The 288,358-nt window shown below is 33.0% G+C and overlaps 3 protein-coding genes across 6 annotated transcripts; 2 read left to right on the top strand and 1 right to left on the bottom strand.

The window, feature by feature from the left end:
• Positions 1-634: 634 nt before the first annotated feature.
• On the top strand, positions 635-3,892 carry LOC129001567 (uncharacterized protein K02A2.6-like). Its single transcript, XM_054428908.1, has 3 exons — positions 635-688; positions 1,544-1,684; positions 2,231-3,892. The coding sequence occupies exons 1-3, from the start codon at positions 635-637 to the stop codon at positions 3,890-3,892; spliced, it is 1,857 nt and encodes a 618-aa protein (XP_054284883.1).
• Positions 3,893-71,074: 67,182 nt separating this feature from the next.
• On the bottom strand, positions 71,075-188,050 carry LOC128987375 (sodium/calcium exchanger 1). 4 transcript variants are annotated; one of them, XM_054408204.1, is made up of 9 exons: positions 186,352-188,050; positions 100,000-100,085; positions 91,143-91,241; positions 85,743-85,888; positions 82,745-82,847; positions 81,496-81,609; positions 80,336-80,494; positions 74,318-74,489; positions 71,075-71,443 (listed from the first exon to the last, which is right to left on the bottom strand). In XM_054408204.1, exons 1-9 carry the CDS (start codon positions 187,941-187,943, stop codon positions 71,242-71,244), a joined length of 2,673 nt encoding a protein of 890 aa, XP_054264179.1. In that variant the 5' UTR covers positions 187,944-188,050; the 3' UTR covers positions 71,075-71,241. The 4 variants fall into 4 exon arrangements, with proteins under 4 accessions (XP_054264179.1, XP_054264171.1, XP_054264187.1 ...); XM_054408196.1 differs by lacking the exon at positions 80,336-80,494 and adding an exon at positions 76,082-76,240 and having other exon boundaries at positions 186,352-188,046; XM_054408212.1 differs by lacking the exons at positions 80,336-80,494; positions 186,352-188,050 and adding exons at positions 76,082-76,240; positions 176,917-178,454.
• Positions 188,051-213,550: 25,500 nt separating this feature from the next.
• LOC128983005 (nucleoprotein TPR-like) lies at positions 213,551-223,458 on the top strand. The gene is made up of 7 exons (XM_054402123.1): positions 213,551-213,684; positions 215,767-215,919; positions 218,676-218,807; positions 219,537-219,641; positions 220,634-220,774; positions 221,681-221,773; positions 222,153-223,458. The coding sequence occupies exons 1-7, from the start codon at positions 213,619-213,621 to the stop codon at positions 223,290-223,292; spliced, it is 1,830 nt and encodes a 609-aa protein (XP_054258098.1). The 5' UTR covers positions 213,551-213,618; the 3' UTR covers positions 223,293-223,458.
• The last annotated feature ends 64,900 nt before the right edge of the window (positions 223,459-288,358 follow it).

Genomic DNA, 288,358 nt, shown 5'->3' with positions numbered 1-288,358 from the left:
CGGTAGAGGTAGATTCTAAGACCTATGATGAACTTGCAGCGTTGTTGAAATTACATTATGCGCCCAAGAAGTTGGTTGTGGCGGAGCGATTTGTATTCTACTCTCGTGTGCAAAAGCCGGGCGAAAGCATAGCGGAGTTTGTGGTTTCAATAAAACATTTGGCTAGTTCGTGCAAATTTGGTACCTTTTTGAAAGACGCTTTGAGGGACAAAGTGATTTCCGGCATTTCTAATGAAACTATCCGGCAGAAATTGTTGTCGGAGGAATTGGACTTTGACGAAGCTTATGCGTCAGCGCTCAGGCTGGAACAGGCCGAATCGCAGTCAAGCCTATTTGTGCAACCTCGTGGGGACATTGCGAAAATCAATGTGAAAAGTCAAAATAGGCCTAAAACTTTCATGCATAGGAGTAGTGAAAATCAAAATTCTAGAAACTCTTGCTGGAGGTGTGGTTCTGCGGGTCATTGGCCTAGTGCGTGTGCGTTCGCCAGTTACAAGTGTCACGGTTGTCAGAGAATAGGTCATCTCAAGAAAGTGTGTAAAGCCAAGAAATCTTCTAGTTTCCATGGTAAAAAGTCGACACCTAGGATGGGGATCCATCAAGTGGAGGAAGAGGCCTAGGCCTAGAAGTTCCAATGGCAGAGATAGGTCTGTACAACCTTAAATCAGGATCAGACAACGGCTATAAGGTAGGCCTAGTGGCTAATGATGTATATTTAGAAATGATTCTAGATACAGGCAGTGCCTTGACTATATGTCCTTCTGAGATATTTTATGAAAAAATTTCTAACCTCAAACTTAGGCCAGCAAATGTGAAACTTACTACTTATTCAGGTCATGATGTACCTGTTCTGGGACAAGTGAATGTCAATGTTAAATATAATAATCAGCAGGCGAGTTTGCCTTTGACAGTAGTTAGTTTAGAAAGTAAGAGTCAGCCGATTCTGTTGGGGCGAAACTGGTTAGGCCAGTTGAGGTTAGATTGGCAAAATGTGTTTTCATGTAAAGCCACTGTGGATCACAGTTCTGATTTGGACATTGCTAAATTGAAGAGTAAATTTAAGTCAGTTTTTCAGCCTGGAACGGGCGAAATTAAGGGTGTTAAGGCTCATATTGTCTTAAAGGAGGGGACAGTCCCTAAGTTTTGTAAGGCGAGACCAGTGCCTTTTGCGTTAAGGGAGAAAGTTGAGAGTGAGTTGGACCGCATGGTTCAAGAGGATGTTGCGTACAGAGTTACTAATTCACAGTGGAGCACTCCACTTGTGGTTGTCCCTAAGCCTAATGGTGTTAGGCTTTGTGCCGATTATAAGATTACTCTTAATCAGTGTATTGAAATGGAACATTATCCGCTTCCACAGGCTCAAGATATTTTTGCAACTCTAGGCGGTTGCTCAGTTTTTAGCTGCCTTGATCTTTCAAATGCGTATCAGCAATTGGCGGTAGCGGATGAATCGCAACATCTGTTGACCCTAGCTACCCATAAGGGTCTGTATCGTTTAAAAAGGCTACCATATGGTTTGTCTTCAGCTCCTGCAATTTTTCAGTCAGCCATCGACCAAATTTTAACAGGTCTTCCAGGAACGGTGGCGTACTTAGATGACGTTTTAGTGGCGGCTCGCTCTAAGGAAGAGGGGCTTGCCCGTCTGGCGCAGGTGCTGCAACGCCTTGATGAGTTTGGTGTTCGAGTAAACCAACAAAAGTGTAAGTTTTTGCAATCTTCAATCGAGTATTTAGGACATGTGATTACTCGAGATGGTCTCCGTCCACAAGAAAGTTTGTTAACTGCGCTGCGTAAAGCGCCTGAGCCTAGTACTAAGGAAGAGTTACGAGCCTATATTGGTCTAATAAATTATTATCATGCATTTATACCTAACCTGTCTGCTAGAATAAGCTGTTTTTATGACTTATTACATAAGGATCATCCATGGGTGTGGTCGGAGGTGTGTTCTAAGACTTTTCAGGAGAGTAAATCATGGGTGTTGGACTCAAGTTTGTTAGTTCACTATGATGTTAAAAAGCCCATAGTTCTGACGTGTGATGCGAGTCCCAGAGGGGTGGCTGCTGTTCTATCTCATCTTATCGATGGTCAGGAAAGGCCAATTGCCTTCGCATCGAAAACGCTAAGTTCCAGTGAACGGAATTATTCTCAGTTACATCGGGAGGCTCTGGCTTTGATCTTTGGAGTCAAAAAGTTTCATAAGTATATATATGGAAGACACTGTATTCTACAGACTGATCATCAGCCGTTGACGGCTATTTTTGGCTCTAAAAAGGGCGTTCCTAGTATGGCGGCAGCTAGGCTGCAGAGATGGGCCTTGATTCTATCAGCATATGATTTGGAGGTTAGGTACCGGAAGGGAGTGGATGTCCCTCACGCTGATGCGTTGTCTAGGTTACCCTTAGCAGAAGCGGAACCTATAGAGCTGGAGGCTAATTTTGTTTCACATGTAGATGTGTGTACAGAAGTGATGAACAATTTCTGTGTTGTCAAGGACATTGCACCTATTACTGCCTTGCATATAGGTAAAATGACGGATAAGGATCCGATTCTTTCGAAGGTCCGAGATTTTGTGATGTACGGCTGGACGAGCTCTGTTGAGCCGGAACTAGCTATTTTTCTAAGGAAGAAGGACGAGTTGTCCGTGGAACAAGGTTGTTTGCTGTGGGGTTCTCGTGTAGTGATTCCAAAGAAACTGTATTCATCTGTGCTTCAAATGTTGCATGATCAACACCCGGGAGTTACGCGCATGAAGATGCTGGCGAGAAGTTATGTCTGGTGGCCAGGCATGGAAAAGTCGATTGAGGACGTAGTGGCTTCTTGTTCTGCTTGTCAGTTAACTAGGAATTCGGTACCTAAAGTACCGTTGCAGCAATGGCCTACAACATCAACCCGATGGCAGAGGATACACATTGACTTTGCGGAGGATCCAGAGTCGAGACAGCAACTTTTAGTTTTGATTGACACATACTCTAAATGGTTAGAGGTATTTATCATGAGTTCCATGAATTCTTCCAAGGTTATTGAGAAACTCCGTACCTTGTTTTCATCGTATGGATTGCCTGTCGAACTGGTGTCGGACAACGGAAGATCTTTTACTAGTCAAGAGTTCAAAACCTTTTTGCATAACAACAATGTGAAGTTCACATTAACTCCCCCGTATCATGCGGCTTCAAATGGATCTGCTGAGAGAAGTGTTCAGGAGGTCAAGAAAAACCTTTTGCGTCAAGTGATTGAGGAACATCAGCGTTCTCAGCGTACCACTCTTCAAATGAAATTAGATAATTTCTTGTTTGCGTACCGCAACACTCCAAATACAGTTACTGGCTTAACCCCTGCAGAAATGTTCCTGTCTTGGAAGCCTCGTACTCAGTTGGTTATGTTAAAACCCAATCTCCAGTCATCCATTGATCAAAAACACAGGGAACAAAAAGATGCAGCTGATAGGCTTAGGGGAAGAAGTAGATTTTTCTCAGAAGGTCAGGCAGTCTATGTCAAAACTGTCCGAAATGAAAAGATATCTTGGGTTCCTGGCAAAATAATTCTAAAGAGAAGTCCGGTCACCTATCTGGTGAGTGTTATTGGTGGAAAACCCCGATTTTGTCATGCGGATCACTTGAGAGCTCGGTATGCAGAAGAGGAGGAGATTTTTGTATCACCCAAGGATCCCGCTGTATCACCCCAAGTACCCAAGAATTCACCCCCGCCGGAGGATCGACCATCTAGTCCCCTGATGATGTCACCTGTACCTAGGCCTACTACCAGTCCCAGGGAGAGCCTAGGGCAAGCCCAGCCTCAGCCAACTCCTGCGTCGCCGCTAGCACAGTGCAGCCCACCACCCTCGCTGAGGAAGTCTGCACGGACTGTGCGAAAGCCTCACAGGCTGGACTTGTAAAATTATTAATGAATAATGGGAAGAAGAAATTTTGGTTGCATTTTATTGAAAGTGAATTTATTTTATTTTGAAAGTTGAGTTAATTTTGAATTTATGATATTGACTTTTTTTATGGGGAAGACGAGTGTAGTAGAAGTCATTATAGTTTCATATATGAACAGTCATAATTATTAGTAACGGAAGAGTTATTATGTTTTGCGGGGTGGCTGCACTGTGCACTGAGCCCTGAAGTGGGATGATTCGTCACGGCTCCTTCTTCTATGTCCAACAGCGATCGTAAGTGGTTCTTTTATAATTACTGTCCACTTTCTAACGTAACGGTTAGGTTACGACATCATTCAATTTACAATGAAAATTGTAAAATTTAAAGCTAATAATAACAAATAATAAGCTAATATTTGCTAATAATAACAAGCATGGTTTTGAATGCTAAATGAAACATACTAAAAGAAATTAAAAACCTCAAACAAATTAATTAGGACAATAAATTAATTGATTAGTTAAATTTACAAATGTAAATTAGGACAGTAATAACATAAATTGAATTTCAATTGTTGTTGGAAACTGTAAAAAATCAATAGAGAAGCAGCATTGTTTGAATCGGCAATCGTTTTGCAGTGGAATAGCTTCAGTCAGAAAGCGACGACAATCCCGCCGTCAAGAGCTATTGCTTTAAGTGCTTTTGAAACTGCAAGACTGTTTAGGTATACAACGGCTGAACAGCTTTCCAAATAAGCTCCGGCCTAAAACTAACACACTGTCTAATACTGAATTTCTCCTTAAAACTACAATTAATTAATCATGTAAATATTTTTGAAAATGTAATATTTTAAGGATGCAGAATCTTAGGTGCGCAGTTAATTTGAATTAAATATATTGTAATAGCTTGACTGTTCCCAATTTCAGATATTGGAAGGGATAAGTTAATTGTAAGTCAGTATAAGAAATATCAGATGGTTCTCACAATTGTCACAAATGTAATCAAGCATACTTGTTAGTTTTTATGAAATATGTCTACCATCCTGGAGTTAATTAGTTGTAAAAAAATAATATTATGCCTACTTATCTTACGTAGTTTATATTCAATAGTTTGCTTTGTATTCTACGCAGCGGTACTTTTATATGATATGAGGCGTATACATATTATGTGTATAATGCTTAAAAATTGCCATCTACATTGAATTAGGTGTCACCTACATGTTGTAGGTGAACTCATTTAAGAAATAATTATATTTGTTCCTTTACAATATTTTGTAAACATTCTTTTAGTATGTAAAGATGTCAATTTTGAAGTAGACCTAAATTACTTGATTACAGCCAGCAACCAAAGAGTAATTTAGTCCATTCTATGTAGTATAATTTGCTACTCACTTAAAATGTAGGTGTCACAATAGTTCAACTAACTAGATCAATGAAACTTTCCTTATTTATTAGCATATCATAAAGGGGAAAGGTTAATGGTTGTGTTCGCTGTGAGGTCAGCAACAGGTCAGCTTCCGTGCAGCACTCACATTTCCTGAAACAGGAATTTGCGACTGCCTTATCTTGTAGTTAATAACGATAAAGCATCATTACAATGACCTTCAAAATCAGATTTCTCGGGTCAGCTTTAAATTGGTAATGTAATAAAATTTTATATGTAAACTTTAAAAAGTAATGATACGGAAGTTCCACTTTTCTGTATGTACTGAGTCGTGTTTTCAATGAAACGAGTGCAAAAATAGCCTCTGGACGAATTTCATGAAGTTGAACTTAAATCACTTCTATCTGTAGCCAAAGTAGTTTAATAAAGACATTTCTGAAATCTAGTTTGGATTTAAGAGCCAATAAGAGAACGAACCTTAATAAAAACAAATGAAAAAAAAAACAAAAAAAAACTTAGATTGAGTTTATTGCTAATTCTTTCTACCATTGGAATGCCGCGACACCAGAATATTATTAAATAATGGAAACTTGTAGGTTCAAATTATTTAATATTTTTGATACGTTTTGTAAAAATATATTTGCATTACAATAAATTGTTTGGTTTTCAGGATAAGTAACATCTGCAATAAAACCTTGCAATGTAGATAAGTTTCACATTGGTCTTTATTCCAATAGCAAGTCGCCAATTAGTACGCCACACGACTGCTGCACTACCCTGCAGGTACATTGGCGATGTGTCAGCTGCCAACCTCAGCATTACCTGCAATCATTACCAAGTATCCGCTTAATTATATAATTTGCTTTAACACTGATCAACCCAATAAGTTACTGACCAAATTAAAATAATTAGTATTAGTAATTAGTTAGGTTGTTAAACCTAACTAATATTTTAGGGATAATTTTACACGGCTTTTGTATATTTTTGAATGTATTTTTCAAAATTATGTTGTAGAGCACTTTGTTAATATTTAAGAAAACAATAATCTTCTCCTTTTCCAAGTAAAAATAACTGACATAAAGTTTTAGTCACTTGTTTAAAGTGAATAATTTATATATTCACATTCAAAATTCATATACTAGGTACATATAACCATCACGAACGTTGTTAAAATGGTCTAAAATAAACTATGAACGAGAATGTTTGCAGATGTACTAAAATCTTTAGTTGGACTTAACTTTGTGATTATTGCAGAGTAAAGCCCTCTAAGGCTAAATAAATCAGGTACGTCAAGGACATTTATCTATGTTTCCATAAAATTCAAGTTATGCAAACATTTAAGTTATAAATTAAGTTTCATAAAATGGAGCTGTTATGAAAGCGAACAAGTGGAGGCGGTTCAAAAATGTTAAAAAGTAAAATGTTAAAAGTTGTTGAGATTGCGTGCAAATGCAGAAAACTATTTGTTATATATTTAGACAAATTTTGAAAAATGGCACCTTTTCACCTTAAGCCAACATATTAATTACATTCAGAAAATTGTCTTTTCAATGGGTCCTGATCGTTTACTCAGGTTTCTACTAGGAGACATTATTTCAAAAAACCTTGTTTGGCCACCCTAAGCAAACTTAATCTCAAACTTTGATGTTTCAAACTTTGTTTGATTTGGAAGTCCCTAAGCAAAAAACAGTGTGAAGATTAATTTAGATTTGGTTGATGTGGAGGGGGGGGGGCGGGTATGGTTGCGCAGCTGACGACGGTGGTTGAGCGAGAGATACAGCGCTGGTGTAGCTGCTGATGTGAGGGACAAGCCTTGACAGCGCAATACAAGGACCAAGGACCACTCTAATAACGCAGACCTAGGGCTTGTGTCATGGATCATCAAAGCTAGAGCTCAGCTGATCGATTTGAACTACAAGCCATGGAGAAATGGGAATCATACTTGTTTTCTATGCAATCTAAATAAAGATAACACTGTATTTCATTTTGTTGCTGAGTCAAGTGTCCAATCTTAGAAAGGGTTAGGTTCAGATGGCTAGGAAAATATTTTATTGATCACGAAGAGTTCATCAATTATTTAAACGGGAGGGGTTGGAGCTATTTTGGGAAATTGTTGAGGAAGCATAGTTAGGATCTTTATTTGTTATTTATGATTGTAAACCTTTTATTTTGTTCAATAAAGTACTTTATAATTTAATTTAATTTAATTCAATTTTCAACATGTTAATATTAAAGCTACCTATATAAATTGTACCAGAGAAACATTTTATATAGGCTATCTTACTGGTTTGGTTGATTGGCAAATATAAATTTGTATAAACCAATATCTTAATTCAGCTTTAATCAAAGGCAAATCAGATCAGAATCAAGTTGATTGAGATTAATCTGATTGTGTCCAGTAATTGGGTCAAATTCTATAAACTTATGATTAATTGTCAACACATGTGATTGAAGTTCTCCTGGTGAATTAAATAGGCAGTTTTAATTAACACTATCTGTCGGCCCGACCTACATACGGGAATCAAGTAGTCGATTAAAACGGAATATAATTCAGAACAGTTACTTTACACCCATAACAATTTTTTGTTGGAAGTTTTAATAGGAAAATCATCTTGTAAACAAATATCACGTGACCACCTTGCTTTCATCCAATTCTCGGCCTTTACGATTTGCATTTTAAAACTGGTAATTTTACAATGAAACAGTGGTTGTGTTGATTTGAAAATTCTTGAAGTGAGATTAGCGGTTGATTCACACACTCTGGTTACTGGTTAAAAAGACAGTAAGATGGTGTAATTTTCCATTGCATACTATAACTTACATACTACATTTTAAGTTACCTCAGTAGTCAGTAAGTCACAGTCCGTTCTAATTGTTTAAATTTATATAGCAGGTAGCAGAAGTTTAGATACTTATACAAATTTGTATTACGTTTAATATTTAAATGTGTCTTATCTTAGTACATTGTAACATTTTACTAACTTTACATAAATCCCACTATGTTAAATACTGAAACAAAATCTCACATCCATAGAATGAAATCTCAGAAAAAAATCAACAAGCTTCTAAGTTGTTGCCTTTCTCTAGATCTGTTTGGCTAACCAAAATAAAAAAAAATCACTTTATCATATTCTAGATATCCATTTCAAATATTTACTGTATAATGTTCACGATATTATTCTAAGATAACTTCCTGTCTACATACTTTTCTTACACAATATTGTGTAGTTTGAGCATTGTCCAGTTATTACCTAATGTTGTACCATTCCAGTTACTTAATTACTTTTTCTTTAACCACACCTTTATTGTACTGTAACATTAGCACGTTTCCGGGTGAAATGCGTTAGTAAGATACTTTTTGCAACAATGAATGTTAGCAGCAACAATAGGAACTGAGTAGCCTAAATGAAATAGAACCCATATGAAGAATCCCAACAATATTGTTAAAACCATTGTTAAACAAATTAATCCTTAGTTGCAAGTACCTCAGATGTTTGTTTTCAAGTAAGGACAAAATGCTAGTGACATACCTATTGGACCCCAGGACACTATAGGATTTAAACATACTCTGGCCATACCACGAAGATACTTAAAAAGGAGAGAAATCACACACAATCGTACAGATTATCCGAGTGGTCTAGAAATTGTCTCTCCTCAAAACTAGCTCACTTAAGTTAATGAATTGCGACCAATTTAAAAACGCACACGCACATCCGTCGTTATGGATGTCATTTCATTGTTGTTAACGTATTATTATGTGGAGTCAATCTCCACAACACTGTTTGAATGTCCCGCCAATCTCAACCCCTACCGCTGCTCGCGCATGCGCAAGGAGGCAAGCGGGTAAGACGAGTGAAAAACGTCTGTCGTGTGTCGTGCTCCTGACTGAAAACACCATGGAAGGCTAAGTTTTTGGGAAATGGGGGGACGCCCCCTTAAGGTATGGTGTCGTAGCACTAATTATTGATAATATGTAATTTCAGATCATGGTATCAATTCACTATAACATTCTTTCCATTATTAGTAATTCATCATTAAATAAAATATTAGTTCACGTTGTGTCCAGTCAACTCATACAGTAATTATTTCATAAGTTGAACAATGTACATATTTCTGTGATATAAATGCATTAATTAATGAAACAATCATCAAAGCTGGCTATTAGGGCCTGTGATTTGCGGTAAATTGTCTCCTCTGCATCAATAAATGTGTTCAGTTAACGTTTCCAACAAGAACGATTTGGTCTGGAATTTAATTCACATGACCAGGTCACCAAAATGTGGCACCATTATGCCACAATTAACAATATTAATTAGTCAGATAACAAATTGATGCTACTATCCCATTATTTCACAACAGTATATTACCATGGATCTAAATAGATAAATAGATAAATCTATGATATTACTCCGCAAGACTGGGAAGTAGACTAGTCTGGGAAGTAGACTAGACTGGGAAGTAGACTAGTCTGGGAAGTAGACGAGACGTTTACGGCGCAAAGCCAAGTGCGATATTATGTAACACAACTTTTTAAGAGAACTTCCTCATTTTTAAAAAGTAACGTTTATAATAGTAGTTTACGCAACGATCGCGTAAAGATTGTCTTAAAGGCTTATTACGCGAGTTGTGTACACTACTTTACCTTGGACCGTTTTGTAAATACAGTACTAAAAATCACTACTCGTAATGTCCAAGAGAGGTTATGTTTTCGTTTATAATCTCCCATAGCCGCTGATTGTGATGCAACGAATCACTGTCCCAACTGGCAGGGGACTATGAGGTAATTACGTCTTTTACAGGCATGTCCTCCTCATCGATTTAAACTCCAAGAAATCTTGAGATGTGTTTTAGGTTACTACTCTAAAGAAAACTCATATAATCAATTAAATCGGCCCTAACGGCTGATAAGATGATGTTTGAACAATTACTTTACTTATTTTACCTCAATCCTTGAACCTCATTGGTCCAAACTTGTACTGTAAAGTAAAAAAAAGATGTTAAGTAGGTAAACAACATTGTAACGTAAATCTGTTCAATTCTAAGAACTGAATTGAAAAGGCTAGTTAAAAACAACCGTCACAGGTAAACTATTTTTTAAATGCAATGTGCTTGTTTTAACCAGTTTAACATTTAATTTATTGCGTAGCTTCGTTAAGAGCTACAAAAGAAACTCATATTCTGCCTTTTGGAAAAAGGGACGTATCCTGTAAGTGAACGGTAAATTTTCCACCAATCTCCAACTTACTTTTCTCACTCCAGCTGATTATATTGTACGCATTTTTACTCACCCTTTTCTATAAACTTTGTGGTTTACAAAGACACCAGAAACCGCCTGCTTACTGTGTATGGAACCACAAAACATGATCGAATTAGATTTTTTGCGATAATGTTTAGTGGTGATATGCTAAAAATCCACCGAGTAAAATATTGAGATAAAAATATTCTCATAAGTTATATAGTTTGACATGAAATCAAAGAATGAGGAAACTCCCTAAAATCTTACAGAGCTAGTGCCATCTTAGAGCCTATAAAAGTAGTAACGAAATGACTTCTCTTCAACTCGCTCACACTAATGACCTGAGTAACAATCTTAACCACGTACACGCTCATCCCACGTTACAGAAGTCATTTACTGTTTTAACTCATTCCTTACAATTTCTTGTAAACTGATGAGATAGGCAAAACACTGATTGTGTTTATAAGTCCACTTAATAGATAGTTTACGATACCATACATTTGTTTACGGAAATTTTAAGCTGTGTTATGCAATTCTATCCAATTAATCAAATTAATTTTTGAGAAAGCCAAACCCTTAGGTTAAACTGAATAAAAATATTGATACCAAAATATTTTTTTTATTTTAAATCAAGTGAGTAGAGGTTGACAGAGTAGGTATGGAAGACAGAGGTGCAAGGATCTCTTACTCGAGCTATTGTCTGAGGAGACCGTTTTGTGCAACTTTCATTACTCCGGTTCTTCCCTCGCCCTGTCACTGTCAGCGAGGCATTGATCCCCTTTCTTTTACAGGCATGTCCTTCTCAGTGATTTAACCTCCAAGAAATCTTAAGATGTGTTTTAGGTTACTTTAAACCCTAAAGAAAACTCATCATCGCTTCATTTTACGCATACTCTCATTAGTAACAATAGAAATTAAGTGTAACCACATGACATTTTTCTTGATTTGCTAATACAAACTCATAATGTAAAATGTCATTACTTTATATTACGCGGATAAATATTAGTAGATGGTTTATTTGGTGATTTACAGTTATAATTAACCAACATTTTGTCGTTCAATAACATTATTTATAACCATTTGTGTTCAACCGATGTTCCTAGAAATCTTAGCATGTTACAAAATATGATCAAAGGTTCACACAAGGAAAACTTCTGCTTCAACTTTTAAACATATTCTCGAGTTATAAGTTACCCACGGTAGATTGGGGATTTATAAACAACGTTCTGCTCGTAAGTGACATATTCTAAAATTTTACAACTTGGAACCAAATATATAATAAGGCTGGAATTTAATCATAATTAATAATGCTGTTTACAGTTGTACTTTGTCATTACTTTTTTGCTGTATGTTCAGGTAAAAATATTTAGGGTGATGATAAAAAGAAAATACCTAAATTGTAAACTATAAAAAGAAAAATATGAGGGAAGAAGGAAAACTGATTTCTGTAATTCCAGTTTATTAACTGGCTCTTTAGAGCGCTTGCAGTGGTTTAAAGGTCCAATTAAATTTCTCAGTAAAATATCAAGATCCACAATTTTGATTTTCTAGCAAAGATTTGCAAGAATATTCATGGTCAGGAATTAAACATTCTACAAAACCCTTCTGGGCATTTTCCGACGATCACACCCTTTCACCCCCCCCCCCCAAAACGTCCTACTTCTAAAGTTTTATGAAATCCCTGGAATTTGTAGGGGTTTTAAAAATTTTCAATTACTTTTTAGAGTTATATTCTTTCAATTTTGAAGAAAAATCCCAAAAAAGACATATTAACACTTTTACACGCCTCATAAAAAATTAAAATGGTGGGGTTTCAAAAGAATCTAAATTTTTTCTGAGCACTACGTGTTCAAAGGTCAACTGTCACTCATTCAAAGACGTGCTAGATACTTGACATCTGGCAGGATGGCTAGACTGAGGTACTAAAACCTCATATATTAAAGGAATTTAGCGTTTTAAAATATGTAGCCCACCTCAACTAACAATTGGACCCCCTAACAGTTCTTGAACCACTGTTTTTCATCGTTGTAATTACTTGTAATCTTTCACAGTTATTAGTCTTCGTTTTATAAATTTTTCATGGTCAGGATGTAAAATTTTCTACAAAATCTAAATCGTTTTCAAAAAATTACACCAATTCTTGCATTGTTAAAACTAAACTCTAATCTACTAACAAGGTGAGTTAATTTTACTACAGCTTGATGTCAAGAAACACATAATAGCAAGGTTAGCCTAGCTGGCTAACTGTTACCCACGGGCTTCACCCCGTAATTGTAAAATTTGGTTCGAAGTACCAATTTTATTTCTATTTAAAATCGAAGATACATTTTTTAAATTATTTTCAATTTATAGCTATGCCAAATGTGCTTTATACATTTTATTGATGATAATCAAATCCGTAATCCAAAGCTATTTACTCACATTTTAGAAACCTATGTATTTTTATTTGCTGTAGCCTTTTAGAGTGTCAGTTTAAAAGTATTTTCGAAAGAAGTTCTAGCGTTATCATAAAGCAAGGTTTTATTGGAGTTTTGAGGTGTTAGAACCAGAGTTTTAACGTGCAATATTACAAACATTCACCTTTACTACATTCTCGTGGTTAGGTAAGATGTAAAAACTGTAATTCACAGTTATTTAGATATATGGTGAGAGTTAAGTTGAAATTTTGTTCGACGAAAACGCATGTTATGTGTTTTATTTTCTTGTTGTATACAAAACTTGGCATGTTTGGTTAATCATATACTATTTGACGTATGTTGTCAATACTTTAGTCAAATAATGCCGATGAATACCTTCATTTAAAATTCGCTTATTTGTGATTGTATTAAGCACAACACCATTTATTGAAGACCTTAAAGTTATGAAGGATTAATACAATCACTTTAGAAATATACTTAGACTTTGTAGTGGAGATATGTAATAGGTTGTTCAAGACACAGAATACCAAGAGCCAATCATTTTAAAATTATTCAGACGGTAAAATTTCAAAAAGAAATTCCAAGTCTAGTGTTGTGAACAAATTAACAATTGTAAATACACTTTCCAAACTAGTTAACTTGATCGGGCTAAAATAATACTGTATTTTTAAGCGTTAAATGTTTAATCCACTCTGGTCAATACAACGTGCTTTGTCCCGTGACAACGCTGTCAGCTGTCAATATTCATTTCTCGCATGATGACATAATGATTTGACAACGCTAAAGGTTACAGTCTCCTCTGATGGTGAGTATGCTGTCAACAAAGTGTTTGTAGTTAACGTAGATTTGGATAGGACAACTATAATAAAGTTTGATGTTACTAAAGCATTGCTATATAGAAGGGAGTTTTAGCATTGGGTTGGAAATTGTAGTAAAAACAAAATCAGCAACTTTGTGGAAATAATTGTAATAACTATTATCTTGTCGATCTTTGTAGCATTGGATGGTTGTTAAACTGCGTAGGAAGAGACGGGCCTTGTCTAAGGTTGTTCAAAGGAAGACAAAGAGGTAAGATCAAGTAGAAAACAGAGATAAATTAGACAAGGCACGTTTCCCCGCTACGTTGTGCCTGGAGTACCTACAATTGGATCTATAACTAACGAAGCTGTTGTACAAGCAGTGAATATCTTCTAGGGTATTATTTTCGGTTAAAAATATATTTAAATTGTTAGAAATATCTGTTTTGTGATTTTGGATGTATAAATAAATGTGTAATTAAGTAGTTACTTAGGTTAATTACGTTTGAAATGTAGGTGATTTCTTTTTAATGATCGATATGGCAGTATATATGCCGAATGTTGCTCAGCATCAACTTAGAGTTCAAGAGGAGTGAAAGCCAACTTACCTTTCAACCAAAGCAACAAATCGCAGAGGCGAATTGCCAAGTTTAATCTTCAAACTGTTGTTGGTAAAGCCAGGTTTGACTAATACAGTCATGTCACACAGGATTGATCGCAGCGAAGTAGGGAAGAATACAGCGATGAATGACGAGATTATGAAGTTGTTCATCCGCGATGAAGATGCATCATGAATCATTGAGTCGAGTAATTGGAGATGAAAATGCACCATGATTCAATCTCTTTGGCACCATTGGAGACTTCACTCGTTTATTATGTTGTTAGATTGTAGAAGTGAATAAATCAATAAGGAGTTAAGGTTGATTTATTTGTCATCTATTGTCTTACTACGAATTTATTAATTGACTAAACTCGCTTGAACTACTTTAGCTGAAACTTGTAAATTGACTTAAAAAACCCCAATTGCAGTTTACCATAGGTTTAATGCGTGGTTATCCAAAACATTGATCGTCAATATTAAGAGATAAGTGCTGTTATGGTATGTGAAATACATGGTTCGTTACCTAGTACGTGTGGAAAAACACAATTTTACACATCAAACGTGTTTATTTTGTGGATAAAATTAAAGTTAACTGAGATTCACAATAAATTTTCTTGCAATATCTGAAAACATTGACAAAAATACTTCGTGACCTTTTTGAGCTTCCTCCCTTACATAATTCTTTTATTGAAAACGATCGAAACCGTTGGCCTATACTTTGTTTAAAAGCAATATACAAATGACGCGCTAAAACTGAATACAAAACCAAAATCAATTCCAGGTCACCACCTTTTTTTAAACATTTTCACCGTCGACTAAGCCTAAATTACCTGGCGGCAAGCATCAGTTTACCGCTTCATAAACTCTTATAATAAAGGCATTTATCGTTGTGATCATATCGTGCTTTGTTACGATCTGATTTTTACTGACTAGCAAAGCTAACCCACGTTGCTTGGTAGTTCATGTTCAAATATCCATACGAATGTTTAGCGAAAATGTATTTTACAGTGGTTAGTTAGGTTAAATTGTTTTTATGTCCTAAAACTAAATTTTAATCCTAATTTAGGAGAAAAGGTGCTTATGTCACGTTTACTATTTTCATAACTATACAGTGTTTTAACACTCTACTTAGTGACCTTCGCTTGTTGGTAATAGCATTTGTAGCAAAAATATGGGATAAATTAATTAACTAACTTAGTTAATTAACGTCTTTGCTGCCATAATTACACACGATATAATGATTGATATATTTTTAATCCAGTTTATTTAAATTAAATGGCAAACAACATTCAATAATTTTGATGGAAAGAGTTATTTCAACCAATTATTTGAGTTAGTTCTTAACACCTTTGTGTGAAGCCCAACCGAGTAACGGAAATCATTCATCACACATTCATTCTCATTCATCAATACAAACAGATTGAGGTAATGTGTATTGGTGAATGGAGGAATATAAGCAAACACCTTAACACGACTGTGAGCGCCCATCTGCCCATATAGGATGAATGCTGCTCCATTGAATAACAATGCCGGGCTTTGTCCGGTATAGTGGCCGCTCTGTAAATTCATTCAATTACTTAGTGTTCGCTTTGCAAATGCCTGTACTAGTCGAATACAACCCAACATTATTCAATATTGATTAAATCTAAGAGCAAAACGTAAACGTAATTGTATGGTTACATGTATGGTCCTTTGAACATCCATTTATAAATAAGGTTTTATTTTTTTTACAATGACGACCCTACGAAAATACGATGTGATTTTATTTGTCAGACAGAACTATTTTAAGAGAAGTTATTTTTCCGATTGTATCGTAATAAACTGTACAACGAGTGATTAAAAAAATCTGTTATATGTTATCCATATAAACTAGAATTTGAGCAAAAATTCAGAGGCATCGAGTAATATTAATGTTATGGAAGAATAGAAGCGCTCCATGCACCTGAGGGCATAAAGTAACTCATCCGCACTAAGCTGAATCATAAATCAATCTGCAGATGCCTCATTGGAGCTGTCATTCAGCAAGATGCGAGCAGTTTGAAAGGAACTTCTTCAAATTCAAGTATATACATAATTTGCTGTCGTAATACATTTTACGGGGGAATAGTGTAAAGTGTTATAATTTTTAATCAAGTTTTTGACAATGAGCTTGTATTATCTTGGATAAGCTATGTTATGTTATGCTATTGTATTATCTTATGCTTTATATTTCCTTCTTAGTTCTAGATGTGTCCATGCAGATTTTTTTATTGTAGATTCGATCATAAATTCATTATATATTTATATGGGATTGTATACCTAATACTATAAACTTATCAATCACACTCTTACGGGTTTATTTCTAAGTCTTTTAGTATTGAAGACATAGAAATGTGTCTGTTAAATAAAAGTAAAATACAAATAAAATCCTTGAGATAATATTTTAAGTGGAAATTTTTAAATAATACCATAGATTAAGAATGTCACAATGTGTTTGTTTAATCTATGATAGTACTGCTTGTCATATTGATAGTCCACAGATATTTAGAAAAAAATTTTAAAACAATAAGGTAACATTTAAAATTTTAGTGGTAACATCGGTGGTTCTAAAGTTCAATCTGATTGCAATAGTTTCCAAGAGGTTGGGTTCTTGGTTGAATCGGAAACTTGTAACAAAGTCAAACGAATCTAAACAATTGGTTTGATCAAAATACTTTCTCGAAACTTTTATTATTATCTTAAGCCAACGGTTTACTTTTTTATGTAAGATTAACCTGAAATTGGGCATATTCCTTTACATTTTCTGGTAAGATTTTATCAAATTTAAGTTATAATATTTCTTTTTGAATAAGAATTTCAAACACAATTTTAAAGGGCGACCCTTGAATCTTATAGTGAAACTGGTTACTGAGTATTTAGTTACACAGTCATGATGTGTTTAAGGTCTGTACTTATTGCTATATAACCGAGTATGCTTAATGTTTTGTTGTTTTGTTATTGTAGTCATCATGTATAATCGTGGGGTAAAATGCTAATAGCCTTTAAATCCCGATTAGATTTGTTATTAAAGTTTTCTGTTGACAGTTTCTGGCCAGCGAATAATAGTTTAACAAACTAAAATACTGTCTACAATTACAACTTGTTATAAACTTACAACTCACACTGTATGTTTTATTTGATTAATAATGAATCCATTGCATGTAACTTAGTATGTGTGTACTTATTATGACCATAGACTATATACCGTAGTGTACATTCGTGCAATCAACCATTGAATTCTTAGCATTAAATTTGTTTAATATCTGAATTTCTTATTATTTTCTCTTCTTCTGAAGAGGGAATTTAATTTTAGTGATTTAGCTCTTAGTTTTGTCTATCGTGATACCTACTGTTGTGTTAATAGTAATACCATAGTCCGAATTAGATTTAAGTACAGTTTAACGACTTGAATAAAATAATGTACATTTATAAAAAAGTATTAATGCGAAATATAGGCCTGTGTTCCTTTTTAGCTCAATTCATTGTTCGTACGGTACGTAGAAGAAATTTTAAATTACTTACATGCTCAAATAATAAATTTAGGTTACATTTTTTGTGCTGTTATGTAATAGAATTTTAAAACACATTAAGAAATATAACATGTGGCAAATAACATATTCTGAACGTCGATATTAGTTCCAAAATATCAAAATAGTTGAGGAAACTGGTGGTAAAGGGTAATTATCTAAGTTTAATTGAATTTGTTTCTTACTTTACCCAGTTGTATCGCATAGTTATTCCAAGTTGGTTCTGTTGAAATTCAAATTACAGTGTAGACATTTTAAATACAATTCGAATTGCTCCTTCAACATTGTTCGTATTATTGTAACAAGGTTTCTTACGATCCTTAAATGGGATCTATATACATTAATTGTTCTATATTATACAGTTTGTATAATTACATCATTATGATAAGCATTAGTTAACAAGCTGTAGAGATAAATATTATAATACCATGACACATAAGATTTTATTTACAACACTTAAAGCTTGTAGTGAATTATTAGTTTTGATACAATGTTTTCATAGTTAGTTAGATATGAAAAATCAAATGAGGAAGCTGAGAAGAGCCCAATATCTCTATTGGTAAGCTTGTACGCATTTTCAGTTAATATTTGCTTCTAAATATAACAAACTTAATAACGCCATCCAGAGGATAGTGAGTAACCAATGTTGTTGGATCGTTATTTCAATGGAATGTATCCATCTAACCTGTTTTTATTATAGATGTTTCTTCTCATCGTTCTTGGCAACCTTAACAAAACAAATCGACCCATAAGGATGTTACCTGGAAAAAATTGTACTGGATAAAGAAAATAATACAGCGTTGGTCTCAGATTTCTAAGGGAGCTTGATATTTATTTACGGACAGCCCTCGTGGGAATATTACCAACGTAGAGTTGAAGTTTCAAGGTCTAAATCTTGCTAATAACTGACAATTTTTATCAATATTGTTTTAAAGTAAAAAGCTAGGAAGAGGGTGCAACGATGTTGTCTCGCTGAGGAGTTGGATGAACCCTAACATTCTAGTTTGCACCACAATAATCCTGACCCGGCAACACAAACGAGTCGCCAGACACGATATTATTGTATTTGGTATTTGTTTTAACATGAAAGCATAGCCTCCTCTAAAGCTATGATGACACTCTCGGACTAATGAAGGCGTAGACAAAACTGCAATTTCAAGTTTTTAGTTGGCTTTCCATAACGCTACCGTTTAAAGTTAAAGTTGAAACGAGGATGAACCAGTAATAGGGAAATTTTCGATTTGGCTTGGTTTTTATATTTAGTTAATTTTGGAATTCATCCTAAATACATTTTATTCATCAAGGATGTAGGAAAACGTTTAAGGAATTCCGTTGCTGTTAAAATTCGTTAAGCTAATTAGTTATCGAGTAGCAAGTATAATATGATCTACAAACTTGCTTTTTACGTGTATTTGTAGATCGTGAATGTTAAATTTAAAATTGTTAACGATAACAAACGTCCTTAAATTAGATTTTCTAAAAAAAAAGCAAAAAAAAACACTGACATCTCGGTTAATTGGGAGCAGCTATTAAGCTATACGATTTTAAAATGAAGCTACAAAATTAAAGCTTGCAAGAGATGTAAATATAAAGTAAACAAAAGATATTGCCCAGGGATGCTGAAAGTTAACATGAAGTGAATAATTTTAAAATAACGACCCTCTGCTCATTGGGTTACAGCAAGGTTGATTGCCTGAGCCGAGATCAAACTAATTACTGCTGCAGTTCGACATCTGCAGTCAAACGTGCAAATTGTCATACGTCACGTGACCAACAGACGAGAGTTGTAGCGTTATTGATATGTTAGAGAAGTAATGAAACAATTATAATAAAATAATATTTGTATACAGTTTATTTTTAAATTAAATGAAATCAACAAAGGAGTTCCACTTCTTTGGTGATGAAAAACATTAAATATATTTGATAGTAAAATTTCCATAGTTTCTAGATTTTTCAAGCACTTTTAATCCATTCTTGTCCGTTGTGCCGGTGCAGTCGAAGCAATGATATTTAACATATTTTTAAGATCCAAAACAATAGCTAAACAGTAAAATATTTCATTTTAACATACAAACTGTAAACAAATTTGTAGGTGAGCGGAGACATGATGGTAATGTGAAGCTAGTGCACCATTGCAGACACTATCAGAGACAGGGTTAGCTGTATATCATTGTATATCAACTACAGGAACTGCAACCCATCAATAACTACGCAGTACCCTAGGATATGGGTAAAGTTATTTGGCATTCATCCCTGGTCCCACATATTTTTGCTCATACCCTACCCTAAATGTTTGCAAATTTTAGCTGAGTTAAGGGTAATTCAGGCTTAATATATTTTGTAGCTAAAAAAAACAACAATTATTTATTGTACCTTTAACAGTGGCTAAAAAAAAAACAACATTTTTTTTTGTGGAATTAAAATTTTAATTCTGTGGTCGCTGCTTCGAACAGTGGCTCAGTCTAATCTTCCATACTATCAGCCACGTCCAAAGCACGGAAGTTAAAAATGTATCTTCAAAACAAGAATTATAACATTTATCAAGCAAATCCGGAGTATGGTCAACCTTTTTGAGTATATATTACAGATCTGAAAACCATAAGTATACTATGCAATGTTGGATAGTATTTTACCTTAAGTTATACAAAATATAACATTAAATTTTTGAAATTATTTTGTTTATTATCTTGAATGGATATATCTGCTCTTGGAAAGTAAATATTGTAAATAATAGTTGATTAAATTATAATTAAATTTGTAAATAAAATGTAAGTAAATAGTTCATATAGTTTTACAACGAGTTTATATGATTACGCAACTATTTCAACCTCAACCCCAACTCTCGGCGTCTCGGTGGAAAATCCGATTGGTTTTTTACCTGGAAATGCTAGCAGGTGAGCATTTGTATTTATAAAATTCGTTTCGACGTTATACTCCTTCCTGAAAAATCCTCATAATAAAATGACGACACAACTAAATTATATAATTTGTACGTAACATTTGCCTGGCCAATTTTTTCGGATTTTGAATTTCACTAGACAAATACAATGTCATAAAATTGCTAATTGTAAGCTCTGTTACTGTTACATGAGAGTACATTGTTATTCAAACGAGAGATAAGCCTGTACTATTTACTTCCCTGGAGACCAAGAGATCGCCGATATCGCTACAGAGCTGGACATTGGACAGCCGGGAGTTTATCTGATCATCCGTGGTGTGTTCGACGTGACGCAACAATTTGCAAAACACTCTCTGAAATAGTCTAAAGATACTGTATTTAAATAAAGACAAACTCCAAAAACAGATTTTCTATATGTCACTGTGGAAAGGTTAGGACAACAAATATTTCATGAACAATACAAAAATAACTGAAATATTTTTTTAACTGTGCATAATGGCTAATGTTAGGCATTAGAGTATCGCGATCATGGGGCCCGGTTCACACGAGCGACAAATCTAGCGAGTAGGCTATGACTAGAGTTGTCGCGGCCCGGAAACGTATAGTTATAGTATTGTATAGTAATGTGAAACACGTACGCCACCAAAGTTGGTCGAGGGATTATTAGTCACCACTGTTGCATTATGCATCCGCATAAATAGATTTGGTCTAGCTACCGCAAGCGTGAGCCTCCAAAGCTGGGATTATCAAATCGTCTGGATACAAAATATTATGCCGAACAAAATGTTTGTTTTCCTAGCCTAAACGCAGCATTAACCTACTTTCAAGTTACTTATACGATACGTCAGTGTTTTATGACATTTTGGTTTGTAGTATACATAATAATACATTTTTTACCTCCGGCCGTTTTTTAACTAGCCTTTTCAATTCAGTTCTTAGAATTGAAAAGGTTCACTTTACACTTTGTTTTTTTACTTTACAACACTAGTAACGGACGGAGGTTCAAGGATCAAAAGAAAAGAAGTACATCTGTAATGCTCAAGACTATCTTTACGTGATCGTTGCGTAAACTACTATGTCTTTATCATTTTATACAGTATTGTAAATAATCATTTTGAGTTCATAACTAAAGTGATTATTGTGTTTCTGAATGGACTGATGGAGAACCATTTCCACCAAAAGTATATAATAATGTAAACAAAACACCCCTACTTCCAATTGTTTTAGATTGTTATACAGTTGGGATTTAGACTACATTGACTGAGCGGGTTTAGGCTATATTGCATTCTAGTTTAAAAAAAAATATTGTTATAGGTAGGCCTACATTTTTTAATTTATATCATAATATCAAGTATGTTTCTTGATATGATGAATCAAAGTAATCCTTCACTCACGTGTTGTTTCTGCATTCAATATCAAACTGATCTACAGGTAAATCAACAAGTTAAATTTGCAAAAACCAATTATCCAGGATAATGTGCGTGGTGAAACAAATTGGAATAAATTATAGCTCGGGCTGAAAGTGGCAGGTTATTAAGATCTTTTAACATTTAAATAAATTCCTTTCCTTATACCTCTTATGATTTTCCTTACTTATTTTTGTATCAAGGAATGAAAAAAATTACATAAGCCAACTATTTTGCACTTTCTTTCCCATAAATTAAATATTAATTGTCTAACATGTTCCATAGAGAAAGTAATAATCAAGGTTTAGTCAAAGGTAATGTTTGTTTTGTATACATTTACGAAAGTGTTGAGTATAATTTGTCATTTCCTGATCACAATAAATGTAATCTTACCAGCGATTTGCAATTAATCCCTACCCGTTAAAAAGACGTTGCATGCTAACGTTTATGAAGAGAAATCAAAAATCCGATCAGTTAAAACTTAAAAACCATAACATTTGAATTAGAAGTATTCTTAAATTTATCTAGGAACTTTTCGTATTAAAATCTCTTAACATTGGCCTCTCGGTTCGCTTATCAGTAATTGCCGCGCGTCTGCAGGAAACATTCCCAAGCAACAAATTGCCTCCTTAACTGTGTTCTTGCGCTGCTGCTGACAACACTTTCAACTGTGCAATATTCAGATGCGTTTTTAGTTCGATTGTTCACCTTACATTTTAGTGTGACAGCTTATAACAATAATTAGGTTTATTTAAATAGTTACAAGTAGAAAGAAGAAACTTGCCATACTGTAGCTTTCAATCATTATATTTTGAAGGATAGACACGTTAAAAGAGTGGTCAGAGTAAGCATGGACGTCCATAGGGAATGCCCCTAGTCACAATTACGAAAAAACGAAGCCAATGTTAAACTACTAAGGTATATCTGTATCGTTCAAGAGATATCGTGATAGACAGCACAATATCACATTCGGTGATAGCGATATATCACCATCTAACATAAACAGAGCTCATATCTGTTAATGACTTGGCTACCTGGTTCATATCTAATCTGCATTCATGTAATAATATACCACCCTTTTACGATTTACATTAGATTAAAAATATGATGTTACATTAGGTATTTTATTTGAGTAATAAGTAAATTGCGTATTTTGCATAAAAGAGACCCACTTTCAAAATTGTAAATGGTGCGCTTAGAGCTTAAACATTAAAAGGTTTTAAACAAAGAGATAAATATAGTCAAATTATAATGAGATCCTTTGTTTCATCTACTAAGATAAATGGGGTAAATTATTATCTTATTCTTGGTCTGCACGCTTTCTATTTAGTTGAGAAATAAAATCATCGTCTTTTAATACTAAAATATATTATATCAATTATAATTTCATGCTATAGTTAATCAGAATGTCATAATTTTTTCTAGATAATAAATGAGTACTAGAAGACTTCGTATTAATTGTTGTTTTGAAATTTTGTTGTTAAGTAATATTATTAGTATTGTTACTGCTATTCAATTCTTGACTGTTTTCTTAGTATTTTTTTGAAATCTTGTAGTTAAATTACTCGGATACGAAAAAGATAAAACTAGCCTAATATATATATATTTTGGAGCTGTTGACAAATAAATCTTAATCTATTGCCTAAGCTCTTAAGACAAGAATTAAACCTAGGTAGGTTCAACATTTGTCCCTTTTTAGGCGTCTCGTTTCGAGTAATTGCAAAGGATCTTACACGTCACCTTCATTAAAATTCTACTCAGAAACCTCCAGCTTACAATGAAAATAGTAAAATTAAAGCTACTAATATTCGCTAATAATAACAAGCGTGGTTTTGAATGCTAAATGAAACTTACTAAACGAAATTAAAAACAACAAACAAATTAATTAGGACGATAAATTAATAGATTAGTTAAATTGACGAATAAAAATTAAGAACAGTAATAACATAAATTGAATTTCAATTGTTGTTGTTGGAAACTGTAGAAAATCAATAGAGAAGCAGCATTGTTTGAATCGGCAATCGTTTTGCAGTGGGTAAGCTACAGTCAGAAAGCGACGACAATCCCGCCGTCAAGAGCTATTCCTTTAAGTGCTTTTGAAACTGCAAGACTGTTTAGGTATACAACGGCTGAACAGCTTTCCAAATAAGCTCCGGCCTAAAACTAACACACTGTCTAATACTGAATTTCTCCTTCTTACAACTACAATTGATTATTAATGTAAATATTTTTGAAAATGTAAAACATATATATTAATTTTAAGGATACAGAATCTTAGGTGCGCAGTTAATTTGAATTAAATATATTGTAATAGCTCGACTGTTCCAAATTTCAGATATTGGAAGGGATAAGGTTATTGTAAGTCAGTATAAGAAATATCAGATGGTTCTTACAATTGTCACAAATGTAATCAAGCATACTTGTTAGTTTTTATGAAATATGTCCTGGAGTTAATTAGTTGTAAAAAAATAATATTATGCCTACTTATCTAACGTAGTTTATATTCAATAGTTTTCTTTGTATTCTACGCAACGGTACCTTTATATGATATGAGACGTTCACACATTATGTTTATAATGTGTCAAAATTGTCATCTACATGTTGTAGGTGAAGTGATTTAACAAATAATTATAATTCCTTTATACAATTTTAAACATTGTTTTAGTATGTTAAGGTGTCAATTTTTTTGTAGACCTAAATTACTTGATTACAGCCAGCAACCAGAGAGTAATTTAGTTCATTCTATGTAGTCTAATTTGCTACACCCTTGAAATGTTGGTGTCGTAATAGTTCAACGTTCAACTAACTAGAAGAATTAAAATTTACTTATTTAGTAGCATATCATAAAGGGGAAAGGTTAATGGTTGTGTTAGCTGTGAGGTCAGCAACAGGTCAGCTTCCGTGCAGCACTCACATTTCCTGAGACAGGAATTTGCGACTGCCTTATCTTGTAGTTAATAACGATAAAGCATCATTACAATGACCTTCAAAATCAGATTTCTCGGGTCAGCATTAAATTGGTTATGTAATAAAGTTTTATAGGTTAACATTAAAAAGTACTGATAAGGAAGTTCCATTTTCTGTAGGTACTGTGTCGTGTTTTCAATGAAACGAGTGCAAAAATAGCCTCTGGACGAATTTCATGAACTCGAACTTATTCGCTTCTATCTGTAGCCAAAGTAGTTTAATCAAGACATTGCTGAAATCTAGTTACGATTTAAGAGCCAATAAGAGAACAAACCTTAATAAAAACAAATGTCAAACAAAAAAAAAACTTAGATTGAGTTTAATGCTAATTCTTTCTACCATTGGAATGCCGCGACACCAGAATATTATTAAATAATGGAAACTTGTAGGTTCAAATTATTTAATATTTTTGATACGTTTTGAAAAAATATTTTTGCATTAGAATAAATTGTTTGGTTTTCAGGATAAGTAACATCCGCACCTAACCTATCTAACCTAGCAATTTAGATAAGTTTCACATTGGTCTTTATTCCAATAGCAAGTCGCCAATTAGTACGCCACACGACTGCTGCACTACCCTGCAGGTACATTGGCGCTGTGTCACCAACCAACCTCAGCATTACCTGCAATCATTACCAAGTATCGGATTGATTGTATAATCTGCTTTAACACTGATGAACCCAATAAGTTACTGACCAAATTAAAATAATTCGTATTAGTAATTAGTTAGGTTGTTAAACCTAACTAATATTTTAGGGATATTTTTACACGGCTTTTGTATATTTTTGAATGTATTTTTCAAAATTATGTTGTAGAGAACTTAGTTAATATTTAAGAAAACAATTGGCTTCTCTTTTTCCAAGTAAAAATAACTGACATAAAGTTTTAGTCACTTGGATTAAAGTGAATAATTTATATATTCATATTCAATATTCATATACTAGGTACATATAACCATCACGAACGTTGTAAAAATGGTCAGTAATATTATTTTCTAATTATTTCATTGTTAACTATGTAATATTTTGAATTGGTTACCAAATAATCTATCCATCTGATTTGACAATTTTCTTAAAATTCACTTTCGCTTCAAGATGAGGAATCGTGACTGGGAGAATGACTTTATTCCACAACTTCTACACAAAGTAGTAAGTAGTATTTCTCTATAACCTTATAAATAGCTTTATTTTTAAACTAGCAGTACAGTTGACGGATTTTAAACATGTTAAAAAAATACTTATTTAAAATAAGTCTCTTTAATTTAGTTACATTAAACCTTTTTAATAATTTAAAATGCACGTTGCATTTGAAATTGCGCCCTAACTCAATGCTCGTCTCAGGCACTTTGTGGAGTCTCAACAACAATTTATGAATTTTATTTGTTCTACTCAATTCTTCAACTATAATTGTGTATGCCTGGTACTCAGTTAACTAAACAATTCAACTTCAGGGGTCGTCCGTAGACTTAATAGAGTGAGCCTGCGTATACAGATGAAGAATTGTCTGAAAACGACTTGGCTCATTTATTACATAGTTCAGTTAAAACCATCGATGTATTTCTCCCATGTCATATTAACTCCCATGATCATGGGCGAAATATATTCAGGAGATTTATATTAAAATACGTGTTGGTAAAAATACAAACTATCAATAGAATAAGGTTTAGATATAATAAAGTTATTAATTGAGTGTTTTTAATTCTGTTGCTAAAATTTTTGTTAAGTAAAATTTGCTATTAGCATGTGCTTTCTTTTAATTCATCTATATCACTGTTAAAACCTACAGCATTCATAATAGTACAAGTTTAACTAATATTACAAAAAAATAAAGTAGAAAATATAATAAACATTTATTGTAAACCGATGTGTCGTTAGAACACACTAGAGATGATCAGATAAACTCCCGGCTGTCCAGTGTCCAGCTCTGTAGCGATATCGGTGATCTCTTGGTCTCCAGGGAAGTAATCAGTTCGGGCTTATCTCTCGTTGAATAACAATGTATTTGATATAAAATAGTAGGACAAAAGCCCTACATATTCTGCTTTTTGGTTGTCGTATAGTGTGTTTTAATTAAATTATAAGGGGCAAAAATAATTACAATTATCGAACATAAGGAATACAACAGCATACTCATTGCACGGTAAACATTGTGAAACACATTGTTATGCGTTATTTTCTCAAATTTATTTAAACTTAATCAAATGTATTAACTGTTTCAAGGGGGAAATCCCTTAAAAAGCTAAAATGCAAAACAAATCGTCGTAATTTATACTAAAAGAACTTATCGAAAACAAAATTATCTATGTGTCAGAAGTTCCCTGTACGTTATCTTTTTGATGTGAAGAAATGTCCCCTTTGGTAGCTATAACCATTAAACTTTTACCATTAAGTTAAGTTAAGTTAAGTTTAACGATTAAGTTTTATTTTATAACGCTACAGTACTCATTTTGTCATTTATTTACGATTTATAGAAGGGTGTGGTCTAAACACTGGTCGTGTTACTTGTTAACTTGGAATATTTCTAAGATTGTCGATAGTCCAATGTAAATCTTCGTAAGCGAAAAATGTTAAGAGAATCAAATAACGTTGTTTGGACAGTTCTTGTCATAAAATATGCGTCATTGTGCATGCGCAGAAAGCATGTTACTATCAAGATAATAGCTCAAAGGCATTAGTGTACAATAATATGATATAGTAAATACAGTACACTGTATGTTTTGTTCCACGAAACTCTTAGCTGCATGTTGTCACCGAGATCTTTCCAGACAGGGGACTTGAGTGAGGAAGTATTTGCAATTCAGAATAGTTTCTCAGGTCGGTCCTGTCGTGCCGTGCTGCATAATATGTTCAAATAATCAAGTTATTTAATGAGACGTTGCTAGGCAATTTGAGATGAGACCTAATTTAGCTACACCATCAATCAAACAGCTTATTGAAAGACGTTACGGTCTTAAATATGCTAGGTCATTTGCCAGGTTACTATTTGTAACATGCAAATAGTTGCAAATTGTTAGATAGACCTACAAGAGTTTAAGATCAAAATGTTGTCCAAGTAGTTATAACAGGTAATTTAAGACATGGTTAAATAAAACATATTATTTACACGATGTAAAATTATTATATATATAAATACATTTTCCTAGATAACCCGTTAGTGATTGAATTTTGTAAAATAACTTATCATATTCCACACATTGTTATCTTGAAATATTTTTATAGCAACAAAAATGCGTTAATAATAAGGATCTTTGATTGAACAAGTGGAATAGCTTAGAATAAGAATATTATCAAATCTTCTGAAAGAAGATCGTTAGTCTTGATTCAGCTTCGAAATGGGTTATTGGAAAATAAAAACTGGGAGAGTCTTTCTGATTTTAGGAAGGATTTGAACTTCACTGTAAGTTCCTTTGTATTTTGAACCTATATTGAACTATTTTCTTGAACTTTTTAATAACTAATCGGTTTACAATACATTGTGATGTAAAATAACCACAATGAGAAAACTACCTATTTTGTTGAAATAAGATTCTAAGTTATGTAATGACAAATAAAAACTGAGACCTATTCAGATATTACAAAAGACTGTTTGAAGACTGTTTGTGATTTCTTTGACCACTTTATGAAGACGGAAGTATTTAAGGTCAACATGCAACTACAGACACGACACCGACCTGTTGTGGACAAGAGGTGCTTTAGTCGAATTAGACCTTGAACAAATTATTTTGAAATATTCACAAAACCTTCACTAGAATCTTTTAAAGAGTTAGTTTCCTAGAGGTTATAGAAATACAATGCATGATAAGAAATTTAAAGTAAATACACCTTTTTATTTTCAATTAAAATAAACCTAATTGTACAATCCTGCGTGTCTGCAGATATATACTGGGTAATTTACGATGAAATGCATTTAACTTTGAAAGAACCAAGAACATAGTGTTTATAAAAAAAACCAACAGACATGCTGGAGGAATATTTCTTCAATTTTAGGTTGACTATAAAGACAACTGCAGTATACTTCCCGCAAACTGTTATAAACCATGGCACAGTGCAATACTTTCTCAAGCAAGTATTTATAAAAAAAGATAGAAATCTCGGAATAACTAAAATAGTTATTGAAAATTATCAATGTAGTAATCAAGTTAACAGCTTATAACGGCATGCTTATACCGTATCATGACCCTAGCCTTCACACGTAATTTAAAATTCCATCATTAACTGATTGATTTATTCATCAAATAATGAACGATAATTTAGCTTCATACAATCTGTAAATAAATTCTATGACATTTCAAAATATTAAATTTATTTCAGATTGGATTGCCATACTTATGGGTAATACTATAAATGTTACATGCTGCCCAGCTAACTTTCACTTCGAGATTAGATCCGATATTCCGTGACATGTTTTCGCGTGACTCTAAAATTGCAGCGTAGAAACCGTATGTGATTTGAGACCTTTTCCTGTGTCATTTGCTTTACCTCTGCAGGATCATGGAAGCAAATATACTATAACGCGTGTAACAAACCAGATTCGGAGGTTCATTGTTTTAAAAATGAACAATTTAGCTCCAACAATTAGTGATTTAGTTAACTAAAACAACAAGATACAATAATGTTAAAATACAACACAATATCTATATAAATAAAATTAGAGTTTTGTCTGTACATTGCTCAGAATAATAACTTTTTATTCCGGCTTTTTATTAACGGTTATTTTTACGTTTTATACATTAAAGAAGTCGAAACAAGTCTCATCTCAATTTCTGTCTGTCTGTCTGTCTGTTACGACCAAAGAGCCATTTTACTTGGCCTTCTCTTGAACAACTAGAGTACGTATCAAGATCCAAATCATTTTAATGTATTTACTGGATTGGCGAGAGTGTCTTTAGCTATTAAACTATGGCCTAACTACTTTGTACATAAAATTACGGACGTTTAAAAACCCTATTTTGTGCGATTTTTGTCAAGTTTTCTCCCAATGTTTTTCACATAATCATCTATGAAATAACGAACAGCTGTTCGGGTCAAGATTATTTTTTCTAGCTGTCACTGATATGTTAACATTTAATGCTGTTCACAAATACCGCAACCATTTCCGTTCACGTTTTGAAAGCACATCCAAACCAAGTGAGATTAAAAACGTGTTTCCTTACACAACGGATTTAATTAATCGTAAGTGCAATAATTTTCAGGGTAACCGTAAATGAAAATATTTGTGTATAAAATGGTTCTTGAGTTTAGACAACCGGGAAAAAGACCTTGAATCAGTGTAGTATATGCCTGGGAAACTTACATTTTTTAAATTAGCGTTACCAATAGCAATAGCAGCTTACAAAAAAGGTTTCAACTCATTGACGGGACTTCAATGGCAGCTGTGTAAAGTGTAAATGTAAAGTGACAACTGCAGTGGATTCGTAACAGAGGTTTACGGATTATGCTCAACTCGCTTTTCCAATGTGTCTTCTCACCGCTATGTGCTGAATCGCTGGACCATACAGCCAATCTTATACCAATTGCCCATCTCTTGGGTTCGTAGGATTAAACAATTATTCATAACCAAATTTCGATGACGATCCTTGATACCAGTAATTTTACCTAGAACACATGGCCTATCTACTTAGGAAATAAAATTAAAACGTTAAAAAACCCAACATTGTGTGATTTTTTCACATTTCCTTCTAACCATTTTTTTACACTAAGCATTTTTTTATTTACTTCAATCTGTCAGATACTGTGTTTGTTTATATATACTAGTTTCGCCAGCATATCTGAAAATACGCAAACCAACTGCGTTAGATGACTGCGTTTTTTTTATGTTCTTTATATAAGAAGGTTTCAACTGACTTCTATATAAAGATCCCCGTGCGTAGAACGGGCACACAGCTAGTCATTATTAAAAGCCTTCCTGTTGAAGTTAATGTTGTTGTTAATTTTCACAGGTTGTTGAATCGTGATATAGTTCCTTATCCAGGCAAATTGGGAAAAGGAATAAGAAAGCAGCTTTATAATCTAAGTTCTTAGTTACATTTTGGATTACCTTTCGGAAGAGCTGCAAGTGTCAAGAAAAGAAACACCAGAGTGACTGCGGTGTGAATAGACTTTAAAAATGGACAATTAAGTAAAAGAGGCTGCAAAACTTACAATGTCGTATCGAAATCAAACACTGGCTTAGGGTTCAGACGAAGCATTAATATTTAACGTATTATGAATGTCTTAATAGTTTTTAATCAATTACAGATTAAAATTTTTCTGGAAATCCTTATTCCGAAGAGCTACAGAATCATTTGTCATGAAAAATAAATTAAATACAGGGCACATATCACTTACGGAAGAAGTTTATTGTGAGAAAGTGAAGATAGCCTGAAGAAATAAACATGTCTAAAAGTAATTCACACAGTTGTGACAAAACTGATTTCAAGTTAATGTCTCATTTTGTTAAATTAGCTTTTAACAGATTGCCTCGGTCTTCAATACTTGCAGCGTATATTTTACGATTTCCCGCGTTTACCCTCTTAAGCCCGGTGTACACGTAGCTAGTTTACTAGCAGCTAGTATTCGCTGCTAGCACTAGCTGGGCACACTAGCGCGAAAATTCCCATCTACACGTGGCTAGTTACTAGCGCTTATTATTAGCGCTAGTCATGTAGAAGTGAAGTGTTCATTGGTCGCAATAGTCATTTCAGTTTAGCACAAAATGTCTTCTGTTCCCTTAAATCGAAATGTTTTGAGACAAATTATAAGAATTGGTGTACAAGAGTTGTGTGAACATGAGCTTAATCTGTGTGGGTTCGAAAGTGGATTATGAGGCGAGAACTTCTTGGTGCGTCCAATACTCTTTTAAGAGAACTGGCATTGGGAGACCAGAGTACTTTACGTTTTTGAGAATGAATGCTTTAAAGTTTGAAGAACTGTTGGAACTAATCACTCCACTGATTAAGAAAAATGATACTGTGATCACTGGCGTATGGCGAGTGGCGATTAGCACTAGCATAAGTGCAAATGCCCCGCTAGTACCGCGCTAGTTCGCTAGCGCTAGTGGTCACGTGACCACCCCCACCACTTATTAGCGCTAGTAATATCAAACATGTTCAAAACGACTAGCAGCGAGTAAAATGCTAGCGCGCTAGTAAATTTTTACGCTAGTAGACCGTTTACACGAAGCGAATTTACTAGCGCTAATCAACTAGCTGCTAGTACTAGCCTCGTGTACACGGGGCTTTACTGTGCAATGAAAGTCGTCGAGGTTTTAAATTTGTTTAAAGATCAATTAAAAGCATAGTACTGCTGATAAGTGTTTATATGCATTTACCTTGTATATTACCTTGTTGAATTAGCTTAGCCCAAACAGGTGGTTAATCACGATTAAAGTACCTAATAGTACTAGTACTATTGGCTAAAAATCAATCTCAGGCCTGTAAAATGCATGCCTTAAAAATATTAATCGATTTCAGTAAACCTCCATGGATATTCAAATAAAGACGACAAGAGTGGAACTGAAACTAGGACACTGCTTTTAACATACTTTAAATAACATACACTGAGCTACACTGCACCATATTCTTTAATACTAAAGCAGCATTATAGTTGTAATGTAAATATTAGTTTGTATAGTTCTAATAATACTTACATTCTGCTGGTTCTTATAGTTTCATTTTTGAGTTTAGTATCAGTACATATTGACGTGTATTCAATCTAAAAGTTAGCCAACACCATTAAAAAACTTATATATTCTTAGAAATCATAATCCAAAAGTAAAAAGGTAAAGCTGTATATCTGGTTTACATTAATAACTAAGTTATAATATTTTTTATATTAGTTTAAACTATTAAAATATATTTATTTTTACATTATTGCTTTTCCATAAAGTGACAGTAATCTGTATCTATATTCTAATTATAAAGAAGAGGTAATGTCTGTCTGTGTGTATATTTGTATGAGCTCAACTCTAAAACTACTGAACTAACCGACAGGGCTCAAATTGGACAAAAATAAAGCGACAGTTCCGAGGATACATATAAAACTATTCCTGCTTCAATATTGTTTTTTGATTATACCGTAAAATCTATCAATGATTTTGGATCCGTGGTATCCCAAATAATTGATCACAGTCTGAGATAGCAAACACGTACTGCTGTAATATCAAGTTAATTTATACAATTCAATTTAGTTTCTAAATTAAATGGTGGGTGTGATACCATTTTTAAGGCATTTTCAAAGAGCCAACATTGTCTCTTTTGAATACTGACCCCTTGACTGACCCCGTTGTAAGGCACGAATATAGCGGCTAGTATTTATATAAACTATTAAGTTTCAGAGAAGAAGAGAAACTTAATAAATTATATTATGGAATTCGTTTGGGCGAGTATGTTCTCGATGTTCTTTAATTTTTTATTTCCCGTGAGCTATTTGTACCACAGACAAGGGAATAAGTCCTTGAATACATTTGCATATGATAAGTTAAAGCTTTTAGCCGATATTTAATATATATGTATAAAGTACAGCATTTTGTTAAATATTAGAAAAATACCTAATTAAGTAGAATCTTCTATAATCTACTATTCTTTCGTAAGACAAATATCAGACCATAGAACGTGCAAATATTGTTACGCTGCGATGTTATAGTAAGCAACTTGTCCATTATCATTGGAATAAAAATAGGTCAGTGTTACCAACATAACGCAGTGTTATGTTAGACCTCTAAAAAATTGGGTTGAATAAAACCTGCAATTAAGTTGAATATAATTCACTAATTTGATTCAAGACCTCAGGGACTATTCACGATTAGGTCCTAAAACCTTTGTTTTTACTAACAACAAACATTCTGTCCTATTCATATGTCTTAAACAAACCAAACCAAATACCCTAATTAAATAATATTTTCCTCTCGCACCATATAACTCTCATTGTTGACAATATTTGTTTGTAATTCTTTCCCTGATTCGAAGTCGAGTTAAGTATTAGCTTGGATGAAACTACTTCGATTGATGGTCTTTGCCGGTCGCTTACAAATGAGAAATCGTCTCTGTGGTAGTATAGTTGGAAAGTTTGACTTCATATTGGTACACTGGAGTGAACAAAGGCGATCAATATACTGGTTGTAATGCTAAACAAACTTTTAGTAATAATTATCATGACCATCTCGCAAAACACTGCAATTAAAGATTATTTTTTTTAAAGTAAGAAAGCAGAGTGAATAAAATGTGTATTTACTTGTCTCCTTTACTTTGAGTAGGTCACTAAAACGTTAAATAAATACCAACACAGCAGCAAACCTGCAGACTAAGTGAATTTCCATTTGTCTGCTTGGGTTTCCACTGAAATATTTCCTTAAAATTAATTATCACATTTATTTTAATAACATCAATTATTTCCAGAAAATGTGCTATTTTCAAAGCAGCTTGGTGATTTTTTATGGCCATTTCAACTTCTAGAACTGTGTCCAAAAACCTCTGTTATAAGTCATATATGCTGATGTTAACATTGGCTACGAGCATCAGTAGATGAGGACAGATCCTAGATGCCGGACGTAACCTCTCTGATGTTACAAGATGATATGTAGCTATCGTATTGCACGTGTTACACTGCTACTGATTACATGACAGTAACAGTTCAACATGGCTTTGGTCTACATTAAAACGGTGACCTTAGATTAATGAGTAGACTCCTTTAATCTATGCTGTGGCAAAAGAACAGAATGCTTTGCTTTAACACTTACCCAGTATTCATTAACAATTAAATTATTAAACACTCATACTTCAAGTTATGAGCCTATCAGACGCACATAAGGCAATTAATTACCTCCTCAGTAATATTTCCTACAAACGCAAAACGGTCACATGCAGTTACTGATAAACGAATTAAACAAATCAGGCTAATAAATTAATAACATATTTTCATGATGTTAACATGTACAATTAGTTGTCTTTACTTAAGTTTCACATATATGTCTACTTTTTTAGGTAAACAATATTAATTTACGCATTCTTGATTACAATATGACTAGAACCGCCCTATAATGTAAACAAAAACATGGTTTGGAGTTAGTCAAGAAGTCTGTAATTTTATAGAACTTATATTGTCATGTTAACGTTCAAATTATTCAAGACCATCTATGTCAAAGAGCTCCAAAGAGAAAAACATACAAATTTATGATTAATTAATAAAATGTCTACTTAACAGATTTGTATGTATGTAGAATTTGAGTAGTTTTTGATATTGGTTAGAAAACTATAAGTTATTCATAACAGACTTTTATGTAATAAAATTTTTTAGTGGTTTGATCTGAATGTTGGTAAATATTCAATAACCCATAAGCAATTTGGTCTATTCGCCAGCACGTGTCTATTTAAACAAAGTGACAACCAAACTCTCAATTATTTGCAATAACCGTAGCCAATTTTTATGTAAATAATTAACGATATATTAATTACAGTACAACTATGCGAGACAAATATAAATGTAGCTGAAGCTGCACGTTTTCACATGAGACTTCTCAGGATAGCATTTGTTATTCTGAATAATTCCTTTCCTCGACGCCATCTTATTGCAACTTGTAAAAACTAATATTTATATTGGTTTTAAGTTTTATTTTAAATAATTTTAATGATGCTTGGTGGATAACTGCTTCAAAAATGCATATAATGTATAACAGTGACTCAAATTTTCTTGTTAGAATGCTTCATAAAATACCTAAGTTTTGGTTCGACGTACTTATTAAAGGAAAAGGAAGTTAAAGACTGAGTAAAAAAAGTAGCAACAATAAAATCAGCGTGTAATCTGAGAATCCTCAGAATGTCTGGGATTGTCAGCTGTGAAGTCTGTCGTGAATTGAAAGAGAATAAACGGAAACAATGGATCTAGATTTGTTCATCAGATTATTGGATGTAAGAAATGAGGTCCTCAAGTTTGTCGTGGTTTCATTGCCGTCTTCAATAACTATCTCTTTGCTATAACAAGTATACCATTTAATTGGCACTTAATTTTCATCGTCCGGGGATTAATCTTAATTTTCACAGCTATATTTCACATGTGATGAATTTATTTTTGCCCAAGCGAAGTGTAGGCCAAACACCTAGGTAATTTATACAATTTTAGATTTTTTACACAAGTTTCACATATAGTTATAGCCCTACTTTTAGGAAAGTGTTTAATTCTGAAGTACAAATTTAACAGTAATGTCTCGTATATCCTTACTTTATACTTTCAATATACATGTTTTCATTGACCGAGTATTTCCCTGTTATATAAGATTTTCCTGAAGTTAGTTAGTATCTAATAATCTTTTGTTATTCTTAAAGTGTTTCCTGAATGCAACATAATGTTTGTAAAACTACGATTAAACTTGAGAAAAGAACCGTTTTAAACTTTGTTTAAGTTACAAGTAAGTATTTTCTTTTGTTCATAAACTTGTGAAATTAAATATTACTTTCAAAACTTTTGGTTTATATAATGGTAAAGTAAAATGCAATTTAAAGTTTTACCGTCCAATGCCTATGAAATAGCACTTAGTGACGAAAGTGTTCAATATAATGTTGCGAGCACAGGCTATCCGAGTGAGCCTGGCTGCTCCGTATCTGAATAATCCACTTGACAGAACTTGTAAAAGCTCTTTAGTAATGTTTATGTGCCTCGTAAATCAAGTGAAAGCAATCTTTAGTTAACATACTTTGGTGTCGGTGAATGTTAGTGAGGGCCTTTCATACAACTAATATAAATCAGAACCCCTAACCTTTTCATTTAGAGTATAATGAAATGAATATTTTGGAAATCGGTTTAATTACCCTTAAGAGGCTTTTTAAAGATTCATTTTAGTGAAACTAATTCAAGTTTTACTTATAGCCTATACTTTCAAGGTACGTTTTCTACAAGGACGAACTGAACAAGTTTCAGTTGTTCGTTTAGTAGGCTATGCATCATTCTTTGAATGAAAAATAGAGAATAATATTGATTCAACGGTTATTATTGCTGGTGGGGTTTTGATTTTTAATACCAACCCCTCTTTAGGGGTGGGTAATGAAATTCAAAATCATGTTGAAAAGAGTGTGACATCACCCTGGTCACGTGTACTGAAGGTTATTTGAAAAATGTAAAGTCATGAAAAAATAAAATTGATGGAATGTAAAGTTCTAGTTAAATTAATGTCCAACATTTCTTGTAATAACATTTTGAAGATTCGTCTATCAAAGTCGGATTTTTGGCACCTATTTGCTTTTTAAAGCTCTTTAAATTGATGTGCAACTTGATGGGTTTGCTATTTAAACATTTTAAGTTACCCCCAGCAACCCCTATTTGGGGGGGGGGAAAGGGGGGGCGAATTGCAAAATACCACCAAAAAGTACTTTACATTACCTTAGTAACATGTATTGAAGCTAGTTTGATTATATGCAGCCGTTCGAAAATTACCCGGTGGGGGACTATAATGGCACACTCGGTATGATAATTGAAGAGTACGACATTTGGGTAAATGCTCAAAAATGTATAAAGCTATATCCACTATTATTTGTATGTAAGCTGTTCGCAGCAAATGTATTTGGTTCCCAGTAGATCTAGGCTATGTTTGTTGCAGTAATGTATTTAGTGTGGGTGGAGAGGACGCTTTTGACAATATACCACAATGTAAACGCACGTTCAGAGTCCACTATATGAAAACATGAAAAGTCTTTGTATCTCACGTCGAGGAAGCGTCAAAGCAATCGCTCACAACGTTTTCAAAAGAGTTTTTCACAAATTAAAATTTAATTTACTCTGTTCTAAGTTATCCATTCAACAGAACCGAATGGATGTTAGCCAGGAGAACCAAAAAAATAATTAATTTCAATAAACTATAATATTTGTCTGCTGTAGAATCATTATGATTTGAAAATTTAACTTCAATTTTAACTACCTCTAGATCTTTTAAACCGTCAATTATCTTTAATGGCATTGTATAACAACAAAAATTTAGTAATTCAATTACTATTGAAGCTTTAGTTTAGTCGTCGAACAGTGAAATCTGGAGTTGACATCAATCTAAAACCGCTGCAGGTTATTATTTACTGGGATTGGATTAATTCAAAACCGTATTCTGCTATGGAAAGGAAGGAGAGTGAAGTTTAATTAGATTTTGTCATGCTGTCATATTATACCAATTATGATGGTTATAAATTTTTGGGCTATCAATCATATCCTACTAATATTATAAATGAGAAAGTTTGGACGTATGGATGTATATATGTATGTATGGATGTTTGTGAAAGGTAAACGCGAAAAATACTGGTGGGATTAAGCTGAAATTTGGTGTCATGATAGCTCACATTCCCGATTAAAATATAGACGCTTTCTTATCTCAAAAGTCCTTCCGGGCTCTACACAAGATTTAAAATGAATCAAAACTGAAATTGTGGTTTCCACTAATTCCCAGATTAAAAGCCACAAATGTTTCAATAAAGGCCATAAAGGTTAAATTTTAGTCTGCACTTTAGTATCTGATCTACTTTCATTCGAATGAATATATCGAATAATCCATAGCCTATATCGATGTTTATTGTGTAGTTATTCTATACAACAAATGTAAAGATAAAAATGCTTCTATTTTCTGTCCTCTTCCCGTTGCAAAGCGCAGATACAACACCTAGTACATAAATATATTTGTGTTTTCGTATTTGTCAATGTCTTTAAAATCTTTGAGTGAAACATGTATTATATTGTATCACTCTCTTTTAATTTTTCAAAGAAAACCAGTTGTTTCATTATATTTTAATCACTTTTAAATTATTTAGGAGTCCATGCCTTAGTGTGAACTATTTTATTTATTTCTTAAGTTATTTTTTTTATTTGTCTATTTTAAAACCAAAAATAATATAAAAACACGATTTAAATTTAAGGAATGTATTTATCATGGGCTTCGAACATTCGAACCTTCGAAAATAACTATACCAAAACCATATACTGTATGAGTTATAAACTTAACAGTGACTATGAATTTCAAAAGTGTTAAGTTATTTTTAAAACACATGATGCTACTTTGGTGACAAAGTCCAACTTGGATTTCAATCGACTCTCTTTTTAAACTTTGAATTACGATTTTAAAATCATTTTTCGTGGAAAATCTTAAAAGACACTCTACATTACTGTACACATTTAAAATAAAGTATATGTAAGATATTAACTAGCATAAAAATAAAGAAAAATAAAGAATTATCTGCAAAGAAGAAGGAAAATAATTATAAAGCACTTTTTAGGAAGCTCATTCTTTAGAACCAATAATCTGATGAACAAATCTAGATCCTTTGTTTCTGGTCCATTCTCTTCCAATTCATGACAGGCTTCGTGGCTGACAAACCCAGGCATTCTCAGGGACTCTGAGATTGTTAGCGAAAATATACGGATTTTATTGTTACTGCACTTCTTACACTATGTTATAATATGCTTAATTATTCCTTGGTTAGTTAAAAAATTATCTGAAACAAGTTTTATTGTAGAATAAAGTATATTTTATATTACTAAGAACTCGCAAATTGTCTGTAATAGTTAACAAATTGACTCATAGGAGAAACGATTGTCTGCTACAGGCATTTGTACCACAGTAATATAAAATATGCTTTATGCTAGAATAAATCTTGTTTTAGGTGCATTTTTGGACTTAAGAGAAACGTTTGTATATAATATTGATAAAAAATTTGAATTTTACCTACCTAGATTAATTTAGGTTATTACAGTGTTTTAATTCTTTCAGGAATTTTATCTAACATGGTTTTATAACAAAGTGACAAAATCGACGAAAGAAACTGTTCCAAATAACAAATACTCGTCTGAGACGCCCAAGGTAAAAGCAACTTCAGGTCCCAGAGTGAATTTTATTCCTTTTAGAATTTGATTATACCATTAAAGTGTAAATTCATTTTACTCAAGAAAAGAAAAACATAGGCTATGAATTATATCTTTCTACCTAAGCTAACTATTTCAGAAACTGAAAAACTATTCAATAACTATGATACATAATTTAAAACAAATGTTATCTTAAAACAAAGGTTATTTCACAGGCACAGTAATTGTTTGATGCAATAAAATTGTTATTTCAGATTATCTTTAACATACTGCCACATTTGAGCAATTTATATAAAACTAGCTGATGAGAAATCTCCCAAAAAAGTTAGTCTTATGATCAAACAAACCACTTAACAAATATTTAATAATAAGTGATAAACACATTTTTATGTGAAATTTTAAGTTTATATAGATTATTGTTTGTTTTCTTTTCTCTCAGCTTAACCAATGTACCTTATTCATTGGAATTTTGATTCTAATTATAGATTTTCTATATTTACATTACAATTACGTTTTTATTCAGGGACACAGGTGATTTTGAATACCTAAGAGATCATGATCAAAATAAGCAATAAGTATGATTGGATTATGTCTCCATAATAAATAAATGGTGTGTTACTGTTTATACAGTAATTTGAAGAACCATTGTTTGTCTTCCATACATTCAACTCTTTGCGAAGTATGGGCAGAGCAACTAGTATTTGTTAAAGTTCTAGAAAGGAATATATAAAGTACTGTACCGTACGTGATTAGCTTTAATCTAGTGTCAAAAACGGGAATTTTTAACTAAATTAAAATCAAATAAATGTTTTTATAGAAGCCCACACATAATATGTTTCAAGAGGTTACATTGCATTAGCCTGAATATCTGGATTCCCTTCTGCAGGAAACATTACTAAAAGAAAATTGCCTGTTGTGCTCCTGATAAGCTCATAAAATGACTTGAATGCAATAATGCATGGGTAAATGTTGTTAATATTAAATATATTAGTTTTCTAAAGGGTATTGCAACGTTATAAGTAGCAGTATCAATGTTTCAATAGAAATACATGTCATAGAGCTCAATATCGCATCACAGAGGTCACATCTGATAACTCTGGAATGACCACTTCCACCGGCTTGCTCAAAGTCCCTATAGTAACTTCTACCTTTGACAGCTGATCGATACTTATTTATCTTAACCGATACAGGTCGAGGTTAACGATTTATACATGTATAAACTGATCGGACAATCGTACCAGAATATAATGTTACAACAGGTAAAGCTAGTCTCTTTTAGTCTACATTTTTATTGTTATGAGGTTAGTTACTCAACTGGGGTTTCCAAGATTGTAGTGGGAAGCTATAGTTGTTATATTAGGAGGACATTTGAATGGTGTACACTCATTGATGGTTACACGGTAAATGCCCTACGACGGGTATAAATATTGTTTAAAGTAGGTTGAATACACACACACTTTGTATTTTTTTGTAAACTAATATAAATCATATCGTGTACCTTTTTGTCTATGCTCAACGAACCAACTTGTAGCTATAAATAGTAGGCGAAGGTTTAAGAATGTAAGTTGAAGCATATTAGGAAACAACTTGCTAGAATTTTATAAACATAAGTCCATCTTAAATTTAACTATTGGAAATCAACCCTTTTAAAATACTTTGCACTGTTTTCAGTATAATTCTTTATTGGATTAAGATTCACAGAGGTAAGTTAATACTAAAAAGAGGCATAATGACTGATAATATTTTGAATTTGTTTAGGGCAAGACTTCAAAACGTAAGTTGTTTGAACTGTGTTAAATATAACTTTATTGTTGAATACCTAGAGCAACAAGACATCAAAATTATGAGAATCTGCCAAAAAGTATTTTATATTAAAAGATTCTACACCAAAGGAAATATATTTGAGAGGAAAATTGTGTCTTTCTCCTCGACAAACCAATAACCTTGCGAGAAACTCTGGGTTTGTTTTAGCTCTATTTTCTCAATCCTGCTTCAAACCAAAACCCAGTCACTGAGAGGGAATAAATAAAGCAGGAATAGTGTTATTGCTTATCCGTTGAAAGAATATAACTAAATTATGACGTGTATTTGTACTTTTTGTCGTGTTTTTAATGTTACGTTTAAAAGTTTCAATATTTTACTTAAATACGCGTTATTTATTTTTGATAGGTTTGGGTTATGCAACATATTTGTAAACATATTACCAGTCCGAATCTCTCTCTCTTACAAAAGTACAAAAGGTGCCTTCAACAACCAACCTACAACATTTGAGCCAAATATTATTATGAATTATGAAACTCAATATGGACTTGGTCCAGACTTCAAAAACTTGAATTCAATTTGATTTTTCATAAAACATCAAAATTTTTTATGTGTTAAACCGTAGACGTACAAAATGTTACAAATACCCGCGCCGCAGCAAACCTGCAGAATAAGGGAATTTCCACTAGCCTGATTGGATTTACAATAAAATGCCTCCCTAAAATATCACATTTATTCCCTATTTAAATATAATTAGTTTAACGAGTACTTAAGTTTGCTGCAACAGGAAGGGTAAAAGTGTTTTTGTTGTAAAATGTTAATAGTTTAGTAAGAAATTAATGTATTTTCCAAATTAGATCAAAATATGTTCATAAACAAGCAAAGTAAAACAGTTGACTTATTCTCCATAAGAATAACATGGGAATTTGAAATTTACAATTTTTTTGAATTTTCTCCGTAACCATTAGGCGTACAATAACGCTTCAATATACTAAATTATTTGTTTTTTAAGCCCTACAAAATGGTTTGGAAAGAAATTGTGAAATTTTGTTTTTTAGGGTCAAAAATGGGAAAAACCTATTTTTACCCCATAAAACACTCACTTCCATAGTCCGATCATGCTGGCTCGCGAACACGTTCGAATAAATGTAGATTTACACGTTTATACCAAATTTCATCAAAATCGGATAGTTTTTGCTCGAGTTATCACGATAACGGACACATATAGATATATATATATATTTTGTTATTGTATACATCAATGAGGGCTACTTTAAATGTTAGTAAGCAAATCAAAATACCACAGTACCCTAAAAACATTTTATTTTACATTACTTACATGTTTCGGACATTAATGCCATGATCACAGTATAGTATATAACCTATTAGTTTCTTTTATTTACAAACATTATTAGATATTTCTTATTAAAGAACAGGTGATAATTTTTATGTTAAGGGAAGGAGGTGTTTTCTTTAAGATGTATAATTTCATTGAATATTACGTTTTGATTTTGAATTTGTGTCAAGTTTAGTAAATTGTCTTTGTCATTAATATGATGAGTATAAATATAAAAGTCTGCTTTTGTATTCATTTTTTCACCTTTATTTTCAACATCCAGAATGTGCATATTTTTATTAATTTCTGAGTATGTATGGTCGGTCTGAAGTATATGTTCGGCGTATGAGGATTTTTGTGTTGTCATATTGTTTGATCTGATTGATACAGGCAATCAGATCAAACAATATGACAACACAAAAATCCTCATACGCCGAACATATACTTCAGACCGACCATACATACTCAGAAATTAATAAATATATTCACATTCTGGATGTTGAAAATAAAGGTGAAAAAATGAATACAAAAGAAGACTTTTATATTTATACTCATCATATTAATGACAAAGACAATTTACTAAACTTGACACAAATTCAAAATCAAAACGTAATATTCAATGAAATTATACATCTTAAAGAAAACACCTCCTTCCCTTAACATAAAAATTATCACCTGTTCTTTAATAAGAAATATCTAATAATGTTTGTAAATAAAAGAAACTAATAGGTTATATACTATACTGTGATCATGGCATTAATGTCCGAAACATGTAAGTAATGTAAAATAAAATGTTTTTAGGGTACTGTGGTATTTTGATTTGCTTACTAAGATATATATAAATTTGAACGCATGGCGTTTTTGGCCTCTAGGAACCTCAAAACGAAAAAGTAAATCGGTCCCGGGTCCAGGTATTACCATGAGTACTACGGTAATAGCTCTTTCCTTATATGGGAAATTCGCTAAATGGATCATAACAGTTTTTTATAAGCCAGTTAAAATTATTTTTTAAGTCAAATGAATTATGAATTAATGTTAAGTTTGTGTGTATAGTAAATCGATAAAAGTTTAATACAGTTAGATATGGGTTATCAAATACTGTTGAAGGTGAGTACGAGTATGCAGGGAACATATTTAAAAGATAAACAATATTGATCACGTTGAATTGAGAGAAAAAGCTATACATAATCTATTATTTTAACCATTTGAGAGTGCTTTACTCAAGCTTGGCATGAGATTGGTGTAAAAAATAGACTTGTTCAGTAAACTATTACAATATTTAGAGTACAATAGAGTAGAAAAGGTAATAGTAACTTATAGTTACTATATTATAGGAGAATCTTCCGATAACAAAATGATAAGGTATTAAAAGTAAAATATATTCTCCATTTAAAGTAACATTTGTTATTTCCCCACACTGTAAGAATGTAGCGTATTTCGTCTTATAGAGTGGAAATTGTATTTGGTACTGGTTCGTGACATACGTTCGCGTGTAGATTTTTTAAATCTGATCCGATCCTTTATTGGCAAGTGTATTCCTTACCTTATGTTTAGCCCAGATTGTTCAATATGTATATTTTAAATACATATTTAATGTACTTTCTTGTGTTTTATCGTAAGCATCTTTTTGAATTGATTTAATTTGTTGTGAACATTTTCAAAAAAACTAAACTTGTCATTATAATTTATGCCCGAGGGTAAATTACATAAACAGTAGCTTTGGTTTTAAATTACTACTGATGTAAAACTGTAAAATAAAATAGGCTTGTTTAAACTACACATGTCATGGAATTATATTTAATAATCTTGGACCTTTTTTGCATGAGTATTTTGAACTCACCTTCAAATAGCATCGTGTTAACTACAGACATCAAATACATAATAAATAATACAAATGAACCGTATTAGAAAACTGACACATACTTTCTCCCATAAACTTGTAAACCACCTTTATTATGGGTAAGCGGTGGTAGTAACTATGCCATTCTATAGGGATGGATCCCAAAGGTTGCAAAAACTTTTAAACCGTAATTGCTACAGCACTACGGGGGTTGCACAATTTTTGTTTATAATGATAAGAACCATAACACATTAATTTTAATCAAAACTGGCATCCATATTGTTTATTTGTTATTTTGCAGAGCAGTACCAATGGTAGTCCTATTAAATTGTGTAACTCAATGCAGAAGAAAAACTGATAACTCGGTTGTTTGTCATCTGATTTTAACAATTAAGGTCTCATTTGATTTGGACGTACATCTTCTATATTTTTGATCTGAAGAACAGTTTTCTAAAAATTTACGGTTTTCATGAAATTCGGCAGTAAATATTTTAAATGACCACCATATTGAAATGGTTTGAGATATTGGAACGAATCGTTGTAAGCATTTTTTACCTACTAAAATACACGTTTACACAAATGTTGAAACTTTTATCTCAAAAAATGTCTAAGATATAAGTTAATTCCTTTAAATAACAAACAGACCCACGAATAGAAATCTAGGCATTTTAGTCCCATACTTATGTAGCGTTTTATGTTTGTCTTAGCCCAAGGAACAAGTCAACAAAATAGGTCCAGACAATTTGGAAACACCCTGTATAATCGGACCAACACACATGTTAAAATATGTCTGACACAATAATAGTAATTTATCTGAAAAGTATTTTCTCAATAAAACCTTAGCCTTGAGTTTGATTTCTACGATAACCTAGATGTTTTCAAAAATACGTTTTTATCAAAAATTGAATCAGGATTGTTACTATTTAGTATTTACCAAAGACTCATAGCTTGGAATAATTGGTAAAACTTTTAATTTTCGAATACAACGTTTGAATTTTATAAATGAAGCACACTCATTTTATAGCTTTCAGAATTTGGTGGTAAAAGCTAAAGTCAATTGGATACGAACAAAGAGATAAATGTAGTAATAATATAATGAGCCTCTTTGTTCCATCTGCTGGGATAAATGGGCAAATTAATATCTCATTCAGGAGCTTTTCGTTACCTTTTGGCACGTAAAAGGAAATATAATATCGCTTGATATATATTATAAATGATATATTTAACGATATAATTACCTATTTTACTGTTTGTCTTACTAATATTATAAATCTCAAAGTTTGTGAGTTTGTGTGTTTGTGTGTATGTGTGTTGCTCAATCACACATAAACTATGGCACGGGTTAGGCTGAAATTTGGCATGTTATAGCTCACATTCCCGATTAACATTTAGGCATATTCTTATCTCAAAAATCCTTTCGGGCTCCGCCCCAGTGGGTCTGTAGTCCCCTATGTTAACCTTATGAGTACTTATATTTAAATGGAATTAAAGAATCTTAACAGCTGGTTCAACTAAATGAGAACTTCCGTTTACTTTTTCTAGGTTTAGCTGCAATGGTAGAACATTAGGGCTGTGGTAGATGGGTGCTAAGGATACCTTATAAATTAAAAGACCAAATTTTCTTAAACCATGTCCTCTTCCATAACTGTAGTAAGTATTTAATACTTATATATGCTAACCCCGTACGAAGGACGGGTACTCTGCTAGTACTGTTATCAATAAGCAAACCATGCTCTTCACTTTAAAAACTCACATAAATACTAACACTTAATGAATTAAATAATAGTTGTTGTACCAAAGCTTCAATAATCGTAACTAGTCTACATGTGGCTCGAATTTGAGCGATTGCAAAGTACAGTATTATAGGACTTATTTCAAAACGAATATCATTCGTGATTTCCGATGAGTTTAAAAGAGTCAACTCATTGATTATTTAACTAATGGAAATACCCACGACGTACTTAATAGTTCAATAGAATCAAAATTTCTTGTAAATATTTTATCATTTTTCAGAAGCTGGTCTTGTTTTTTAGTTTTTCTACAAATGTGTCCCGACTTAGCCGTATAAGATTGTCCATGTTTATCCTTATTATATATATATATATACCTTAAGGACTTCACGCGTTACCTGTCTGTCACAATCTTATTTGCTTCAATTTGCATCCTTTTGTTTTTTGCTGTAATAATGTCAATTATATTTACCTGAGAAAACGCAGAATTAAAAGGCCTGACGTTGTTCAGGTGATATTTTGTTTCCCTTAACTGTGAATAATAATTGAAACCTTCAATGAAAGTTTTAGTAAATGTTTCTTGTGTGTAGTTGTACTAAATCTTAAAGTAGTTGAAATATTCACAAGCTCTATGAACAAGCAACGCAGCATATCAATTGTGTTTTGCTATAAAAAATATAAACGTATAACCAAAGGTATTATAATAATAAAATTTGTCTCATAAGCAACTAATAGTTTATACTACACTACTATACCATTCTGAAGAACTTTTATTTGATAGAATATAAAATAAAAATTAGAAAGAACACTCAAACATTTTCAGCCGCTGCACTTCAACACAGACTTGCAGTTCCAAAGCACTTAAGGCATCACTTCTTGACTGCAAGTCCCCACCCTCCACTCAGAAATGATTGCCGTTTCAAAGAGCAGCGCTTTTACTATGGCTTATGATTGTTCTAATGTTTCCCTTGTAGTAAATGAAACGCACAATACGCCCCATAATAATCAATGCCTCCTATCATCATTAATGTACTTTTGTCCAATTAAGTCTTCCAATTTACAATACTTGTAATACGTTCTTTATTTTCTGTATTACATTCTAAATGAACTCGATGTCTTATTGTGCGTAGATTGATTATTGCAATTATTTAAACATTTACTAAACACAAACGTAACAATATTTGTAAAGGAAATAGATTTGTATCGTTAAGTATTTTTTACTAAATAAAATGTTAAAAAACTATGTGTTTTTAAGGTAATGCATTTTTATTTTATGCTAAGGCTTTTGTAAAATGCATAAAAGATATTTAAAATCGTTACTTTTCATAAGCCACTGTTTGTTTCCCCAATAAAAAAGAAGTTTATCTACTAAATTAAATAATAATAAATCGCCAAAAATAACATGTTTTTTGATAGATTTACTTAATTATGATTGTGTATGCTTCAGTTTTAGCGTTATTAACTGTTTAGGCTCCAAATTCAATCGCACATAATCCCAAGTATCAAACTCCATACCAATAATTTCCTATAATCAGATCTAACGTTTGATACTGCAGCGTTTGGTATAGACTAGACTACAAATTGACTCATAATTCATTGATTCATAAGACTCATAGCTATTAGCGTATTTTGGAAATATTACGTTTCAAGGTGATTACTTAAAAACTGATAGTATCATTTGAGAATAACTGTAGAAAATGTTAAAATGTTTAGTATAATAACTAATATACCTATAGTAGCAGTTATATCTGTGCTTCGCAACGGGAAGAGAACGCATAAGAGAATAATTATGACCCATTGATTTTCTGTATGTAGAAAAATTTTTTGTGGTCCCTAACATACATGTGGTTTTTAGTTGTATGCTCTTGTTAATGTTTTTTTTAATTTTTCCTAAACATTATTTTTAGGGAAATAAACCATAGAAACACAATAGATTTTTGTAAACAAATGAGAAAAAAAGTCAATAAGTTAATAAATTATGCCCTTAAAAATGAAATGCCTTTTTCCCACAATATAAAAAATTATTTACTAAACAAAAAAAAAACATAACTCTGTAAAAAATCCTACTTTGACAGGAATTTTGGATCACAGATTTTTGTTGCTGCTTGGTTCAAACATCGGTCCAAATTAGCTGTTGTCATAAATAATTAATATTGCTGCACCCTGTTAGTAAACCTTATAACTTGTTAATGCTATTGAGCATCACGGAATCAAATAGTTTAGTTGAAAGAGCTGTTAAGATTCTTTAATTCCATTTAAATATGAGTACTCATAAGGTTAACATGGGAAACATCAGAGCCACTGGGGCGGAGCCGTTTGGTCGGAACTTCCCCAAACTTCACACAAACCATCCTTGAATAAAGCTTAATGAAGCCTGAAAGTTTCTTTACAATCTGTCGAGCTGTTTCGGAGTCCATAGGGTATATACATACATACTTCCTTTTTTATAGATATACAGAGGGGTGCAAAAGTAAGTATACAGTACGAACAGGCAAACAGTTTGAACACACGGGGAAGTAAGTGTTTTTGCCAATTACAACATTTTTAAGAGTTAATTTAGGTGTCTTAATGCTCTTAAAATAAATTGGAAAAGTTTGGGTTTTGTATAAATGAATATATTTTTTCTATAAACAGTTTCTTACTGTATACCTACTTTTGCACCCCTCTGTATATAGATAGATAAGTAATTAATATACCAGGGTACCCAAATCATTTTATTTTGAACACTTACACGTGTTTTAGCCATCCATGCTATGATCGCAATGAAAATGTATAAACCTATGGTATTAATAATACGTTACTACCAGATTAATCTACCTATAAAATAAATTGTACCAGCGATTTGACATACACTTTCTCCCATTGGCTTGTCAACAACCATGGGTAAGCGATAACTATGATATTTAATAGGGAAAGAATAAAACACATTGTGCTGTCAAGTCAAACTAACAATTTATAACGAAGTATTTTGACATTTTTATTTAGCCCGCCTGTTTGGAAGCCTAACATAAAACTGCTTTATATGGACAACACAGGTCCATTGTTATACCAATGTTAATGGCCAAATTGTCGTCCATAGCATCTGAGCGTAACAGTTTGAACACGGACCGTTATATGAAATTTATATTGCAGCGCTTTTAAAAGAGGATATATTAAAAAAACATTTACGAAATAAAGATATATTCGACAAAACATTAAATTCATTGTACCGGAATACGTTTACACTATATACCTAAAGGACTGTAATTTACTATTTCGTTATACCGCTCCAACAAAATTGTTTTATAGACATACAAATAATAATTCGCTAAAATAAATCATTACTTGAAGTATAACTCAACTCAGTCATATTTAAGAAATTTGTTTAATTTATTTTGTTTTAAACTGAGCCATAAGCAATAAAAAAATCAGGAAAGTCATTTGGAATAAATATATCACATATTTTTAGATGAGTTGATAAAATTAGTTAACCTTTACTTTAATGTTTTTTAAACTAGGTTAAATCACCAAATTATACACTTACTTTATTGTTTAGTACTATAATGTGCACTAGCTCAAACACGAAACAATCTGGAGTTCGTATAAAATGCAGTTTTGATGTCACGGAAACTTATTATAACACTCACACACAGGAACTTAATGAATATGCCTAATGATCAATAAATATTGTACAGTCAATATTGTAATATAATCTTTAGTAATCATATCCATTACTCTTACTTTTTTAATTCAACACAAATTTTACTACTTAAACATTTACTTTCTTGTTTGGTTGGAACACCTTCATAATAGATACATATATACACACCCAGACACAAAAGTATCTTAGTATATTTCATAAAGTAATGCTCATAATGAGGGTTTCCTAAAAGACATTTAATCAAAGTGAAAGTCATTTTAATTGAAAGGACAACGGTGGAGAACTCCTGAATATACCAGAGCAGGACAATTTCGTTAAAAGCCCATTTATGGAAATGCCACAATAATGTGAAAGCTGTTCCGACGATATAGTATGGAAAGATGGTAGAAAACGCATGTTCTTTAAGTCTTGTACTGTTTCCCAGATTATGTTCTGTACTTCCTTACACTTTTTCACACCTAACTACGTTTAGCCTTAGAATTATGATTTTCAGATTATTAGTACGAATATTTAATAATTTGATTCAAAAGTAAGAAACTTTTAAAAAGTAGATTCAACTTTTTATAAAAAATTACACACATAAAAATTCTATAAAAATAGGGCTTTGGTTTTGAATACATTTGTTATGTTTCATCGAAATTTTAGAATTTGTTGTCAATTTTCAATTGGGTCCATTAAGGATCCTAATAATACAGTTTATTTTTCTCTTGAATAATTCGCAATCCAAAAAAGAGGCATTAATTTTAGTTTTTAAATGGAAATTAAAGACAATTAAACAACATGAAAAATATCCAGTGAAAAATAAAATGCTGATAAAACTCGTAACCACGACAATATTTCAATGTATTTGATTCCATGTGATGGATATAATTAGGTAAACGATGCAAGGAACATAATATTTTATCCAACCAAAATGTTTGCATACATAATTTTGCTTATATATTGTTGCAGGTTCAGGACCCACATAGGCCTAAGTTTGGTTATAATTTAATTTAATTTCCATATTTATATGTTTGTTTGGTTGTATGACGCGTAGTAAATAATGTTGCTGATAAATGTATTGCTTATGTAAATGGTGCAGGTTCCGTAAAAACGCAATATACGCGCCCGAAAAATACGCCCGAAGTTTAGAGTCATGCGAGAGTTTGTCACGGAATATCAAATCTTACTGATTGCGACCTATTTTCACAATGTACGTTCGCTGAGCAGCGTGTAACACGTACGTAGGGGTTCAGTAGCGTAATAATTCTGTCTGATTTCAAAACAATTTTATAAAATTGACTTTGTTATAAATGAACATATTTGAACATTTTGCTAATTGTAGACAAAATTAAGAGCAATCCGACCACAAAGCCACATTAACCTTTATTATTTCACACTTTTACAATAGTTCATTTAAAAGTCACCTGTCTCTATGACGTATTTGCCAAGTAAGTTTAAGTATGTGTAATAGTTTTTCTGTAGGCCTATATTATACTAATGCATTTGACTAAATTAAGATGATTCATAGAAAAAAATCGTTAAATTGTTTGTCTTGGCCACGTTATAACCTCGTTGTTATATTACATACATCGCCTATCTAAATTAGAACTACAAATTAACTAAGAATAAAATACATGGATAAACGAAATGAGTAGAGTACTTACAAATACGGTATCAAGAAGGGACCAGTACTTACTGCCTCACTGTGGAATCTGTGCAGCTGTTATATATAAAAAAAAAACAACGTTACCAATACTGACGATACATAATAACACTAAAATTACAAGCGACATTCAATAGTACTACGATAAAGTACAGTATGATGTCATGTCTATCCCGACAGAAACCAGGCACGTCCGCTTGCGCTCGCCACGAGGGTAACGGACAATCGGCAAATCGGCAAATCGGCCGGGGGACGCAAAACTCGGACGGAAAGCAATCGAAGGCGAACAGTGTTGCGAACGTGGCACGGAACGCGGATGTACACAAAACACTTAACCATCGAGATGCATCACTGTCGGAAAATTTCATCATGCAAAGAATAAAATACCCCCGCCGCAGCAAACCTGCAGACTAAGCGAATTTCCATTTGCCTGATTGGATTTACACTATATTTTAACATTAAAATGTCTCCTTAAAAATATCACATTTATTCCCTATTTAAATAGAATCAGTTTAACACATACTTAGGTTTGCTGCAACAGGGAGGGTAAAAGTGTTTTTTATGTAAAATGTTAATAGTTAGTAAGAAATAAAAACATTTTCCAAATTTGGGCAAAAAATGTTAATAAACAAGCAAACTACAACAGTTGACTTATTCTCCATAAGAATAACATGGGAATTTTAAATTTACAATTTTTTGAAATTTTCTCCGTAACCATTATGTGCATTATAACGCTTCAATATACTAAATTATTTGTTTTTTTAAGCTCTACAAAATAGTTTGGAAAGAAATTGCAAAATTTTATGTTTTTTGAGTCAAAAGTGGGAAAAACCCATTTTTACCCCATAAAACCCCCCATAAACGGGGGTTCCCATGGTCCGATCATGCTGGTTCGCGAACTCGTTCGAATAAACGTAGGTTTACACGTTTGTACCAAATTTCATCAAAATCGGATCGTTTTTGTTCGAGTTATCGCGCTAACGGACACATATATAAATATATATATATATATATAAATACATATATATATAAATATATATATATATATGAATTTGAACGGATGGTGTTTTTGGCCTCTAGGGACCTCAAAACGAAAAAAACAATCGGTCCCGGGTCCAGGTCTTACCATGAGACACGAAGTTAACTATTATTGTTTTATTTATTTTTAAGAAAATATTATAAAAAAAGATAATTTAAAAGTTTAGTATACATTATTGGTAAGCATTTACAAAAATGGGGGAGCGAGCTGGTGTAGTGGTTAGAGCGCGGGACTTCAGTCCCTGTTGTCCCGGGTTCAAATCCCGCCAATTCACCAATGGATTTTATCCAAGTGATAATGCCGCAGCCCTTGGGTCTAGCCTGAAGTACAATAATGTGAAAAAAATCCGGTCTCGAGCCTAGCGTCTTAGAAAAAAAAACATTTACAAAAAAAAATAGACAACATATTTTTTTTAAGTTTCATAAAAATATTTTTGTGCGTAAACCAATTAACAAAATTATACGCGTAGGTTCACGCTCATTTAGTATATGCAAGCATTATAAAAGTATTATGCTAATGCTATCTTACGAATTTACTGATATGCATTTTCCCTTGAAAATGCATGTGGGCACACTTCGGCATGTTATATCTTTATTACATTTCAAAAGGGCATGGAGGAATTGTTACTGAAAAAACTTAGTACACTACAAAAACTGTTATACAAGTACTTTAATTGTAATAATTCGGATGAAATACAATAACAGTATTATTATAATACAATTAGATTGTAAAAACAAATTCTTTATTTATGAGCTTTCTACAGGTGTTCATTTTACAGAACGAGAGTGATAACAGTAAGGTCAAGTATTGGTAGCCTAAATGATCAAATCAGTTCCAGCCGCAACAGGTCAGTTTCCGTGTCTGTAGTTGCGTGTGGACTCTAAATATTGCTGTTGACATGAAGTAGACCAAGTGACCACAAAGGACCTTCTCTGATTTCTGAACAGTTCTTACAGTTTTAACTTATTTGTAGAAAAAAATGAGATAGCCTTATTCTCAAAGTTTATCTCACTTATAATCAGAGCTAATAAGTAACAAATTGTATCACTAAAGACATATCTTTAATTACCTCAAAATAATGAATACAGTACAGTACATTTTTTGATTTTATTAATAGTGGTAACAAAAATATATCCTATGACATTTACCTCATGAATTGCACTTTTTATTCAAATTGTTTAAGACTTTAAAATATGATTTAATAAACAAAGAACGATGTTGCAAGTTTTTGAATTACACGTGGAAATCACAGATGCCATACACACATTAGATTGGTGTAAATGAGATAAAATTTGACATTTTATGTTCTAATGTTTAGTTAAAATGTTACGTTTTAAGTTTTTATCATGCAAATTAACCTTTAAAACCAGACTAAAAGTAATATGGGTGTGGAAGTATTTGCAGGTCAGAACAGTTTCTTCAGTCGGTTACGTTGTACTGCATAATATGTTAAACTTAAATCATAGATTAAGTTTTTTAAACGAGACAGTGCCTGGAAACTACTATAAGGACACTTGTGCAACAAAGTCAAAGATTGCTGTGAATTTTTCTTTCCAGAAGACGACATTGACTATACAGGATTTTCTGGATATAGTTGACTGATACTGGAATGTAAACACAGTGGTATTGAGGAGCCAGTTTGTAATGATCGGAAAACTGAACCAACGATTGCCCATGTTCCAAAAATATAAAAAATAAAAGTAAAAACTATGACACGGCAGATTAAGTAGCTCGGAGGATGATTGCCAGTGCATGTAAATGACAAACATGTCACACTGACCAGCGGCCAACCACTGATCTCGCGCGACACATGTTATACACAGATGATGTCTCGCACACGTGTCGCAATCGGTGTGTAAGCTCTGATTTGATAACCAGGGTTGGTTTCACGAGCGACATGCCTCAGACATGTAAGATGCAGTTAAATGATTCCTACGATACCAGTGTGAAAATCTAAAGTATGTAGTATTATTCCATTTTTGTCGCAGCATCCATTCTGAACTCACATCAGTTATTTGAGTAACTAGTGCGAAAAGTGGCACTTTTTGTTTTTGCTCGTGTTATACAATTGCATTTTTCCTACAGTTACTGTAAAGCATAAATAATGGGAAATTGTTATTTCTAAATCGTGTTCATTAGTAATGAAACTTCCTAATCATCTAAAACCAATGCAGTAACGAGTAATCATTCATTACTATGTATTCCAGTAGCAAACTACCAATTAGTACGCCACACGCCTGCTGCACTATCCTGCAGTAATTCGATCATTTACTTTTTTGTTCGGGTCTAGTGGTAGAACATCATGGCTATGGTAGACAGCAACTACAAATACCAAATTTAGTCAAACCGTGTCCTCTCTTATTGTATACGCAAGGCACAAGTATATAACTACAATAAGCATTCTATACTTATACCCCAACCCCGTACGAAGGACGGATATTCTACTAGACATATAACCGACGAATTAGTAAAACTAAATAATGTATAAAAGATAAATTATGCAATATTATATAAGACTAATACGATTTGATTTTTATAACTATTCATTTGCACTTTTCTCTATCCATTTATTTTTTCAGTCATTGTTCCTAAAAGTTAACAGATAATATTTCTATTAAAACATTATGGATTTTCAACATTCTTTGCAGATACAGTTGACAAAACTTGCCAACAATAGGCACAAATACAACAATAGGTACAATTACTGCACAGAGGTGGAAAATATAGACATGAGTTTATCATAAAATTGCTAGGTCCTCAGAGAATTGGATTAAGTAGGTGATTTATAAAACTCAATTCAACTTCTAGGTCAAGACTAAGATGAAATAGAAAGACGTGATTGTAAGAATGTTTTTTTAAGTTTGTTTCAAATAACACTGATATTACTTAAAACATTCTCAAAAATAGTTTAACAGTTAATATTTTATTCTAGCTTTTTTTCTTTTGAAATAAAAAATAAATTAGTTAAGTAGTTATATCCCCTATTTTAATCACGTAGTCCATTAGGCAATCGCAGCTTTAGAGGCATTTCAATGATAAAGTAAATCTACCTATTCAGTCGGGCAAGATGGCGGGTCCATCGAATAAGTTCATCAGTTTTATAGGTTATGTTGCGTAATGAGTGAATAATTTAGACTATGAGGGGGTTATATTACGTATTAAGTGAGTAATTTTTCAAAAAAATATTCTGTGAGGACAAGTTTGTTCGGTTTAAATATTATAAAGTAAATAATAGGTGAATGTGTAAATTATAATCCGATGTGTACCTTAAACCGGTGAATAACCGTTCTGGGATACCAAGACTCTTGCCCCGGGGCGGTACCGGTGAATAAGTCACCGGTTAATCTGCACCGGTGCACCGGTACATGTTCCCAGAACGCGCCCACTCTTCTTCGTTTCCATTTTTGTTCACTTTAATCTGTTGTTTTTAAAATGCCTAACATTGAAGAAAAAGCCTTACCAAGATATGGTAACAGTGTTTCTAACTAACTGTTACTTGTTTTGCATATCTGTACATGTTGGAACAAGGGTTGTTTTCCCAACTTGAAGGCAATTGGAAGACTTCGTGTTCCAGCAAGGTGGTGTGCTACACCTCATTGGCCTGCGATGTCCAAAGGTTTTTAACTAAAAGACCCCCTGATGGAAACCGCTGTGCTGAGGATGACTCAGCTCTCCTAAGGTGGCCACACCTTCCTCGGACCTTTCTGTATGTGATTTTGTTCTCTGGGACTATGTGAAGGACAGGATCATCCTGCCATTATCTCAACCCCTGCCAGAGCACCGAGAAAGGATTCGCGTAGCAGTGACAACAGTAAGCCAGGATATGCATACCAACGTTAGGGTAGAGTTGCAACATAGACTGGAAACATGTTTCGCTGCAAACGGACACCATGTTGAGCAGCTTTAGTGATATAAAACAAAACGTCAGAGCTTTCTCTTTCAATCAATCCAGTTTATGTTTATACGTTTATTCAAAAAACCTGATGAATATTTTATGGTCACTCGGTATCATCCTTTGTAATATCAGAAGAAAAACAATTTATATATAAAGAACGAAATATTTTGTTTCACTATGTTTCGTTATTTTAAATGTTGTATACTTTTGAGCAGATGATTTACTGTACGTATTCCAAAGATATTTAAAATGAGTGCATTAATTAATATTGACAATTAATTAACAGATTCACTCCTGGATACATTCTAAATAGTAGAATGTTTGTTAGCATTAAGCTGGAAAGCTGTTCACCCGTTGTGCACCTACACAGTCTCACAGTTTGAAAAGCACTCGCAGCAACATACTCTTGCTAAACATATAAGTTATTATACTCTGATTACAAATAATATCGGGTATAACATGAACTGCTACGATACAGAGAATCAGCCATTATGACTTTCAGTACAAAACAAGTTATTATAAAGATTAATAATTTGTTTGCCCAGCTCGAAGAGGGTTCCTAAAAAAAATTTAAATACACTTTATTGATATAAATAGAACAAATAAAAAAAAAAACGAATGCTTAATTTATATCTTTGTTCAAAACATTTTCAAGTTTAAACTTTCTAATGACATTGATTCTAAATAGGCAATCTGACGTTTGAAAAAATGAAGCCTTAAACTACTGTTAAATTAAACATGATTAATTTTAAACCCAAACGTTGGTAAATTAATTAAGGTAGATTCAAGCTGGGTATAATATTACCAAGCTGCTATAAAATAACGTTAGGCTTATATCTCTAGGTTTAAGTAACCGGATTAATATTTAAACATTTTTAGCTTTTAAAAGTATTTAAGATCCATCCTATCTACTTCATGTATTGAAAATCAACTTTTACAAAACGAATTCGTGTAGGATTAGTTCACCTAAGATAATATCACCAAAGATTTCACACTGAACCCAACAGATAAACACACATTTAGTCCATTGCACAGTTGCACAGTTGAAAGTCTTGTCAGCAGCAGCGCAAGAACACAGTTAAGGAGGCAATTTGTTGCTTGGGAATGTTTCCTGCAGACGCGCGGCAATTACTGATAAGCGAACCGAGAGATTCAGGTCAATATAAAGTAGCTTATATCAAGAGAAACTGCCACAAGTTTAAGTGTAAGTATATTTATTGCACATATGTTGTTCTTACCATTCTGAAACTATTAATTCATTAAACATACAAATAGCTTTTATAAATTAGGTATTGTTGTTTAATAAATGAATTTTTGTATGAATGACTGAAAGAAAATAAAGTGATAATATTGCTGAGCATTTTTTTTATGATAAATATTGTTTCCTCCATTGAAGTACCTAACAAGTAATTGGTATTACATTTAGACTTTTGCAATAATTATGGACTTTATACATTTGTTTATTTAGGATTGTTTTGGATTGATAGAAATAAAAAATTGGTCATCTGAATTCACTAAAAGGTTACATTTTAAGATGAAAAAAATATTATCAATATGTCACTTTCAGTCCAAACAAAAGCAAATTTCAATTTGTTAAACTTTTGTAAAATGAATTTATTAATTTTCCTCGAAGACAGTTTCTCATTGAATGAGGAGAATTGAACTGCACTGGAAGAGTACACATTCTTTTTATGTTTATAACCTTGAGAAACTGACATGGGATACAGTAAAAATGCAATAAATACGCACAAAGGTAAAATTCGAGTTTAAAAAATTTTATGGTGTGGCAGATTTTGTGTAAATATGTACTTAAGGGGGGACCCTACACAAAAGATCAAAATCTACAATAATGAAGAAACATTTATATAAGTATTTTTTAACGTGTTTTTAACGTTATTTTTTTTTTAACGTGTTTTACAAGAACAGTTTGATTCAAGATCTAAGATAGTTATCAATAAGCTTATTTTTTAATTTCAATGCTATCGGTATTACCTTTGAATCCAATAGCCAATGGTATTACCTACGACCTGTAATATGGGTTTTAATATAAGCTAACTATATCTTATAAAATACAAATAAATAACAAAATCATATTTTTTTACTTTTTTACATTAAATATATTTTTTCATCCTTATTTATTATTTCGAACCAATCCATACTACAGGTTACAGATACATATAACCCATAAAATAAAGAAATTAAGCTTCTAAGGGAGAAAGATCTGTAGTAACAGCTGTTCGTGTATTTGCAAAAGAAAAAAAAATCATGATTGCGGTAATAAAAAAAAACAAACAGTTGACAGAAATACTGCAGACATGACCATATGATTATTTTTATTACATGCCAGTGCTGCTTGTATTACAACAAAGTACAGTAGTAATATGAAGATCAGTGCTATTTGATATAATAGGTACATAATACTTAAATAAAATGTATTGGTATTTATTTACAAAAACACACATATATAAATATACATATATATAATATATGTATAAATTTATATATAATATATATATATATATATATATATTATATAATTATATATTATATATATAACATTTTTAACGAATATTGTTTTTGGCCTCTTTTTAATCAAGATGAAAAAAGTTTATCGGTCCCTGGCCTATGAAGTACCGTACCAACTACGGTAATACATACTTTAATTCGCTAAAATAAATTCATGTTTGTTGCTCATAATTTGTATACACATATTTCTTCTCGTCAATAAAGCGACGGTTTCTATTATCCAAAAACGATTGACTATCCTTTATAATAAAGGAACACACTTCTTTCATCATGTTGGAAAACTTATATAAATTTCCCGAAAATTTATGTCCAGACGATTTAACTGTTCCAACCTCCCAAGCTCAGAGCGGATAAAGTGAATCTGCTTATACACATGCATAATGTAACACTATTGACGAATTGTGACTTGACTAACTTTGTCTGTGTAAGTGTTCATACAATTGTATTAATACTACTAAATTTCGTGTTTAATAACTAAGCTTAGACGTGATGTATGGTCTTAGTGATAACTTTTGGTGATGGATTCTTTAGGTACAAGTTTTATAAGAAAATAATTGCTTTCGATATATAGTATTCATTGATATAATTCGATATCAGATAAAAGATTCGATGGACGATAAAAGATATGTAATTACATATAGTTTATCCTAAATTTTTGAATCGTTACAACACACCACAGATGATCAGATAAACTCCCGGCTGTCCAGTGTCCAGCTCTGTAGCGATATCGGCGATCTCTTGGTCTCTGGGGAAGTCAACAGTTCGGGCTTATCTCTCGTTTGAATAACAATGTATTTTATCTCGTGTACTTACATTATGCTCTGCCATATTCTGTATTTTGGTTGACAAAGCGGACATAAAATATTTTTTTTAGTATACTAGTGGCTTGTAGTTTTAGAAGACACTAAAAACCAAGATGTAAAATATAATAATGTAATAGCATAAATCAAATTAACAAACAAACAAATTATCAATGTGTCATCATTTTCCTGAACAATATATTTCTTCCGTAGGGACACTATCTTCGGTTGTTATTTTCATTAGATTATTATTAATTCCTTCCTAAGTCTGCTGAAGCATCCTAATTGTATTTGAGTATATACTAGAGTCCTTAACTATATACAAGCTATGTCGAAGGTTTGACCATGTCACTTATTTAAGAGGTAGCTCAAAAAGCTAGTCTGGTTCGAAAGTAGGGATAAGCTTAGGTAGTTTTGGATCATCTTGTCTAACAGTTATTTTATTACTAGAAGTGCTCAAGCTTCGCCTTTGGATGAATCGTAGACACCGACGATTTTAAGTGCGATTGGTTATATCCACGAGAATCTATATTTATGTTGCTAATATAAGTTGTAATTGATTATTTATTTCTTGGAAAAATATCTCTTCTGGAACTTATCGAAAAACATGTGCAAATTGGTTTTGTAGAATATGAATTGAGTATTTTCAATGAACTTTGGAAAGTTATGTTTGATATATAGTAAATAGTTTATTACTCTATGCTGTTTGTATCGATTCCCCGAGATATACAATAAACTTAATTAGAATAACTAAATATCATGGCCTGAGTTTATGTAAGTAGACGGTTGCTATGTAAGATTGGTTGAATCTGCCTAAAAATTATGATTTGTTAAAAACAAAATCCAACAAGGTTTAGGTCAAAAACTTGCCGTGTGTTTTAAAAAGGTAAAGGTTAAAGGTAAAAAGGTAGGTTAAAATAAGAAAATCTAAATAAGTTGAAACAGGCATGCAATAAGATAACTTTACCCATATCCTAGGATACTGCAAAGTTATTATTGGGTAGTTGAGTTACTGGAGGTGATATACAATGATATACAGCTAAACTCGTCTCTGATAGTGTCTGCAATGGTGCACTACCTTTACATTACACCAAATCTCGGCTCACCTACATGTTTGTTTATAATAGTTATACAATTCATGTGTCTATATTGCTTCCTATTGCTCTAGACATTAGAACAAAATCTCTAAACAATATTGTTTAGCGTGAACCGATACATCTTAGCACCCAAGGGATTAAATTAATTATGTGCCAGGAGTTAGAAAAAATAATTCAAATGAATTTTCTCTATTTATTAAATAATAGGCTTACGTATATTTTCGTCTGAATTAAAGTTTCTTGTGTTTCCGTGGAAATATGGATATAAAATAAATTACATAGCTCATGAGTAAACTTAAGTTTATAATTAACTCTTGTCAGGATGATTGAAACCGTAAAATTCATATTTTCATGTTCTTAGGTTTCAGGAAACCTGTCGTCTATAATCATTTATGGTTAAGAGATTTATTACTGTGAAATACCTGCGTCCGTGAAAATATGGATATAAAATAAATAATATAGCTCAAGAGTAAACTTAAGTTACTCTTGTTATTAACTCTTATTCGGATAAGACCTTGATTTCTTACAATGTACTTAATATTGCACTCCATACAAAATTTATTGAAATCTGTATATAAATATCTACCTTATTCATGTGAAGCATCAAAATAAACTTCAACAGAAAAAATATGAGGCATAAAAGACAATTAGAAAAGTTGAAACTAAGTTTAAGAAACAAATTTTAAAACGTTGGTAAAGGGAACAAACTTGATCGATGAGAAGATGTGCAACTCATCTGTAAGCAGTTGGAAAAGCCATCAATTTGTGAAACTTTCACCAAACTTGTACAAGTCACTTACCAACTTTATAAAACATATGAACCCAACTTGTTGGAAACCAAGAACAAAAAAGAAGTTGGTTGAATTTGGAAAATACTTTTATAGAATTTAGAGGTTTTGACATTTTTAGTTATTTAATCACCTTTCACGAAATTAATTAGGTTATGATGACTTCGAATAAGGACGAGTTAGAAGTTATTAAAGCAAGTTTAGTCTGTGTAATACACGAGATCAAATAAAGTAATATTTCTCACTCTATTTTCCTAATAAGTTGGTGGCCTCTTCTGACCTTGCCTAAATTTAGCATTCATATAGGCATAATGCTTGTGCGTGGAATGTACCGAGCAATGAAAAATGATGTACAGGCACAGTACAAGAGTGGAAGAGTGGTATTCTATTATTTATTTATTAATTTATTTAAATTAAAAAGGCTGGCGGCCTCTTTTTAACTTCCATTTGGCCATCCACATAGGTTGTAGACATGTGCGTGGAACGTATCCACCAAAGGAAGGGGTGAGCCGGTTAAAGTACAAGGGTGATGAGTACTAGTAAAAAGTTGTGGCAGGTACCAGGATTCGAACCTACGACATCACTGCCTTGAGCCAGAAGTTAATCCTCATAGGGTGCTACTGACTAAACCACTTAGTCACAATTGAAAAGCCTCTGTATAAAAATACCCTCACCACAGTAAACCTGCCGACTAAGCGAATTTTCATTTGTCTAAATTGATTTTCGATTAAATCTATAATATTTAAATAACATTAGGAATAACGAGTATCTAGGTTTGCTGCTAAATGGAAACTATTAAATTGTTCTTATTAGTAAAATAGTTATAGCTTAGTATACAATAAATGTTCCAAGTTTGATCATAATATCCATAAACAAGCAAACTACAACATTTTATAATATTCTCCATAAGAATAACATGAGAATTTTAAATTAACATTTTTTTGAATTTTCTCCTTTACCAACAACCTTTATTTATAGAGGGCCAAGCTTACAAGTAACCATGGGATTGCAGCGCAGCTGGAACAGCTTATTGTGCACCCTTACCAACAACCTTACAAACACACTTTGATATACTAAATTATTATTTTTTAAGCTCTTTAAAAAGCTCTAGAGAAAAATTGGGAAATTTTGTGTTTTGAGGGTTAAAAATGAGGAACCCCTATTTTTACCCCATAAAACCCCAGTAAAACTCCGTTCCTAGGGTCCGATCATGCTGGTTTGCGAACTCATTTAAGTTTACCCCACCTTACATCACTAAACCAAATTTCATCAAAATCGGACAAAAATTACACAAGTTATCGCGTTCACGGACGTATATGTATACATATATAAAAATTTTAACGAATAACGTTTTTGGCCTCTGGGGACATCAAAATGAAAATGTAAATCAGTCCCGGGCCTAGGTCTTACCGTGCCACCTACGGTAACAGCTACCCTATAGGAAAATTCACCAAAAGAAGGGGACTTTGATATGAAGCTTACTAACACCTAGCTGCTTAATATAGTAAAGTCCCCAATTGAGTCCATTAAAATACGTGATACATCTTCATGATTTCACGATGGTAGATGAATAACTTCATAATCTCGTCATTCATCGCTGTATTCTTCCCTACTTTGCTGCGATCAATCCTGTGCGACATGTCTGTATTAGTCAACCCTGGCTTTACCAACAACAGTTAGTACATACACACATAATACATACATTGCTACCAAAGTGTCTGCTTATTATTTATTTTACTTAACATTGTTAATAAAATAATTAACCTTTTAACATAACTTGCATTGTAATCAACAGGAGAGCTATTTTAACCTGTAGCCTACTATAAGTAGGTTTAAGTATCTTGAAATTTTCCATGTACAGTTTTTACTGATTTGTTGGTGTTGTTTGTAAAACGTCTTTCACATTGTTAATAATTGTCCAAACATGGATTTTGTTCAATGATATTGAGAAGAAAAACTCATACGTATAATAAAAAAATATAAAATACCCTAGAATATATTCACTGCTTGTACAACAGCTTCGTTAGGTCTAGATCCAATTGTACGTACTCCAGGCACAACGTAGCGGGGAAACGTGCCTTGTCTAATTTATCTCTGTTTTCTTCTTGATCTCACCTCTTTGTCTTCCTTTGAACAACCTTAGTCGGCGCGTCTCTTCCTACGCAGTTTAACAACCATCCAGTGTTACAAAGATCGACATGATAATACATACAAATTACTACATTATTTTTACATTATTGCAGTTATTACATACAAAAAAATTACTTCATTTCAATAAAATGAGTGATTTGCAAGCGATAGAAGTATAATGGCTAAAAAACTTATCTTAAGGGGCCTGATAGATACCATTTATTAAACCGCTTCTTTTATTCAATGAAATTGTCTGTATGGCACTTAAAAATTAAGTATATATGCTATATATATCTAGAATCAACACTTTAAATTTATTTAATAAACTGTCTAAATCAAAAGCCCAAATCAAATTAACAACTTTGAAAAATCTGGAATATACAAAATTAAATGTCTAAATTCTCCTACATTCCACACTTGTTCAACTGTAAGACTATTTTCATGCATATTTTAAAGAACATATCCAGGCAATAAAATCGAATAATAAAATATCCCAACGTTCAATGTAAGGAACACAATTACAAAACAATCAAAACTATGGAGAATTAAAATAGTCTCAAAATTCTACATTTGATATGGTGATATTAGTTATTCAAGAGGAATTACAAGTGTACTTACACTGAAAAGAAGAAGGCAGCGACCAAACTCTTAACGTAAATTTAACAAAAACAAAATCCTATCCATGAAAAAATTATACAAATCAGAGAAGAATGCTATACATGTATATGTTATAAAAATCAACCCATTCTTCGAGCAAAATCTATCTATCTATATATATAATACGCTAAGCCGATTTTTGTAAACAGAACTCCTCCCTCATGTTTGGACTGATTTTGATGATTAAAGTGTCAAAAGAATGGCCCTGATCTGTAGTTTTGCAAAGTGTTTTTAGTTTTTTGAAATCTGTATTAGTTTGGGCAGGATCTTCCATCAAAGTTAGATTTTCTCCCATAAGATTAACATGGGGGAATCTAAATATTTAATTGGAAACTTTGTCTCCACTAATTTGAGAGAACGGCTGGAGGTAGAAATTTGGTAGAGGTCTCCAAAGAAAGGCCTTGGTCTGTAGATGAGTTATCAAAAGAAACACGAAGTAAAGTCCCTCAGGGCTCTGCCCCAGAAGCCTTTAAATATCCCTCGACACATTTGTTTACATTTTGGCCATGTGGATAATACTTTTTAATGAAACAGCTGTTAATTTTTAAAATGTGCTTTAAACAACACATATTATTGGGAGTTTCTGAGTTCTCTAAAAGATGTATTTGCAATGTTATTTTCTGATTTTAAAATTGATATAACGTTCTATTACGAAATCAGTGGAAATTCCTTTTATCACAGAACTCTTACAATAATTTCTTATTGAACTATCTAATATCTGTTGTACGGGTTGTTGTCTGCCTTTTTCACCACTTTTGCCTATATTTTATCATATTATTCTACTGATCATCATAGGTTCATGTCTTCAATCATTGGAAAATTCTTCGATTGTGTAATACAATACAAAATAATACAAGTGCAGAAGGGCACGTTGCCCATTTGAGCCGTGTCTATATTTTGTTAAATTAATAGTAGTTTACAGCAACCGGATAAAACATTTTACAATATTTATGTAGAAATATGTTTATGATTTAGAAAGTCATTAAACTGTATAACTGAAATTTACTACAGACCTTTAAGAGAGGTTACTTCGATGTATTCATTCAGCTTAGTGAACACATAATATAGATATGTATGCAAATAAGAATTTGAACTCTTAGAAAGCCTTTGAATGTTATTTGAATAACAACATGGGTTGTGCATGTTAACTATCGCTACTCAGCAACAAAAACCGTTTAATTTATCTCTAAAAAATATATTCTTATAGTCCACTGGAAAAAATACTAAAAGCAGCCTAAAAAATGCTATGTAACTTACCCATATAGTTACAAAATGCTCGAACTCGCATTGTAGCATTTATAATTCGGCTTATATTTCTCCAGCAGATTATTTATTTGCAGAAGAAGTTTATTGTGCTCTTATCGTGTCTAATAACATCCAAAGACCGAAACCTTGCCTAAAATGGTACCTATCTTGACAAATTATTTGCGGTGGCCTATATTACGGACCGCGGCCCACTGGGTTGTTAACATGATTGAAAATAACACGAGAGTTTGGCTGTAAAAAAGGCACAAAGAGTAAATACTATTTAACCAGCTACTGTCATAACAGAAAGGTCATATTCCTTTTAAACTAGATCACTCCATCTTTTATAAGATACGTTGTTTAACAATGCATGTAAACGTCAATATTTACGTAACAGCCAATTTACAGTATTTTTTGTTTTTTTTGGAAATGCTGCATTGCTATGTCATTTGCATTATTTGTTGCCAACGAAGGCGCATAATCATTTAAACGAGGAGGTCCCTAAAAGTCCAAGAATAAAAGCCAACTTCACTTCAAGTATATTAAACTACACCTAACTTTCTGTAGATAAAATTAGAGCAAGCCTTGAAAGTAACCGTCGATTTCGACAGGTTTCACCTAGTCTATATATTAATTTGAAACTGGTTTTCTTTGTGACAGCTAATTTGAGAGAACGGCTGGGTGTAGAAACTCGGTAGGGGTCTCTAAAGAAAGGTCTTGGTCTCTAATCTACTTTGAATTCAAAACATATGTTTTTAGCTATTTATTTATTTATTTAATTTGTTTACATACTTTAATAACTTTACTGTGATAATTTCTTTAGTGTCGAAATATGTATTAGGCATAGTTAAAGAAATGATTTTCAGGGTACTAGGTAGCATTTTATTTTTTTACTTAATTATTGAGAAAAACACCCTAAACAGCGAACACGACCTATTATCTAATGATTGTAAATGACAATTATGCTTAAACATAACATAGATGATAGGCTATTTTTTCATTTAATGGACCCAAATCAAATACATTTAAATGTTTTTTTACCTGTTTGATATTTCCCTATTTTTATCACCCCCTCAGATTTCCCTTAAAACTTAATATGATGTTTTTAGTTTTGAAAATAATAAAGTTCACATTGCCTTGTAAACTGATATTCTCATTAAATAAATTGTTTATAATACCCATGATATCACAATTCTTGAATCGCACACTTGGACGACGATAACACATTATAATAGTCATAAAAACTCTTAAATTTGAATGTTTTACACAGGTTTGGTTGCAGATAAATTTCTAATTATCAAAAATATAACATTTTTAACAACGACAAATATTGTAGATTAAGATATTACGCATATTGGGGTGATCTTATCCCTAAGACACATTGAAAAAAGGCATACAGTTCCTAGCCCGTAACTGCAAACACAAATCATTGTAATGTTAGTCTTACATGTCGTTGGGAATTTAACTGGGACACTAAATCACTGCAAGATCTAAATGCAAAGGTAATGACTTCAAATAATTTATAGGATCCATTTTAAATAATTTTAGTGCATCAATGACTTATTTTTTAAACAAAATCTCCAAATTAAAACTCCAAGCTAAATTAAATAAGATAACAATAGTACTGTTTCATTTTGTGTAGTTTCGTCGCAATTAAGTCTTTAAATAAGTAACAAGGTTTAAAAAGTCCCTATTATGGACTAGATTATGTAAGGTAATTCACATTATGATTAATAAAATAGCTAAAACAATACGGGAAACGTCTCGACGAAGATTTCAATAGCTTACACCTTTGAATTTACAAACAAAGATATATCATACAGAAACTGTATAGGCACTTAAATAAGGTATTGTATATGTTTTTGACTAATATATAAAACAATTTCACTTGTCGACACTTATATGCTGTAACCAAAATGTAATATTATAAATTGAATTGTGAATTGTATGTGTACAACCCTATCATATGCAAAATATGCTAAAATCTGTAGGACCCTAGGCTTGATTGTAATTGTTAAATTGTTAGTTAGTAAGGGTTTGTTTGTAGCTTGGTAACCACAATACACGTTCGTTAGAGTTCCATCATCTGGGTCTACACTGTTGTGTAATGTTATTCACTGTGACAGTGGGACACTTGATAATATGTAACATGTGTTATGCGTTCCCCAGACCTAACGTAGGACATTCTGGGTTTGAGCTTATCCCTTGCTGAATCGTGTTTCGTATTATTTCATATTGGAATACATAACTAAGGTTGTGAAAGCTCTAAGACCAACAAGTAATTGTGAAAAAATACACCATAGAATAAATTTCCCCTAGTGAACAAAATATTAGATACAATACCTGATTCAGTAGACCCTTACTTCAATAGTAATTCTGTTTAAATTTCACGATCTACTAAACCACCCAAGGCTTAGTAAAGCCACTTATAACTCGTAAATGTGTTTAAAAGTTTGACGCTAGAGATTACTTGTGTGATTTTATATTATACTTTCAACATGCGGTTAAAAGATCAGAGGCATCAGTTAAAACTGACTTCATTCAATATCAAGTACAAACACAAACCAATTGCAAGACACTAGACATAAGAGCTTAATTAAGCCCAACCATTATGGGCTAAATTTAGCCCATACATTAACACTATTTGAAGCAACAGCTTAATTTATTCGACCGAAATTGTATGATGTGGCTACTAATATTTTAAAAACAACATCGATGGTAAAAAAATAAAAAAAAATTGAAAAAAACTGTTGCTGACCGAAAAATTCTATTCCTCAAATGTAGTGGAAATTGGTAGGGATTTTTATTATATTATTTTGTAGTTTATTTTTTTTTATTATATTATTTTTTATTATATTATTATTTTCTATTATATTATTATTTTTATTATTTTTACAATTATGGGAATTTTTTAATTAAATATTGTTTAAATTAGTTTTAATTTTATTATTTATCTCTAAGTATAATAAACTGTATTTACTAATGTTTTTTTATGATGAAATGAAATTCTGTAATTGAATAAATACCAGTATTTCCAAATAAGGTAACTACTAATAAATGCTTATAAACTAAAATCAATGCAATTATACATACTTTTATTAAGAACGTTTACCAGAGCAACCTCATTTAGGATAATATTGTAGAATAGGATTTAGATTTGCATTAAATAACGAGAGCATGTATGAAATGAAGTGATGAGTTTTCTTTAGAGCTTAAAGTAACCTAAAACACGTCTCAAGATTTCTTGGAGGTTAAATCACTGAGGAGGACATGCCTGTAAAAGAAAGGGGATCAATGCCTCGCTGACAGTGACAGGGCGAGGGAAGAACCAGAGTAATGAAAGTTGCACAAAACGGTCTCCTCAGACAATAGCTCGAGTAAAAGATCTTTGCACCTCTGTTTTTCCATACCTACTCTGTCAGAAAGTGCTAATATGATTTAAAAACCAAAACTTTATTTTGGTATTCATATATTTTTCATTTTGATTTAGTTGACCTAATATAACACGGCCTCAAGTTTCCGTTTAAAAAATATGTCATATCACAAATTTGTTTACAATGGTGGGTTGGTAATTAAAACTTGTAATTCAACTAATGTACTTAGAACAGTTAAACACGTTTAAAACGAATATGAAATGATTTCTGTTTTGAAGGATGTGCAAGATTCAGATCCATCTGCAGTTCATTAGTTTCACTTAGCTGAACAGTCCTGTACAAATTGGGGTAATTCCACGAAAAACATTTTTGTTGAAAATAGAATTATCACACTCTCTAATATTTTCATTTATTACGACTAGCTGTTACCCACGGGCTTCGTCCCGTCTGACTTAATAAGTATTAATACAACTATTGAATGGTTAAGTTAAGCTGAAATAAACAAAACAGAATACAGTAATACAAACAAATAATCACACCTGATTTTAATGAGGTAATACTCAATTTTAAGAATAATATAAAAATAAGTACAGCTGAGGTATTTTTAACATTAGGTATATAGAAAGTTCCATTTAGACAGGAATTATGGAACTGTTAGGGCAATTTATGAAATAATGGATAGTTTTGCGCACGAATACTAGAAAAGACCCGGTATGGATCATAAACATAAACAAATGACGTTTTTGGCCCGAAAGTAAACAAAACCATTTGTTAAGTAATGCTATTAATATTGGGGTTTTGTTTACTTTGGTGCCAAAAACGTCATTTGTTTATGTTTATGATCCATAATGGTATATTCTTTTAGTATTCGGGGTTTTACGCAAGGTTTGTCATCAAGACGAACATTTTAAGTATATGGTTTATGGGAGTGTGATTTGTAGTTTTATCAAAAGTTCGTGGGTACATTGTTTGGGATCTATATATGGATATAGTTTCCGTTAAAGAGAATCTAAATAAATTCGTTCCATGCAACCCAATTCATAGGTATATCTCCAGACAATCAGAAGACTTATATATACCTCAAACCAGGTTAATTAAAGCTATCACAAGTTACACAGTTTTGCAAATAAAACCAATATCTTTAGAAATCAGGAAAAAATTCAATCATTATAAGTCAAAATTATTAGATTGGCTTATAGTCGTGTTTTTTTCAGCCGAAGAGTTTTTGGAAAATGAAGATTTATCAAGAACAGGCGATGATTCTTTGTTCTTGTTATAGTTTTCCCTGTTAATTTAAATTTTTTTGATATTACTTATGTTTTATCCTTTTAAGATTCATTTAAATTTATTTTATTTTACATTTTCTGTATTTAATACAGTGCATAACAAATGTAACAAAACATGTAAAAAATGTGACCTTGTCTATTGTAATTTATGTATAATGGAATAACAATAAAGATTTATTATCATATCAACAGGCTAAAATGGGTTAAACATTTGACAGAATAAATTAAGTTAATAAAGTATCAAATGTACCATAAACAGTGAGTTATTTTAAAATTTCATAACGTTAGAAAATACAATAAGGTTACTAAAACCTTTTCCCTCAGTCGAGTAAAAGGTTCTTTCAATAAAAGGCCACGATTAAAAAGTAAATTTAATTAACAATGTTTAATATCTCTTTACAAGTAATAGGATGGGTCTTAAATAAACTATAGGTACTTATATCACTCTCCGAAACACGGAATCGCAACTTTATGAGGAAGGTATTTATAAAAAGTAATACTTAAAGATAACAAAAGTCAATGTCTTTAAAAGGAAAGCATTCCGTACGCCTCCAAGGTCGACATGGTGATGTAGAAGAGCCAGAGGCTGAACATGAATGCGCTGGTGATGTATTTGATGGTGGTTGGGCCTCCCAGCTCGCCTCCGACGTACTTGCTGCGCCGTATCATTAGAACTGCGATGGCGAACAAGGCTTCTGTGCAGAACAGCATAACCGAGAACCCCAGACTGCAACCAAAGAACAGTGTATATAGACACTCACCTTGCCCTACAAACTACAGGGTTGGCTACCCTTCACTTCGATATGACTTATTTTCAATGGTTCGCCAACATTACAAGATATAAAAGGTGGCTGAAAATGAAATATCACTCCCCTCAACATTCTAGCCATTTGTCATTTTTGAAATCAGTTTGTAGCAACCTTCTTAGTTATAAGGGGCTACAATAATGAAGGTTGATTTTGAACATTTTTCCCTTAGGGGTAGTGGGGGTAGGGGTCGCTCAAAAATTTTAAATGGGAAGTATAGTCGACTTTCTTATAACTTTGCACGTCCTGACAAAATCATACATTAATTGACATAAATAAAATAGAAATCGGACCACTAATAACAAATTGGTAGCACTGGACTTTGGGCTAGTACGGTGTCATCTTTGTCTGTCCCTTCAAAGGTCGTAAACTTTTTGTTATAAATATATAACGCACACGCACACGCACATAAAACCACGAACATTTACAGACGAAAATACTGTATGTAAGCGGGACATGACGTGATCGGGTGGAAATTTAATTCAATCTTTTCGTTTTTGTCCCTAAATTTTCGTATTTTCTATAGGGTTGTGCGTCATATATTTTAGGACTAATGTTGACGACCTTTAAATGGAAAGATAAAGATGACACCACTCTAGCCCGAAGTCCAGTGTTGAAACTAGCTGCCATCAAGTTGCATAAGGATAATATAGATGCAGATATTTACACCAAATTAAAGTGTTTTATCTAATGTCTGAGAAGCTAAGACTCAATACAATAATTTATAAAGAAAAAACTTTTTTAATACAAAACGTTTTTAAATGCACTAAAAAGTAGAAAATAATTTATAAATATGTGGAGAGTATAAATACTTGTAAGATTTAAAACGAAAAACGTGTGGTGCATGCAATAGATGATTTACAATTACCTTCACCTATTGAACTAATGTATTATTATCAATTGCATGCACCCCACGTTATTCGTTTTAAATCTTACAAGTATTTATACTCTCCACATATTTATACATTATTTCCTACTTTTTAGTGCATTTAAAAACGTTTTGTTTTAAAAAAGTTTTTTATTTATAAATTATTTTCTACTTTTTAGTATTTAATGTGTGTGGATGTTATAGTATATTTCGTACCTAGGGCCGAAAATGAGGTTTTGCCGGCTCGAGATAGTTTTTAAGTTCGAGACGAAGTCGAGAACTTAAATCGATCGAGAGCTGCAAAACCATTTCGGTCCGTGGTACGAACGCTATTTTTCACCACACTATACCCTATTACCACTATTCACCACAATAATAATGCACACTGATCGTCAACACAACTACAACTTTAAGGTTATGTGAAGAAATAATTTGAGGAATTTGTAAAAATAAAAATAAATAGTTGCTAGGCAACGGTGAAAATAACACAATTCTATATTGCAATGCTATGGATTTTGATTGTGTATTTAAAACGCATTCATGTTTTAAGTAAGTAAGCTGACAGCTGATTTTGCGGCCCCGGCCTGTAAAAACCTGCTCGGTCCCCAAATTGGCGACAGCTGGCATGGCCAGCAAAACGTAACTTTCAGCCACCAATTAACGTATGTAATACAGCCAAAAACATCATAGTGTGGTGAAAAATCTATTTCATGCATCTATATCAGATTAGGACAGAGGCATGTGGGAAATTTAAGGTTTATTTGAGTTTCTTTTCGTATAATTATGTATTAGATCGAATGTATGGCCTACCTACTAACTATAAATATATCAATCTTTTTAATTTATTGTTTACTTTATAGAATACTAAATCAATAACAAATGACATTATTAACAAACACCTTTATATTTGCAATCAGATTGTTTATCTTTATTTTGAAATGTTTGTTTGTATAAAGAATCTCTTGGGAGCAGAACCTGCACCTCTTAACCTCTGCTTTTTGAACTGTCAAATTAAAGTATTTACAGCTGACTTTAATTAATTGATATATTTACAATCTTTCAAAATGTAAACATGAAAAATTTGGAAGCCAGTGGGGCGGAAGCCCAAGGGAAATATGAAAATTAAATGCTATAATATTGCATTGTCATCCACTTGTGGGCTATGTTTCAAATTTCAAGTCTCTAGCTCATCGGGAACTTCGTTTAAAATTGATATCAAAATTTGTAGGAAAATGAGCTAATAAAAAACAAGCTCATGGGGCGTAGCCCAAGGGAAATATGAAAATTAAATGATATAATATTGCATTGTTATCCATTTGTGAGCTATGTTTCAAGTTTCAAGTCTCTAGCTCACCGGGAAGTATCAAAGTTTTTAAGAAAGCAAGTTAATAAAAAGAATCCCGTGGGGCGTAGCCCAAGGGAAATATGAAAATTAAATTATATAATATTGCATTGTCTTCCATTTGTGAGCTATGTTTCAAGTTTCAAGTCTGTAGCTCATCGGGAAGTCAGTATAAAATTTATTGCAAAATTTGTACCGGACAAGAAAGCGAGCTAATAAAAAGGTTTTAAAATACAAAAATAAACATATGACGAAAAAGTCGAAGTTATCACACAAGAAAATTAATTATATACTGACAGGGTCCAGCTACAAGTATATAAAGAATCACTATAAAATGAACAACAGCATATTAAATACTACATCAAGATGTACACTCAGATCGTTCCAATTATCAATCTTTGTTTCAATAATTTGGTGGGTTGTAAGTAAATGTCTGAAATTGAAAAACAAGTTATTCGACTAATTTCAACCAACCCAAACTGTAATTTAGAAATTAAACATAAAATATTTTGGAAAAATGTGATTGTTTGTCCTACTTAGAAAAATTGAATCGCCGAATAACAGAGTGAGATGCAGTTTACTTACTTTCCCGGGGGCACGATGAACACGTTGCCATGCATTGCGTGATAGATGGCCGCGATGGACCAAGCCACTCCAATGCCCAGGAATACGTTGACAGCGTTGCTGCCAGTCACATTGCCTATGGAGTTGTCAGCAGTCGCGTCTTGTATGGCGGCCACCTTGCTGGCGAACGTGTCTGCAAAACGAGCGTCAGCATCACACCTAATTCGTAATGCGGGCTGAGATGATATGCGCAGAGTTCATACTGACGAATACGAAGATTCAATGTTTCTTTAGCTAGGGCCATTCACAATGCACAATGAACAATGATCAAGGATGGTTGGTTCCAGTTTAGATCCACTAAAAGCTACTGACATCACTCCGAACCGAGCAAGCGATTTTCTTACTACTGAGACCAACCAACCATGTGTAGTTCACCCACACAATCAACATTCTTTTCCCAACACAATAAATCTGTATACTGTACTAAGTGAATTTTGAGCTTCTCCTTTATTTTTTTAATCCAATAAGTTAAGCAAGGGGAGATATAGTGAAATAAACGCCTAGTGTAAATAACACGGGCTCAGTTAGTACTTAGGTTTCCTGCTATAAAGAACAAAACATTCGCTATTTTTAATATAAAATGTTTTACTTTTAATGTTTGAATGGAAAACAAATTGAAAAAAATACAAGCAAGAAATTTTCAGCAATCTTTATCATAGGAATATTTCCATGACCAAAATTTAGTCGAAATAAAATGTTAAGACACTAAATGCTAACAAAACTAAAACTTTGGATTTCTTGAGCAAAGATATTTTCGGTGAAATAGTAAAAATAAAACAACTTCGGGGTATAAACTCTTCTCCCCTTCTTATAATTGGATCACATTTAATTACTGATATGTTTAAAGTCATTACAATAAACGTTCCATTCCAAACAACAACAACCTATTTGAATCAAAAGTTAGGGATAATCATAAAAAAAACTTCAAAAATTTATAAAAGAACACCCAAAGACGTTATTTTTAGTATTAGTAAAAAATATAAGTAATCCAAGTAGATTGTTAGTTGTGTTATTTAAAGAGTCAATCAACAAATGTACAGTTCATTGAAATGGAAAAAGTTATGTGAAACAAAAAAAAAAAAAAAAAAACTGAACAGAATAGTGCCAGTAATGTGAACTAGTCCATAAATCATTTATAAAGAAATCAGTTAAGCTGTCCAAATAACACTTTTGTGAATATAAATATTTCCTCCTCAGCATACCTGCAGACTAAGCGACTTCCAATTCGTCAGTTTGTGATTTTTAAGTTAATTGGTTCCGGATCTAAGGTATGAGCTTCTTCCCTATAGGACAATTCATTAAAAACAAAATATTTTTCACGAAGCCAACTAAACTGCTGTTTACTACTGGTTAAGGGTAGTTAAAATGTGATGCAGATGAATAACCCAATAGTTGGAATACCAGGACCCCTTGTAGATTTGGTTTACAATGAGCAGGGTATTTATGTTAACCACATGTTGTTCAAAGCTAGGTTTTACAGTGTTGTTAAGGATAATTTTAGTTTAAAAAAAAAATCGAAAACTATGATATGAAATATTTGCTGAAGTCTGAATATTCCTGCATTGAAAAATAGGAAAAACCTGGCAATGTTTATCTAATGAAATGAGTTATCTAATGGAACACTTACCTGTCGATAAAAACATAATTACTCTGTTATTATTAGTATTTAAGAAAACAATGCCGAGATTGTTAGTATTATCACATTCCACATGATAGCTCACATACCTGGCAGGCTGGTACCCATAGCTACCAGGCATATAGCGGTGACAGCGTCCTTGATACCCACAGTGCAACCCAAGTGGGAGGATACGTCACCGATGACGGCGGTCAACACTCCAATGAAGGTGATGGATGTCCAGAAGCAGAGCCATCCGTTACACCACTCTACAACAGCACTATTCATTATAACATCGTAAACGCGTGAGTATCACTGTAATATGTGTCCATTATACCATTATAGTGGGAGGGTATATAACTGATGATGCCTGTCAGCACTACAATGAAAGGGGTAGATGTCCAGAAGCAGCCCCTATTACCTAAGTATTAACAAATTAGCTATATTATTCTCAATGATTGAGAAATACAGGGTGATTTGTACTCAGTGTGACAAAAACTTTTTGGTGTAAGTACAAAGTAAATTAAGTGTGATGATGCATATAAAATGTTCCAAGTCTAAAAATTAGCTTCCCAAAAAATTATTTTATGTTTTTCAAAAATAACCATGCTTTTAAACGTAATACAGCGATTTCTTAAATGCAATTACCTGTATATGGATTTGAGTAGATAATGTCATTTTCGTGTTCTACATAAAATTTTGAATAAGAATAATACAAAATGACAGAGGATCAGTTGTAAAAACTCCATTTTAAATAGATCCAAAGATAAAAATTCAGATTTTTGATATAAGTAAAAAAACAATGGTCTATTGCATTTTTCACACCCTGTATACAAGAAAGTGTCGGAATATGTTAAAAACTGCACCATTTTATAAGCTTTCCAACCATATGCTACACTATTGAGGTTTAGATATTTTAATGTTTGTTTTAGTGGTTTGAATGCCAGTAAACAGGGAACTTTTTTACTGTTTTACTGTTCAAGCTGAAACAAAAATACAACTTTTGCTTATATTAATACATACCGACTTTCTATGTTTTAAATGTTAAAGACACTATGTTTTGTAGTCTTCAAACCACTAAAGCGAACATAAGAAGACATAAAGCTCAATGGTGTAGCGTATGGTTGGAAAGCTTATAAAATGGCACAGTTTTTAACATATTCCGACACTTTCTTGTATACAGGGTGTGAACAAATGCAATTGACCAATGTTTTTTATTTTTTATTTTTATTTTTTTTTATTTTTATCAAACATCTTAATTTTTATCTTTGAATCTATTTAAAATGGAGTTTTTACAACTGATCCTCTGTCATTTTTTATTTTTCTTATTTAAAATTTAATGTAGAACACGAAAATGACATTATCTACTCAAATCCATTTACAGGTAATTGAGAAATAGCTGTATTAACTTTAAAAACATAGTTATTTTTGAAAAGTACTGTATTAAACAATTCTTTGGGAAGCTAATTTTTAGACTTGGAACATTTTATATGCATCATCATACTGCATTTACTTTGTACTTACACCAAAAAATGTTTGTCACACTGAGTACCAATCACCCTGTATAACTGTGATTACAGCAGTGAGGTTCTCAGTACCACCTTGATTGTTCTCTCGTAATTCAGAGGCTTATTTTGATATAGAGGGACAGCAAACCTAGACCAAGTTCATAGACGTTAAGAAGTTTAACCCAGCAATCATTATATAGTAAGGACAATTTTGTAACTAGACCCAAAACATCGAGAGTCAATGAATTTCTGATGAAGATTATGGAGAACCACCAATTTTCAAGGGTAGTATTTTCATCATAGTCAGTATCTTTAGAAAAATCAATTGTGTTTTATAAATTTTGTCACGGAGGTTTTACTTCTCTAAAGTTATTGGATTATTAAGTCTCAGGACTATGAGATACGTTAATACAACAGAAACAATGAAAACTCAAAAAAATATTTTAGTTCACAGCTAATTATTACTCTTCATGAATTCTGTTTTACGTTTTTAGGGTTTAGGAAATATTGAAAAAGTTTTACAATGGGGTTATTTCAATCAATTAGTAAATTATATATAAAAAAAACTAAAAAGATGTAATACAACAACCAAACTGCAAAAATACATTTATTATTCTTGATGATAAACCATTTTATAAAAGTCATTGTTCCTGAAAACAAACACAAGAACAAACTAAGAATCTGTGAGAGTACGATTTCTAGATATATTTTATGTCCCATCATACAGTATGATTCCTTAGTTCCTAAAAAATAAATGAATAATAACACTTAAAGATACTTGATTTAGAATTAACATTCATAATTATATTGTAATAAATTATTCTCTAATCCTTGTTTTACATAATTTGTTTTAATCAAATTATATGTATCCCATTAACAAAGATTCCATTGTAACTTGCAATTAATTACAAACTACTTTTTATTCTTACAAGGAAGATTAATCAGCAAATTCAAATCACACAAGGCAACGGACAATTTAGGGGCTACGAACACTTACACACTTTTTACCTTAAAATTTGGAGTTGTCGATCTTATCACTCCAGGAGACATTCCAGCTTCTTACCTTTTGCACGCAATTGTGTTATAAGCTTATATGTTTAATTTTAGCCATTATCGTCAGCCAAAAATACGACGTATTAATGTCGTGAGATTTGATATACCACGTTACCGTAGACTATAGTTATTTTCCTACAGTTACCTAACAATGTACGTGTTCTCTCACTGATTAGAAGTGGCCAATTCGCTCATCAGTGAGACAATGTTAACATTGTCTCACTCTAATTACTTTGTCTCACTCACTCCAGATTTGCAACGTGAAGGCACGAAATAGTGAGCGCTTAATATGCAGACAAGGTCGTATGCGCGCAAAATACGTTGGCAGCACTGGCTGTAAATCAGCTGGTCAGCTGTTGTACTGTTGGTATCATTAAATGTAATATTAAAAGTTCACTTCTGTGTAAAAATATCTCACGATTATTTACCAATTTATTTGTTTTATGGTAACTGTAGGAAAAATATAATGTGAAACTCGAGTGCAAAGTGAAATTGCCTCACTCGAGAAACCATGCCTCACTCGCCTACGGCTCGTGAGTAAGTATTTCTCTCGAGTGAGTCAATTGCTACCTTTACTCACTAGTTGCACAAATAACTATTGTAACTAGTGAGCAAAGTGAGCAATTGCCTCACTCTCGAGGAATGGTTTCTCGAGTGAGGCAATTGCACCTAGTAACTCGAGTTGCACATTATATGTTTCCTACAGTTGCCATAAAACAAATAAATTGGTAAAGAAACGTGCCTTCACGTTGCAAATCTGGAGTGAGACAAAGCAATTAAAGTGAGACAGTGTTAACATTGTCTGGCATTGAATTATGATCTGCGTGTTAAAATGTGATCTGTATAGACACATTACTAGTCTAGGTAAGTTTATTGTTAGATCCTCATTTTTGGTCTTGCCCGTTCTGGAGCATCTGAATAACTTTGGTGGAAACTATATAATACAACGAAACGTTTTAAAGCAGATCTGATAATGTTTAATCAAAACTTAGTAAGAACTTAACCCAATTACGGGACACATCCTGATTAATCTCTATCAAACGCAATTCTGATCTGATTCGGTTTTGATTAAAGCTGAGTCAACCTTTTCTTTTATACAAGCTAGGAACTAAGCTCTGCCAACATTTATACCCAATCATGTCTTATATTTGAATAAGATGCTTTACATGGTCTTACAATAAGATGCATTTTGCTTTTAAGCATTGGAAAAGTTTTATGTTATTTTATTGATACTATAAAAGGTAATACATCTAGGAGGAACCACATGTGTAAATAAATTAATGTTTTGATGCGATAGTTGGATGAATTAAGGATTTTACTTTCAAAGTTATTATAATATACTATAATTAACGAGCAACAAAACAAAGTCACATTACATTTACAAATGAAAAAGGGGATTCCTATATTACTTATCCAAGCTATGAATTATGGAATTATTATATTATTACTTGGATCTTCAAGGCTTCTACACGATATAAGACATGTACTGCTTACATTTAGCAGTAACTTGTCATATTTTTTTATTGTGTCCTTATTTATCTAGTTTTTACTTAATTCTAATACAGAAAATCTAGCAGATATATACTTACTTTCTGTTTATCCTTCCAATGCTGCATGCACTCTTCAAGTAACTGCGGAAAAAATTAATAACATCATAATACAACAATTTGTGTATAGTATTAACAGTGATTTCGAGCGTATCATGTGGAAAGTTATAAAGTGTATTTATCGGCTAATCCTAGTATAACTATATCGGCTGACTATGGCTGATCGGTGAGTTCCCTGGGGAAATGGTGTACCTACCAGGCACGCTGGTCCCAAGAGCCACGAATGTGATGGCCGTCACAGCGTCTTGCAGACCCACCGTGCATCCAAAGTGAGATGCCAGGTCGCCGATCACGGCAGTCAGCACTCCAATCCAAAATATGGAGAACACAAAACACAAGTATCCGGAACACATATCTGAGGACCAACCAACTGGTTAAGCGACACACATCTCAAAGGGGACAAATTTACTCGCCTTGTAAACGAAACTTTTACATTGACGCTTTCTGATACAATGTGAGAAAAACCTTTACCAAAGTTAAAAAATATAAAACTATTACTTGTTGAATCATTGATAAATCATTTGGTAAACATTAATTAATTAGAGTCTGTAAAATTGTAAATTTCAAAACTGAATAAAAATATGAAACGTAGAAGGTTCATTGCTCATACGTATATAAATGAAACAAAATGAATAAAACAATGTTTTTATTTTCATGGTATAATAGTTTCTGAGGCAAATTGTAGATATTCTGGAAATTATGAACCAAAATATGACTTTTATGTATTTACAATACCAGACAGTAGCGTCAATCGTAGTAATGTGAGTGTAACTTGTTTTGTGGGATGCCACTTTCAAACACTTTCAGGAAGTAAGTTAAATCCACTTGAGTAGGTTCGTTAGTGGTTTACACAAACGACAAACAACGTCAATCCACGACAAATACGAAAAACAATAATACTTTTATACGAAAGGCCTATCTCGGTCCCGAGGATACATTGCCATAGCTACAGACCCCGCCTCGTGTGTGCTCCTGCTTGCGGACGAAGCTATTCCTTACCGTAATACTATTCATGCAGTACTAAACAATTTTTTGTTCATCGTGTATTAATTGCGTCATACGTTTAAGCCAATAACAAAGCGATTATCTGGATATTGCAAGTGAATTTTACGTCCTTCCTAGCCTGTGATGTTTGAAAATGGCACATGTATTGGAACTGCTATAAGGTATTGTAAAGTTAGTATAAGTCAAAACATAGTAGATTCAAGGCTTTTACAATGAATGACTGAATGTTATTTCAAATTTGTCCCATGTGAGCCAGGTGCGAAGTAGCAAGCTACAAAACCCACACAAACACACACTCACACAGCTGTGATGTACATACACACACGCACACTCACTCGCAGGCACACTCACCAGCTGGCGGTACAAATGCAAACAAGATTTTCCAGAAGATCGTGAGGAAATGTATAAGGTATCCTCCACAGCCCGTGGTCTCTGGCAGACCGTCCTCCTCGCCTTCTGGCGGCTCTGTAACGTCGGGTGTTGGTGAACAAAGGGAAACAACTGTATAATAGTAGGAAAAATACTTTGAAAATTTCGTACGTAAAGTAAACTACAAATAAGAAATAATTATAACACAAAGAGCATCTTTAACTGAATGTAAGTAGTTATTGACCTTCCAGGCACTGTGAATAATCATACAATTTAAATTATTTATTCACTAAAAGGTTGTTGTTACGGATACATATATTTTTATTTTACATCTTATGCAAAAGTAACAACCGTAAACAAAATTAAAATATCATGAAAAAATATATCTATATAAATAATATATTATATATAGATATATTATTTATATAGATATATTTTTTTCATGATATATTAATTTTGTTTTGATTTTTGTTTGCTAAAAGGGATGTAGCAAAGAAACCCCTTAATGTTTTACGTATACGTAAATAATATACAATAATATACGTATAATATACGTTTTAATATTAGATACGTAAAACATTAAGGGGTTTCTTTGATACATCCTTTTTCAGCCGTCTTGCTTACACAGATGTTTATGATTGATGTGTAATTTAAAAGCTTACTATCTAGTGGAGGGACAAATAGTAACGAAAAACGTAATTTTCTTCTGGGATTTACCTACTACGAGTTTAATTTATTTCTAGAGTTTACCTTTAAAGATTCAGTGATGCTGACTAAAATTTATAGTGGTTTAAATATGAATTGCACTTTAACAGCTGAGCATTCAGTTAAACGTTTAACCGCAGTGTGATTGCAAACAAGAGAGAGTAACATTTTATGCAACTGAATTTAAATAGGTTACTTTTTGATAGTTAGTTGCAGAATCTTTCTTTATGGTGTTTTAAAGGAAACCGATCAATTTAATTCATTATGAATTAGTAGTTATTCACCTGATTGTTTTAAACAAACATAATCTTTAACACGTTGGGTGCTGATGACGGGAATTACCGCAATTGCTTAACATTGAAATAAATGCAACTTTTATGTTCAAACATGTCGACAGCACAAATAGTGTTAAAAGGTAAAAGGGCATTGTTTTGCCTCGGAAAAAGGTTTTGACCCCTATTAAAATGCGTCATTTGCTCATGGGTTCCCTCGTAAATTACAACAATACAAACAGCTGATGGTTTACCAGGATTGACCCGAATGGCCTCAGCGAACTGTTCGCCCCAGGAAGACGTTGATACGGAGATGGCGGAGGCTCCTCGCTTCTGGACCAACTTGTCCACCGTGTTCTGCAACCAGATCAATCCCAAGTTAACAAGCAGCTTCACATGCTGGCAATTAATCAAATTACCTGTGCCTTTAGTGTAAATTGTTACAATTCCTGTTTAGCAATTACAGAGTTTAGTATTCTTAGCGCAAACCATTGAAAAGTTAAAAGGTGGAATCCATATTTTTGCCTAGCCCCCGTCATATCTTTCGTCAGTTAAGAATTCAAAGGATTAAATATATCAGTAGAGGAAATAAACTGAATGCCAAAGTCCCTATGGCATATTGTTCGTAGAGATCCCTCCAATTGAATCCCTCTTCTTTGCCCATCTTAAAATCACTTGATACATTAGTCCAGACAACTTCTGGACTAATGTATCGGACTCAAGTTCGGAGTTCCTCGCGGTAGTATTCTTGGACCATTGTTTTTTATTGTGTATATTAATGATCTATCAGCTCATATTCGTCCAGATAAGTCAATATTTTATGCATATGAGACAACCGTTAGGAGTTCCTCGTATCAATTTACAATCTCGAGTTGAATAATCAGCTAATTCACTTATCTCTGTACAATCTTAGAATGGACTCCAATAAGACTGACTAACTCTCAATAAGTATCCTAAAATGGCTTCATTAAATAATTTTGAGATCAAGGAGTGCTCAGTACGTCATTTTAGGTCAAATAGTAGGTAATTGTCGTCATGCTGACAACATATTACGCACAACATATTACATGTGATAATGTATCACAGCTTTATGACAGTTGGACCGCATCTGCCATGGATTGAGGACGCTGCTCCCTCTTCTTGAATAAAAATATTAGTTACAGTCTACTATAGCTGTTTTTCCTCTGTCATGACATATAGTATTGATTTCTAGGATGGTCCCTTCCATGCTGCTAAGGTCTTTGCCGGTTTAAAACAGGACTTTGAGTATCCTTAAAGGCTACCACCATGTAGATCTATTCATCCAAATAGCATTTATTTAGATAATTCATCCGTTCACAAACAAAAAAAATTAAATGGCCTATAAGGATGAAAAAAACCATAAAAGGCTAATATTATGTATTATAATATTGTTGTGGATATTCACATACAGAGCAATAATGTCGGCAGTTAATCATATGAAGGATATTCCATCGGTTGGTTGATGTCGCACAATTTGTGTATTCATTGCCATTGGACATCGTCGTACTCCATGACATCCACTCTCTAAAATGAATGCAAATTTTTCTGGGCCCTTCATGAAAAAGTAAAGCATTGCTGTTCATGGTTGGTTCCAAAGGGTTTTCGTAAGCAGCAGGGAAAGTATCCAGTGGAAGAGAAGTTTTACAGTATCCAGGAATTCCTGTATGTCTAACTCAATTAAGCATGGCATTATATTTTATTTGTACTGTATACATGTTTTACTATAGAATAAATAGGCTACATAATTAATTGTTTCTTTTTAAAGTTTACTATACTACTCTATGTAGGCTACTAGTTTTATGATTGAGATGTGCATTGCATTTTTACTTAATTCATGAATAAAATATAAGGTTAACGCTTCAGTTAGATCAAATTTATATACACTTAAGTGCAAAATACGGAAACAGAAATTTTGTAATAATAAATTGTTTTATAGTAAGTAACAGTAAATATTGTTTAGTAAGCTAAGGCAACCCATGGAAACCCATAATACAATAAGTTTTTCTTCATCATTATGTGTTACTCTTTATGTCCTGTCATGATTTTTCAATGTCTGGATGGCCATCTTTAAAAAAAGAATTCTGTTGATAGTTTTAGTTTATGATAAACTAAAAAAAAAAAAATATGATAAACTATGTGCTCAATATTCGTTGGTCTAGTTTCTTATTTTGTAGATTGTCGAGTTATAGTCAAATAAATGGGTTTAATATATTTTATTTTATGTGTACCGGTATATGAAGTTTCCATAAAAATATAAACGTCATTAATAGGTAGACGATTCAACAGTGACGGGCAAATATAATGTTAAATATATTAAACTATGCAATAACAATGAAAAACGTTTGGATCTGTGTTCGGATTTTCAGATTCCCTTAATACATGTTTGGATTTGCACAAAGCCCAACAGAATAGCTGATTGATAGGGAGTAGGCTATCAAGCTTAGCTAAATCTTACTCCAAACAAAAAATTGATTTCGCTAACTACGCAAAGTCAGAATAATTTTTACTATGTAGTATGTAAAACTTATTGCAAAGTAGTCGATGTCTTACAATTATATCAGATTTTACAATAGATATTATTGTTCAGCATTAGTTTTGTTTCGATTAACAGACAATTTACAGCGCATAGTTGTTTATATATGTTTTCATCCCATTAAACTTTGGGTGTATTTTATAATGACACCATATAATAATAAATTACAAAGAAGAAAATACTTCATTTGCCAGAAGGTGTCGAATTTTGTTATTGTTCATGCTACGAGATTCTTAAAGCTCATATTCATCAGCAATATTGCATTATAATATTGTGATTTAGATAACAAAACTGGAAATAGGAACCACCAGTGAGCTGACATGGTGACATCACTCTAGGCTTACAAATATGTTGTCCGATTGAGATATTTCCAATTATGCGTACGCAAAAACGTTTAAAATTACAACATTTTCAATGTTTATTTCCATGAGTGTATACAAAGGTATCTGTAAATATTCAACAAATATCGCTCGATGTGATAGGTGTGTTTTAATACAAGAAGCTGAAAATGAACTGTAAACAGCATGAAAAATTACTACATTTGACTCCTTCTGGCAAACGTAACTAGATTATTTTCTATAATTGAACAAATGTGTTGTTTGCAGCATTGAAAATAAATGATCAAATATTTGTCTTTGTTAAATTTTTAAGCATTAAGTTTCAAAAGTATGGGCCATTGTTAGACCTAGCTATCGAACCTTGAACTCGTCGCTTTCCCTAATGTTGATCTGCACCCTGGCTATCGCTCCTAGCTTTGGCCTGCCCTCCATAGCAATCTTCTCCTCAGAGGTCATCTCCTCCTCTCGCTTGTGGTTAATGTTATTTGGCACTTGGTTGTCTTTGTCTGTAACATAAAATATTTCAACTCACTCTCTAGCATAAGTCAGTTAGTGAACGTCTTAAGACTAAGTTGAGCCTTTGGCAGTCAGACCATTAAATTACAGATAGATTCGAATAGCCTGGTAAACAACATTACATAACATAAATATTTTGTATCAGATTATGACCACTTTGTGATTAAGCCCAAGAAACTGAAGCAGTTTATTTCATAACCTCTAATGAGTTATGATCTCAACGTGTTGGACAATAAAAACGGCTATCTACATTATTTTGGCATCAATTATCTTCAAATTTCACATTGCAGGATCTAACATTAGTTTATCTATCAAAAAAATTAATCCCAATTCCATTACCTGTTTTAAGAACATAATTTCAGAAGACCAAGATTTTCATACCAATTCTAATTTTGTATTAATTACAGTTAGTTTTGATATTAAAGATAATTGTTTAATGCCTATACACCATTAATAAAGGCAGCTGATTCGTATTTTGGATACTTAAGAGTATCGATTAGTATTAAATGAATCAAAATGCTATCCCAATGCAAAAAAAAGGGATTTAGTACAATTTGCGTCAAATTTGGTGGGAAGATTCAATTCCAAGAGATTTGGTTTTCGCTCACGCCCTTTACCTTCGTTCTTCGTTTAACCCTTTCATACCCCCATTTCCCGTTTTCATGTTGAAACTTACTCCGTACCGGCAACATGTCACGTAAGCAATCGTTCATATAATGTGATTGACTTTTCTCCTACCTTATTTAAAAATCTGCAATGACTTGATTGGAAATTATATTTACATCCCAGATGTAAATATATATATATATATAAAATGAAATAAAATTATATAATAAATGAAATAAGCTGTTATTATAAAATTGCTTTTTATCATAGATTTTATATTTCTCAAAAATTTGCATTATAGAAAAAAATGCAACACTGTGCAAAAAAAGTGTAAAAAAGTGCAAAAAAATATTTCATGAATTGTTCAATGTACCAATTTATCAAAACCAGTCTTTCCCTAAATATCAAATTGTATCATCACATATTTCTGATGATGGCGCATAACATCTCCCAATTGTTGAGGTCCTGTGGTCATAAAGAACTAACTAACCAACAACTAACTGTGGTACCTAAACTCAAAAGCATTATTTATCAAAAGTTATTTGGTTAGATTGGATTATGATAGAGATTAGGTGGCGGCAAACGGTGGAAGCTGTAAAATAATCCAATTTATTAATTCCAAGCAGGAAAAGTGGAATTTTTCAAACATTAGCCTAAATATTTAATAATTAAGTAATGAAAATAGGGCTCGGATTGTAAAAGTCATAATGCCACCCACGTTTAGTCGGAAAAAGAAATTAAATAAAAACTAAATTGTTCGGGAAATTACTGTATGGAAATAGTGTAATCTACTCGTTTAATAACGTTTTAAAATTAGTAATGATAATACATTACTCATAGCTATCGGATAGGTGAAATATGTTTTATGATTTGAATGTTTTTATTGTGTTTCAAAGAAAAAAAAAATATATTCAAGAGTGCAAGTTATCATGAAAAGAAAGTTCCCTCTCGAATGACATCTGTTTTTGTTTAGTTTACTCTAAGACTTTGAACCACTGGCTTCAACATCATCGGTGGGCATCGAACCTGGGCCAACTACATAAAAACGACCTAATCGAACATATAGAAATGCTGCACTTTGATGTTACCTGAACTGAATACTGTAGAAGGAAGTGCATCCACGGAAAGAACCAGACCATAATGGGAAGAGCAAAGAATTCATATATTTCCCGAGACATTATTTTATAAATGTCACTTCCATTTTGTTTGTCTAAAGCAGCCGCTTGCATGGTACAGATCTGCCAGAAGTGCGACAAGTTTACGTCATAGTCACCATGACAACGGAATGTACGGTAAATACGATGCGCTTGATCAAGGGTTATCGTTTGTTGCTGTTTGGCGTCTTTTGATTTGTTTATGTCAGGGTTATGAAAACCTAAAATACTTACCTATGAATCTTTTTGATTTGTTTTCTTATACATACAATTAGTTATTACATACTTAATGTTAAATCTATTCTCGTAGTAGGTGAAAGGGGCAATGCATGCATAAGATGGGCACATAATGCGTTGATTACATATCAGAGGAGTCAAAAGGTAGGATATAATTGTTTCAGCTCAGTTTAGTCTGTGTATTACATACAATACTGTACTGCTGTGTTGCATAAAGATCAAACGGTAATATACTAGTAGTATTGTAATCAAACTGGCTTGTATAAAAAAGTGATCTTGTTTAAGTAAGACCCTATCGAAACATTAAGGAGAAATTGTTGTTTACTTACCTCAAAACTTCTCAAAATATTTTTACTTCCCCCCACCAAAAGGATGTATGTTTTGATACCCTCTATTCTCTAGTCATGTTCGTCGTCATTCTATCAGTATGAGTGCTTTCATAGAAGACTACGAGTTCAGTCACTGATTTAGAATAAACCACATAATATTTTATGAGTGCCCAAGCTTCACTTTGCAATCTTTCAGTTTTAAACAATTAGAAAAAAAATTAAGAGGCGAAACCATGACCACTCATGACTATTCATTGTTTACTCATTGTTTATTCATTTTTAATGTGCTTATTGTGAAACATGACTAAATTTGAATACGTTTTACATATACTAAGACCCTCTCAAAATATTTACCACGAACAAAGCGTAAAAGCATACACCACGTTCACTCTAAACACATTTTTCGAAGATGGCAGATTCTCTCAATGTAGGATTCTTGGGAAAGAGTTACAATATGATGATAAACATTAGAACACATCTCAGGCCGGATGTGTTTACACAATTTGTTTTAAATTTAAGTAACCTTTACCCACCCCACCTTTCCAAAAAATACACTGTACTATAAAAAACTAAAAATAATAAAATTTTAAAAAGCTAAATTTTAATTTATTTTGGATAAATATGACGTAGAAAATAATATGTAACGAAGCGGAATAATTTGGATGGGTACGATAAGGAAAACTAATGAAAATTGTTTTATAACGCTAACAATAATTTGTAAAACAAAGCTTTACATTTGTACTTTGTACAGATTATATATTCATTTATTCAATGGGTTTTTATTAAAATGTTTCATGTTCCTGACTCTGCAGTCCCTAAGGAACTTATTTTAAAATAATTTTTGTATTATCTGCAATCAAAAGTTGGTTTGGTTTATGACTGTGGGGTTATGAAGTGGGTCTAGGTAATTATTTTCTTATCTCAGTAGTTAAATCTTAAATCTACTCTAAAATAATGTGTATGATTTGTAAAAAAAAAAAAAAAAAAACAGTCAACACTTTAGTTCAGTAAATCGTAATTTGTGGATTCATATGTACATTATTATACGAAGTAACCACAAACAATTATTAGCAAGTCAGAATTTAGTAACCTGATTCTCTGGTATCTTTCAATTTTTGTTAGTTTTAGGTTTAAGGTTTGTAAAACAACTAGTATATAGTTTTGTATATTCAAAATATTAAAATATGTGATAGTGCATAACAGATTTTGTGATACAACAATCTTTCTTATACCTAATTATAAGTTATGGTTCTTGCAAACATGTTCGTTGGTGTATAAAGATATTTATTACATTTATAAACGCATATATATTTTTAAAGGGTAATGTGCTTTCAATGGATCAAATTTTTGTAGTATTTTAAGTTTATATAAAAATGAAACGCATAAGGATTTAAAACTTGCTAATTTGGAATGCATCCAAAGTTATAAATCCAGTAGACAAGGAGTGCTTAGTAATATGGCAGCGTGATTTAAAATGATATATCTGAGGTTACATTGTATATATTCCGGGCAGATTCCTGGGAATATTGCCAACGCTCATATATCCTCACCTAAGCATAACTTAACGCTAAGTTACGGTAGGTAAACGTAAAAGTTTCAGCAATAAACCCTCCATGGACGCTTTAATCTTGCTTGCGTGTTATGGGAAATCATAAAATAATAAGTTTTTACCCGACAATACTGCAATGATCGACGAGATATATAGAATTGGTTCTTATTCAACCATCTTTAATTTTCCATTTAGTCTTACCACATTCAGGGTGTAGTTTTGCAACAAAGAAATAATATTTTTGCAAATTAATCATGCTTTGCTAGAACTTTTAAAATATAAGTAAAAATCAACTATCAATAGTTTGTTACATTAACCTGTCTTTGAATGCATTATTATAATGATTTTTCTACTAAAATCATGTTGATATAAAACTAGAAATATAAACAAATACGAAAAGAAAAATATTTGTCAGGTAGACGTATAATTAGTCCTTCTACCAGGCAAAAAATTAACCTTTTAAACAAGAATATTGACTCTTTTTCTGTTAATCATGCAATATACTGTATCTATTTTCAGCCCTAGTATAGGTAGTTTAGTGCCTTGATCATATGAATACGCCAATGTTTGGTGTTTACTTATTAACAACGTGCAATGTTACAAGAACATTCCTATGTATTGAAACATAGAGTTAGTGTTTTCAAGATAACATACAATTTAGGGATATAGAGTTTTGTATCAGGTCTTCATACAGGATTAATTGTGAGTTTATTATTCCCTGCTACAAAGGTGAAAGATCAAAGAGAACTGTTGCAGAACTCGCAATGTTTCGGCAGAGCAAGTGATCAAAGCTGAAACTGTAAGCAATATTTTATCCCTTACCAAGCAAGATCGAGTTATTTACTATATGAGTTGCTGTGTCTTTTATAAAAAATTTGGCAGAACTATGTTATATTACGTTTAAGTATAACCCTTACACATTAGTCTACGTTTCCTGCTCTACCACATACAGTATTTTATGGATCATCAGGTTTAAATCTTGATAAAATTTATTCTTAGTGGATTCGTCGATTTTTGAGGTATAGTTTGTAATGGGTGTACAAATAGTGTATAACATTTTCATGATTCTACCTAAATACGAATTAAACTGTGTGTGTTCCATTGACCATTTAGAGAAAATATAAAGTTTAAGTTAAACACATTAGGAATATTTTTATTACCTAAAAGGCAAGCATAACATCAACTATCAAAACCATCTCAATTGATTAGGAACCCAAACAAAGCAGTTTTATGTTAATTAAGGTAAAATAAGCTAGTATTTGAATGAGGCAGGAGTTATGCAGGAATTCATCGATGCAGTATGATAAGTTAAACAAATAGCTTCAGATATGTTAGTGTACAGCCATCACTCCATGAATAGGAGACTCACGACCAAGACTTCCATAGGAGCCATAGAGATAGGAGTGGACAGCGTTGGCAGCGATCACACTGGCGGAGGGTGATCTAGTCGACCGTTCAGTCTCCACAACTTACAACAACAAAGTAACGATTACAATATATACATAACAATATTAGTTACTAGGGACATTACATGATGAGTAAATATAGGAGTAAACAGCTTTGGCAGCGATCAAACTGGCGGAGGGTGATCTAGTCGACCTTTCAGTCTCCACAACTTACAACAACAAAGTAACGATTACAATATATACATAACAATAGTAGTTAACCTGGGACATTACATGATGAGTAAAGGTAGGAGTGGACAGCGTTGGCAGCGATCACACTGGCGGACGGTGATCTAGTCGACCTTTCAGTCTCCACAACACTTACAACAACAAAGTAACGATTACAATATATACATAACAATAGTAGTTAACCCGGGACATTACATGATGAGTAAAGGTAGGAGTGGACAGCGTTGGCAGCGATTACACTGGCGGACGGTGATCTAGTCGACCTTTCAGTCTCCACAACTTACAACAACAAAGTAATGATTACAATATATACATAACAATAGTAGTTAACCTGGGACATTACAGGAGTAAAGGTAGGAGTGGACAGCGTAGGCAGCGATCACACTGGCGGACGGTGATCTAGTCGACCTTTCAGTCTCCACAACTTACAACAACAAAGTAGTGATTACAATATATACATAACAATAGTAGTTAACTAGGGACATTACATGATGAGTTAATATAGGAGTGGACAGCGTTGGCAGCGATCACACTGGTGGAGGGTGATCTAGTCGACCTTTCAGTCTCCACAACTTACAATAACAAAGTAGCGATTACAATATATACACAACAATAGTAGTTAACTAGGGACATTACATGATGAGTAAAGGTAGGAGTGGACAGCGTTGGCAGCGATCACACTGGCCTGGTGATCTAGTCGACCTTTCATTCTCCACAACACTTACAATAACAAAGTATCCAGTAGCGATTACTATATATACATAATAATAGTAGTTACGAGGGACATTTCGGGATGATTATGATGTAATATAGCATTACTACTATAGCTTTACGAATCTATTGATTGCAATGGGTAACATTGTCACTTCGAGGTCACACCGACAATAACTAAATATAGGAACTAAAATTAAAACATAAAAATCATATTATAACTTCTAAATACGTACAGAATAATTATTATTTTTGTTCTAGGATGCCCGCACATGCCAAAAATTGTTTTTCACAAAAGTTCAGGCAAGACCTTGGGCTTGCAATTTTTTTCAGGTAGATAAAACCCTTTGGTGATTTGGCGAGATTTGAACCCAGGGCCTCGAGGACCAAGATTCCGAGCTCTACCACTACACCAGCTGACTAGACCATACATAGCTGAAAGCTAATTAAAAGTTACAATACGAGAGATTTTAGAGGACTGCATTGACTGAGACAACTTTGGGAGTGGGCAACTGTCGATCAGCGATGTAGCAGGTAGAGAGAAATTACATTACAGTATATTACAAAAGTTTCTAGAGAGTACAATGGCATGAAGAACAATGTTGCTTCAATCAATACATTCAAATAGACGCTTTGTTAGAAACTAAGCTGTCTGAAATTAAGAGCTAGTATGTCTGTAGCAGACTCTTGAAACACTGCCACAAGTGACAATTAATTGTGATGCATGATAAAATAAAAAAAAATACATATTTGATAACATGTCATTTGGTTGGGTTATAATTAGGAACAAAATAAATCGGGTTATATTTTCCAATTTAGTAAAATGTTTACAGTTACATATTTCTAACTAGTTTTACACCCGTAAACTAATGACTGCAACACTTAACAGGTTGTGGTTGAGGTCATCAGTTTAAACACCTAGCGATGGGGAATGCGAACATGAATGGAATGTTCTGCCAGATCCACTAATATCCCACAACTACGGCACGGACATTCCACCTCATCTGCACTCGATTACCACTGCTGATGAACGGAATGGGTTGGGTGATTAACATCTACAGTATGAGTAAAGTTGTTTATATGACAAGTGATATTATGAATTCAAACTATATATTTTGTGAAGAACTTATGAAATGGTAGGGACCTTCAACTTGCTAAGAAGGCAAATCTTTTCGTGGACTTCTGTAATAAATTGTCGACGACGCTGATTCCTACTTATAACTATACACATCCACAATAGTTGTTTGTCCATGGACTTTCAACCGTAGAATTGTTTAACTTTTAAATGTTAAAACTTTATAAAAAATAGTATCAAATAATGAGTGTTAATTTCCCAAAATGTAGCTAATAGTAACAATGAAGAAATATGCAGTTAGAATAGTTTGACATAACTGAGGTTTCGCACACCTTAAGATGCAATTAGTTTAGGTTAGGCGAGAAGAAGCCAAAATGTTGAGCGGCTTGTATCCAATTAGGCTTTGGAAGCGCGAGACACTAGGTTGTGGGGGAGGGGAAGCCTTTGCGGCCCAGAGAAACTCTCGACACTTGGGAATGTGCTTTAGTTAAGGTTTGGACAGATTAGGACTCACCGCAAAAGCGTACACATCTGCTACCTTCAATGCAGATGCCTCTTGGTCGTACATTTCACACGGTAATAATACTGTTACAAAGTAAAATTTACTATTGAAATATATTGGTACAAATTTAAGTTGCAACGACATTCGTTATTAGACATGGGATTAAAATTTGAAAATAAACCACATAATTAAGGAAAATTGTGAAGTTTTTTCATCAATTTATATTTCTCTCAAAGGTGAAAGAATGTTTCGGAGTTTGTAGAACCACTATTACACCGTCCAACGTTAAGCTCGCAGTCGGCATTGGACTGAATCTGTAGTTTGGCGCTTTTCACTTTTTTACACGGGTTTTTATTTACTGGTATTTAGATTTGTTGAAGAAGACATTACCCTTTAGTTAATTAGCCTTAGAAGTAAGGACAAATTGATCAAATATTATAGATTTGATACGGTACCTTTTCGATATGTCATTCATAATCTACATATCATAGAAAAAGTAAACTTTCATATGTTTGGAAGTAAAACATTATTATTCTTTGATGGTTACTCACTTCTGTCTCGTTTTACCTCTGTAAAATTAAAATTAAATTCAAGGTAAATGGACATTACAGTTTATATGCATTACCCGTCTAGAAATGTGAAAGGAAATTTACCAAATTTGTTTTTTAGCTTATATTTTGTCCCATCATTTAGTACCATGGACCAAGTATTGCATAAACATACATTTTATGACTTACGACAAAGATTAATATTACAAACCATAGACTTTTGATCCTTGAAATAATAACAACTCTGTGATGTAAAAGAATGAAATTGAACAAAAGTAAGATACACTTTTTTGATCTGGCTTAAGTTTAAAGTGATATACCCACAGAATGTTTCTCCCCTCTAGTCATTGAAACCCGTTCGACTTTTATTCTCACCAATGACAGCAGATAAAATTTTGATACAAAATTAGTTTCTAAATTGCATTTAACAACGATTTCCCCTTTATCGCAAATACTTCTAAAAAAATTGAGATTCTGTCTGTTTTTTCCATTGGGATTTAGTATACGGTCAAAACTAAATCCAATATAGTTTGATGCCAATTGAAACCCACAGATGTAATTAGTGGAATGCCTTGGAATGTCTCAGTACCTTAGAGATTATGTTTTGGTGGAATAGGGCAAAGTTAAATAATCCATATTTGATCGGAACTATTTCGCCCTATATCGAGTATATCGAGTAAGCTTCAGAGCAATAATTGCTCAATGGTTACAATTAATATTTTTCCCTTTGTACTGTATTTTGTAATTTGGTACTATACTGCGGATGGCTTGTTGTAAAAACATCTGATAACTCTTTTGTTTACTTTGTCCTTGTTATTTTGTTCAACCAATACTTACTTTTGGGTTATAAACCCAAAATGCCAATATTAAATTTCGAAATTTGTTAAAGAGTTTTGTAGTGAAAACGTATTTTCCTGAGGAAGAGGCTTTTGTCAATCTCGTTTAAGCTCATAAGTCCCTAATTCCAAAATTGTATCAAAATCCTTCTGCTAGGTTTAAGAATTTATATTACAGACAAACAGACATAGATTGGATTAGAATTTAGGATTAAACATCAGGGATTTATTACTATACGCTTTATCATTTAGCGAAACATCTTTCAACTTAATTCTGTTCTACATAATTATTTTCCAGTTTTGTTTTACATCTTTGGTAGTGTTGTTTTAAAATGTAAATGTCAATCCTAAAAAAATAAAACAACATAAATAGCTAAAATCTAAATGTTACACAAATGTGTAACAGAATAAACGCAATAGTCGTCAATTACTTTTTACCACACTACTTTGAGTTTATCTGTTTTCATTATATGTTTATCATCTAATAGACGTCAATTTACATAGCCGTCTACCGTTAACAGTCGAACGTAAACACTTTTTTGACAACATCTTCCACCTTCAAAACCTTTGCCTTACAATCTTCAGGAAGGTTTTTTAAAACACTTTTGCTATCGTTTTATCAACTGAAATGGACGTGCTTGCACGTCAAAAGATGAGTGGAGGATGTGATCATTATCTTGTAAAAATAAATCAAAGGGAAGATAAAATTAAGAGTACGATAAGATTTCTGTGACTGGAGAAGGAAATGGTAGAACGTGGTTCTGTAAGTGATGACGTAATGCTGGTTTGTTTGTCAAAGCTGTCAAAAGGCTAACAAGCCCTCGAAACTTGGAGCAAATTTATAGTGGTAAAAAACACTTTAAAAATTGTTTATTGATGATACTTTTGGGGAAAGTGATGATGAATATGATCAAACGTCAAAAATATAATGCAGACATTTTCATATTTAACAACCAAAATTGCATGATTGAGTAAAACTTGCACTTGAAATAGTGGGCCCAAGATAAAAAAATTATTATTTTTGTATAAAAAGTAATAGTCTAATAATTTTTATTTAGAAATGTAGTTCAGAAAAATATCGGTCAAAACCCACGTGAAAGTTTTGCATGTTCTCTAAAGTTAACAAGTAAGAAGAACTATCTAAATTATTGTGTAACAACGAGCAAAAAACTAACTGTTCCTAAGGTAACATTTTTTAACAAATTACTATGGAAACAAATTGTAAAATTATGTTAAGTTATTACAAGCTAGAATAAACAAATGCCATCACATAAATAGAACTGTTTCCAGTTACAGCGGTACGATTTGAAATGGAAATAGTTAGGACATGTTACATAGTTTTGATCACAAAGACAATTATATGTGGTGTTGTCGCACACTGCACGGCCTGAGGGACTGAGGTCCACCACAACACTCCCTTCCCATTACTCCCCTCCCCCCCCACTTCTCTACATCCCTCACACTCGTACTGCTTTGTGGGGTGTTCTTATTCCTACATAGACACACCACACTAGTCTACCTCGTATAAGTGTCAAACGCGTGCATCATTGCTTATTTAAAAAAAATTAACCCTTTACTCTAAGCGCATTAGATGTAAAAACTAGCAGGGGTTTCGTGTTCTTCAACATTTTCGAAGAACCGTTTCAAATATCACTTCAGGTTAGGCCTAGAGGGTCGAGGCATTATCATTTAGCTTGAATACATGGGTAATGATTCGAGGACCAAAGCTCTGCGCTCTGCCACTAGAATAGCTCAATCTTTCTAACTAGCTTAACTAAGCCAGAAATAAAGCTCTGCTTTAAGTATTTGTTTTAAGTAATTGGTAAACAACCATTTGCGGGCAGGTTAATTGGCACTACTTATGTACTACTTATATCCTTACTTATACTTAAAGCTTAATTGGCATTTACATTTCAATGGCCACAATAGTCATCTAAAATGTTAAAAGATTTCATGTCTTTGTTTTTTGAATCCAATTGACATTGACCACACATAAGTTATTTTCTACCAAATACAATCCTTCTCTCTAGACTCTATAGCCTTTTCGATTGATCGCCTTTTCATTAATAAAATATATGGTATATTTAATATATGACAATTTTATCACAAATAATTGGCTTTCCAGCTTTGTCTTTAAATGATGGTAAAAACAACATATTTTTATAGGATGGTTGACCTACAATATGCCATGCTTACAATATTTTACTAGTAGGCTACCTACATAAAAATTAATATATATACATAATAATAAACATGTATGTAGGTAAATTGCACAAATAATCACATCACATCTGTACCAAGGTGGTAGACAAACGTACTCGACATACAATCCCAATTAAATCAAGCATGTAACTTTTCTCATTATATCTTGGCTAGAGTCTTACTAGTTGAATTTAGTCAAAACTATTGACTTTAGATTATCCACATCATACTTATTTCCTATACACTTAATTTAACTATATTAAAATAAAACTACTGTACGAGTACATATACAATATTTTTTAAATAATAATGGAAAAAAACAAAGCCATTTCTTATAAGGTTTACTTAAGGTTTATAACATGTGAAATAAAACCTCTAAATATGTTGTTGTTATTTTAATTTTATCTTAATAATAGAAATGATGAGGTACAGATGTTATTGCATACAATGTTTAATGGTAAATCAGTGGTTACAAAAATTCTTCAGGGGTGAAGTGGGGAATCGTGCAGACTGAATCAAAAGATTTCTTTGAATTTATAAAATGCAATAAGTTAAATGTAGATTGAGTAATAATTTGGAAACAATATTTTAGTAGGATGATTAATTTTCCTTTTTTTTTTGTTAATTTCAATGAAATATTGAGGTAGGTTTAGTCCCAAAACGGATGCTGGATGAGTCTATAGTCTAAGTTAATAACTTAATAAATGGAATTTTCTCACGAATCTTCTTGAAATAATTTTCTTCTGAACATATATGCCTAATTCTTCTTTCTTCAGTTAATTTGGATATTTTGGCAACACTTAATTTTATAATTTAAATAGTTTCACAATCTACTTATTACAATTAATAGTTTCTGTATGTTCTTCTTGGATGCCTTAACTGCACTCTCTTTGTTCATTGTTGTAAATCATTTCTTAAATTATGGGGTTCACATATTTAAAAACATGGTTGAATTTTATTGATAATCTTGAACCCAGATGCACTGTATTTTAAATGGAGGAATTGTATTGTATTGAATAATAATTTTGGATAAGCCAATGAATAAATGTTGATTATAAATTATATATATGTTGAGACAATATGGTTTTACTAATATTAAAATGTACCTGAATAAATACTAAAATATAACAAGATTTAGTTTGGAATTTAATTAGGCCTAATAACTATATTTATAAACATTGGTTTTTGAGTGATTACACATGTTTGCTATAACATTTTAGAAAAAAATCAATACATGCTTGAATTCCAAACCTTATAAACTTTTATATAATGTCATTATGGTTAAATATAAAAAATATTATTGACTATTCAAAGTCTTCAAGTTGCATTTACTTTTAAAATTCATTACAATAATCTTAAAGGCCTCTTAAATTCAGCTACACTTGAAGAGAAGAGCTAATATTAGGTAATACACTTATTTTCAATAAATACATGCCAGATTTAGAGAGTTGAATAACTCAAAATTATAAATTAATCTTGAGTGACCAACCTAAAGGCGTAAAAGTGTTTTCCATATACTTTAATGAATAAATTAGGAAGGAGTAATGGCTTTTAAGGCTGCTGGTAGATATTTCTTTATGAAAATGCAAAGAGACGTGCCTTGAGTTAATGAGGCTCGTAATATTGATACTCGGCGTACGAGAACTATTCAACGGCATTCAACGGCATTCAACGGCACTCAACGGCATAGCAGTGACGTTTGCGATATGCATTAACAAAATGGGGCGTTTTTTAATATATGCAAATTTTCAAATCAATCAATAGCATTTACATTACATACAATACTTAGTTTTTGCACTAATAGTCTTATTTATTAAATTAAAGTAAAAACATACACTACACTCACAAAATATATAAATTATTTAATAAATAAGAAATTCTTCATACTTTAATAAAGAAATTAGTTGACATTTATAAGAAATTATTATGGCTTATTTGGGGTTAAGTCCGTTTAGCCGAAAGTGACCAAATGGCTGCTATTTCGAGTAAGATATAAACATTGCCATAACCTTACTTCTTCATTTAATAATTTTGATCCATACAAACAAAGTGTCACTGGATTTAAATTCCAAAAGTGATTTAAATGTGACACCTTATAAACTGTTGGTTGAGTTGTATGTTTCATTTCAATTTATCTCTGAAAAGATCAAAAGGCTACCATTTATAAGTTTTACGTTGAACCAAGTTGAATTTTGTCTAAGATATAACTCTTTAACACATCATGATCATTAAGATCGTTTGAAAAGCTTTAAAGATATATAGTTTGATGTAGACCTAAACAAAGAAAATGCAAACTTCTGGTAACAGATTAATTTATTTTTTATTTTTACCCATACAATCATTTTTTTGGGTTTTTGACTTCAAACACCTAGTATAAAAAAAAAAAATCTGGGTCATTCTTCAACTTCTCAAGTCGGCCAGAGCTCTATCAACTTCTACCATAAAATGCGTGCATGTAATACAGTAGTGTGAACACACTAGACCATAGAGAATAGGCAACTGGACAGTCCACTACCAGTTGTATAGTTGCATAGTTGTTTCAACAATAATAACACGTTTTTCTTATGACTCGTATGTGAATAAATTGCAATACGTATGACCAATTAACGAGGTACTCTTACCAAACAGGTGGATACATACCACTGTGGTTTTTTATAGTAATGATAAAACATTAATTAAGTTATGGTCATAAGTTTTTGTTGGAAAAGTATAACTAACCTTCTTCTGGCTCCCCCAATTCAACGTAAAGAGAAACGTTCCGCTCGTAGCAGTGCTCGGGTACAATGCCGATAGGAATGGTCCGCCTGAAAAGAATTTCATTGTCAGTACACATTTAAATAAGTCCATAGTATACTTGCTGAACATTTAAAATAACTACAGTAAGAATGTATACAAATGATTATTCAATGTATACAAGTTTTAAATCATACGTTTGGTATACAATAATAATGAGGTGGCAGACCAAATATTCTGACTAAAATCTGCTAGCCTTTATATGTCGTTTATACGAACTTTATATCCGTAGGCCAGCGGGCTGTTTCGAGGATTTTTTGATTTGTTGCTTCAAACGCACGTCTTTATTACACCTTAAATTGCCTCATTAACAATCAGCTGATACAAATACCATAGGAAACTCAACTTGCATTACAGTGTTAAAGTTTTCTTTTATTCTACAATGAATATAATAATATTATACATCATCACTAGGTACCAAAAAGAGCCACTTTCGCCCCCAGTGATGAAAACTACTATTCTGGGTGGGTTTAATAATTTCTGCTATAAATCAATGTACAACGTTTTAATACCGTCGTGCACTACATTAGTAAAATATTTTATTATATTAGAACATAGATGGCTGTATATATAAAAAAAAAATATTTAAAATGATTAGGTTATTAGTTAGGTTACAACAGAAAAAAGCCATGCAAGGCAGGCATGAGGGTGTTAATGTTATTATATAACCACTGGTTGAAATAAGGAAGAGAAATGTTTGGCAGCATTTCCTAACACCAAATTACGCATAAGGAACAGTAATTTGATAATTAATTTATATTTTTTACTTAATGGACTAACAATCAAAGTTTGTATTTACCTACAATAAGGTAATATATAAGTTAACACGTCATGCTTAGATTAGAAGTTAGCTTGTTCTTCGCAGCCCGGTAATTGATGCAACAGATACTAACTATTTGTAAAGTCCTATCTTAGTCACTTGATAAACATTGTTATGGCAGCTAACAAGTTTGTTTGAAGCGACTGACTGCACGTTGAATTTAATTTGCGAGGTAGCCTTTTCTATCGTAGTCTATGTGACACGTAAAACAACGTGTCATAAATTGGTACTATCGACTATTGACATTTGTATCAAACACCACTTTATGTTCCTGATGGCAGCGAGCCTAATATATTCTGAGTGAATATTATTCATTGTGGCTGTGGTTTGAAGTTTAATATTATGTAACCAGAGAGACAGGGGAATTTTATTCAATATGATCAACAATGTACGTAAGAAATTTTTCATTCATTGACTACTTTTTTTTCTTAAACTGTAAATGTATCATCTGATAGTCAAATTTGCTTGTTTATGTATTAGTAGGCATATTTATTTTACCTATCTTCACCAGTTTTGTTGTTAACGTGCTTTCAAGGAAGCGTCCAATCCCTGGTATTGTTACTATCCAACGTTGACCCATTAATTGACTGCCAAATCACGAATGTCATCTTGTTCTGGTAATGGTCTCACTTTGAATCGAACCAGCGACTTTTAGATTTGAAGGTGATAGTAACCAATTTCAATTAAATTTGAAGTAAAATATTCAAAGCCACAAATATGTAAAGGAAAAGTTATTACTTAATTTGATTTAGTGTTCAATTTAAATATGAAAAGCATAAATATGTGTACATACACTAAGATAAACGTATATACTTTTGCTGCTAACTTACATTGAAGAGAATCCTTATTTATAAAATACTGTTATTATAAAGTTTTAAACTTTGTTTAGAAAATAAAAGTTAAATATGGATAAATATAGCGTCAGGTAAAAGTATTTTTTCAAACATATCAAGTACTAAACTTGCATATAAAAATCTGGGAGAGTAAATATAATTTAATATGAGGACCAAAACTGTTTGAAGAGTTGCGGCTCGTATCATTAGAAAGCAGTTTCGCCACAATATATACAGACCCGCTAGATTACTTTCCTGCTTGGGGACCTTTATAGCCTCCCGTATCATAAACAACTTCATTCAAACCTCTGTTCTCATCAACCTTTTACTAGAGCCATACCAATTAAAACCAACCATGTCGTCCTAAATATTTGGAGTTAGAGAGTGTTAAATGTATTCAAATTATAAACAATATTTTAGGTGAGTCGGTGTTTTAGTAGGTAGCACTACTCGTGGGTTCGAAACCTGTTACCTCACACCACTCATTTTATCAGTACATTTAAACATATATGTACCAATCTCGAAACCAATTCTAATACATGATGGCACATAATCAAGTTATTTAATGAATACTATATAAAATTGCAAAAACTTTGAAATACAAGAAAGTCTTATAAATTCATACTAAGATTTTAATTTAGGCTATACGTCGTAAGATTATAAATGCTAAACGTGTAAGAATACAAATTGGTATTTGGTATTTAATGTTTGGATGTAATTAGATAAATACACGGAATGTATGAATAAGGTAAATTGTTGTGATATGAGATGTTAGATATATCTATGAGTACGTGAGTGTGAAAAAGCTGATCTTAAATAAATTTCCTTCAAGAGAACTTTTGTAGCTCACACAGATTCCCTCACATGTTGTACATCTATAAATGTACTTTCCAAATACTTGGGAAAGGGGTGATGTATTCAAGGGTATAAAGCCATACTAATTCGTAATAAATGCATAGTATAAGGGTAAATAGTTTATCCGAACATAACCTTTTTAAATAAATATCATGCATTTAAACAATCAGTTAAATTTACATATTTTGAAATTGAAAGAAATAAGAATTAATTAGGATGTACAAACCTAAAATTATTCCTAAACGGTTATATGTATTCCAATAGGAAAAAATCGTAAATATTGTAGAAAAACCCCCTTTATGTTAATCGCATTACACAATAGAGTTTTTTTATTTTTTTTTTTTGTTTAAGGCTTGAAGTAACATGCATTTTAAATGGGGAAATTTAGTTTTTGGTTATTACCAAATACTAAAAGAAACAGACAGTAGGTGTACATTTGCAAAATTTTCAATCTTAAAAAGACGCTTAAGATGATATGCAATTTGACATATGTTGCCTTTTGATTCTTTCATATTTACAGGGCTACCAACATTGCAAAAAATGTTATTTAGGTAAAAATGATTATTTTGAGAATTATTATATGTGACACATCATTGTAAAGCTGTGTTTACCAGGATTTAAAATTTTCAATCAGAATGCAAAAATGTTTAGCGGTTTGAAAATACAGGGCGTATTTATAAATGTTCGCGTCAATACGCGAAAAATTCCCAAAAATTGCCGCCATTTTGAAAATATTTGAGAGAGCTCTAAGCAAGACCTTTTTTAACAAGTACAATGAGACATGGTTTGACATAAGAAAATCTCGTGATTCGAACCCATGACCTTCATTTTTGGAACACCCTGTGCTTGAATCACGTTCTAAGTATTATGGATTCTTCGTATAGGATTTAGGGGGGAATAATTTTATTTTTCGTTTCTAGGTAAAAACGTACTTCCATGAAAGTACGTGTACGGTGGCTCTGGCTCACCCTGTGTATATCCACAGTAGTGTATATCCACGAAGAAACACGCACCATAATGTTTATGTCTGTGATCTCTCAGCCAAATGTGATTAACATTTAGCTAATAAACTTGCCGTGGCTCTCTAACCCAACCATACAATAAAGTAAGTAAAAATAGACCAACGTGTAGCAGGGATGCGGCGTCGTTAACATTAATGAGACTTGTTATGATAGCCATTTTGACTAAAATAACACACATAGAACCACATGCTATCAAGTTGGTCAATTCAGAATAAAGTCCGTACAGTACCAAAAGTAGTTGTGAATTAACCGTTATTGGTAAAGCAAAGGCATACACACAGTGCGTTAGAAAAGTCCCGGAACTGTTTAATATATTATGTTTAACTATTATTCTGTATAAAAAACAGTATAAATTGGTATACCTATGATAATCATAAAAATTCACTTTTTAAAAGAGTTGTTATGATCTCTTAAGAGGGCCTACGAGGTGTAAGTGGATAATCTAAGATGTAAGGAAAGGTTGATTGATATGTAGATCAAATTAAATGTCTTAAATGGTAAAAAATGAAGCCGCTAACCCGACCTTAAACAGGTTTACTCTATAAAAAATGGCGACATTTTAAAGTTTCCTTTAAGTTGTCTCATCCAATTGTTCTAAAATATTGTAATACTGTGTATTTCCTATTCTAACAGTAAATTAGTTGTTTTTTTCTGACCCAATAATCAATGGCATTACTTAAAAAAAGGTCACCACTTTTGGATAGAGTCAAAATGTGCATTCATTCATTTCATACCAGTAAGAGTTAAAATGATAGTTAATTAAAAAGTGGATTCTTAAGATTATAATTGGTATTTCAATTTATATATTTTTATATTGGATATAATGGTTAAATTTATATAAAACTGTTCCGGGACATCTGTAACACACTGTATACATCTGTTTATACCTAATGTAAAAACGTTTCAGATGTTTTTTGTAGTTTTTTAACAATCCCTAAATAATAGGCTTTCAGTACTTTGAAAAATCCTAAGAACTCGGCTGTAATAATGTCTGGATTAAATAAGCTCGTTAAATAAAATCGTTTGTGTACAGCAAAAGTAGCAGGAAGGAAATATAATCTCTTTGTATTATCGATTTAAAAAACTTTAAAATGTTTATAAACCAAGCACTCTTTTGTTAATCGAGAATCTTTATTTTCCCAAAACATATATACAAGCAAATCTATAAAAGAAACATTGAAATATTTGTCGTGGCCCCCAGGCCTCCCAGTTTTTGGCTTTTGATTCATCTGACGTCAGTGATCAAGATGGCACGCTTGGCAGCCTTTCAATGGCCTACTGACCCAATAATCATCCACAAACAATGCCTTGATAACTGAAATAGTAGAGAGAAAGGTCAGTCATATAAATTATTCAGATACATTTCGAATATCCATAAACATTTACAGATACTACCTGCCGTAGAAGTTTAATATTGGCCTAGGTTTGGTAGTTCAGCTGTTCCATAAAATATTACAGTAGAACCTCGATAACAAGACCCTCGTGGGATTTATAAAATAAGACTTGTTATCAAGGTTGTCTTCTTATCGAGGTTTGCAATAAGATGTGATTAGGGGTAAAATAAATTCTAGGGGATTTGAAAATGACTTGTTATCAAGAATGACTTGTTATTGAGGGTCTTGTTATCGAGGTTCCACTAAATAAATATCGGAAGAATATTTGTAAATGGCATGACATATGTTTGAATAATCTTGTGTAACACTTTTGTGGGTGTGTAAACATTTTAAAATTAGCTGTTAGTTTTTTTGTACGATTATCTCTAAACTTTATTTTAGAACACTAACTAAGAAACTGGTTAAATAATGAGTTTTCTTGTGTAAATTTTCCAGGATATGTTATATTAACATTCAAAAAGCTTCAAGTCTAGTACACACAAAGGAGAATAATACAATACTACTATGAACACTGAAGCTGAACCAGTGTATTAAATAGATTCTTTGTAAAAGTAAACAGTAAGCAATCATTTCTAAACCCTCAATGTACAAGAGTGCAAAATGATTGGCTAATATTCTAATAAACTTAAATATATTCATCTATGCCTTATATAGAGATCGATGCTTATGACACATCAACACACTTTGTTTCAATAACAAACTGTTAGACATACGTTTGATTTTATTCTCATGAAAGTTTACCGCTAGATAATCGACGAGTGTTTCAGATGGAGTGGACAACTGTTGGTACCCGAAGTAATTTATGCAGTGGTTGCACCTGTAGATTAAGTTTGCACGAACACTGTTCAACGTCAATTAGTTCTCCTTGTCACAGTCTTTGTCTGAAGCAAGGGCATAAAACTAAGACTCAATTATGGCGAAGGAGTTCAAAACACCTTGTGATTTTGTCAATGCGTTTATATGCATTTTGTCAGATGCTGCAAAAGCTATTTACTAGGCTCTAGTCGTTTTCAATATCCAGTACCGTACTTTGTAGATTTCTTTGATACTTTGTAGTTGGTTATTTTTGCTTATATTTGTATATTTCTTGTACAGCATACTGTATTTTTGTTACAATTAAGGGTTTACAAACACAGTGTATGTATAGGTGGTTGATAATGTTTTAATTTAAGTTACAACGTTCAAAACACAAAACTATTAAACTTAACAGTAATGTTAAGTATTAAATATTTTTTGTTACTAAAAATTAACAGATTAAGATACAACAAGCTCTAGAATGTCTTAAAATAGTGACTATTTTGTTGAAGTAATATTACATATAAGCTATTCCCTAATGCTAAAGAAGAGGGTTGCCTTCATATATATAGCGAAGGAAGGATTGTGGGACTTTATATGCGAGTTTCTTCTGGATCTCATCCATCACAACAAGTCCCCGAGGTAGGCCAAGGTGAAGTAATGAACTACTTCTTTGGGCTCACCTTTGACCAGCTAATTTTAGTTATCAGATCAGTTATTCATCCTTCAGCTTCCACTTATCATCGTCTTATCCTAATCGCCCTGTCATCTAGCAAGGCATAACGGATTGGGGCTAGAGGTAGGTGACAGTACTGGGTTCAAACAAACATGTATACCGTGACTTGATTTTAACGATGTAGTTCGTTTAATGCTGCTCATTAAGTTGGTTTTAAAATTTTCCTGAAAATCTGTTCGTCTATGTTGTGAGGCTAATATCAAGTATTCTCTTTAAATACATTATTGATAACTAAGTACTCTTTTAAAATGCATTCTATTAGACAAATAAATATTATATATAATTAATTTTAGCTTATAATATGAACACTTTTTAGTCCAATTATTGGCAAATAAGGGTATTGGCATTATGAACTTTGTTCATATTGAATACCATTGTTTTATATGCTTTATGTTGAGGATATTTGTTTATTAGGTAAATAATTTATAGCATGAAAGTGGTTCATGAAATCCTCACTTTTAAATCAAATCATTACGTATATGTATATAAAAATATTTTTGAATCCTAAACAGCTACATTAAGCTACATCAATGTTGAGCAATATAAACCATTTTGAAAGTGAAACAAGTTTTAACAGACGTATTTCGAGTTGATATAACAGTTTTGACGTTTGGCTACACGAGATTATACTCCTCGACCGGATAATGTCATTTTCATACAAACAAAACAACAACAAACATGTCCTAAACAGATTACAGCGTTTACATTAAATTTAAACTTATTGTAATTCTCCTAAATTAAACTTTCAGAACACCTGGCGTATACTACATGTACAGCAAACATCGTTGTTGCATTTATACATGGAAGTGAACTTGGTAGTGTATACATTATATTACTGGACTATTAGTTTAGGAATTAAATTTCAATATGAAACAATATGTTTACACTGATTGGGGGTAGTGACAAAACCCCCTTAGCTACTTTTACTCTCGTTTTATATTCCATAAAATAAAAATAAAATTGAATCGTTGCCTCTTGGGACACTAACCCCACTACAAGACAAATACACACAATTTCCATTTCTACTACTTCACAAATTCCATTAACTGACTCTTTTTTTTAAAGAGGTTGGCGGCCACTTTTAACCTTGCATTTGCCCGTCCACATAGACTACAGATCTGTGCGCGGAACGTATCCAGCAAAGCAAGGGGTGAGCCGGTACAGTACAAAGGTGAACTGTACTGATAAAAGTTAGTGGCAGTGACCAGGATCCGAACCTACGACACTACTGCCTTGGGCCCGAAGTCCGCGACGCTACCAACTGAGCCACCGACTCACCAAAAGTAAAAGTTTTAAAGGAAATGTGACTGCAGGAGCACCCTTTTAACATAAAAAATATACCCAAATATAGTGAAACAAGTTTGACAATGCATTAAGAGTAAATGCGAATTTTCTTAATTTTTACGTAGTACAGCCTTGTTTCAAGAATAGTAGAATTTGACCTTACCCAATTGTTAAAGTGGTTTTGGCAAAGTAGTGGATGAACAATGTGATTAAATTAATTAATCAACAGCATTTATTTTATAGTTACTTGAGCCATAAATGGTTCTGTCAGAAGTCAGACTAGGAATGTTGGCCTAGGTCCAGGTGATGTAAGGTGTCTGTGTTATGTTGTGTGTTTGTGTGCGTGTTATGTGTGTGAGTGTGCGTGTGTAAGCCTGCGTTTGCGTACGTTGGAACTGAGCCAACAGTTAGTTGTGTCACCATGCTATTCTCGGTCGGTAATCACCCAATTCTTCTTTTAGATCCCGAGCGGGTTACTTGTTGTATGTTGGTGTAGTCCTAGCTAGGAACTTCTTAATTTCCCAGCTGACAACAACTTAAATTCCCAAGTCATTTTCAGTTTCAACCATTTTATGATTCAAGCTCGCACACTATGGACCCAAGACACAATTGCGCCCCTCCCCTTCGTCGTGAAAGAATTTATCTCTGCCTTGCGCCCCCAACAAACCAAATAAACCTCCTACGCCCATAGGCCAACCGGGCCCATTTACTAAAGAGAGCCTCTTATAGCGTGGCTTTCATCATAGATGTCTATGCTTTTATGAAGAATATGTCTTTGCAACTTAATAAAGTATGCTTATTAAGTAGAAGGTATTGATCACACAAAGTGGTAACTTTGATTGACCAACCTAGATTGATTAAGAAGGAGTATTCAAAGATATTCATTGGATGAACTATCTTCACATTTACTAAATATACGGTAAACCGATATTTATATTTTATCATACTGCAGTTAAAACCGATGCTTAGGAAATCTGAAATGAATAAATAAATAAATGTTTTCCACTATCAGATGATGAAATATAAAAGGGTTGCAATAGCCAACGAGTGAGCTCCACCCCTCTGCAAATTCCACTGTAAAGTGCTTACTAATGACCAAAGCCAGATCCGGGCGGTTTTTGTACGGATTTAATGGAACGGCAACAGATTCTTTAAAGTTCACATTTTCGTTTAATCTTATTTATTTAAATGAATCAATGTAAAAGAGATACTCATGAAAAATAATTTATGTTGCACTTTACCAAGCATCATGGTTATTGTTCTATTAACAATACGTACATTTTTTTTATATATTACTTTTTCCAATTTGGCTGGTACAGCTTGGCTTTGAACGGTATTCAACAGTATGAAAACCATTTGAATCGGGTTAACACTATAGAGGGGGAATTTACCTGCGAAATAAAAAGTAATCAAATTTAATAATCACTTAAATTAAAAATAGTTACTTGATATTCGATGTATAAAACGCTTGAGAAGATGAAATGCCTTATGATCTTTTAAGAATCGCCATGTTGTAAAAGTAAGACAAGACTAGCTCAATCTTGATCCTGTACACAGAGTTGATCACACACTGTGGACACGAGGTGATGGATAGGGTGGAAAGTTAGAGCTCAAGAAACTTGTCAACGTTTTTGCCTTTGACCTCATTCCTTTTTATCGTATCCAACTTTTACACCGGCTTTTGCAAGAAATGTGTAACAACATTCAAATAAGTTGGTTAGTTAATGCTGAACAGGACTACCCTTATAGAATCATGAAATATTATTGAAACTCCAGAAAAAATATTTATTAACTAACAAATGTGGCTGTTTAGGTTTTGAACTTTTCAACGAAACGTGTAGTGTTGCAGTCCATGTAATTCCCACTTATTTTGTTTAGTAATAAATTTAAATGAACTGAGACTGTGAACTATAACTGTTGTCTCATATTGGGATATATACAATATTTATTTACTTACAAGAGTGACAAATAGCTTGACTGGGTAGTTGTAGTGGTGATAGTGTCTGCCTTTAGGTCTTTGAGTGGGTTTTATATTTAATTTAATTTGATATTGGGGTATTTACCAATAATGATATCAGCTACGATTCAACGTATGGTAGTAAAAAGTCTACTCAACAAAAATCTTAACAACCCCTTACAAAAGCCATATTTTATAATTGGAGGCATAAAAACGTAATTCTTATAATATAGTAGGCCTACTTCATGATTATATGTAAATATGTTCATTAGAATTGACAAAGACATAAATATTCATTCCCGCAAAAGTAGTATTTCCAAACCTAATATTACAATGTTATGAAGGTCCTTTGTCGTACAAACTGGCAAGAGGATCCGGCTCGGACTGTACCGCTATTACGATGGCTGACTTAGAATTAAAGTGTTATTTATGGGTTTGTTTTATATTGGGCTTTACCTGCGATATTGATGGTAGTGTAGTGTGGGTTTGTATGGCCCTCCGTACAGACGTTTATTGGTCCACAGGGAAGTAAAATATTCCCCTCCTCTCACCACACCTTGCCTTTTATACAACTAATATGCACATTTAGATAACAATACGTTAGTGTAAATATTCAAACTTTGTAAGCACCTGCTTGGTTTTATCTTAGAGGTATATAATAACAAATTACATAAATATTGTAGTAAAAAATACCAAACTGAAATTTTAAAGAAATTAATATCCTTTATAAAATTTAAATGCTATGTAAAAATCCCAGATGCCAAACTTAAAAAAAACTAATTTTTGTCCTTATGAGCTTTATTTTAATAAACAAATACGTGCCAAAAAAAAATGCAATAATTTTGTCAAATACTTAATACGTTTCGTATTAAATATCTGTGAAGGTAAGATTTCTACATGCTCACAACTATTGTAAAAAACTCCCCCGAACATATCCCTGAAACACACATGGCATGTTTTCGATTAGTTTGTTATTTACACTTTAAATACCCCTAAAACGGTTTGCTGAAATTTCATCGTATAGTTGAATTAAAACACAATATAAATTAGTCACTCTGTCAAGTGATCCATATTTTAGTAAAATTAATGAGTTATTTAAATTGCATTCAATACATTTGGATTTTGTGACACCAAACGAAAAAGGTGTCAATTTATTACACGATATATTGTATATGAGCAGTTTTAACAAGTACAAAAGCAAACGAATTCTTATTAAGTATACATACAATAATTCTAAAACAGTATAATCCAATTAATATATTAAATCCAGAAATTAAATGAGTTGTGGAAAAGGGTTTGCAAATAATTAGGTGTTACATTTTCACCTAGTTTACTAAGAAGACTAAGGAGATACTATATTTTATGGATTTCCTTAGTGTTAAAACATTACACTTATAATGACAGCCAAAATACATATTCATCATGTTCCTAAATTGCAATTAAAACGGAAAATACGTTTTATAAGAAATTGTATAATTTCAAGTTTTAAGCTCAACAGGCCTGTTTTCAAAACCCCGTTTTGACAAATACAGTATGTGTGTGTTTCGTGTATATGTTTTTGTGTTTTAACGACGCCTTTTGGCTGAACAGTCCGACGATGGCACAGTGATGCTGAAACGGCCGTAACAAGTTGAATAAATCAGGAGCTGGATGACAAAGGTAAAATTTCAATTTAGTAATAAGTTTTAATATGAAAGTGAGTGGACAGTAATTGCATATCCCATAGTTGATAACTCACACATCTTTTTCTCACATATTAAACAAATATTTATCTCTATTCTTATTTTAGCTGAGTTAACAATTCAACCGTGGTTCAAATTCGCTTAGAAAAATTTACAAATATTCAATCTTACACCAACCGTATAGCAATACGGTTCGAGCCAGATTTTCTTGGCAGTAGTACAAACATGCCTTGAGGAAAAACCTTGGCATTATAGGACCAAAAGTAAGCAATTTTAAAGTCATTCGCCACCTAATATTAATGTGAGGGTAGGACACCTCTCAGTAAATATGATATTTGATTTATGAAACTAATACAGTACGCAAATTTTGTTCAGGGAGTTGTTGCAACCTTATGTTGAAAAAAAAACGTGATTTAGCAGTAAATAAAAATTTTAAATACGAGCATTATTGCTTGTTGTATCACCAATAATTACGTCCGCATCAACATTAAAAGAATGAAAATCCAAACGAGAAAACAGAACTTCAACAATAAGGTTAACAAAACACTCGATTAAGCTGAACCAATACATATGTTTAACTCAGGGTTTAATATTTAACAACTGTACTCAATTTGTACTGAGATTATTTTTTTCCCATTTTAGGAATGAAAGTAAAGTAGTTAATACATCATTTATCTATATCTATAAAAGAGGGAGTAGGTATGTATAATTCCCTGATGAAACTTTCAGGCATTATTAAGCATTATTCAAGGTCGATGTATGTGAAGTTTGGCGCAGATCCGTCCGAACGACTCCGCCCCAGTGGCTCTGGAGTTTTCCATGTTAACCTTATGAGTAGTCATATTTAAATGGAATTAAAGAATATTAACAGGTGTTTCAACCAAATAATTTGATTCTGTGATGTTCAATGGAATTAAACCGTTTTAAGGTCTACCAGCAGGGTGCAGCACTATGAATTGTTTAAATTTATTTAGGATTTAAATTTATTTGTTTAGGATTTTTACAGTTATGTAATTGTTTATAATTTAATAAATAATTTTTGATACTGTACGAATAAGAAATTTTATTTGTTAAGTACATATTTCATTAACTTATTGACTTTCTTTTTTCCTATTTGTTTATACAAATCTATGGAGTTTGTATTGTTTTCCCCCCAAGAATAATGTTTGGGAAACGAAGTAGTCAGTTAATACTTTTATTGGACCACTTATTAAAGTTTATCTACATACAGCAGATCTATGGAACATAATATTCTCTTTAGCGTTCTCTTCCCGTTGCGAAGCACGGGTATGCCGGCTAGTCATAACATAAATGTTGATAGAAGGTTTTCCTAAATATTAAGTATACAATTAAATTCCTTTACAATCCAAACAGTAAAATAAAAACATAACATTATAATAATTTATGTATTGTTCTTATTTATTAAAGATAATAAAGTTACAAGTAATATGCCTGAACCTAAGCTCCACATGCGCCTAATCCCATGTAAGCCCTAAACGCTGCTCTCACTTCACTTGTTTAGATTAATCCATTGTTGCAACGAATTATTTAAGCCCGTTATGTTTTTTGTAATAGTTATATCGCTATATAAATTATTATCATTATTGTGAATCCATATCAAACCTTTCACTGTTTTCTCATAATAATTGGGGTTTACACAAAAAATAAAAATATTTTTGTCTCTAATAAATCTTGTTGCACAGTAATTTATTTCCACTCGTTAAGTTATATGGAAGGCCTTGAATCGACCCACGACTCCAAATGGGAACACAAAATTATAATTATTACAGATTTTATCTTTCCAAATAAGTATGAATGTGATATTAATTTAAATACAGAACTAAAATCTGTATTACTCATTTTTATTTTTCATCAAAATTAAAAATACACCTTAAAAACCCTTCCAATTCTAGCAAAGCTGAATAATCCAAACAAAAAGTATTACAGATAAACATTTTATACCAAGCAAAAGATTTCGTTAATGAGTAATGAAATCCCTTGTATAGTATGGAACGGTTCAAGTAGGGACGGCACTCCATCATATTCATTGTACATTTAGTCATTCCTTACTGTTTTAACTGTTTCTATGGTTTTATAATGGCTAAAAAATAAAATAAAATTTCTGTTACCCAACACCCAACAAATCAACATGTCCTCGCCAAGAAAATCTAAATTTACATCCTCTGTGAAAGGTGAGCAATAACGTTAGTTAGTACCTTTATGGACATTCCAAGGAAGGAAGGAGGAAGGAGTGAATCATATTTAAGCCTATACAGTAGTTAGTTGTTAAAGTAGTTCAACTGACTTATGCAACTAATGTTAAAAATCTTACATAATTACTTTCATGTATGCATATGAATTTGTAACTGTGAAGATTTAACCACTTAACTATTTTGGATGTATAATCCAAGTATTTAAAAGATAGGGACTGGAAGCCATAGTTTTAATTTAATAAGATAAATTTTTAACGACAAAAATAAGCTTAACCTTGCATATAACTCCCCTCTCCTAGCAACGGAATCAGATGAAGAACAAATCACTCAAAGCAATATACATGAATTATACCATAGATAAAACATACTCCATTAGTAGATTTCTCATCCTTATGGAACAGCTGAAGACAATTTTATTGTTAGTTCTTGTACGGTTTATATAGAGGTCGTGTTTTGTTTACAATTTGTTTCCCGTTATTACAGCCATTTACAACCTCTTTTAACCAAATAATACGATCTAATCATAAACAATAACTTGTCCCCTAGTTATATAACCAAACAGTAAAGCACAAATCAAGAAATTAACCCTAAAATAATAGAAACAAAGTTTCGTCGACACTAGCGCCCATGTGTCACGTACATGAACTAGACACGAAAATCGTGCTTCAAAATTTACAATGGGATGAGAAGTGTACTTAGTCTATGATTATACGTAGTGATAAACTTCAGCGTAGGTGCAGCCACGCAATCCAAAGATATTACTACTGTATTTTCTCAAGTTGTAGTGCTACCGACTGTTACATAATAATTATTGTTTGGACTAGATAAAACATTATTAAATTTTCATAGGTTTGGGGTATAACATTTATAAATGCTCACTGAATAATTTTCCAAAAAGCCTTACTCCAATATGATATAGCCTATCTCTCATTTGTTTACTAGAGCCTGGAGTACAGGAGCCTCCTCTGCCTGGTCCGTCCCTAGGTATGGCGTTCCTACCAGACCCTCTTCTGCAGGTGTCTATATACCGCCGACAGACCCCCGCCGAGCCATCCATGTTCCACTGGCGCTCTCCCTACCTAGCCACTCCCAAGGAGGCGGGTGACAACCGACGATGGTGATAGATCATCTCTTGTCTCCAAAGGTTGCTTGTTCATTGTCATTAAAACTGTACTCTCTTCTCAGGATTACAAACACTGTGTACCCTTCAGAGATTGTGATCATTGCTAATATTCTAAATTCCAATAGTGTTAGAATATGTTTACTGACAGAAGGTTTTAACTTAAATCGAATGTAATTTAAGTATATTGAGCTTAAAAAAGATCTTAGGTGTATGAAAATAAAGAATGCATTACGCATAAAGACTTCAAAAAAGAATTTTTCCTACAGTTACCTAACAATGTACAAGTTCTCTCACTGATTTGAGAAAGCAAAGTGGCCAATTCGCTCATCAGTGAGACAATGTTAACATTGTCTCACTCTAATTACTTTGTCTCCCTCCAGATTTGCAACGTGAAGGCACGAAATAGTGGGCGCGTAACATGCAGGCAACGTCGTATGCGCGCGAAATACGTTGGCAGCACTGGCTGTAAATCAGCTGGTCAGCTGTTGTACTGTTGTATTTGTCACTTCACATTAAATGTTACTGTATATTAAAAGTTCACTTCTGTGTAAAATTAGGTTATGTTTCTTCACCAATTTATTTGTTTTATGGTAACTGTAGGAAAAGTATAATGTGCAACTCGAGTTCAAAGTACAATTGCCTCACTCGAGAAACCATTCCTCACTCGCCTACGGCTCGTGAGTAAGGATTTCTCTCGAGTGAGTCAATTGCTCACTTTTCTCACTAGTTGCACAAATAACTATACCATTCTAATTTGAACTCCATTTACTATGAAATTAACCCTAAATTGCCACCGACTGCTCACAAACTTACGGATGAAATTTTTGAATAGTTTTGATTTTTTTAGGGTGCAATATTTTTTTAATTCAGTCTTTAAATTAAACTAACCTAACTAATTACCTTTTTAGAATTATGTTACTCGAGGTAAACCCTCGGTAAAATGAAATTTTAAGTAATATAATATCATATAAGCCAAAAATGGTTTCAATATTATAAAATATTGATACTCAATCGGTTTACATGACATAATGCAGCAGTTTAGTTTCACAGATTAAATCAAATAGTGACAAATTAAAACATTTCAACTTGAAAGTTTACTCCTCTAAATAAAATCCCGGTTACAATCTAGATATTTAAATGATAAATCATTAAAAAGCACCATTTAAAGTTGTTTGCATTTTTTATGCCAGCTAATTGTTCATTAGAAAGCTATGGACTAATAATCCATGTGAAATAAGTATGAGAAAACAAGTAATAATGTTTTTGAATTTTATTTAGCCTCGATAATTTAGGAATTACAAATCAATACCACCTTTTATAGATATGTTTGTTTCAAATTACCAACTTAAACCAACTACTTCAGTAACAATTAATAACTTTTGCTGATAACTCCGTGGGATAAAAAATATATTGGAGTATAAAAGCCGCATAACAGATCCACCACACCAATTCGGTTTAAGCCAAAACGCTCAACCAACCATCACATTTTACTGATACCCATATATCTGATACACAGGCTTAAACAAGAGCATTGCGGTGTCAATTGATATTACTCTAGAATTTTTCTGAATATAGATTGATGATTTTAGTTTCAAATATTATATTTCAGTTTTAGTTATAGCAACGAATTATTTGAGATATAAAAATGAAATTGTTGTCAAAAACAATACATTTCTATAATTACATCAATAAAAAAAAAGAATGGAACATACATAATCGTTCGTGTAGCATTGAACTGCGATAACAATTACATTTTATACTACGCTATAGGTCAAATATCATAACTTCGATAGCCACAAATTACTTCAATTGTTTATGATTCATTACGAATGAAAGTGTACAACAACAACAACGATATTTTTTCAAACACTATTATTAAGGCAACGGTTATTATTTATGCACGTCATGTTGCATGATGGAATTGACGTTTTTAAAAATAGCCAAACATATTTTACTTGCTAACTTGTTATCCGAATCGCGGCAAAATTAATTTACCAGCCTCTCGCACTGTGGAAAATTACAAAACCAATATCAGGCCCGAGCGTGGCTTCATAACAAGTAGTGATTCTATCAAATGATGGGTTTTGAATTATTCTATGTAAACTGATATTCCATAGTCACATCATATAATGGACCAATCAACTGCTTCGAACAAGTTTAATAGTGATTGTAAACTAGAAACGAATTGTGTGATTGGTAAAACAATATCGGTATTAAGAGTTTTTCATACGGACATAATATTTTTGATAAATTAGTTTGTTAATGTTAGACACTATTGAATGGATGCAATTTCTCTGTTTGTTTGAACATTATTAATAAAATAGCACGATGTTCTGTGCTGACAGCTTTGCATAAGTAACTCCTACAAGTATAGAAGCTTACCAAAGTAGGTACACTATAATTGGTGTTATTATGCAAATGAAAATTCCTAACCAGCCATTAGCAAACCTAAATCTTCACAACATATCATATCTGAAAGTATTTCAACCAATTCCCAGTAACAAACAGCACAATAGCCATTTTTTAAATTTACATATAATATAGCAAACTGTAGAAGGAATTTATTAAAGACGGGATGGAGAGAGAAAGAAACACGGCATAAGTATGCAAAAATTACATAAATTGCTAAAATTCATAAGAAAGCTAAACATAAAGTGATTACAAAAACTTAATGACTGTATAATTAATGTAAGTGTAAATTAAATGTGCATGAATGTAAAATGAAAACGGCATACACAAGCGTTCAAGAGAGTACGATGATGTTTCCTTTTCGTTATCATTTCGTGTAAAAATGTAGCTGAGTGAGCATAGGCGGATCAGTGAACATGAACGAAATATGGACGTTAATCTGAGCAAGAGAAGTGAAGCAGGGAAACCAGTGTTCCATCTGAGAAGGCAAGGTTCAATGTGAATTAAAAATCTTATTAAAGGAATGAACAGTTGAAAAACTGGCTCAAACATTCAATAATAGCAGTAAAATTTTATCATTCCTTAAAATTCGAATATTCATTTGTATTTAGAGTGGTTTTGTCACGTATACACAGTTTGCTATTGGTCTTGAAAAACATTATTGTGAGTATTTTGCAATAGCTTATTTTGAGGTAAATGCCTTTGTAGAGAAATGTTATTAAATATGTTGGTTATCTGAAAAAACAAGTTTTTAATTTACTAGCATATGGACAAATGGAGATGTTGGATAAAAAGAGGAGTTTCTCGTAAATCAACACAAAGCATCAACGGTTACCAGGTGACATAGTGGCTGGCAATGTGTCTGGCAAGACAATACCGTGTGTTAGTTATTACCTGTGAGAAGTGTCGGCAACAAAGTATTCTTATACAGAACTAAGAGGGGGAAATTAGTCTGGTTGCATCGCTAATTTAGTTTTCCTGTATACGAAATTATTGTGCATTGTTCCTAAAATGGGGATTTTATTAATTTAGAATTTAGTGTTTTCAGTTAGCTAGAACTTAGGTTTGCTTTTACAAGGAAAGTGATAACGTGTGTTTTAAGTGAAATTTAAATCGCTTAGTGTTAAATAAACAAATTTGACAATTAAAAAAAAATCCACAAACAAGCAGATAACAACAGTTGGGTCTTTTTCAGAGAAGGGGGTCCACCATTTAAAGTTTTCCTACCCGGTATAATTGTTTGAGTTTTTGTGATTATTTCAGCTAAAAAAAAACAACAAAAAAAACGTGTGAGTAAGGATATAAACTAACCTAACCTAATCTAACCTAAATTGTTGGGTTTAGAGCTTAAATAGCGGCAGCCCTATTCTGAAAAGACCCCAACAGTTGACTTATTCACCATAAAAATCAGAAAAGTTGTAAAATTAAAGTTTTTTTTTTAACTCTCCCCCGTGCAATAACGCTTCAATAAAATGCGTTATTGGTTTTTAAGCTCTACAAAATTTTGAAGAACAAATTGCGAAATATCATATTTTGGAGCTAAGAAATGGGGGGAGAAACCGATTTTTAAAAACTATAAAACCTATAACCCCCTTGCCATGGTCCGATCATGTTTGTTAACGAACACGATCGAAAAAACGTAGGTTTACACTTTTGGACCGAATTTAATCAAAATTGGAACATTTTACTTGAGTTATTGTGCTAAAAGGCACATTTACAAAATACATGGTGAAAATGTGACTTTGTGAGAAAATCTATAGTGAGGAGAGATAGCGGATTAGGTTGTTCTTGAAAGAGTCTTACTTGCATCAGACATAACGACCAATTAACTTGTTCTCAAGCTACAGCCCAGGCTCAGTGTTGTAAACTTGCACACCCTACATCTACACCAAGATCACACTTGGGCTTATAAGTATACAGTTCAAACATACTGTTCTCGTAGATGTAAACACCTGTTAGGATTTGCTGAAAAATAAAATAGTGTTTTTATAAAATACTGTGTCCTGTAATACATACTCTAACAAAGTGTCGGGAATTAAAAAACATGTTTACTACATCACATAAAGAACTTTTTTTATAACAGAAAAGATATGTAATAAAAGGTTTCTCAAAATCTTAACAAAAAGTATTAATTCTATCGTTGATATATAATTTTAAAACCTAAGCATTACAAATCGTGCAATGTTATTGTTATCAAATTATCCTCTGATCCTATCGTGTTATCTACCTAAGATTAACTAGCCAATGAAAATCCGTTTATCTTAGAGCGCTTGGTTACAAACTAATTTACAGTACATAATTACTCAATTCAAATGTTATTTCCTCAAAACCGAGGCTGAAGCGCTTTTTAACGTGTGTGTGAGACAGGGCAAAGCAATTGCTGCATTTGTCCCAATTCTCTCCATCACTATTTTAACTCTTGATGTGATAACCATTTTTTGCTTTGGCTGGTAGTAGGCCAGCAGCATTGCAAAATACAGTAATTATGTCTCCACTTAACGATATAGGCAAAATAAACCGGAGTGTTTTGCAGTCTATTAAGCAGGATCATTATTCTCTGTCGTTACCGTATGTAGAAAGGGGCAATGCAGCACAGACAACACTAAATACTGGGCCAACTGCAGTTTTACAGTCTCTAAAAGAATCGAATGGTATTTAAAAAGATCTCGCAGCCATCACATTAGATACATATGAGTGATGTGATCAAAAAAGGTACCACCCTCAAGGTACCTCTGTCAAGAACTAAGACTCTGGAATTCCTGCTTTTTTTCATTGCCATTGCAATTACAGTGGATTACAGTGTTGTTTCTTGACATTCAACTTAATTATGCTCATTTACAACTCACTGACCCTATCAAGATCCAAGTGTACTTCCTTGAAGGCTTTTTAGAATTTCTGGTTAAGCAGGAAAAATGCTGCTAGCAGATGCATTCAAAGAGAGAAGATGTGTAAAAGCTATACAGTATTACTACCTGGGGTCTGTTTCCTAAGCACAACCTAAGCCTTAATGCAATATTCAAATCAAACTGTTTTAGATTGCTGAGAATCAAACCATGAATAATCAAGCTTTATCAAAGAGCTACACTGATCGCTGTCTCTGGCCACAAACATGTCTGTAAACAGGTGTATTCAATACAGTAATAATGTTATATGGATTTTTAAATTGATTTTACTTGTTCACAAACATTTTAATGTCTTGAACACAATTTTAATAAATGATTTTTTCTTCAAATCGTTCAACATTCACTTCTAATCTACTAAAATATTTGGTTCACTACAAAATACGACAGCTCGTGCTATGAAGCACAAACGAAAATCAGTGCCATGCACAACACATTTTGGCCTTAAAAAATCATTGTCATGGTAAAGTTTTTGCAAATTCCGAATGTTTAAACTACAGTTGTCTTATTAAGAGTGAAAACATAATGGTACAAATTTATTATAAATACTGGTCATGTTCTTAAAGGAACAGTTCTTAAGTGTTATCTCAGACTTATTAATGTAAACGGTTAAAGTGTAAGTAGTGGCTTAAGATGAAAGTGTAGATATAAAGAGGAATTTAGTAATGTGTTTCTTTAGTGTTATGGGAACAGTTACAAACTAGAAACTTTATACTTCACGGTACTAAGTAGGTACTGCATCTCCCTCCCGTAACTATTAGTATGTTACCAAAGGGTAGTGAATTTACTGCTCATTCTACAAAGTATACGTTCACTTTTTGCATGAAATGTTGCAACCATGCTTTTATAAGGGACTAAGTAATAAAAATATAACTAATTTCAGATGTAATTGGATCAATGTGTCAAATTGGGGTATAATCACAATTCTGAAATATATGTTTGGAATAAAATAGTGACAGTTATCCAGTTATAAATTAACTCAAGTTATTTAGTTTATGTAATTATGGATTCTTCTATAGCCAATGTACTTAAATCATCGCTTTACATGATCATTAATCTCTGTATATGGAACAAATGACAAAACCAATAGTGGAGCATCGTGATAGGAGACTGCGCGTTTACTTCGAACATCTCCAGCTGATGACTTTTAAACGACGAACATTCTAAAACCTACCCAGTCTTCATTTAGATTCCTCAGTCCTCATTGTTTTTAATTGTCATTTTTATTGAGGACGCTTGTTGAATGAAAAGTGGCAAAGGGTAAAGAATGGAGGCAATTTAGGATTTTACAGTTAATATACATCTGCTGTAATTAACTTAAATGATTATGGATTGTAACTATGAAATTATATGAACAATTGAAAAAAAGTATAAAATGCCAATAGCATGGACATATAAAAGAAATTGATTAATTTGTAAAAAAAATAACCCAATAATCAGTTAATTCTTACAAATTATTAAACACTTGCATTTTACACAATAAAATATATGTTATGTATTGATTATTATTTTTATGGAATAGCTCTTAATATTCAGAAGTATGCATATTGTAGACCTAAACGAATTTAAAAGGATAATTAGTAAAAAAACTAATACTGTAAAAAAATTAACTATAACTAAAATCATGATTATAAAAATAAACATTTTATGAGAAATCAAGATATAAAATTCTAGGGCTAAGTGGACAGGTCCCATCAATTACATTGATACTACAAAGCATTATTATCTACGATTTCTTAAAAGTGCAAAGCAGAATAAATGTCATCTACGTGGCACAACTTTGTTATAAGTAGAGAACCTTTAAAGTGCAACAAGGACACTCTAATAGTAATGGCTGAACCGTAAAATGGTCTTAAATCTCTGATGTGGACGACGTTTTAGCGGCAGACCGGAACACCTTACTTGGTTCTTCCACCTCATTTAATAAGACTGAACATTACACAGCTATTCGCAATAGTGGTAATATTATTGCGTTCTCACACAAATTAGAAAGCGGCTAAAGAAATAAAATCAATAGATTTAAAAAGTATTCATAATAAATTAGTCATTTAGAAATGAAACGCCTATTCCCCATGGTAAAGATGATCTCTCTTTATATGCAAGGTTTTAATTGTATTAATTTTTAAATAAATTATTTTTATACTTAATTTGTTGACAATAAATTACAGATTTCTAACCTAAAATGTAGTAGTTAATGATTTCAATGAAGTAAAAAGCACTTTAGAACTAACTGGATGATTTTATTGAATTTATTATACCGTTTTAGTTTTGAAAATATTTACTAATTTCGTATTTATACCATCTCGACATTGGAATGCCTATTATACTTTACTATAGGTAGCTTTAGAGTATGTTTCTCACTCAGTAGACAGAAGTCAGTAACCGGTAGTGTTTGCTCAGTAGTTCTATATGTATATATTGTTGTTTAATTAGAATTTTACCCAAATTAAAACTCCCTAAGGATGTTGTATATCAAAAGAAAATAACTGAAGATTTAGGAGTTTATACATGTTTACAAAGTACTTTGCAAAATATAGATTGTGTTGTGAGGCTCATTTACAATCACCAAAACATAAATGTACACTTTCCTCCCTAATGCCATCTTGAACACTTTCGTAGTGCACGGGTGCCCGTTAAAGACGGCTATGCTCAAGTATTAATGAGGTAGCGCAGTACTGCAGGCAAATGGCTCAATCTACATGATTTCTGACCAAGCAGCAAATGGCTTGGTGTGGTTTCAGAATGACTTGTGTTTCAATGAACTCATTGCAAGCTCTGTACATCGTTCATCATCTGGCCTCTAATTGCATAGTTCACGTTCTGTATCAGCTTGGGTTACATGAAAAAAAACTGACAGTTCAAACTGCTCACGTCTCATTAATACAAACAGTACAAAGTAATTTAACTTTTTTACTGAACAGTATTTATAATAAGAACGCTTAGAACAACTGAACGAGTCAACGGAAAATCTTATACTTTTATATAACTTTATTTGCTCAACCGTGTAAACATACTTAAAGTGCAGCTAAGACTCTCAGAGTTAATTAAAAACGATTCGTTGGGAAGAAGTGTTGTAATTTCCCCAGAGATGCGATGATACACTGTCTATCGTCTTATTTTCTGCCTAAGATAAGTTTACTGTCTTAAATTGTCTTTATCGATTTGAAGTCGTGCCTAGCTTCTTAAATAGAGTATATTTTAACTCATTGGCATGGTTTTAACCAAGAATTATTCATCGGATGAAATAATAGATTTTAACTGAATTTGTTTTTACAATTAAAAACAATTAAGGGCCTTAAAAAATTTTGGAATTTTTTTGAAGGACCTTACAGTTCTTTCTTACAGTGATCCCCTATTAAAGATGACGTTTTTAAAAGCCATATACAAACATGCTTAAGCTATAAAATGCCAAAATGTATTGCAAAGCATTCAACTAATGAAAGCTGCCATTTTAATTTATTTCCTTATTGGCAAACAATATATTTATATTATTTATAAGTAAGATTACAGTATTTTGAGGAAATAAATAATTTTTATTGTTGTGTAAACATAATATAACACTTGCTTCTGTCTTCTATTTTGCTAAGTAGTTGTATTGATTTATTTTACTTATTAATTTGTATGTTGTGAAATCATTTATTGTTACTCTAAATTGTATTTCCGATTATAAGATGTTCCTTAAACAAATATTTCTTTTATGAATGTTGCAGTTTCCGAATATAAATTAAATCAAATATAGTGAGTAATTCTGTTTTCAATACCCAATGTAATATCATAAATGTAATGTTTTATTGTTATTTATAAAATCTCTAAGTGTGATAAACAATCTATTTTCATCCCTTTATTGAAACTTGTATTTTACTCTATAATACGTAAGTGAAAATAATAATCATGTCGTAAACCATTGCAGCGTGTTTAAAGTGATGCACTAAGAGTTTGTGTAGTATGTAGATGAATATGAAATGGCTCTGAAAGTATAATTTCAGAAAGCAATGTTGATAAATGTTTATAATACACCATTACGTTTTCATACATGGTAATGCTGTAATATTAATTGTGTCAGGTTTTGAGTGTTAGGCAATTAACACCATGGCAACGCATGACTGTAGTGTGTAATAAACCGATACGTAGTCTACACAGCTGATGAGTGACGTCACGTTGAATGAGGACGCTGTAATGTTATTTGTGTCAATCAGTCTGTGAATGCTGCATAATAACCGAGACAGAAGCTTATATGTGGGACACAATTAGGCACAATGATTTGTAGCCCACATAGCCAGGCATGGTACGTTGAGTAGAGGCAATGTTACATGACAGTAATGAATCGAATGCTTGTCAGCTGGGTGAGCAGATGTAGACTGAGTGACACATGTTATCACGGCGCGCGCAAAATGTCCAAACAATCGTTTAACAATCACACGCTTCAGAGGTCTGTGGGCGTGATGTTTCAATATATCGTTAAAACATGGTCGTTAAAATTTGTATTTGGAGTATTAAAGGTTTTACTCTTAGCACAGTTGCACGCGACAAATGTATGGGTCTGATTTTAATAAGTAATAGGGAAATTATACTTCACAATAAAACTAGGTTTGACTAAATCAAGTTCTAAACCACGAAATAAACAAAGTAACACTTTGAAGTTTTGCACATATTTCGCTTGACGATATACCTAAAATGAAACTATTCTGGTATACTGGTTTCCCAAAAGTTTTGTTCTATCTTAGTAAATTAAATGAGTTATTATTAAGAAATGGTAATTGCATATAGGTAGTAGTCATATGACTGTTATAGCAATGTATAGTATATTTCGTCACTAGGGCGTAAAGTTACCCTTTTCTTGCTCCCTAGGAAGTAAAAGAGCTTCTTCAATCCCGAAACACGTGTATTAAAAAGGGGTTTTGTTGTAGTACGACGAAAAAGTTGCTTTTGTAAAGTAATAAAAATAAACAGCTGGACGAATGTTATTCATATAACAGCACTATTCTGGCAGGCTTCCTAAACACAGCAGGTATACAAGGTGACGAGTCTGTTCGGCGGAGAGGTTACGTAAAGTACACAGTGTGGCTTCCTTCTCACTGACGTCATACGACTGACGTTCTAACTAACAAAAACCCAAGTAGGTCAACCACAACGATGTTTAAAACAATTTATACAATCAAAACTAGATGTATATTATAAGGGACAATGTGGCAAACGCCTATAAGTAGTAATGTTCTTTGATATCGAACCGGAACAGCAAAAAGTGCATCAAATGAAGGTTTAATATTACTTATGCACTTTATTTTACTCCCATCCTAGTCCCTTTTATCCAAAAAGACTGTAGCTATTTATTCACTAAAAGGGTTTTTACTATACCTGTACTATTAAAGGAATCATACTTTGGTAATTAATTAATTTTCTTTAATCATACTTTGGATTTCCCCTTTTTCACAACATATTGGCCAACTATAGATTAAAATATTAGCCAATTTACTTAAAACAAAATTTATGAAAGTGGACGATCATTAAACAGAAATGCGTGTAAGAGTATGAGATCGATATGCTTAAAGTTTCTCGAAGTAAACCGACAGAACTGAGCAATCAGGCGAGCGTAATGCTAGAAATTTCCGGCAGTCAGGTAAGTTACGAGGCTCAGTCTTACACGGAACTAGCCTGTTGTTAGCCTGCGAACGTAAATCACCATACAATACTAAGACAGTTAACAAGAAACATATAGGGAGCTTAGCAGCTACGGACGCATGGTACCATACAGTACTGAGATAGTTAACAAAGACATATAAATTGGGCTTAGTTGCATCTAACTCATACCATGCTAGAGTACTGAAATAGTTAATGAGAATTAAGCACATCCAAGAGACGTGTTAAACCAGAGTTGGCATAGAGCAACAGTAATGTCTTCGCATTAGCACATAAGCATGATACTTTTATGATTAACGACTCTCTTATGTTTATTTTGATAATATAGTACACCACCACAGTACTACAACAACACCCAATGAATACACTATCATGTATTTTGTAAATGGAGGATATACTATACAGAAGAAGTGTGAGAAGAGGTTCCCAACAAATTATTTAAGCACTTAAGCGATAATCTTCAATTTCATTACGTAGAAATTAGCGTGAAAGTATACAGTAATTTTTTTTGGGCAAGCCACAAGACAAATTTCGAATTCCCTTTTTTATATTTTTCTCTTGAATTAAGTGATTATTCATTATGAAATCTGACTTATATTTTTATATTATTTATTTCATACTAGAGTATTTCCAAACACGATTGGTGAGTAGTTACTGTAACTGTATAATCTACGTATATACATGATGGAACGCACCAACTTGTGTTAGCCATGTTTGTATGGAGGGCAATTAGGTTGACGTTCAACAACATAACTTGGCACATTACCTAGTTACAGTCTGTATGGACAAGTCATTTCTCTTGAGACTAAGTTAGGCCTGCTTGATGTTCTTCCTGGTCATCTCATGGACGGTTAACACACTTACATATATAATAGTTATATAGTTAGAACCAATTAAACAATAGAATTAAATTTTTGTGTGGTGTTTAACTTTAGGTACTTAAATGTTCACAACAATTCTTTAGCTGCTATAAGGTATATAAATGTGCTATACCGTTATTTTAGGTGCACACATGATAAAAAAAACACTTTTAATGCATAGTTCTATATTGACTTAAAACAATCGACTTAAATAAAATAAACATAGGTTTGGTGAAATTGCTATTTGTATAATTTAGTTGTATCACTCTTCTTCATAGCTAGCTTATATTTATATTTTACATAAATTTATATTTAATAAATTTAAATTTTATATAAATATATACATTATTTATCGCTACGCATGTGAATGAGTAAAGTTGACCCAGACCGATTAATAAAACGTTTATCATATGAAAAGACTTGAAAGAGTAAATGCACTTGAACGAGACAGTTGGCAGGATGCATGACTTTTCCATTACCACGGGACCTCTAGATAGGTGTAATGTATGGCTCGGTAACAGTCACTCGGAGTGCTATCTGTGATAGGTGAAATTATAACAGGCTGCTTTGTGTTGGTAAACCTTTGGAAATTCGTTAACTAAATAATTTACATATTAAATGGAAATGTTATTTTTAAATTGTAGTTTCTCCCAATAAGTGGTGTTGGCATGTTGTGTTTCACAATTTTGCTTCTTGCAAGATCCTGTTTTTAAAGTGTTTACTCATCCGTTGTTTTTTTAATAATTGGGGATTAAATCTGCCATTTCAATATTTTATTTCTTTAACTGACCTCAAATTGGAGCCATAATATCTAAGACGTTTAACAGGTAATAAGTAATAGGATGAGTGATTTATTGGACATACTTCAACACATTCTAAACTTCAATTTTCGTAAATTGTTTTTGTTTCTCTGATGGTGTATATTTTTTAATAATTTAATTAATAAAGTGTAATAATTGTGAACCTTAATTAATTATTTTATAAATAAATAAAAATTTTTGTTTAATTGTGCTTGTGCGTTCACAACAAAATATGAATTTAAATTTCTAAGTAAAAATTATAATGCTCTATAGATATTGGGTAACAGAATACTGAATTTACACCTTAATAAATTTGATTTTATATGGCTAGTTTACAGAATATACAGTTTTATTAATATAGTTAAGTTATTTAGGGAATTACTTTTTACGAATAATTAAATACTTAAGTAAGTGAATGGTGGAATATATAAATGGTTTTAAACTTTAAAAGTATTTAATTTTAATTTATTTTCTGTTTTTTATTGTTCGTTTGAACCAGTTTTACTACCGTTGCTTTATTAAGTGTAAAATGAATACTAACATACATGCTAATATATACCTGTTTTAAATTAATACATCTATTTCTATCCACACGATAAATTATACCTCATGATAAAGTGGACAAAAATAACTCTAGCTCGCTCCACTAACCAGCCAGGCTCGACGTCGTTACAATCACGTCGTTGATTTAGAAGAGTTTAAGTGTTGTTTTGCGTATATGATACATCGATATTCTGCTTTGCTAGGGTAGGTGCAAGTATGCAAATAAAGGATTCTAGTCTGGTAGTTTATTAGGAGATAGACAGAGAGTTAAAACATAACCAACCTGAACTCTCAGTAGTATATTTTAATTCTTTAAACAATGATACAAATTTAGTACTTTACAAAAGGAAACATTAGGCATTTTGAGAATTACTGGCACATTATTAAAATTGCAAATAATATTATATTTGTTTCACTACTAGTAGATAAGGTAAACTTATCAGTGTATCAGTGTAAGTGTTAGAGGTGAGCAGTGGCCAGTGTATCAGTCTAGGAATTACAGGAGAGCAGAAGCCAGTGTTTTAGTCTAAGTGTTAGAGGAGAGAGCAGTGGCCAGTGTATCAGTTTAAGTGTTTGAGGAGAGCAGTGGCCAGTGTATCACTCTAAGAATTAGAGGTGAGCAGTGACCAGTGTATCACTCTAAATGTTAAAGGAGAGCAGTTGCCAGTGCATCAGTCTAAGTGTTAGGGGTGAAGAGTGGCCAGTGTATCACTCTAAGTGTTAGAGGAGAGCAGTGGCCAGTGTATCACTCTAAATGTTAGAGGAGAGCAGTGGCCAGTATATCACTGTAAGAATTAGAGGTGAGCAGTGGCCAGTGTATCACTCTAAGTGTTACAGGAGAGCAGTTGCCAGTGTATCACTCTAAGTGTTAAAGGAGACCAGTGGCCAGAACATCACTCTAAGTGTTAGAGGTGAGGAGTGACCAGTGTATCACTCTAAATGTTAGAGGAGAGCAGTGATCAGTGTATCAGTCTTAGTGTAAGAGGAGAGCAGAGGCCAGTGTATCACTAAAAGTTATTGTTAAAGGAGAGCAGTGGCCAGTGCATCTGTCTAAGTGTTAGAGGAGATCAGTGTCCAGTGTATCACTCCAAGTTATTGTTAAAGGAGAGCAGTGGCCAGTGCATCTGTCTAAGTGTTAGAGGAGATCAGAGGCCAGTGTATCGCTCTAAGTGTTTGAGGAGAGCAGTGGCCAGTGTATCACTCTAAGTGTTAGAGGAGAGCAGTGGCCAGTGTATCACTCTAAGTGTTAGCGGAGAGCAGTGGCCAGTGTATAACTCTAAGTGTTTGAGGAGAGCAGAGGCCAGTGTATCGCTCTAAGTGTTTGAGGGGAGCAGTGGCCAGTGTATCACTCTAAGTGTTAGAGGAGAGCAGTGGCCGGCGTATCAGCCTAAGTGTATTACCTATTTGCTCCTCAGAGTGAGTCTTAATTGGGAACTGGCCTTCCATTTGAGTTTCTTCTTTAGAACCGATCTAATGTCAGAGCACTTAAGGAAATTGATTTTGGTGTCTATGATAAATATCAGAAATATTTTAAAATTATGACTCGCCGAACTAATCCAACAACCTTAAAAATTACAAACTTGAATGGTTTCTTTTATTCAAGACTTTTTATTACAGTTTACCATCAAATGTTTTAAACATCTTGTTGATGAACAAATTCTATTGAACTTACCTGAAAGAAATTCTAAATTTAAGATTTTATATGCTAAAACAGATTCTATAGTTTTTATTTCTGTTTATATGACTCTTTGAGGTTTCAGTAATCGTTTGCTTGTATAAAGTCATATAATTTGATTTACAAACATATCAAATATATATGAAAAAAGCCAGTTGTTTGTCTCGCTAGTTGTCAACTGTTATAATATAGTTGGTAAAAATATAAGGTCATTAAAACTCACAGTTTTACATTCTTTTGAAGAGATTTAGCAAAGAGCAGCCTCTTTTCAGGATTACGAGAGAACAGATTATTATAACAGCACAAAAAGTCTCCACTTGACAGTTGTATGTTTTCAGATGAGCTCACGCAATACAGTTTGTTTCTGCAACATGGCTTGTGCGACCTTTATCGGTTAAAATAATACCCTACTGCTTTGCTCCTTATGAAGAAGATTTAGCTGTTCAATAACATATATGAAATAAAATAATTTAATAATAATCATTGAGATTTTATTTTACAATAGATAAGGTTGGGCAAATGCATCTTTACATTACTTCGGCAACAGTAACAAGTATAAATATGCAAATAATGTTATTATATCATCAAAATATAAAAACGTAACTGCAAACAAACTCCTGGCTTGGTAGTTTTTGGGTTCGAATACATCAGGTACCCCAACCTACGAAACATACCTTCCTGTATTTAAATTTTGTATTCTCGACTTGAACTTATAAGTATACATGGATTATCATTTTGTTCTTTTATTATTAACTAAACTGACTAACTGACTTAGGTTTTTACGTGATATTAATTATTTTACTTGTAAGGTATTTAAAGATTTTTTTAAAGTAGGCCTAACATTGGTTCATGGCTCTTATACATGTTTGATGATTTAACTTGCTTGTAATTACGGGACTTCTTTAGAGAAACTCGCTTTGAGGAAAATTATTTTTTGGGACAAATATTTTGTACTTAAATATATCAATTTTTAATATTAGTATTCAGTGATCTTTAGATTTATGCCTGTTTGTGTGGAAATTGATAATAAAACTATAATGAGACGGTGATAATGTTTTATGACGCACTTTACACTTTACGACCTAAGATTAAAAGGGCTTTCCATGATGGCCTGCATGATATTATCATACAGGTACACGAGGTAATAATGATTATACCAACGCATATTTGGAATGTCGGGTAGGAATAACTAAATGTAAACGTACGGCTAAACTCGTGTAAATATTAGCTACTCATACATCGAGTAAATTTGTTGAGTGGCTGTCGAATGTTCATACTCGTCCAAACCAGGCATTAACAATCCCTTAGATTACAAGTATCCTAGGGAGCATGAAAATTCAATGGTATTTCGTTAATTATATATTTAATGATAGCCCTGCATGAGCCTTTCCAGGCGGGAAGGCCTTCTTCAAGATCCAACTGAAATAATAGATTAGAGAACTGGGTCCGATTTTGAAACAAGAGATCACCGTACTAAATTATAAAAGTTAATAAACTTTTGATGGATTGACTACATTGATTGCGTAAATAATTTATATTGTACGTAAGTTATCAGCAATGAGTAAACTGGAAGATTAGTGGAGCTACACAGGGCACTCACAGTGTCAGTGTTTATTCAAGATCTATTTGTGTTGGAGAAAAGTCAGAAGGTAAATCCAGAAAGATAAATAAATATGCAAACACAGCACCACTAGACTGAATTTATTAGGAATGAACAAACCAAACCCGCAAAACAAACTTGGTCTGAGCCAAATTTGCCTTTCCAGCTCAATGTTCGTAGTTCCGATTCTAATTGGTATTTTAACGTGTAAATTTGTTTTAACAGAATTCCTTAAATATTTATGAGAGCCATGAAAATGATTAAACTAAAATCATTGTGAGTTTATTTGCAAGTAAAACATTGAACAGTGTATAGAAAAACTGGTTTAAGCCATTGTCGCTTCTAACGAGTACCTACAGGATTAATATTTCAATTTAACTTCAGAATAGTGCTACTTTATGTCAAAAGTGTGTTACAAAGCTATAACTAGGAGTACGCTCCGAAGTCGCGTATGAGAATGAACGAAGACAATTCCATGTAGGCTACCATATATAATCTGTCTTTAGTCTTTAGTGCCCCTTTAACCCTGCCTCTGCGGCCCGCCGCAAGTTTGTGCGGCGACAGTGGCAGTGATGACCAGCGTTGCCAACACAACTTGCTCATTTTACCCGCAAAATCCGGTGGTAATCCCCGGAATTAGCCGGAATCAAGTCTTGATTACCCACAAAATCCCCTGAATTCAAATTTTTAAGATTTCGGCAAACTTTTTGGTAAAAACCTCGTTGTAACCACGTTGTTACGGTGCATTGAGAGAATTATTAATATTTATACCATTCTTTCTTATATTCAGCAAACCGTTCATCATTCATTTCAAGTTTTTTTTAAGGCTACCTTTTTTAACTGAAGTCAAATTAAATGTAATGAATATCTATTTATGTAGGTAACTATTTATGCAAATATTTTTATCTTTCTGAAAGAGAGGTACCGGAACTCCGTTCCACTGCATTCCCCCCAAATCGAGCATTGAATAACAGTAAGACTCTATCCCCTATATCAACCATAAAACTTAAAAAAAAACATAAAATTTACAAGATTTTAAACCTTATGTGATGGCCCCTGGCCCTATCATAAATTGAATTAATAATGTTAACTATAAAAGCTAGAACAAGTAATGCAAGAGTACCCTAGGTCTATCGCGAATGGCAATTTGAGTACTGTGGTTAATTCAGAATTCTTATGAATAATATTCAATAGTTTGATGCCATAAAATGGTGTTAGTAACCCTTATGGGAAAGTGGACTGGTCCCAGATCTGGGATGACATATCTGGACATATTCCAGATCTGGCACCCATATCTAACCAGATATGGAATTAGTTCAGATCTGGCATCACAGATCTGATCGTATCTGGCATCCAGATCTGACCAGATATGGAATATGAAATTGGTAAAATTTGTGTTTTAAGAGACAAACTAACATTTTATGTTATCCACACTTTATTCTCATAAAATCCAAGCCTAAAAAAGATAGTAACCACTGACAGAGAAAATGAAAAAAAACTTTAACTAAAATAACCCTTGAGTAAAAAATAGTTTTAATTTGTTTAGTTTGTAGAGTGTTGTTTATTGTAGGCCTTTCACAATCAATGTTGTTTTTGTGTCATATGGTTGCCAACCATTTGTTTTAGCATAAGTAAAGGGCCATTAAAAAAAAGTATTAAAGTACTTAAGTTAGCCTACGATAACATTGTGTGTAGGCCTAACTTATCTATGGCTTACTTTTTTTTATTATTAATTAACTGGTGAACCCCTCTTGACATTTTCTTTAAAATATTCCAATTTTTCACTTCATTGATAGATAGGCCTATGAGATCAATAAATGATTAAATCTGTAGGAACTGTTGTAGTCAGTCGAATTTCGTTTGGTAAAAGTTCTACCGAGCAAGACAATTTTTGGGAAATGTTATCTTACAATTACGAGACCTAGATTCTCGTATTCGTAATGGCTTTCGTTACAATACGTGATTAGAAGTGGCCGTGGTGTAGTGGCTAAGTGATCGGAGTTCTTTCAAATCCCGATCGGGCATGTTCAAAACTTTTACTAACAATTTTTTAACTTTTTAATTTTTATTGAATTTTTAATGCATAGTTCATTAGGTTTTAATGTTAAAACATCTTATATTCTTTTTTATTTTATAAAAATCTTTTTTTTTTAAGTAATCTGGAACTCCTTCTTAAGGAAAGATGCAAAACAATGTTACTATTTAAAATGCATAACAATGTTATTAATTAAGTATTTTAACCTGTAGAACCATGTTACCAGAAGAATAGAAGCCTGTATATAGAAACAAATAAAGTACTGTAGGCCTACCTATGGAAATTGAATTTAAGGTAAAAATAACAAGATAAATATTTCAATTTGTTTTATTTGCAAGCATTTTTTATATTGTTATTTCATTGTGTTTCAATCACTATTTCAATTGTGCAAAGACAGTCTGGAGGTAGCATAAATTAATGAGCCGGTTCGTTATAACCTAAACTTTACCTTCCTAATCGAACCTAACTTCAAAACACTTAATACTGTCACAAATTCACATAAAACCCAACCTACCTTCCCCACATGCCTAACTAAGAGCTGATTATTTAGTTTCAAAACAAATTGATTTAATTCCGCATTGAGTCAAGTATAAACAGCTGTTTGCTTTGCTCACACAGTCCTCAGCCCACATTCGAACCCGTCCAGACCACGCCATATTACCATCCGAACCGCGAAATGAACCTTAGATTCGTAATTTTAGCCTTCATTTTACATCCACTTAGGAATCTTTCCGACAAAAACTGATTGCATTTTTGGAATCAGCGTGAAAAATACTGTAAGGAAACATCTAAAAATTACATCATTTCTCAATGTAGACATACTAAATAATTGCCAAATATTTTATCGGATGAGTAAGTTAAATACATTTAGTCTTAACAATGCATATCAATATTTATCCGATTCAATTTTTCGATTAAAAAGAATTCTTTTTTTCCAATGTATGTCGCTAAACATCAAATTGATTTATGGTTGGTACGGTTTTTGTTCATACCTATTTAAGAAATTAGGCTAAACTACTGTCTAGGACTAACTTACAATTGACCAAAAATAAATAATAAGTTAGGCCTATTAAAAAGAAAGGGTACAGTTTCATATCTTTGGCACAAACAACCGAATGAGTAATATTAATTAATTATTCGATTGTTTAATTCGATATATCGATCGATATTACTCATTCGGTTGTTTGTGCCAACAGATATGGAAGTGTACCCAAAAGAAACAAAACAAATAGGCCTAGGCCTACCTCATAGCAAAACAACCAAGGATAAAACAATAAAATGCTTCTTTAATGTTTGGTTACCTCGGTAGGTGTACCTATGGCTCTGGGAAGTGGGATTTTTTAAACGTTATTTTTTATTTATATCATATGGCAAATGTATGATGAACTTAAATTCAATAGGCCTAGGCCTACGATATTAAGTTAAGTTAAAATCAAACCGATAAGTAGTTATTCATCTGATAAAATAATTAAGTTATTGTTGGTTCTCTGCGGAACTGTAACTTACCCAGTAGGTAACATAGGTAAGAAAAATAGCCTAAATTTTTATAAACTCATGAAAAAGATCAAAGTTAACTTACCGTAGCCTAACTTATGTATTTAAAAATTTTTCTCTTTAACAAATCATACACAAAAGATTCATGTTGATTTTTAGAAATGTTACCTTTGTTATTAGGCCTATTATAAACTAAAAAGTAGGCTACACAGTGTAAAGAGTCTCCTTAAAAAAAGATCTTAGGCATAAATTGTTCAATATTGAAATAGGCCTTGGCCTACATGATAAATAGGTACGGTAAGTTGTATCGCCTAAAAGTGAACCGATTACGATAAGTTATCGCATAGGGTATATTAAGTTTAACAAAAATATTTCATCTGATAACTTATCGTAGGCTAGGTTCTCTGCGAAACTGTTCCCCTGAAGATGGGTAACTTAATCTAAGTATAGGCCTAATAAGGACACAGATAAGTAGCTAAAAGAAAGTTATAGGATACATTACTTTTTTAGGTCTATTTAGGTAAGTTAGGTTTATATTAAGGCCTACCTTTTTTAGTTTAAACTTTCTACCGTAGGCCTACATTCTTTGACGGTGAAAAACACATTAAACACAGATTGTTGTATGAACAAATAAACATAGTACTGTGACATCATTAGACACAGATTTTTAACAAAACACTTGACAGGCCATACCTAGGCTAGGCAACACGGCTGTCTAGGCAATTAATGTAACAGACATACTTTACACAAAACAACTTTACATGACACAGCACTTCCTCGCTTCACCGCCTTCCTTCAAAAGTTTATACTGTTTAGGCTATATTTTGAAGTTAAGATTATCTACCTCAGCATTCTGATTGTCTGTCTCACCATTCTTCCACTGCCTTGGTACAATCGATGAAGACCTGTGAGCCCAATTTTATGTCTGCTCGTACCGTACGTCTTGATCTTCACTTCTTGGTTATCTGCGTAGTCCTTTTGTTATGGGCCCTTAGCAGCATTATTATAAGTGGGCTAAGTTAGCTCTTTGAAGCAGTAGGTTCCCACTTATTGACCTACAGTATTTAGTGTTCAATACTTGATGAAGGGTCCATAAGCTCAGTTGACACATTATAGTCGACTGAGAGTTCAATATTAAACTCACTTAAAATTTGTCACTTATTCCGACCAAAGTCGGGAAAGCTCCTTCCTATTGCCTATTCTTGTGTCCATTGGCTGAGTTTCATCCGCTCTTCATCAGAGTCTTAAGTCTACTTGTTCTAGGTTAACCTTAACTTAGTTTAGTGGATGAGGTTTGAGTTGAATCTAAAATGCAGTTTGATTGCATTACTTACCTACGTAATTTAAATGGATAGGATTTTATTCACAAACTTTTAAAACCTACTTAGGTTGCCGTCTTATTATCAATAGCAGAATGCACTAAACCTTGAGGAGTATGTTCTAAGACTAAACTTAATTTAAGCAGCATTTCTGATTCTGTCTTAGTTAGCGAGTGAACTGCAGACGACCGATGAAAAAAAGATATATTAAATGAAAAAAAACCTTATTTGATAAAAAAAAGTCTTAGTACTTTTGTTATATCATTATACAGTAATATGAAAGTACAGTAACTTATCTAAATATTTTGGGGCAACATTTGAATGACTGACTGAATAGATAAAGCCACCGACGCGAGGCCTTACTGAAATTTAATTTAGAACAACCAGAACGAAAATAACTAAAACCATTGATTATTAGATAGTGAAATCTTATCTAATATTAATTAGTCAAAGATAACACTAAACTTTTAGCAAGTTAGGAAACAATAAGTGAATAAGTTAGTAGACTTTCACCCACGGCATGGTTTACCGTCGCGTCGTACTTATTATATAGCATTGCCTACTGAAGAAACGTAGCTTGTAGAATAAACATGTAAATATTTATTTTCCAATCAATTGCGATACATTTTAGTAGATAATTTATTAACTCCTGCCAGTATTTTCGTAAATACATTATTATCCTAGAAATTGTAGAGTTATAATGTGAATACGGTTTGACTGTTAGGCTACTCTATGGATGAAAGAGTAGTCGTTCTCTTTGTCTCAAGTAAACGACAAAATTGTAGGTCGTAAAATGTAAACAAATAAAAAGAAGAAGAAGGTAGCTCATAATGTTAATCTTATGGGACAAAACTAAAAATGTTTTTTTAAGATTTTATAATAATTACGGAACAAATATTTTTCAACAACTAATGGTCGCAAGATAAAGTGGTATAGAATCTTTGTGCAACACATCAAGTTTATAACTTTAGGCATTCTCGAGATTTCGATCAACATAAAGATGCATTTCACACCAGTATGAGAATTCACTTCGTTCATTCAATAAATGCATCGCATGAAATTAAAATCCTTTGATTTATCATTAGTTTGCAATTACTGGGATTCGATATAAATCTCGTTAGGTTAATTATGAACATTAATTTTCCGCACTGTTAATTAAATGTTACTTGGATACGTGATTTTACCTGATATATTTCCTAACAAAAATATCTGCGAAGAATATATTTCACCGAATTATCAAAACACTGTCTGTTAAAAAGGAAACAAATTAAATGTTTTTCTGAGTAAAGGACTTTTGCCCTGACCAAATTTTAAATACCATTAAACAATTGTTAGTTTTTAATATACAGAGTGTCCCAAAACTCCCTACCAACTTTTTCAGGTATTATTCCTCGACCCTAAAAAATTAAAAATATCATATTAAAAAAATATTTAAATTTACTCGTATAGCCGCCATTTTTTCACAAAAACAATTGTAATTCAATAACGGCTTGCTTAAAAAAAATTAAATTTTGTATATGGCCTTATTACCTTAAGAACCAATTAACGGAAAAACATTATTATTTTAGAGTGTTTATTTTCAAAATAGAAGACTTTTAATTACTGAAGACGTCAATATTTCAAAAACTACTTATAAGAAAGTCTAGTATTATGTTCTTAAAGATAATTCAATAACATATCTTTAAGATACCAAAATTTTAAGAAATCGCTCCATAAAAAAGGAGAAAACCCGATTTTTAAGAAAATGTGATCATATCAATACGAATTGTTACAATGTAAAACCACGTCACACACAAGAAATTATCATATTTTAACAACAGGGCTAGAGATATACACTTTAACAATGCGTTGTTTCAAAGATCTGATCAGTGTAAGTAAGCATAAAACAGCTGATAGCCCAGTCAATGAATACAATAAAACACACTTTTTCACAACTCCTTATTAGAGGTGTATTTTCACAGAAGTCCCCACTTCTACCCTGTGAGCTTCCCCCCCCCCCTCCAAACCTATAAATTGCAGTGTTTCACTTAAATGATCATAGGTAGAATACTATGTAAGCTAGAGTGTTGAAATAAGTTTTGTTTTATTGCCGGTTAGTGTATCTACAACTTTTGTATTTAAAATCTTTTTCTAAAACTAGTATTTAGGGATATATAAAATTTTAACTTTCTTAAAAGCTTTATTTCAGAGTACACAATTTGGTTTTTCTCTATATGTTTATTTTTTTTTATATATATAAATAATACGCAAATATGCTTCGAACAAAAGTTTTAGGAGGTTTTTTAAGGTTTACAAATAAAATACTAATTAGTAATCTAGGTGAGCGGGTAAAGAGCTGGGCGTTGGCGAAGAGAGCGCGTGTGGTCTAGTTGAACACCTTTGCGGTGCGTCGTCGCATCTAGTCCAGTCAATAAACGCACAAACTGCCTTTTTGTAGCTAATTCATGGAAAGCTGAATTTATGATAGAATGGTGTTCGAACCACTTTCAAAAATTTCCATATCCTCCGCCTTAAGCTTCCCCCCCACTTCAAACCTGGAAATTGCAGAAGTTAACTTTATTAGATGTAATTCAAATTCTACGTATGCTATTGTATTACAACAAATGTATTCTATGATATTCTATAACATTACAAAGTTATAAGGTTTACCAACAGGGTGCAACACTTTTATTCTTTTGCAGCTAATTTAAACTAAACAACAACAAAAAGCTGTGATACGCAATTAGAACTTTCAAAGTAGGATTGTTTACAGTAGTTATGTTTATGTTTTTAATTTATAAATAATATGTGATAATGGGCGAATGTTTCATAATTTACTTTTTTCTATTGTTTGGGTGCAGTGGTAAATTTAAAGTGCAAAATCTTCTCAAACCGTGTTCTACCCCATTGCAAACGCAGAGAACGAGTATAAAAATTGAAATAAGCATTTTATACTTAAACGCCAACCCCGTACGAAGGACGGGTACACTGTTAGTAGTATTATTATAAAATTAGTCATGGTCTTCAGCCAGACGGTAATTATGAGGTTACTAATAATAGTGCTTTATAAACCTGGGAATCCTTTAAAAATATAATTTTTTCTATTTGAAGTATTATCATCAAAAATCCTAATGTACGTAAGATTGTAAAAATTGTTGCTAGAATTTCATTTATTATTTTAGACATGGTGGTTTGGTATGAATGTAGCGACCAAACAAATATTTTTTTAGTAAATATCTGTCAGTAAAATAGTGACATTACAAATTAAAAGAATAGATTTTTAAAAAGTAATGATGGTAGCAAACAAACAAGGTAATTATTATTGCAAGGTATAATTCATAGAAGCAGGATTTAATGTGTTTTCTCGCTTTGTATATGCTGCACTAAATATGGTCATGTTGTCTACATTGCTAGCAAGCTTTAACCAACAACAAGTTAATAACACAAACATAAAGACATTAAATATTTTTAATAAACATCAAACGCAGCAATAGGAGACATATGGGCGACAATATCACACAGAGATAGTTTGGCAAAGTTCCCCTAGGTGAGAGACATGTGTATTGGCGAGCAACCTCTTGTATCCCATTTAATTCGTATTGCCTGTTGATTTAACAAAGCTATAAATAGCCTTTCGATTGAGACAAATATATTACATGTTGGGAGTGTTTTACCTTCGTCTTTTATACCTATGTATTGTCTTGTAACGTGCATAAAAGTGGAAGATTTCACAAAATGTGAACGGTTTTCCATAAATTAAACGATTGAATGTAATGCTGACTTTACAACTAAGCTCTGAGCATTCCTAGTTGATGCTGAAGCTGGTGTAATTGTTGTTAATGACTTGCTTGATTGGGATAGAATGCAATAAGCATAGACTATGTATGCTCAGAGACCCCTATTGGCAGAACAGTATCGTTGCTAGGAAATGTAGTGGCCTTTGTTGGTATACCAGATTCACTGGAAAATGTTACGTATTGTAGGATTCAGCACTATTTTAATGTAAATATTCAATTCTCTAATAAGAACGCTGCCAACTCAAAAGGTTATTATTATGTTATTTTAGAGCTTTAACAAAAACGTATAATTAGCTTACCGATTAAATAAGTCCATAAGTAAAACTATAGTCTCAAGGCTAATACTATATTGTAGAATTTGCAGTAATCGTAGTGAATACCGGCTGAATGTACATCAATGTTTTACTACCTCATAGGCTATGTTATTTATTTACGTTTTGGTTTTATTGTGCATTTTCTTTTCAAATATAATACACCTAATTTGACTACCAACCTAATCTGAGAGTTTGAACTTTATTGGTCACCCCAACGTTACTATAAACATTAAACACTCTAAATCTCATAACAAAGGTCCGTCCGCAGATTGTATTCGAGTTCAGATTCTCCCATTATGGCCCTCAGATCCAAAACTGTGGTTTGCACCAATAATAATTAGTTTTCTGTAACTAAACTAAATTATATAATATTTAGGGTAACAGCAATGCGAAATACGCGGTGGAATGCCTATAATTTTAATGAGCTGAATATAAAGCCTAATCAGAATACTGCACGCCTTGGACGTCAAGTGATTTTTCCAGTACGTCCACAGTTAAGATTTCTTCGTGATTGCTTCTCTTCGCCCTCATCACTGCCAGGGGGTGCTGCAATGTCTTCTACCCATCCGTACATGAATGTTTTATCGCCTCGTTATTTATTAATGTTTTGATTTAACACTACCATTTGATTTTTTAACAATTTAACAACAAACTTAATTAAAGAGTTTTCTTGTTCAGTAACTATTGTCAAACATCAAGAATTACGTAGAGTAGTTTAAAACATGCATTTTGTATCGCACACTAGTGCAAATAAAAAGTGCTTCACTAGTTAATTGTCTGACACAAGCAACGCTGACAACAACCTTCGTTTTAGAGCTTCAAATTAATTAAACTAAACAGAATATCTGCAGGGGACATCTCCTTAAATGGATGGAGCTTTCTTGTTGGTATTTATTTCATATATCCTAGTGCTGCGCAATATAATGCATATTTATTTTAAGATAGGGGTTTTTAATGGGTTAATTGCAATCATATACGGTAAAAACTGTATAGCTGTATAGCTGTAATTTGCAAAAAATTATACTGTTTGATAGTTTGCCTTGAACACATATTTTTACGTGGAGCCTGTACAGATGTCAAGCTGCTCAGTAAAAAACAAGAACTTGGTACCTCGATAATTTAAAATACAGTACCTAGCTTAACCTTTGAAGTGAAGAGCCACTCTTGAACACGGCCATCTCCATATCTTGAGTAGGTTTATGTTAAGGGTCCTTCAGCAATATTAAAACCCCTTGCGGGTTAAAACAGCAGCTACTTGAGCTACTTGTGATTGTAACATACGTGTCCTCGTATATACATAACTCTCACAAGAATCTAAGGTAATGAGCGAGAACCAATTATTAAAATTAAGAGACACTATAAATTGTTAATTCATTTTTAGAAAGGAACAAAGTACGGTGTACTCAAATCTAGATCTCAACAAGAATGTTCCAAAGCATGCAATACGTTTCAGTACACGTTTGAACGATTCAGGGTAATATTTTACAAAGATATTTCGGATGATAAAGGCGACAAGGATTGAATACATTGAAAACACATTGAATCGCTAAACCTTCTGCGTTCATATTACCTTCACTCACAGTGTTAGCGTTATTATTGTATTGTTCGCATTGTATTCATCACAGCAAACTAAATGAGTTTGGTTTCTCACTGTTTTTTTTTTTATGTCTAAAAAAAATAATGAACACTTGAATAATGTTTGGAATAACATCGGCTTGATGACAACTTGGTTTCGTTGTATCTTAATAAGCTGTATCTTCTGAGATAGCAGCCAGACAGAAAATATTTATTAAATGTTACTTTTGAGGATTGTAGTTACCAAGCATTACATAATACTAATGGACAATATATAATTACGAGTAGTGATGCGATAAAATCCTATCTTTTACTGTTTTAAAGACATTTTTCTATTTATCTAGGCTGATAAGTATTCCATAGTTTATTTTTCTACTCTGCCTACAACACATGTTTTTAGGGTTTTCAATATTTACATGTGATTATTGTAGTTTTTGTAATGTTCTAATTGTTCGAGAGGTAAATCTAAACTGTTTGTACTCAAATTATTTTTACTTTCATTTATTTTGTGATTTCTCTACAGTATTTTTTAAGTATCTTAACAAGTTATAAGGATTATCTTTCTCTTCAATACAAACACATTTATTTAACCTCAGGACAAGTAATAAAGATTAGAAAGAATTAATTCAAGGTAAATCTCTATTCCTATTCCATTACTCAACCTTAAACCTAAATTCCCTCCTCTCTAAATTCCCTAATCATTTCATAGGCTATATTGTTTCGTGCAGCAAAAGCTATCAAAGGTCAACGTACTGTTACGTCTTTTGCTCAAACAGGTCATAAAAAAAATGCTATTGTTAAAAATGTTCAAAAAATAATATATTATCATATCATGTTTTATAAAAAAACAGTAATGTTATCTTTAACGTTTAAAATTGTTTAATATATCTCCTTATTATTTTAACTTTTGATTTATTTTTTTTAAACTTACGTTCTGCTTAAACAATATACGTATTAGGTATTATCTATTCAATTATTATTTTGGATTATGATGTTATCCATTTAAACTATAGATTTACCACAGTTGTAATAAAATGTAAGATTACAGTTTCAGTATATTTTATAATGTAACACGAAGAATAACACTCAATTACTCAAATTATGCGAAACGAAAGTAGTTGCCGAGCTCAGTGTGTGTCTTTCCAAAAACAAAACTTACTGTTGCTACGAAATATTTACCCTTATTTATTTTCCCATTGGGATTTACTATATACTGAGCTTGTTTACAAAAACGCAGAGTTTAATTCATATATACTCAAAAAGCCATTTAATACAACAATTATATCGTTCTGATTTCAATTAATCGTTTGCTAAAAAATATCTAATACACTGTTAACACATAAAAATATAAGTCCATTAAAGAGTACAGTATTAACTTTACTTGTGGTTTAAGGAATAACCATACAAAATTAGCGATACATTCTTATAGTATACAACTATTTTATATTGACATCTTAGAAAAAAATGTAAAGGGCTTATTTTAAAGCCTAACTGAAATCATTAGATGTACGAATTCCGATATGAAATATGCAATGGTCTGAGCCAGGAACAGCCCCAGGCTCAATACAGCACGCTACATTGGCTCCAACTTACGTCTTTGACATGATCTCCATTTCCAGACCATTTCACCTCTGCATACCTGAAACACGATAAAAATATACAGAATTATACGCATTAACCGTGACATCATTTTTCAAGGCAGTAATTTATATTAAATAACTAGCTGTGTGCCCGCTCTACGCACGGGGATCTTATAGTGGTCAGTTGAAATCTTCTTATACAAAGAACAGCAGTTGGTTTGCATATTTTCAGATATACTGGCCAAACTATTATATATAAATAAATACAGTACTGACAGTTTCAAGAAAAAAAATCTTAATAGATCTATGAGGGGTACACTTCCATATCTGTTGGCACAAACACCAAATGAGTAATATTGATTATTCGATTGTTTAATTCGATATATCGTTTGGTTAGTTAGGTTAGGTTAACCAACTAACCAAACTATATATAGTTAAAGTACTATACCTCAACCTCGCCATTAAACATTCAGGTTGGAAGTTTCACTATCAAAGGTGCTCTCGTCCTGTCCGTACAGAACACTGAGTAATATGGTAATATGCGCTACAAACTTATGAATAATTGTTTAGGCCTACGAACCCAAGAGCAAATGGTCTGTTGGCTGTATGGTCCAGTGAGCAGCATATAGCGTTGAGAAGACACATTGGAAAAACTATTTGAGCATAATCCGTAAACCTCTGTTACAATCACCCACTGCAGTTTCACTTTTCAATTTCACCCACTGTGTTTTTACTTTACACTTTTCACAACCACCATTGAAGTGCCGTCAATTAGTTGAAACCTTTTATGTAAGCTATTGGTAAAGCTTACGTAAAAAATGTAATTTTCCCAGCCATATACAACATTGATTCAAGGTCTTTTTCCCGGTTATCAAAACTCAATAAAAATTTTATACACAAAGAATCTCTATCTTCATTTACGGTTACCCTACTCATTATTGCACTTGCGATTAATTAAATCCGTTATGTAAAGAAAACCCACAGGAAAATCTGTTTTAATCCAACTTGGTTTGGATTTGCTTTTGAAACGTGATCGGAAATGATTGCGGTATTTGTAAACAACATTCAATGTAAACATATCAGTGACAGCTAGAGAAAAATTATCTTGAACCTAACAGCTGTTCGCTATTTCATAGATGATTATGTGATAAACATTGGGAGAAAACTTTAAAAAAATCGCAAAAAATTGTGTTTTTAAACGTCCGTAAGTTTATTTACAAAGTAGGGAGGCCATATTTTAATGGTTAAAGACACTCTCGCCAACCCAGTGAATACATTAAAATGATTCGGATCTTGATAGGTACTCTAGTTTTTCAGAAGAAGGACGCGTAGGGCCGTGACAGACGGAAGGCAGACAGAAATTGAGATTAGACTTGTTTCGGCTTCTTTAATGTATAAAACGTAAAAATAACCTAAACATTTGTGATTCTGAGCAATGTACAGACAAAACTCTAATTTTATTTACATAGATAGATATATTTATAAAAGCAAAATGATAAGCCAAATTTTAATACAATATTTTACACTGTGTCTGTGAACACTATAACATCAGAATAAATTCAAACTAACTGCGAACTGATAATACGCATTTATTTCGTCCAAAGATAACAATGGACCTCAACATCCCGTGTTTTGTTTAATCCCGGTTTGTTTACAGTTTGTGTCACAATAACATTGCTGTGTCTATTTCGCCTTGAAACATCAATAAATCTATAGTATTTTAAGGTTAAAAGAAGAGAATACAATGATATTGTTTTTATTTTTTGAAAGTAAAACCGTTTATATTTGTATATTCCCAGGGTAGTTGGGTGGTTTCACGTTGTGCCTATAAAGGGTATGGTACTGGTTTTACACACCCACGTATTTAATGATTGACGTACACAAGCGTGACTCCATCGAGACCAATCGACATTAGAAGGCCTAATCAGTATGTTTGTCAACATCTTTTTATTCTTCATAGTGTTGAGTTTTGGAGTGTCAAGGGTCAAAAGATTATTTTAAATCTCAGCACTTTCATTTAATTAACTTTTCAGGAGTTTAAAGTATATGCATGAGTGTATGTTTCCATACATGACATGCTATATTGTAGGTAATGTAATAGTATTGCTGGTGATCCGACAACTTAGCGTTATAGCGTGATAACCTGCACAGATGGTTTCGTGTTCTAAGTAGTGTAATGAGTAGGTGTAAGTAGTTTGGTAGAAGTGAAGTAGAACAGTATCGTAAAAGTCCAAACATGACATGCTGTTGTAGGTAATGTGATAGTATTGCTAGTGATCCGACAACTTAGCGTTATAGCGTGATAACCTGCACTGATGGTTTCGTGTTCTAAGTAATATAATGAGTAGGTGTGGGTAGTTTGGTAGTCGTAAAGGAGAACAATATTGTAAACGTTGAAACATTACAGTCACATTGTTAATCGTGTTCCAACGATTTGGGGCTATATCCTGTATAATATTTTTTCAGTACAATGAGAGGGTGTTCATGCAGTGTAGAAGCTTTGATCATTGCAACCACCATTGCATTACATACGACGTAATATCGCAGTCGATTCACTCATTTGACCAGTGTAATGAGAAGGGGTAATTAGTTTTGTATTCATGAACGGCAAAGGGTAATTTGGGTTACAATACGTACATAGTGGCGTCCCATCTTAAATATTTGATATAATTCACAATTGAATCAACATTGTAGACGTCAAAATATTACATGTTGCAATGGTGTTATAGTAGGCCTATTGATAGCGGTCTGTCAACTTACCATGAGGGCGTGATGGCTTTGTTTGTACGTATAATGTTACCATGTTCTCTATCAGTGTAATGGGATGGTGTAATAGAGGGTTGCCCATGAAAGGGGCGAATACCGGACAATTGCGGACACGGACAATTGGGGACACGTCTTAAAAGCGGAAAATTGCGGACACTAGGGATTACTGCTACCTGACAAGGGTTTGACAGGCCTCTACAAAATATTTCACTGCCGGACAACTGCGGACACGTGTTCTGGAAAGAGTTTGATTTCCACCTAAAGAACAGATACATACATGATATATGATTTCAAGACTGATTTCCATCACACTTTACACACTAACCTAACCTAACCTAACCTAAGAACAGATACATAATTTCCACCTAAAGAACAGATACATACATGATATATCATATCATATATCATGTATGTATCTGTTCTTTAGGTGAAAATCAAACTCTTTCCAGAACACGTGTCCGCAGTTGTCCGGCAGTGAAATATTTGTAGAGACCTGTTAAACCTTTGTCAGGTAGCATTAATCCCTAGTGTCCGCAATTGTCCGCTTTTAAGACGTGTCCCCAATTGTCCGTGTCCGCAACTGTCCGGACACCGAAAGGGGCGACACCATTTTGAATGTATGTACGCCTCTGTAATGTAGTAGTATTGTTAATGTATTAACACCAAGCGTTATAGCGTGATAGCTCTGTGCAGACTGTGTTTCTGTGGTCAAATGAGATGGTGTAAATAGCTAGGTAGAATACAAGGAAAGGTGTTGTGTTCGTCAAACAATAGATGCCGCAGTAATGCAATACTGTTGATATTGACACAGAGACTGACTCAGAGACACGAGTTGTAGCATGTAAACCAAACCACAATAGACGGATCCGGGGAAAAGGTAACACGAATACCATTGCACTTCAAATTGAAGCGTATTTTATATAAAGAAAGTTAAAATGGAAATATTTTCTAGTGAAGCATGGGAATAGGTTTGGCCCCAGGGCCATAAGTTTCAAAGTGTTACGTTATGAATTTCATGAATATGTTTGAATATAAAAACTGCCGACTACTGTGCTTGTCATGATGTATGCAGATAGTCGCTAGCTGACTTTTCTGGACTTTTTTAATCTTCCAAAAACATTCCCCCATTCAACTCTATCCCATTTATAGCTCTGTAGGTTAGCATTTTATGATTGTGGGTGAAATATGTAAAATCTATCATTTCTAAGTTTAAATCTTAAACTAATTGAAAATTTGCCTTTTCGATTGAAAAAAGAAAATATGAATAAGTTAATTAAACAATTTTATTGCACTCAAATATGCTTTGTTGTAAGATATTTCTGTAATTTACTGTTGTGCAGTGAACACAGGCCGCTAAGCAGGGCGGGGTCGAAGGGCCGGTGGTATCGGCCACAAAGAAGGAGAAGCCCCACACAGCTGCAAATTAGATTTGACGACACGGCGTTGTGTTGCATATTCTCTGTGCTTAACAAACATCTAAGAGCAAACGGTTTTTGCCCAACAGACAGACGTGATAAGGCCATATTAGCTAGGGAGGATTTTGCCACAAAATATTTCAAGCCCTCAATGTTTATTCTGCAAGAAAATTACCTTTTTACATGTAATTATTTACATCTGTAGAGACAATGTATAGATTCTAGTCGATTTGCTACTGAACATTTAAGAAGAGTACTAAAAATCCAAATCAGTTGGGAAATATAGCTTACTCATTTTAGAACATGATTAAATTTATTATTACTTACTCCCTAGGATGGCTATCAGGAATACGAGTGCTTTCAATAGACCGTGTTTAGTAGTTAGACTATAAAATACAACTCTTCCTACAGTCACTCGACAAAGTTGGCTACTTTGCACAGATAATAGTACAGAAAGCCTTACTTTGGCGCACACTAGTATTCCAACAACACAAAACACCGTGCTTTTATTTTGTACGTAATCCGTGTACGTTTGAAAATAAGTTGGACTACAATAAGTTAGTGCAGCGTTTCCCATTTCGTTCAATGTTTCGATTTAACCCAACCTAAAAATGTGTTGTAAAGTTTTTGAAAGACTAATTATTTATATCATTTATAGTAACTGTAGGAAAAATATAATGTGTAGTGTAACACGAGTGCAAACTGCCTTTGCTGCACTCGAGACACATCTCTCGTGTGCAGCAAAGTGCCACTTTGACCCCTAGTTACACAAATAAGTACTGTGTACTCTTTGTTGGTACTTTACTGGACTGAAATAGTTTTAATCTTTTCTTTCCTTAATAACTAATCGAATGTTAAACGGGCTTAAACCTCATACATTACCTAGTTATATTTTAGTTCATCCCTTGGATTTTTCATGACTCTTACAGCAAACTTTTTTGAATGATCCTTAAAATGTTTTTAAGTGTGTAGGCAACTTATCAATTTATGTCAATCCTGATGTTACTCACACCGGGTGAGTGATATTCACAATTCATAGCACTAGGACAAACAAATAAAGAGACCGATATCGCCATAAGTGATTGTGGCATTTTCATTTTATAATGGATTGTATCAGCAAGCTTTGTTGTGTCCGGCTTTTTCAACAGCATTTAAATAAGTATATGACATTATACTAAAATATATATTAGTTATGGAATAAACACTGACTATCTATGTGCGGAAAGAATCTATCATAGCTATAATTAACGAAGGAAGACTATAACACGTTGTGGTTGGCTGACCAGGATTTGCTTTTTTCAAAATCTAACAAACAAACAAAAAATCTAAATTGCCTGTCGTCTGTTGTCTGTACTTATATGTCGCAACATATAAGTTGGTCTACCATATTTTATGTTTAACCTTTTGTGATGTGTAAAATGTATTGTAAAAAGTTGACAAGAACTAGAATGTTCGCTTTATTTATTATGAATTGACCTCTAGGAGAAAGAAAGTGCTGAAGATGGCTTCATTAAGCCGAAACAGCTGTACACTGAGTACAAAAACCGGATTGCTTCTAGACGGTAAGTTTTATATATTTGAATGCTATAAATTGTCAAATGGTTATAGTGGGTAGCTTTTCGTAATTATATAAAGGTTGCCGGTCTTATACCAATCAGGGTAGATGATATATCCACTACCCAGATGCGAGTATGCAATGGGTTAAAACATATAACACGGTAATAAGTTTGAAGCTTATAATAACAAGACTAAGAGTTGGACCTAACAAAACTGTAACAAATTCAACTGCCATAAATCCCACAAAACATGCGAATCAAAACACTCCCAAATATTTATATTTTCAATGTTGACGTGTTAAATATAAATATATATATGTATATATAGTTTATTTCCAAAGCATGTTTGGCTGCACGGCAATGTGGCCTCTCTCACGGCAGGCACGCACCGTCACTGCTCCTAATGGCTGCCACATTGATCTGCTTTACGTATTTAACTTGTCCACGCAATTCTCATGCCTCCTCCATCCTCGGCCCTAACCTTCACCTCCAGGAAATACACACAAAAATATCAAACGTATAAACCTATTTATTTCAGATTTATTATAATAATTTAAATTAAATATTGTTAATTTAGCTGTAATGTTTACTTATTTTAGGAAAGTTGACCTAGTTATTTAAACTATTTGAAGCACACTGCAATACCGAGTACAAATATTATAAATGAATAAGATAAAGTGCTAAGCATTTATATTTACTTTTTTTGTATTATATTTGACATTTTGTAACTGGTTGTTTCCGAATAAATTGGTGGATTTGGATGCAAACCCTACATGTTGAAACAAATATACGAACTCAAATTTTTATTTTCAGTTTGATCGTAAGTGATAGCAAAAATAAACCTAATGGGCTGGATAGGGATGAGATAAAACGGTCAGTTGAGGACAAAATATTGTTTGGGATCTCGGGTGCAGTAGAGGTTTCGGTAGGTGGAACATAAACGATTACTTTGTTGTGTTAACTTACATCAAAAGCCGGACACAGTTTATCTAATGATTCACATTAGTAAGCTAAATATGGATTACACACGTAAAGGAATCAACTTGTTAACTAGGAAAATATCTTTTACGGGAAAATTATTTAGAAAGTAGGTTTGGTTAAAAAAAACTGCAATTGACTCCCTGAGAAAGAAGTGTTTCGTCTTGTAACATTTTGGAGACTTGTTTCAGTTGGTTGTAAACATAAATCTGTCATTTTCTGCGCAATTTCAAGCATTTGTATCGAACTACAAAGTTTGGTGAAAGGTCCTAGACATCATTGGTATCCTATGTTTTCATGGACAGAGTGAATGTTTGGGCTTAAACCACGGATGGGATGCAATTTCTTCTGTTAAGCTTGTGCTACCAACGATAGTACTCAAATAGCTGACCAAATAAAAAAAAGAGGAACTGCTGTTTTCATATGTGAAGAACAGTATCCATATATATTTGATAGGGAAATAAGGGCGCTATCTTTGAGGGATCTCAGTATGATGGGGCTCTCAAACTATTGCTTCTGACCTTAGATATTTGCCTACACAAACGTTTCTTTCACTTTCTCTCTGCATAAATTGAAGGGTTTTCATGGTAAAGTAATAGTGGTTATAAAATTACATTACTAACTCATTTTATATCATAAAAAAATTTCAATGAAATAAACATGTATGCGATATCACTTGATTCCATTTGCCAGACATTGCTGTTTGGGGTATTTTGTTAGGAAAATTTTACATGGGAATTTAAAAAAGTTGTAACTCGCATCACGTGGTTATTGATCAATGAGAGACATGCAGGTCGCACGCGATACTGCCTGCTACGTACGTCTCAGATACTGACTTCTGACTCCTTCACCCACGCTCAACATGCAATACTGCCTGCTACGTAAGTCTCAGATACTGACTTCTGACTCCATCACCCACGCTCAACATGAAATACTGCCTGCTACGTACGTCTCAGATACTGACTTCTGACTCCTTCACCCACGCTCAACATGCAATACTGCCTGCTACGTACGTCTCAGATACTGACTTCTGACTCCTTCACTCACGCTCAACATGAAATACTGCCTGCTACGTAAGTCTCAGATACTGACTTCTGACTCCATCACCCACGCTCAACATGCAATACTGCCTGCTACGTACGTCTCAGATACTGACTTCTGACTCCATCACCCATGATCAACATGCAATACTGCCTGCTACGTACGTCTCAGATAGTGACTTACCACTCCTTCACCCACGCTCAACATGCAATACAATACTGCCTGCTACGTACGTCTCAGATAGTGACTTTTGACTCCTTCACCCACGCTTAACATGCAATACTGCCTGCTACGTACGTCTCAAATACTGACTTCTGACTCCATCACCCACGCTCAACATGCAATACTGCCTGCTACGTACGTCTCAGATACTGACTCCTGACTCCATCACCCATGATCAACATGCAATACTGCCTGCTACGTACGTCTCAGATAGTGACTTACCACTCCTTCACCCACGCTCAACATGCAATACAATACTGCCTGCTACGTACGTCTCAGATAGTGACTTTTGACTCCTTCACCCACGCTTAACATGCAATACTGCCTGCTACGTACGTCTCAGATACCGACTTCTGACTCCTTCACCCACGCTCAACATGCGATACTGCCTGCTACGTACGTCTCAGATACTGACTTCTGACTCCTTCACCCACGCTCAACATGCGATACTGTCTACTACGTACGTCTCAGATACTGACTTCTGACTCCTTCACCCACGCTCAACATGCAATACTGCCAGCTACGTACGTCTCAGATACTGACTCCTGACTCCTTCACCCACGCTCAACATGCAATACTGCCAGCTACGTACGTCTCAGATACTGACTCCTGACTCCTTCACCCACGCTCAACATGCAATACTGCCTGCTACGTACGTCTCAGATATTTGCTTCTGACTCATTCACCCACGCTCAACATGCAATACTGCCTACTACGTACGTCTCAGATACTGACTTCTGACTCCTTCACCCACGCTCAACATGCAATACTGCCTGCTACGTACGTCTCAGATACTGACTTCTGACTCCTTCACCCACGCATAACATGCAATGCTTCCAGCTACGTACATCACAGATACTGACTTGTGACTCATTCACCCACGCTCAACATGCAATGCTTCCAGCTACGTACGTCTCAGATACTGATTTCTGACTCCTTCACCCACGCTCAACATGCAATACTGCCTGCTACGTACGTCTCAGATACTGACTTGTGACTCATTCACCCACGCTCAACATGCAATACTGCCTGCTACGTACGTCTCAGATACTGACTTGTGACTCATTCACCCACGCTCAACATGCAATACTGCCTGCTACGTACGTCTCAGATACTGACTTGTGACTCATTCACCCACGCTCAACATGCAATGCTTCCAGCTACGTACGTCTCAGATACTGATTTCTGACTCCTTCACCCACGCTCAACATGCAATACTGCCTGCTACGTTCGTCTCAGATACTGACTTGTGACTCATTCACCCACGCTCAACATGCAATACTGCCTGCTACGTACGTCTCAGATACTGACTTCTAACTTCTTCACACATGCGATACTCTTTGATTAATGGGCTTCAGATGTGTACTCGTCGGCCCACACCTCTTTTAGCCTACCGAATGTGGAGTTTCCTGCTACCTATTGCACATAAAGAACTTTATTTCCCACAATTAATTTGTCAATTATCTCTTCCAAATGGTTGGATTTGGTTTAACGAGTTTCTCTCTCCTGGAATCTTCTTGTATACTGAGAAGTAACTCAGATTCATTTGTAGGTCTGTAAAGACTAAACCGAATGAGATTCAAGACGATACAGGTTTATTTAGTTTGAGTAAAAAAAAAATTATAATATTAAACTTGCAACACGCAAACCATTAAACTTTGTATAATGCTCTCAGGTTACCAATAAGTTATGTTAATGCATTATATATTTTAATACAATACAAATTTGTGGCATAGCAAACAGAAAGGGTGTATTTTTTTAACAATATTTCTGACACAGTTCCACTAAAACACATTGTGACAATGAAATAATATCATACACGTATCGATGTAGTATTATCTTTCCTTACATAGAGAAAAGGGTCAAGTATGGGCACGACTATCCAATACACCTCATGTAATTCCAATAAATGGCCGTTATCAAGAGCAACGACTTAGAGCTGGACGTGACCGTCGTACTTGAAGCGACATTACCCGAACTCTTGACCTGACACTCCATGTCCTTTACTATAACTGACACACATTTACAGCTTAGTACTAATATTTAGACGTGAATTTCGTTCTTGGAGACACATTACCCGAACTCTTGACCTGACACTCCATGACCTTTACTATACAGTAACTGATACTCACTTACAGCTTAGTACTAATTTAGACGGGGCCGTCGTACTTGGATACACATTACCCGACCTCTTGACCTGACACTCCATGACCTTTAACATAAATGTCACCCCATTACACCTTAGTATAATTAGTTGAATAATTATAATTAGTAATAATAGAGTTGACAATTTGTTTAATCGAGTTCAAAACTGAAAGTAAACCCTACCCCACATCACGAGAAAAACGCACAGTGTCTTTCTGTTGTGAACTATATAAAAATATGTCATAAGATTCTAAAGATTAATCCGTTTTCCTAGTAAAAAAAAAAACAACTGGAATTTAAAAAAAAAAAATTTAAAAACTGGCACTTTTCCAATTTTTGTATGTTATTATTAAGATTGATGGATAAATTAAATCCCTTTAGTTAAGGTCCATAATCTTAGGAGGGGATGTTGTCTACACTTATCTCAGTTCTCAATGAGAAATTCATTCAAACACGTGGTTGATAGGTGTCAGCGTTACCATTCTTTTAAAAGGATCAGTTTTATATGAACGCATATGGATATCAAGATAGAGTTTAAAAAAATAAGTTCATAAAGGTTATCATTTCATATAATGTGCATTAAGTTCTTGCCTAAAGTTAATAGAGGTGAACTATGTCGTGTGTATGCTTCCCGGTACCATTACTTAAGATTTATTAGTACAGTTTTAGTACTATACTTTAAAATCCCTAGTTTCCCTTTATCCGTTCCATGTCATTGCGCATTGAGCATGTCTAAGACGCATGTAGACGAGCATATTCAAGGTTGTGTTTGTCATCTTTTGTATTGCATATTCACATCAGCTGATACTTGACACATTTAGTTTAATCAAGAAGTGAAACCAATAGTTGCATTTATATAGTAAGGGTAATTTGTTGGATAGTCTAACCATCTTTTACTCGTGTAGTCTTTGTATTAAAAACCTTTAGTTTTGTTTTTATAAAAGTATAACTTATAAGATTTTGAAAATAGTTTTTGAAATATCCAATTGTAAACGTATCAAGTATAAACTAAAGGCTTTACTACAAATATAAATTTTTTCAAGTCGCCTCATTGGTTGGCCTATTAGACTCAATCCAGACAAAATGTGAGTTTCTTTTGATACCGCTGAAAAAAGTTATTAAATAAAACAATATCGATACTCCATTAAAAGCGTTACTTTCATCAATGGTTGACAAATATGAAAATTTTTAAACTTCAAAAAATTTATTACTTTTTCTAGAACAATTAATTTGAAAAAAAATACAGTCACAGTGTTTAATCATATTAAATGTAAATCAATCATTTCCGATTGTGTCATATATCATACCATGCCTGCAACCTATAATAGATATTGAGTTAGAAATGATTAATGGAAGTAACAAACTCTCCCGCAGTCTGGTGCCTGCTGGTAAATGATATTAATATTGAAGTAAGGTGTTTAAAATATAGTTTTTGAAACATTTTATACAACATATTTTGAACTTGATCAACGGTTTGTTGTGCTCCTTCTACCACTTAAAAAGTACGTAGTACCACTTTGGCGTTCCCCACCACAGACACTTGAGTTGTCTTTCAGGTCATTCTCTTTTCAGGAAGTGGGGGAGAGGCTTGTTTGTTTGTCCCTTTTGGAGAGGAGTGTCCTCTTTTGGGGAGGGAGGTTGAGCCGTGACTATTTCCACCGGGCGAATGTCACGACTCATGATCAATGGTTCAAGTGTTTTTTTTATAGTAGGCTAGTTCAGTGTTTCTCACTCCACGACCCCGAACAAGGCTGTGGGTTTTGTTCTTATTACTCCCACCGCCGACGATTCAGAGGCTCCGAGACTTTCGTTAGCGCTGCATCGGCATAAATTTTGCATCGTCTTTCATCTTAATTTTGTAGTATGTTTGCGTTGTATTTTTGCCTTTTCCTTACTTGTGTGAAGATATTCTCCACTATGCAGTAAATTAAGAGCGCCCAGCGCGCTTGATGGGTACTAAAAGACTACTAAAAGACTAACTAAGTAGTAAAAGATAAATAGGGCGCTGAAAATCACTCTTTGCTGCACGGAACCATCCCTAGTTCTGTGACCCCATGTTGCACGGAACTATGACAAATGCAAAAATGCTTGTTTTTAATTGTTTTGACCTATCACCTAGCAACGTATAACTTAAATAAATTATGGGAAAACAACTTTATATTGTATAACGAAACCATAAGTTCATTTTCCATTTAGAATAAGTATAATCAGTAATAAACTTACCTCAATAATCATGAAAGTATCAATGATAACAGTAAACACCAACACAATCACATGTGAACGTCTCTGAACACAATAAATAAATAGGTTTCCCTCAAATACCCACATACCCTATCTAGTGGTGATGTGTTGAACTACAGGGGAACAGTTCCGAAATAATAGCGCTGTGTGTCTGGTTGGAAAAAAATAAAACATGTGGTGTTACACGAAGTGTAACACTGTGAAACAATGGACAAACATTTGGTGTTACATTTACTGTAACACTATGCTGCAATAAGGTATACAAATATTGAAATGTCACTTTTTCAGTTTTATACTAAAGAAATATCATAGCAATTCCAAAAATTATTTTCTTGTGCTTTTCCAACTTTAAAGCTACAACTAAACCCTAAATACACCAAGTTTAACATTCTTATACTAATTATTTCTATTATTTTTTATTTTACATTAGGTAGCCTACACTATCTTTGTATGTATGCATCAAACTTAGTAGTGTAATCAAAGAATAATTACAACGTTTATGCATTAAACATAACGAGGCATTCATTGCACGTGGTTCACATTCTAATTCAGTAATTAAAAAGTAATGAAGGTGACAGGGTGGCCCACTCGCATGCTTTGTCATATTAATGAGCTACGTCTAAATGCTGTAAAAAGTCGTCTTGAATATTATAGCTTAAACCCAAATAAATTAAGAGGTCGTTTTACACACATAAACATTAAGAAACAAAGAGCTTCAGGTTTGTCCGACTTTGCATCGAAAGGCCCAAGAGAGGTCTTATATAGAGGTTTGTTATATAGTAGTATCACTATGTAAACAATATTTGTTGACCTAATGGCTTTTCATGTTTGTCGACATGAAATGACGTTATTTTTCATCATAAGAAATATTCTAAAACAATAGCGTGTATAAAAGGATCTTTAGGACATAGTCGTTCATATTTACCTGAAAAATAGCGTTTTAAAGGAGGGGGGACTGCTACCTTTTCTAAGAACATTGCTTTATATCACCATGATTGGAAATATTGAAAAGTGTACTAATCAATACAGATAATACTGTGACAACGATGCTTTGCGTTTTTTTTTTATACAAAGCAATTGGGAATATTGTATTTCCACACAGCACCAATAATTTACTGACTAATTTAAACAGTCAAATTATTTATAGCCTGGTATTTTTGTTTTAAGTGTTTATATTTTAGTAAAACTAAACACCAAAAATGTATTTACTTTTGCAACTAAATAAGCAAATTTATTAAATCAACTAAAGAAAGTCACAAATATATTTAGGTCGACTGTAAATGCTGTATTTTTTAGCTAAAAGTGATTTATGCAATCGTAAAGACTCGCTTACAAACTATATTAAACAATACATTCGAAAGTACACTAACATCTAAAATGTGATTTGAATCTGTCAAATACAACCATTTTTTTATGTAAACAATTTGTTCAAGAAAAGCCCGTAACTCCTATGGACAAAAGTTGACCAACGAATAAGTTTATTTGAGTGAATAGTCACTTTGGGAGTTTTATTTGTTCTCTTTATTCTTCTCTTTCTTTAAGTTTATAAATTTGTATTTCACATTTTGATTTTACAACACATGTTTTGAAGGAATTTATTTTACCATAAAAGTTTTATTGAGAAATACCAAACATTATTCTTACTACTTGCTACAAATAATAATTAATTTTGAAATAGCCATCTAGTTAGTGAACAGTTAGTTTTGCCTTGTACCAATTGAAATTAGAAGTTTGTGAATACAAACAAAATATAAAATAATGTTTCTTTTTAACTATTTAAAGCATAGAAGACTTGACTATTGATACAACTAGGCATTTCATTACCATGCTATATGTCCAATTGTCAATGATAGAAGGCACCAATATACAACCAATATTTTGCTTTAGGGCTCATGAATTCATTAAAACGATTAATGATACTATTAATTTATCTATCGAGTTAGCACTCTCTTTACACTGTTTGAAGTAAACTGTAGAATAAATAAACTATGTAATTAAATAATGACAATGAGTAGATTTAAGTCATAATGCCTAGATGTTTATAATAATTTTAATTTTTTTTCCAGGAGAAGTTTGTAGGATATTATAAACGTGCATAGCTGTTGTATTAAATCTTAGTTTTAAATGGTTACTAAAACTAGTTAAACATTACTTATTAAACATTAATTATCTACTTAAGTATACACAATATAAAAACTAGATCTTAGTAAATATGTTTGAAATGAAACGAATACTAATTATTGCAATTAAATTTAAACGTGGCTCACATAACAAGAAGAGCGACTGAGTACCCTGAATATTACATAAGGCCCAGAGCAGCTGTGTTACTTGGTATAAGAACGAGCTTGACCCTCATAGGAAGTAGCCTTTTAACTGGCAACGTTCATCTTATATCTTCGCCATGCCAGACTAGCATTTAATATAGACCTTCCTTCTGTTGCTTCTTTAAACATTTATCTGGGAAAAAATTATCGTACAAGTCTTGTTTAAAGATAACTTATACCATGAACTTTAATTTATAACGTCCATTTGGCATACTGGGTAGTAAATTTGCCTCATATAATACATTGTGTAAATAAAACTGATTGTTTAGAAAATAATGTGACTATTAGGAATTGGATTGATTCCAGTTTGTTTTCGTGTTTGGATTTTACTATATAAATTTGTAGTTTTTCTGAGGGGGTTAGCATTGGGAAATAACATGAGTAATTCGCTTACTTTGATGAAAGTAATGGGAAGTTGCCATATATTTTCTTTCATTTACTAATCTATAGAATAAATTAATTAACACTGCATATTTGTTTATGTTTATTCCTTAATCAGAAATATACTGAATTCTTTGAACGCAAACTGAAAACATAAAAACAAATCTGGTTCAATCATTGAAACAGTCTGAATCAGTTGACTACCCTATTAGTAGGGTAGAAGGGTCGCTGCAATTGCTTCCGTTATCAGTGCTCGAGCGTCTCTAATAGCACCAAACTACATAATAGTGTAAACTGTTTCCTGGACTGTCTACATGGTTTATAAGCGATTGCAGATCCCTTATAACTCATTATATACTTTAGTACTATATCACACTCTTTAACTGTGAATAAGGTGTGTATTTTGCTGTCGTTACTGGGACTGCAAGTCAAGGGTTAAACTAAAAAAAACAATTAAGATTAAAGAAAGTCAGGTTCCACCTTGGTTCAGGAACCTTAAAACGTGACGAGTTAATATTTTCTAGTTTTCATTGACAATCACTAAAAATACTTCCTGACAAACTTATCAGAAATAGGTCAAACTTGGTCGAAATTTTCAATTAATTTAATCAACTAGTCGTCGTTTGTAGTAAAAGATGTTTGAAAACCATAGAATGATAATTTTTAGTTTATTATTATAAACTGTCTCTGAATTAACAACAGAAACGCATTAAGAGGTAGGCACCGACAAACAAGACATTATTTACCGGGACCTTGGAGAGAATAACTTGTTCCATGGCTTCTTACTTAGTTGACAACTAACTTTGTTGTTTTTTAAGGCAGTTAATATTTAAGTAAGAAAATGACCGTCTTATACATCACATGTTTAACAAAATTCTAGTATAAATAAATAAAATCCGTATTGGAACAAAAAGATTTGGGAACACCTAAAGTGCATTTGGTAACAAAGTGGATAAGTATAGTATAATTTATGGAAGTGTCGATTCCTGAAAGCAATGAGCATTATCGTATGTACACTTAGGAAAAGTAGTTTGTAGTTGTTTTAGGAAAAGTACCGATACCGGAAATTTACTTCAAAACGTCCAGTGCCTATATTTTGGTGCCAGCAGAGCAATAGCCTATTTGTAACATGGTCCAATGATGACGGATACACGGCACGGCATAGGGTGAATTTCAAGCACGGTGATCAAGAAACCGTATCTGAGAACCAAGTTTCTCCTGATGTATGTACAGTTAAACTTGAATACTGCAAAATATTATAAAAGCAATCATGATGACATTAGTGAACAAACTGTTACGTTATAGTTATACTGTACGTCTTTAGTAGCAGAATCGTTGTATTTATTTTACACAATCGCGGATTCCTATGACACAACCACTTGAGAAGAGAACCGAAGGATGCCCAGCTATAGGATATGGGCAATGACTATTCAAAAACAAAATTTCCCGGTCCCCTAAAATTTACGAGAAAATTACGGGCTTTTGCAGTAATACAGATTGTCGTATATTTTCCGGTAGAATTGTTTCTCGAGTGACCGGAATACCTGCAAACAATAAAGGTAATCAATTGAAAAAAGAACCAAAAAAATTATAATCCAGATCCAAAAAAAATAAAAATACCTGCAGCCAATTCTTGTATTGTGTCAACAAACAAATTTTAACTTATTTGAACAGAATTATACAATTAGTTAACTGGATTAACTCACAGAATTTAACAGCTATATGTATGCTGTTCACACAATTGTACTACATAAATACTCCATATAAAAATCCTTGTTTGTAACTTACTTTGAGCAAATGAGTACCATTTAGTTAGATACAAAGGTCAGGTACCGAGAACCGAGAATCCATTTAGGTCTCAATCCAGAACTGATGACGAATTAAAATAGTAGACACGAGTAGAAAATAATTGTGTGTATAGTCTTACTCGCCTTTGGCTCATAAGACTCGTAATAATAATAATATGTATCGCAAAAAGGCTAAAAGCACAAGTCCAATAAGGATTAAGTAATGATTTAGGTACTTGGGACTTTTGCAAATTTTGCCCTTAACTTAGGATCCCATACTACAATACTACCAAATTATTGGTCTCAACTTATTATTGGTTATTATATGGTCTCACAGTAAGGAATCCAGGTACACAATAACTAGGAGAGATGAATCATTTTTACCAGTTATGCTAAGCACCTTATTTTGGAAGTAAAAAAAACATAAAGAATATACACATCATGTTGTCACAGTGGTAAATTAAACCTACCTAATGTCAGATCAAATAAATACATGCAAGAAATGTTTACTGGTAACAGCTTTAAGTTATTCAAAACAAATTTTATTTTTGTAAACCTTAACTGTTACTATGGAAAACAACGCACGGGTTCCCGTGGTAATTAAACAAATTCAATGTTTAAATCAGAACAACAAAATTCGCCAAGTTCAACATTACAAAATTGTTAGAAATGATTGGAGAGGTTTTGTGTTTTTTGGTTGGCGTCAGCAGCGGGGTGGTTTGTTATTGTATGTATCAACTGTATCGTTATATGGGTAGACTACCCAATGCCTGTTGTTATATTTACATCAAAATGGATAACGTCGAGCTCCGAGCACAAGCCCTGATTTTGATAAATGAAGACATTGTAGAGGAAGAATAGGGGTTTAACAGGTGGATCGGAGGACGAGGACTGGTAAAATGTTGGAATGTAAAAAACAGATAAAAATAAATAGTTTGTGAAATTTTTCGTTGTACTATGTAAGTATAAAATATAAATTAAGTATTATTAGTTTTCATAAATTATGTTTACCTTGTCTTACTTATGTTAACATATCGTCCACCAGTTATTAAGAATTGTGCGGTTAAAAAGTCTTGTGATATTGAGTGCCGTATGAGAAAGTGTAAGCCTTGGGGAGTTCCACCAAACTATTAGTGGTTGGTGTCTCAACCGGGACCGTTAAGTTAAACCTGTGTGTGTCTAAGCTCGGCTATTTCCCACCAACCCCTATTTAGACATGTTTCATTTAAAGCATATAACTGAAGTTGGTTTTAGTGTAAAAATTACAACAACAACAAAATTGCACCATAATGAAATAAGTACCGTGGAATGGTTAATATATTGAGATCTAAGATTTACTTTATATCAATTTCCAGGCTTATATTGTAAGAACTCGCCTTTGGCTCGCTGGGGGCCCCCAGGCCCCCTAGCTGTTAGTCGTCATTAGTATACAGCTAATCCAGCTAGCTGTTAGTCGTCATTAGTAGATTAGAGTTAAGTTGTAACAAAGCAAGAAGTGAAACCGTCAATATTAAGTTATATAGGTTAACTTCGAGCTCGACCTTAAGGAACACCTCATAAAACAATCATTTTTAAAGTTGCGGTAAGAGAGTATGTTAGTTAAGTATTTTTACAACTGAGTTGTTGGTCAAGCGAAGTACAAAAATATAAGGAGAGTAGGGTTCGTTATAGTGAAAATCGACATTTAAGTAATAACGATTTCATGAATATATAAGAGGAGATTGATTAGTTCATTAGTTGATAATAGTAAAGTATTATATGAAGTAAATAGATTGTAGTAGATCGGAGGCCAGGAAACATCGGAACCATATTTGCAATTATTTAAAAATGTACAAGTTAGTAAACTTTTGTATAAGATAAGTAGATTGATAAGTTAATAAGTTGATAATAGTAAAGTATTAGATGAAGTAAATAGATTATAGTAGATATTCATGTATATATTTATGAAAATAGGTGCACAGGCTGAATTAGCCATGCACTGAGCATTGTTGCTGTCGGTGAATCTAAGATCTCCCTGATGGAAAGACCCAACAGCAACGCAAGTAGAAGCCATGCTTCAAACCAACTTGATAAAATAATAATAATATGTATCGCAAAAAGGCTAAAACCACAAGTCCAATAAGGATTAAGTAATGATTAACTTTAACAGGTATAGTCAAATTTTGTAGCGAAAATAAGAGCGAGAACCAACTCATTATAGTGCATTACCGACTTGTGCGTACTGCTTTACCAAAAATCCGCCATTTAAAATTTTTTTTTGGGTTAAACGTTTTTTAATGTGTATTAAGACATTTTTCTTCCAATGTTAGGAGCATAAAAAATAGAACTTTATGCCCAAAAAGTAGTTTTAAAATTTAAAAACACGTAAAAAAATCCAAATTTTGAAATTAAACCTAAGTTTTGAAGGTCAAGGAGTAAAGTTACGAAAAAACATTAAATTACTAAAAGTCAAAGTAAACCAAAGTAAATACAAAGCATTAATAATATTTGCATAAATAATTTACTTAGGTTGGGAAAAGTTGCGAAAACGGTTAAAAATTTGCAAGAAATTCCAAATTTTGAAAGTAGGGTGTTTTTTGAAACTGAAGGAGTGCGAATTTCAAAAAACGCTATAAAGTGCCTTGTAGAGAATTTAATTCCGAACCTACAATTTTCCTTCAAATTGTTTCTAGCTCTTACCGTTTTCGAGTTATAGCCGTTTAAAAAACACGTGTTTTTTCATTTTCAGAGGTCCGCCATTTTGGATTTTTGGAGGGGTTGAAATTTGAAAATGGGACCTTTGCAAATTTCACCCTTAACTTAGGATCCCATAATACAATACTACCAAATTACAAGTCTCTAGCACGTTTCTAAACGATTCAGATGACCATTACAAACTCATTAAATTTCAATGTTATTCTCGATAAGAATAACATGGGGCTCGTAAAAACTTTCAAATTTTGATATTAAAATTAAGTTTTGGGGGTCAAGGAGTAAAGTTACGAAAAACCATGTAATGAGTAAAATTTAAAGTATAGTAAGGAGAATAAAAAGCAACAATAATATTTACAAAAAGTAATTATTTAGGTATAAAAAAATTACGAAAACTGGTAAAAATTTGAAATAAATTTACTAAATTTTGAAAGTAGGGGGTTTTTTAAACTGAAAAAAACTAAAAAAATTGCGAAAACCGGTAAAAATTTGAAATAAATTTACTAAATTTTGAAAGTAGGGCGTTTTTTGAAACTGAAGGAGTGCGATTTTCGGAAAACGCCAAAGAGGGTTTTGTAGAAAATTTAATTCCTGTTCGTAAAGATTTTTTCTAGCTCTTACCGTTTTCGAGTTACAGCCCTTTGAAAAAAACGTGTTTTTCGTTTTCAGAGGTCCGCCATTTTGGATTTCTGGCGGGGTTAAAATTTAAAAATTGGACTTTTGCAAATTTCACCGGTAATGTAAGATTCCATACTACAATACTACCAAGTTTCAAGTCTCTAGCACGTTTCTAAGTGGTTCAGATGAACATACCAAAGTCGGCAATTTTCAATGTTATTTCCCATAAGAATAACATGGGGGGGGAAATTCGAGATTACAAAGGGGGTTAAAATTTAAAAATGTCACTTTTTGGAATTTTCCCCGGGGTTTGGGCACTAGGCCTACAACCACCGAAAATTCCAAGTCTCTAGCTCATCTAGAAGTGGTCTAGAATTAGTATCTTCCGTGAGTGAGTTACATATGCGGTTGTATAGTATTTAGATAGATTCGCAAGTTGTGTACACTACTTTACCTACGACAGTTTTTTTTTTAAATTACTAACAATCACTCATGCACTCATAGCGTCCAAGAGAGGTTATGTTTTCGTTTATAACCTCTCATTACAACTGATGTGATGCAACGACTCATTGTCCCAACCACTCACTCATTGTATTAATCAATTAAACAGAACAGCTGATAAGTTGATGTTAGGAGCATTACAATTTTACTTTTTTTCTCTCGCAGCATTTTGAAGTATAGAAATCGAGATACTTCCTCTCGTGGCATTTGCCTGTTTAAAATAAAAATATTGCGCACCGTTACGTGCGAAGCATATAAAAAAAGGTTAAAATATGCATTCAGATTTACACAGGTAAAATTAGGACACGAAGCAGCAGGTGTGCATGGGCTATTATTATTCCCTAAGGGAAGGTGCAGCCACTTAAACTGACGCCTGTTGCTACCGTAAATATAACAACGTAGTTTGCTTTCCGATAGTCAACTGCGACTCGGACGTCTTACTTATGTATTCTATCTGCTAAACTGCAGTGTTTAATTTATGAATACAAACAAGTGCCTACTGTTGATAATTCATAATATAAAACAAAAACAAAAGCTTAAAACGGGGTTATATTTTAAGAATATTTTAAAACTATAAGCATTGTTATTGTTAACTTTTTTATTTGAATGAATCGCAACGTTTTATAAATAAAGAAAAAGCTTTAAAAGTTTTTTTTTTACGAAAACTATGAACGACAAATTTTTTAAAACCACCAAAGTAAGAGAAGTTTTGGGATATTCAGAGCTTTTAAGTAACAATAATCTAAATATTTTTTTGTTCCAAGATGGTAGCCATTTCAATTGTTATAACTTAAACTACTACTTGACGGCTGATACTATTAAAAATATAGAGAACACTTATATTTGTATAGCATAAATTTGTGGCATTTTATTCTACTGTAAGAAAGACCTTATGTTTGCGTAATGATGTTCTTTCGACTTCTAGCAGGCGCCTTCCTGAGGTGGTAACGGATCACAGAAAAATATTTTAAAATTACTTAATTACTCAGTAACTTTGTACCAAGTCATGTAGCTCTATATTTATTATTTTTGAAATATTTAACTGCCCTGCGACTTTTTCCACTCTGAATACTAGATTTAAGACAGTGAAAATATGGAATGGTTATTAGTAGTAGAAATATTTAATATTTAACCGTTTCCAGTGTTTATATAGTTTGATTCATAGCTCTAACTTTTACACATAGCTTTTTTACACATTGCTCTATCAAAAATTCTGCCATTGAAACTATTAAAAAAACGTTTACCAGCAGTTAACGAACTACACAAACAAAGGAATCTACACTGTATAAATTATAATAGTCTTTAGGTTCAGTGATCTTATAAAAACCAATAAAATCGTAACACATAATTGCTGACTAAATTCTATTTAGACTACGAAAATACTAACTTTTCTGATAAATACAGCTTCATCATGACAACCCTTATTACCGTCATTACATATAATTAGAGACAAAATGCCTCTTTGGAATACTCTTAACTGTTAAACTTTTAAGTAGTTTCGAGTTTGCACAGCTAGAAAAGTTGTACAGAGAACAATTCCATAATTAAACCCAGTTCTCCAGATTTAATCAAGGCAGGTGCCAGCGCGAGAATTGTTCTTAGCTTGGCTCTTCTCCTAATTGTAATATAACCGAACTCACAGATTTACACGTCAACCTTATTGGAGGTAAAAATAAAAGAACAATTACTTTCAATATGTGATTCATGACCTTTTTAAACCATACAAAATCTGTAGTGCTTATTATTTTCAAGAATATTTTAATATGGCGATATTTAAAATCATACTGTGAACTTATGGTTAGATAAAATGTTATTCTATAGTGTATATTAAAAATATTGAAAAAATATCACATATTTTTGTCAATTACGTTGGGTGTTAATTTAATTTGGTTATGGCTATCATATTTGATTGGAAGTAATAATATACTTCTCACGAGAGAAATAATTTAGTCGTCAACGAATTCCTTTACATATGTTTCATTTTTGACAAATATTTACATTATACTGTGTCAGACGCCACCACGTGCAAGTACTTTTTTTCTAGGACGCTAGGCACGAGACCGGAATCGTGTTTTACATTACTTCAGGCTAGACCTAGGGGTTACGGCATTATCACTTAGATAAAATCCATTGGTGATTTGGCGGGATTTGAACCCGGGAATAATTTGGAACAGGAGTCCCGCGCTCCCCACCACGTGCAAGTATAGAAACATTTAACCTTAAAAGAGCTCCAATAGTCATAACGTCGTCGTATTTGCCACAGAGTCTAACACCAAAAAGTGAAACATTCAAATAAAACTCTTCATAATCAACTTTATATCCCCCATGTCGTGCAAGGATGTTTCTAAAGTTTCTTCATTAGGTGTTACAAAGTTTACTGTTTTGTAGTCAAATTCGTAGTTTCATAAAGTCAGTCCGGGTTAACAGCAAAATGTGCATTATGTTCTATGTTTTTTAACTTCTTAAACAAAGATAAAACATAAATTAAATTCGTTCTTCAGTGATTCAAATTCTCGAAAACAGCCGACAACATTGATTCAGTTAGCCACACATGACATAACACAGGATATATGGATATGGTGTGCCAAAGACTGTGCTAAAATAAAGGCTTGTTTGGAAAGCTGATACATGAAGCTATCGATCTCAGACATTCAGACAGACACAAAGACATGCAGACGACATGCGATCTCGCTAACAGTTACAGGGGCTTCCACAGAGTTTGCGATACCTAGAATATAACAACGGGGCGTAGCTACATTAACACTGAGCTGTAAAGTGCGGTTAAATAGGGCTTAAACAAGCGGAAATATGTCCTATGAATAAGCTTGTATGAAGTGGAAAATGGTCATCTTTTTTTGTACTGAATCTCAAATTACTACTGGTTTTGCTTTGAGGACATACTAAATACCACTAGTTTTGGACGAAGTAATAGTTAGGAATTAGAACATATTTAAAACGCGTTGTTAAATACATGGGTCAGTTCATTTGAAAAATCTATTATGCTTAATACAACGTATTGTAGACACCCCGTAGGGTTTCCCTGTAACATACCTTTTCCAGCCGTTCTTCATTACCGATTGTTACGATAGAGGTGCTATTTTAAAGCCTATGATCAAGCACACCAGTGAATTTTAATTTAAAAGGTAATTTTCTTAAGGGTTCCACCTCCTACTTTTAATTTATTTCTGGATTCCACTTCCTATTGTACATGTATGCTGACCAACTTTCTTCATACCAGTTTAAATAAGAAATTGTATTTTAACAGCTAGTACTTTAGTTGAATGTTTGACTACATTCCGATTGTAAACAAGAGACTAAACATCAAACAGTTTATAAACTGTTATTTACAATATACTATATTAATTATTTTGTTGCATTTAGACATTGTTAAACAAGCTAAACTTAAATGTACCCTTATTGTAAATTCATTCCTTATAAATCATCAAAGTAGAAAAACAACTTTTATTGTAGCTTTAGATGGGATTTTATCTGAGTTTAAAATGCCTTCCACCCAAACCGTGTAGATGAAATGTGAATTTTGAGGATGTAAAAGTTTACTATTAAAGATTTTTCAAACAGCACGAACAACTCTTGTACTACGAGGGTGCACAAAAGTACGTTATCTAAGAGATATCTCCCATGGTAACTAGGTTGTATTATAGACAAATTGTATCATTCCGTTGGATGTAGATTAATATATTATTGCATGAAGGATGAGTGTGAACCGGAGAGAAATTTCATGTGTAGCTTGTAAAATAAAATAAATAATTATTAACACCAAATTACAAAATCAAATGCTTTCCATGCTAGATGCTACTGTTCACCATTTCATTTATTGTTGCATTGTTGCACTAATATGTTTGACTCTAACATCTAGTCTTCTTCCATTATAACAATTCTATGTCACCTTAGTGTTACACAAGCATATTTTATTCACATATTACATTTAACAATATGAAGGCCACACTATATTGTTGCTTTGGCAATATGGACGCAGAGGCCCTTTGTACATTTTATAAATCAAACTATGAACAGATTAGTACGCGCAATGTGTTGAATTTGAAGTTAAAGATTTAAGTGTTACATTCAAAGTTCAGAGTTTAAGGAATTTTATTTTAGAATACTGTTTGCTAAATGTATATATATTTATATATTGATGTATCGTATATGATCTCCAAACCATTGCCATATTTCAGTCGTGTATGATGCATTGTACTTTACCGATATCCCGTAGCAACTCAGGGTGGGGTAACATATTGTCCAGCGATGCGACGTGGAGAAAAATCCCTCCGTTCTTTACCTTCTTTAGAATTGCAAATATTGTGGAATTCAACGAATCCCTAGCCTATGTTAGTGTTTTTGCTAAATATATTTTCTGGCAATGACAAATTCCAACAGTAGTTGTTGCGACTATACTGTACCTAGAAATGGACATTCAATGCCCAGCCCATGACTTAAAACAGTTTGCCTATTTAAACAATTTAGTTGCATGCTGTTAAATAGAGTACCTAACAAAGTGTACTACCGTAAATTAATTATTTTGTTGCATTTAGACATTGTTAAACAAGCTAAACTTAAATGTACCCTTATTGTAAATTCATTCCTTATAAATCATCAAAGTAGAAAAACTACTTTTATTGTAGCTTTAGATGGGATTTTATCTGAGTTTAAAATGCCTTCCATCCAAATCGTGTAGATGAAATGTGAATTTGAGGATGTAAAAGTTTACTATTAAAGATTTATCAAACAGCACGAACAACTCTTACTACGAGGGTGCACAAAACAGTACGTTATCCAAGAGATATCTCCCTTGGTAACTAGGTTGTATTATAGACAAATTGTATCATTCCGTTGGATTTAGATTAATATATTATTGCATGAAGGATGAGTGTGAACCGGAGATAAATTTCATGTGTAACTTTATAAGACCAGATCATCTTAAGCTTGGAACACTAATGACATCCAATAATAAAAAAACAGCTAGGTCTATTTTCTAAACATTCAACAAGGCCCTGAGTTTTCTTAGGATCGTACAGGCATTGTTAGGAGTATGATAGCACCACTAAAATGTCAAGATATTTTACAAATTTTATTTATTTATAACATAAACTATATTGCATGTGTGCTGTTGATATCAGTAATGTTTGGCGTTCACTATAGTTCTATATGAAGAACATATTTTTCCCCTCAAACGACAATAATTTAACAGCTTACATACCAAAACGTTATACAGGGTGTCCCGGAACTCTCTACCAATATTTTAGGGCATTGCTCCTGGGTAAGAAACATACCTAAATATCATATTTAAATTGTCCGGAAGTCCTTAGTTACTCACACAGCCACCATTTTGTTTTTTCAGTTATTAATTTGTTTCTAAAGAATGGTTAAACATACAAAATGGAAACTTTGCACAAACATTTATGACAACTAGACAAAGCTACAAAAAAATTATGAAGATTTTTCAAATTCATAAAACAAAATGGCGGCCATTAAAAATTTTCTTTCTTAAATAACTCAAAATCCATTGATTTTACAAAAACTTTAAATGGCCGCCATTTTGTTTTATGAATTTGAAAAATCTTCATAATTTTTTGGTAGCTTTGTCTAGTTGTCATATATGTTTGTGCAAAGATTCCATTTCGTATGTTTAACCATTCTTTAGGAAAAAATGTATAACTGAAAAAAACAAAATGGCGGCTGTGTGAGTAACTAAGGACTTCCGGACAGTTTAAATATGATATTTAGTTATGTTTCTTACCCAGGAGCAATGCCCTAAAATATTGGTAGAGAGTTCTGGGACACCCTGTATAATGTAATAGACTTTAATTTACAATGTCTATGGCTAACGAATTCAAGGTGATTATTTGTGCATGGGCTGCGTGACTTCACTATTGATCCATCCCTAAGTTGCGTATTTACTTTTACTTGTATTTAAAAATTAAATGATAAGGTGTGGGAGCAAATCCACAAATCCCTCAATCTTTAATATTATATTGATTCCAGTTACAATGGCAATACCTTAAAATAAAACTCAAACTTGAGAAAATGGTTGGATGGAAATAAATCAACCAATAAAAGTTATAGTAATGAAACTATTTCATTGACTAGAATAAATAACATAGAAACAATTTTACTAAGTAAAGTTTGATAGGTGTCAAATTCTTGATTTATTAAATATTTATTGATTAATCTGATATAAGTTAGTTTAAATCAAATTTATTGAACAAAAATGTTTAACCAAATAGAAATAACGGTTAGAGAGGTACTAAAATGATAACAATCAATTCTATAAATCCAGGAAAATATTTTTGACAACTAGTCTGTCTTTTTTAATAATATGATTGAAATGCACTGAATTTATTTCTTCTTTTCTGAGGTGTTTCCTTCCGGATTACTAAAAATTACTAATCTAGAGGTTAAATACCTTGTTGCCAAGTTAATCCTTGGTAGCAACCATACGAAGGTAGGTATTTTAAGCTAATTATGAATAGAGATAAGTGTAGGATGAGTGGCACGATCTTGTAGTCTTGCTACTGCCGACATGGTCCTTGCGCAATGCGCAGGACTGTTAATAGCAACTAAACTAAAGGGACCTACAGTGTGGTTGTCACATTACACCGTTGTCGTGTTTTAAACCTCAATGACTGCTTGTTTAATATTTTAGCCTGATTTTGATGTAGAGAGAGGTTGATCTATTTTAATGGCATTCTTTAGCGGTCGTGATACTTGAGACTTATTCCCAAAGTTAGTCAATTTATGACTCTAGAAGAAGCGAGAAGCTTACCATGGTACCTAATTAATGCCCCAAGTTTCTTTTTATTCACCAATACCATTATAAAGCATTCTCAGATGAATAATAAACCGATCAAATCACCTCTAGGTAGAGTTCACTTATTTTAAAGATTATATGAATCTTGCGGATGATCTTTAACGGATTTGTATCAGAGAATAGGATAAAAGGTCATATTTTTCTTTATTTTGTAGTGGAATCAATTAAACATATTTAGGCATAATATACTACCTGAAACCCCTAAGTATTAGGTTCAGATAATGTGCATACAACCTTTATGTAGCATCTAATAATGATTCCAAACACTATGTTTCCCTATATTTTCCGTGTTTTATTGATGTATGTAGCCCAAATTAATCATCGAAATATCATCGGTTCTAATTTTTCTCATACAAGTTTGAATGATCGTTTTAAATTTTTTTACTTTTTTAGTATGTCACAAATTGGTGTATTAACAGTAAACTATTAGCCTTACACAAGGATTTAAGTAACGAAGTATTTGTTTGAGTTAATATAACCTTGATGCTTTTGAATGTAAGCCTAATCTCTAGCAGGAGGGCGTTATTTGGCCACTGCTGAGGTTCATTTAGTAATCAACGAACACGTTGGCCACGGACACTGTGATGAAATCATCCATTATTTGGGCTCTGTGGCCACATATTACCACAAGTTGGAATTGTGAAAATACAATCATGCAAATTAGCTCCTTTGCGAACACCACCATGATAATTGAGATTTGCTTTTGTGGTTACCAAATTCTCGTAAGCTCGTTTCTAATATTATTTGTATTTATATCATTGTTGTTATAATTATAGTCACTATTAGGTTTTCATCATTACTATTATGTTTTACCTATCACTTATAAAGTTAAGTTACTCAAGCAATTTCTACAAATCTCTATGTGTAGTTTTTATGGTTAAATCTAGCTCCTAATATGACATTCATACTTTTTCACTATATACTTCCATATAAAGCTACTAGATTAATTATTTCTTCGTTTGTTGACCCCTTCTTAAAACAACTATAAAGAAAAATATAGGAGTATTTAGAAAATAAGAAAACATTTTAGATATAGTTGTTAACAGTTTATGTGCAAGTTTGATGCACACAGTACTAAATTTGTCCCGGAAAACAGCACACACGATTATACGCTGTGGGCATTATAAATGCATCTCGTCAACTTACAAAATATATAGTTTGACATTTTATAAATGGCTTCTGTCCATAAAGCAATATGCTGTTGATTATCATTTTCCACCACTTTTGTAACAGCCATAATTTTATGACAAAATAGGATTCCTTACACCTTCTGTAGGCCTAACTCTCGTCAGCAAACCGGTGCAGACTAGTGGCATTGCAATCGCAACGTTGTCAAAGCTTGCAACACCAATATATAATAATAAATAAATTACTAGTCTAGAGGTTAAATGCCTTGTTGCCGACGTAATCCAAGGAAACAGCCCTGTCATGCCAGGACGTACTGAACAAGACTCATGTACGGTAGCTCCACTCATATACGAAAAATGCAAGTATCGTAAAAAAAGGGGATTAATTAACCAAAAGTTATTTCATGAACATTAATTAACTATTTGCACTTAGTACTTTGCATAATATGTGTATTAAAGTATAATATGTTATAATAATATAATATATATACTATGAAAGTATAATATATTATACTTTCATAGTCAGTGAAACCCTAGCTTGTATTGTTACACTCTAAAATCTCCCATATTGTATGCAATCAACTTATTTCAAATGTGTTTAGTGGTGATTTGAATATGAAAACGTAAGGCTACAAAATTGTCAATCTAAACCACATAATTGGGATAAAAAACGTTAAATCGAGTAAAATGTGTCAGCGCGTTGACTAGGACATGAATAGCTTGGTTGGCAGTGGCGGGGCGCGGAGACAATGCCAATGCCAGTTTATAACAGACGGTGCTAACGCCAGGGACCTAGTCACTATATTTACACGGCCTCGCACAGCCTGTTTCCCCACACTAGCTGAAATTAGGCTGGTCAACGATTAAGCCAATTACACTTTTAATGAAATTTATTTGCCATTTTTAAAGTACTAAACACTAACTAGAAAACTATTCAAAGCTATTTATTACATACCATTCTTTAATTATTTAGAAACCTATTTAATGTTTCTACAAATTTGAAATCAAAATGCTTTTACTAATGTGTAATATACATTTAGAAAGGGAAAATAACATTTCATTCATTTGTTGATACCTACTTAAAATAACTATAAAGAAAAATTTAGGAGTATTTAGAAAATAAGAAAACATTTTAGAGATTGTTGTTAAAATGTTAAACATAGACTTAGGCAATCTGTGTAGGCTCCTAACACATATTTAACTACTTAAAATGTAAAATAATAACCTACTAATCAATTTTGTTCTTAACTTGGTTGGCAATAGTTTTGATAATGGATTTAAAAATAATGTGTTCACTGATGTGTTCACTCTAGTAAAATAACAGAAACGTTTGTATAAAAAAAACTAAATTTAATAAACTAATACTGTAATATACAATACGTAAACCTGGTAAACGGGACGTAAAAAGTGTTTTACGATTCATAGTGTTTATGATTATTAGAAGAAATATGACTTAAATATAGCAGAGTAGATCGTAAAAGTCGGTGTGAGCCGTGAACCGTGGGGTGCGTGGTAGTGTCAGGCGTGAGACGTGTAAATGCTTGCAGCAAGCCACCAGGTAGTGTCAGGCGTGAGACGTGTAAATGCTTGCAGCAAGACACCAGGTAGTGTCAGGCGTGAGACGTGTAAATGCTTGCAGCAAGACACCAGGTAGTGTCAGGCGTGAGACGTGTAAATGCTTGCAGCAAGACACCAGGTAGTGTCAGGCGTGAGACGTGTAAATGCTTGCAGCAAGACACCAGGTAATGTCAGGCGTGAGACGTGTAAATGCTTGCAGCAAGACACCAGGTAGTGTCAGGCGTGAGACGTGTAAATGCTTGCAGCGAGACACCAGGTAGTGTCAGGCGTGAGACGTGTAAATGCTTGCAGCAAGATACCAGGTAGTGTCAGGCGTGAGACGTGTAAATGCTTGCAGCAAGACACCAGGTAGTGTCAGGCGTGAGACGTGTAAATGCTTGCAGCAAGATACCAGGTAGTGTCAGGCGTGAGACGTGTAAATGCTTGCAGCAAGCCACCAGGTAGTGTCAGGCGTGAGACGTGTAAATGCTTGCAGCAAGATACCAGGTAGTGTCAGGCGTGAGACGTGTAAATGCTTGCAGCAAGATACCAGGTAGTGTCAGGCGTGAGACGTGTAAATGCTTGCAGCAAGCCACCAGGTAGTGTCAGGCGTGAGACGTGTAAATGCTTGCAGCAAGATACCAGGTAGTGTCAGGCGTGAGACGTGTAAATGCTTGCAGCAAGATACCAGGTAGTGTCAGGCGTGAGACGTGTAAATGCTTGCAGCAAGCCACCAGGTAGTGTCAGGCGTGAGACGTGTAAATGCTTGCAGCAAGATACCAGGTAGTGTCAGGCGTGAGACGTGTAAATGCTTGCAGCAAGCCACCAGGTAGTGTCAGGCGTGAGACGTGTAAATGCTTGCAGCAAGCCACCAGGTAGTGTCAGGCGTGAGACGTGTAAATGCTTGCAGCAAGCCACCAGGTAGTGTCAGGCGTGAGACGTGTAAATGCTTGCAGCAAGATACCAGGTAGTGTCAGGCGTGAGACGTGTAAATGCTTGCAGCAAGATACCAGGTAGTGTCAGGCGTGAGACGTGTAAATGCTTGCAGCAAGATACCAGGTAGTGTCAGGCGTGAGACGTGTAAATGCTTGCAGCAAGCCACCAGGTAGTGTCAGGCGTGAGACGTGTAAATGCTTGCAGCAAGATACCAGGTAGTGTCAGGCGTGAGACGTGTAAATGCTTGCAGCAAGATACCAGGTAGTGTCAGGCGTGAGACGTGTAAATGCTTGCAGCAAGCCACCAGGTAGTGTCAGGCGTGAGACGTGTAAATGCTTGCAGCAAGATACCAGGTAGTGTCAGGCGTGAGACGTGTAAATGCTTGCAGCAAGATACCAGGTAGTGTCAGGCGTGAGACGTGTAAATGCTTGCAGCAAGACACCAGGTAGTGTCAGGCGTGAGACGTGTAAATGTTTGCAGCGAGACACCAGGTAGTGCCAGGCGTGAGACGTGTAAATGCTTGCAGCAAGCCACCAGGTGGTGTCAGGCGTGAGACGTGTAAATGCTTGCAGCAAGCCACCAGGTAGTGTCAGGCGTGAGACGTGTAAATGCTTGCAGCAAGACACCAGGTAGTGTCAGGCGTGAGACGTGTAAATGCTTGCAGCGAGACACCAGGTAGTGTCAGGCGTGAGACGTGTAAATGCTTGCAGCAAGCCACCAGGTAGTGTCAGGCGTGAGACGTGTAAATGCTTGCAGCAAGCCACCAGGTAGTGTCAGGCGTGAGACGTGTAAATGCTTGCAGCAAGCCACCAGGTAGGGAAATCGATTGGCTCCGACCGGGTCACAAATTTTGAAGCTTGGGTCGCACGGCACATACGTGGAGAATATCTTATGAGTTTAATTAGATTATTCACGAACGTAATTATATTTAAATTAAAACTTTATAGTTTGGCATATTGCATAAATAATCATAATATATTCCACTAAAAACAAATAAATAAAAGATATAAACGAAATAAAAACGTTCAGGTATAAAATGTTATATATGAATGTAACTGTTAATTCTAGATATAATCGGGCCATGTGGCGAGTGATTGGCGTATGATATACGATCAGATGTTCAATCTGGAGGGGGTTTGTTCTGGACCCAGTTCATTTGTATTATTTTAATGACGCTTCCCAAAAAAGAAAAAAAACAAATAAAATAGATTAAACCAATTCATGAGAGGCTTTTACACGTTTGCATAATTATTTCGTAAAAAAAATCTTGGTCACACAAAGCATAAATTTCAAATAGTGTGTTACTAACAAAATATTCTGGTTAAGCATAAAGATGTTCTATTTCTCCATTCAAACGATATGCTTATCGATTAGTAGTAAAATTAACACTTTAATAAATCTATTCCGTGAGTTGAGATGGAAAGACAAACTAGCATTAGATTATATCTACTTACAAGATACATTGTTTTTAAGAACACAGTTAGTTCTGAAAAGTTGTATTTTATATTTTGAATTTGAATTAATACCAAATATAATGCAATGGAAAACTCAAACATAATAGCTTATCTATAATAATCTGAAAGAAATCAGCTGATTGAAACAATATGATTCATATCAAGTTGTTGGAATCGTAAGTGTTCTATAGAAATTTCTGAAAGATGTTTATATCTACAAACAAAATCCTTACAATAGAATATTGTGTGTCAAAGCAAAATATTTGTTTTCAACCAAATTTTTTATTGAAATAATAATAAATTATTTATAAATATAATTTTTTAATGACATTAAAAGAATATTATTAAATGACATGGCATTTAAAGTAATATTTATGTTTATTTTGTATAAAGTAGAATTTATATTCGTGACAAGAAATTTTCACGTAAAGGGCATTTATATTATTATCTATATATAAAATCCAATGTATGAAGGTATTATTAAGCATTATTCAAGGATGGTTTGTGTGAAGTTTGGTGCAGATCCGTCATAAGTGCTCCGCCCCAGTGGCTCTGGATGTTGAATAGCATTATAGCATTAAAGTTACAAGGATTACCAAGAGGGTGCAGCACTATTATTTTTTTTTATTTATTTATGACATCAGTTAATTTTCAACCAAAAGGTGAGTGACATGGCGAACGAACTTTAACCTGGAGGCGAGTTAGCGTATTAAACGAGCTAACCTTAAGGCAAGGGAGCGCAGCAAACGAGCTCCAACCTAAAGGTGAGTAAGCGTAGCAAACGAACTTCAATCAGGACGTGATTGAGCCATGCAAACGAGCTCATCTTGAAAATGAACGACCATTGACATAAAACCACATTAGGACAAGACAACGTCTGTCGGGCCAGCTAGTAATTATTATAAATAAGAACCAAATATGATATTCTGTTTGAATCCAAACTAGAATAATAGTTGTTCTTGAAAACCCTTTAAAACAGTAGTGTATTTTGATGATGTTCTTCAATTATTGTTAAAGAATAGGATTTGTTGGTAATTGTTACCTTATCTGATTGTTAGCGAAGACCAAGAAGCCCCTAGTCTCCACATAGTCCACACCCGCCTGAGCTGTCCCGTCTTTGGTCCTGTAGGGCACCCTGACTATTCCTCGGGCACCGCCATGTCTCACTACTGACAACTCAAACACACCATCAAAGTCTCGCACCGTCTCATTTTCCTTCTCGAACGAGAACGTGCCGGTATGGTCGTCATCCAAAATAACTATTTTTGCAGTCGTAGGATCGATCAATTTCACGTATCTGTTTGATTTATCCTGCAAACGAAGACCTGTTAGGCGAATGAAAAAGTATTCATCGCTTTCAAATATCAAGTCGTCGATAATTCCAACATCAATATCTTTCTCCATTTCCCCCGGCATAAATAGTAAGGTACCCGCAGTGGCTATATAATCTTTGCCTTCCGTAGCAGTTCCGTCTTCCGTGCGATACTCAATGAAAACGTATTCTCGTATATCCGACCCCTCTCGAACAACAGTCACTTTGACGGATCCGATGTTTTCCATCACCGTGTAAGTATCGTGCTTGAACTTAAAAAAAGTGCCAGTCATTCTGTTCGGTTGTATATTCTTTACTTTCTTTTTCGTCTCCGTAGAAAAGTAATGGCTTCTAATTACGTTTTGAGTAACTCCTCTGGTAACCAAAAGTCTGTAATAAGCTCGTGACTTAGGTCCACTGATTGCAATTTGTTGTTCAGCTATCAAAGCGAGCTCTTTAAGGTCTTTACTCGGATATTGCAATTTTAAATTTCTTAGCAAAACACTATAATCTGCTTTAGCTTTCTCTAAAGTATTACCTAAGACCTCAGCGTCATTTTGTTCAGACTCCGAAGCACCACCTGCTGAGGATTTATCAATAACATATGCGGACAAAACCAAACCAGGAAAGAATAATAATGTCAACACCGCCTCCCAGACTTCAACGACACTCTCCGATATCACGGCCAGAATCAAGTACAGCCACAAGTACGCGAACACGGACACAAATGTGGTAAGTAGGAACACTGCGAACTTATCGATTTTTCTAGTTTCGCCCTCTGGAATAACAGAGATACACAGAGCCGTTATACAAAAGAGGTTATAAGCTGCAGACCCTACGATCGTTCCAGGACCTAGTTCTCCGGCATGAAAGTTTTTTGCGTATATTTCAATGATTGAAAGCAGTATTTCCGGAGCGGACGATCCCAACGCCATTAAAGTGAGATTGGCGACGGTTTCGTTCCACACTCGTTCTAACTTCTTCTCTAATACATTGTTTCTTATTGTTATTATAACTTCTTTTTCCTGGGAGGTGATAATTTCGATAGCACTCATGAATCGGTCAGCGATGATAGACACCCCGAGGAAGAGGTAAAGGAGCACCAGCAGATACACCGTCCCCCGGATGACACGGTCCATTGGAGTGAGCTGTCCCTGAGACTGCCACACGGGCAACAGGAGGCCGTCCGAGCAAGACTGTAGTGAGGTGTTGTCATCTTCTACCGTTGCCGTCGCGCCTAACCACTCGCTCATCACACAACTGCACTCTACACACTGCAGTCCGACACACTGCAGAGTAACGATGGATCTCCCTGTTTGCCAAAATCACAATCCTCGATAGTTACAGAACACGTTGGAGATCTCCCAATTTGGAAACGTTTTGTCAGCTAAGAGTTTCAGCCATTTTGGCTCAAGGAGACTCATTCATTAGTGTATAATCGTGAACCACGACTTTGTTGTACTTATAACTCTACGTTTTATCCTTCTGCATGTCAATAAACCTAATGTCCACAGAGGTACGTTCAACTTTATTCTAATTTGTATTTGGTTTTAAAGTATCCAAAACATAAGACGTTAGACGGTTATGTATATGTGGACTACTAAATAAGGTAGTTTCTAATAGGGTTCATATAATTACTTTGATTTACCATGTAAAATGAGAATGTTTGCCTATTTTTTTACTTTTTCACATATTATACATTAATTCACCATTATGCACGTGCGAACGGCGCGTGTGTGTGTTTGTACTCAGAATTTAAGCTGTACTTTATACTGTTCTTTGAAATGGCGACCATACAAAGTAGGTATTTTAAGCCAAGTATGAATGGAGATGGAGTGTATGATAAGTGGCGCGATCTTGTAGTCTTGTTAGTGACTAAGGCCGACATATTCCTTAGACACAGCTGTTAATTAATAGCCCATACAGCTAATGGCGACTAAGGGACCTACAGTTTATAGTGGAATCCGAACCACATTTTTTCCTTGGTATATACGAATTGGTCTAATTATCAGGATAGTCCTGCGGATAGCCGTAGTACTCACCCGTGCGGACGTTAATCCACACCACTTTACAATTACTTACTGTAATTTTTCATGAAACCCCTTGAATGAATTATATTTTGGTAAAATAATCTTCAAATCTGCATTGCTGTCTACAAGTTCTTCAATAGCCTTGGCCTTGGTAAAAACTGACTCAATTTTGGTAAAAGTCCTTTTCTCTCAATTTCACTCATATTAATTTAAATTATACAATATTAGACTTAAATATCATATAATCCTGGTTCAGGGTCACCAAATACAAAAACTTGCCTATCAAATAAGTGATTTCCTAAAAATAATTGTAATATTATATTTTCTTATTAAAATTCAACTGACCCATGTTTGTTTTCAAGATTAACAATATTAAAATAAACATATGAATTATAATATAACTAGAGAACCCGTGCGGCTCAATGAGCCGCATAGTATGAAACATAACGCCGATGAAAACTTTATGCTTAAATTCGAGTAATTGTAGCTACATCTTAGAGTTGTTTAAACACTTGTTAGAAACTAATTTTAAATATCTCTGTTTGCGTCGTCAAGGTTCACCTACATTATTTCTGCTCTCAGTTTTAATTGATAACTTCTAATGAATGCTAAACGATCTGCTTTAATTCGAGTTAACATGTTGCAACTTAGTTTTTTCCAGAATTGGGAATTGAAGAAAACTGTTGCCTTAGGCCTACTGATAACCTGTGTTTAGTAATTTAAGTTGGGTCATTTTATTTCTTTGAGACATCCCCCTAATCAAGCAAATTTTCTTCGTGGAGAACCCTGAAAAGTTAGGTGATATCAACCATTTCATGTGGTCCATTTTTCGCCAACTTAACTGTCATTATCTGCTTTGAATTAGCTAAAGCAGCAACACCATTGAAAGTTGGTTAACATATTTTAACGTGTTGTCTGTCAGTCTCACGTTTTTCAGTGGAGTTTCTCTAAATACCTGTCCCAAAGTTTTGAAAGTATGGATTCATTTGTTGAAATAGGTTGGACAACTCTTGTAGCTATACGATTTCGATAGCAATTTTCGTATTCTCTTTTTGAACAGCGTATATTATTTGCCTTTCCTAAAACATAAAAATAAACTTGACCGTAACAACTTGATCGTTGAATACTTAAACACTAATTCCTTCCCTTATGTTTGGTCTAATATTGCCACTAAAACTTTCAATAGCAAATGAGTTGTTGAAACTTCTTATTTTTGACTTCAAATGTCTGGATTGTGTTGGTAAATTCAGTCAATTACAAACATTAATATTTACTCCCAAAAAGCTAATGAGTTTCTTTTTATAAACAGCTGTTTTTGGTTTTTAAATTTCTCCAATGTATTTCTTATGGGGAAAACCCGACTTTTGAGAGGGTCTCACGCTCTTCAGAGTAGGAATTTTAAACTTCTAAAACCTTATTGCAAAACTACATATTGAGACGAATCTTTTGACACCTTAAACGTTGAAATTGGTTTACAAATAAGGGAGGAGTTGCGTTAACAAAAAACGGCTTCACGTATTATATATATACTAGTATCCCTGTTGCTCGAATTCGAGCAATTGCTAAGTATTACAGGCATTATTTTAAAACGAATTTCAATCAAGTCAGCAAATGTTTGTTGCAAACTGTTAATTTAGCAAACTTATTGACTGTTTACATTTAACATATGCTCTTCTTCTTACTTTTGATTTCTGACAACAGCTGGAGTTTCATAACAATTTTTGTTTCCAATGTTAATCTTATGGAGAAATACACAACTTTAAAGGGCTCCAGGGCCTCACTCTCTAATTATTTCCTTAAAAAGAAAGTTTCCTGCACAACTTCACGTTACGCTCTTTCCAATGACACCAAAAACATGACAATCGGTTCAGTAGTTTCAGAGGAGTAATTGTCACAAAAAATCTGCTTGCGTATTAAATAAGTATATATATATATATATATATATATATATATAGAGATATATAGATATAGATATAGATGTGACTTGTTAAATGTGTTAAGCCAGTAGAAAGAAACAACTTTAAAGAACATTTTCTAACAGTCAGTACCACCGTGGTGATACATCATGGATACATCTCCTCGGACAAATGAACCTTAAAGGTTTATATTGTGGTGGCTTACATTTAAAGCAAAGAAAATACTGGCAGAAAAAGTTCAATTAGTACTCTTTTTTACAGTACCATAAATAAAAGAACCGTTTACCTCATCTGCGGAATTCGCCATACTTTCAGGAACTTATTGGAAACTCCCAATCTGAAAACAGAGCTGCGAGGCTTAGATCTAGAAATTAATGCGATAAAATTCGTCAACCCAATTTCGCATTTCCCATGGTCAGCTCTGAAGCTCATTTAGATTAGAGGATCACACAGGGGATCTACAATTTAAAGAACCATGACACGTTTTACCTCCGAGGAGGTACTGAACAGGCACAGATGTATAGTTGAGTACGACGTTGGCACTGGAACCCAACAGTGCATGAAACAAAATTCAAAAAGAAAATTCATAAAAAACATATGCGGGAATAGGGTCACATCGGTAATACCATCCTATTTGCCTAATCTTTTAAAATTGTGGCAGAAATGTGTAGGGACGAGAGGTCCGAGGAGTCAAATGAGATTCATGTGCATAGTACGAGACAAAAGAAGTGACTTTCCTCTCTACAATGATGCTACTTAAATAAATCTCGCAGTTTATTTTTAAAGCTGAAAACAGAGCACCACCTGGCCAAATAAATCTAAGTTATTTTCCAAAAAAATAATACTGTAATGTTAAACGCGAATTCGATCTAGATCCGTCGCAAGATCCTCTTGCTTCCAAACTGGATTGCTTTGTTCTCTTATGTTCTCAACCGGAGACTTTGTTTGGCACCCCTAATTTAAACATGCCTAAAACCAAACATATAGTACAAATATTTAACAATGCTGTAGTCGTACTGGTTAGCGTCAAGAGAGGGATTTAGCTTGCTACATTAAAAGTCTGAAAAGCTCACTTTACAGTGTGTGGTTGACATCTACGCTCCCATAGAGGGCACCCACCTACTGTACAGTACATAAGAGATAACCAAAGCAGTATGAGAGCGGATCTATATTTAAATATTGTAGATTACTAAACTTTTATAATTTTTACAACATAATATTTTTCATATTTCTATAATCAGTCAGAAATTACTTTAGCGAGACTCTTTGACTGAGGTCTTGCTGTTTATGTTTTTGTTGTTTATTATTTTATTACAGCTTGCAGTTTTGCTCGATTTCGAGCAAAAGGTTATCTAGTTTGTATTAATTAAAGCTGCTCATAGTGAACACATGATACTTACAAGAGCGTTCGTTTTCAGTTTCGATAACTGAAGTGGAGTGATTGATTAAATTATCTTTGTTTTGAGTTGACTCTTTTACTTTTAAGTCATCGGAAATTATGACTGTTGTTCGTCTTGAAATAACGCCGGTATACTTTGCAATTGCTCGAATCCGATCAGCAGGTGTACTAGTTAGTATAAATATGGAACGGGTAAAGTAACACTTATTATAAAAGCTACCATATTTAACCAGCCGTTTGCATGCTGTTCGTCGATGTTTTACTTACATCAATGCAATTTGAATATTGAATTAACAAAAGGGCTACAAGATATTTGGGACAGTGGTCAAACAACATAATTTTATGTGCTTAACACTGTATATGTTTACTTTACAGGGTGCCTCTAGATTGAGCGCTCCAAAATATTATTTTTCATAAAAATAAATGAATGCTAAAAATAAATGAATGTAAAAAATAAATGAATAAAAAATACTTTAGGCCTATGTCTAGAGAAACTCTTTTGATTCCTTTGATTTGCTTGATGTTAAATTTACTAAAAGACCTGCAGTAAAAATGGACCTTCGGAAAATTTAAGTGGTACCTTTCTTTTTTATCTGGTACGAATCACATTTCTTTCCGCAGCTACAGTACTTGGTGATGTAAGATTATTTTTCTCCACATAAAGGTAGGGTTTAAACTAAATACACTTAAAAGTAAGTTTGTTTTTTACAGATTAAATTACATAAATAAAGTATCAGTCCTGCACAACCCTTATATCGTAGTGGGTAGCCTAAGTTTTCTTCATTTGGCCTACATGAGTTAACGGAAACAGATTTTATCTAACTAAAGCTAAAGCAAACGTTAATTTTTGTTTCTAAAATAAGTGGTGGCTGTGTAACTATTTCATACCATATTTTTAAATAACCAAAAACTTTTTATCCGCACCTTCGAACCATTGAAAACACTGCTATACCGGCTGATCTATTTTATAGTCTGTTTAAACGTTACACTGACAGTACAGGAATCTACTACATCGCAATTAGTGTTAGGTACTTACACTTCACTCTTTTGAAATATTATATAAAAATAAAACGTTTCCGATGTAAATAAAACATATGATTGGAATTTCTTTAATTTGTTTTGATATTCTGTTTACATGTTGATGTTATTTCGTCACCAGCCTGGCAACCCATAAGACATGTTAATTGTTTAAATTTTAAATTAATTTATTGCGCTTATTTTTTAGCCAATTTTAATTTATAAAGGGATTCTGCACATCTACAGGCAAATATCTTTCTAACCGTATGAGTAGAGTTTCCCTGCGATGCACATGAGCTGAGAAAAAAGGTTTTCGAGCAACATGCTTGCCTATAATATATACGATAACTAGCAGAGTACCCGTTCTTCGTACAGGATTGGCGTATAAGTATAAAATACTTATTGCAGTTGAACTCTTAGCTTTGTGTTTGCAATGGGGTATGATAATGCTTGAGATAATTTGGTTCTTTATATTTATGGTATGCTATAGTATTACAGATATAGTATATACGACAATAATAGTGGAATACTCCAATTTTGTATATACAATTATATATAACGTAAAATGTTCTCCATAAGAAAAGCTTTGGAAGCAATTTACAGCTAATCGTGATTTATCACTAAGCCAGTACGCAATATTAACATTTGGATTACATACTTAATTATTTGCCAGACAATTCTGCAATGTACTGCATATTATATAAAACGAAACAATAATGTCACCTATAATTGATAATTTTTCGTTATGTCCGAGAATGTTGAAATCAATTACTTTTACTGTGTAATTTGCAAGTAAATTAGTTAAAATAAGTTTAAAATTTGTTTATAAAAATGGTAGAATCATGGGAGATGGCCCAAATCAAAGGAATCGAACTTAGAATGGCTAAATAAATAATAAAATTACAAACATTTTAACAGAAAATTTGATAAAAAGTAAAATAATTTTTATAATTGTCCTGATAAAATTACTTGAGATTTGTTTTTATTTAAAAACATATGTTCCCGACTTTTGAACATAATTTTTTTTGTTTAAATTTCTTCAAATCTGAAGGTTATTGTTATGTAAAGGAATGTTTAACATAAAATAACCTCATTGAATAAAAAATCAACGATTACATAAACTTCTGTTTTGTTATTATTTAATAATATACTTTGATGATTTTTTCAAAACTTTGTAAATTTCTTTACATTTATTTTCACGCATACAGTAGTGTTTAATCAATTTTTTTACGAAGTGGAATAACCGCAAGGGATAATCTTAGGAAATAGCTTGGGAATGAAGATGAAATAGGTCAACAGGCAATATATTTTCTTCATTAAGTAATTACCACGATCATTTCCAATGGGCGAAAAGTTCAAATATAATAACCTAGCAAGCATAGAAAAGCAACAGCAAGTTCAGCAAACAAGGTGCAGCAAGTAGCATGTATGGATAGAAAAGCATCTTTATAATTAACAGTTAAAATTAAGGTCGTTTCAGTTTCTTTGCGTTTCAAAAAATTGATAAAAATATGCATGTAGTTTCGTGATTGGTTTCGATAACTGGGTAATGGAACCCGCCTATCCAGTGGCAAAAAGGTTAGGAACTGGCCGATGATTCACTTTTCTAACTATAAATAAATATAAAAACGTTAGTATGTTTTCATTTAAAATGAGCATTTCCTCAATTGAAGGAAGATGTTATTAATAATTAAATACTTAAACTGTCGACGAAGAAGGAAATTAATACTTCAGTGTAATCTAAACTATTAACTCGCTGCATGTTTACAACATGATGTAAACGTTAATCAAGAATATACACATATTCTATAGTCAATCACACCTTAAGGAGGAATACCACCACACGGCATAAACTTACACCAGGAGTATAATTCCATGTTGGTCAGAAACAAATCTAGGTTCAGGGTTGTTCAATATGGTGCATTACACTAATTTTGTTAGCCTTTACAAAATGAGTGTACAATTAGATATAATAGCCGGGTTGGAGTGCTAATTTAGCGGTGTTATGAAGAACTAAGCGTATCTCAACACAGCTTTTTATGCCTTTTATACGAAGACAATTTCCAAAATTCTAATCAGGGGAACCTTTTTTATATCATTTTAAACCCACAATACCAACCAGTATTCATTTACAAACATTTTTATGTTTGCTGCCTTTAGGAGAGTTATGCCTCTGGAATGATTCAAATTATAAAAAAAAAACTTCCATCAAAGCAAACAACGAGCCTGTTTTTACACAAAATATGTGGTGTACAGGGAATCTATCTTGACACATAGATCATTTGATTATGAGTTTGTTTTAACATTAGAATAATTTGCTTTAAATTTGAGATTAGTTACCAAAGTTCCTACTAGCCACTAGTTATTCTTTATATTCGTAATTTATCTTAGATAACCTGGCACGTAAAAAAAAATCACTTATAACTAATGCAGATGTTTTACAACTATTTAATAAATAGTTGTAAATATTCAATAATAAGTCAATAAATAACCGTTAGGTGTCTCAAAATATTCGGTATTTTAAAATTAGTACAGTTCACCTTTGTACTGTACCGGCTCACTCCTTGCTTTGCTGTAAACGATCCACGCACGGGCGCTTAGTCTATGTGGACGGGCAAATGCAAGGTAAAAGAGGCCGCCAACCTCTTAAAAAAAAAAAAAAAAAAACAACAAAAAAACTATGTTAGTCAATACTGTACGCAAAGCTTACGTATTCAATACTTAGCATTTGATCAGTTTCAATAAATTTAAGATAGTTCTACATTTTGTTAACCAAATAGCAAAAAAGTTAAGTAATGTTTACCTGGTTTCGTTGTCTTCAAAGATAACATATCCATGAGTCTCCACGTAGTCTTTACCCGCTTTGCCAGTTCCATCTTCGGTTCTGTAGGGAACTCTTATCTTTCCTCGTGCACCACTACTTCGCTCGACCGGTAACTCGTACATACCCTCGGACTCCGGAACGTCAATTGTCGCTTCCGGGAACGAGAAGACGCCCGAGTGATCATCGTCGAGGATGAGAACTTTGGCTATCTTCGGAGCGACCAGTTTGACAGAGTGAGTCGCTTGACCCTGGACCTTGAGATCGGTCAAGTGGACGAAGAAGTGTTCGTCTTCCTCAAAGAGGTCATCATCGATAATCTGCAGGTTGATGGTCTGCTGAGTGTCACCGGGTTTGAAGACCAAAGTGCCCGAGGCCCCCACGTAGTCCGTGCCCGCCGTTGCTGTTCCGTCCTCAGTGCGGTACTCTAGGATGACGGGGCAGTTTACTTCACGGCCCTCTCGTACCACAGTTATCTCAAAGGTCCCGATGTTCTCCAGGACGGTGTATGTGGCGGGGTCGAAGTAGAATTTGGTGACGTCATCGGTGGTAGAAGACGGTCTCCTAGCAGCGGAGATAGAGTTTGCCCTAGCCCGACCCATGCTGCCACCAGTCATACTGCGAGTCGCCATCACACGGTAGTATGCTCGAGACTTTGGGCCGCTGTTATCAATCTGCTCCTTCGCTAAGATCTCCAGCTCTGCAATCGGTTTTTGCGGGAACTGTTTCCTCAACTCTCGCAGGACGTTGGAGTAGTCTTTTCTAGCTTGCTCCAAGGTGTCGTCGAGAAGCTCCACTTCTGGCTCCTTGTCCATTTCGATATCGGCACTCTCCGCTGCCACAATTACTCGATTCCTGTTGAGACGGAACTTCTTAAAGGGTATTTTGTGCAAAGCGATGCGTCTATCGGCAATATAAGCTGTGCCTACTGTCATGGGGAAGAACGAGAAAGTGAGTATGCCTTCCCATACCTCAACCTTTCCCGGGGATATCACTGCAAGGATAACATACAACCACACGTACGCGAACACGGACCACGTGGCCGTCACAAAAAACACATTTAGATGCTTAATTTTTCTAGTTTCACCATTAGGAATGACGGAAATACATAGAGCGATAATAACGAATAGATTATATGCAGCAGAACCGACAATAGTTCCGGGACCGAGATCACCGGCCTGGAAGCTCTTGGCGTATATTTCTATAATGGAAAGGAGAATCTCGGGGGCGGACGACCCTAAGGCCATCAATGTCAAATTCGCGACAGTTTCATTCCACACTCGGACGACGATCTTTTGCTCGACGCCGCCTTTCTTGGCCACAGTCACTTCGCGTTCTTGAGAGGTAATCACTTCTATGGCCGACATGAACCTGTCCGAAATAATGGAAACCCCGAGAAACAGATACATCAGAGCGATGAAGTAGACCATCCCACGAGCGACACGATCGCCCGCAGTGAGGTTGTCTTGTGGAAGCCATACCGGAAGAAGGAGCCCGTCCTGGCACACGATAGTGTCGTTGTCCTCAGCAGCGAGGACCGTCGGGAGGACGGGCAGCAGAAGCAAGAGGAACATCTCGTCAACTCGACGTCATGACTGGACGGCCGCACTGGTGGCGCGAAACTGACGCGTCTGGATGCTGCCGCCCCCAGCACTTGTCCGCATGCGCCGCCGCCACCTCCGACACAGTCACCGCCGCGGCCGGTGAAGCCCGTCTGATAATCCACATGCGGATCATCTCATTGCGTCACTCACACAATAATTCAATAGAAACTTACCAACTGAGATGTTTATATCACAATTCTGACCAAATGTGTACGTGACATAGATATGGTAGAGCTATAAGCTATCTACATTTTGCAGCTGATAAAAATTGTTTTACGTTACGCATATAAAATATAAAAGATTCCTTACACATATTTCATTATTATAGACAATGTCTGGCTGTATACATATATTTATTGATTGATTATTTAATTTACATTTTAATTATTGATGCATTATTTATTGACATATAATTATTGTAGAAATATTTTCACACAATAATGTTGTATATGTGAGAATATTTCCAATTTTAACAGAATTTCCCGAATAGGGAATAAGCTATTGCCCTTGGTATCATGGTAAAGACAGGACTCGGACCGATTTACTTTTTCGTTTTGAGGTCCCCAGAGGCCAAAAACAACAGTTGTTCGAATTCATATCCTACTAATATTATAAGTGAGAAAGTTTGGATGGATGGATGTTTGTGACAGCTAAACGTGATAAATACTGGTCGGATTGGGCTGAAATTTGGTGTGATGATAGCTCAAATTCCCGGTTAACTTATAGATGCATTCTTATCTCAAAAACTCCTTTCGGGCTCTGTCCCAGTGGCTCTGTAGTTTCCCATGTTTACCTTATGAGTTTTCATACTTAAAAGGAATAAACGATTTTTGTCAGCTGTTTCTACTACCCAAGTTGAATCTATAATATTAAATAGCATAAAAATATAAGGTTTTCCAACAGGGTTCACCACTTTAAATTTGTATGCATTTATAAAAAAAAAACATCTAATTTGAACCAACTAGCAACAAAAAGCTGTGAAAAATGATAATTTTACTTTAACACTAGTGCAATACGCATTTTATACTTATACGCTAACACCGTACTAAGGACGGGTACTCTGCTAGTATATATATATCATGTGTTGGGTATCTGCGTTGCGTTGAAAAAAGGTTGAAATAAACTTATAATAAAAAATGACTGAAGAAAGAGGTATGTGGACTGTAAAATTGTGTATATTTGAAAAACAATGAATATAACAGATGTTAATTAAATCAGCACAAAACAAATGTAACAGAGGAAACAAGCAATATAATAATATGGCAAAGAGTATCAAACATCATGTATATATAATAATACACACACATAAGTGTGTGTGTCCGCTAGGGCAATAGCTCGAGCAAAAATGGTCCGATTTTAATGAGATAAGTATAAACATATTAACCTTTATTCGAACAAGTATGCGAACCAGCATGATCGGACTATGGGAACGGGGCTTTATGGGGTGTGTTTCATGGGGTAAAAATTGGTTTTTCCCATTTTTTATCCTACAAACATAAAACTTACCAATTTCTCCTGTACCGTTTTGTAGACAAATAGTCAAATATATGGGTATATTAAAACGCTGCCATGTGCTATGTTAAGAAGAAAACTAAAAAAAAAAAAAACTGTGTAGTTTGCTTGTATAAATACATCTTGATAAACTGTATAACAATTATTCATTTCTAATTATACTATTAACATCCTATTAATATTATAAGTGAGGAAGTATAAAAATGTATGGATGGATTTCTGTGACAAGTAAACATGAAAAATACTAAACCGACAGGGTTGAAATTTGGTATAATAATAGCTCACATTCCCGATTAACGAATAAATACATATATATTTATAGAACACATATACATACATATATACATAGAATATATATATATTCTTATCTCAAAAATCCTGTCAGGCTCCGCCCCAGTGGCTCTAGAGTTTTCCATATTAAATTTATGAGTATTCATATAAAATATGAGTATTCATATATGGATGTGTACAGAGCTAGAGACTACACCTGTGGTCTGATTTCGGTGAAATTTGGTATGTAGGTTCTAATCCATGGTATCTCAAGGTGCTTTTTTAATTTTTTTGAAATTTTGATTTTTAATGGGGATTTTGCCATAAAACCCATAAAAAACCGGAAAAATTGAATTTTCTCAAAAATGGCCCGAACGATTTTGATAAAAATTTAGTATGTTGTAGCCCTTCAAATTCTGAACAAAATGGTACAAATCCCATTTCTCTAAAAATTATGGTTCAAAAGTTATGGTAAATTATGTTATTTTCCCATAAAACCCCCATAAAATAATGAAAAATAGGATTTTAGAAAAACATTCCGGTTTTTATTTAACATAGTATGCTATGGTCCTTACAGTTTTGATAGTTTTTTCAATTTTTTTGAAATTTTGACTTTTAATGGGGATTTTTCTCATAAAACTCATATTCTGAACAAAATGGTAAAAATCTCATTTCTGTAAAAATTACGGTTCAAAAGTTATTGTAAATTATGTTATTTTACCATAAAAACCCCATAAAATGACCGAAAATCGGATTTTCACAAAAATGGCCCGAAAGATTTTTATACAAACTTAGTATGTTATAGTCCTTTAAATTCTGATCAAAATTGTACTAATCCCATTTCCGTAGATTTACTCTCACCGCTTACACATGATAAAGGTTGTTGACAAACTTATGGCAGAAAGTATGTGTCAGAATGCTGATACCGTTTATTTTTCTACAGTGAATAAAGGTGAATAAATTAACTAAATAAGTGTCTTTACAGTACAAGACTGTTTTAAAGAGCAGCTTAGCCAAATAATGTTTAGAGAATTATCACAAAATAAGTCAATGTTTCTTTATCGAACATGTTTTACAATTTAATTATAATCAGTTGTTAAATATTATTGCAGTTTTCGAAGTATTCGACGACCTCTATTATAAACTAGAGGTCGTCTAGCGCTCGAAAACTTGACCAAAAATATGTAATGTACAGACTTCTCTATTTTCACCCCAAGCTGTAAATAAAACATGTGATTGGAATTTCTTCTATTTGTTTTGATTTTCTGTTTGTATTTCGTTGTTATTTCGTCATTGACGTAGCTACCTATAAGGCCCATGTTAATTTTTTTTATTTGGAATTCATTTTTTTGTGCTTATTTTTTAGCCAATTTTATTTTACAAAGGGATTCTGCACTTCTACAGGAATATATGTTTATAACAGTATGCATAGATTTTCCCTGCGAAGAACACGAGCTGAAAAAAACGTTTTAAAGAAACATGCGTGCACATTAATATATAGGCCTACATAAATAAATATAAAAAGATTCAAATAAATACAATAGACTAAAGTTGAGAAAATTAACATAATTTTTTGATAACATTTCTAATACGAGGATGCTCAGTTTTTATAAGATCTCAGGGGAAGTCGTTGTTAATCTTATGGCCAATATAGGAAACCCTTTCCAGACATTTTTAGGTACTTGAAATAGTGGAACTCTTGCTGGGGATACGGAATACTACCCCCCGCAAAGCTAACCCCCCCCCATCAGGTGAAACATGACCTCACATCTGCCAAAAACTAACCAATATAGGAGCCGTGCCGTGTCCGGCACTGGAATACTACCCCCTTATCAAAGTGTGATGCTATGTAATAAAGTTTATTTTATAGGTTATAATTATCATCATAATTTTTATTCGAGTAATTTCGGTTGAAAACATAAAAGGCATGTGGGGAATATCAAACATAATTTTGAAATGTGACAGCAAGTTTGGCTAGATAGGTGTGGTTAGCTTAGAACAGTTTGACAACGAAATTTGAGTGTCCTTGACTGGAAAACCGCCCGTCAACATAACGTAGGAACTTGCTTTTGGTTGGGAGAGGGGTTAGTTGTCCGATGGGCAGTCTTCCGGTGACTCGTCACGTCGCTGAGCTACCAAAGTCTACACAAGATACCAGCACCTTTCGCCGAACATAGATTCGGTTCATTACATTGCAAGCTGCATCTTACCAGTGACATTCTTTAGAGCCGTATTAGTCTTACAATCTAGAAGTATAATAGTAACGACCGTTATCAACATATTGATGGTAAGAAACAAATAGCCTCCCTTCCTTGTTTTGAACCAACAAATTCCTTTTAATAAAATCCTAATGATGTCGATTTAACGAAACCATATCGTAGGCCTATATTGGATAATCCGGCGTGTCTGCTGTGCGTGTTTGATAGCAACACATTGTAATGTGGTCGGTCGCCGTGGCGGAGAAGTTGGCTGCCAACTATTGTGTCACAATCCAATATACCCGAGCGTATTGTTGGTCTCCTCTCTGTTCTTATTGTACGGGCATTTTATACTCAGCCTTGTGCTAGGTTATTTCTTGCTCAGTTCTTTTCATCGTAGACTAACACCTACAGTACAATATCAAGGAATTTGCCGAGAAAATACCAATCGTCAGTCGAGTGGAATTTGATACCAGGTCAAAATTATTCCCAGCTATGACTGTTATTTTATTATGTTAATAAATATACAGCCGTCAAAGATTAATAATCCTGGTAGAAAAAATAACCGAATGTATTATACTAGATTATTATGTTATTCATAGTAAACAGTATCCTATAACACGTAGCCTAATCATTTTATCATATCATAATAATATTATAAATGTGAAAGTGTGTGTTTTTGTTTGCTTGTTTGTTTTAAAGTTCAATGATGCACGGTTGGATTAAGCTGAAATATGGCATTATGATAGCTCATATTCCCTCATCCTTTCGGGGTTTAAAGAGAATTAAAGAATTTTGTCCGCTGTTTCAACTAAACATGTTGGTTCCATTATATTTAATAGCAATAAATAGTAGAAACAAAATTACCAACAGGGTGCACCATTATTATTTTTCTCGCATTCATGACAACAACTAATTTAAACTAAGCAGCAACAAAAAGCTGCATACACACAATGAGAACACAATTGAGCGACAAGCATTTAACAGAAATACCTGGTGTGTGTTTGAAAATGATGCAGTGGAATACGAGGCAAACCCTAGACGATAGACAACACAAATTATAAAAAAAATTATCGAATGGACATGATACGCAACAACAAGATAATCTTTACCGGATAGGTGACAAATATTAGTTCATATTTCCATCCATGGTTTATAAGTACTTCTTGCTGTAATATTTTTTCCTTGTTATTATCTTTTTGGAGCTTTGAGCATATTTTGCAGTTCAAAAAATAATTTTTGATTTCGTTCGTCATGTTAGGCCAGAACACGTATTCTCGAGCAAAATTTAGTGAGTCTTGCATTCCTCTATGTCCTAGGTGGATCTGTTTTAGTGTAAGTGGACGAAGATGCATGGGAAGCAATATTTTTCCCCATTTAAAAATTATATTTTCATGAACAGCTAGTTCATCCCGATTATTCCAATAGTTGTGTAGCTCTTCTGGCAATTCAGATTTTTCCTCAGGCCAACCACTTACAATGATGTATCTATGTATGATGTATGTTTTTTTATTTGGTTTTGAGCGGCATACCTTAGAGAAGTGGCCAAGGATACCACAGTTAGAGCACTTACTTTGGTAAGCAGGACAAGCTCGAGGGCCATGGCGATATCCGCAGCGACTGCAAGTGAAGGTGATATCCTCTTGCTTTTTGCTTAATGTTTTTTCCTTTTGCTTCTCACCTAAAGTTTCTTTTCCTTTAAATGCATAAACGTTGCAGCATTTCTTTTCAGACATTGTACATAGCTGAAATTAAACTTCTTCAGCAGTCTTATAGGTGTTTATTGTCTTTTCAAGCGTCAAATTTTCTTCATGAAATAGTTTCTGGCGAGTGTTGTCATGATTGATTCCGCAAACCAGCCTGTCTCGTAATAAGCTATCCTTCATTGTCCCGTACGAGCATTTATTTGCTTGGTTAGATGCTTTAGTTAAAAAAAAATCATTAAAAGTTTCTCCTTTACCCTGATTTAGATTGTTGAAGGCAAACCGTTCATATATGACATTTGATTTCTTTTAAAAATAAGAATCAAATTTTGCTTATGTATCTGGTAAGAGGATGACAGATTATGTAAATCACAGAGGATACGCGTCCGGTAACCAGACGTGGATTAGGCGTCCGGTAACCAGACGTGGATTAGGCGTCCGGTAGGGGGTCCCGGAACGCCATTACCACAATGATACAATGCTCAGCCATCAATGTTCGTGGTGTAGTGGATAGAGTGCTCGACTGATATGCGAGAGGTCCCCGGTTTGAATCCCATCGGTAACTTAAACGTTTTGTCACAGATTTTGCTTTGAATGTAATTTCTTCTTAACTGTATATCTTTTGTTAGAATTTTTGGCATTTATAATTTTATGTTATGAAGAGAATTGAACCTTCATTTGATTTTTTTCACTATCAGCAAGTTTGGTTGGTTAGGTTAGGTTATGACAGTAACTGCCGGACGCCTAATCCACGTCCGGTTACCGGACGCGTATCCTCTGCGTATTTAAATATAGCCTACATAGTAAAATACAACATTTTCCAATTTATTTTTAAAGCAGTGTTTAAAATCTTAGGTTTGTTTTAGTGCGATATAATTTGTTTTAACTGACAGTTGGTTAAATTTAAAAATCTATACTGTATATATAATACGTGAAGCCCTTTTTTTGTTAACGCAACTCCTCCCTTATTTGTGGACCAATTTCAACGTTTGAGGTGTCAAAGGATTCGTCTCAATATTTTGTTATGCAATAAGGTTTTAGAATTTTAAAATTCTTGCTCTTAAGGGCGGGAGACCCTCTCAAAGGTCAGGTTTTCCCCATAAGAAAAACATAGAACAAATTTAAAAACAAAAAACAGCTGTTTATAAAAAGAAACTCATTAGCTTTTTGGGAGTAAATATTGATGTTTGTAATATTTAGTAGGTTAAGACCGAGTTAAACAGTTAAATCAGTTTTGTTGGAAGAACAGAAAATGACTCAAGTTCAAAGAAGAAATATTGAACACGGGAGGAGGACACAATTAATAATAAGATATCTGGTGCGTATGAGGACTGAGGAGAGTAGAAAAATAGAGGCCTTGTCTAACAGATACCCATCCAGATATACATTCACTTGGTAAGATGAATACAAATTGCCACTGCTATGCAACTTAGTGTTGTCATGGTGGGAAAATAAACTTGCCTAATGTCAGATCAAATTAATGCATACAAGAAATGTTTACTTCAGACACTAACAGATCGGGACATTTCAAAACATTTAGTAGAAACTATAATAATGCCTTGACTATGATAAGTTCAAGTAGTAAGTTTATCCCAAATCCTTATGTTTTTATCGTAAACTTTTGTATTACTCGCTCTACTTCAATTGAAAAAAAAACGTAAATGGATTGTTTACTATTGGTTGTTATGTTCCAGTTCCTCGGACAAACTTATAGGCCTAAGTTTTTTTGGTACTTACGTATTATACGGAGGCCACTTATTTTACAGCGCGCTGCGGCGGTTAGGTTAGGTTGGGTTATCATAAGTTTTTATGACTCATCTCGTATAGTTCGATTCATAACGAAACTAGGAAAGTTCTACAAACATATTTATGATAACCCAACGTAACCCAACCGCCGCAGCGCGCTGTAAAATAAGTGGCCTCCGTATAATACGTAAGTACCGTTTTTTTGACTGAATTCACCAACACAATCCAGACATTTCAAGTAAAAAATAAGAAGTTTCAAAAACTCATTTGCTATTGAATGTTTTAGTGGCGATATTAGACCTTACATAAGTGAAGAAATTAGTGTTTATGTATTAAACGATCGAGTAGTTACGGTCAAGATTATTTTTATGATTCAGAAGAGGCAAATAATATACGCTGTTCAAAAAGAGAAAATTAAAATTGCTATCCAAATATTATAGCTACAAGAACCAACCTATTTCGACAAATGTATCAGTACTTTCAAAACTTTGGGAAAGATATTAAGAGAAACTGGCTCTGAACAATGTGAGAATGTTCTGATGCGGGGCAGATACTGTGACTGACAGACAACACGTCAAATTACGCGTTAACCATCTTTCAATGGTGTTGCTGCTTTAGCCTATTCAAAGCAGATTATGGCTGTCCAGTTGGTAACCCAGAATTTGTGGGGAAAAAATGGAACAAATTAAATAGTTGATCTTACCACACTTTTCAGGTTACTCTACGGAGAAAATTTGTTTGATCAGGGGGATGTCTCAAATCAAAGAAATAAAATGACCCAACTTTAATTACTTAAAACTTAGAGAAGAAATAATGTAGGTGAACCTTGTCGACGCCAATAGAAATATTTAAAATTAGTTCCTTACAAGTTTTCAAGCAACTCTTAAATGTTACTTAAGTTACTCGAATTTAAGCATAAGGTTTTCCTAGGTGTTATGTTTCATACTATGCGGCTCATTTAGCCACATTGGTTCTCTAGTATTCTATTAAACTATGAGGTTATTTGATTTACACAAAAAAGTTTTTGATTGATTAAAGAATTTAAGTATTATTAGGGTACTTTCCTGTTAAGGGGAACATTCATTATTATCGATGATTTCTTTTCGATATATCGATATTTTAGTTTTCCTTTAGGATCCGTATTCCATCTGTTTTAATATCTTCAAACACATCTAAATTACAGACTGATAGACAAACGGATATAGCAAATATGTCTAAGTTATACTTGGTTCAATAACCGAGTTATTGAGTTATAGCTCGTATTAGAGAATTGTATTAAGAACTAATCTTGTTTATGCAAAAATAATAGCCTATATATTAGATGAAACTCTTCTAAACTAACCTAACATAACTAACCAAACTTGCTGTAGGCTAAGTTACCGTTTCAAAATTCCTTTTGATAACAGAAAAGGCAAATGGGGAATAGGCCATCAAACGGAATTTTGAAATGTTACAGCAAGTTTGGTTAGTTTAGAGCAGTTTCATTTAAATATATGTTTTTATTGTTTTGAGCCACGCCCCCTCGCACCGCCCCCAGACGAACAACTATTGGAAGCATGCCCCCCATAGTGACAGTGCGAGTGGCCGCCCCACATCCCTAACAAAAATGAAAGGCCGTGGGTGAATATCAAAAAACAAACAGTTGTCAACAAAGCCTATATATCTTTCAATGAATTCAACAAAATAACAATCAACAATCAAACAATGTAACCATCCAAAGAATTTCTCAAATCTCTTAAAAAGCTTAATCAAAAATTTTAATGAAAAGGAATTTAGCCTACCCTTCTGAACTTACAAGAACTGGTACCAGTAACAAAATTAGGCCTAACAATTAAATAATAAAAAATGGTAACTGTAAAAATTTGTATGGAATCTTACACTTTAAATAAATAAATAAATAACTTTCAAATTAATAAATAACAATTAGCTTAAAAATCAATAACAATAATAAATAATTTGGGGCCCCCTTTAGAAATTAAGTCTTTCAAAAAAGCTGATATTTTCAAAAGTAACTTGCGTTAGGTGGCACTTTTCACATCACACTAGTGGCGGTGTTCCATCTGGATGTCTGGATGGAGGGCGGCATAATGGTCCCCGGAGAAGCTGGGCCGTAGGCAGCCCAAGGAGGCAGAAGATGGCGTGTCCCTCCGGGCGACCCTCTCCGAGGACAGCGGCTGGTGAAACCTCACATCCGGGACCTCATCTGACGACTGGCAAAACACTTAACTACATGACTGGATCAAAACGTTGTACAGTTGAATGAAAACAACAAGAGAAACAACGGCATAAAAACGATTTACACAGATACAATTTTTTATGCAAACAATCACAAAGTCTGAGATGGTTGACAGTCGCACGCCTTCTGACTCTCAAACGTCAGGCGGACATTGACTCTGGGTTGCAGGTTTGCTGCCTGACCCAAACCGACCGAGTTCCGGCGCAAGGCCAGCACTCGCACTATACAAAAAACACTGAGGCGTGACATTGGTGGGACGCTTGGTGGACAAGTCACGGCTCAGTTTGTTGAATAATTAGTAGAGATAAATAAGACCATTGCAGAATAAAAATTGAGGCTCTGACCACAAGTCTCCAAAGCAAATTATTTTACTGCTGGACCTTTTGAAGGAAATAGTAGAGAAATTATAGTGTTTAAAAATATTTTCCTACAGTTACCTAACAATGAACATGTTCTCTCACTGATTTGAGAAAGCAAAGTGGCCAATTTGCTCATCAGTGAGACAATGTTAACATTGTCTCACTCTAATTACTTTGTCTCATTCCAGATTTGCAACGTGAAGGCACGAAATAGTGAGCGCGTAACATGCAGACAAGGGCATATGTGCACGCGAATTACGTTGGCAGCACTGGCTGTAAATCAGTTGGTCAGCTGTTGTACTGTTGTATCATTAAATGCCATATTAAAAGTTCAATTCTGTGTTAAAATATGTTACGTTTCATTACCAATTTATTTGTTTTAAGGTAACTGTAGGAAAAATATAATGTGCAACTCGAGTGCAAAGTGCAATTGCCTCACTCGATAAACCATTCCTCACTCGCCTATGGCTCGTGAGTAAGTATTTCTCTCGAGTGAGTCAATTGCTTTGCTTTGTGAACTTTGCTCACTAGTGCACAAATAACTATTAATTCATATTGGCAGCTTTTTGTTTACAATAAATGTTTGACTGCGTAAGATTTGTTTGAATTAGGCCTGGAAATATTGATGTCATCAAACAAGGAGATCGCCAGGAATCACGATTCTAAAACTCCTGACGGGTTTTATCGTTTATAATTATAATTTCACATTAATTGGTAATAATTGATTGGTAAAATAAATTACGAAAGTTTTTAAATTAATTGTATTAATTCTGGATTTATAAAACAGATACATCTTGATGTTTTTTATTTATTCAAATAATCATATGAAGGTCTGGGTTTACTTGTATTTAATGATATAATTTTCACCTGGAAACTTTAAAATAGCGTTTACCTAGAGAAGGCAGGGTGGCAGATGGCGAACTGTAGATACCAGCAGTATAATGAGATTGGCTGACTATTGACCCCCTCATGTAATACCCACGTGACACACACACACAAACACACGCACACCTCTTCACCTCCGTGGCTCCGGTGTAGGTTGAGAAAATCCGTTTAACGTCCTTTAGTCTTATTGTGCATGTAGCGCTGGCGTTTCATTACCTCACCTTAAGTTTAGTAACATCCAATCAAGTCTCTTGCATTTCTTTTGAAGGCTATTTTTTTAGAAAAAACATGCCATGCCGCAAGAGCCAAGGTGTCACTATTGTGGATAGATTTACTCCCACATCCCATATGTTTTAGGTATAATCTAGACATTTTAGGACAACTCTCCACCACTGTGACGTAGTGTTGCGCTGCCCGCGCTGCAGCATGGCCCATTTCCTAGTAGAGCCTTGATTCTGTCATAGAACCAATTGATTATTGTATTAGTTCCCAAGTAACTGTGTCAATGGTTGATTAGGCCTACTATACTGACTAACAAATTCATTTAAAAGGTTTTTTTTTGGGGGGGGGGGTTGCGACTTAAATCTCCCTAGAATTGGAAATTTAATCATGGATTATTTGCATTATTTAAATGCAGATATCGTGTTGTAACTGATCGATAATAGGAATACCATAACATAATCAGAGCCATAAAAGCGTTTATCAGAGCAATAATTTAATACTAGTGTACATGTTGCTCGAAATCGAGCAATTGCAAAGAAGTACAGGAGTTACATATAAACAAATGACAAATTGTGGATATGTTTATAGGCATGCACTATGGATGCGATACTCCCTTGTATGGATTAATGTCTTAACCTAATTAGGAGCGTAAATGCGTTTATCAGAGAATGTGACGTATATATGTCACAATATCGCACTTTAACAAGTATAGTCATTGGTTATCAGTACGGATACTCGTGTTCGTAAATAAAATTAATTGTTGTGACATTATTAGAACTTTTTTTCAGAGTGACAGGTGTAAGAATGCGGTAGTAGCAAGACTAGAAAGGGGGTATTTTGTTAGTGAGAGATATAATGCGTCCGATTAACAAGCTACACGGTTTAAAATCACTCAAGATGTTGTCCTCAATCTTATCCCTCACTGTTCAGTGTTCACACCCATTAACCAAAAGGTTATGGCTCAGATATGGAATCGTGCCACAAGAAGTTATACTCTGTAAGATGGAACCTGTCTGGTGCCCTCAATGCTTTTAAGGCCCAGGCCGTTCCCGAGTAGACGTAGGGTGAGAAGACAGGTTTCGTCATACAGACTATAGTGATGCATTTCCCAGATACAAGAATAATTTCAGTCTACATATAAATCTACTCAATACATTGTTCTCGAGCTTAATCTCTGTGCAAGTGCTCAGTGTGGTTCACAGCTTGAATCTGTTTGAATCTTACTTACTTACTTACTGCTTACTGCTGTTCTTCTCCTCCACAGTCATCAAGATTGGGGGAGGCGTCATCTTTTTCTTTATCTTTATCTTCTTAGTTGTATCTTGGTTTTTTATTGTCTTCTGTTAAAAGTATGGTCATCCAGGAATTCATTTAAACTGTAGTAGGGTCGTTCAAGGAGATAGTTTTTCAGTTGGTTAGCAAATTTTTTCGGGTCTGTAATAGCTTTTAGCCGATGTGGTAATAAATTGTAAAGTTTCATCCCTCTATATGTTGGGGTTTTTGCAGTTTTTTCTAATCTGTGTTGCGGTAGATTCAGATCGGTTTTTTTCCTGGTGTTGTAGTTATGAGTTTCTGATCGTTTAGTGGGATTCAGTTTCATTGTTTGGGTTATCACTTCAATCAAGTATAAGGATGTTAATGTGTGAATTTTGTTTTTTATAAAAAATGGTTTGCAATGTTCTTGATAGTGGGTATTATTTAGGGTTCTTATTGCTTCCTTTTGTAATATGAAAATTGATTGGAAAAGGTCTGTACTTGCTGCGCCCCAGGCAACAATTCCAAAGCGGAAGTGTGATTCTATGAGTGCATGGTAGGCAATTTTAGCTGTAGTAAAGTCGGTTAGGTTAGTTATCCTTCTCATAGCATAGATTGATGTAGATAGTTTTTGTTGCAGTGAATTGATATGGTGTTCCCATTTTAGGTTTTCGTCTATTTCTATTCCCAGAAGTTTGGTATGGTCTGATCTGTTTGGGTTTGAGTTACCTAGAGGGGCTTTGTTTGGGTTTGATTTGCAGGAAAATTCTATTGTAACAGTTTTGGCGTTATTGATTCTGAGGTCTATTGATTTGCAGAATTGCTCGATATGTTTTAAAATATTTTCTATTCCTCCGTTAGTTATGAGGTGATGATCTCGAGGGATTAGTACTGTTGTGTCATCGGCAAAAATAATACAGTCCATTCCTGTTGGTGGGTTTTCTGGAAAATTGTTCATATATATGATGAACAGGAGGGGGCCGAGGATGCTTCCTTGTGGAATTCCTTGGGTCATATCTTGAAGTCTAGATTTGGTTTTAAGTTCAATGTTGTTTTTTATGTAGCCTATTTCTACTTGTTGTTTTCTATTTGTGAGATAACTTTTGATCCATTTTTGAGCGTCCTGTTTTATGTTAAGTGCATTTAATTTACTTATAAGGGTTTTCCAGTTTAGACTGTCAAATGCTTTTTCTATATCCAGGTATATTCCTATAACATTGTTATTTTCTTCCCAGTTTTTTGTTATAAAGTCACAGAATTGAAATACTGCTGTAGTAATGGATTTTTGAGGTCTAAAACCATGTTGTTTTTCAGTTAGGAGGTTGTTTTCGTTTAGATGGTCCATTATCTGGTTAAAAATTATTTTCTCTATATATTTTGAGAGGGTGGGTAGTATTGAGATTGGCCTGTAGTTTGTTTTTAATTTTTTTCTCCTTTTTTATACTTTGGGTAAATTGTTGCTATTTTCATTTTATCAGGTACATGTGAATTTAGGATTGAACTGTTTATGATGTCTAGTAGGGGGTTTATTAGTTCTTCCTTGCAGTATTTTATAACAGAGTTTGGGACTTCATCAAAGCCGCAGACATTTTTTGAATCAAAAGTTTTAAATATATTGTTTAATTCGGTTTTGTTTATTGTATTGCATTTTGATAGAATTCCTAGTGAGGGTTCTTGAGGGGTTTGCATTTCTTCTTGTTCTTGCAATATTTCCCTGTTGTTGTGGGAGTTTTCAGCAGAGCCTCCGATTTTGATAAAATAGTCGTTAAAAAGTTCACTTATTTTTTCTGGGCACGAGATGATTTCATTTCCCTCCCTAAGCATAATATTTTCTCTGTTGTATGGGTTTTTATTTCTTTCTTTATTTATGATTCTCCAGATTTCTTTATTTTTGTTTTTTGATTCTTCAATTTTAGATGATATTTTTGACCTTTTCTTTAGTTTTATTTCGGAGTCATACTTCTTTTTTGTTTCTGTAAAAGTAGCTTTATCCTCAGGCCTATTTGTTGTTAAGTATTTTAGGTGTGAGTGTTTCATCTCCTGTCGTAGTTCATTTATATTGTCATCATAAATGAATTCGTTTACGCCATTATTGCCATTTTTTAAGGTTTTGTAGGTCTTTGGCATGTGTGTCTGCATAATTTCCACGATGGTTCTTAGGAATGTATTATATTTTTCCTCTGTGCATTTCTGTTGGTAAACTATTGACCAGTCCACGTTTGATAGTGCAGGTTTTACATCAGAGAGGGATTTAGTTGTTATCTGTCTTGAGTATTTTTTTATATTTGATGGTTTAGGATTGAAAAGGTTTATTTTGCAGAAAACTCCGAGATGGTCGGAAATAAAGTTTTGTGTGGTTTCGGATTTTATATTTGCAGGGTTTATATTTGTGTAGCAGCAGTCTATACTAGTTTTTGTAGTGTGTGTAATTCTGGTATGGGGCAGTTCTTCTATTCTTATGTCAAAAATATTTAGTAGAGCAGTAAGGTCTTTGATGTTGCTTTTGTCTTTGTCGATTATATTTAGGTTTGAATCGCCCATAATGATGATCTTCTTCCGGGGTTTTGAGTGAGTGTGTAGTAGGTTTTGCAGGTTTGAGAAAAAAGTTTGTAGGTCCCCATTGGGTGGTCTGTAGAGTCCCAAGATTAGAAGGTTTCTTCTCCTTTCCTTAATTTCTATTGCCGCCAGTTCAATATTCATTTCATCTGTATAGGCTTCCATGTTTACTTTTTCCACATTTAGTGGCATTGCTTCAATGGTGTAGATAGCCACCCCACCCCATCTATGAGATCTTCTTGAGAAGTGAGAAATTAAATTGTATCCTGGTATGTGGGTTATTTCAAGTTTTTCACTTTGTGTACCATGTTCGGTGATGATAAGTATATGAGGTTTTAAGTCGCTGATTTCTATAAGAAATTTATCTATTTTTCGTTGTAGGCCTCTTTGTATATTTAAATGAAAGATTTTTAGTCCTTGTTCTATTGTAGTTTTGGCTATCGGTTTTTTGGTAGCTTTTTGGGGTATAGGTGTGCTGGGTCTATTGCTTTGGTTAGGTCTATTGCTTTGGTTTAGTTTTTTTGAGGGTTTTGTTTGAAGTTTGGGGAGTTTTTTTGGTTGTTTGTCAGGTCCTGTGATGGGGTTCCATGCTGTGATGGTCTATTTTCTTGAAATTTTTCTGGAGTGTTTTGGGTAACTGGGCTTTGTATCTGCAGGGGGAGTTGAGATCGGTCGAAAGATGCATTAGGATCTGGGCATGTTGAAATTTCAGTTAGGCCTATATGTTTTGGGGTTTCGGGCAGTTTTTCCGGGTTTGTTACATTTTTTTCTAATTTTGTTATTTCTGCTTTAGTAAAATAGTACAGGGTTCCTTCGATGAAATTCACCAGATTCTGTGCTCCTCTTTGGTTCAGATGGAGTCCGTCTCTTCTGTAAGAGTCTGAGTTTAGTCGTTTGTTAGGGTTAGCATATCCAATATTTAGCTGTTCACACATAAATTTAAACGAGTCATTTACTTCTGAGATTGTACGGGAATAGTAGTCTTCTCTGTAGAGTATTCCATTCACTATCCAAGTGGTAGTTGGGGATCTTTTTACTTTCTCCCCCTATACCATAGTATATGGAGAAAGTATTGTTTTCGTCAAAATTTTCGAGTTTGAGTTTTGAGTGGATATATTCGTTTTGGGCCCCCCTGGACCCAAAAAAGTGGTTTTCGAAGTGATGTCTGTCTGTGTGTGTGTGTGTGTGGGTGTGTGTGTCTGTGTGTCTGGATGTGTACAGAGCTAGAGACTACACCTGCGGTCCGATTTCTATGAAAGTTGGTATGTAGGTTCTAATCCATGGTATCTCCAGGCGTTTTTTTAATTTTTTTGAAATTTTGATTTTTAATGGGGATTTTCCTATAAAAACCCATAAAAAACCGGAAAAATCGAATTTTCTCAAAAATGGCCCGAACGATTTTGATAAAAAGTTAGTATGTTGTATCCCTTTAAATTCTGAACAAACTGGTAAAAATCCCATTTCTCTAAAAATTACGGTTCAAAAGTTATGGTAAATTATGTTATTATTCCATAAAAACCCCATAAAAAACGAAAATTAGGATTTTAGAAAAAGAATCCGGTTTTTATTCAACAAAGTATGTTATGGTCCTTACAATTTTGATAGTTTTTACAATTTTTTAGAAATTTTGATTTTTAATGGGGATTTTCCCATAAATCCCCATAAAATAACGGAAAAATAGGATTTTCCCAAAAACGGCCGGAACGATTTTGATAAAAATTTAGTATGTTATGGTCCTTTATATTCTGAACAAAATGGTGCAAATCCCATTTCTTTAAAAATTACGGTTTAAAAGTTATTTTAAATTATGTTATTTTCCCATAAAAACCCCATAAAATAACGGAAAATCGGTTTTTCCAAAAATGGTTTGAACGATTTTGATAAAAATTTAGTATGTTATAGTCCTTTAAATTCTGAACAAAATTGTACAAATCCCATTTCCGTATATTTACTCTCACCGCTTACACATGATAAAGGTTGTTGACAAACTTATTGGAGAAAGTATGTGTCAGAATGCTGATACCGTTTATTTTATTTGCTTCAATGGTAAGCCACAAGGGCCGCATGATGTGGTTTGCGTTTTTTGCATCGGGTAGATTGTTTGTTCCTATGTGGATGTAGACAATTTCGGGGAGTGCATCTAGGCTGTTTAGGTATCTGCTCAGGTCTCTTATTTTACCGCCAGGCATTACATGGGATTGTAGTCCTTTCTGCCGGAGCAAGCCTGCAGCTTCCGATATTATCGAGTCTCCGACTAAGAGATTTTTTTGGCGTTTAGGCCTATTTGTTTCTGGGTGGTTAATATTGTTAGCCAATTTATCATCAGTTTTTGGGGTATTGTTGGGTTTAGATGTGTTTTCTAGGGGCCTTTGTGTATTTTTGCATATTTCCATGGTTGTTGGGTTTTCTAGGGAGGCAAGATTATTTAAATTTCCCTTTGTTAGGTCATGTACCAATTTTTCCAGTTTGTATATTACTTCCATCTTTACTACAATTTTTTCAGAGAGCCTATTATTTTCATCAGACTTTAGGTTGAGTTCATGTCTTAAAGAGTCAATTTCCTGAAGTAGAATATCTATTAAAGATTCATATTGTTTTAGTTTCTTTTCCTCATGAGTTTCATTGAATTCTGCATTTGTTAGTAATTGTGAGGTCTTATCTTCGGGTGGTTTTGCATTTTGAGTGTTCTCCAGATTGTGGATTTGACCAAGGGGTGTAGGCCTGTTTTTGTGGGTTTCTTTTGCTTTAGTGAGTTTTTTTTTGCATTCAGGGCAGAGCCATTCAATAGGTTTATTTGAGGGGGCGTTGTTTATTTTATTATAAAGGATTTTACTTATTTTACCGCACAGTCTGTGGTGCCATGATTCACATTTGTCACAAGTCACTGCCTCACATTCCTCAGATACATCCTCCTTACAAACAGGGCAGAGAGGCTGCAACTGAGGTGAGCTAGGCTGTGTGTTATTTCGGCTCGCTGGTGTGGAGCTATTGTCCTTAGGTCTAATCATTTCTTGTTTGTTGGAAGGTTTAGTAGTAGATCTATTATTTGTTTTAATACTTAGCCTAAGTTTAGGGGTTTTCATTGTTTCAAGTTTTGTTTACGTATAACTCAGTATGTTACTCTTTCCCCTTTGTGACTGTCCCTAGGCTACTTTTTGGTTTAAGCTTCCAAGCCTATTTGTTTCCTTTTTTTTATATATTTACAAGAGTGTTTACGATTTTTTTTTGTTTTGGGTAATCTGCAAACGGTCATGGTTTGCTTGGTTATTCAAAAAAGATAAGTATAACTATTAGCGAGATGTATTTAAACATCATTAAATGTGTTGCTCTTAATATTATATTCCTCCTTACGCACGCCTATGCTCAGTGTGGCTTTGACTGGAACTTTGTATTGCAATATGGACGAGGTATATATTTGATGTTTCGAGAGACAATATCAATTATTGAGACAAAACATCTCACATCACGAAAGGTGATGTTTTTAGTTTTATATCTCTTATCATACATCAATGAGCTACATCACAGCTTATTCAATATGATTTCCATAGTCTTTTTTTGTAGGGGGGGGGGATAAGGTAAACTGTTCTTGAGAGATGGAACCAATCAGCTAGTTACATATAACACTACTCACAGTATTACGCTTATAAGCGCGATATTATCGTACTGTAATCGTGATTCAGTTACAGTCTAACACTGTAGATATTTTCTTCAAATAGCAACAATATTAACATATAACAGTCAAAGCACTCATTCACTGTCAGGTTGGTTCATTCAACTATAAAGATCCATCTTAACGTCTGAAACTCTGTGTACGGTAATCAATAATCAGGTAAAAATAATATGAAGGGTAAGTAGAGATCATAACTAGAATTGCTTTCAAAGCAGGGAAAGTCAGTTGAGCGGAGCGATTAAGTTTCATTGATAAAGAAATAAATAAAAAAAAATTTCATAGATATAATACAAATTACAAATATTTCGTAAATTTAACTTGTCAGTGTCGCTCAGAACTATCAACATCTATAACAAGTTTCATTAAAGATGTGAAAATTACATACATATCCTTTGTATCGGTATTTTTCCTGTGTTTGCTTGCTAATGTCATCTGGTGAACCCAACCTTGAACCTTGAACCTAAACAAATCGAAATTTTCTCACTCTTGGCCAGATTTTTCAATTCAGGCATAAAAAATAATCCTGCATGCATCCATACGATTAGCGGATGTAGCTTTTTAAAGTCTTGCCTACTTTGAGTTTTGCACAAATGTGTTCACCGTACCTTACGTTGTACCAATTTCCTAAATGACATAATCAAAAGTTTACTTTAAGCAAAGAACAATATATGTATATCATATCACAATTTTTATTTTATATTTCTATCCTATTATAATACAAGGTTTGACAGTCTTAGTCTTAAATATTTTTGGTTGCTATGTTCATAATTTCTAGAACCATTGGGTATACAAGTTACTCAATGCTAGGACGTTGTACATGTATTTCTGTTGCAGAGAGGTAGAGCTCAGCACAGTCCAACATTACCGACCTCAACAACAGTTTTGTTCACCACGGCCTCGGAGTGAGTTCGCGAGTTGTCCGAGGAATAGCAGCACTTGTCAATGGTGCCTACATCGATAAAGAAGGGGACTCAGATTACAAAAAAATATCATTATTGATACCTTAAAACTTCCTCACGGATATGTATGAAGATTAAACCCTTATCCAGTACTGAAAGGATACAACACAGGTTATTGTTTTTAAAATTCGTGTGGATGTTGCGAGTCCCATGCCTCTCTTAAATTTAAGGTCTCTTAAAATGACACTCGCTTAGCTGTTGTCGAGAGGTGAAAGGTTGAAAGATACATAAGACTGCTAAAGTGTGACTCAACTTGTAATAAAACAAAATTAATTTAGAAAAACAAAGGTTACAAAGGGTGACAACACCAAATAAGGACTTTGAAAAAACAAAGAAGAGCAATAGCAAGAAAAAATATTACATCGTTAATGTACAAGAAACAAAATTAGAAAATTTAAAAGATTGAGTTAATAATAAATTATACGACTCGTTTGTTTTACATCTTTAAAAAAATTTTCATATATTTTTTTTACATACTGCTAATTGTTCCTGAAGCACACGCACTCCGAAACTCCGATCTTCTTACGTCTGTATTCATTGGCGATGATCTCCCTGATTTTTTCTTCGAGGTCCTCCAGCTCCAAGATTCCTCATCCCTCCTTCTTCTTCAATAGCCCTTCTCATTGGCTGATTACCGATAGGGTGTGTGGCTTATAGCTAAGGATAATGCACAACTTTAGAAGAGTGAAAAGAAAGGGATAAATATTACAAACCTCACCAACCTAACCAATAGAATAGTCGATTGGATAAAAAAACTCTTGCAATTTATTTTAAAATACACACTTCAATGGATAACTCAAATTTCACATTACAGGGATATTTGATACTATAGTTATTATACATGGTGTTAGTGAACTTTCTTGAACAACTTCATAGGATTGTTCCTTTAGGTTAATACAAGAAAATTTGTAGGTACACTCTAAACATGGGTCGCTGGAGCCTCGTTTTTCGGCTGGGGCCGTATGTATGTGTTTTTATAAATAACAATGATTGACTCGAGTTCGAATTGAGATACAAACTTTAAATTTGACAAATTTGTAAATCTTGGTTTGGTACACAAGCGTGCATAATGTCATTTCGTTGACTAAAGCTGTTTCAAAATGGCAGCCACCTAAAATATTTGAAGTTAAATTACATGAAAACCATTAGAGTTACAAAATAAACCCAAGAATAACGAAACGTAGGACATTTAATGCCAAATCAAATGACACCTATTTATTGGAGATCGAATAACAAACGGCTGAGTTATTTTATTTTTAAATAATTAACTATGATATGTTATTGCTAGGAAACCAATATTAAATACATTATAGCCATTATAGCCACTTGTTAACATTGTCTCACTCTAAATTACTTTGTCTCACTCACTCCAGATTTGCAACGTGAAGGCACGAAATAGTGAGCGCGTAACATGCAGACAAGGTCTTATGTGCGCGAAATACGTAGGCAGCACTGGTTGTAAATCAGCTGGTCAGCTGGTTGTACTGTTGTATCATTAAATGTAATATTAAAAGTTCCCTTATGTGTAAAAAATATGTCACGTTTCTTTACCAATTTATTTATTTTATGGTAACTGTAGGACAAATATAATGTGCAACTCGAGTGCAAAGTGCAATTGCCTCACTCAAAAAATCATTCCTCACTCGCCTACGGCTCGTGAGTAAGTATTTCTCTCGAGTGAGTCAATTGCTCCCTTTGCTCACTAGTTGCACAAATAACTACAGTCCAACCTCAGTATAACGAATCTGAAGGGACCGAACTGAATATTCGTTATATCAAGTATTTCGTTAAAACGAGGTTCGTTATATAGAGGTTATGTTTGCAGGAATTTCGCTAAGTCGAGGTTCAGAACCAGCGTCGGTCAATATAGGTCGGGATTAAACATCATTAAAACACAATTAAAGTAGCATAGGCTACAATACTTTACAGTACAGTGTTTACATTGTACAGCAGAACCTAAATTATCCGGCATAAAAAAGGGGAGGGATCTTGAATATTGCGCAATCATGACAATGGCATTGACCTTGGTACAGGTTAAAAACTGTAAGCTTAAAATCACAGCTTGATCTAACCCTCCTAAAACCTAGCCAAACACTGTATTGCGTAGTCATAAACCATGTAAAGAACAACACAAAACAGTAGAAAGTTTTGTAAGCTACTGCTCGTGATAGACCGGAAGGCTACTTACAGTACAGTACTGATTTATCACAACAGAGGAATGCCAATAATAATCATCAACTATAGGTGTTGCTAGTTGAAACAAATCGTATTGAAAACAATAAATTATTAGATAAGTCATTATAAAAGTGTATAATCATAGCCAACTTAAGGATAATAAAAACACTCGTAAAAGGAATGTTAAAATAACGATGTTGCTATTCTTTCTCTTTGGTTTTGTTTTTATATTCTTTCTTAGGTTTCTCTTTATACAAAAATTATACAATTCACCATAGCTATCCCATATCGCCCAATCACAGCTTACTAAACATTACGTCGTCATCAGTACTCAGTAAATGAAATCAGTTCTCAGTTGCAACATAGCGCGCGCAGCGACAGCAGACAAAGATGTAAAACGGAGCAGACGAATGTTAGCGCAAGCGATGACGTGACCTTTCCATTTTATTTGATAAAGAAACAGATTTTTCAAAAACAATAATGGGTTGGGGGATTTGTTATATCGAGGGAATGACGCAGACAATTCGTTATGCAGAGGTTAAATTCGCAATGTAGAGGTTCTGACAATGATTAATTCGCTATATTGAGGTGTCTTATTTTAGCCGAAATCACGAAAAATTCGTTAAATCAAGGTAGTTGTTATGGTTTGTTCGTTATGTAGAGGTAAAATATACATTGTGTCTTATGGAGAGTTCTAGGGGATTTGAGAAAATTCGTTATATCAAGGAATTCGTTGTATCGAGGTTCGTTAAATCAAGGTTAGACTGTATTACGTTAACAGGCTTTAAATTGTTATTATTTATTCTTTAAAATCATCTGATCCCCTATAAATTGTTACAACAAAGTAAGCCAGCTGGTTTGTCTCATAACACATAACTCAATGTTGTTGTAAGAGCAAATCAACTGTCTTACTTTAAATATTACTTCAGCGATTGTGTATTTTAGGTCTGGTTTGTGGCATTGTTTTTTAGTTCAACAAGACCTTGAATTTAATGTAAATATCAACCTATGCGTACGTTTAAGATTTTCAACGTACCCCTTATGGGCCGTCCCCCAAAGTTGAAATCCAATCACCATGTATACAACAAAGTAATGATAATGAGTAGTAGTAATGATATGCAAAATTTGGTTAAGGTTTCTCTTTTCGTTTTTAAGTTATAAAGCCGTCTTAAGACTTAATAGTCACCCTATATTGTATCAATGTAAAACTACTGTAGATAATCCCTTTAAAGTGAATTAGGGAGTAATTAATTTTAGCCCTGTAATTAATTTAAGGAACACTTTTTTCAAAATAAAATGCACCTTGAAAATTTAAATGTTATTTTTATACCAGTAAAAAGGTGGTAAAGGCAGAAAACAAATTAAAGTAGCTATGGCATTACATTGCACATTTCAATATGAAAAAAACTTGATATTTGTACATGATAAATATAGGCATGCTACGTGAAATTTATGAAACATCAAGTTAAGATCAAAATAACTTAAAGAGTTATGTGGAAACTATATTTATACTTCAGTAGTGACTGTGGAAGACAGGTGTGCTCATGAAACGATGACAGCTTAATTCACTACACTAATCTATCAGCGCAAACAATTTAACTCGGATAGTAATAGTAAACACCTATTTTAAAATCATTTGGTTAGGTTTCAAATCCTACAATCAAAATAATTAGTACATGGGGCAGGGGGGCTTATGACTGTACAAAAACAGTACCACAAAATTTTAGTACAAGTTTGAATAAAAGTTAAATATGATTTCTTACATGAACTATGCTAGTTTTAACATACTCGTTCGGTTACTTCATCCAAAGACCTGTATATTACTACAATCCAATTAAATGGATGGCAAATTTTAATTTGATTCACCATTGACCTTAATCAGATAACTTTGCTAGACAACATCCTTGTCGTCTTTCTTATCCAAGTTGAGATGTGTGTTTGTCAGTCAACATTTGCCAAACACTGGCGTCAACAAGGCGTCAGGATTGACACCTTCTGTTCCTCTCCGTCAACGTCTTCCACGTTAAACCTACACGACGATTCATGATAATTTCGAAAAAATGAATTGATAGTTACCCCCACCACAGCAAACATGCAGGCTTAGCGAATATTTGCCTGACTGGATTTTAACTTAATTCTATTTAAAAAAACATCAGGTTGCCTAGGTTTGCTGCTACAGGGAGGGAAATGAAGTATGTTTATTTCGTGAAAATTAATGACTTAGTATAAAAAAAATGTTCTTAGTTTATGTGTATGTAACAAATATATATATAGGAATTCAAAAAACGCAATAGTTTTTTTTCATAGGACGCTAGGCACGATCCAGAATTGTTTTTCACATTACTTCAGGCTAGACCTAGGGGTTGCGGCATTATCACATGGATAAAATCCATTGCTGATTTGGCGGGTTTTAAACCCGGGACCTCTGGAACCGAAGTCCCGTACTCTAGACCAATTCGCTCCCCCGAAAAAATAAGTAGTAGAAAAACGAAATTGTAAATCGGTCCCAGATTGAGGTTTTACAATGAGGTAATTGCCTAATCCCTATATGGGAGATTCGCTAAAACAACGTTAATCTTTATTCAAGTAAAAGATCGAAAACATAATGCAATAGCCACTAAAGTATACGGGAAACCCCTTTGTACAAACTTAGTATAATTTGATATGAGCACCATTAGTGGGCCGGCATAAATCCAAGCAAAATTTGACCTCTTCCCAGGTTTTGGTCAGTAATTCAGGGGACATCAAATTAACGGTGACATGTATTGAGACATGTTAGAGGAGTACGTTTGCTACAGTTGTATAACATTGAGATGTATAATGGTCCTGTCTACTTTCAACAGGATGGAGTGCCACCACACTACAGTTTGCGTGTGCGAGAAGCGCTAGATACTTGATTCGATGATCGGTGGATTGGCAGGGAAGGGCCAATCTAATGGCCTCCTAGGGCTTTGACTCCTCTGGACTTTTTCCTTTAGGGGCAAGTAAAGAATGACGTATACTCGGTGCAGATTCGGTATCTGAATCACCTCTGACAGAGAATAGTCGCATGTGTTGGTGCAACATCCCTGAATTACTGACCAAAAACTGGTAAGAGGTCAAATTTCCACTAATGGTGCTCATATCGAGTTATACTAAGTTTGTACTTTGTCATTTGTATAGAAGTAAGGGAAATATAAAACAATACTTTCTCCATATACTATGGTATAGGGGGAGAAAGTAAAAAAAAGTTTCCCGTCTACTTTAGTGGCTATTGCATTATGTTTACGGCCTTTTACGATATATTATTTAGAAACTCTTAGAACCTTTTTTTAATAGTAAAAAATTAATTTTTTTTAGAACCTCTTTTTAAAGTTGTTATTTTAAATACAGTGTTTTCAAAGATATTTGCTGGTGATATTTAAAAATGACTTTAAAAACTAGCAAAACCTCAACCAACTCTGATATCCTTAAATAACCTTCTTTAGTTCCTAATGTGCTAACGGATTGAACATGCTATGGAATGTGAGTCTAACTAACTATTCTAGTAAATTTAAAAACTACGTAATCTGTTTATTTCTGACGATTCAGTTGAGTGCTCGATTTTTATAGACTCAGATTCTTGTGATGTGCTGGCTTGAGATTTCAAAACACACAATCGATGGTTATAACAATGAAGACGTGGTAAAAATATTCCACTATTAAATCGAAGGTTTCATAGAACAAGATTAAAAGATAATGGGGTAATCTCTATCCATTACACAGTTGCACAATACAGATGATTTTTCAGCCAACGCGACAACAATAGGTATGAGTTGATTATGTTTCTGTTGAGTTGCGTCGTTGAGCGATGACGTGTGTGTACCCAGGTGGCAGACATCTGTCCTGACTTTGTTCCAGTAATTGCCACAGTTGAGCAGTATGTGTGTTTGTAATCGGTGCTGGCTGGCGACCTTAGTCGTGTCGGCTGTGGTCCTCCTGTCCCAGGTCAGTTACATCATATGGATAACTATAGGTCAACGCTGCCGCTGTCTTAGCACTTGACGCGTTATAGGTTTGCAGAATAAAGATGCTTTTGAAGCTAGAACAATTGTACTGAAACTTTAATATTTAAGATTGATTTATCTAATGAAATTGGCGGAGTGTAACAAAATAATAGTTCTATTTTGTCTTTAAAATAAAAAGCTAACAACAGGTGGATCAGGTATTTTATATTTGTACTGCAGTTAGAAAGATGCCGATGAAGAAATTGCTAGGAGTTAGTGGTGTAAAGTCATTTGGATCGTTCGGTTGTTGTTTTGGGGGGAACCAGAAGTTTGGCCAATCCTCTGTTATGATATTTATTTGTAATTTTTGTATCTACTGTAAAAGATACATTTCTCACTGCCTGTTTTAAATAAAATTTTACAGACCGAAATACAAATTTCCAAAGTCCACCAAAATTAGGCAATAGATATGTCTACTAGAGTTTCATCTGCTACATTCCTCTGACAATCTTCTTGGTCGAATGTATCCTGCAGATCTTTTAGCTCCCTATTTGTTCCTGTCTAGTTGGTTCTGTTCAGTATGAATGTTTTCACAAAAGCCACACCGTCCAACAAGTCGTCTTAATACTCTAAGACCTGATACAGACGTAAGGCCCAAGGCCCTGCATGTGAAAAAAAAACTGGCAATGGTGACAACACAATATATGTTCCTATGTTAGAAGATCTTATGTATGAGTACAATAAAGCATATAGGCCTAGATGAGTTTACGTGTTAAAGTGACCTAGTTAAAAAGGGTAAACGTTTTTTTCTAGAAGATTACCCAACTGCAAAATATAATATAACAAAATCTTTCCCTCAAAGCGGTCGATAGACTGCGTCAAATAGTTTCAATCTGGGAATCGAGTTTGTTTAAGAGAATTATTTCCACCCATTTCTAATTCTTTAAACCCTCTAATCACATTTTACTATGCATTATCTGTACAAGCATCTGGGCTTAGCTTGGCTCTATTCAACTGAGCTAATTTACATGTATTCCATTTGACATCTAAAATGTGATATTCATTTGTTTATGGGCTTTATTGAAACTGAATTTACACCACACATAGGTTGTTACATCTTTATTGTTGTTAAGAATTTAAATTCTTTAGCGATAGCTGCTCTCAATTGCAGAACAACTAGGGGCCGTTTGGTAAACACTTTGTTTTTAATGATACCCCAGATAGAAAAGTCTAATGGTGTAAGAACGCAGGACCTTGGGGCCTATCAATTCGCAAGAGAATTTAAAGCCTTAAACAACAATAAAATTCCATGGAAAAAGATTGTTACAATAATAAAAAAAAAAAACGCTGTGAAAATTTGATTCTTCTTAAAGCCAATAAACAACAATAATACTTTTAAAAAATACATACGAAAAGCTGTAGATTATGAAAGAAAATTAAACCTTATCGTTTCATTAGGTACTTTGTTAAATATTTAATTCTTATTTGTATTATTAATGTCTTACCGTTTATATTTCAATTCAATAAAGCATATAGTGTATAACTCAATTCACTATGTTCAAAAAAATATCCAAAAATTCTTCGACAAACTTATATTTTGAAGATGTTTTACAACAATAAAAATTTATGGAAAAAGATTGTTACAATTGTAAAAAAAAAAAAAAAAAAAAAAAAACACTGTGAAAATGCATTGAAGTAAGTGGAAAGAATTTTGAACAACTATTTAAAGTTTTCAACCTATGTGTAGTGTAAATTATGTTTCATAAAATTATTATATAAATAAAATTATCAAACAAATACACTTACTCAGTAAACTGATTTTTGAAACACCCAGTATTTAATAGTTGTTTCTATATCAAACGTTGCCCATAACCCTGTGCCAAACCTATAGGGTTGTAATATAAGTAATCACATTTAGAAAAAATCACATCCCCAATTTAATACATGATGTAAAACACGTTTTTAAAGAGTACTGACCTGATATAAGGATGAATCAATAGTATACATGTTTCATGTACTATTATGTGCTATTGTTTCATGGCCAATTATAGTAAAACAATTTGTTTAAACATTTACGATGCAGGCCCAAGGATTACCCCTTCAGAGTTCTCCCAATCCGAACCAAGTGGAAATCCCCGAACCTTCAAAAGCGGAGACCTTTACCAACGAACAACTTGATACACTATCTGCTGTTCAGTATTCCGATCCGGGGAAAGAAAACACTAGTGCTGATCAAGTAAGTATAACTATTTCAAAAGTTTTATTCATTGATTAATTGGTGCTTAAGTGATTAAATTGAATGATATACGCAAAAGATTTTAAAGCTCAAATGTTGTATGATGTAAACTGCTTTGTATTACTACAATGAGTGTGTGTATCGTTCGTTCTATTAGGTCTGTGTTAAAACAATAGCTTAGGAAAAGTACGTAACTGTCGATTGATCAATAGCTTTAAAAAAACTATGGGCTTGCAAGATTCTTTGGTGCGAAAAAATGTTTCTTCTTAACGCCAATAATCAATAATATTACTTAAAAAACACATACGAAAAGCTAAAAATTAGGATAGAATTAAACCTTATCGTTTATTTACTTTGTTAAAGATTTATTTCTTACGTTTGTATTCCTAATGTTTTGCTGTTAATATTTCAATTCAATAAAGCTGATAATATATAACTCAATTTACTATGTTCAATATAATATTTACACATTATTTAATAAAGTTATATTTTGAAGATGTTTCTTGTGGTCTTTTATTCAACGTATTAACCCATAACAAGTCTTGGTAATGTTTTACAGCTTCAACAATATTCTCTGCCAAAAATATTGGAGTCTCCAAGTACCAGATTTGGCAAACTAACTACATTACGATTATAAACACACGAGGAAAACGATTACAGTGATTAGAGTGATTATAACAACACTTTTGCCAACATTATAAAAATGTAAATTTAAAGCAGACACACATATACCTAATGATAACGGATAATATTGTCATACCCATTTGCATGATAGGGATTAATGTGAAGATATATTTGATAACAAATACGAAATAACGTGCATGAAGAAACACTTTATTTGGTTCTGAAAATTGTATACTTTCAAATGCAAATACAATTTATTAGAATGTAAACTTGTTCTTCCTACCTACTGATGAAAGAAGATACTGTATTATAAATTTGTATTGGCATTTCGGTCTGTCTAAATTAAAATAAATTTAACAACAAGAAACTAATAAAATTAGTACAATAAATAAGTAACAAAAAATTACAGTTGTAAATTTCATTTGTAGCAATCGTATCGACTAAAGTTATTTAACGATTGATTTATTAGGTAAGCTGTTAGACTGTTGTTGTCGATCGCACGACATATATATATATATATGTTTCATGTCCGTTCTCACTTTGAATTTACCTGCTTACATGAGTTTTGTTTGTTACTAGGCACAGAAAATAATCATAACTATTAAATCATCTAATAAATAAAAAAGAGATATTTCAAGTGAACCAAAGCATAGGCCGATATAGCACAGATTAATGGGTAGAGAACCAAACCCCTGCCACACGTTGGTGAAATCTGGACGAGGTGGCACGACACCGATCCACACACGCACTCACACACACAGTATTACATTTTGACTCTATTACCTTGCCTCTTAATCTCAGACCTAGGTGAGGACTAAAGAACTTTTACAAACAAGTTCAAAGTTCAAACCAACTAGGTCGTATGGTTTTGACATTGACAATGTTGGGTCAAAGTATAGCCTCGAGAGATGGAGCTCTGCCAATTACTATTACAGTAGCTAATTACTATTATCCAATAGTTGTCACGCAGTTTAATTATTTATTCTATTATGTTATACTAATGCTGTAAATCTTTGGTGTAAAATAAAAAGATTACAAGACAAATAACATATTTATAACACTGCTGTGTGTAAAAAAAGAAATAAATCAAAAATTAAAATCATGTTTATTTCAGGAAGTAAAATACATTGTTACATTACTTTGTCAGTAAAAATTCTTTAGTTATGCTATAGTTTTGTAATATTATACTGACATAGTCATTAAATATGAAATGCCTCTCACATGCTACTGCTGAACGTTTTTAGAAATAAATTGTATAAAACACTTTATATGTCTAATAAAATATATGAAATGCATATCAAAACTTTCTCTTTATTTAAAATAAAAAGTATTATCCGTAAATGGAGGTATATTAATGTTAGCAAACACATTTACATTAAGCACATTTTTGTATTGTATATAAGAAAGCATCTAAATTCTGAATAGTACTTATAGTTTTATCTTATAAAATATCCTAAGTTATAGAATACGACACGTAAACAATATGTTAAATTTTAAAGCTAAAGTGTTAATGGCAAATTGGAAAATGATTTTAAGTCGTACGATAAAATATTAACACAAAAATCCATTACAACGTATGTTGGAGATACAGTATTGGTAAGTAAATGTAAAGTAATACTAAAGATTAAGGTTAAAAGATCAATATATAATATTTTTTTATTTCCACAAGTGCTTTCGAAAACGATGTTTTATCTTCAGGCTGTGTTTAAAACTAATGCAAAAAGTAAATATTGACTTAATAATAAATTAATTTAAAATATAGTTGGAATATATAATATACTGTAATTATAATAATGATAACTAGGAATTATAATTATAATTACAATACAGAATTTTGAAAACATATACATGAAACAATCATCTATGAAAAAAACATCTTAAGAATTTTTGGATATATTACAATATTGTTCTTGATGTAATTAACTTTAGTAGAGTCAATAATTGGTCCGTCTTTATTATTTAGTAAATAATTTTGGTCTGTTTTTTTTTCTATAAAATTAGATCCCCACGCATTAAGATGTTGAGGTTACACAATTTGTTTTAAAAGTTTAAGGTTTCCCAAATTGATAATATGCCCTGTATTATTGAAATAAAATCAATAAATGAAGTTTTAAAGTACAGTCGTGTCTTAGGGCAATAAAGACAAAGAGGCTGAGATATCCAAAACACCTGGTTTATCAGCGGCTGCTAATGCAGTAGAACAGCCTTCACACATCCAAGTAGACGAGAAACGGAGCCAACAAAGAGAGCCTCCACCATCCCAGGTACGCGCTTTAGCTCAGCATGTCGAAACAATAATAAAATTAATGAGCCATTGTTGATTAAATAAATCATAATTAGACGAATTTATGACGGGAAAGAGTAATAATGAAAATTTTCTTCGGCACTCTGTGTTTTCCTCCAGTCTACAATCAAATGTATAAAAGAGATGAATAGTACTGTATACGTTTGCAGATTTGGTTATTTTATATGGGACAAAACCAAGATTAGGAATATCAAAAAAATTAAAGTTCTTTGTTTTAACTTAATAGCCTATTTCAAAACGATTATTCCATTAGTCCATTACCATTTTCACCTATATTACAACTGTTTGTATATTATAGGACCAAATGTCTTATTGTGATCGTTGATCATGAACATGCAGTTATAGGTCCGACTACAGTAATTGGAAGTGATGGTTCTATCCTGATAAACATCAGTAATTGTTTGATAACTGGTATTCAAAACTGATCCAAGCGACCTTTTATAATTAGGCTGTTATATGATTCTGAGTTGGAACGGCTGATATTAGACAGTAACAAGGCTGTAAACATCATCTCACTCCATTCTACAATTACCTTGCATTCATATTCAGATTTACATATGCATAATCAGATTTACATAATGCATAAACATTTTTATTTCGATTTCTCAGTTTAATTGTTGAAAAGATAGTCAGGAATTACTCTCCTTTCATGTATTGCTATTAAAGTTTGACATTGTCATTTATTTAGGATGCAGTACAAAACGTATCAGTCGTGGACATGATCAAGCCTGTAGCTACTCCGTCTTCCGTCGAACCAGAAACTGTCAGTACACCCAGGACATCTAAAACAGGGGTAGGCTGTTATTGATCAAACTTAGTAAGTATATCATGAAAGAAACAACGAGTTTGCTATAAATAACACTCGTTTTATAAAAACAAGTAGGAAAAAAGCAAAAAAAGAAAGAAGATATATAGTAAAAATATTTTTTGTTTGTTACAAAATTAACTTATTATTACATTTGTACAAATGGATGATTATGAGAGCAGAATCAGTAGACTATTAGGAGATGTTCAAATTGATACAATATAATAAAGATTTATATATTTTAATTTTAAAGTGCTCAAAAATGTATGGTTGTACAAATCGTACAACTCAGGGGTGAGGTCCAAAAGAAACCAAACGATCCCGAGTTTATGACCACCACCAACATTCTCTACCTCAGATTGTGATAGAAGGTTGTTTTATTTAAATTTAGGAAATGAGAACTCAGTTTACAAGAACAGTCAGGCTACCTCAACAGAACAGATAGTACCTCGATGAATATTTTTACAATAAATGGCAGTGAAAAAATGTATATCCGTTCCTCCTTTGTCAACCCTAAGCTTTTTATATCTTCCTGCAAAGATATGACTATCTGCCTTAAAAATAATCAAATTATTTTATAAATTATAATCATAAACTTTTACAATTTCCCCGTATTACCCTCAACCGTTGGTTTTTAGCTATTTATTTTAATTATAATTCAGAAAAATGACATCTGCCTTTTATACTGTTGTTTTGCCTACATTACGTGGAGGAGTGTATGTTGTAGATCCTCATTGTCGTGTGCATATTTGGAAATTAATAATCTATGTTATTTTACGTCTTGGCTTAACGTCTTACCTACTCTTGTCCTGTCTTTCACTTGTATTAAAGTGAAAGTTACCAAGAATAAGTTTAGTTTACTATTTACCAACGTGATTTTAATAGCAAACACGCTATAAAACTAATTCACTTGTTTAGTTAGAACATATAATACAACTTCTACTTGTCTTAGTCAATAAATCATTTCGTTTGTTATGAAGGAGCAAGTGCCACAGATCAACGTGTCCGTATCAAAGACCATCAACCCTGTAGCTGCCTTCTCTAAAGATTCAACAAGCGACACAGTGGTAACAATGAAAGAAGTGAATTCTGAAAACCAACAACCTGTAAAAGAAGCGAAGGTAATTAACTGAAAATATAAATATACTGCTTAGATTCCTATTCTATATCCAGATAAAACACACAGGGTGTATTCAAAGTATCCGGTAAGAAAAAAAAAAAAAACACAGGCATTTTAGACCCATGTTTATGTGATATTCTTTCATGGCTTGGACCTAATGAACAGTTATACAAAATACACATGGTACACACGTAGTCGGTATCCATAATATTATCTTTAATCAAAATCTATATAAATATTTAATATTATCTTGTACCTCCAAATGGTTACGAAAATAGGTAATAATTTAACTCCCCTTGCGTTCCACTATTTCTAGAGTTAATTTGCAAACATTCAGTGTTGCTGACCAATTTTCTTTATAACAGTGTATTTTAATCCAAAAGCTGGTCCTTTAGTTGAGTGTGTAACCACAATCAGATTAAACAAGGGACAGAGGAAAAACTTAATGCAAATGGTTTGCAAATAGGCTGTTTTTTATAATTTTAACCTTTAAGTTATAACTCTTCAGCCCTCATGGTGTAGATCTAGATATTTGAGAAGTAAAATCTAAAAACGTGTTGCATTATTATTTTATTCTTGGAATTAGGTTTTTTTTAATCCTATTAACATTCACGGTTTGTGCATGGGCCTCATGTTAGCTCGTGTCTATTCCAAAATTAATCACCATACAATTAGTTAACATTTGTCATAGCAAGATTAACAAATCACACAATTCTGTGCGAAATTGACTATACTGGGATTTATCTATACGTTATACTAAAACAATGGGTTGTCAAAGCAGACGTGATATTTACAATTTTAAAAATGTCTTACAAAATAAACTGAGTAATTAGTACCAACTTCAAGAGATTGATGATATCTGATAATAAAATGAATACTTAGGTGATGTAATCTTTGCTTGATGTAGGTAGATGTAGCTGTCACCCCCTCCGTTCAATCAGAGGTACCCCTGATACAGACTGCAACCTCGCTCAACCAAGCATTACCTCCACAAAACCAGGTACCAGGCAATATATCCTAGCTAGTAAATGAATGATGCATATAACATTATTTAAAAACTAATTCTGTCTTTGATCATCTCGTAATTATTTACAGGTTTATACTTTAATGCACCATATTACAAAATACTATAATACAGTATCGTTTATGCTATCACACATGTCTGCTTTATTTCACCAATACAAAACACAAATGGGTAAACTTCCGTTAGGAACAGGTCACATTCTTTAATCATGCAAATCCATCAAACCGGCCAAGCTTCTATTTTATTGACAAAATTTCTATTAGAATAGCTTATAGCAATAAATACGTGCAAACCTTCAAATCCTGGTAATGTTATCATATAACTATTTTTAATAGTCGAATTTTTTTATTTTTAGGAACATGACAAAACTCTTCCGCATACAGAACAGTACAGAAGCCAACCCCTTACTACAGTAATTACACCTGTACATGTAATCGATGTCCAGCCAGTTGAAAAACAAACCATAAGCAACACTAACACAAATGCCATCGTAGATCAAAATTCTCCTCTCAAGAAAGAATCTGCTATAACGTTAGAGACAGACGGCTTGGTTCCAAATGTATCTACAAAATCATCAACTCAACATGCTGCTTTCACTATTACACCAAAAGAGTTTGCAAAGAAAACTGCGAATACGCTTGCGCAAAAAGCGGACGAAAAGGGTCTAGCAATAGCCTCAAACTATGTGGAAACTGATAACCCTAGTCACCAGGATATTCAAACGGAAAATGTTCTCATAAATGCGCCAAAACCTGACAAAGTTAAACCCCATAAGTATCCCACCGAGGATCTAAAAACTCTTGAGGGTAGTGAAGAAAATGCTAGACCCTCAAATACACATGATGAGATTCAGTCTGAGAAAGAAACCCAGCAGTCTGTTGGTCATTCAAAAGACGTGGATTTAGTTAGTGTAGATACACTAGCAAGCAACATAATTAATAATCTCAAGAAAATTACTGACGAAGCAGGTAAGGCTTGGGAACATATACGTAACAGGGTGTCTTGGCTCGGAGAAGCTGCAGAAGTCCTGCAAATGTACAATAAGCACATAACAGAAACCAAAGACTATATTAGGTGTGAAACTCATGATCAAGAAAAATATGAAGAGAGTAAAAAGAATGTAAAAAATATAAAAGATAGATGTGAAAATTCCTTGAAAAAGAAAGAACGGCACGACCTTGAAAATAAAGTTAAAGAAAGAACTGACTTGGTAAATAAATTAGTTGAAGACTACAAAGCACAAATTTGTAAGATATCTGAGGATCATATCTATGATTCAAAAAGGTTGGAAAATGAACAAAATACAAGAAAAAAACTTCAAGATTTTGATTCTAAATCTTTTGAACAGTTTTTGATAGATTTAAAAGATAAGTCTTTGAAGATAGACGAGGAAGAATATGAGAAGTGTATTGACAAAGAGGAAACAAAGAAGGAAGGTGAGGCAATAATATCTGAAATTCGTTCAGCAATAATGAAAATTTACAAATGTGTTTAATGTTATCTTTGAATCACAATCATTATTAAAGTTTGTAAAGAACTAGAGTACAAAATGTCTTTATGAAGAACAAATACTTAAGTTTAGCTTATTTATTCGTTAGTAAAATAACATTTATATTTTTATAAAACACTTTTATTAATTCCTTTTAGGTTATAGACTTGGTATTGCATAGTCGCGTTAAACCTTGTTTGAGCAAAAAGGTAAAGTGAAAGCCATAAAATATCAATCAGTTTGCATGGTTTGTTGAAACAATGTTTTTTTCTTCATCTTAATACAAATAAATATATATAAATAGGTTAAAACTACCTGGTATCACATAGTGGCCCTTCTGCTTCACGAATGAAATATGCCTTTGGATGGTTATAGGTAAGACACATAACATAAAAGCACACAAGAAAAGTCACAGGCCTACAGTAATGAGTGCACACTTGACAGGTGACTAGTCACCGATAATCAGGGGATTGCGATTCTGGATTTAGACAAAACATCATAGTTTTTAAGTAACATAAAAAAATCGCAGGGTAATTCATCAAAATAATTTTATATGTGATGTTATAAATAGAACACTAATAGGTTTTGTAATTATTATTAAATATGAAATTCGCTAAACATTGTGATTTGTGAATCAGAAAGTTTGCTTTATCAAGTACTAGCTGTACCCGCGGGCGTTGCCCCGTTTAACTTCATAAGTGAGCTCGTTCGCATGGCTCAATCACGTCCTGGGTTGAAGTTCGTTCGCTACGCTGACTCACCTTTAGGTTGGAGCTCATTCGCTCCGCTCACTTGCCTTCAGGTTAGCTCGTTCGCTACGCTAACTCGCTTCCAGGTTGAAGTTCGTTCGCTACGCTCACTCACCTTTTGGTTGCAAATTGGCTGTAGTCATAAATTTAAAAAATTATAGTGCTGCACCCTGTTGGTAATCCTTGTAACTTTAATGCTATTGAACATCATAGAACAGAACCAACTTGTTTAATTGAAACAGCTGTTAAGAAATTCCTTTTAAATATGAAAAATCATAAGGTTAACATGGGAAATTCTAGAGCCACTGGGGCGGAGCCCGAAAGCCCGATCAGAATAAAAACTACTTAGTTTACCTCACGATTACTAGAAAAATACCGGTATGGATCATAAACATAAACAAAATGACGTTGTTGGCCCGAATCCTATACTAATAGCATTGAACATATGTTTTGGCAGTTCCATTTAAGCAATGTTAAATTATGTTTATTTTCGGGCCAAAAACGTCATTTGTTTATGTTTATGATCCATACCGGTATTTTTCTAGTAATCGTGGTTTACCTATTTAATGCCCAAAGAATCGGTGTACCGAATTTCAGCCTCCTAGGCAAATAGGAAGTGGGAGAATTGGTGATGAGTGAGTGAGTGAGTGAGTGAGTGAGTGAGTAAGTCAGTGAGGGCTTTGCCTTTTATATATTTAGATTCTTTGACTTGTTCTCTTTCCCTACTTATCCGGTTACTTTGTTTATGCATACAGAAAACAATCATATAGGCCTAACAATCCTACATTCAATTTATAATATTGTATGTAGCGTAATTCCTATGGTTCTGTATAGTTTATGATTACCAAGCCATTGTGAGAACCTAGTTGGAAATGACAATTATTTAAGATTTGTTAGATATAAACATTCAGTAGCTTGGTTGGAATATAGCATTTTATTTTTTATTGGAGGCAACCTCAATGCCAGAAATATAAATGCAAACAATCGTCATTACAATTTATTTACTTTTTGTTGAAAAATCTTCTTGCCTGAGTATGAAAATTTGATCTGACATAGCATGCACAAGTCTTGAATGTTGTGAAGGAACAGATTTAACGTCAATGGCACGATACGGATGAATTGAAGACATGGAATAATACATTGAATGGTCACGGAGAAGCGCAGTGCAGTCCCGGCGATACAGCCATTGACGGCGCGTGATCAGGATTAAATAGCGGTTTGTAAAGATTGGACTAGTTCTCAGTTGGAAGGATACTGCAATGGTTATGTTAACTAATGGACGGTTAATTATCTTTATGTGAAACTAAAGTAAATAGCTTTTTAACTGTTAATATGAGAAAGCAATGAATACAATGTGATTGTTAACTGTAATCCCTCAATACACTCCAGTACCGTACTTGTTCCAAAACAGCATAAGCTTATGTAAAATATTGCGTCCTTATTACAACACCTTACTTAATCAATTTTATTAAGTTTTGCTTTTTTTCAATAAAGTGGTAAACATAGAAAAAAAAATTGTTGTACACGCGTGAAAATAATGTGACCATAAGATTACATGTTTAAATGATTCGCTTACTTTAAACTGTATTCATAAGAAAAAGAAACTTATTTCCAAAGCCAAAAGACAAAAAGAACCTTTAAAACAGGTAAGGTAATGACATAAAATAAGTCTCAGTTGTGGTTAGCGAACTTTGATAAGATTCTTACTGTTTCTCGTGTTTTATAACAAAAATAAGTTAACAAAATTGTATAGTTATGAATGTAAGTAAAACTATCAGGTATTGTATAGTTTACGTATTTTCGCAACACAGCTGTAGGCACTAAAAAAATACAAATATTATGACAATTACCATTTTGCACTTACATATTACTCACAGTACCCCACACACCATCGTGTACTGTCAAGCATTGTTAAAAATAATTAAAAATAACCTAAATATAACAGAGCTTATATTAGTTAATTAATTAAATCTATTTGAAGAATGTTTATGCTCTCTAAATATAGTTTACAAAGTGGAAATTTAAAATACCGATAAAAACGGTGACAGTAATTGTTACAACGCTTAAATTTCCATCGCATTGAATTCAAAACTGTCTCAAAGCTTATTTGAACATTTATTCTACTGAAATCATTGGAAATAAAAATAAAACTCCATTTAAACTGTTATTTAGATTCTTTCCATTTTATTTTAATAATTTATGTATGAAAGTATCCTCATCTTTATATGGATATACTTCTGTTGTAGTATTGTAGTTAAATGTATATGAAAATCGTGAATTTCTTTAAAATTATTTTCAACTGCAATTTAATAATATTTAAAATCCTATAAGATGAAATACATTTAGGACTAAAACGAACTATTTTTCTATTTTAAACCAGTACATTTATTATAAAATTAGTTAGAATAAATTCAATATGATTAAAAATATTTATGAATTAATATTAACCAAAGCTACAATGGTATTGATTTGTTATGTGTATACTATAAATTGAACTAATGTAGTTTTAGTAATTTGGTTGATAATTTAATGGTGTTTATGGTACAAATATTAAACAACAAGAGAAATTTGTACACGGCCTTACATCTTCATTGCCATATTAAGGTGTAAAATGTAAGAATTTAATTTTAAAACGTCATTCCTTAGTCTGGACAAATATGTAAGCCTATGATATTTAAATATGGGTTTGCCGTGTAAATATAAAACCCAAATAATTACCTCATGTTTGCAAACCTTATGTTTAACATCTTGTCGTATGAAATAAACCTATAATTCCCTACATTGTTGTAGGGAGTAGCAACAGTAGCTTTCAATACGACTAATATTTAACCAGTGACGATGTTTTACCTGTAACAAGAAGAAATTTAATGTCTACCGTAGAGATAATTTAATTTAATAATCTTAGAGATTAATAATTCTGTTGCAAATACTGCAAAACCATATAGTTTTTTTATATATCTACGACTGTGGTAAAGAATAGTAAGTTTTTCTACTGGAAACGGTTTCAACATCGGCTTTGATTAAAGTACGCACTCCGAATGCTGTAAATCCTCTACTTATTATAGTGAATTCACTTGTAATTTACATAACAAAAAATACAGATGTAAGAATGAAATTCACTATTAGTCACGACTAAAATACTTACATTACAACCAAAAACGTATATGCCAATCACAACATTTACAGGATGTAATTTTTAAAAACCGCACTACAGAAATATAAATTTCTTTAACAGAAATACCAATATGGCCAAATAATAAAAAGTTGTAAATCATTCGCATTACAATTTAAAATCACTCAAAGCCTTAAATTGAAATTACAGTAGAACCTTGATAACAAGACTCTCATGGGGATTATAAAATAAGTCTGGTTATCAAGGTTGACTTCTTATTGAGGTTTGCAATAACATGTGCTTAGAGGTAAAATAAATTCAAGGGGATTTGAAAAATACACTGGTTATCAAGAGGGACTTGTTATCGAGGGTCTTCTTATCGACATAGCCTTAGGGACTGGTACCTCATTATTCTTTTTACTCAATTATTTTCTAAGTAACACTTGCGTTATGATATCAAACTAAAAGTCAGGTTCGGTATGGAGAGGGTTATTTGTTGAAATTTGCTGAGGGAGAGTACCCTGTATATTCACTTTGATGTTGATACGAGTGCTAAGTTTATATGAACTGATCAATTAACCTAATGCAATCCTGCCATGGCTGCCATTGTGACGATAATGGATGAAAGCTAACTTTTAATTGCGGATAGTACATTTAGCTGTACCACACGTTCTTAAAACCAATATGAAACTTTATAAATCACCTAATTTAATTTGCTACAAACCAGTCAAAATGGTCAGAGTGCTTTGATGGTAAGTTTAAATAAAAATCACGTAGAATTATACGCTCGTTAATGAGTAAATAAGATAATATTTCCCATTCAATACTAATGGTGACTTCTACTGGCGTTAAATGGAATGATTCCCCCCAATACATAACTGAAATATAAAAATAACATGTACTGCATCCCAGAAAAATTCACAACTTATACGCTATTTTCGAATTAAATAATAAAATCCAATTGAGCTTGTTGATAGATGACTTTATGGATTTGCAGGTCATTGTATAAATTAAGGGATGTCAAAATTTATCTAAATGCTATGACAAATCATTTTAAGTTAAAGGCCTTAAAAAATGAAAATAATATTAACAGTGACGGGAATAATCCTAAGATCCTCTAATAAAAAATCGTCACAAATGAGATACCAGAATCAATAAAAATATTAAAACGGTTTACTATCAGTGGAGACTTGCAGAGGCCAAAATACGATAACTAAAAAAATAGATCACTAAAGGCTAATTTAAATGTTTCTTTGTGATTAACTCTGAGTCCACAGTAATCATACAATCTCTTCACTATAATAATGGAACGAACAAATGTTTATATTTTGGAGAGTGAAAGACGTTTTCATTAGAGATGACAGGTCTGTAAGTCCCAAGTCTTTTCTCGAGGCAGTTCCATCTCTAAATTAAGACTTCTTGACAGAATCTTTTTTTAATAAAGTAACCAGAATCCCAAATAATGTAATAAACGTTTTTTCCTTTTGTCAAAGTTTGAACACGTTAAATCACATTATAATTTTGTAAAATTGAAAAACGTCATTGTGTCCTTTGCCTAATCAAACTATTCACTCTGTGTAGAAATTCTCAATACAAGAATTGTCAGGTAAAAAGTGTACAGTAAGTATGTGTTAGTAAACATGTAGTCAAATTAATTATGTATAGCTCTGGTAAAGGTACTCCATATAGTTTCATTAAATCAAGAAATAAATATTTGTAAATGAATTCGTTTGGATACATCTTGGCTCATTTTGCAATATATAAAATAAACCCATGTTGCCAATCGTTACTGGAAGTGTAATGCACAACACGTTTCTGAATCAAGATAAGAACAGAAGTATGGAAACACATTTATCTTAAAATTATAGATTATGATAGACAATTTGAAGAGTACATTGAATATTGTGAAATACCCAGGAAACCTGAAGGCTAAGCGAATTTCCATATACCTGGTTGGATAAAAAAACCTCAATATTGTCAAATTTATTTCCTATTTAAATCAAATGAGTATTTGTTATTATTTAACAGGAAAGGTGATGGTTTTTTATTAGGCCTAGGATGATAATATTTTCGTATGAAATAAGCTAATTTTCCAGATTTGATACAAATAAATATCCTTAAACATGTGAACTAAAACAGTTGATTTATTCTCCACAATAATAATATGGACATTAAAAATTTACAGTTCTTTGTAATGTTCTACATAATTTATGCTTACTAGTGCTATGTAGCACTAGGTGATTGTGGTGAAAATTTACAATAAGATAGTGGCATATTAGTTTGAAGGTGATGGTGAAAGGAAGAGGTGAGTACCATGGAGGCAAAAGGATGACAAGTAGCAAGCTGTCTAGTACAAGCTTAATCAATTAAGTCCAGCTTTAGGCATCGGTTGGATCACAGTCGTATCTTACTATTCCAAAATGGGCCTATTCATATTTTTTCATTATCTGCCTTTAATCGTCCATTAGGTAGCGACTGGTCCAGTGGCAGATTTCGGGGCTGAAGGTACAGGGTCAAAATTCAACCAATCACCAATGTATTTCATCTATTTGATAATGCTGCAGCCCTCTAGGACTAGCTTTAAGTAATGTGTAGAATAGTTGGCTAGAACCTAGGATTTTCAGGTTGTACATAAAAAAGTCTTCATTGGGAATTTGCGTGCTGCATACCAAAAGGTTTTACTGATATTTCTGGAAATCGTAATGAAAAACAAAACATAGTCCTTATTATTTTAAGAGTCACAAGCCAATATAACAATTACAACATGTCAGTCACAAGCCTATTGTACATACATAATTATTTTAAAACTACAACAGTGATGGGAACAATCGTTAAACTCAATTTCCAAATATACGATGAGAAGTAATCTAAAAAAGATTAGGACTTTATATAAATAAGTGACCGCATAACATGTAACTAGGTACGTAGTTCAGCTATGTTCATACCTAAGAAAGGTTGTAACCTTTTTAATGATTCGAAGCTGGACGGAGATTTCCTTGATTGATGGGCTGTTAAAAAGTATTAAAGATGAGTTTTAAAATCGGTAACAACATGGCATCATCACTCATTCTAGCTTGCTTCACCCATCATCTCCTTATAATACGATTACGCACTCTTCTGTGCATCGACGTCGGAGAAACATAATCGAATTTATAGAAAAGAAAAAACTATACGTATATGTGGCGTATTTTGTAACCTAATAATATTCCCTTATTGACTTAGTTTTTTCTCCTGTGAATATGAAACATAAGTTAGGAAAAATGTGTTTCTAACCTGAATGTTTGGGTTCAAACTTAATTCACAGAATAATGCAAGTTCAACTATGATGACGTGAACCAGTGGTAAGTCACCTTAAGTGTTGTGGTTTTAATGTTTATTACTTACAAAATACTTTAAACGAGCTATCTATTGACTTTAATAACAAACCAATACAAAATGTAGTAATTGTAAATGTAGTAATTCAAATAAAATGTTATTACATTTCTGTTATAAATAATGTTAAAATGTAAAGGAAACCTATAAACTAAAGAAAATACAATTTTTCACGCTGTTGTTATAGTGTAAATTATAGTAAATTTAACTATTATTGCTTTACATATCATTTTAAATAAGTACAACTGTTGGTAACTATGATTTGATGAATACCATTTTCGCCCGGTTTTATAAGGTAAACATTCATATTGGACAAAACTGTAACATCATTCAGATTTTAATTGGCAAAAAAGTTTAGCATAATAGGAGGATTATATTATGGACCATTTCTCTAATCTCTCATTGGTAGTAATCAGTAATTGACATTATAATCCTAATTCTCTCATTACTGAAGTGATCCGATTAAATAATAAATTGTGTTACATCAGCAGCGTTTTTTTCCTAAACGACTCTTCATTTAAACTGAATTAACAAATTATACGTAGCCAATGTGTAGAATATCATATTAATACGATTATTTTTTAATTATAATATACCTATAATCAAAAGCATGATTATAGGTTTAATATTAACATTGTTATCGTTTTGCATCTTTAAACATTTTAAAGAATAGTTACTTTGCAACCCAACTACTTTGTTTTTTTTCTTGTAACTCCATCACATCATTTTTTCACCTCATCATTTCTCCTGTCATCATTTATTTATTGCATTTGATAAATAATGTATGTTTGGAAGCAACTGCAGTCGACGCACAGGCTCTCTGCCCATGTCGGCTTATTCCCTATTAACATGTACGTTTTATTTTTTTTACCATAGATGTAATGTAAAGGTTTATTTAATTTTATTCTTTTAAATTCACTTATGTTTTTGTTCTTCCTTTAAATATTTGTGTACATATTTTGTAAATACCGTAATTTGTTGGAATAAAGAAATAAAGAATCCATTCATTCATTCATTTGTGAAAAAAAAAACTTTTTATCTTTCAGCCTTACCAAAAAAACATACAGTGTCTTTTCGTTAAATGCAGGATTAATCCTAAAATCAGTTCGTGTCATAGAGTACTTTACGATTGTGAGCTCGTATTTCATATATTATTTATGAACTGTATCTGCTTCTGTCATCTGGAACCTATTTAAAATATGTTCTTGAAAACACCGATTCAAGATCCGACCGTAAAATGAGGAAAGATTATAAATTTACTAAATAAAAAAATATAATAGCTGTAAACTGAGGTGAAAATATTGGAGTGGATGACAGAGAACAGAACGAATCACATATCTGATGTCTTCAGTCAGTCTGATGAGGTGGAAGTGAACAAGCTACCTAGGGATTTGTAGTGTCATGTCCCTTGTAAAATATCACATATGTTGATGCGGATTTTTGTTTGTACGACTTTTCCTATCCGTTGTTTTAGCGAATTTCCCATATAGGGAATAAGCTATTACCGTAGTACACATGGTAAGACCTGGACCCGGGACCGATTTTTTTTCGTTTTGAGGCCCCTTGAGGCCAAAAACACCATCCGTTCAAATCTCTATATATATATATTCTTATATATATGTGTGTCCGTTAGCCCGATAACTCGAGCAAAAATGATCCGATTTTGATGAAAAATTGGTACAAACGTGTAAACCTACGTTTATTCGAACGAGTTCGCGAACTAGCATGATCGGACCATGGGAACGTGGGTTTATGGGGGCTTTTATGGGGTAAAAATGGGGTTTTCCCATTTTTGACCCAAAAAAACATAAAATTTTGCAATTTATTTCGAAACCAATTTGTAGAGCTTAAAAAAACAAACAAATAATTTAGTACAGTATATTGAAGCGTTGTAATGCACCTAATGGTTACGGAGAGAATCCCAAAAAATTGTAAATTTAAAATTTCCAAGTTATTTTTAAGGAGAATAAGTAAACTGTTGTAGTTTGCTTATTTATTAACATATGTTGCCCAAATTTAGAAAATGTTTTTATTTCTTACTAACTATTAACATTTTACATAAAAAACACTTTTACCATCCTTGTTGCAGCAAACCTAAGTATGTGTTAAACTGATTCTATTTAAATAAGGAATAAATGTGATATTTTTAAGGAGACATTTTAGTGTAAATCCAATCAGGCAAATGGAAATTCGCTTAGTCTGCAGGTTTTCTGCGGCGGGGGTATTTATTAAGAGGCTTGCAGCTTCTTTTGTCTTTGCGTCCTCCCATAAAGAGGACCCTTGGTGCGGGCATAAACTATTGAAGCAAGGCAAGGGGGCAGCCATTGCATATCATGTCATATGAATGTTGTATAGCCTTTATGTTATTAAACAAACAAATTAAACATTAACTAACTCTGCAGCCCTTACCTAATGTAAGTGTTAAATAATACGATTACAAAAATGGACAGCTAAAATGAGCACATTTTAGTTTTTGCTCTATAATAAAAATATTATAATTATTAGTAAACACAATTACTCAGCAATAACTATTCAGACATAGAAGTTTACATCGTGAAATCCAAAAACAAAACACATTTGTTGACGATTTAATTGAATTTTGTATCACAAACCACGACTCATCTAAGCAAAGTTTGATGTAATTGCAAACGTGTCGAGTAAAGCTGCTTCTAAAGTGACTCATGGCGGAAAGTCGGCTCTGTTAATCACTCTAATGTGACAGTTTACTGTGGGCTGGACGTAAATGTCCCTCTTCAGAGAGTTTTGGGACACTTTATATACAAAAAAACATAAATTTTCATGTTTGGGAGCTATACCAAATAGATACCTCATGTTGTATTAAGTTTGAAAGTTGTATTGAGGTATTTATTTTATAAGAAATGTATAGAAATCTTTGGAGATAAATCCCTATTCAATACTCATAGACAATAACTAAACTGTAACTACTATAGTGTTACAAAAATCACTATGGATTTTCACTGGGTCACTAGGTTTTCAACACTTCCTAATAACAATATTTAAACACAACGATTTTTCAATTTATACCTAAAATTTTAACAGATTTACAATTCTTACAATATAAAACAGTACAATGATTATTTTTATGGGTATATAAATAATGTGAAAACCCCCTTAACATAACAAACCCCTTTTTTCATCATCAGGCACAAAATAATCATATGCTACTGAAAGGTTAGTACCATACATACTTATTATATTTGTCCAAAAGGATAGTAAGAATAATTTTAATTTTCATATATAAAGCTTAAGCTGATGTAAAGACAGTGCCATGTTATTCTGTTGAAAGTTGATACATTGATCTAGCTTGAGAGAGTTGATAAGACCGTTATCATGGGTGCTGTTGAGTTTATCATAATTTGTTTTCCTACAAAGTATTAATAATTTGGATTAATTTGATAAGGATTCATATTTTCTAACAAACAAATACATTTATTTTCAATAAAACCTAGTGTGAAAACAAATTTGTTATTATTCAAAACAAAAAAGACACGTGTTTTAAAGTACATTAACTGTAGATCCACATTTATATATATTTAATAATTTGCAAATGTGTAGGATTTCAAAGTTATAACCATGTTCCACATTGTTTTCACAAGTTAGTTGATCTAAACAAAGCCTACATATTCGACTGAAATTCTGGTTATTAATTCAATAACTTTTTTATATCTAACTTTACCTCCAGTTAGCATATGTTTTAAGGTTGGAATTTTCTTGGCACAAAAACAATCTTTTTTTCACCAACACACCCTAAAATATATTGAATATTTTACCGAATAATTGTATGGCAAAAATAACTGGACGATGTAAGTACAGTATTTAAGTGAAAGGTATTAAAATATATATGACTTTGAGGAGAAATCATTGGTCATACAATAATCACAAGACCATAAAATATGGTTAATATCTCTTATTCACAGTTGTTGCAACAATAATTACCAACTGAAATATGACCACAGCCAAAACCGACCGTTTGTTTACCACTACTGATACTATTAACGAAAATTTGTAATATCTACAGACAAAAACCATCATAAACAAATTTTCGTGCGTAATACTGATATTAGGTCCATACCACGGGGTTCACTTGAAATCTAAGTAAAGGTGATAACTGTACAACTTCAGTTTTATATAAAATGAGTACGTGTACGTGTATAATGTAAAATAAGGTTTGTTGTGATTGCCATCAGGGGGGGAGGGAGACGTCAACGATTGTTTAAAGTGGTTTTCAAAACGCTATTCTTAAATTTTGAAATAACCATAATTTTATAATCCTAGTCTGCAGGCCCACCGGTTATTATGCTCCATTGTTTAGACTCAGTACACCAATTCGAGTAAATTCTTGTACTTTAGTAAATAATTATTATACATATAAATAATATTATAAAACTGTTGTAAGGTGTTTGTATGTACAATACTTGGTTTTAAGCTAATATGGTGACAAATTACCTACTCAAGACATTGTAACATATAGTATAACTAAGTCTCGTGGTTAAAATATATTGACCTTCGTCGTAGTCAAACAGAATAATTTTAATATTTATTATAAATCATAACTTTTGTTATTTCAATATTAAATTAAATTATTAACATAATAGACCGTGATGTAATTATAACCTGATATCGTTAATTGTCGCTGAAATTCAATTGATTAATAAGCTCGAAACACAACGTTAACGACTTGTAATGAATCTATCCTTTGTGTAAGTCGTATTCACCACCTTCTATTATGTAGATATAACCTTTGTTACAACAGGTGCAATATATCTTGTCTGTAAGATCATAATTTACAAGAGAGTTTTTAGGAAATAATCTCTCAAATTATAACCACTTAATATAAATATTTTATTTTTTAACACATGGATTCAATTAAATAATGGTGGGGTTCAATTATAAAATAAAAATATAACGAGAAAATATTCCTTGAATTCCTGGCATCAAAAAGATTGTATAATAGCTAATGAGGTATAATGAACAAGTAAGTGCTCATTTCTTGCTCTACAGACATCCAGACAATAATCTATTTAAGGGGAGATGCCCACTTTTTAGATTTAATGCATTTTATATGGGTAAACATCGTGTTGCTTAGGTACCATTTAGGAAAGAACCCTTTTAGCTATGCATATCAAATTTTAACTATTTATTTGTATTGACATTTAAGACAAACTGTACTAATTTAAATATGTTCTACCAAAAAAATCATATTTTTTCAAAATTTTTAAAATATATAATTTTTGTCACTATTTTACAAATATTAATTAATTTTATTGTTAATGTTTTTTTTAAACATAGAAGCAAACTTTTAGTACACTTTGTGGGCCATGATGTCCTAAGTAACAGAAAGAAATTTGAAGTCAGTGGTACTTATAGTAGTCTGGAAAATGGTACCTAAACATTAAAAAACACAGTTTCGGAAAAACTCATTTAAAGTCAAGCCTAGGCCTACCCTATGCCACATTATTCCTCATCACAAACAGCACTATTATTATATACACATATGTTATGAAGAAAGAAAAACAAACAGAAAAAGATTTTTGTTGACTATTTAACCTAGCAACAACATTTATTCAGTGCAACCATTCAACAAAATTAAATTTCTAACATAAATTTAATTGACGCTAATTCAGCCCATTGTGACTAAAACCGAGTGTGTAGTACTATTTATATTATTTTTTATGATTGTTAGACTGTAGTAAATATATTAAAATTATATATTTTCTGAATCAGGAAAAGATGAAGAATTTTTCAATGCAATAAACAAAAAAATAATTTTTTGACCGAAAAACTGGGCATCTCCCAAGCTCACACGCTGTGCAACAATTCTCTTGTTACAGTTGTCCCTACATATCTGATTATTTCTCTTAGTGGGCCTAATTTCAATTTTTTTTTTTAAAGAATAAACAATGCTTTCGACATATCTCCTAAGATCAAAATCACAAAGAGTCAGGTCCAAATTCTTGGAGACCATTGCTATAGCCACATCTTCTAATACAACAGTTTGGGAACTTAACATTTAAAGAATCTCGAACAATGTTTTTATAATGTGGAGGAACTCCTGCTAAAAATAAAGTCTGTTTGCATTTTCCATTCCATCAAGTTGAGTAAATTATGACGAGAGAGGGATTTCTGTAAACTTCTTACACAATTTAGACTTATGTTTTCAACTGCATGGTTCAAGACTGGTGGTCTATCAGGCCTACTTTGCTTTTTAACTGACCCATTGTTTATAAACTGCTTACTCCAACGATGAATATTATTTTCATGACGTGAGCTTTGTTAATGTTCTTCTAAATGCCCGTTGTACTACAGTCAATGACTTAAGCTCATTTAATAACTTTAAACATTTAGTCTAATCATAATAGGAAGACATGTTTGTAAAGAAAATACAGCTTGAAGTTTTTTTTTAGAATAAGTAGGTTGTCGATTACCGCAACAAACAATACAGCTGTTTTAACTAATGCATACAAAAATGTTTTGATTAATGTTTTAATTAATGTTTGAGATACCGTATGAAGGTGTAACCAATATAAAATATTTAATTCGTCTTAAAATAGTTTTACAGCCAGTTAAACCCCCCCCCCATTATTTTATGAAAATGATTACGATTAATTACTATACTCTAACACCATGAATAATAGTTTTGTTGTAAACATTGTAGATAATAATATTACTGCTCAAGATAAAAAGAATACACACAAAAATGGTAAAAAAGTTAGTTGAACTAATTACCTACCAGGAAATGCAAAATAGCAAATTGCTATTATCACAGAATGGACGTTAATTCAGTTTTCTCAGACATAGCTTGACGTCAAAACAGTTCTAAAGCTTAGTTAATGTGGCTAATGCCATGCAAAGCTTTCATTGTTCGTCGGATTAATTAAATAGAGTACGAGGATAAAATAACTAGGAGTACGCTCCGAAGTCACGTATAAGAATGAACGAAGACCATATCATACATACAAGCAATTTGCCAACAACAACCATATTCATATCAGCTGATTAAGCAGGATGGTTTATGGCAAAGCCAACCTTGGTCCAAGGTCATAAGGCAGGTTTGGTCAAATCCACAAAAAGGAACAGACAAATATTCCCAGTTTCTGCGATTTATAATCGAAGAATATATTTCAATGTGTTACAAAAACAGCAATTGCTCTAATATGCTGAGTAATAGTAATATCGGTTTCACAATCTATCACCATCAGGAGCTGTACCATTTTCAAATACCCCTGCTGTAGCAAACCTGCAAACTAAGCGAATTTCCATTTACCTAGCTGGATTTTTACTAAAATATTCCCTTATAAATGTAAGATGTATTTCATAGTACCAGGGGACCGAGCTTTGTTCGGGGAAAATCATTAGAGTTTACTCTGAAAACAGTCTTAGTATTGCAAATACATTAATCCATCTCAAACTCCACAATGCTCGCTCTTTCTACTTCCTTCCCATAGCATTTTAGGATTTCAGATACATTATTGTAAATGCCACTCTGCACTGGTAGCCTTACTACTTCCTTTACCATTTCCTACGTCATGGGCCTGTTTCCTTCCATTCTCATAGCATTTAAGTATTACAGACTCGCCTTTGGCTCGCTGGGGGCTCCGCCCCCAGGCCCCCTTTTTTGGTAGGGGGTAAATAGAAATGGGCCATGGCGCAAGACCTGCAATTGAGCCAAATTTCAGATCTTTAGCTATTCTAGAAGTGGGTAAAATTAAAATTGATTTAGACCGATGGACCTGTAGGAATAACATTGGGGGGATTCTATATTTCGTGGGGGAGGGAGTTATATTTGTAAAATATCACTTTTCGGAAAGGGCGCAAGATCTACAATCATGCAAAATTTCAGATATCCAGTTAATCTAGAAATGTGTAAACGTGATTTAGACTTATGCACCTGTAAGAAAATCTCCCACACTCTGCACTGCTAGCATTTACTACTTTCATTCACCATTTCCTAGGTCATGGACATGTTTCCATCCCTTCTCATAGCTTTCAGTAATGAAAAAACATAAATCTAACTGTTACAAACGGTTTCCAGTTCCCACACTGCTCGCCATTACTACTTCCTTCACCACTTCATACATCACGGACCTTTTTCCTCCCTTCCCATAGCATTTTAAGATTGCAGATACCTTATGCTAACCGTCATAAATAGTTCCCACATTCCAGACTGCTCGCCTTTACTACTTCCTACGTAGCAGACCTGTTTTACTCCCTTTACATATAATTTTAGGATTTCAGATACTTTAATCTAATCGTAATAAACAGATCCCACACTCCGGACTGCTCGCCTTTTCTACTTTCTACGTAGCGGACCTGTTTTACTCCCTTCCCATAGCATTTTAGGATTGCAGATACCTTAATCTAATCGTCATAAACAGTTCCCACACTCAGGACTGCTCGCCCTTACTACTTCCTTCACCACTTCCTACGTCACAGACCTGTTCCCCTCCCTTCCCATAGCATTTTAGGATTGCAAATACCTTAATCTAATGGGCATAAACAGATGGAACACTCCGGACAGCTCGCCTTTTCTACTTCCATCACCACTTCCTACGTCGCAGACCTGTTCCCTTCCCTTTCTATAGCATTTTTAGACTGCAGATACTTTAATCTAATCGTCATAAACAGTTCCCACACTCCGGATAGCTCGCCATGACTACTTCCTTCACCACTTTCTACGTCGCGGACCTGTCTCCCTCCCTTCCCATAGCATTTTAGGATTGCAGATACCTTAATCTTATCGTCAAAAACAGCCCCCACACTCCGGACTGCTCGCCTTTACTACTTCCTTCATCACTTCCTACGTCACGGACCTGTTTCCATAGCATTTTATAATTGCATTTACTACTTCCTTCACCAATTCCTACGTCGCGGACCCGTTTCCTTCCCTTCCCATTGCATTTCAGGATTCCGGATACTTTAATCTAATCGTCATAAACAGTTCCCACACTCCGGATAGCTTGCCTTGACTACTTCCTGCACCACTTCCTACGTCGCGGACCTGTTTCCTTCCCTTTCTATAGCATTTTAAGACTGCAGATACTTTAATCTAATCGTCATAAACAGTTCCCACACTCCGGATAGCTCGCCTTGACTACTTCCTTCACCACTTCCTTTATCGCGGACCTGTTTTTCTCCCTTTACATATAATTTTAGGATTTCAGATACCTTAATCTAATCGTCATAAACAGATCCCACACTCCGGACTGCTCGCCTTTTCTACTTTCTACGTAGCGGACCTGTTTTACTCCCTTCCCATAGCATTTTAGGATTGCAGATACCTTAATCTAATCATCATAAACAGTTCCCACACTCCGGACTGCTCGCCATTACTACTTCCTTCACCACTTCCTTTGTCACAGACCTGTTCCCCTCCCTTCCCATAGCATTTTAGGATTGCATATACCTTAATTGTCATATCAGATCCCACACTCCGCACTGCTAGCCTTTACTACAATGTATCGAGTAATCTTCCTAATCTTCAGTATAATCTTTGCTCAATAGTAACAAGTGATGTTTTTCATTTGTACTGTATTTCGTAATTTGCTAGTATACCGTACTGTAGGTAGATGCCTTTATGAACACCTTTATCTGCAAGCAAGCATACATACATACATACATACATACATACATACAAGCAAACATTGCTCATATTAGAGTATAGGATTTAAATCACTTTATTTTAATGAGTAATTAGGTTTTCTGATACAGAAAATGAATCCAGATGTGTTTTTGTATTGAAATGTTCATAGCTTAGTATGAAATAAACAAAATTGCTTAATATGATTAAATATCAATAATCAAGTAAACAATACATTATTTATTCTTCGTGAGAATAACATGGAAATTTTAATTTTTTTTTTTTTTTTATTATCTCCGTAACACAAAACCAATATCTCTGTAAACCTTTGAACAATATCTCCGTAAGTTAAACCGTTAGGTATAAAATAACGCTTCAATTTATTTTCTCTTGTAAGCTATACAAAATGATCTGGAAAGAAATTGTAAAATTTTGTGTTTCAGGGTCAAAAATGGGAAAATCCAATTTTTACCCCATAAAACGCCTTACCTTATAAACCCCCGTTCCCTTAGTCTGATCATGCTAGGTCACAAACTCGTTAAAATAAACATAGGTTTACAGTTTGTACAAAATTTTCTTAAAATTGGATCATTTTTGCTCGAGTTATTGCACTAAGTGACACACATATATATTATATAGGGCCTATATGCATTTGAACGGGTGTTCTTGGCCTCTGGGGACCTCAGAACGAAAAAGTAAATCAGTCCCAGGTCTAGGAAGGTCTTAGGTCTTACTATGAGGCATACGGTAGTAGTTTATTCCCTATAGGGGAAATTCGCTAAAATTATAAATAATTATCATACTGCAACCTACTGCTAATTTTGTTATGTGAATGACTAAACAAAATGTTTAACAAGAGAGTGATACTTTTAAAACTTAAATATTTTGGATTAATATTCTACATTATCATTAGATGAAAATACATGAATATGTAGGTTCTAAATATCAAGTAGGCCTATATTTTTTTATACTGCTACCTCACAACCAACCAGCCCATTGCAGAGTAGGCTACTGCCAGATGGTTGACACTCTAGAGGACGAGATCGTGAACATCGATGGTAGCGTCACTGTTTGCGGGGATTTTAATGCAAGGTGGAATGGGAACACGGCTAATGTTTTCACCGTTTGTTGCCCCCTGGGAATGAAGAGGCAGTTCCTGACATCTCTCTGGCATTGAAAGCCTTAGCCTACCGTATGGGGGACTGGCGAGTCTCTGAAGACTACTCTGCAAGCAACCATAAGTCTATCGTCTTCCGGAAACACACTAAGCCACCTCAGTGTACCTGTCCTGAATTTGTCCGGCCACTTTTCAGGGTTACATAAAAATTTAACTGTTGGGGATATTGGAATTCCCTAATTTTGTGCCACTTGGACAATGCATCCCCCTTTCTTCAACGTTTGACCACTCGATGCTAATGATTTCCACCCCTGCTGCCAGCCGAACCCAGTTTACTGGTGGACAACGAAGATTACGTAACTCAGGAGAATATGGTTTTGACTCCGACGAGCAGCGCAGCATTCCAGAAACTGGCCTGAATCTAATGCTAGATTGGCAGAGCACCAGGCCGCGCTCCATCACCACCTACGGCAATGGAACGCCACCTCAGTTGCCGTAACTGCTGTCATCGACATGTTGTTTTAAGACGCTTTAAGCCTGCGCCTACTGTAAGGTTCCATAAAGGGATCCCTATGCCTAACCTATGCTATTTTCCCAACTTAACTTATAACTTTTTCATCACTTGGGATAGTGCCTGCATTGTTTAAATCCAAATTACGCTCCAACTATCGATGTTTAAGCCAAATTAAATGGGATTCAAAGAGAAGGGTACAGTTCCACAGAGAATCTGCAATACTTATCATTGGATTAAATATCAATACACCCTAAATCGATTAAGTTATAATTCGGTTCAATATTAATATTGCATCAAATTTAATTTTCCTATAGTTACCTGACAAAGTTGCCTTCCTTGCTCTGGTCATAGCACAGAAAGCTGCTTAGGATTACTACATCTAACTTGACACTTTTTTTTGCCACACACCAGTAGCCTATTCCAACCAAACAACACAAAACAGGGTGTACGCTTGAAAATAAGTGGGCAATGCTTAAAAATATTACGATTACAATCAGCTAGTGCAGCGTGCATGTATTTCCTATTTCGTTCAATTTTTGGATGTGATTTAACATAACGTAAAACATGCAGAGGATACGCTTCCAGTAACCGGACGTGGATTAGGCATCCGGCAGTTACTGTCATAACCTAACCTAACCAACCAAACTTGCTGATAATAAAAAAATCTAATGAACGTTAAATTCTGTTCATAAAATAAAATTATAAATGCCAAAAATTCTAACAAAAGATGGACGGTTAAGAAGAAATTGCATTCTAAGCAAAATCTTTGACAAAAAGTTAAAGTTACCAACAATGGGATTCGAGCCAGGGACCTCTTGCATATCAGACGAGCACTCTATCCACTACACCACGAACGCCGATCGCAGTACATCGTATCGTTGTAGAAATGGCGTTTCGGGCCCCCACAACCCGGTGCCATCACTGCCGGACGCCAAATCCATGTCCGGTTACCGGATGCGTATCATCTGTGAACCTAAAAACTATTTCCCATAGGCCTATGATATAAATAACCCCCACCACAGAAAACCTGCAGACTAAGTGAATTTCCATTTGCCTGATTGGATTTACTCTTAAATAGCTCCTTAAAATATCACAATTAAGTTATTCCCTATTTAAATAACATTGGTTTAGTGAGTCTACTTAGGTTTGCTGCAATCGGGAGGGTACGGTAAAACTAAAAAAGTGTTTTTGTATGTTTATTCTCCATGAGTATAATGTGAATACTTTTTATTTAGTTTTTTTTATATTTTCTCTGTAACCTTTATGCCCATAATAACGCTTTAGTATAGGCCTACTAAATTGTTTGTAAATAAAATTGTATGTCTCATAGTCAATAAAGGAAAAAACCCAATTTCACCCAATTAAACCCCCATAACCACTGTTCCCATAGTTGAATCATGCTGGTTTGTAAACTCGTTCGAGTAGATGCATACCATATTTCATCAAATTGGATCATTTTTGCCTTGAGTTATCGTGTTAACGGACACACATAAAAATTAATTTGAACGAATGGTGTTTTTGGCCTCTAGGGACCTCAGAATGACAAAGCAAATCGGTCCGAGTGCAGGTCTTATCATGATTACTACAGCATTTAGCTTATTCCCTACAATGGGAAATTTGCTTACAAAATAGGCTTAAGATAACAAAAACATTTAACTTAAAATAGCCTAATAAAGTTGTTTCTTTGTGATCATTTTTGTAAATTTATATGTCTAAAAAAGAATGAAATTACTACATTTCGGAACTCTAAGTTGATTTATGAGGTCTAGTCTCATAACTAATCATATCAACAAGTTTTGGTTATTGTTTCTGTATTTTTAAGTTAAGACGGGTCCACACACAAGGATTTATCGTACGTTTTACCTGCGCAAGTAAATCGTTGAAGTCAAACCGCAAAACTGCACATTTTTGAGAACTGCGCAGAGACGGAAGACGGAGCGATAAAACTATTGCGGAGAGCATAGTTTTGACAACGTTTTCAGACAAGTTGTTGCGTGTGTAGGCCTACACTGTCATCCGTTTCAACTCCGTCTTCACGCTCAAAACCCCAGTATGCAGTGTTGTCTACACGTGCTGTCAGAGGTATAAGTGTGTTTTTTAATTACGATTGCAGATCTTCACCAATGTTCCCGTGATTTTATTGTTGAATTCATAGAACTGTACAGAAGTAAGGAACATAGTGACTGTGATAAGAAAAAGACTTAGATACTTTTGAAAAATACAAAGCATCAGATTCAAACATGAACAGAGAAACTATTATGAAATTGGTTGTCTTTTTAGTAACCAACGTCTTGACCATGGTGAGCGCCGTCGTCGCTCAGACTTATTTCTTTGCTTTCTTGTAACACTGGCTGCACAGTAACACATCTTCCATGATATTACATGCACATACACTGAAAGTTATCGCAAAACTACACTAAAAGTTGGTGCTGAAACCTGTACCGTGTGGTAGCATTTCTTTGCAACGACTTGACTGCAACGTTTTACCAGCGCAGATAAAACGTTTGCAAAATCCTTGCGTGTAGACCCCCCTCTAACTTTCATAAAATATATTTTGTTTTTGATTCAATAACTTACTTAGTGAAGTTAGGCCTAGTTTCATTTACAAAACATCAATAAAAACTCTAATTCACTTAACTCAGATAGTTTTTTACATGAATTTAACAGCAATACAAACTTTAACAGTTTATAACTCAATTCAATGTTTAAATTGGGAACATTTTTGGCTGCACTTTAAGTTAGCATCTGTCCTACACTCATTCGAATGCAAACTATCAATAGGCCTATATCGATTATTTTATTCGGTTAATTAGGTTAGGCTAACCAAGATTGATATATCAAATGAACTACCGGTACGTAAGAAATAATTGATATATTCATTTGAATGAGTGTAGGACAGATGTTTTAACTTAGGTATTTAAGTGCAGCAACAATTTTTAGTACTTAGCGATATAAGTTTTTAAACCGAATAATAATCGCTAGGTAGAAAAGTTATCAATATTTCAACCGAATAAGATATAAATCACGGTCTTCTGCGGAACTGTAAGTTAACTCACCCTAACCAAAGAGAGTTTTAAACTAACTTGTGCATTTCAACCGATTAGGCTAAATATAAATTGCATTTGTAGGTCCTTTGCGGAACTTAAAGTTAACTTACCCTACCCAAAGAGAGTTTTAAACTAACTTATCCATTTCAACCGATTAATATATAAATTGCATTCGTAGGTCCTCTGCGGAACTTAAAGTTAACTTACCCACCCAAAGAGTTTTAACGTAAACTAACTTATGCAGTTCAACCGATTAAGATATAAATTGCATTCGTATTTAGGTCCTTTGCGGAACTGTAAGTTAACTTAACTTACCCTACCTAAAGAGAGTTTTAAACTAACTCATGTATTTCAACCTATTAAGATATAAATTGCATTCGCAGGTCCTCTGCGGAACTGTAAGTTAACTTGAGAAATAAACCCTACCCAAAGAGAATTTTACTATGCCGTAGGCCTAATGCTGATCGTAGTTTTAAATTGGATGATTTCCCCTAAGACTTGACTGCAGGCTATACTTACAGGTAGGCATTTAACTTTCCCTACCTAGGCCTACTAAGGCCAAGTAGATGTATAAAAGTTAAAACCTAGCTAGAGGAAATATCATTACCTTCATTTAGACTGTAGAATTAGCCTAGGTAGAGTATTACCATTGATGTAGCTGATATGAACTTGACATGGGCCAAGGGAACACCCTGTCAATTAGCCTAAGCCTACACAGGTTGTTACTGCTACTGCCGGTACCCTACCTAACGACTACCTAACCTAGTGCAACAGTCTTAGGGAAGCTGAGTAGGTCTAGATGGACTTAAAAGTAAAACAAACCCCTAAAACTTCATCAATCACTCACAGAGCTCTTACCTACCTACCTACAGGATAACAGCTGACAACCAAGATCCGACGACAATAAGAAAAATGTTTAAAAGGCAATAATTAGGCCTAGTGTGCGATAATGTTAATATTGAAAATTAACATAATGAATAGCTCCAACTGCTCCAACTCAATTAAAATGTTGGGCGAGGTTAAGATAACAGTACGTATAATATTATTAACGAGCAACCCATGAACCCAACGTCTGCGGTCACTGGTCTTGCATAGCAAAACAATAACATAACCTACAAAACAACCATACCATAGGCTACTGACACTGACACTGGACGAGTGGACGAGTGACGACACTGTAACAACTTCAACTTGTAAAACTAAAAAAAAAAAAATAATTATATATTTTCATCGATTTCAATAAACTTATGTGGACATATTTTAAATTCCCTATTTCTTTTAGTAGACCAATTGTTATTTTTTTAGAACCCGTAGAATGAAAGATTTCTTAAGCAAACCTGTATACTCCATGGACAGAAGAAACAAGAGACTTTGGTCGTTCTCTGTGTCTCAAATATACGACAAAATTGTTGCTTGTAAAATGTAAACAAAAAAAAAGAAGAAGAAGGTAGCTCTTAATGTTATTCTTATGGGCGAAAATTAAAATGGTTTTTTAAGGATTTTATAATTATTACAGAATAAATATTCTTCAACAACTGATATTCTCAAGATATTATGCTATAAAATCTTTGTGCAACACTTCAAGTTGATATACATAGTATTTCTAAAGGCTTTTGCGTTTCAACGAGATGCATTTTGTCATGTATGAGAATTCACTTCGTTCATTCAAATAGTTTTTAGTATAAAAGCTACAACATTTACGTTGGGTTTATTTTTTCATTATAACTATGTTTGATAAAAAAATACATCAGATTCACGTGTTATTTACTATATATACCATAGAATTAAATAATACATTTAATAATACTTGAAGAAATCGTAATGGATTAAAAGTTAATTTAAATTAGTTACTAATAATGGTAAAAACGTACCTTGTCAGACAATCCTTGACATGTTTGGTAGTGTTGAAAAAATTTTCGATACTACAAAACATGTCAAGGATTATCTGACAAGGTACGTTTTTACCATAAATAGTCATAAAACGCAATCCTGGGGCTATAAAAATGAATTGAAATTAGTTAGTTATCATTTTATGATAATAAATACAAACAATTCAAAATACACAATGTACCACAACCGTTACTGACTGCGGTTTCTACCCTTTGGATATTATTTAGGTAATAAGTATCCATACTGACCCATTTGAGAAACAATAATTATCTTATTACAACTTATAGGACTAATATGTCTGTGAATATGACAACTCAATAATATTTGGTCCAGTTTTGATGAAATAGCCAACAGCATGAATGTGTAGGACTTGATAAACGTTATTAAACTTAGGAACCAACAAGATCAGGTAGATAATAGATGGAAATGTACAAAATAAAAGTTGATTTCAATTTGTTTACCTTATAGCATGACAATTGCTAATGTTTATTACATCAATCGGGTGTAGCTTCAATACAGTTAACCTAGTATATCGAAGCGTTATATTTAAGGTCATGAAAATGAAAAATGCATGCACATTTTTAATCCCCACTATGTTCTTACGGAGAAAAGTAAACCGTTGTAGTTTGCTTGTCGATAAATATATTTTGATTGAATTTGGTTAATCTTGGTTGATCTTTAATTGTTTAATAATATTTTATCAGGATCTTAAAACCACAATAAAACTTTATTCTTCCTTGAGATCATTAATTCTTACGTTGTTTGAATACGAAATAAATCTGACTTGTTCAAGGGAACTTGTATAGTTCTACAAAAAACTCATTAAATTACGGTTCGTGTATTCCGTCGTAGATTTTCTAGTTGGTAAAAATAATATTTGCTATATGAAAACATAGCTCGTGTAGGATTAAAAAAAAGACATTTTAACGAAACACCTACAAAAACTGTTGAAAACAAACCCGTCCTCTTGTTTCGTGAGTTGAGTTTATTTGCGACATTGTTTGCCAACCTTTCATTGCAACACCTCAACACTGTTTCTTTCTGCGTTGTGTTTACACTGCTTATTTGTTTTACCCGAAATAAACTAACAGCATAATGGCTTTTGCAATCTACATGTAATGGATTAAAGATAGTCTTAAAATAGGTTATTTTCAGCTATCAATAATTTTTAGCTTTTAGTAAGTTAACCAAATCATGACTAGTTGTATAAAAGTAAAATATTTGTATCAAATCCAATATAATGTATATTTGCTTCTTTATTACATTTGAAACAATCAACTATGTGTTTCTTTGGAATTACTTTAAGAATAATTCTCCTGGTACTTTTTGCTATGGTATGTAATTTATTCTTTCACTGATTTCATTTCGAAATAATTACTGGTTGCGTTGTTTAATTCTCCAGCTAGCTGTTGTCTTAATAATTTAACTTCTGCATGGTGTTTGTTTAAACCTCGAATCATTAGAAAACACAATAGATTACTATAACTATTATAGTTTGTAATTATGTCTAGAGGTTCAGCATATTACATCAACAAAATCGTCATAGTTTGAATCCAGTTTATTGCTCTTTTGAACTAGCTGATCATTATAACCTGTTTTCTTAACCCTGTTATTATAACCCTGTTTTCCCTAATCACAGCTTGACGCCTAAGCTGTCCAAAAGCTTAGTTTATGTGTCTAATGCCGAACAAAGCTTCCATTGCACATCGTATTAATAACAAGTAGAATACGAGGATCAAATACCTTAAAAGTATTTTCCTTATACAAGTAATTATGTTAAATAAATTAAAATAAATTGTTGTATTTGTGGCACTCTGAAAATTGCTATTTAATATTTCTATCTTGTAATCTAAAATAAAAAATATACCTTACAAAATGATATAATACATTTAATATTTTATTGAAGGGATCTCAATAATTTAAGATCATAATAATGTAAAACGTTCAGTTAGGTCCATAAATGCCTTAAAATATATAGTTACCACATAATTTTATGGTTTTATTTATACTATAAAATGTAATGAAACAAGTAGGAGATTTTTTTCAAGATATTTAATTAAAACGTTAAATAATGCATTCAGTTAAAATTTAATTGGATTTTATTTAACTTTGCGTGGGTTGGTTAAAATTCTTACAAAAATTATTTTCTTATTCTACGGAATGATATGATACTATGCAAAATATTATTTCATTAAAACATTTTGGTTTAAAAATTATAATTATATGATAAAGATGACTTTTTAATAACCATTATTATTGATTGTTTCTTCCCTTTTGATATTATTAAAGGTAATGTTCATACTTATACATTCATAAAACAATAAATATCAAACTGTCATGTATGATATCATGCATATGTCTTAAACTATTTAAGACGTTCTAGGCTATACAAAACCAATTCAAGTTTTCAAACGTGATTTCGTTTCGTAACAACTCTTATTGATAGGCAAATATTCAGAATAAACATAAACATTTAACCAGCACGTGTTTTCACTGTAGGTTAGTAAGATGTGATTGATAATAAACAAGTACATAAAAAATTATCGGTATGCTTAACGGTTTTTAGCGAATTTCCCATATAGGGAATAAGCTATTACCGTAGGTCTCATGGTAAGACCTAGACCCGGGACCGATTTACTTTTTCGTTTTGAGGTCCCCAGAGGCCAAAAACAACATCCGTTCAAATTCATATATACATATATATATATATTTATATATGTGTCCGTTAGCGCGATAACTCGAGCAAAATTGATCCGATTTTAATGAAATTTGGTACAAACGTGTAAACCTACATTTATTCGAACGAGTTCGCAAACCAGCATAATCGGACCATGGGATCAGGGGTTTATGGGGGGTTTTATGGGGTAAAAATGGGTTTTTCTCATTTTCGACCCTAAAAACTTTAAATTTCTAAATTTCTCTTTAGACCATTTTGAAGAGCTTAAAAAAACAAATAATTTAGTATATTGAAGTGTTTTTGAATGTTCATTGACTACGGAGAAAATTAAAAAAAATTGTAAATTTAATATTACCATGTTATTCTTATGGAGAATAAATAAACTGTTCTAGTTTGCTTGTTTATGGATATATTTTAATCAAATTTGGCAATTTGGTTTATTTCATACTAAGCTATCAATATTTCAATTAAAAAAAAAAAACACATCTCAACATCTTCCCCGTAAAAGCAAACCTAACTACTCACTAAAATTAATGTTATAGGAAATAAATCTGAAAATTTATAGGGAATATTTTAGTAGAAATCAAGCCGGGTAGATGGAAATTCGCTTAGTATGCAGGTTTGCTGCGACGGGGGTATTAATAATATTCAGCTTAATACAAAAAACCTAGCTGAGGTGATATAACGAATCACCTACAAAACCCGTGGAAAACAAACCCTTCATCCTGTTTCGTGATTTGACTTTTTGCTCGACATTGTTTGCCCCTTACATTGTATCACCTTTTCACTGTTTCGTCCTGCGTAGTGTTACAAAGCTTGTATTTCAGCCTGAAATACACTAATAGCTTTAGGGGCTGTGGTTACGACAAGTAATGGATTGGGATCCTTTTTTATTGGATACACTTTTGTATAAACTTTTGTAACATACAGCTGTATGTTCATTATACATTATCTTGTGAAATCACTTTGCGAAGGGGGATGATTGTAGACTTTAATGGCATAAAATAAATAGGCATTCATAACAAAAATATTATTAAATTTTATTGTGATGTATACATTTTTAGCATTCTTATAAACGTAAAGGTAGGCTAAGCAATAACTGTCCAAACCAATGTAAATGTTTCGTACTTAGCTTAAATTAAGTTAATAATGATTTTCCAAATATAACCACAATAGTATTATAATACATTTATTTTAAATACACAGTTTATACATTTTTTTTAATTAAGAGTTACGGGAAATACAGAATCATTAAAAAAATTATTGCCATAAGAATGTAGACGTAGTTTATTCAATCACATTTTACTTTGTATTTTGTAAACCACATGTTTAGTTAAAATGATACTTTTTGTGAAACAGCATTTTTTGGAATGCAAACCATCAAAACATTCGAGTTTATTTTTGTGATGAGAAGGTTACAGTATTTTTATATTGCTTGTAAAAACCTGTATTAAATAACGGCTAATCCTAAAAACTTTGTTAATTATGAATCTCTAAGTAAGCTTAAGATTCTAGATGTGAATATTGCAAAATACACATCTGTGAACTTAAAACAATTGTTGAAATCCCTAGCTAGTCATCTTATTTACATTTGGTTATTAATATCCCTTCAATAGTTTCTTAGACATTAATGGAGCTCACTAAAACATTCTAGTTATCAGTAAAATACACTAACAGTGTTTTCTTAGAATAAATATTAACGGTTTATATGGCAGCTACTTAACTCCACTTATTTTTTATTTTTATTTTTTTACTGACTCTCTGCTCTTGAGAGGAACTAATGTTGTCAGGGAGGAGTTTATCAAATTAAACTTAGACTTGCTAATTGTTTAAATATTTTGACATACTTTTTTATTTAATATTGTAAAGCTATGGGTGACCCTTAGTATCATGTTAATTATTGTTATTCACTGTCAGGTCAGATATTTTAAGGATTGATGATAAAACAGAACGGTGTAAAATAGTTTCAGAGTAAATTCAGAGTAAAACGTATTATATTTACAGCTCAATTTTACCTGGCTGACGGCTTTCATTGAATGAGTTTAAATGCCATTAACATGTTAATTTGTCGGATATTGCTGATTGTTTACGAATGGGAAGAAATAAACTAGTTAGATGTAAGTTAATTACCTTTGTCGCAGAAAAATGCTGAAAAAGAGGGATTTGTATTTACCATTGAATGTTTTGTAAAAAGGTCCAAAAAAATACATTAACTCCCATTACAAATTTCTGGCTTTGTGAATACCCTGGCTGTAAAAAGGAAGGAATGCTTTATTAGTTGTTTTTAGTTAAATATCTCAGGATCAGAATAAAAAAGATGTATATTTACTAATAAAGCAAATTTTTTAATAAAAAATATAATTTAGTGTAGATTTGGGTGAAAAATATATTTTTTTATATTCCTGTAAATACTTTAATATATGTAGATGATAGTTAAAAGAAACTATTACTTACCAGAATAAAATAAATTACTGATCAAAAACCTAAACTGGGATACAGAACCTAGAGATTACTATGTGAATACAGTAGCTATTTACAATTGAAGTAGCTTTATGATTGAAGGATTTGGATTATATTACTAAAGATAATAGAATAATACAAGAAATAATCCTTTCTTATTTAGTGGAGTTTTGATTGAAATATACATAGCTTAATTTTTTCTCCTCGATATTTTTAACCACAACCTAGTAAAAAGTAAAAAAACCGTGTGATGCTTGAAGATGTATAGGCCTCTCACCCGTATCAGAAACCACCTACAACACCACCGCACGGTACACTGAACTACAGCCTATTCTCAAGTTACGTACACCACTGAGGATTGCAAAAGTTACGTCAGAAACGTAACTGAAAATATCAATTACAGTATAACAAATCTGAATAACAGCTGAATGACTTACTAGCTGTCATGAGGCAAGTAAGTGAAAAAATTGATATTTTAAAACTTTATTTTTGACGACAACTTGTAATTTCCATAAGCTAGGCATCAGACACTACAGCTCATAAAGCTGTAAGTAGGTCCTAAACAATGTCTATGTTGACATATGTTAATTTTACAGTATTATCTAGCCTTGTGAGAATGAAGTGAATAGCTAATAATCATCGATACACGAGTACCGCTTGTTGTAGTATGTGTGGGGTTTGCTCTAACTAAACCTAACCTCTCAAAACTACAGCCTAATATAATTGTTGTTTTGATCTAAAATGTTTTTCACTTTACTTCAGGTTAGGCCTAGGGGTTGCGCAATTATCATCTTGATAAGATTCATTGGTGATAAGTCGATCCGAACCCGGGAACAAAGACTCGCACTGTAACTCTAGACCATCTCGCTCCCCCAGCGTGCTCCCCCAAAAATTATTCCTTAGGTGTTATAAAGTTTATTTTAAATCTCCAAATAACTAATTTAAATTATTAATTTACAAAACATTTATTTTCAATAAGTTTTGTATTTTATTCTGTATACGAATTGTCAAGAGGCCAGAGTAAACTCCTACTAATGCTTGATAATATAAGAGGGATTATTTTATGGTTGATACATGTAATGAGCCTGATTGGTAATAATCATTTAATGAGCATTGCAGTTCCTAATCCCTAATTATTTACGTCATCCGATTACATAGTTAATCATTTTAAAACGTGAACAGTTCAATAATATTCCTCCTGTTTTCAGTACACGTTTATTTTATTTTCAATTTGTTGGCGTATTAGTCAAAAGTATTCTAACCACTCATATAACAGTGTGTAGGGTACAGTGTTTTTGAAAATTACATGAAGTTTTGATTTGTTTTCACATTGAAAGAGAGAGAACATGGATATTTTATCATATGCTGAATGTCCTCATGTCATAGAAATACAATTACACTAATTGACATATTTTTTATGCTAATTATAATCTTCAAAATTGTTTCCGTATATGGAAAAAACCAAACAAGATTTGAGGTGTAACTGACTTTTACATTAAACCAACTGTAAGTTAAACATATTTTAATCCAAATTGATTTATGTTCTGACATTAAATATTTCAACTTGTAAATTTAGTTGTAACGAACAAGCACAAACCTATTTTAATTTCCACAGTGCCACCTTGATTAAAAAACGATGCTTACTAAAAAAATATGTATAAACACACACTCATAGAAGAAGGATATACATTTTACAACTTAACATCACCCATCCAAAGAATTAAACATGTATTTATATTTTATTGTTTATTGTGTTGTGACTCTATGCAAAACTTAGTATTAGTTTGGAAAATATTTTGGTACTTACTAACTGATATAGAAGTTAGTTATTATAAGAAACTAACTAGAAAAATATGTATTATGATTGTATTTATCTGTAAGAAAGCGTACACAACGCAAGTCAAATACTATCATGGTTCTAGTACAGTATTTAATGAATTTTAAGGTTCGAAACCTAATGCAAATAATCATCGTAACAAATATCAATTAATCAAATTATAAAGTAGCTTAAAACACACATCAGAGTATTATTTTGTAATAGTTAAACTTTTAGAATATTATTATCAATTTAACTTAATGTCAACAAGACATTAAAGGGTAACAGTTAATGTATACAGTATTGTTATTTTCCTATTAAAGTGTAATTAAAAAAAATAATACACCCAGTTAAATATCTGTGAAACGTCTTTGTAGTTGGACGATTCTTGTTATTCTTTTTTATATACTTAATATAATTAGTGATTCATTTGTAACATAAACTTTTCACCCATGCTACTTTGCTGATCTTTACAATTTATGTTTCACTATCTTACTGAAATTCAACAGCTATTTTTCGGTTGAAAATATGACCTAAGTCAGATCGTAAAATAGAACCTAACAGTAAAAAGAAAATGTGTAGAGGATAATTATACTGATGGTTTTAACTTGATTAAAGTTGTTAAAGCCTTTTTTAGTATGGGTTTTGCAATGAACAAATTTATGTGAATTATAGATTTGTAGTTTTATTAATCTGTTAACTTTAATAAATAGGTATTGATTGCATAGTTAGTTTTGCAACAGAATTAAATTTTAGCTTTTATTTAATCAGACCTTTTCTCACAAAACCACAGGTAATATACTTTTTGAGAAAATTAAGGCAATAAAAAATTATACCCGTTTTTGACAAATAGGAAAAACAAAAAAACCTTGATTGTTTCAGTATTTTAATCAGCTAAGTTAACAATGAATAAGTAACAATGTTTTTTGTCCTAGGACGCTAGGCACGAGCCTGGGATTGTTTTTCACATTACTTCAGAATAGACTTAGGGGTTGCGGCATTATCACATAGATAAAATCCATTGGTGACTTGGCGGGGATCGAACCCGGGACCTCAGAGACTGGAGTCCCTAACCACTACGCCAGGTCGCTCCCTATAAGAAAAAGAAACAATAAACACATCCAATGTATCCAAGAAAAAAATAATCCATAGCGGTTCTTGCTGAAAATTTTGGAGAAGTGGATATGAGGAATCAGAACAAATCACATATCTGATGTCTCCTTATGTCAGACTGATGAGGTGGAAGTGAACAAGCCACCTTGGGATTTGTAGTGTCATGTCTCTTGTAAAAGATCACATACGTTGTCTAGACACGAATGCCTTATTTATATGATTCTTTGTGGAAATCTTTTAGCGACTTCAACTTTAACATTTCTAGCTTTTAATCTAATGAAGCCTTATTTACTAAGTTATTTAGCTATTAATTAATACAATATATCAAAGTATAATTTAAACAGAACCATTAATAGTCAAATGTCATATTTTTCTTTATTTCAGCGTTTTGCCAGTGATAATCAATAGGGGTTTTTTTTTGCTATTTACTAAAACTAATGTTCCTCATACTGCTTAAGATATACTATACAAAACTAACGTATTGTATGCGGTTTGTAGTAGACCCGATGTTTTATGATATGTATTTAACATATTATTTTGTAAATGGTGTATCCGTTGATATAACTAAATACATATTTGAACAAATCTGCATTTAGGTGATCTATTGATTTCGTTTAAATCTCGACTGAAGATTACCACAATTCACTTACACTGGTTTGTGAGTAGAGACTTTTTTCGATTATATTATTTATTACCCAAAACATGTTTTATTAAGCTTTGTGCCTTTTTTATTGTGTACAATGTGTTGAGTTATATCTGTATGTTTTTGTTTACCTTTTTAAGGAAATTATAATGTATTTATGAATGCACATCTATAAAGAACACTTTTTCATTTATCAAATAAGTTTATTTTGATGATCAGACAATATTCAGTGTAGATTTTTGCATGGTTTCTCAACTAATTTATACATCTTCTATAATGGATAGAGTTAAGTGAAAAAAACGGTATTAGCTAAATGACACATACTTTCTTCCATCAGCTAGTTAACAACCCATATAATGTGTAAGCAATGAGAGTAACTATGATGGTTTATGGATGGAATCACAAATATGATAATATATACCATTTACAGTCAATAGTGCAGGCGTTGTAAAAGATAAAAGTAAACACCTAAGAATTTTACAATTCTTTAAACAGGGATAAATAGGGAATTACATTGACTATAAATTTTCTTTAACAATGAACTGTTAAAAAATTCATAAGCATAAATAAATACACATTTTTACCCTTAAAACCATAAAACCATGAAAATAGCATAATTGAAAAAAAAACAAGTAGGCTAATACGTAAATATTAGGTGTTCAAATTTAAAGAATTATTTCTATGTTGTAAGGATGATAAAAATCCATGATTATGGGTTCATTGTGAGGCAAAAGTAGGTCCTAAATATTTGGGAACTACACGTAATGTTATATAGACAGTGTTTTGCGACCCTACCTAATTTTAATGTAAAAATACAAAATTCTCCCTCATACACTTATTATTTGGACTATATAAAAAAAACAAGAGTATTCTATTTTGTTATTTTATTTTTCAACACTAATATTTTAGACATTATGTTGGTTTTCATCGGACACTATCGTTGAATATTAATATGTCACTACGGTGTTAATTGTTTTGAAAATATTGCCCCATATAGTTTTCATGTGCTTGTAGTATTTAACCTGCACACAGAAAAGGCCGCACAACTATATCCCAATACCATTGTATTTGGCCTAAGGCTGATAAATAGAGTAGCTCTGAGAGAGTTGATAACCCTTATCACGGGAGTGGTGGAGTTTATCATCATTTGTTACAAACCACCAGCAAAGCTTTATGGTATAAATCTCGCCTTGCATTTGACTAATTACATCCAACAATTTACAATTCTCCTAATTATCAAATACTGTTCTTGTATATAAAGTAATCATCTATGAGAACAAATAAACTATTGTTATATTTAACGATTTGATTTTTATTAAAAAAAATTACATATGAAGTACACAAATGATTGATTCTTGAAATCACCTTTACTACCTCAACTCTGTCTGTCCATTGAACATGATTGTCCATTATAAACCTCTTCAAATAAATTTGATTGGAATTGCTTGAGTACTATCCTAAACAACCTGTATGCCGTGTTTAAAAACAATATTAGTAGGAAACATGCTCTGAATAATTTTAAACAATTCTAGAGACCTTTTAAATCAATATTAATCTATCATTTTTTTATTTTTAAGTTTTTTAATACGTTTTATTTTGTCCAATACCGTACACGAGTTTGCTTAAACGCATTACTGATCCCCTGCTTTATAGTCTTTAAATAAAGCTGCTTTCTTTTTGTTTTAATATTCTTTTAGCAAAAAACAGGTTAAACATACACGCCCTTAATCATAAGATAGGGCGTTCCTTAAGGCAGCTGCTTGGGCCCTGTTCTCTACACACATGATTCAACTTAATTTCCTAGTCATATACAAAATTGTACGGAAAATTTCAATGCAGATGATTCTCAGTTGCACTTGACATTTGAGCCTGATATCATTAAAGAAGCGATCGCTAAAGTCAACGCTGACCTGGGTAATGTTTTTAAGTTGTCATTTTTTTGTCCATAGGCTCAAACTGAAGTTTAAGTGCATTGTTTAACATACAGCAACTCTGGACCAAGTGCAGACCTTAGAATATGCGTGATTGTCTGTCTCTCTTGATGGCCAGAGTCTGGTAGTATGGAAGGCAAAAGTTCTTGGTGTCGCGATTGACAGCCACCTAAATTACTTAGATCATGTCTATACAGGTCCATTGTGCTATCAGTATTTTACTACTGCTTCCCTGCATACTGAAAAATCTATTCTCAGGAAAACATGTGTCGGCTGTCTGAAACGTCTGCAAAACTCGGCGATCTGTTTCATTTTATGTAACAAAATAACTTGTATTTTCCTTTCGTAAGCTGGCTAGTCTGCTTCCATTTAAAGCTATGTGCAGGTTATTGACGTGCTACATGGCGCACAGAGTGTTGTCACTTTGTAAGACCGACTATGAGAAGCTTTCTCTTCGGGATAAGGTTTCCCAGTGCAGGATATGTCATGGCGAGCCGCTTCACCTCCCTAGAGTTTCCCTAGAACGTTGGAGGAAGAGATTGTCAAAAAATATTATTGGCTCTTGTTACATAACAAGTGTATCCTGAAGTAACGTCAAAACAGGTAATAAAGTTCATTATGTAAAAGTGAGGGAATTGTTAATTAAATTAAAACCGGTTTATGAAAGGGATTGAGTATAGTGGTAAATCTCTCTCACTTTATGCATTTCACAATCTGTACATTTTATATTATACAGATACAAATGAAGACAGTCATTTACTGTGATAACGGTTGGATTGCCACCCGTTTAGTCTAAATAAACCTACTGTCCATAACCCTAAAAAAAATTGAAGTACCTTTCAATAAACTAAGCTTAATATTATAATTTATTGTTTAGCCTGTATAAAATACAGCTCCTTTTATTTAAAGTAATAACTTAACAAAATGTATACAGGGTGTCCCGGAACTCTCTACCAATATTTTAGGGCATTGCTCCCGGGTAAGAAACATACCTAAATATCATATTTAAATTGTCCTGAAGTCCTTAGTTACTCACACAGCCACCATTTTGTTTTTTTTTTCAGTTATTAATTTTTTTCTACAGAATGGTTAAACATACGAAATGGAAACTTTGCACAAACATTTATGACAACTAGACAAAGCCACCAAAACCTTTTGAAGATTTTTCAAATTCATAAAACAAAATGGCGGCCGTTTAAAATTTTGTTTCTTAAATAACTCGAAAACCATTGATTTTACAAAACGGCCACCATTTTGTTTTATGAATTTGAAAAATCTTCATAATTTTTTGGTAGCTTTGTCTAGTTGTCATAAATGTTTCCATTTCGTATGTTTAACCATTCTTAAAAAAAAAAATTAATAACTGAAAAAAAAACAAAATGGCGGCTGTGTGAGTAACTAAGGACTTCTGGACAATTTAAATATGATATTTAGGTATGTTTTTTACCCAGGAGCAATGCCCTAAAATATTGGTAGAGAGTTCCGGGACACCCTTGTATATAGAATGTAATACCATTCAGTTAACAAAATTATTAGTACAGCTGTAGGATCACAATTAAATGCAAAACTATTCTGAAACACCTTTATAAATGAAGTATAAATTACTCAGCACAATTTCCACTGCCTAACAGCTTTTGTGGAATGAATATAGATGGCGTTAACATGTAAATTCGTTGGATATTGCATCCCTTTTTACAACTAACTGGGTTAAATCAAGCAGACAATTATTGAAATACTCTTGTAGCATCAAACCTGGATAGTAAGGATAAAAATTTTACACTTCGCCCTACCGAATTATACATAACATAAATAGAATATTGCCTTAAGGATTTCATAGGTTTGCCATTAAAAGAGTTGAACATGAAAGTTGTGAAAGCTAGAAAAGTACAAGTTTACAAATGTATACGTAAATAGATTTTTGTTATTTAATAAGATATACTGGTAAAATCTAAAAATTAATACAGCCAATCTTTACAAATATTAAAAAAGATACAAATTATATTGAATATTTATGAGGTGGATTTTAAAGTTTGTTATATATATATATACATAGGACAAGATATATATATGTAGGCAGTTGTGGAAACTGGATTTATATTTTTAAAATATTCTAAAAACCCTTGGAATAAACATTCAATAGATATTTACAAATTACTTTCCTTAATATAATTTCAAACTCCTAAATTAAAACCTTATCATAAATGGTAATTTATAATTAATAATACATAGCAAAATCCGCTGTCTATTTGCAGTATGGTATAAGGGTATATTTTCTCCATTAACACACGTAAACCTTGATATAAACTAATTATCATTTAAAGATTTATTATTTGCACTATAAAATCTATCCATAAATATTAAATAGATATTGGACAATAGAATAAATAAATATTTATTGAGTTATCTATATTTATTATTTATTATATTTATTTTATTTTATGATAAAATAAAATAGTAAATAAATAGCTGCGAATCAGAAAATCAGAAAGGGTAATTTTACATTTACAATATAAAATAAGTAGAATACCTAAGATTCATCAATGTTTATTAATTTAAAGTTGTCATACCTATAACAAGATCTAGGCTTAGGCAGTTGTGTAAACTGGATTTGTATTTTCAATACAGGCTGAAAACATCCAGAATCAACACTTAATAGATATTTACAAAATACTTTTCTTACATTTATAATATCTAACTCCTAAATTGAAAGGGATAAACATCAAGTTAAATTTTATCAGCCATAAGGGTTTGTGTAGCCACAAGGATTGTCAACTCAAACACCCTCATTGTAATGGAAAGCCAGTTATCGGGTGTGGTGGTTTAAGGTTATATTTCTCAATATCACCGTGAAAATACTCTCGTCTGGCTTACTTAACCTGAAGCCTATCGTTTGCAAGATAACACCATGGATAAAAAATACCTTAGATTTTGTATATTATTCCAGTAACACACTAGGTTGTAACATTTGGTAATGGTTTGTATGCTGCATAGGCTACCCTATGATAAATAAGTGTGGTAGTACTTCTTCTACCGAGCAAACATATTAAAATATTAATTTTTTTATTAAAACATAATCAAATAGGTATGGACTTTGAACTTACATCCGAAAAACTATGAAAACATAGTCTTGTTGTGTTAGCAATAAAAAAAACAATTAAGGTTTGCTTAAATATTAGGTTTATACATTATAGGAACTATGTGTTATTGCCAGTCAGCCTTAAGTACTAAATGAAATTAATAGTTATCATATTTGAAGTATAAGATGGTGTTTTTAAGCAACATAGTAACAGTTCAGGTCAAAACTAGTATGTACGTTTTAAATTGCAAGGTATTAAATATTTCTTAAAAAACGGAATGATTGATGTACTAGTATTATTAAATATTTATACTTTTGTTAAATTATAATTAGTTACAATCGTAAATTGGCTTTTCAAACACAAATCTCTAATAACTGAAGTAATCGGATTTAAATCATAAATTATGTTATGACTGGAACGTTATTCAGTAATCCTCTTAAAAATTATTTTTTTTTTACAGCCCCATTTTATAAAATAAACGCATTGCTTACTATGGTGATAGATGTATGCGTTTAGTAAACTACTTGTTATTTTTATAAAGTAGGGCATAATCTATATAGTTTTCACACGGGATTGTAGAAATATGACCATGATGTAATAATATGTAACCTATGCATAGAAAAAAGAATATGATGCTATTTCAAATACAATTTAAATGTACCTCCTGATAAAAACCCAACCTTTTTTGAATGGATTATAATTGATCATATTAGTTGGCTAGTAGTACGATATATGTATCATTTTGCCTAGTAACACTGAAGGCATGCATATGTTAATGTTTCATGCAAAGTGTCGTTAATATCGACGATGGTTCTGTAGCGAGATCATGATGGATGCTTATTGTCAGCAGATGGTCGTTATATCCATCACGCTTTCTGTCATCATGTCGTCTCTGACAAACAATACCAATAAAGCTGTAAGCACATCAATGCTTTCGTCGCTATTAGATTTCTAGGTTTTTCGTATAAGAGATTTTTTAAATTCGGAATGATCTCATGCAAAACAAGTCTTGAGCAATTAACAAAATAGAGGTATTATACCTAAATATAACTAGTAGAAATTTTTGATGAAAATGTCATCGTGAAAATTGCCCATTAAACATATCATTAAGTTGCAGATGCCAAAACGTGCCTCGTGCAAGCACAGTTCGATGTAATTACTACCACATTCAAAGACTTCTCTTAAAGTATAATCATGGCTGCTCTCTACTTACGGTGGAAATGTTCATTACTGTGATTTAAAAGTTTTACTGTAGGCCGGATGTAATGTGTTTGTCCAGAAAGTCCTTTGGTTTACCTATACTTTTAAATGTTATAACTGTTTGATTTACTGAAACTCTAAAACAGTTATTATATAACAGTATATCTTTTAGTTTTTTGGACAACTAACTATGAAAATGTTATTGTCAGTTATGAACTTTTCGTAGACCTTCATTATACACATACATATGCAGATTTTAATCACTATATTTCTATTACTTACTTTAAATAAAAAATAAAAAAATGCAATTGTAAGTAAAATTGCAAAGTAAGGTCGTAAGTAAATTTGCTGTTGGCGCAAAACTTAAAAACAAACCAGCCCAACAATACTAACTTAAAACCATTTTATTTTCCTTGGGGTTGATAAATAGGAGTCACTCCGAGAGAGTTGATAAGACCCTTATCGTGGGAATGGTAGAGTTTATCATCATTTGTTACAAACCTCCAGTGAGTCTCCCCAAGACAAATCTCACTCCACATTTGTCTAATTACATCTAACTTTAGATAATAATCTCTCTTAAGAATAGTTTCTTTAAGAATAGGTATAATTATTCATGTAATATAATTCCCTTATAATTCTAAACCCATAAACATTATTCATACGAACTCAATCCATAGACCATTAAAAACTCTTTCTTCCTGCGCAAATTCGAATATTTTAACAGCTGTAAAATGTTTATAACCTAATAAATATTTTTTTTTATTTTATCATAAAATATGAAATCATACCGTATTGTATATATTTTTCAATGTTGATACGCAGATTGAGTTATACACTTGCTTAAGTCTGAAAATAATATGTTCATAACACATTTGCATAAGATTTTCCTTTTTTGCTATATGTTTTTTTAAAATATTACATCTAGTTTAATGTATTTCTTACGTCATGACTAGGTTTCTTAATATATTGAGAATGCGTTGCAGGAACTTAAAACCTTAGAGTTTTTTCTATAAATATCCCTAGGCTGTAACTAATGCAACAATTTAAGACGTAATTCAGCCACTTTATATAGTTCCTCTAAATTACAAACAAAATGGTTTGAAGCGAAAACAAAAACTTATAGCAAAGATGAACTAACATATAAAAATAAATTGTACTTTTGATCTAATTTGATACGTATTTTCAAAAATGAAAGGCTGTGTAATAAGCTTTTATAAATACAGTATATACTCATTATTATTGGATTTTAAATTTGTTCTGTAACACTATTTTCCTATTTCGTAGCAGCGACCAAAAATATCAGCCATCTTCAAATTTTTTATTGATTGTGGTTTAATAAAGTAGCATTAGTTATGAGCAATCTCAATAATAGTTAAATTTGTGGTTAAGGTGAAAATTTAAATTCAAAGAGTTGAATTATATTAAAGCCGATACTATGTAGCTTTCAATTCGGAATTAAATACGGGATTGACGTTTGATGTATTATGTGTGTCCATTATTGGAATGGAAAATCAATAAAGTGATGACACATTTTGATTACTCTGCACGTAGGCTTAGGAAGAGCGTTTCATTAAATTATAGCGTGATTCAAATAGCAGCTATTTAGCCTGCGTTCAAACCTTGGCGTAGTGTGTTTCATGGGATACAGATAATTGACTCACGATATCACATTCAATTAATTAACCCTGTCTCATCTTGTTAACATTATTGGTAGTTGTAAATAACTACAATAAATATCGGTAGGCGCACATTCATTGAAATGGATGTCACATTTGTAAAATATTAATAATTATTTAATTGCAAATCATTATTGTTTCCAGTTTTAAAAGAAAAGGTTAATATTTTTTTATTTTTTATTATTTATGTAAAATAGTAAAAGTAAGATTTAAAAAGGCATAGACTACGATAAATGATAAGAAAGAGACAGAAAAATCACCAAGCTCATATTTTTTACCCTATTATTCTCCAACCTTTAATTTATATACAATTTTTTTAAGTTGTGTTACTTTGCTTCCGGTAAAAATGCTTTAAACTGCTACCTTTATAGATTTCACCAACAAATATTTATTATCTATTATTAACACAACGTCTGGTTATCCAAGTTAGTAATTATAGTGCTCACATTTAAATCTGAAGGTCGCTGGTTCGATTACAAGATGATACATAATGGTCCCATATGCTATTTGTTACTGGGCTATTTATAAAATATGCTATGTAATAAAAAGTCAAAGTAAGATATAAGCAAGATAAGCGGTTTTGCCATTTCCTTAAAGAAAACTTGAATAATGCTTTTAATATGACAAAAATATTATTTCGGATTGGTTTTTACCATTATGTAAAAAAATGGGTGTAATTAGGAGAGAATTGAATAAGCCATGTTAACAAAAAGAACAAGAAAAGAAGAAGTCATATTTAAAAAAAATTACGAATTGATTCCCAAAGAGCAGCTGTTGGTAATATTATTTATGAACAGGCTAATAGAAAGGACTACCTAAAACAACTGAACATACCTTCAGCCTTAATGTGTCCTCACTTAAACAGTGAGTCCAGAGCATACACAACGGTTGTTCTGTAGGCTTGCTATAGCAGTTGTCTGATTCCTTAAATTTTACAACTCTTCCTATAACCCATTTGCTCGTGTCCTACTACGTTTAAATAGATAAAAGGACTGAAAAGTTATTTCAGCTACTTAATAAAAGTAATAACTCCCTACTGGTTAGCAACTGTTAATAAATGCCAACATACCTCAGGGCTACAGATATACATATAGATATACATAAGATATGTATATCTGTAGCCCTGAACATACCTACACATTGACCTACATAGGTTGGTACTGTTCCTTAATTTCATTTATATGCAACAAGTTCCCGTTGCATCATTCAATTGTGAATAAACACTTTTAGCAAATTGGTATATGGAATGTTTTCAACCTCCTCTTGCGTTGGCTGTGCAAGACTAAATTCAATCACTAATGTAATCAGAACGACAAATGGTAACAATGATGACTTTTAATTATAAATTGTATTAAGTTTATCACAATTGTGTATGAGTGTAGCTTTGCTATTAAAATATACATTATAAACTAATACAAACCTAATGTCAAATGATCTTAGTACCTTGCCTAATTTCCTTAAAAACCATATAAAAATATTCACAGGGAAATAAAAACTTGGACTTTTAGGTTAAGAAACATTGACTGACAATGTGGATCAATGAGGCCGAAATTAAGAAGTCTAAAGTCCTCGTGATTTCCCTGGAGCTTAACTTCTTGAAGCGGCAACATTTTTAATATTTCCTTAGGTTTTTGCAGTTTATTCCGTACTTAAATATACTGTTATTCTTTTAAGTATTTATTCGGTTATTAAATGTGAATATACTAACAATAGTTCTGTTTTTATTCTGCATACTATTATTAGTGGGCTAAGTATATTACATTATTTATTTTTGTGATGTGATTTTTAGCATAAATTATTGGGAGTAAACACTTTTAGCCCAAGGCATGTTGTATAATAAGGTGTATGGATGAAAAATTAAGTTTATTGTTTGCAAGAAGATATATTTATATTAGCAAAAACAAATGTGATCGTGGTTTCATAAATAATAACGTAATTGAAAAAGAATCTTTCATTAAGCAAGATTTGAAAGTACTTTATTAAAGATTATAAGTGTATTATGATTATTATGCAGATAGTTACAAATTCAAAATAATCTATCTTTGCAATGTTATTTATTATATTATTTTCGTGAATGGGACATTAAATCAGCTTACACAGTTTAATAATTAATTCTTCATAATACAATAGGCCCGAAATACAATATTACTGGAGTAATTTATATGGTTTCATTATTAAGCTTTTCTAGGAACTTAAACGTCAATATACAGGTAATGTGTACTCGTCAAACATATTTTTAATATTATTTTCAATTTATTGTACTTTTGAATTGTATAATTAGGATATCGATGAGACTTGGTTGTTTATCCAAGTTTTTCACAATTAAATCCGCGTAAATACTTTTGGTACTAGATTAAAATTAAATTAAGTATTATCGTACTTTTTCGCTCTAAGATTTTTTTGACTCTGCGTACAGATTATTGTGGATAAAAAAAGCGGACGGTAATTTTCTAAACTCGCTTGAGCTCCAACGCATTATTTCCACTTTCGCCCGTCATATTTGATTACAAATAATATTCTTTCTACTGGAATTCTAAAACCAATATATTTTAAATGGATCTCACTTATTATTATATTATTATATTGTGGAACACATTTTTACAATAATCTATTGTTATGATGACTGCAACTCTTTATAATCCCAAGAAATTGCATTACAAAGAGTTTTCATTCATTACGAACGTTGGATTTTTGAAGTTGTATTGTAAATGTATACTTTTTCCCTTAAAATTGTTTACAGAATTACCTTTATTAAAAGGTTATTTGAACAACATTTGTAATTTAAAGATCAGTGATAACTTATCTGATTATATGTCGCTAAACTTTTATACCGATAACTTTGTAGCCACTTACGTGTTTCCACTTTAAAATCTACGACTCTTCAAGATGAGATAGGTAGTGTTCATGAAACTATAATCATCAGATCAACAGCCTTGGGTGTAATATTAATTAAAACTTGTAACCACTCGACATGAAACATATTCAAACTCATTTATTCCAATTCGATTTTAGAATATCCTAATTTTGAATCTTGCTCCCTGTACAGCTATTCTTGCTCTTAAAAGTATGATTTTAGATATAAATCAAAACACTACCTAACCATGATGGTTACGTATAAATACAGAATATCAAATTTGATATTTCCTTGTAAAAGTAATGTAATTTTTATAGGTTAATATCCTGTTATAAGGATGACTTCAAAGGTTGATACAGTAGATATACATAACGGGTTTAGAATCACGAACAAGTTTTTCTAATTTATATTTCTACCTGAAAAGTGCATGATTTAAGTGATCGTATATTAACTGTGAGAAACCGATGCTGTTTTCAGGAGAATTCCTAGTTATGTATACCAATACAATTGGGTATTTAGCCTAACTGTTTCTTAGGGTAACAAACAATCAATAACAGTTTTAGCTAAGTACTCTTAATGAGTGTAAGTAAGTCTTGCTATAGTGAAGAATTTGCAAACTAAAAACCTTTCAAATCTGAATATTCCAAGTATAAGCCAATTATAAAATATCCGTTCCTCTCAAAGATACAGCTAGTGGAAATTATAATAACCATGATTTGTCACTAGTACAGTTCTATTCTATAAAAACAAATAATGTTTATTCTGTTAAGCGTTGAGTTGAAAATACAACATTGTTTTACAACCCTGCAACCACACGTAATGTCACTTATTTTTCAGTTTTTGTTGTGAGATTATTATTTAATTTGATAAATATATAACGTAAATACAAGAACGTAATTTTCAACTTAACTGAGCAATGTTGCAGTTGAAATGTGACATAGATTCTGGTATCTCGTGTTAAGTCCACGGTCTAACGCTGTTGACCACCGAGTCTGATGGTGTTAACCACCCCTGGCTTACAGCTTCCCCACAGTTTGTGTAGTTACTGATTAGTAATTTTGGGCGTAATTGACCTACATAGAGTAGAAAGTATTAACATCTGAGCGTCTTTTTTAATCATCCAAACAAATCCTCTGCAATAAGACAGCTGACTTTACTTAACACACTTTGTATTCGCCTTTTTAAAAATAAAACATTTGTTGTTATAAATACATATTTTGAGTCTCTGCTAATTTCCTCCCCTACCTTATTAACCATATTATTATTCATATTGCGATGGTGCCGTGATCTTGACAGGTTGTCTGTTCATAACATGCCCGTCTCAGAAGCCCAGAGTTAGTGAATTTTAAAGTGGGTCTCACAGGCCCAGGGTTTTGGTTTGTGTGTGTCTAAGCGTGGTCCATTATTTTCAAATGGGGTCAGTTAGCGTCAGCCTGGGTAGGGTTTTGGTATTAGTGTTAAAACAGTTTTTTCCTAAGTTAGTGTAACACAACTATTTGAGCCCAAGGATTCAGTGACACTAACCTAATTTTTCTGCCTCTCCTGATTATTTTTGTCTCATTCACAACTACTCTATCTGTTTAAGAAAAACATGTATAGGTATTATAAGTATCTACTTTAAATGGTTTAGGGAGTTTTAAAGGGGTAGGAGAGTTATTTCAGTGACAGGGACTACAATCGTAAGGCTTACACTATGTTTTCAAGGAAGTGCGCTACGTCATGCTCTGTACGATGACTCTGAATAGCTTAAGCACAAGTTTATTTTTTAAATGTAAATGTAAAACTATTGTGTGACGGATTGCAAATATATATATATATATATTACTATGTATTCCATATTGGAAGGGAGTTTACTATATATTTTCTAACCTATTTATGGGTATTTATCTGTTGTGTCTCTTTGGCTAATTCAGGATAGTAAAAAAAGATGGGTCTACAAAGATGTAGTAAGCTATTTAAATTGTTTTTCAAGAGCCTGAATACCAGTAATTAATAAAATAATAAATAATAATGCCTGAATTAATAATAACTATTGTCTACAGTAAATGTTAGACTGTTTTTGCTGTATGCAATTTGTATGCAATTTCAAAATGTATTTCAAAATAATAGTTAATTGAAAATTTTATGTTGTGGTTACAAGATATTCATAATATTATGTTATTAATCTGTTAAGTGCAGCAGTTTTATTCATTATCACTATTCCATACGTAAGCACTAAAACAACTGTTAATGCAGTTTTATGCATATACAGTATATTTAATACACGTTTAAAACATTTCTTATGTAGTATGGGCATTGTGATAAAACCTCTATACATCCATGTTATATATGCGTGACGCAAGGGAAATCACAAGTCTCGCAAGGTGACTCAGGTGTTGTAAGTCTCCAGACAAACTGACCTCCAGGGACACACTTGTTGTCAGCTGCATAACTCAGCACCAGACACGCTACGCTAGCTGGAACACTGTCTTAGGTAATCGGGACACAATTTATAGTTATACCTAATGAAAAGTGCCAAATATAAAATCAGTCATTATATTAAATCAAAGATTTTGGTGGTGAACTTATTGACATGCATTTGGCAACGTTTTTTAAAGAAGTAGCTTAACGGTATCAAGTTCATTTGAAGACATACACCGAAGACCATTGCAACCTTTGTTTTTGGCCAACGTTTGTAAAGGAAAAGAATGTATGTGAGTTGGTGGCTCAGTCGGTAGCGTCGCAGACTTCGGACCCAAGGCAGCGATGTCGTGGGCTCGGACCCTGGTCACTGCCACTAAAATTTATTAGTACAGTTCACCTTTGTACTGTACCATACATTACATTATTTGTCATTACATTATTTTTCATGAGAGCCGAAGCCCCCTGACTGCATACCCGGTACCTATCCTTGAGGACATACCCGGGCCCCATGATGTAGGCCGAAGCTTACGCATCAACCTTTAGCACATCATGGGCGGATGACTTAAGGTCATCAGGCTCGCCGGCTGCCGAAGCAGACCTTTCGGAAGGAGGGTTGCCCCTCAATCCTAACCAGGGATTCCGGCTGCTTGTTTAAGCGTCACTCCACCTGGGTTCCACTAGGTCAGGACCTAGAGGTCCATGGTAGAGCGCCCCGACGCATTTAGTGCAAGCAACACTCGGGACCTATCTAATCCCTGACAGGCAGAACCCGCCATCAATAGCCAGGAGGAAGGGGACCGTCAGCACGCTGACGGGGGGAACCCCAACCTCCCATTTACACCACTACCCGATCGAGGCCTTACCCATTGCTGGGAAACCAGAGATAACCAGAGCGATAGATCCCCAGATACCCCTGGCGGGCTCGGACCCAGCACCCGATCTACTTCGTTTGCCCGTCAGACCCAACATCACTGCCAGGCCCTCAGGGTTTCCCGAAAGGAGGCAGGTATAGAAGTGGGACCCACCCGGATGAACCTATCCACCAGAGGTGGCGACACCCTTGACTCAATTGAGGTTCCGGGAAGAACCCCCCACACTCAAGATAACCATACCGTCCGTGCTCAGAGACAGGGATTGGTTTGCATAAGTGCCTACAAACCGTTGCCCTCACACTGCGGAAAGTTACGTTGCCCTTGAGTGTCCCCGTGAGCTACGGGTACTTGCCCGTTTTCACCTCCAGGAAAGGTTACTTCCAAAGTCGAGGATTTGCCCACTGAATGCTGGTCGCACACAACAAGCAGGCCGAAGCCCAAAGAACCACAGACACAGGTAGGTTAGAGATTATGATGCACTTCCATCTCTCCTAGAGCTAAACACCCCTCCATCCTGGATAAAGGAATGTCACTGGGACCCAATGCCCAGTCGTCCATGTCTGTGGCCTACTTGAAAATGCCGATACCAACACCGAGCATTTACCTCCCCTCTGGGGGCTAGGTATTTCACCTCCCAGGACGAGGCTACTTCCAAAGTCGAGGATATGCCTCACAAAATGTCAGTCGTACACAACAGGTAGGACTCAGTCACAGCCACAAGCTACAGGCAGGTGAAAGATCTATGAACTTAATCAACACTAGCAGAGCTGAACACCCCACCACCCTGAATGGAGGGAATGTCACTGGGTACTCTCACTTTGGGTACAACCCAAAGAGGCTGGCTTGTCCAGTCGTCCATAGCTTGTGGTCTACCGGCTTGTGGCTTGTGTTTGTACTGTACCGGCTCACTCCTTGCTTTGCTGTAAACGATCCACGCACGGGCGCTTAGTTTATGTGGACGGGCAAATGCAAGGTTAAAAGAGGCTGCCAACCTCTTAAAAAGTAAAATAAAATAAAACATAAAATAACTACGCTTTGATATTGGGTTGAATCACAAAAATTAGTTTGTACGGTCAAACTTAAGAAATCATAATATTCGCCAAATGTTTACCGACATGTACGTAATACGCCCCTTATATAGTTCTAGCAAAGTAAAGACAATGCCTATACATCTCTTGTATAAAATCTTTCTAGGCATTGGGAGACTTTTTATAAAAAAAATAGTAACAAAAACTAAACGAGTTTCCAAGACCACCTTCGGCACAATTTTATTTCCTTTTGCTGGAGATTTCCTCTTATGGATTTATTCGGCAAAGGAAGCATTACAATGTATACCTGTACTTTACCTACAATTTTTAGCATTCTATAGAAGTGGCAGAGAGTGATAGTAATCGCAAAATAAAGTTTCGACCAAGAACTTTACAGAAAATTCAGGTTTCTAAAGGTTTTCCAAGATTTAGTTTATTTATTATTCACTGTAATGTTTTATAGGTACCATAGCCACACAGTAAACGTGCAGTTTCCTCATTTCTACCATTAGGGAAATATAAAGTATGAAAATATTTAAAATAATAAAATGTCTTATTCTCATCATGCTTAGGATCATTCTTGAAACGTAATGTAAAAATGATTAGATATATTTTCAACTCCTAAATATTGGTAATCAAAACAAGTGTGTCCAAAGTTTTATTTTTCATTTTTGAGAATAGTCTCAATTATGTTTCTTATCAAATGTGTTGTAAGGATTTTAATATAGCGAGCTAGATTTATCTGTTATGGTGTTTTAAATTGCTGGAGTGTTTACCTCAAGGAATTTGATAATGTCGTAATAAACGATTCAAATATTAATCTTAATATCATATTATTATATTTCATCATATCATATAATATTATAATAAATCATCTTATTATATTAACATATCATCATATTAGAGATAGGACTTTGATTAATCATTATCATCATCTATGAAAAAAAAATTAAAACCATTTTTTAAATATTACTCTTGTAAAAGTTGAAATAGTAATTAAATCTAAACCAGTATGGTATGTGGTTTTGTCTATAAACTAATTCACGTAGCTCATACATATTCATTTTGTCCGACTTTAACGACTGTGTAACTAGCTTCATGAATAAAGGTAGAAGGATCACAATGTCAACTTACATTTAATTTGAGTTAAAACCAAAATAGACATATCTAGTAAAAAATTCCTAACTTAAAATCATCTTTAAACTTTCCCCTTTATACACTAGTACTCTTATGACATATTTTACGTTATAATAAACATATTTTTATCAAAACCGTTGGTAGTCAGATTTTTCAAAATATTTTTTTTTGATAGTACGAAAAATATAACATATAAAACAATAGTCTTAGACTCTATATTTTGCTATGGAATTGTAAACAAACTTTCAATTTCCCAACCACTAAAACTTTTTTTTATGAAAACAAAATGTTAAAAGACATAATTTGTGTTTGCTAATAAGTAATTTTCTTATTTAAAAGAATAATAGTTTATTTGTATATTGTATTATTATATTCAGATTTCATTACTATTGAAACTAAATACTTACGGCAAAAACACTATCCTACTGCATCTTTGTAGTTCTAACAAGAAAGCAATTATCGTCCCGTTACATTGACATTTTAGTGGATTTTCCTATTGGGAAGTAGGTGACTACTGACACTACTGTAGGTGACACGTAGAGACCTAAACCCGGGATCGATTTTCTCAGTGATTTTCATATCCACATATGCCAAAAACCAATGTACCAATATTTGTGTCCGATAAATTGAGTAATTTTAGTCCGATTTTAATTAAATCTAGCTTGAGGGTTTGACCAGGATAAACTTGAATGAGTTTTAAACCTGCATGATTGGTTTATTGAAACGGGGTGTTATAAAGGTTTTAAATAATCCTTAAAATTTTAAAAATCTTTTTACCCTTAAAACATGGAATTATCCATTCACAATTCGGACATCATATAGAGTTTAACAAACAAATAATTATTTGTTACACATATTGTTGCTGTACAATACGAAACACAAAAGTTTACGGAAAAATTGTAAACAAAAGTAAGTTTAAAATTATCATGTAATTCTTATGCGGAAAAATAAATGCGTCGTTGTGCCAAATTTATTTCATTAATCCAACACTATTAAAATTTTTACTAGTCAAATCGAATGTTATCAAAATGGCGAATAAATAATTCTTTTATACTAAAATTATTTGAGGAAAACCCAATCAGGTAGTTTGAATTCACTTAGTCTGCAGATTTGCTGTAATAAGGGTAGGTATTATTTTATAGTAAACATTAAGAGATTTTTAAATCGATCTGTAATCCCCAAAGGCAGCCAGAACCTGTTTATTATCATATTTTATTGTCGTATTTATTTCATGGTTAATATATTAAAGTCATCGATCCTTATTAATAATAGAGATCGATGATTAAAGTAGTGGTCTTTACAGATTCGTTTTTGAGGTATCAAGATTGAGGGCAAAGAATCTGGTTAAGGTAAACATGACATATAATTTTATCAAATACAATAAAATCAAATCAACGTCTAAACCAAAGTGTTTGCCCCCCTTAACTATTGTTAAAAACTTTCCCAATTTGAGATAGTTTCTTCTTTTTTCCGAAATAAAAAATAAACATTGTGTCCTTTAAATATTATTTGCAAATCAATTTATTATTACTTTCCACGCTTCCCCATTCCCAATTTTTTATTCTCATATTGTTATCCGTATCGTCGAAGGAGTAGATATTAAGAAGACTCGCCTTGTGATAAATGTTCCAGGTAAGGTTGACAAGAAGGTGAGGTGATAAATGAGGTTGGGCCCGTGTCTTTTAACTAATATAACACTGAGCTACAATATAGCCTACGACACAAACGCTATCTAGTACTTTGGTCATGTTTACCTTCAAGTAAGACGGTTTTTATTTACACAACTAACACAGATAAAACTATTCTACAGAAAATCTATGTCAATTATGATTATTATCGATGGTATAATAATTTCAACACTCTGTAAATAGACGTGCATATGCTTACGCATGGTTTATTTGGATAAATACCTTATTAATTAATTGGTACTGTAGTCTGTTTAAACAAATTCAATTATTTTGTAAAAACACTTTTTAACGGTTTGTACATGATATTTAAGTTTTTAAATAAGTGATTGAATATTTTAGTAAAGGGAAAATAGCGCAGGATTTTGTTTTGTTAAAGTATGTTAAAGCGGTGGCTAGGGATGTAGCAGGAAATTGCTCTGTGGACTCAATATCCTCATAAAGGAAACTGATTGAAAAACAAAACCCAAACCAACAATCATATTTTATTTTAATGGAAAATCCTTTTTGTAAATAAAATATACATTTTATCTTTACCAATATGATTACTGAAAGTTAATTCCTTATAACTCAACATTAAATTTAGCTTTTCGTTGTTAGAAAATAATTATGAATTTCAGTCAACCTTGTTTGCAAAGGATCTGGTAACTAGGTTAGGAATAAATAGAGTATTCTGTATACCAGATTTCCTAAAAAATCTTACTGTAAATTACTGTAATTGAAAGTAATTCGGAGTATTTTTTTTATAAACATCTTAAGTGTCTTATATTGACTTACTGAAAGATGTTGAAGGGTTCATCTTAGTTATGGGACGTTTTGTCCATAACTATAGTTATTTAATTTTCATTATACAACAAGCAGACAAAATTGAAATGTAATTTGAAATAAACCTATGCAAAATATAAAAAAAGACTCAGCAAGGAAAGTCCTGTTCTTTTCTTTTGTACGTTCTTAAATGAAGACGGTTCAAAGATTACAGAAATAAGAATCACCTTTACGTGTTGGCTATAAAAAAAATTTTGTTTAATATTACCTTGAAAAAATTTTATAGAATATTAAGATGTTAAATTTGTAATATAATATATAATTCTCTAAACTATAGGAAGAATATGGGATATGGCATTTGTTCCTTACTTGGGACGTACGATTCTAGGGGGGGGGGAGGGGATAAACTAGTATTCACAAAATCAGGCTGAGCCTACCGCTAGAACCAGCCACACTCAGATTTCTTCCCCGGAGAAGCAGCCATGAAAAATCCAGGGGTCGATAAGAAGTTGTCACGGCTTTGACTGATCAATTTATTACATTTAATTGGAGGCTCAGAGCTCTAGAAGTGCTCCTGCAGACGCTCAGTACGAGCTATTCTAGTTGGTCCAGGGAGCTATTTCATCCTACCTTCGTTTAAGTGTTTTGGAGATTTTTGCCTAACTTTTAGACATACTCTGTAAGGCCGACGGGTATTCTATCCTGACCAATGAGATAAAATCCTCGTATTAAACTCTAATCTAATTATTAAAGGCTCTGGTAAGAACGTGCGGCGATTGAATGTGTAAGAAAGTCCCTTTAGAGTCGTCGGGGCCTAATTAATATATTTAAACGAAGAATTTAACGTGCTAATTAATATATTTAAAGGAAAAATTTAACGTGAAATGGATTTAAATTAATTACAAATACTATGGTTCTTTGTAATTTACTATTCGAATCTGAACATATCGTAAACACATTTTATAATGTATACAAACAATATTTTTATTACAATCCATAGACATTTAATTGCTGAAATAATAACAACTCTGTAATGTAAAAGTATGCAGTTAAACAAAAAAAGATACACTTTTATGTGATTGCTTAACAAGTACTACTTGCACAGAATCTTTCTCCCCTATGGTCATTAAAACCGTTGTTTGACTTTTATTTTCAGCATATAAAAATGTGATACAAACAAAACCATATTAGTGTCAAAATGGCTTGTGACACGGCTCGCTACTACTTTTAAATAGATTAAGATCATGTATGTTTTTTGTCATTGCGATTTATAATACGGAAATAATTGTATGCAAATTAAACCCTCAGATCTAATTAGTTTAGCCTACTTGGAATGTCTTCGGGGACTACTGTAAGTTTTGGTGAGATAGTAAAATGTTGGATAGTAATAACCAGTATTTGATCGGATCAGTTTTATACTATATCAAGTAATCTTCATTGAAATCTTTGCTCAATAGTTACAATAGGTGTTTTTTCCTTTTGTACTGTATTTTGTAATTTGTTAGAATAATGTAGATGGATTGTTATAAACGCATGTGAAAAGTCTTTTGTTTCCCTTTTCTTGTTTTTTTGTTCAACAAACATAGTTACTTGGAAACCATTAAGACTAATGTTAAAATTATGATTCGTTATATGATGTAAAATTATGAAAAAAAAAAACAAGATACACTTTTATGATCTTGCTTAAGTTGATTGAATCTATTTCTGTTCCTATAATTTTCCGATCTAAAAACTCTTTAAGCACAGTGGACTTTTAGTTACAAAATTAGTTTATTCGGCTACATCCAACGACCCCTGCAACACTGGTCCACCCATAAATTTGTTAGCTCCAGCTGAAAAATCCGTTAAATGTGATACTAAGTTTTATCATAAACTTTCTTCTTCCAATTGACAGTTTCGTAATTGATCGATTAGTGTGTTTCATATGTTATTTAGAGTATAATTTTGTCACTTTACTCTCTACGTATACCAAATAACTTAGAGCTAACGTTGAAAGTACGACATTTACCTATCCCTTGAGCGAGTATTAAACCAACAGTTCAATTTCCGGCTGAACCACTGACTGTCCTCTTTAGTTTACAAATTGTAATACCAGACTATTTCAATGTCCTGATATTATAACTGCTATTATTTTAGAGACTATAACATAAAATAATACAGTTAAATGATTTAACAATAGGTAACGTAAGCCTGTTTAATACAACCTAAATTACTATTTAAATATAATTATTGGATCACAACAGTTCTTTTACATTTAATTTGTTAATAGTATACGACTTTTGTTTTAAAAATAGGCCTATTGCTTAGGTGCTTATGTTGGTAATTTAATAACTTTACCCGCTTTATTCGTACCATGCGTTGAACAAGGCAACGTGGGTGGCAAATGTGTGGCCTTACCCAGCTCGGTGTTACATTAGTTCAAAGAGACGGACCTTAGCTCATTTATCACCTCGCCTTCTCATCAACCCTAGCTGCCACATTCATCAAAAGTATGGGGTTTCTGAGGAACATACCTGCTTCACCTATGTAGTGACTTGTTATTAGGGATTTTGAAGATTCTTATTTGAGGACTTCTAATTGCTAAATCCCCTGCATCATCCGTGATCACCCAACGCAATTTTAGTTTTTATTTTATTTTGACGCTAGATTGTAGGATAGACAACAATAGTTAATTCCTCGGTCCTATTCAACACCGTTGTACAATTTACGGGCTTTTCCTAGTAATCTAAACTTCAACAATTTTCCAGTTGCTCGTAAGGCCAATCAATGATGTTAACTCTCGTTGTGATATTTAAACTAACAATGAATAAAAAGGTGATTTTTTTACTAAAAAAGGTCACCCGCTTGGGTTTGGGCTTGCCTGCAAACGAGGTGGATTGATTAATTACAGCGAATAATTGGAAGGAGCACATAGGTAAACATTAGTTTCATATGGATATTCATTTCACCACTGTAATAATGTATCACAACAATCATGGTTAGAGTGTATTTATAGTCACAGTTAATGAGGTGTGAATACGACTGGGTTGTATGCAGCTGATAGCCATCAGTGAAATGTGGTGGACCTACACCCGGCACCTATATCTTTGCCCATACAGTCGTTATAATGTTAACAATGACGATATTTAAATGTACATTCATGTAATTAGTATATCTTTGGAAACCAATAATATAACAAAATGTATATATCAAAAGTATATAAAAACATTTAATTTTCATTTTCATCCATCATAAATTAGCATTTCATTAATGTAATAAGTATATAACAAAAGTATAAAACAACTGTGATTGAGAATACCTTTTAAATTAAATTTCAAATATTATTACCGCTCATTCATTTTAACGGGTTTTAAAATGTAAATATTTCACTTTTTAATTCACCGATACGTAAGATTCTTTTTGCGTGGACAATAAACCGTGTATTAAAATGTTAGCGATGCAACAGTGTGATTTTTGATACCATAATTTATATATCCTATCGGATGTAATGAAATATATTAATTGTTATATCCCCATAAATATACGTGAAGTAGCTATGTCCACAACCAGCTGCTGACCTTAGCCTAGCAAAAGTTTTTATAAGCTCAACTAGCATATAAAAAGCGCTATTTGGAAGGTGACCAGCTTACATTATGCCTACCTTAGGGTTTGCGCCGTTTAGAATGGTTAAAGCAATCCTTAAAAATGTATTTTAATTTATTTTAATACGTTGATATTAAATACGAAAAAATTCGCATTATAAATAGGCCTATTCTTTTTGTATTACTTTTATAGTTATAATCTGTTTTTGTAAACTCATATGGATGCTAACAAATCTTATATCTGGCCATAATATATGTAATATCATAATACACATTATTTTAATAATATGATATCACATGCAAATTATTTTTTTGTTTCACATACTAAGTAAGATAAGTGTAAAACTTTGCATTGACTAATCCAAGCTAAACAATATTTATTTGAGCTAAATTGAAAAAAATACATAATATATTATTTAAGACATCTTATAGCATAAAAAGGAGGGCGGTAAAAGATTGTTCTGCATAACTCTAAATACAAACCAAACAGATAATGGAGTAAGGAGGCTATTGTTATCTATTATGGACATACTTTTTCTAAATAAATGTTATATGATTTGTATTTGATTTTGTTATATAGTACAACAGTCTATTGTGTCTTAAAATACAGTCGTTACATACCTCGTAACGAAGCAAATGGTGAATATTTAAATAATCAGCGTGTATAATATCATGATCAGATTAGACCAACAAATAACAGTTCAGTAATTGTTTTTAATCTACTCAAGCTTTTAACACAAACATAAACACAAACAGAAACTACATACAAAACGTAACACTTCATTGGTTTTCCTTTGTATTTACAGTACGTTTTCAGAAGGACTTTATGGTGAAAATTCTTAATGGGCTAACTCAAAATCAATGCATATAACAGAGACTTATTTTCAGAATTTGCTTAGTGTATAAAGTTTCTGGCATATATAAAACGCCCAGTTACGTACAGCATACATTAAAAAAATACATTTTTTGTGTGTTACAAACTCAACAAATGTTATTTAAGGCACTTAAAGTCTTTGAATAATTTTATATCATCAATACAACAAGTCCAGCAATGGCACTACCGCATTTGATTTACCAGTCGGTTGTAGGAATAAAAATAAACTGTACACCTTGCGTTTACACAAGCTGAATCACTGGAAAAATCCAAGGACTAAAATGTGAAACTTGATCAGAGTACTACAAATCGTATTTTATCGTTTCTAGCTACGCAATTAATCAAAAAAATCGAATTTTCTTAGGCAAATATACAAATGGCTTCTTTTCTGTATACATTTAATATTTGTATACACAACTAGTTGTTTTACCCTTGTTTCGCAACAGGATCAGGATGAAAAAGGGAATAATGCGACTTTCAAAATATTCTGTATAACACGTTACATACCTGCCATTGATTTTAAACGCGAACAGGTAGTTTTATTATATAGTATCGCGTAATCAATCATAGTAACCATTTTATAGTAATGTAAAGAAAATGAATTATATTAAAAGGTCAGCTAAGATAAAAGGGGAGAAATATGATTGAAAATGTAGCTGCTGTTACGTTGCGTGTCCTTGCCTATAAATGAAATACCTGTGATTTTTTCTAGGAAACAAGAGACCTATTATTTAAATTATGTTGATATGTATCAGGTTTATGGGGTTTTTCAAAAGTGTTTGCTCCTTAAGAACTTGCGTAGACAGGAAATCACGCAACGAATGTAAACTTGTGAAGCTCTACTTTTAATGTCATATGTACTTACTGCTAGCTGCAGTAAGCCATATGACCATGTACTTACATTTATTTATATGCAATCATTACATTATCAACATAATGTAATGATTTATTTCTATTTCATAAATATCAACATAAGCCTATTGAGAATAAGGACAGAAGTGTGTTAAGAAATGTTTATATGAGGCTATAGCACCTTATGCTTAATAAGTCCTTTAAGTTACTTTTGGTGAACCTTTTCCTAAGATTTAATGCAACTATATTAAATTCTTTTTTAATTAATCTCTTAAAAAGCTCATAGCAATTTAATTATTTGATTATGATAAGAATCAATTCCAATATATATCTTATCTTATTATATCATATTTTAAATAAAGCAAGGATGCATAAATCAAACAATTTAACATAACTCATATTAATAATTCGGGAAATATTAAAAACCAAATGTAACAATAAAATATTTAAAAATTATCTAGTTAAGCTAAAATAGTTGGCACCATATCCCTTAGGAATTTTCTTTGACTCTATTGAGCTGGTGAGGGCAACATGTGGATTGAAAACTGATATTGAGTGGCCTATCAAGACCAATTCCTGATTCCACCTTACCCTTTGAAGTACTTTTGCTACCATACAGATAGCATTACATTTCTTAGGAAAGCTGTTTTCAAAATCATATGTATTAGGTTTCAACATTATAGTTTGTTTCATTGTAGTAATGTAAATGGAAAAGATACTAGATATTGCCAGTTAAAATATTCTGAAAGTATAAATTAACTTTGGCTCAAAAGGTCGTGACAAATTTGGAGATACATATACATTTTTCTTTAAATGCAGATAAGATATATATTTGAATTATTTCTTATCATAATCAAATAATTAAACTGTTAAAATGAGCTTTTTAAGAGATTCATTAAAAACGGATTTACCTTTTTCATATTTTATGCGTATTAAAAAACATGTGGGGGATTAACTCAATATATTATACAGCCCTACTAAGCATGATGCTTAGTAGACCTTCATAAGAATGCATTTATTCTATTAGTATTAATAAAAGGGAACCGAGATTTCCAATTAATATTTTTTTGTTTTCTATCATACATTAATAATTAAGCTTAGGGCTACAGTTTTCTAAAATAAATGTGTATTTACGGATGATTTGAAATGTCAAAAGGACCTATACTTTACTGCGCTAAACTACGATGCAATAACAGAGAGTAATAAGAGACGTAAAGAGGTGATACGACGTGTGACCTGCTGTTAAATTACGTCGTTACTCAACAATACGTTTTATTTACCTTCAAACAGAAATCAATCGGTTCAATTTGCTTTTATAAAAAAAAACTGAATACTTATACTATTAAGTTTTATACTTAACTATACGTATGAATACTTAACAATTACGTTATAATTTGTAACTTATTTCATAGTATGCGTAAATCTCTGTAATTGAATATATTTATGTTAAGTAATAATAATAAATCGAAAATTTTTTCGTGTAAAGCTATTTTGAAATATATACATTATTTTTTATTCGTTATTTTATTACCAGTTAAGCTCAATCATGTACGTTTTTATTCAATGACAATAGAACTAATTATAATTCCATTAGTAACACTTCTAAATACATGATTCTATACCTGCTATACCCACATGTCGACGTAACCAGAAGATGACAAAAACCCAAATAAAGGGGTTCTTCAAATATGCTGTATAAAACTTTTTCTTATTCATTATTAAAACAACACCTAATTTTACCCCTTGGTAAAACTTGTTTTTTTTTTTTTTAATTCCAGTAAGGTATCACATTTTCCAGCCAAACTAGTACGGTGGGTAAATTGAACTGATTAGTGATAAAACAATTCCGTCATTGCAAGTTTTATTTGAAAAGACAAACTTAATTGAAATACATATAAATCCAAACAATCCAACAACATACAGAAGTGCGCAGCAAAAGAATTTTTTAATATTGATATTTCATACGATAAACATCTTTTACTTTCAATCTTCAATTTCAGTCAATTCTCTTAACTTGTAACTCAAATTTTACTTTACTCTAATTAAATAAATTTCACAGAAAAAAAACAATACTTCAAATCTGTACCACCTCTCTTTAATGAAACGTATTACTAAGCAGCTCAAAACATAATTCTATTACTAAACAGCATAAAACATAATTCTATTACTAATCAGTTCAAAACATAATTCTGTTACTAAATAGCTCAAATACCTTTTCGATGTAAAAACACACAAACTAAGATTTTATCAAACAGCTGTTTTATACAGGGTGAGTTTTAATTGTCCCCCCCCCAACTTTTTTCTACATTTTTTCAAATATCAATCCCAGACCACTTCCAAACATTGTTGGGTAGTAAGTACTTCATTTTGACAAGGTGGCCATTTCCGGCCGCCATCTTGGATCCGCCATATTGGATGCAAAATTTTTTTTTCAAATGTAAAGGTGGGGTTGTGACCCATTATTTCGAACTAAATTTTTACCCTGATTACAATGCCGCAAACCGTTTCAAAAAATCTTGATTCATTCTAAAGTTATGAGGGCTTTTTAAAACTTTATTTTTAGCCTATTTTAACATTGTGCATTTACAAACTAAGACCATAATCTCAAAATATTGCTAGATAAATATAAGTATACACTACCAGTAATTGTCGACCTATTTTCACTTGGTTATGACTGATGTATTTTTTTCGGCCGCCATTTTGGATCTGCCATTTTGAAATGTGATAAATTATTTTAAATATGAAGGGGGCGTTGTGACCCAACATTTCGAACTACTTTTTTAAGCTGAACTTAATTCCATGATCCGTTTTTCATTTTCATTTTTTTATTTTGAAATATTGACATTTTTAACAAAAAAATTTCAACATTTCATAAATAAAACTTGATAACAAAAAATGGATTGCGGCATTGTCTTCAGCTTTAAAAAGTAGTTCGAAATGATGGGTCACAACACCCCCTTCATATTTAAAATAATTTATCACATTTCAAAATGGCGGATCCAAGATGGCGGCCGAAAAAAATACATCAGTCATAACCAAGTGAAAATAGGTCGACAATTACTGGTAGTGTATACTTATCTTTATCTAGCACTATTTTGAGATTACGGTCTTAGTTTGTAAATGCACAATGTTAAAATGGGCTAAAAATAAAGTTTTAAAAAGCCCTCATAACTTTAGAATAAATCAAGATTTTTTGAAACGGTTTGCGGCATTGTAATCAGGGTAAAAGTTTAGTTCGAAATAATGGGTCACAACCCCACCTTTACATTTGAAAAAAAAATTTTGCATCCAATATGGCGGCCGGAAATGGCCACATTGTCAAAATGAAGTACTTACTACCCAACAATGTTTGGAAGTGGTCTGGGATTGATATTTGAAAAAATGTAGAAAAAAGTTGGGGGGGGGGACAATTAAAACTCACCCTGTATATTAATCTATATATAAAGCCAAAAGTACCCATGAACTTTTGAGATAACTACAAGTCACACCTGCATAAACCATACACTTAAAATGTTCGTCATGACGAGAAACCTTGCGCAAAACTATCAAAATTTGCCCTTTAAGGTTGTAATTCCTTTCTAAAGGGATCTTTCCATATAACTTATGTTAAAATACCTCAGCTGTACTTATTTGTTTGTATTAATGTATTCTGTTTTGTTTATTTCAGCCCAACCTAACCAATCAATAATGCTATTAATAACTAAGAGAGTCAAACGGGATGAAGCCCGTGGGTAACACTTAGTTCAAATTAATATTAAGTGTATTCATAAGAATAACATGGAAAATTAGGAAGTCAGTGGGGTGGAGTCCTATTCGAGTGGCACATTAATGACCAATGTCCATAATATGTGCTGTGGTACAATGGATCTCTTCCTGCAAAAGCTAATTTAAATTGGTCCATTAGCTATAACGTGAACCTGAATGTGACACTCTCACAACTTTAATAATATATGACTCTATGATATTATATGATTCGCAAGATAAGTGCTTCATAAAGATAAGAAAACCACACGAATTTTAAAATATAGAAGATTAACGTTTGTGTACGCTAGGTTCCATGATCTTCATATGAGACTAAGGTTAGTTGGTTTGATTATGAGTTACTGTTGTCAGATATGTGACGATATTTTGCCGACCAACCAATTCAATATTGTGTTGAGCCCTGCATACATTCAGTCTTTACTGCTATTAAAAATCAATTACTTCAGTTGTATTACCTAGAATTCATAGATTAGGTTAGTAAAATGCCTCAAACTTTTGAGCTATAGGAAAGCGTATTAAAATTCTTTGAATGTTATAAATACATCTTTTATTGTATTTGTCGCTCCTTCAATTAGTTAGTATGCTAATTTACTATAACAAATATAAAAAGCTGTAATTTTAAAGTTCTTGTTTCATATTCTTGTTTGTCGTTCATATGATTACAAGGAATGAGGGATATGAATTAAAACAGGACTAATATAACAAGATTCTTACATTTCAATAGTAACTGAGTTGTTTAAGGGTGGGGAGTTGTAAATGGCTATTGAACAGCCCATTGAACTCAATTCTCGCGTTTGCTCTTTGGCAGGACTTTGATGGTCTTTTACTAGCTTTTACACTTTCATGTAGATCCTTTCCAGGATCAGTAAAATAAAAGCTCTAAATGAGTTTTATTTTACACAATATTATACTTGGTAAATTAGTAATCAATATCTTATAATCTTCCATAGTATTATAGACATATTTTTAGAGTGTTGATGATAAATCATATACGAGTACTTTGTTTTCAAGTCATTTATAGTAGAATAAAAATATTTCAATAAAGTATTGGTTGCACTTATAGGATGGTGTATGATATCAGTGGTTTATAATTGATTTAAAAAAATAATAGTTTCACCAAATGTAAAATAATAACGTGATGTTGTATATTTTTCCGTTAAACATAGCACACAGGGATTATCATAATAAAATATAAATATGCATACCACTAAAATTTGCATTCTGTGAAGTGCAAATAAGAGAATCCAACTTTGGTTTCTGCTGATAAAGAAGAATGTAAGTGAGTGTAATAAATATTGGGAAATTGGTGAAGGCCTACATTATAAGTACGGTGTTATAAAATCCGTAACAACTGATATGAGTTTTGTTTAGAGGACATTTTAATAATTATTTACATAGTTTGATGTCAAGAAGGTTGTTCTGTCAGTAGACACATGATTTTACAAATACTCAGCTTAAGCAGATAATAATAATAGTTTGCGGTTTAATTGTTAATTTATTTTTTACTAAATTAAGTTGTGTTATAAATCCAATGGACAGGTTAATTATCTTCAAATTTTTATTCACATTTATGGTTTTTATTTCAAACATTATCACAATTTTAACATTGTTCATAGTTTATGTCACCTCAGAGGAGGTCAAAACAGTTGTAGTGTCTACATAGCTCATTGCAAGTTAAGCATCAGTACATTAAGGATTAATAGCCGAGAGTAAGTTGGTAGAAATGTTATTGTTATAACCATCGACAAATAGTTAAAAGCTCAACGCCACCATGATTGACATGCCATAGATTCCATGTTTACAACATTAACAAGCAGCTAAAATCCACGTGTGCTTTAGTGACAGTTGATTGTGAATATTGAACAACACATACATAAATTAAGTTATACTATTAACGGGCAATATGTTCTATTTGTATCTACAGCCACTGTTTTGATAGGCATATCGTGAAGTAGAATTACTTAATGATTTTTAGGAGTACAGTAAAAAGTTGTCCGTAAATTAAGATTTACAACGTGATCACGTGGCAAGCTATTTACAATCTATAAGACCAGCTTTGTGTTTCTTACTTCATATAGTACAACTGTCCCAAACCCTCTTGATTGAGTTCTCAATTGTCAAACCCTGTTAAGTTTATCCCTAGTCTATAGGTGAGGATCGAGTAAAGTGTTTGGGTGTAAAAGGCTTTGTAAGGGATAGTGGAAGCTCGGAACTAGTCATTAACATTTGCAAAACATTCTTATGGTGTAAGCCGACTACTGCCATTCATTCGTCTATTATAAGCAGTGACCATCGTTAGAAGAAATCCACATTTGGATCACAGTTACACTACACATATTGTAACCTTTTGTGGTAAATAACTTGCCTTTTTGTTAAAAAACCTTGGATCTAATAAAACTTGCAATCATCCTTCTTAATGAGTAACGATTTGACATTTTTAATAGTCACCGCTTGGAATTTTTTTTGCAAAGTGTAGTTTAAAACACAAACTATCTCATTATCACTAAACCACTAATTCAATTAGTTAATTTATCAATAAGAATAACGTGGACACTTTGAACCCAACATAACTCTTGAAAAGCGTAAGATAGTTGTTCTTTATTGCTTAGTCAATATAAGAAAAAATACAAACTAAATGTTTGTATCCAAAATATTACGAAACATTAAGAATACTTTATGTTCATAATAAATACACATGAGTAAAGGCCTGCAAAGCCATTTAACGTCATAGTTTGAAATATTAATAAAAATATTTAATGTTAATACTTTATAGCACATAATAGTGGGTAATGCGGAAGTCAGTGGATTAGTGTTTTTTTTAACTAAAAATGTATTCTTAGTTCTCTTCAATATCCTATGAATGTACATTAAACATTCATTTCTAGAAACCAAAGATGTATATGTTTAATTTTTATATTTACATAGTTTAAAGTGTTCATTTTAAATAGTTACAGCTGAGCAGACTTTGTAATATTGCTTATGCGTGATCAGTTTATTTGTACTGTCTATAATATAATTTGGAAAGGTAAAGTTTCGAAGTTGTTCACTTACTCCTCCTAAAAAAAATAAATTAAATATTAAAATATCTTAATGCATTTAAACTAATAAAAGAACTTATTCACCACGAAACCACCGTTTTCTCAAAACACTAATAACCGAATTATATCCGTGTGACTATAAAATACTGTTATAGAAGAAAATTGGGCCACCTTGTACTTTCCAAAGGCACCTTAACTAGATTGGAAGCTAAAGTTAGGGAGATTAGACGAGAAGGTCTGGTGTTAGTTAACTCAAGATACCTTAGTGCCCTTCTGTACGAACCCAACATCCCAGCGATAACAAAGGGCGGTCCACATCTTAATTAGATTCTCAACGGAATCATAATTATTAATAATTTCCAGATATTTAGAAGTTTCATAACTCAATGTTAGATGTATTTTAAACATACGTGTGTTAGGCTTTTTTGTATTTTTTTACAAAAAGTTACAATGATATGGATAACAAATTATTAGAAAAACCTACTTTACCGGCATCGATGATTGATTTATTGTAAAAATGTATACCATTAGTTTTAAAGAAATATTAAAGGAATATAAATTAATCCATACAAGAATATATTAAATTTATGTACTTTTTAGAGCACCTTAAACATTACCTAAATAATTGTCTATGTAATGTATATTTGTATTGGTTTTGATTATTTTAATACTTGAATGAATAATTTACTTTAGTTTCTTGTAAACATGTTTTTTTAAAGCTTGTACATTATTTAGCTTGATCCCAATAAGATTAGTTTACCTAGTAAAGGGGTTTTCGAAGTGGATAAATTCTGTTGCCCACACATGTGGACAGTCTATATAAAAGAACAACTACGAGTTTAGGGCCCCTAGACTTTCCACCCACCCTCTCTACTCTTCATTCACTTTGGAATTCATCAGAATGGGGCCGAATCTTCTTACGCCCATAGGCCTTTCAGGGGGGGGGGGGGGTTAATATCTCACACGGCCTAGTCTGCAATGAAAATGAAGTTTTTCTTTTTCACTTATATAATGATCAGGACAAAGTGCACCCTGCAGTTCCAGTTGTCCTCACCCCCTTCATGGCTTAACTAATTGATTCAACCAACTCCATGATAGATGACGAGTTTCCCACAAACGGAACCTATTTTATCTCTTGACAATAGAGGAACCGAATGTGTTTCGTGCCATCGACAGCTCCCAGGGAGTAAATACAATCGGGTGGACCGGACTTACTTTTAAGGAAAGGTACGACTAAAAGACGTGACCGGACAAAAACTGTGAAAGGTAGTCAACTTCGTCATTGCCAATGTTCGACTGACATTTTTAAATACGGCTAAACTATTAGGGGATACAAATCTCTCATAAATAAGATAATTGTTTGTGTTTTGAATGGTTATTTTTACACCATAAAGAAATATATTTACCCTTAAAACTGATGTAACTACTGTACTGTGATGTAATATTATTATACTGTATTATTACTGATGTAGATTACATATAATAAAGAGAGAGATTGAGAAAATAGTGGGGAGCGATATGGCCTACAGTTCAGAGTATAGTGACAAGAGATCTTTGGCTGTATATAGCCAACAGGATATAAGTAGAAATAATTTAGAGGATTTAATTTATAGGTAATATTTTATTCAAATTCAAAAACATATTGCCGACTAGTATACAATTCATTTAATTTTAAGTGGCTTTTATGTTAAGGATTAGTAACACAAATAAGTGTACATATTCGGTATACAAAATGGAATGTTTTTTAAGAAAAAGAATATAAACAAATTATAAAATTCAAGATAAAATCATATATTACCTTGTTAATTTATTAATCTGATGTTTACACATTTAGCTATAAATAAATTAATGACAAGTAAAATCCATTAAAGCACGTGACCTTTCCGATAAACAACATAAATCTACTGTGAAATCGGAGGGTGGAATCGATCCCAATCTATCACTCTATTGTTTTGTTAAGATAAACATCCAATGAAAAATAATGGAATAAGCTGTTTGTTTGATATATTGCATATACAAATCAATTTTTATAATATATTATTTTTTAAATACAACTTTTACATATACTCATATGGAACCTTTTTAGTTAAATGTTGGATACATTTTTAGTTTAAAAGGAACATTTTTAGTTAGTTAATTAAAAGTAATTTTAAAATGGAAAATATGACAATTAGTTATGTGGTAGAATAGTAAATCCATCCATCACCAAATTACAAACGAATTAAGATA

This window comes from Macrosteles quadrilineatus, unplaced genomic scaffold, assembly GCF_028750875.1.
Source record: "Macrosteles quadrilineatus isolate MER2022 unplaced genomic scaffold, UCM_ALF_1.0 Scaffold_1__1_contigs__length_201487025, whole genome shotgun sequence".
Classification (NCBI taxonomy): Eukaryota; Metazoa; Arthropoda; class Insecta; order Hemiptera; family Cicadellidae; genus Macrosteles; species Macrosteles quadrilineatus.
Note: the sequence above shows the minus strand (reverse complement) of the source record. Positions and strands in the feature narration are given on the sequence as shown.

What these genes read in the sequence shown, in the direction of transcription:
- LOC129001567 (XM_054428908.1), top strand. Translation starts at nt 635, where the DNA reads ATGGCAGAGATAGGTCTGTACAACCTTAAATCAGGATCAGACAACGGC. An exon ending in GATCAGACAACGGCTATAAG is followed by an intron (nt 689 to 1,543) that starts GTAGGCCTAGTG and finishes GCAATTTTTCAG; the next exon opens with TCAGCCATCGACCAAATTTT. An exon ending in TTGATGAGTTTGGTGTTCGA is followed by an intron (nt 1,685 to 2,230) that starts GTAAACCAACAA and finishes TGTATTCTACAG; the next exon opens with ACTGATCATCAGCCGTTGAC.
- LOC128983005 (XM_054402123.1), top strand. Translation starts at nt 213,619, where the DNA reads ATGTGTGTTTGTAATCGGTGCTGGCTGGCGACCTTAGTCGTGTCGGCT. An exon ending in AACCTGTAAAAGAAGCGAAG is followed by an intron (nt 220,775 to 221,680) that starts GTAATTAACTGA and finishes TGCTTGATGTAG; the next exon opens with GTAGATGTAGCTGTCACCCC. An exon ending in CATTACCTCCACAAAACCAG is followed by an intron (nt 221,774 to 222,152) that starts GTACCAGGCAAT and finishes TTTTATTTTTAG; the next exon opens with GAACATGACAAAACTCTTCC.
- LOC128987375 (XM_054408204.1), bottom strand. Translation starts at nt 187,943, where the DNA reads ATGTTCCTCTTGCTTCTGCTGCCCGTCCTCCCGACGGTCCTCGCTGCT. An exon ending in ATTGGGGGAGCCAGAAGAAG is followed by an intron (nt 91,242 to 99,999) that starts GTTAGTTATACT and finishes TGTTGTTGTAAG; the next exon opens with TTGTGGAGACTGAACGGTCG. An exon ending in TTCATCGTGCCCCCGGGAAA is followed by an intron (nt 71,444 to 74,317) that starts GTAAGTAAACTG and finishes CTTTGGTTGCAG; the next exon opens with TCTGGGGTTCTCGGTTATGC.